The sequence below is a fragment of the Erythrolamprus reginae genome, chromosome 3 (genome assembly GCF_031021105.1).
Source record: "Erythrolamprus reginae isolate rEryReg1 chromosome 3, rEryReg1.hap1, whole genome shotgun sequence".
Taxonomy (NCBI): Eukaryota; Metazoa; Chordata; class Lepidosauria; order Squamata; family Dipsadidae; genus Erythrolamprus; species Erythrolamprus reginae.
In genome coordinates this window covers 248,978,050-249,266,407 of record NC_091952.1, presented here as the reverse complement: position 1 = coordinate 249,266,407, position 288,358 = coordinate 248,978,050, and the positions used below count along the sequence as shown (strand labels likewise).

Sequence of the window (288,358 nt, the reverse complement as noted above, 5' to 3'; positions counted from 1 at the left end):
TTCCCTCCCTTCCTCCTTCCCTTCCCTCCCTCCCTCCCTCTCTTCTATTTCCCTGCCTGCCTGTCCTTCAGATTATACTTCATTCCAGAAAAGTCCAATGTTCTTTCTTCCCTAACTTTGTAAAATCTTAAACTTTTGTAACATGGTATTTTAGAGATGCGAAAGGTAGCTACTTTCAGGAACCATTCATATTCAGGTGGGCATTTTAATCCACTACTTGGTGATCATGTGATGCCTATTTCAGGTTATATGAAAGGTTATGCATCTATTACTGTTAAAATCTCATTTTACAGAATCTTGTCATATACCAACTCAGACGTCTTGGATATAAATATTAAGATAGATAATTAATAATCATAACCAGCAGATTGGACAAACCACCTGCCAAGTACTCTTGAGTTCAGCCATGTCTTTCATGAGAAATCAGGATCACCTGTTGGGAAAGGAGAGAATCCTTGAGTGACATTTGAAATATTCTTATACAGAAGGAACTAACATGCTAACATCACCTAACATCAAAAACATCATCAAAAAAGCACAACAAAGAATGTTCTTTCTGCACCAGCTCAGGAAGCTCAAACTGCCCAAGGAGCTGCTGATACAGTTCTACAGAGGAATCATTGAGTCTGTCATCTGCACCTCCATCACTGTCTGGTTTGGTGCTGCAACCCAACAGGACCGACACAGACTTCAGAGGACAATCATAACTGCAGAAAAAACAATTGCTGCCAACCTGCCTTCCATTGAGGACCTGTATACTGCACCAGTCAAAAAGAGGGCGGGGAAAATATTGACTGACCCCTCACATCCTGGACACAAATTGTTTCAACTCCAAAACGTCGCTACAGAGCACTGCACACCAAGACAACTAGACACAAGAACAGTTTTTTTCCGAACGCCATCACTCTACTAAACAAATAATTCCCTCAACACTGTCAGACTTTCTACTAAATCTGCACTTCTATTCTACTAGTTTTTCTCATCATTCCTTTCACCGATTTCCTCCCATGTTGACTGTATGACTGTAACTTGTTGCTTATATCCTAAGATTTTTATTAATATTGCTTCTTCGTTGCTTATTTGACCCCTATGACAATCATAAAGTGTTGTACCACATGATTCTTGACAAAAGTATATTTTATTTTATGTACGCTGAGAGCATATGCACCAAGACAAATTCCTTGTGTGTTCAATCACACTTGGCCAATAAAAATTCTATTCTATTCTATTCTATTCTATTCTATCCTATCCTATTCTATTCTTTGCTCTGTGGATTACTGACCTGCAAATTCTCCAATCTGGGTGGCCTCATCAATTGCATTTATTGCACATACATCTTATCTTTATTTAGGATGTTTTTCAGTCACTTTTTAATTCCTTACTAAGGGGTTGTAGTCCTCTATGAATGCCAGCTAGGTAACTCTGGGCCAGTCATTCTCTCTCAGCTCAACTCACCTCACAAATGGTGGTGGTTGTGGGGAAAAATATGAGTATTATACAGTATATGTTCACTACCTTGAGTTACTTATAAAGTATGTGTGTGTGTTTGTTTGTTTATTTATTTATTTATTTATTTAATATTTATTTATTCGTTCATTCATTCGACTTCTTGCAGTCAGGCAGTAGGGAAAGCAAGTAGGATGCTTGGCTGCATAGCTAGAGTTATAACAAGCAAGAAGAGGGAGATTATGATCCTGCTATATAGAGCGCTGGTGAGACCACATTTGGAATACAGTACTGTGTTCAGTCCTGGAGACCTCACCTACAAAAAGATATTGACAAAATTGGACGGGTCCAAAGACGGGCTACAAGAATGGTGGAAGGTCTTAAGCATAAAACGTATCAGGAAAGACTCATATCTACATGAAACTGCAAAATCTGAGAGCAAGGGGTGATTACCATTAGTGTTCTGATGACACTCAGCTATACATTTCCACCCTGTGTCCACTCAGCACAGTGGGAGTAATGTGCCAGTGTCTGGAGGCTGTTAGGGTTCAGACTCAACATTGACAAGATGGAGTGGCTGTGGGTTTTGCCTCCCATGGACAATTCCATCTGTCCATCCATCACTCGGGGGAGTGCTTTTGCCCCCCTCAGAGATGGTCCACAGCTTGGACATCCTTCTCGATCCACAGTTGACCTTAGACCATCATCCTTCAGCTGTGGCAAGATGGACGTTCATTCAGGTTCGTCTGGTGCACCAGTTGCGGCCTATCTGGACAGGGAGTGTCTACTCACAGTCACTCATGCCCTTATCACCTCGAGGTTTGACTACTGCAATGTTCTCTACATGGAGCCACCTTTGAAGAGCATTCTGAAGTAATTTGTCCCCAAATTACTAGATTTGTATTGCTAACATGTTGTAAGCCACCCTGAGTCTAAGGAGAAGGGCGGCATAAAAATTAAATAAACAAACAAACAAACAAACAAATTGTAAGGATATAAGCAACAAAGTTACAGTCATACAGTCAGTTGTGGGAGGAGATTGGTGATGGACACAATGAAAAGATCAATAGTAGTGCAATCTTAGTAAATAGTTTGACATTGTTGAGGTATTGATGGTGTTCGGGGAAAAACTGTTCTTGTGTCTAGTTACTCTGGTTTGCAGTGCTCTATAACATCATTTTGAGGGTAGGAGTTGAAGCAGTCTGTGTCCAGGATGTGAGGTGTCTGTAAATACTTTCACAGTCTCTTTTTGACTCGTGCAGTATATAGGTTCTTAATGGAAAGCAAGTTGGTAGCAATCGTTTTTTCTGCAGTTCTAATTATTCTCTGAAGTCTGTGTCTGTCTTGTTGGGTTGCAGAACCAAATCAGGCAGTTATAGAGATGCAGACATCAGACTCAATAATTCCTCTGTAGAACTTATCAGCAGATCCTTGGGCAGTTTTGAGCTTCCTGGTTTTGTTTCTTCAGTTCCATTAAGTCTTTAAAAAAATTATTTTAAAGAATATTCTTTGTTGTGCTTTTTTTAATGACATATTTGATGTTAGGTATCAATTTAGATTTTGCAATATAGTGGAACATAGAAACTTGAAGGTCTCTACTGTTGGTACTGCGTTGTCTAGTATTGTAAGAAGTGGAAATATGGATGGATTTTGCCTAAACATTTCTACGGTTTTGAGTGTATTCAATCATCCTGGCGATGTGAACTGGGTGAGATCATGTAGGTATGTGGGGCCTGCTTGAGGCAAGCAGTTTGCTGCACACAACCTGTTGTGGTTAGCTCTGGCCGTGCTCCTGCCCCAAGGACTGTGGATGTGGGGGAGACATCCACATGCTGCAGGCCTGTTTTGCCCCCGGTGGAATCTGATGATGACGGCTACTCTGACCAAGATGACATGAGTGACAGGGAGGAGGAGAGTGTGGCAGACAGCACAGAAGGAGATCAATTATCTACCTCCTCCTTGGATTCGGAACAAGAGTTAATGATACAGCCACGCATGTGGAGAGCGATGCATAAGCAGCAACAACTGAGAGATTATTATCAAAGAAAATGAGGCCACCTGTGGTTGGGTGGGGCTGTGGTAATTAGTGAGGCTGCTATAAATAGCAGCCTGTGGGTTTGGCCATTGTGGAGGATTATCTGATCGTTGTGTTTCGTGACTGCTTTACTGACTTTGACCTTTTGTGTGCTGATTTTTCCCTGCTTTGAAACTAAACCAGAGCAAAGTGTGTTTCGCTTTGTGAAAGAAGGACTGTGAATTGCCTCACAGCTGCAAGCTAAGTATCACAGAACTGATAAGGGACTTGTACAAATTACCAGTTTGTTTGGAGACGAGTGCTCTTTGCTATACCAAAAGAGGGCTTGGTTTAAGTGAATTTTCATTATAAAGAACATTGTTTTGAATTTTCAAACGTGTGTGTGTGTGTGTCTGAAATTTGTACCTGTGAATTTTTGGGAGGATTCTACCAGAGAGCCCGACAGAACACAACCTCTACATGACCTCTATCTCTACTATTATTTGTTTATTTGTTTATTCCAAAGCAGAAACTTGTTCTTTGAAGACATTTTGCTTTTCATCCGAGAAGAATCTTCAAAGAAAACCAGAAAATCCAGTTTCCTCTTGACAAAAAACGCACCTTTGGGACAACCACGACCTGGATGATCGAAGAACTCCATATACATGTAAATAAATAACACATATAATGATCTAAAGCCATGGAATTAATCTTAAGACAACCCGCTAAATTGCTTTTAGCTTCCAGAGAAGCACACTGAAGTGAACAGGTCAAATACCTAGACTTACCATCCGTTCCTTGTGTCATTGACTGGGAGACAAGATAAAGATAAGCCCCATAGATTGTCTTTGAAACAAAAGGCATTCTAACATTTGCTCAGGAATTCTAACATTTGCTCAGGAGCCAATCAGATAAGAGCAGTCACAAAATTCCGGAAAGACTTGTGGACAGTTGGGAGTAGAAAACAGCCTTAAATGGCTGCATACAAGGGCAGCATACAAATCTAATAAATAATAATAATAATAATAATAATAATAATAATAATAATAATAATGAGGAGGAGAAGGAGGAGGAGGATGGTGATGGTGATGGTGATGATAATGATAATGATAACAATAATAGTAATAATAATAATAATAATAATAATAATAATAATAATAATAATAATAATATACACCAGACATTGTGATCGTGGAGAAAAAGAAAGTATGGATCATCGACATTGCAATCCAAGGAGACAGCAGAATTGAGGAGAAGCAGCTAGAGAAATTAGTGAAATACGAAGATCTAAAAATCGAGCTGCAACAACTCTGGCATAAGCCAGTGAAAGTGGTCCCAGTCGTACTTGGCACGCTGGGCCCAGTGCCAAAGGATCTCAGCGGACATTTGAAAACCATCGGAATTGACAAAATCTCCATCTGTCAATTGCAAAAGGCCACTTTACTGGGATTGGTAAACATAATTCGACGCTACATCACGCAGTCCTAGGTGCTTGGGAAGCGCCCGACTGGTGATGAAATACGAAATCCAGCATAGTGATCTCGTTTGCTGTGTTGTACTGACATATTGTTGTTATTATTATTATTATTATTATTATTATTATTATTATTATTATTATTATTATTGCCCAGGAAAAAGATTACTCCACTAAGATCTCCTTGGAATAATTTAGATGAGTTGCCAGAAATAATTGATCACCAATAGGGGAATTCAGAATAAAATCCAACTGTTGTAACGGAACAGAGTCTGACTTTAGCTGTGTATTATTATTATTATTTTATCAAGCCTTAAGACCACCAATTGCAATAGAATTTGTAAGTCACCCAAAGTTACCTTGGCAAAAAATATGATTGAACTGGAAGTCAGATAAGATGCGTGTCTCACTTATCCCACTCCCCACCTGTCATCCCCCTCGATTAAGAGTCGCAAGGCCATCGGTATGGACAGGGAGAGTTGGTGGGAGTTCAGCAGGTAACAAGGGGAACACTGTGGAAAAGGGAACAGGATGGGTGCAGGCTTTGGGCACACGCCAAAGCTATGGCTAGAAGGAAAAAGGGTGGTGGTGGGGTTAAAAATCCATGGAAGAAAGTAGGCAGTGGGATACCACAGGGGTCTGTCCTGGGCCCTGTGCTCTTCAACATTTTCATCAATGACTTGGACGAGGGAATAGAAGGGCAACTAATCAAATTCGCAGACAACACCAAGCTGGCGGGGGTAGCCAACACCCTTGAAGACAGGCTCAAATTACAGAAAGACCTAGACAGACTAACACAGTGGGCCCACACCAAAAAAATGATGTTTAACATCGACAAGAGCAAAGTCCTTCATCTAGGTAACAAAAACCCTGGACACACATACAACCTGGGAGAAACCCCTCTTAGCAGTAATGACTTCAAAAGAGACCTCGGAGTCTTGGTGGACAATCAACTAAACATGAGCCAACAATGTGCAGCAGCAACCAAAAAAGCCAATACAATCCTGAGCTGCATCAACAGGGGAATACACTCCAAGACCAGGGAAGTCTTAATACCACTCTACTACGCCCTGGTCTGACCACACCTGGAGTACTGTATTCATTTCTGGTCACCACACTTCAAAAGAGACATTGAAACTCTGGAGAAGGTACAAAAAAGAGCAACCAAGATGATTAAGGGATTGGAAACCAAGACTTATGAAGACAGACTGCGGGAACTGGGCATGGATAGCCTAGAGAAAAGGAGGGCCAGAGCGGACATGATAGCAGTCTACAGGTATACGAGGGGTTGCCACAGAGAGGAGGGGATCACTTTATTCTCCAGGGCACCGGAGGGCCAGATGAGGAACAACGGCTGGAAGCTGACCAAGGAGAGATTCAACCTGGAAATAAGGAAGAACTTCCTGATGGTCAGAACGATCAACCAGTGGAACAACCTACCAGCGGACATTGTGAACTCCAATACTCTGGACATTTTTTAAAGATAAAATTGAACTGCCATTTGGCTGGGATGCTATAGGGTTCCTGCTTAGGCAGGGGGTTGGACCTGATGGCCCGCATGGTCCCTTCCAACTCTAACAATAGATAGATAGATAGATAGATAGATAGATAGATAGATAGATAGATAGATAGATAGATAGATAGATAGATCAAGAAAGAAAGAAAGAAAGAAAGAAAGAAAGAAAGAAAGAAAGAAAGAAAGAAAGAAAGAAAGAAAGAAAGAAAGAAATAGAGTTTGCAGATGAAGGGAAATGGATGGGTGGGTAGGTGGCAGGTAGGCAAGTGCCAAGAACACCAGGGAGATTCCCACGTTTGGTTACTGTGCAGTGTGAAGAGCAATGGGTTGTGCACAGTAATGGGCAGCCAAACCTTTTACTGCCACATTGTGTGTGTGCCTTAATGGTCATGTGACTGGGTAGGAGTGAGAGTGGCTTGAACAATCATCATAGTTCAATTCTGCTCCACGAATCCCAGCGACCAGTTAGGTCCCACAGAATGGGCCTTCTTCGGGTCCCGTCAACTAAACAATGTCGTTTGGCGGGACCCAGGGGGAGAGCCTTCTCTGTGGTGGCCCCGGCTCTCTGGAACCAACTCCCCCCAGAGATTAGAATTGCCCCCGCCCTCCTTGCCTTTTGTAAACTACTCAAGACTCACTTATACCAACGAACGAACAAACAAACAAACAAACAAACAAATAAATAAATAAAATAATATTGAACTGTTAAATCCTCGACGGCAGAAAAAGCCACCTGGTCCATCTAGTCTGCCCTTATACTATTTCCTGTATTTTATCTTAGGATGGATATATGTTTATCCCAGGCATGTTTAAATTCTGTTCCTGTGGATTTAGCAACCACATCTGCTGGAGGTTTGTTCCAAGCATCTACTACTTTTCCAGTAAAATAATATTATCTTTTTTTCTATCCTTTCCTTGATATATATTACTACATATTTATTCTCTTCACTCATAAGTTTCTCTTCAATGTTTATTGTTTATTGGACTAAATGAATGAATGAATGAATGAATGAATGAATGAATGAAACCTATTAGAATAGGTCAACGATCATGAAGGCAATCTCTGCAAGCAATGTAGTACACTGAGAGCATGGCAAGACACGAAAGAGGCCCTGGTCAACAAGTAGGAGAAGAGAAAGTCTGACTGCAAACCTCCACTGCCTTGTGGCTAAATCCATCATTGGAAAAGGCTTCAGGAATAAACCTTAAGGGAAAATCCAGAGCCAAAGTCCCAGAAGCAGTTTGTGACTGTGTACAGCCACGTTCTGACAATTCCTGTGACGTAGCTGGAACCAATCGTATTGGCCTTTGCCATTTCACTGGATTATTTCAGAGGTGTGGAGAGTGGGGGAAATCTGCTGCTTGGGTAACAGTTTACCCTCCATACTAACCTACCCAGGCTTCGTGCACTGGAAAATCCAGAGCATGATACCATGGTCTTTTGAGACTGAAGGATGCCAATGCCATATGTGTAGAATATTTAAAAAATTAAAAGAAAAATCTCAGCCAAAAAAAAAAGTATCTATGTAATTTATCTTCATTAACCATAAATACTTGTGCCACCCATATTGTAGGTCATGTCCTTCAATAATTAAAAGTCTCTTGTTTGCCAAGAGTAGGAAGGAAGGGAGGAAGGTGTTGTATATACTCCTGGTCAGTTTGAAGATTTTGAAGATTTTGCAGATTCTGATTCAGATAGTGTTAGTGGTAGGTCCTGGTTTATAGGCAGCACAGCAAGGGGGAGGCCAGTCACAGGACATTTCTATGAGCCCAGACTCCAGTGAAGAAGAGACAGATAATAGATGGTTAAATCCGCATTTCAGACGTTTACAAAGAGGAAGAGAACAAGTGTCAGGGAAGAAATGTTAAGGTGAGGAACGGGTTAATTACTTAAGTGATTAATTAGTCATGTCCGGATACCAGCAGAGAAGAAGGGCAGACCTACAATGCGGCTGTGAAGTAAGCTACAATTTTTGTGTCTTTTAACAGGTGCTTTTATGACTCTGGACTAATGCTGCCTAGCCATAAATCTTAAGATAAGGGAGGAGTGTTTGGAGAATGTTTTATGCTTCTTATCACTAAAGAATGAGAGGAAAGTGTTTGCCTGCATATGACCCAGTTTGATAACAGAGGAGAGAAGAAATAAAGATGGTGTTTTTGCTTTATAAATCTCTGCATTCAGTAAGCCTTATTTCCAATTAACCAAGGTTCTAGCCAGAAACCAGAACAGGAGGGAGGGAGGAGGGAGGGAGGGAGGAAGGAAGGAAGGAGAACAGTGAAGGAAAGGAAAGGAAAGGAAAAAGGAAAGGAAAAGAAACAGGAAATAGGAGAAAGAAGGAAAAGGGAAGGGAAAACGGGAAAAGGAAAGGGGAATAGAAAAAAGAAAGGAAAGAGGAAAAAGGGAAAAGGAAAAAATGGGAAAGGGAAAAGGGAAGGGACAAAGGAAAAGAAAGGGTATTTTATTTAATTATTTAACTATTTAACTATTTAACTATTTAACTATTTAACTATTTAACTATTTAACTATTTAACTATTTAACTATTTAACTATTTAACTATTTAACTATTTAACTATTTAACTATTTAACTATTTAACTATTTAACTATTTAACTATTTAACTTAACTATTTAACTATTTAACTAAACTATTTAACTATTTAACTATTTAACTATTTAACTATTTAACTATTTAACTATTTAACTAAACTATTTAACTATTTAACTATTTAACTATTTAGCTATTTAGCTATTTAGCTATTTAGCTATTTAGCTATTTAGCTATTTAGCTATTTAACTATTTAACTATTTAACTATTTAACTATTTAACTATTTAACTATTTAACTATTTAACTATTTAACTATTTAACTATTTAACTATTTAACTATTTAACTATTTAACTAAACTATTTAATGATTTAATTATTGGATTTATATGCCGCCCTTCTCCGAAGACTCGGGGCGGCTAACAGCAATCATAAAATAGCGTACAATAATAATCCAATACTAAAAATGATTAAAAACCCATTAATATAAAAAACCAAACACACATACAGACATACCATGCATAAAATTGTAAAGGCCTAGGGGAAAAGGGAATCTCAATTCCCCCAAACCTAGCGGCAGAGGTGGGTTTTAAGTAGCTTACGAAAGGCAAGGAGAGTGGGGGCAATTCTAATCTCTGGTGGGAGTTGGTTCCAGAGGGCTGGGGCCGCCACAGAGAAGGCTCTTCCCCTGGGTCCCACCAAGCGGCATTGTTTAGTTGACGGGACCCGGAGAAGACCCACTCTGTGGGACCTAACTGGTCGCTGGGATTCATGCAGCAGAAGGCGGTCCCTGAGATAATCTGGTCCGATGCCATGAAGGGCTTTATAGGTCATAACCAACACTTTGAATTGTGACCGGAAACTGACCGGCAACCAATGCAGACTGGGGAGTGTTGGTGTAACATGGGCATATTTGGGAAAGCACATGATTTATTTATTTGTTTGTTTGTTTGTTTGTTTGTTTGTTTGTTTGGATTTGTATGCCGCCCCTCTCCGAAAACTCTCGCAGCTGCATTCTGCATGATCTGAAGTTTCGGAACACTTTTCAAAAGTAGCCCCATGTAGAGAGCGTTACAGTAGTCGAGCCTCGAGGTGATGAGGGCATGAGTGACATGGAGAAATTAGAATAAATTATTAACTCCCTTCCTTAGCTCACAAATTAGGTGAAACATTTTTAAAAATACATTCATGGCCAGGTCTTTTCTTCAAGAATTGAATTGGACACAGCTGAGAAATGGCTTCAACCTTTCATCCATGTACCAAATTGACCAAGCCTGAATACTTTAATGATTTCTTCATGTCTCTTTTCATCCTTCCATTTTTATCATCCTGCCCCCCCCCCCCACTTTGACACTTGTTATTAGAATATCATTCGAGAAACATGTCTAACCTTTACAGAAGCTTAACCAGCTTTACAGAGAAGATACCAACAGGAATTCATTTCTATTTGTCAGACAGATGTCAGTTTTATTCCAACTCAGATATATTTTCCTTAACTCCTACATAGGTTCTTTTAAAAAAGTATGGGATAAATATCATAGCTTTATACAATTGTTTTCCAAACTGGGGTCCCCCCCCACACAAAGTGAAAACAATAGCATTTCTTTAAAAAGAGTGATTTCTTTCTTTTGTTTTCATTTCATCTCAGTAATAAAAAAAAGTTCAAGGTGTTATCAACCCAACATCCAACTTTGTAATGTAGTTTGGACTGACGCAGCTGGAATCACCCAATGCAATCCATGATCATGAAAGGAACAGGCAAAGATTTATGAAGAACTACAGAATCCTCAAAAACAAAGTTTATTTATCTTACTTTTAACTTAAACCCTGCTTTTATTATTTTTACAAATAACTGGCAGATCTATCCAACACTACTACTACTACTACTACTACTACTACTACTACTACTACTACTTATTGTTGTTGTTGTTGTTGTTGTTATTATTATTATTATTATTATTATTATTATTATTATTATTATTATTATATTGTCAATATCATTATCATTATTTATTCGATTTGTATTCCGTCCTTCTCCAAAGACTCGGGGTGGCTCACAAGATACAATACAAAATAATGTGTACAAAGCAAATATAATTAATTAAAAACTACAAACTAAAAACCGAACTGCAAAACTGCCAACCTTTCCAACTGATAAGCTCAGCGTCATAACCACTGAGCCATCCCTCTACATTCATATGCATCATACCATTCACACGGTAGTAAACATGCCAGCAGATCCCAAAAACAAGGAAAACATTTTTAAAAAGCATGTGCTAACTAAAAAAGCAATTGAAGTTTACATAAATACCATTATTTACATGGGTGCTATCTACATGTTGTGTGGGTTTAAAAAGGTGTCTGTGCCATTGCAGTCTAATCCTCCATTCTGCCCCTCCTTCCTCCTCCTCAAGCCAAATGTTTTACTGCTACACTGTGGGTGTGGCTTATTTTGTGGGTGTGGCTTGATGGTCATGTGACTGGGTAGGAGTGGCTTGCCAGCCAGGTGACCAGGTGGGAGTGGCTTGAACGATCATCATTGTTCAAGTGAACTGTTATTGCTGCACGATGCCTTTTCATCTCAGCCGTGGGCAGAGTGAGGGCTTCGCGAAGGGAAAAAGACCGCAGCCCAGACTGCTTCGGCATGGCGCAGCTCTCCTGGCGTTGGGAGGTGGCCGCATGAGGCTGGAGGGGATCCAGGCAGGAGAGAGGGAAGCTCGTCTGAAGCCAGGAAGGAGGAAAGAGGAAAAAAGCGAGGAGCGCGCAGCGAGAAAAAGGAGAGAGGAAAAGGAGAGCCGAGCTGAGACCGGTAATCCAGAAATTTATTGCCGCTGGTCAGCTTCATTTCTGCCAGTGGAACTGTGTTCCACCCCGTCCTGCCTGCTGCCCACCCTTGCTTTCCTCCTTTTTCTCCTCTTCCCCACTTCCCCTCCTTTCCTCCTTCTCCTCCATTGAGTTAAATACTAGGAGTAAACTAATCAAAAGTTAACAGCAAATCTCTCTTCAGTATGACAGTAAGCTGATGAACACAGCTGAAGAAGCTTATTGGATAAGAAGTGAAACATCTTCCAAGAGAAAAAGAAAGCAGAAAATCCAGTTCCCTCTTGAAAAAGCAGCTTTGGGGAGCTGCTGCACTGGCTTCTATCTTTGATAGTCCTCAACTTACAACTCTAATTGCCAGTCATCGTAAACCTCTCACCTTTTACATGGTAGATATAGAATGGTAAATATACGATGGATAATTACTAAGGGAATGGCAGTATTAGTTAAAAAACTAATGTGATGGGAGAATTTAGAGAAATAAAACAAGTAGCGTAAGAAAGCGCTTAGGTGGTAATAATCTTAGGTTGGAAGTATGCGACAAAATGGACAATGCACAATTGGTACTGGTACATGTTAGATCATGTATCAATATGTATTGTGTGTTGGACTAACTAACTAACTAACTAAATAAATAAACAAACAAACAAACAAACAAACAAACATTCAATTTGAGATTATGGATAAAAGGATGAATTTGGTTAATGAAACTAATTTGCGACAACTGATGGGACGATGGGACAAGGTAAGGTGATATATGATGAGTAGAATCCAAGACCAAGCTACAAGAAACAAATTAGAATCACTTTATAGATAGATAAATAGATATTTTGCTCTTGGGTTAAAATGGTTTATACAAGAAACACCCCAGATTTGGTGGTGAGGTATGAATGTTTATTTGGTGGTGGGCACAATTCACAAAGCACTTGTTTTATGTTGTGTGTTTAGTTTATACAAATCTAATAAATAAATAAATATTGTAAAAAACCAATAAAATATGTTTGAAAAAAACCCCTTTTATATGGTAGTTGTTAAGTAAATCCATTGCCTACAATGGGCATTTATTTTGCTGAAAACTGGAAGTAAACACTAGTTTCTAGGTTTTTTTAAAAACGTTGTAAATTGTGTCATGTGACTGCAGAATGCTGCAAAAACCTGTAAATGCTGATGAGTTGCTGAACATACAAAATAAAATCATGTGTATGTGTGGCCATTGAACACTCAAATCCACATCCTAGAGGAGATTCATTGTAATTTCAATCGCTAATTGATGCATTGTTAGTTGAGGGCTAATCACATTCTAACCTTTCTTTGGATCTAGTTATTAATAGAATAACGGTGTTGGAAGGGGCCTCGGAGGTCTTCTAGTCCAACCCCCTCTTACGGAGGGAACCCTACATCACAGATAAATGATTATTTTATTTTATTTATTTGTTTGCTTTGTCAAGTATGTATTGGTGGTATACAAAGATATAATAATATTTATATACACGATAGTAGTAAAAAAGAAACATTAGGACAGGGGACGGAAGGCACTCTGGTGCACTTAGGCATGCCCCTTTTTGACCTCTTAGGAATCGGGAGAGGTCAACAGCGGATAGTATAAGGGTAAAGTTTTGGGGGTTAGGTGATGATACTACAGAGTCTGATAGTGAGTTCCATGCATCAACTACTCGGTTACTAAAGTCATATTTCCTGCAGTTGAGTTTAGAGCGGTTTACTTTAAGTTTGTATCTGTTGTGTGCTCGTGTGTTGTTGTGGTTGAAGCTGAAGTAGTTGTTGACAGGAAGGACGTTGTAGCAGATGATTTTATGGGCTATGCTTTGGTTGTGTTTAAGGCAACAAAGTTCTAAGCTTTCTAAACCTAGGTTTGTAAATCTAGTTGCGTAGGGTATTCCGTTGTGAGTGGAGGAGTGGAGGGCTCTTCTGGTAAAGTATCTCTGGATATTTTCTAGAGTGTTTATGTCCAAAATGCAGTGTGGGTTCCAGATAGATGAGCTGTATTCAAGGATTGGTCTGGCAAAAGTTTTGTATGCTTTGGTTAATAGTGTGAGATTACCGGAGCAGAAGCTACGTAGGATTAAGTTAACAACTCTTGAAGCCATTTTGGTGGTGGTGTTGCAGTGGATTTTGACACTTAGGTCATTTGATATGAGTATTCCAAGGGCTTTTACAGAGTAAGAGTTGTCTGTAAGGTCTTGTTTATTCAGCTTGTATTTGGTGTTCTGATTCTTTTTGCCAATGTGTAGGACAGAGCATTTTTTGGTTCAGATTTGGAGTTGCCAGATGTTTGACCATTCAGACACAAAGTCAAGGTCTTTCTGGAGAGTAGCTGTGTTATCGGTGGTGTTGAAAAGTTTGATATCATTGGCAAAAAGAATGCAATTGCTTGTAATGTGATTGCAAAGGTCATTTATATGGAGCATTAAGAATGTTGGTCTAAGTTGGCCTTGGGTTACGCCACTATTAACCGGAACAGGTGCATTTTCCTATTCTAGCTTGTTGGTACTTGGGATGTTGATTTGTTGTTGAGGAATGATAGTTTGAAAGATGTAGGATGGATTGTGAGTCTTGAGTTGGATGCAGTCAGCACGGCAAACTGTGTAAAAGTTTGTTTCCATTTATCCAACAGCTTCTAAAAAACTTCCAGTTTTGGAGCATTCACAACTTCCGGAGGCAAGCTGTTCTACTGATTAATTGTTCCTACCATCAGGAAATGTCTCCTCATTTCTAAGTTGCTTCTCTCCTTGATTAGTTTCCATCTGTTGCTTCTTATCTTGCCTTCAGGTGCTTTGGAGAATAGGTTGATCCCTTCTTTGTGGCAGCTTGTTGATGGTTTATTGAACCTTATTGAAGGTGTCTTAAGGATTTTTTTCTTGGCAAAGATTACTCTCCCTTGCTGAGATCAGTACTTCTAATTGCTGGGATGAAGCATCTGTCTGATGCCTTCTTTCCCCCCTCCCCATTTTTTTTGCACATCTTTTCAAAGGCAATTAAGTTGGCAAACCTCTTTCCTAAGCCGATGGTGTCGAACGCCTGAGCGTTTTGTTTGGAGCTTTTGAGGAAACAGCTGGCTGGCTGAGTCTTTCCTTTAGGAGTGCCAAAATTCTTTTTTCTTTTGTCTTTTTCCTTCCCCTTCAATTGCCAACATTCCTTCTTCCTTCCCATTTGGCATGCCAAGACCTTCTGAATGGGGATTTAGGATAAGCAGAAGATCATAAAAGTCTACAGTCTCATTTGGAGAGCTACATCGTTTAAAGAACTTCCGGTAATAATAAAGCAACATGAGTTGAATTTGGCAGGAAGATTGCCCGCCACGTTTAGCCAAGAGGAAGAGAATAATGGCCGCATAATCTAATTGGCTACATGCGATTCACCAATATAAAGAATGGGAAAATATAAGAACAATAAAATAAGGTCCCAAAATTACTTTGAAAGAGAAATAACCACGCCAAGGTGTTTTAAAAAGGGGACTGATAGGAAACTTGCGAGAACAATACTTGAGGAATAAAATAACAGCAGATCCTTTCTCTCTTATTCCTTTCCTCTATTGTTGAAGTTTTAAGCCCATCAATTAAGCCCATCAATGAATATTATCAGGTGAAGAAAGGAGAAAAAAGAGGCTTTTATGAGATTAGCAACTTTTTAATTAACAAGAAACTTACTTTTACTTAATGTATTTAGCCAAGCACTGGGTCTCAACTGGTTTAAATCAATTATGTCTCCTTTCACAAGAGACTACCAAAGAAGATCATTAATGCTATTCAAATAATTAAAAATAGCTAAATAAAAGGGATTTATTTCTCTATCATATGTCTGCCAGTCTGTTATCTATCTTATTGGAATTTACCTTTTTAAATATTGGATATGGTATCAGATGTAATGATGTAATTTAGTAGATTCTTCTATTAATGTTATTCTTAACTATCTACAGGTAGCTCTCAACTTACAACAGTTTGTTTAGTGACCATTCAAAGCAGTAACGGGCTGGTGTCCCCATGGGGGGATGCTGTGGGGGTAGTGGGTTTATTTATTGAATACTTATTAGGTTTTTTTTTAATTGTCCTTCCGTCTCTAGTATCTTAGTATAATCCTTAATTACTTTTAAAATAGGAAATAATTAAATAGTATGTTTTCACCCATAAACACTTTGATCATTTTAATCATTATCTAGGACTGAACTTTTATAGCAATTGAAGAAAATTGAGCTACTTGCCTAATCTATTATCATAATGAACCTTGTGGGTTCAGTACAAAACCTTAAAAAGCTACTGTGCTCCTCAACAAATAATGCTGCCTATCATTTGTCCCTTTTGTGGCTATTCAAATAATGTGACTTAATCAACTGAAATAGCCCAAGCACCTACTTGAAAACTTATCTTGGCTGTATGCCACTCCCACCCAGTCACATGACCTTTAAGCCACCCCCGTCATGATTGTCAAGCCACTCCCACCTGGTCACATGGCTGGCAAGCCACTCCTACCCAGTCACATGAATATCAAGCCACACCCACAAAATAAACCACGTCCACGGTGTGGCAGTAAAAATATTGGCAGGCCGTCACTGATTCAAAGGTACAACAACATTGAAAAAAGTGAAACTTTTCACACTTACAATTTCTGTAGCATCCTCATGGTCAAACGATCAAAATTCAAAAATCAAAACCAGGTCATCATGATGTAAAAAGGATGTCGAGACTCTAGAAAGAGTGTGGGGAAGAGCAACAAAGCTGATTAGGGGTTTGGGGACTAAAACATATGAAGAACGGTTGCAGGAACTGGGTATGTCTAATTTCATGAAAAGAAGGACTAGGGGTGACATGATAATAGTCTTCCAATGTTTGAGGGGCTGCCACAAAGAAGAGGGAGTCAACTATTTTCCAAAGCACCTAAGGGTAGAACAAGAAGCAATGGGTGAAAACTGTTTGTTTGTTTGTTTGTTTGTTTGTTTGTTTGTTTGTTTGTTCGTTTGGTGGGGCCCAGGGGAAGAGCCTTCTCTATGGCGGCCCCGGCCCTCTGGAACCAACTCCCCCTGGAGATTAGAATTGCCCCTACCCTCCTCGCCTTTCGTAAGCTTCTTAAAACCCACCTCTGCCGTCAGGCATGGGGGAACTGAGATATTCTTTCCCACTAGGCCTTTACAATTTATGCATGGTATGTTTGTTTGTATGTATGTTTAGTTTTACAATAAGGGTTTTTTACTTGTTTTAGTATTGGATTTACATGCTGTTTTTTATTACTGTTATTAGCCGCTCTGAGTCTACGGAGAGGAGCGGCATACAAATCAAATAAATAAATAATAAAATAAATTTGTTTATTCATTCATTCATTCATTCATTCATTCATTATTAGAGTTGAAAGGGACCTTAGAAGTAATCTAGTCCCAACCCCTGCTCAAGCAGGAATCCTACACCACCTCAGTCAGATGGCAGTCAAATCTCCTCTTGAATATGTCGGTTGTTGAGGTGTTCACAACCTCCACTGGCAGGCCGTTCCATTGGTTGATCACCCTCATCGTCAGAATGTTCTTCCTTGTTTCCAGGTTGAATCTCTCCTTGGTCAGTTTCCATCCATTCAATTCAATTCAATTTATTAGATTTGTATGCCGCCCCTCTCCGAAGACTCTGCTGCTGGTCTGGCCCATTGTTGCTCTGAAAAATAGTGAGACTCCCTCCTCTCTAATCAAGGAGAGAACAGTTTAGAACTGAGAAGAAATTTCCCGACAGTTAGAACAATTAATCAGTGGAACAGCTTGCCTCCAGAAGCTGTGAATACTCCAACACTGGAAGATTTTAAGATGTTGGATGACCATTTGTCTGAAGTGGTGTAGGGCTTCCTGCCTAAGCAGGGATTTGGACTAGAAGACCTCCAAGGTTCTTTCCAACTCTGCTGTTGTTGTTGTTGTTGTTGTTGTTGTTGTTGTTGTTGTTAATTATTATTATGGTTGCAGTGTCCCAAAATCATGTGATCACCTTTTGTGACCTTCTGAAAAGCAAGAGCAACAGAGAAGTCAGATTCATTCAATAAACATGTTCTTAACTTAACACCCTGGGGGGAGAATCATTGACCCCCTCAGAGAGGGTCTGCAACTTGGGCATCCTCCTCGATGCACAGCTCTCATTAGAGAAACATCTTTCAGCTGTGGCGAGAGGGGCGTTCACCCAGGTTCGCCTGGTGTACCAGTTGTGGCCCTATTTGGACCGGGAGTCACTGCTCACAGTCACTCATGCCCTCATCACCTCGAGGTTCGACTACTGTAATGCTCTCTACATGGGGCTACCTTTGAAAAGTGTTCGGAAACTTCAGATCGTGCAGAATGCAGCTGCAAGAGCAATCATGGGCTTTCCCAAATATGGCCATGTTACACCAACACTCCGCAGTCTACATTGGTTGCTGATCAGTTTCCGGTCACAATTCAAAGTGTTGGTTATGACCTATAAAGCCCTTCATGGCATCGGACCAGATTATCTCAGGGACTGCCTTCTGCTGCACGAATCCCAGCAACCAGTTAGGTCCCACAGAGTGGGGCTTCTCCAGGTCCCGTCAACTAAACAATGTCTCTTGGCGGGACCCAGGGGAAGAGCCTTCTCTGTGGCGGCCCCGGCCCTCTGGAACCAACTCCCCCCAGAGATTAGAATTGCCCCCACCCTCCTTGCCTTTCGTAAGCTACTTAAAACCCACCTCTGCCGTCAGGCATGGGGGAATTGAGATACTCTTTCCCCCTAGGCCTTTACAATTTTATGCATGGTATGTCTGTATGTATGTTTGGTTTTTATATTAATGGGTTTTTAATCGTTTTTAGTATTGGATTACTATTGTACAATGTCTTACTGTTGCTGTTAGCCGCCCCAAGTCTCCGGAGAGGAGCGGCATACAAATCCAATAAATAAATAAATAAATAAATAAATGAATGAATGAATGAATGAATGGATGGATGAATCAATCAATCAATAAATCAATCAGTGGAACAGCTTGCCTCCAGAAGCTGTGAATACTCCAACACTGGAAGATTTTAAGATGTTGTATAACCATTTGTCTGAAGTGGTGTAGGGTTTCTTGCCTAAGCAGGGATTTGGACTAGAAGACCTCCAAGGTTCTTTCCAACTCTGCTGCTGTTGTTGTTGTTAATTATTATTATGGTTGCAGTGTCCCAAAAATCACGTGATCACCTTTTGTGACCTTCTGACAAGCAAGAGCAACAGAGAAGTCAGATTCATTCAATAAACATGTTCTTAACTTAACACCCTGGGGGGAGAATCATTGACCCCCTCAGAGAGGGTCCACAACTTGGGCGTCCTCCTCGATTCACAGCTCTCATTAGAGAAACATCTTTCAGCTGTGGTGAGGGGGGCGTTCGCCCAGGTTCGCCTGGTGCACCAGTTGCGGCCCTATCTGGACCGGGAGTCACTGCTCACAGTCACTCATGCCCTCATCACCTCAAGGCTCGACTACTGTAACGCTCTCTACATGGGGCTACCTTTGAAGAGTGTCCGGAAACTTCAGATCGTGCAGAATGCAGCTGCGAGAGCAATCATGGGCTTTCCCAAATATGCCCATGTTATACCAACACTCTGCAGTCTGCATTGGTTGCCAATCAGCTTCCGGTCACAATTCAAAGTGTTGGTTATGACCTATAAAGCCCTTCATGGCACCGGACCAGATTATCTCCGGGACCGCCTTCTGCCGCACGAATCCCAGCAACCAGTTAGGTCCCACAGAGTGGGCCTTCTCCAGGTCCTGTCAACTAAACAATGTCGCTTGGCGGGACCCAGGGGAAGAGCCTTCTCTGTAGCGGCTCCAGCCCTTTGGAACCAACTCCCCCTAGAGATTAGAATTGCCCTCACCCTCCTTGCCTTTTGTAAGCTGCTTAAAACCCACCTCTGCCGCCAGGCATGGGGGAATTGAGATATTATTCCCCCCTAGGTCTCTACAATTTTATGCATGGTATATCTGTATGTATGTTTGGTTTTTATAATAATGGGGTTTTAACTGTTTTTAGTATTGGATTATTATTATATTCTGTTTTATTACTGTTGTTAGCCACCCCGAGTCTGCGGAGAGGGGTGGCATATAAATCCAATAAATAAAATAAACAAATAAAACTGCAGTGATTCAATTAACAACTGTGACAAGAAAGGTCATGAAATGGGCCAAAACTCTCTTCACAAATATCTCACTTCTTCTTCTCTTTTTAATACTACCTGTATAAAAATACATTAAACCTATGGTGCTAGTTTGAAACTCTTTGTTATAAAACACCCTTTAAATCTCTTTTTATGACAAGTATGGCATTCATTGCAACATTCTACAGAAAGAAAAAATATACAGTGAAGAAGTAGAATAGGAACAGTATTGATAATTTTGAACTTTTGTTTTGGAGAAGACTTCTGGGACAAATTATGGACAAACCATCTTGGAGGGAAAACTATCTATAAATGACGATTGGCTTTGCGTTTCCCACGCTCTCCTTCCTGGGTCGCCCTCTGCCTCAGGCTGGGTAGCTAGGCGGACGGGTGCCGATCAGCTGTTGAGAAAAGAGGGGGGAGGAAATGGGCCCCCTGCAACTCCTCCTGGTGCTGGTCTCCCTGCTGCTTTCTGAGGAGCAGGAAGAGGATGGGAGGGGGGGATAGTCAGCTGGAGCTGGGCACACAACTCATTTCCACCGGTGGAACTGTGTTCCACCCCATCCTGCCTGTTATCCACCACTGCCTATGGTCCCTGTCCTAAAGTCTCCATATATTTCTTAAAATATCATATACTCAAAACCAGCTTGTACTTTTATATATATATATGCTCATTAATATTTATACTTTGTAATCATATACATGTTTGACAATAGATAGATAGATAGATAGATAGATAGATAGATAGATAGATAGATAGATAGATAATAGGTAGGTAGGTAGATTATAGATAGATAGATAGATAGATAGATAGATAGATAGATAGATAGATAGATAATAGGTAGGTAGGTAGATTATAGATAGATAGATAGATAGATAGATAGATAGATAGATAGATAGATAGATAGATAGATAGATGGGTGGGTGGGTGGGTGGGTGGGTGGGTAGGTAGATAGATGATAGACAGATGATGGATAGATAGATAGATAGATAGATAGATAGATAGATAGATAGATAGATAGATAGATAGATAGATAGTAAATTTATTTTTATTTATTAATAGAGTTGAAAGGGACCGTTAAGTCATCAAGTCCAACCCCCTGCCTGAGCAGGAAACCCTACAGCACCCAAGCCAAATGGAAGTCCAATCTCCTCTTGAAGGTGTCCAGAGTTGGGGAGTTCACCACCTCCCCTGGCAGGCAGTTCCATTGGTTGATCGCTCTGACCGTCAGGAAGTTCTTCCTTATTTCCAGGTTGAATCTCTCTTTGGTCAGCTTCCAACCGTTGTTCCTCGTCCGGCCCTCTGGTGCCCTGGGGAATAAAGAGACCCCCTCCTCATCGTGGCAACCCCTCAAGTATCTGTAAACTGCTATCATGTCCCCTCTAGACCTTCTTTTTTCTAGGCTGTCCATGCCCAGTTCTCTCAATCTCTCTTCGTAAGTCTTGGTTTCGAGTCCCCTAATCATTTTGGTTGCTCTTTTTTGCACCTTCTCCAGAGTTTCGATGTCTTTTTTGTAGTGAGGTGACCAAAATTGGATGCAGTACTCCAGGTGGGGTCTGACCAGGCATAGTAGAGTGGTATTAGTACTTCCCTGGTCTTGGAGCGTATTCCTCTGTTGATGCAGCTTAGGATTGAGTTGGCTTTTTTGGCTGCTGCTGCACATTGCTGGCTCATGTTTAGTTGATTGTCCACCAAGACTCCAAGATCTTTTTCGCAGTCACTACTGCTGAGTGGGGTATCTCCCAGGCTGTATGTATGTCTAGGGTTCTTTTTGCCGAGGTGGAGGACTCTGCATTTGTCAGTGTTGAAACTCATTTTGTTGGTATGGGCCCACTGTGATAGTCTGTCTAGGTCTTCTTGTACTCTGAGCCTGTCCTCAAGGGTGTTGGCTACCCCCGCCATCTTGGTGTCATCTGCAAATTTTATTAGTTCCCCTTTTATTCCCTCGTCCAGGTCATTGATGAAGATGTTAAAGAGTACAGGACCCAGGACAGAGCCCTGTGGTACTCCACTGTCTACTTTTTTCCATGTGGATTTGGTGCCGTTGAGGACAACTCGTTGGGTGCAGTTGGTCAGCCAACTGTTTATCCATCTACGTGTGTAGTAATCTACTCCATTTTTTTCTAGTTTGTGGATTAGGAGGTTGTGGTCGACTTTATCGAAAGCCTTACTGAAGTCCAAGTATATGAGGTCCACTGAGTTGCGTTGGTCAACTGACTTGGTTATGGTGTTCAAAAATGATATGAGATTGGTTTGGCATGATTTGTTTCTGATGAATCCGTGCTGGCTATTGGATATGATCTTGTTTGTTTCTAGGAAGTCGGTAAGTTGTTTATTGATTATTTTCTCCAGTATTTTTCCAGGTATAGAGGTCAGACTGATTGGTCTGTAGTTGCCTGGGTCGGTCTTTTTGCCTTTTTTGTGGATGGGGACTACGTCAGCTCGCTTCCAGTCTTCCGGGAGGTCTCCAGTGATCCAGGATATTTGGTAGATGAGGAGGAGTGGTTCCACTATGGTGTCTGCCAATTCTTTTAGGACTTTGGGGTGAAGTCCGTCTGGCCCTGGTGATTTGTATTCGTTGAGTTCCCTCAGGTAGTCCCTCACTGTGCTTTTGTCTATGTTGAGTTCGGTTCTGGGGCAGTTTGTTGCAGTTAAATTGCAGATTGGTTGGAGGGAGGTTCCCTTTTGTGTGAAGACTGATGCAAAGTAGGCGTTGAGTAGCTGTGCTTGGTCATTGCTGTCTGTGATTTCTCTACCCTCTTTGTTTTTTAGTGTGACGATTGTTTCTTTGATTTTCTTCTTATTGCTGACGTGTTGGAAGAATCTTTTTTTGTTGTCTTTGACTTCCGCTGCAAGGTGTTGTTCATATTGTGCCTTTGCTGTTTTTATTTTTTGTTTGCAGGAACTGGCTGTTTGCTGATATTCCGCTTTGGTTATGAGTCCTTCTTTCCTTTGTTTGTACTTAGCTTTTTTTCCTTTTATGTCATCTGCGAGGGCTTTGGTTAGCCATGCAGGTTTAGTTTTGGTTTTCCTGTTTTAAATAGAAGATAGATAGATGGTAGATAGATAGGTAGGTGGCAGGTAGGTAGGTAGGTAGGTAGATAGATGATAGATAGATAGATAGATAGATAGATAGATAGATAGATAGATAGATAGATAGATAGATAGATAGATAGATATTCTTCCTACGCGACTCTCTCTATACCAATGTTACTTTGTTGTCCCTCATTTGAAAGTTGCCAATATGCATTTAGGGTTATGTAGAGATTTCAAGAGTCAAAGCGTTCAACATGTGGTCAATTGAAGTGCCCACAAAATGTCTCAGCAAAAGAATGCTCTGCTTGCTTCTAAATGAAAAGCTTCAACATGTGCCAATGACGGTGTGAAGCACATAAAAAAAGAAGTAGTTGTGCATGTCACAAGTCACTGTCCTCAAAGTCCAGAAGCTGATCAAAACAGACCAGTCCTTCCTCAAAGTTTTTAATTAAACTGCCACTTCCATGATGTGACTTGTGAAGCGGAGAACAAAACCTCTGTGGTGCACAGCATTGCATCCAGCCAAATGTCCCTGTTTTACACCTTTAAGCAGCTTTCATTAAATCTCAGAGTTGGAAGGGATCTTAGAATACAGGATTCAGAATAACAGAGTTGGAAGGGACTTTGGAGGTCTGTTGGTTCAACTCCTTGCTTTCTAAAGGCAAGTGTTTCGCTGGTGTATTATTCTCACTGCCAGGAAATTTGTCTCTAGTTCTAGGTTGTAGTTATGCTTCCATTATTTATTTATTGTCTTGCTCTTGGATACTTTGGAGAATAGGCTGTCTCCATGTTCTTTTTTTTTTTAATGCAATTTTTATTAATTTGTTTTAAAAAAACATAATCAAGAAAATATATACATTGACATATTTGCAATATTCGCAATACACAAAAAAGAAAATAGAAAAACATACATACACTTCTAAACCAACAAAAAACACCTGGACAATTACAAAATTACAAATAACATAGAAATATCATCAATTTCCTCTTGAGAGAAGGAGAGTTACAGTCTTGTTGCATATCAAATTATTTTCTGGTGAATAGAAATCATCGACATTCACTGTTGTTCTTTTTGGTTATCAATGTCTTCTCTATTATTATTATTATTTTTAAACCGCCTTCCATACCCTTTTTTATTAATTAATTTAGTTACATAAATATTTGTTTTCACAAAAAAAACATTGTAATTGCAACATATTTCATATTTCTGTCAATAAATACATATCTTAAAGCATCGTTATTATCGTAATTCAATTTGAACTTCTATTTCTCCTCTTAAACCAATGATAAAATATGTTCCATGTTTTATAATAATCGGAGTCTTCTTTGTTTTTTAATTTTAATGTTAAGGCATCTAGTTCTGCACAGTCAAGAATTTTCTTTAGTATTAATGAGTCTTCCGGAGGGTTAGGTTATTTCCAGCATTGGGCTATTGCCATTCTAGTTGCAGTCAGTATGTGTATCAGCAGATAATATTTATTTTTGTCTAATTTTTGATTTATTATTCCTAGCAGGAACGCTTCCGGTCTTCTGTTTATTTTGATTTGGAGTATATCTGTTAGCCAATCTTGTATTTTAATCCAAAATTTCTTTATTTTTGGGCAGGTCCACCAGATGTGGTAATAGGTCCCCATATGTTCTATGTAATGGCAGTCAAATATCGGAAGACTGCTATCATGTCATCCCAAGTCCTTCTCTTCCTTAGACTGCACATACTGAGTTACTGAAACCATTCTTCACATACTTTAGTCTCTAGACCCTTAATCATCTTTGTTTCTCTTTGTTTCATTATCTAACACTCCTTCCTTCTAGAGGTATAACAAGCAGGAAGAGGGAGACAGTGATCCCGCTGTATAGAGCGCTGGTGGTGAGACCACATTTGGAATACTGTGTTCAGTTCTGGAGACCTCACCTACAAAAAGATATTGACAAAATTGAACGGGTCCAAAGACGGGCTACAAGAATGGTGGAAGGTCTTAAGCATAAAACGTATCAGGAAAGACTTAATGAACTCAATCTGTATAGTCTGGAGGACAGAAGGAAATGGGGAGACATGATCAAAACATTTAAATATGTTAAAGGGTTAAATAAGGTTCAGGAGGGAAGTGTTTTTAAAAGGAAAGTGAACACAAGAACAAGGGGGCACAATCTGAGGTTAGTTGGGGGGAAAATTAGAAGTAATGTGAGAAAATATTATTTTACTGAAAGAGTAGTAGATGCTTGGAACAAACTTCCAGCAGACGTGGTTGGTAAATCCACAGTAACTGAATGTAAAAATGCCTGGGATAAATATATATCCATCCTAAGATAAACTACAAGAAATAGTATAAGGGCAGACTAGATGGACCGTGAGGTCTTTTTCTGCTGTCAATCTTCTCTGTTTCTATGTTTCTCCTACTGTACGCAAAACAATAAGGTGGGTAGGGTTGGGTTGAGAGAAAGTGGGTTGAGCTCAAAGTCACCCAGCTGGGTTTCATACCTAAGGCAGGACTAGAACTCTCAGTCTCCTTATGATGGGGTAAGGTCGCCCATTTGACTTTCATGACTAAGGTGGGTTCAACCGCAACAACACAAGAGCACGCAACAGATTCAAACTTAATATGAACCGCTCCAAACTTGACTGTAAAAAATATGATTTCAACAATCAAGTTATCAAAGCATGGAACTCATTACTGGACTCAATTGTGTCAACCCCTAACCCCCAACATTTCTCCCTTACACTCTCCACGATTGACCTCTCCAGATTCCTAAGAGGCCAGTAAGGGGCGTACATAAGTGCACTGGTGTGCCTTTCATCCCCTGTCCAATTGTCTTTCCTTTCTCTCACTTATCAAATATATTTTCTTTCTTTCATGTATCCTCTCCTCTAAGTTCACTTTACTCTTATATATATTACTACATGTCTATTTTTCTTCCTATGTATTTGTGTATTGGACAAATGAAGAAATAAATAAAAATAAAACTCACCATCTCCTGATGATTGGCCCAAAAATATCCAACTGACCTTCGTACCGAAGGCAGGTTTTGAATGTGCAGTCTTCTGGTTTGTAGCCTTGTGTCTTAACCACTAGACCAAACTGGTTTTTAAATCTCAGTAATTATTTTCCATATTTGTTTTAATATTTCGTCAATTTCCCTTGGTTTCAGCAAAAGCCCCTCCGTGCCTCTTTCCCATGAATTAAATCTGTAACTCGACCATTGAATTTACCCCAGGATCTTGACCCCAACATTACTGAGGCAGCAAAAGGCACCCTAGTTGCATGGCTCAACTATTTACTTTAGAGCATAAATTGCATTTGAGTTTCTAATCTGGATTCAACCTGCATATCATTCAACATGGAGTGATGTTCTCTCCCAACAATTAAATTTAATCCGAAGACTTAAATAGCAAAGGAGCCTCTGGTTCTGTTGCCAAGGTTGCACGGGGGACCGTCTACCTCGCAAAATGCTTAAGATCATTAGTGTTTCAATTAAATGGCCTATTGTTGCTCTCAAACACTCCAGCGAAAAATTATTGTTCTCTTTTCTTCTTTATATTTCTTTGTTACACATCTTTGGGAGCCCTAGTCATTGGAAGTGAAGTGGAAATATATGTAAAATATGTTGAAGAGGCTTCTCTTCATCTCCTAATTTTAATTACTGCTTTGGGACTTGCTAATCCTTTTTTTAAAAAAAGTCCATGAAGGTTTGTAACTGCTCTGCTTTTGTGAAACTGTCTTCAGTAGTTGAACATTGTTATGAATAATTCAGTTCTAGCTTGCAGGAGCATTGGCCATTGGAGACGGAATTCTTTTTGGAGAGACACTAGAAATTGCCAAAAGGAATATCCCTGGGATAGGCATGATATTTTTTTTTTCAAAAGTCTCCTTAAGTAACATTTCTGGGAAACTCAACCCTGATAAGACGGAGTGGTTGTGGGTTTTGCCTCCCAAGGACAACCCCATATGTCCGTCCATTACCCTGGGGGGTGGGAATCACTAACCCCCTCAGAGAGGGTGCACAACTTGGGCGTCCTCCTCGATCCACAGCTCATATTAGAGAAACATCTTTCAGCTGTGGCGAGGGGGGCGTTTGCCCAGGTTCGCCTGGTGCACCAGTTGCGGCCCTATTTGGACCGGGAGTCACTGCTCACAGTCACTCATGCTCTCATCACCTCGAGATTCTACTACTGCAATGCTCTCTACATGGGGCTACCTTTGAAAAGTGTTCGGAAACTTCAGATCGTGCAGAATGCAGCTGCAAGAGCTATCATGGGCTTTCCTAAATATGCCCATGACACACCAACACTCCACAGTCTGCATTGGTTGCCGATCAGTTTCCGGTCACAATTCAAAGTGTTGGTTATGACCTATGGCATCGGACCAGAATATCTCCGGGACCGCCTTCTGCTGCACAAATCCCAGTGACCGGTTAGGTCCCACAGAGTTGGCCTTTTCCGGGTCCCGTCGACTAAGCAATGTTGTCTGGCAGGACCCAGGAGAAGAGCCTTCTCTGTGATGGCCCCGACCCTCTGGAACCAGCTCCCCCCGTTTATCAGAGTTGCCCCCACCCTCCTTGCCTTTCCAAGCTCCTTAAAACCCACCTCTGTTGTCAGGCATGGGGGAATTGAAATTTCCCTTCCCCCTAGGCTTATAGAATTTATACATGGTATGCTTGTATGTATGAGTGGTTCTTTAAATTGGGGTTTTTAAGATTGTTTTAATATTATATTTGTTTACATTGTCTTTTTATATTGTTGTTAGTCGCCCCGAGTCTTTGGAGAGGGGCCGCATACAAATCTAATAAATACAATAATATACAATGCAATCTGATTTTACAATTTCAACAACCAAAAAATTTCCTATGGACTGTTTTTCCCAAAAAGTAAATTCCAGTTTTCAGTAAACCATCACATGGTCATGTGACTATGGGTCATAAATGAGGGCAGGCGGCCGAGCATATGATGTGAGGTCACATGACTGTAAAGGAGGATTTGGAATTTTAGACCTGGGTCCTAAATAATAGTAGATCCACTAAATTCAGTTGATCGCTAAGCAACCAGTCATAACTCAAGGACTGTGTAGCTGTGAATGTATCAAAGGAAAACATAATGAACACCCGGTGGCTGGTGAAATTCTCCATAGGAAATACTGAATAAATTGTCAACTTCTGATTTCTTCTAATTGTTATCTTTTCATGTCATGAAATCCTACATTTTATTATTATATCATGTAAGACATGATTAAATGTTTTGTAATAATGGGCAGCCAAAAATTTTACTGCCACACTGTGGGTGTGGCTTATTTTGTGGGTGTGGCTTAATGGCCATGTGACCAGGTGGGAGTGGCTTGAACGATCCTCATTGTTCAAGTGAACTGTTAAGTCCTCGACTTGCAACCTTACGAGTGTCTGGATTGCCCCCCCTCCCCGCTTCAGGCTGGGTAGCTAGGCAAACGGGTGCTGCCAGCGCCGCTTCCATCTCTTTATTCCATAAATGCCACCAGGAGAGCCGAGCCGAGCCCAGTAATCCATGAAGTGACAGCTGCCGATCAGCTGGAGCTGTGCACACATCTTCATTTCTGCCAATGGAACTGCGTTCTACCCCGTCCTGCCTGCTGCCCACCCCTGGTTCTATTGATTTCCTAGCCTTTCTTATGTCAAACATCCCCCTCCCAAATAAAATAATAGTGTGGTTAAAGAATTGTAATAAGTTATATCTGGAATATATGTCTAAGATAGGGGAAGGAATGGGTTTCATAGTACTGCAACAGATCTCCGAGGTCTTCTAGTCCAATGCCCTTGCTCAAGGCAGGAGACTTATATCATCTTAGTTAAATGTTTGTCCAGTCTATTTTTGAAAATCTGCAGTGATGTGGGACTGACAACATCAGGAGGCAAACTTTTCTAATGCATTAATTGTTCTCACTGTCATAAAATTATTTCTTACTTCTAGGTTGGATCTCTCTTTAACAAACTTCCATTCATTATTTCTTGTCCAGATGCTCAGACATCCTTCTTCCCTTTAAAGATTTTGCATATTTGTATTTCTGTATTCATCAATCTTTCTCCAAAACTGTTCCTGTGGGTGTTTGGTGAAGGAATGATGCCGTTTCAGACGTATTCAGAAAATGAAATTAGCTTTGTTATATAGCCCTGTCGGAGTCTGACTCTGCGGTGGAAAATGAGCTGGAAGAAGAACGGAAAGCGAGCGAAAGGGCAGCTCCATTGGTCTTTGAGGAAACTGGGGAAGGGCTAGGGTTAGGGCTGTTTGGAATTAGCAAGCCCTGCTGGCAGGGAAGAACAGAGCAAGGGCATGAATCACCCCCTTCTGATGCAAAATCGGGCAGAATGTGGCCACAAGATCTATCATGGGGCTTCCCAGATTCGCCCACATTTCTTCAACACTCCGTGGCCTGCACTGGCTGCCTATCATTTTCCGGTCACAATCAAAGTGTTGGTAATGACCTTTAAAGCCCTACATGGCATTGGACCAGAATACCTCCAGAACCGCCTTCTATCGCACGAATCCCAGCGACTGATAAGGTCCCACAGAGTTGGCCTTCTCTGGGTCCTGTCAACCAAACAATGTTGTTTGGCGGGCCCCGGGGAAGAGCCTTCTCTGTGGCGGCCCCGGCCCTCTGGAATCAACTCCCCCCGGAGATTAGAACGGCCCCCATCCTCCTTGCCTTTCATAAGCTCCTTAAAACCCACCTCTGCCTTCAGGCATGGGGGAATTGAGACATTTCCCCCTTGCTTCAGGCTGGGTAGCTAGGCAAATGGGTGCCGATCAGCTGTTGAGAAAAGAGGGGGGAGGAAATGGCCCCCCTGCAACTCCTGCCAGTTCTGGTCTCCCTGCTGCTTTCCGAGGAAGAGGAGGAGGATGGGAAGGGGGATAGTCAGCTGGAGCTGGGCACACAGCTTCATTTCCACCGGTGGAACTGTGTTTCACCCAATCCTGCCTGCTGCCCACCCCTGGGTAGGCTGGATCAGTTATAAACATATCAAATAACTGTCAACCCTGAAGCAAAGCTGGCTGAGACCATCTTCCTGGCTTCATGGTTGTCACAAGGCAGAAGAGGGGGCAAAGATAAGAGCCAGGGTAGTGCAGCAGGTAGAGTGCTGTACTGCAGGCCACTGAAGCTGACTGTAGATCTGAAGGTCAGCGGTTCAAATCTCATCACCGGCTCAAGGTTGACTCAGCCTTCCATCCTTCCGAGGTGGGAAAAATGAGGACCCGGATTGTGGGGGCAATAGGCTGGCTCTGTTCAAAAGTGCTATTGCTAACATGTTGTAAGCTGCCCTGAGTCTAAGTGGAAGGGAGGCATAAAAATTGAATAAATAAAATAAAATAAATAAAGGAGGGGAGGAAATAGCTGGGTTTTGTTCTCAAAACAAAACGTTTTCCTGTGGGAACCAAGGTCATTCCAACAGGTGGCTGGGAAAGGAGGAGTAGAGTAACCAAGCAACCGACCACCACCTCTATTGGACAGTGTGACTGATGACTTGGGGGAAAGGGAAAATTTTCATTTTTAAAAAATTAAGTGAAAACCGCAGTAACCGCATTAAGAGTCGGTTTTCACCAGTTGTGCTAATATGAGGTATCCAATAAATTGTTCTTTGAATAATCTACCTGCCTGTTGGGTACATTACGTGGAACACTGACATTAACTCTATAGTTATAGGGGAAGAATGGGGGGTGAGGTCAAACATATCATTTGTTGTGGTTAGCTCTGGCCCAGCTCCTGCCCCAAGGACTGTGGATGTGGGGGAGACATCCACATGCTGCAGGCCTGTTTTGCCCCCGGTGGAATCTGCTGATGAAGGCTCCTCTGACCAAGAAGACATGAGTGACAGGGAGGAGGAGAGTGTGGCAGACAGCTCAGAAGGAGATCAATTATCTCTCTCCTCCTTGGATTCGGAACAAGAGTTAATGATACAGCCACGCATGCGGAGAGTGATGCATAGGCAACAACAACTGAGAGATTATTATCAAAGAAAATGAGGCCACCTGTGGTTGGGTGGGGCTGTGGTAATTAGTGAGGCTGCTATAAATAGCAGCCTGTGGGTTTGGCCATTGTGGAGGATTATCTGATCGTTGTGTTTCGTGACTGCTTTACTGACTTTGACCTTTTGTGTGCTGATTTTTCCCCGCTTTGAAACTAAACCAGAGCAAAGTGTGTTTCACTTTGTGAAAGAAGAAGGACTGTGAATTGCCTCACAGCTGCGAGATAAGTATCACAGAACTGATAAGGGACTTGTACAAATTACCAGTTTGTTTGGAGACGTGTGCTCTTTGCTATACCAAAAGAGGGCTTGGTTTAAGTGAATTTTATTTATTTATTTTATTTATTTATTTATTTATTTATTTTGTCCAATACACAATGAGGGTTTTAGCGGGTATATATCAATATACACATAGTAATATACATGATGAAGGTTATAGAGGAGATACTCATAGTAAAATATATCTAAGAAATAATAGAAAAGAAGATATAGGAATAGAATATATCAATGAAAGAATAGAAGTATATAGGAATAGAGGAAAGGTATAGGAGATATAGGAGAGCAATAGGACAGGGGACGGAAGGCACTCTAGTGCACTTGTACTCGCCCCTTATTTTTATAAGGCGCCCCTTTATAATTTTCATTATAAAGAACATTGTTTTGAATTTTCAAACGTGTGTGTGTCTGAAATTTGTACCTGTGAATTTTTGGGAGGAGTCTACCAGAGAGCCCAACAGAACATCATTAAAGTTATGTTGCCAAAAACAATCCGTGTCCAGCCCCCCTTGAATTCTATTGACTCTTAGCTAGTGCCAATGACGTTCACCATTAGCTGACTATATTCTTGTGTATAGGCCTGAATAAATCTCCTAGATCGTAATTTAACACATAATCCAGATGTGTTTATGCCCGACAATGGCATAGTTTTGATATGTGCAACTAAATCAGCCAATGTATCAATCAATTAATCTCTTACTCAGTCATTCCATCAATCCTATACAAGATAGATTTGGAAATAGTCAAACACATTCCTGTATTTGGGAACTGCATTTCCAAAATATTTTAGCAAATTGCTAACATTGTAGAATAACGTACTGCTTTCATATGCATATACAGCAGGTGGTATGATGTGATTATATTTTTTTTCTTGCTGCAATAGTTGCTACCAGCAGGAAACCCCATTTGGGAAGTAAGACAAAATATGTGTACACAGAGAGAGAGCAAATGGATTAAATTTATCTGAATAGAAGGAAATTGCAAGATTTGGCCATTTTGTCAGACTAAAACAACATTTGAAATGTTTTGAGCCTTCACTGTATAAGAAACCAACGTGAGTAACAGATCTACTAAATCATTTAAATATATTTAAATAAACAACAAATAAAATCCGGAATTTAATTTGATCAAGAACTAAATAGCAACTGCAATTGGCATAAATTCCTTGGTGTTCTCTGAGTGTGGTTGCTTGCTTGTAGATGCACATGTTTCATTAAATAATATCATCAGTATGAGTGAATGTGGGGTTTGCGCTCTATTTATTAGATATCTCAGAAACAGCCAACAGAATCTTACAGCTACACATCACTGTAGCATTCAAAACAACTACACCCAAACATCTTTTTTTATAATACTGTACATTTTTATGTAAGAGAAAATAAAAAAGAAAAGAGACATTTTAGAGAAGAACCTGAAAGAGAATAGAGAAAAAGTAGGATGCTTGGCTGCATAGCTAGAGGTATAACAAGCAGGAAGAGGGAGATTGTGATCCCCTTATATAGAGCGCTGGTGAGACCACATTTGGAGTACTGTGTTCAGTTCTGGAGACCTCACCTACAAAAAGATATTGACAAAATTGAACGGGTCCAAAGACGGGCTACAAGAATGGTGGAAGGTCTTAAGCATAAAACGTATCAGGAAAGACTTCATGAACTCAATCTGTATAGTCTGGAGGACAGAAGGAAAAGGGGGGGACATGATCGAAACATTTAAATATGTTAAAGGGTTAAATAAGGTTCAGGAGGGAAGTGTTTTTAATAGGAAAGTGAACACAAGAACAAGGGGACACAATCTGAAGTTAGTTGGGGGAAAGATCAAAAGCAAATGAGAAAGTATTATTTTACTGAAAGAGTAGTAGATCCTTGGAACAAACTTCCAGCAGACGTGGTTGGTAAATCCACAGTAACTGAATTTAAACATGCCTGGGATAAACATATATCCATTGTAAGATAAAATACAGGAAATAATATAAGGGCAGACTAGATGGACCATGAGGTCTTTTTCTGCCGTCAGTCTTCTATGTTTCTATGTTTCTAAAGACTTCAAAAAAGCAAGAAAATCTAGTTTCCAATTTTGAAAAAAGAGCTGAACATATTAATTATTAATCTTTTAAACCTTGCGTTCTATTTCACTTATTTGATTGTTTCTTTGTTTCAACTAATTGTAAAATTTATTCCAAATTCTATAATAATCCGTTTCTTCCTTCCACCCATCTAGCCAAAGTATCTTAACCCTGCTGTTCTGTTCGGGTCGTATGTGACCCGAAGCCAAGTTTGAGTCCCTGTAAAAAATTTTCCCTGCATATCTGAAACTTGAAATTTCATGTAGGTTCATCATTTCAGGGGTTCTCTCTATGAGAATTTTTTTGGGGGGGTGGGGGGCTTAGTTTTTGCTGGGCAAAAAAAGTTACAAATCTTATGTTCCCGGGTCACCCTGACCCGGACCGAAAACTCTTCATTTGCAGTGCTTATGTTTGGTCTTTTTGAAAGCTTTTTTCACTTGGAAAGTAGTCTGAACATTTCTGCACACAATGATATGAAAATTGAAATGAAAAAAGTAATTCTTATTGGTTTATTTTGCGGATATAATGCACGCCCCCCCCCCCGTTTTTGTGAAAAAAATTTCAATTTATGGATAGTTTTGCTTGCAAAGTGCATTCTATTTTACTAAAGTTGGTGTGGGATTGGTAGCTTGAACATTTCTGAATATAAGAAAAATATAAAGGAACTGAAAAAAATGATTCTTATTGGTTTTTTAACATCAGAAATAAGGCCTCCCCCCCCCTTGGCTGCTTGCAACCATTTTCACTTTTTATTTTTTTATGCTCCAAATCCGAAATATTCTTTAAAATCTTAGGCATTCATTTACTCAATTTAACAATGCTGATCATCAAAAAATATTTTTGGGGTGGTGGCTAATTGTTTTCTGGGCAAAAAAAAATCATAACTTTGAATCTGTTTCTGTTCGTATGTGACCGGACCAAAAATATTTTTTTTAGGTACTTGAATTTGATCTTTTTGAAAACTTTTTCAACTGGAAAACTAGTTTGAACATTTATGAACATAATGATATGAAAATTGAACTGGAAAAATTGAGACTTATATTTTTATTTTGATCAAAAAGCCCCTCCCCCCATCCTTTTTTAATTTCGTGTCAATTTCTATTTTTTAAGGCTACAAATCCCTAAGGAATTTCCCCCCAAAAGGTTTGATATACTAAATTGAACATTTCTGAATATAAGAAAAATATAAATGAACTGAAAAAAATGGTTCTTATTGGTTTATTTTTGCCACAAAAGGGCCACCCCCCCTCGGCCTTGCTGTGTGCCATTATTGTCACTGTTTATACATATTTGTCTAGAAATATTTGGAATATCCTTTTGAAAATCAACCACATTGTAGCCAGAGAACTAATTTTATGAAACAAATCCATTTTACTAAAAAAAAGTATGTAAGTTTGAAATTAACAGCATAATTTTTATATAAATTGAAATAATTGAGGCATACTTTATGTGCAAAATAAACCAATATGCATCAATTTTTCCAGTTCAATTTTCATATCATTATGTTCAGAAATGTTCAAGCTACCAATCCCACACCAACTTTAGTAAAATAGAATGTATTTTGCTAGCAAAACTATCCATAAAGTGAAGACTATTTAAAAAAAACGGGGGGGCGTGCATTTCATCAACAAAATAAACCAATATGCATCAATTTTTCCAGTTCAATTTTCATATCATTATGTTCAGAAATGTTCAAGCTACCAATCCCATACCAACTTTAGTAAAATAGAATGCATTTTGCAAGCAAAACTATCCATAAATTGAAAAAAAATTCACAAAAACAGGGGGGGCGTGCATTATATCCGCAAAATAAACCAATAAGATTTACTTTTTTCATTTCAATTTTCATATCATTGTGTGCAGAAATGTTCAGACTACTTTCCAAGTGAAAAAAGCTTTCAAAAAGACCAAACATCAGCACTGCAAATGAAGAGTTTTCGGTCCGGGTCAGGGTGACCCGGGAACATAAGATTTGTTACTTTTCTTAAACAGAACAGCAGGTAAACCAAAAAACACTGTAACCCAACAAAACAAGATGTCATCTATAGCATAAGGAGTGTAACAAACACTGGGTAGGACAAGCAGACAGAAAACTAGCAGAACCCATTCATAAATCCATCCATACCAACCAGAAATTAGAAGACCGATGAAAATTTGTTAATCCCAGTATCCATGGACAGATTCAGCATAATTTCAAGCAAGCAACCTAGAATTCTTGGAGAAACCAAAGCTAGAAAGAAATGTTAGGGAATTCCTAGAAGCTTGGCATTCAAGCAAATCAGTAGATCCATAGAGATAAATCACATTTAATTTAATAATAATAATAATAATAATAATAATAATAATAATAATAATAATTTATTGGATTTGTATGCCGCCCCTCTCCGCAGACTCGGGGCGGCTAACAACAATAATAAACACAACATGTACAATCCAATAATAAAAAACAACTAAAAGTCCCTATTATAAAACCAAACATACACACAAACATACCATGCATAACTTGTAATGGCCTAGGGGGAAGAGCTATCTCAACTCCCCCTTGCCTGGTGGTATAAATGAGTCTTGAGTAGTTTAAGAAAGACAGGGAGGGTGGGGGCAGTTCTAATCTCCAGGGGGAGTTGGTTCCAGAGGGCCGGGGCCGCCACAGAGAAGGCTCTTCCCCTGGTGCCCGCCAAACGACATTGTTTAGTTGACGGGACCCGGAGAAGGCCAACTCTGTGGGACCTTATCGGTCGCTGGGAATCGTGCGGTAGCAGGCGGTTCCGGAGGTAATTACACAGCATTCAAAGCAGATGATTTAAAGCTAAAAAGTAGCAACAATGACAACAACAGCAACAACAACAGAACACATGCTATTCAGGGGTCAAAACCCAGCTAAACAGAATAGCACCAGACAAACGATCAAGCAAGCAATAATAGTCCAGTCAAGGAACTACCAAAAAAAAAAAGAACCCCGATAAACACTGGCAAGCATGCTACTGTATATAAACAGGGAACAAAACTTAACATTCACTCACACTGATAATATTACCTATCTGCATATTGAAATGTCTGCAAGAAACCAAGTTCAAGTTCACCTGCTTGAGCAGGAGGGTGGACTGGATTAGAAGACTTCCAAAGTCTCTTCTACATCATTCTTTTCCAGTTATTTATTTTATTTATTTATTTTGTCAAGTACATATTTGTAATGTACATAGATATAATTGTTTATATACATAAGATGGGTTCTGATAAGAGGGAGCAACTGTACAGGGATGGTAGGCACACTGATGCATTTATGCATGCCCCTTACTGACCACTTAGGAATTGGGTGATGTTAACAGTGGACAGTCTAAGCGTAAGGTTTTGGGGGTCTGGAGACAAAACCATAGTCTCCTGGTCTGTAATCTGGTGCTTTATCCACTAGTCAAGTGATGGCGAACCTATGGCACGGGTGCCACAGGTGGCACGCGGAGCCATATCTGCTGGCATGTGAGCCGTTGCCCTAGCTCAGCTCCAACGTGCATGTGTGTGCCAGCCATCTAATTTATGGGTCACACAGGGGCTCTGGGAGGACATTTTTTGCTTCCAGAAAGCTTCCGGAGGGGTTGGGGAGGGTGAAACAGAGCCTACTGGGCCCACCAGATGTGGGGAAACAATCAATTTCCAGCCTCCAGAGGGCCTCCAGGGGTGGTGGTGGTGTAGAAAACTGTTTTCACCCTCCCCAGGTATTGAATTATGGGTGTGGACACTCATGTATCCGCGATAGCATGCGCACAAGCTCTTTTAGCACCCAAGGAAAAAAAGGTTTGCCATCACTGCACTAGACCAAACCGGCCCTCTATATTAGTGCTGCTATGAACAAATATAGCTTTTCCAGAAAAATTAAAACTCTAGGAGGAATGTGTCAATCTCAGAGTGAGTAGAAACATCCAAGATAACACAGAATAGCTGATAACATGCAGCACTTCACCATAGGGCTTTCTATTGACCAAAAATTCAGTATGTGCTCCAGCCCTGGCTAAGCGCATGATGTCAGCAGAGTCTGGAAAGCTGACTCAGTTTCTCACTGGTGCAGCTATTACACACACTTAACAGTTGCTTCCAGCACTGTGCAAAGTTGCAATCGGTGTGTTCTTTCATTGATGTAAATTTTTACTCTATTTCCACTCCAGATTCTGTTCTTCATTTGTGTTACAGTTCAGCCACTACAGGGTTTGAGGGATCCTTAGTGCTCTCCGAGCTCAGTGATTCTGTAGCATTGATGATGTGACCTAGTTGGGCAATGAAACATTTGCAAATAATAATAATAATAATAATAATAATAATAATAATAATAATAATAATAATAAATAATAATAAAATAATAAAATAATAAAATAATAAAAATAATAAAAATAATAAAAATAATAAAAATAATAAAAATAATAAAAATAATAAAAATAATAAAAATAATAAAAATAATAAAAATAATAAAAATAATAAAAATAATAAAAATAATAAAAATAACAGTCCTAGATGCTTGGGAAGTGCCAGACTGGTGATGAAATACGAAATCCAGCATAATGATCTCATTTGGTGTGTTGTATTGACATAATAATAATAATAATAATAATAATAATAATAATAATAATAATAACAATAACAATAACAACACAACAATAACAATAATAACAATAACAATAACGATCATCATCATCATCAGGCTTACAAAGCACCAAAGATTCCACAGTTCAATCAAAGGCTGAGTCAACCTTGAGCCGATGATGAGATTTGAACTGCTGACCTACAGATCTACAGTCAGCTTGAATGGCCTGCAGTACAGCACTCTACCTGCTGCGCCACCCCGGCTCAGTGAAAGTGAAGACAATTGCAGAACGGTTTTGGTCTATTTTAAAAATTTGAGAAATGAACAATGGGGATCAAGTAAGACTGAGAAGTAATAAAGCAAGACTATTGGATGTAACTAATAACTGATGCTTTCACAGTTGCTGGAATCATGCTGGTTGGACACACAAATTGTAATTTCAGCACAGCTGGAAAAAAATCAGGAAAATGAAGGCTGCCTTAAGTAACAACTGATCTGTGGTTGTGAGTAGGAGTTAGTTTGACAATCAGACAGAATAACAGAACAACAGAGTGGGAAGGGACCCTATACCAGGGGTGTCAAACTTGCATTGCCACAGCATCGTTATGTGAATTGTCAGGACTTTTCCCCATTCACTAAACTAGGCAGGGCCAGCCCGTGATGTATTTGGCAGGGCCCAGGGGAAGAGCCTTCTCTGTGGTGGCCCCGGCCCTCTGGAACCAACTCCCCCCAGAGATCAGAACTGCCCCCCCTCCTCGCCTTTCGTAAGCTCCTTAAAACCCACCTCTGTCGTCAGGCATGGGGGAATTGAGATATACCTTCCCCCTAGGCCTATACAATTTATGCATGGTATGTTTGTGTGTATGCTTGGTTTTTAATAAGGGCTTTTAGTAATTTAAATATTAGATTTGTTTTATGCTGTTTCTTATTATTGTTGTTAGCCGCCCGAGTCTATGGAGAGGGGCAGTGTACAAATCAATCAATCAATCAATCAATCAATCAATCAATCAATTTGGACTGTGGGTCATGAGTTTGATCCCCCCTGCCCTATATCATTCTAGACAAATGGCCATCCAATCTCTTCTTAAAAAGCTGCAATAATGGAGCACCCACAACTTCTGAAAACAAGCCGTTCCACTGATTGACTGATTAATTATTGATTGATTGTTAATTGTCCAATTAATTAATTGACAGACAGTCCAATTTCATTTGTTATCACTTTAACATTCTTTTTCTGAATCCTGGGGAGACAAGTAAAGTTCTATGGCTGATTTTTTAAAAACTTAAAAAAAAAAGGTTGTAGGTAATCACTGAAAAAGTAAACGTGAATTGAGAAAAATTACCATTTTTTTACCCCTAATTTCTGATGATTCTTCTGTTTTCAATTTTCCACTTTCACAGTTTGCCTTTATGCTAAAAATAGGTGTTATAACTGTGAATATAATTGCATCTCTTCCACAACACACCTCTTCAAAACATGTTTTTTCCCCCTCCCAATTGCTTATGTTCTTAATTGATTGTCTAGGATGGCAGGTCATTGCAATAAATGAGACTGAGAATTGCCAAAGAATCGAGGCCTTTTTTTAATGGTGCTGGACAAGACTCCTATGAATCTCTTGGACTGCAAGGCAATCAAACCGGTCAGTCCTAGAGGAGATCGACCCTGGCTGCTCTTTAAACAGTAGGTATGAGCTTAAATGGACTCTGGGAGATGGTAGAAAGCCCTGAAGGAATATTGTCCTTGGGTCATGATGGGTTGGACACGACTTTGCAACTAACAACAATGTCTTCAATCAACCGATCACATTGAGTGGGGTGGTTGTTTGTTAACATTGGTAATAGGCTGTATGTTCAACAAAATGAGGAGAAATGTGGGCTTTTCCTCTAAAAGGAGATCTTCTGAGGCAAGGCTTCCTCCAATTTCTGATTCAGAAAAGTCTATTATCTTAATCTTAGGGCTTTGGGGGAACGTCAAGGGATGCAGAAGTTTGAAGAATGTAACAAAAAAAGCCTGGAGAGTTATCTAAGAATAGGAGAAAGAAATGAAGAGAGAGAATGCAAGGAAAGGAAAACAAATATATTTCTATACTAATGAAGGCAGATTTCAATGAAATGTAGCTTTATTTCAATCAGTCAGTCATTTATTCAACTTCTATTTATTTAATATCTATCTATCTATCTATCTATCTATCTATCTATCTATCTATCTATCTATCCATCCATCCAACCATCCATCCATCCACCCACCCCCACACCCACCCAATATCTATCTATCTATCTATCTATCTATCTATCTATCTATCTATCTATCTATCTATCTATCTATCTATCTATCTGCATGCATGCAATCAGTAAAGATAGCAAACATACCTAATGCTCCTTCCTCTTCCTATTTTCCTTGCAACAACAGCCAGCTCTCATCCCTAATGCAGGACTATAATTCACAATCTCCTGGTGATTGACCCTAAGTCACCCAGGCAGCTTTCAAGCCTGAGGTAGGACTAGAACTCTTAGTGTCCTGGTGACTGGACAGAGTCACCAAATCACTTTTCATGCCTAAGGCATGACTAGAACTCACAGTCTCCTGGTGATTGGCCCAAAGTCACCCAGGCAGCTCTCAAGCCTGGTGTGTGACTAAAACACACAATGTCCTGGTAATTGATTCAAAGTCACCCAAGCAGCTTTCATCCCTAAGGTGGGACTAGAACTCACAGTGTCCTGGTGATTGTCCCAAAATCACATAGCTGACTTTTATGGCTAAAGCAGGACTAGAACTCACAGTCTTCTGGTTTCAAATTTGGTGCTTTATCACTAGACCAGACTGGCTCTCCCAGGTGGCTAATAAGTCATACTCACCTGGCAAATTAAAAAGCTGCCCTGAGCTTCAGAGAAGGGTGGTCTTGAAGTCCAAGTCATAAATAAATAATAAAATAAATAAAAAACAACTAAAAACCATATCAAAATAATATCATATTATGGCAGCTAAAGATCCTAAACTTTCTCCATGTTTCTGAGTCTTGTCTGAGATCCTAAGTCCATTGACTCACAAAGTCTTTCAAGCCGATTGAAATTCTTCATAAATAGCCTGTGGGGGAAAATTATGAGATGTGGGGAAAGGCCTATACCCTGGTACCTCTATTTAAGAACTTAATTCATTCCATGACCAGGTTCTTAAGTAGAAAAGTTTGTAGGTAGAAGCAATTGTTCCCATAGGAATCAATATAAAAGCAAATAATGTGTGCAAACCCGGAAAGAAATAAAAGCTTGGAATTTGGGTGGGAGGAGGAGGAAGAAGAAGAGGACAGTCACTGTGCAGAGCGAAGGGAGCGTTTTTTTTCTCTGGGTGCTCCAAGCTCCAAGCGCCCAGAGAAAGGAAAATGCTTCACTTGTTCTGGGCTGCCAAAGCCTCCTGAAGCATCACCAAAAGGCTCCTCTGGCAACCCAGAAAAGCCCTAGATGGCCGGGATTAAAGAGAGAATGGCAGGAAACTGGCTGGGCCTTCGTGCCACTCTCAAATTTCCTGGTAAATTTTTCCGTGCTCGGGTTCCTAAGTAGAAAATGGTTCTTAAGAAGATGCAAAAAAATTTTGAACATCCGGTTCTTATCTAGAAAAGTAGAGGCGATCTTAAGTAGAGGTACCACTATATTTGGAATCAGTGTGCAGAGGCACACAAGACTGTGGAAAGAGAAAATTCTCTTGTTTGTTTTTTTCTGTGTGTATCTCGTGACCAGGATGATTGCCTCTTTTGTGGGAAGCTGGCTTTTAAAAGACTCCAACGTTCACTTCTAAACCTGGCTCTGAAATATGTTGCAGTCGAGTTGATAATCATGTGCCTCGGAGGGCTATTATAAATATTTAAGTGGGCTTATGTATTAGGTAGTTCTGCCAAAGGGTACACTTCCATCTGCTGTATCCTTTCCCATCCAAGAAAGCCGAGAAGAAGTGAACAACACCATATTATTTGCACCTGCTTTTTATCAGGAGGCAACAAAAATAAAAATAATATTTACTTAAGATCCCAGGAATTTCATTAGACTGTGCATCCGCTGACTGAATTTGGCACCCCGAATCCACCCAATTATCTCCCAACGTTTTTATTAACAAGATATTTTATTTTACCGAATTTAAATAAACACGCAACTGGTTGGTGAGTACATTATAATTAGAGATTACAGACTAATTGGGGTGTTCTTTATGCTTGAAGATTATGTAGTAATTATACAGGAGGCTATTATGGAAAACAGGATGGGGGAGCCTGGCAAGGGCTATAAAAGTGCATTTACTCTCGAAATTAGAAGTAGATGCCATTTGCTTCTCTGATTATGTTAACCACGTGAAATAAGGTTACCTACTAAATAGAGAATAAATAAGTCTGGGTTTGTTTGCTGCACAGACTGCTTAATAAAATGAAAGGAATGCTGACATGGGTTGCATTGTTGGAGTTGAAAGCTCTCTGCTAATACTGTGAGTATGTGCATAGGAAATAATTAATCTGAAACACTCTCCCCCAATTTATTTATTTATTTATTTATTTATTTTATTTTATTCTTTGTCCAATATACAATACATATGGAAGAGAATAGACATTAAGTAATATATATAACGATAGAAAGTAAAAAGAAGAGAAGTAGATGGGAGGGAGAGAATATATATGATGTAAGAGATAAGGAGAGAATATACCGTATATACTCGAGTATAAGCCGACCCGAGTATAAGCCGAGGCACCAATTTTTGCCACAAAAACTGGGAAAACGTATTGACCCGAGTATAAGCCGAGGTTAGAAAATGCAGTGGCTACTGGTAACTTATAAAAATGGAAAACAATAAAATTACATTAATTGAGACATGTTTTAGAATATTTATTTTAAAGAAAACCAGTAAACTAGCTCTGTAAATTTAAAAGAGGGTAAACAAATTAACAATATTAACAATAAATTAAAAAGTAAAAAAAGTAGCTCGATCAGGAACAAAGCTAAAACCTAAGAGTTAAAATCCTTCAAAACTGGATTCCTTCTCATCATTAATTGGATTTACATTATTGTTCTGTTTTTATATATGCTGTGAGCCACCCTGAGTCCTTGGAGAGGGATTGCATACAAATCCAATTAAATAAATAAACAAACAAACAAACAAATAAGTGTATCCAAAGAAGAGCTTCAGCATTAGCTGCTGTGAGGTTATCAGCATAGAAAACCAAATAGATAGATAGATAGATAGATAGATAGATAGATAGATAGATAGATAGATAGATAGATAGATAGATAGATATAGATAGAAAGATAGATAGACAGACAGACAGACAGACAGAAAAATAGATAGATAGATAGATAGATAGATAGATAGATAGATAGATAGAAAGAAATAGATAGATAGATAGATAGATAGATAGATAGATAGATAGATAGATAGATAGATAGATAGATAGATAGATAGATATAGAAAGATAGATAGACGGACAGACAGATAGAAAAATAGATAGATAGATAGATAGATAGATAGATAGATAGAAATAGATACAGATAGATAGATAGATAGATAGATAGATAGATAGATAGATAGATAGATAGATAGAAAAATAGATAGATAGAAAAATAGATAGATAGAAAGATAGACAGATAGAAAAAGAATTCCTGTCTAGCTCTGCCTCATAACACATTATTAGATCCTATCCAAGCAAGGACAGCAACTACCACAAAATACCATTTTTTAAACAGTTTAAATCCTTTCAAAGGAGGGGGAGGAGAATCTGACAGCAGGGGGCCTTTTTAATCCGACTCACCATTGCAAATGGCTGCCTTCTTTGCTTGAGCTAGGGAGAGGAACTACGGCGTGCGACAGGGGACAAAAGCTGGTGCCTCCTCGCTCTGGCTCAAGCAATGTCGCCCTCGTGTGGTGACTTTGTCAATGACCCGAGTATAAGCCAAGGCTGTGTTTTTCAGCCCATTTTTGGGGCTAAAAAACTCGGCTTATACTCGAGTATATACGGTATATTATATATATATATATAATATATATATAGATATAGATAAGGAGAGAATATATATGATATATGACATAAGGAAAGACAATTGGACAGGGGACGATAGGCACATCAGTGCACTTATATACGCCCCTTACTGGCCTCTTAGGAATCTGGAGAGGTCAATCGTGGAGAGTCTAAGGGAGAAGAGTTGTGGGTTGGGAGTTGACACTATTGAGTCCGGTAATGAGTTCCATGCTTCGACAACTCGATTGTTAAAGTCATATTTTTTACAGTCAAGTTTGGAGCAGTTAATATTAAGTTTGAATCTGTTGTGTGCTCTTGTGTTGTTGCGGTTGAAGCTGAAGTAGTGGTTGAAGTAGTAGTAGTCGTTGAAGCTGAAGTAGTAGTAGTCATTTATAGTATACAATATTAGAGTAAAATTATTAGTTATTAGGTTTTCATCCTGCCTTTATATCTTTATAGGTAATTCAAGGTAGTCAACATTGTTAATATTTAAAGAGCTAGCCCTTAAAGGCCCATTGCATGGGGGAGAGATAATCCTTAAAGGCCCACTGTGTGAGGGAGAGCTAACCCTTAAAGGCCCACTGCGTGGGGGAGAGCTAGGTCTTAAAGGCCCACTGCATGGGGGAGAGCTAGCCCTTAAAGGCCCACTACATGAGGGAGAGCTAGCCCTTAAAGGCCCACTGTGTGAGGGAGAGCTAGTACTTAAAGGCCCACTGCATGGGGGAGAGCTAGCCCTTAAAGGCCTACTACATGAGGGAGAGCTAGCCCTTAAAGGCCCACTGTGTGAGGGAGAGCTAGTACTTAAAGGCCCACTGCACGAGGGAGAGCTAGCCCTTAAAGGCCCACTGTGCGAGGGAGAGCTAGCCCTTAAAGGCCCACTGCATGGGGGAGAGCTAGCCCTTAAAGGCCTACTACATGAGGGAGAGCTAGCCTTAAAGGCCCACTGTGTGAGGGAGAGCTAGTACTTAAAGGCCCACTGCGCGAGGGAGAGCTAGCCCTTAAAGGCCCACTGTGCGAGGGAGAGCTAGCCCTTAAAGGCCCACTGCATGGGGGAGAGCTAGCCCTTAAAGGCCTACTACATGAGGGAGAGCTAGCCCTTAAAGGCCCACTGTGTGAGGGAGAGCTAGTACTTAAAGGCCCACTGCGCGAGGGAGAGATAGCCCTTAAAGGCCCACTGTGCGAGGGAGAGATAGCCCTTAAAGGCCCACTGCATGGGGGAGAGCTAGCCCTTAAAGGCCTACTACATGAGGGAGAGCTAGCCCTTAAAGGCCCACTGTGTGAGGGAGAGCTAGTACTTAAAGGCCCACTGCGTGAGGGAGAGCTACCCCTTAAAGGCCCACTGCATGAGGGAGAGCTAGCCCTTAAAGGCCCATTGCGTGAGGGAGAGCTAGCCCTTAAAGGCCCACTGCGCGAGGGAGAGCTAGCCCTTAAAGGCCCACTGTGCGAGGGAGAGCTAGCCCTTAAAGGCCCACTGCGTGAGGGAGAGATACCCCTTAAAGGCCCACTGCGCGAGGGAGAGCTAGCCCTTAAAGGCCCACTATGCGAGGGAGAGCTAGCCCTTAAATGTCCACTGCGCGAGGGAGAGCTACCCCTTAAAGGCCCACTGCGCGAGGGAGAGCTACCCCTTAAAGGCCCACTGCGCGAGGGAGAGCTACCCCTTAAAGGCCCACTGCGCGAGGGAGAGCTACCCCTTAAAGGCCCACTGTGTGAGGAAGAGCTAGCCCTTAAAGGCCCACTGTGTGAGGGAGCATGATCAATCAAAATCCCCTGCACCGGCCTAATCAGGCTCCCTTCATTTCCTTTTTTAAAATGTTATTAATTTTCTATTTATTACATTTCTTAGTGCTTAATAAACATCGTGTTGTCTGGGTATTAAAATTGTGTAACAATACAAAATCCTTTCTTACTCGCCACCTCTTTTTATCAACCACTGGTAAAATAAGTTCCATATTTGTGAAAATATTCCGAGTCTTCTTTCTGTTTGATTTTCAATGTAGGTCTATATATTTCTGCACAGTCTCTTCATTTTGTGATTTTTCTTAGAATAGAATAGAAAAACAGAGTTGAAAAGGACCTTCGAGGTCTTCTAGTCCAACCACCTGCTTAGGCAGGTAAACCCACACCAGTTCAGACAAATGGTTATCCAACATCTTGTTAAAAACTTCCAGTGTTGAAACATTTACAACTTCTGGAGGCAAGCTGTTCCACTGATTAATTGTTCTATCAGGAAATTTCTCCTTACTTCTAAGTTACTTCTCTCCTTGATTAATTTCCACCCATTGCTTCTTGTCCTTCCCTCAGGTGCTTTGGAAAATAGCTTCACTCCCTCTCCTTTGGGGCAACCCCTGAGATATTGGAACACTGCTATCATATCTCCCCTAGTCCTCCTTTCAATTAAACTTGACATACCCAGTTCCTGTAACAGTTCTTCATTTTTTCCAATATTGCATAAATATAATCCTTGCTACTGTTAAGACATGTAAAATACTTTTCTTCTCAAATTTTTCTGATATCATCCCTAGTAAAAACAATTCAAGTTTAAAATCTATGTGTTTTCCTATAATTTTTTTCTATCCATTTATGTATTTTTGACCAATTTTTTTTTTAGCTTTAACACAAGTCCACCACATATGAAGAAATTCAGATTTCCAATTGCGGCTGTAAGTCAAGGACTAACTTTGAGTCTCTTACTTATTTACGCACATACGTACTTACAAACTCTGGAGAAGGTGCAGAAAAGAGCAACCAAAATGATCAGGGGACTAGAAACCAAGACTTATGAAGAGAGATTGCAGGAAGTGGGCATGGATAGCCTAGAGAAAAGGAGGGCTAGAGCGGACATGATAGCAGTCTACAGGTATACGAGGGGTTGCCACAGAGAGGAGGGGATCACTTTATTCTCCAAGGCACTGGAGGGCCGGATGAGGAACAACAGCTGGAAGCTGACCAAGGAGAGATTCAACCTGGAAATAAGGAAGAACTTCCTGACGGTCAGAACGATCAACCAGTGGAACAACCTACCAGCGGACGTTGTGAACTCCAATACTCTGGACATTTTAAAGAGGAAATTGGACTGCCATTTGGCTGGGATGCTATAGGGTTCCTGCTTAGGCAGGGGGTTGGACTTGATGACCCGCATGGTCCCTTCCAACTCTAACAATCAATCAATCAATCAATAAACAAACAAATAAAAAATCAAACAAACAAATGTCTGTATGTATGAGAAAACAATTCTAAGTATGAACATATAACTATAAACAGGTAAAGTACATGTATAAAAAATAAGTAAGAATAATGGGAACAATAGGACTGGGATGGTAGGCATGCTTATGCACGCCCCCTTACAGACCTCTTACGAATGGGGGGGCGAGATCCACGGTAGATAGTTTTAAGTTAAAGTTTTGGGGATTTGAGGATGTAACAACAGAGTCAGGTCGTGTATTCCAGGCATTGACCACTCTGTTGCTGAAGTCGTATTTTCTGCAATTGAGTTTGGAACGTTTTACTTTGAATTTGTACCTATTGTTTGCCCATGTATTATTGTGAAGTACTCATTAACAGGTAGGATGTTGTAGCAGACAATTTTGTGTACTAAGCTTAGGTCAGACCGTAAGTGTTGTAGTTCTAGGTTGTCCAGATCCAAAGTTTCAAGCCTGGTGGCATTAGCTATTCTATTGCAAGTAGAAGAGTGGAGCAATCTTCTCTTTCTTAACCTACTTCCGCTAGCTCTATTCCTTTTGCATTTCTTTTGCCTTTCAAAGTTAATATCAATTCAATCAAGTAGAAACTGTAGTGTGCAGGATACATTAAGGCTGAGGCTTAGCCTTTTTACTCATAGATTTACATATAATTTATTCACAGTTGTTACCCTGGGACACAGGAATTGCCTTTCTTTGGAGGAGTTCAAACAGAGGCTACACCACCACTTGGGAGGCAGTTACTCATTTGAACTCCTGCACTGAGCAGGAATTGGGGAGTAGCTTCACTCCCTCTCCTTTGGGGATGTAATTTGAGGACTATCCCTACAACATTTGGACAATAAGTCAGGAAAATAAAAAACTACCATATTTTTCAGAGTATAAGACACAACGGAATATAAGACACACCTTAGTTTTTGGGGAGGAAAATAGGGAAAAGAATCTGCTTACCAGGTATTCATCTAACTAGTGTCCTTAGTCTGGTCAGCTTCAGCCACCCCCGGTCACATGATAGTCAAGCCACTCCCACCTGGTCACATGGCCAGCAGGCCACACCCACAAAATAAGCCACACTCACAGTGTGGCAGTAAAATTTTTGGTAGCCCATCATTGTTTTATTTTTATTTATTTATTCATTTTGTCCAATACACAAATACATAGGAAGAAAAATAAACATATATAAGGGTAAAAGTGAACTTAGAGGAGAGGACATCTGAAAGGAAGAGAATATATATGATAAGTGAGAGAAAGGAAAGACAATTGGACAGGGGACGAAAGGCACACCAGTGCACTTATGTACGCCCCTTACTGGCCTCTTAGGAACTTGGAGAGGTCAATCGTGGAGAGTCTAAGGGAGAAATGTTGGGGGTTAGGGGTTGACACTATTGAGTCCAGCAATCCACAGTCATTGTGTGACTGTGGATGGCTGCCTTCAGGAATATTTGGGGTGGAGCTTTATCAACTATTTTAAGGCTATTTGTGGTGGAATAGCAGAACAATAAAGGGCTTTATTAAAGCCTGCATCTGCATAGGAGACCTGGATCATCACAATCTCTGATAAATAACAGATGTTTATTGTGCATCCTTAAGTAATCCGAAGTTTTGATAGAACAATGGGGAAAGCTTAGGGAAGCAAAGCCATTTGCGTGCACAAATAAATTCATCAGGTTAGATGTAGCTCACTGCAATTGACGTATCTGAACAACTCCATATATATAGACCCTGGCTGAACAGAGAAATTAGGAAACTGGTATCCTTTTGTGCTGAATCTCTGCTGAATAAATGCTACAAATGCAGTTTTGATTGTGCCTCACTGGAGCCAGACAAAAGTAACAAATGTACAAAGGGCAACTTCCATCCTGGCTTGGTCCAATTTTGTACTCAGTAGGAAGAGCTACAGAAAATGTCTCTTGTGCTTGTTTTCACCATCAAAACCGCTTTTATTATTAGGCTGTTTTTCTTGATATTCAACCAGGCCACGCTGCCAAAACGTCAGCAGGAAACTGCTGGAAAGAGCTCGCTTTCTGCAGGAGGGCAAATAAAATAGGTTTATTAAATCTCCTGTTGAATATAGAGAAATAGCCAGCTTTTGGAGGAAACAAAGGCCACTGGTATGTGTGTTGTTTTGGGGATTTTTTAGCAAACAAATGGACTTTGATTTGGATGTGGGGTCCTTGGTCTTTTGATCTGGATTTCTGATTCTAGGGATACATGATTAGTAGGAAAATGATTGCAATGTGTGTCACTTTACTGTTAATCATGCTGCAACAGATTGTCCATGGCTGCTCCTCCACCAAAAATGAATGACACTATCTTCAAGATGAAAAGTACAAACCCAACAGTACAGGTAGTCCTCAACTTACAACAGTTTGTTTAATGAAACCGCTGGGTGAGATCATCCAAGGGCATGGGGTGAGTTGTCATCAGTATGCTGATGATACTCAGCTATACATCTCTACCCCGTCTCCACTCAGAGAAGCAGTGGAAGTGATGTGTCGGTATCTGGAGGCAGTTAGGGTCTGGATGGGTGCTAACAGGCTCAAACTCAATCCTGACAAGATGGAGAGTCTGTGGGTACTGCCTCCCAAGGACACTTCCTTCTGTTCATCCATTACCCTGGGGGACTTTTGACCCCCTCAGAAAGGGTGCGCAACTTGGGCGTCCTTCTCGATCCACAGCTGACTTTAGAACATCATCTCTCAGCTGTGGCGAGGGGGACGTTTGCCTAGGTTCACCTGGTGCACCATTTGTAGCTCTATTTGAACAGGGAGTCTCTACTCACAGTCACTCATGCCCTTATCACCTCAAGGTTCGACTACTGCAATCCTCTTTACCTGGGGCTACCTTTGAAGAGCGTTCAGAAACTGCAAATTGTGCAGAACGCAAGGTGCGTGAGCAGTTATGGGCTTGCCCAGACATGCACATAACTCTTCATCCCTCCACAGACTGCATTGGCTGCCAATTGGTTTCCAGACACAGTTCAAAATGTTGGTTATGACCTATAAAGCTCTACTTGGCATCGGGCCAGAATACCTCCGAGACCACCTTCTGCCGCATGAATCCCAGAGACTGGTTAGGTCCCACAGAATCAGCCTTCTCCAGGTCCCATCAACTAGACAATGCTGTTTGGTGGGGCCTGGGGAGAGCCTTCTCTCTGGGGCCCCCGGCCCTCTGGAATCAGCTCCCCCTGGAGATTCATACTGCCCCCACCCCCCTCGCCTTCCACAAGAGTCTTAAGACTCATTTATGCTGCCAGGCTTGGGACCACTAAACTCTTTCCCCCTAGCCGCTAAATGTGTTGAGAGAAATTTGATCGAATGAGAATGATTGTTTTTTATGGTTCTTGGATTTTTTAGATTTTAAATTTAATTAATTGGATTTAATATGTTATATATTGTTTTATTATATGTTGTAAGTCGCCCCGAGTCCTCGGAGAGGGGTGGCATAAAAGTTGAATGAATGAATGAATGAATGAATTAATTAATAAATAAATAAATACCATTGAAAGTTACAATAGCACAGAAAAAAGTGGTTTATGACCATTGAAGTTGGTAAAATGAGAACCCAAATTGTTGGGGGCAATATGTTTTTTTTAAAAATTGTTTTGTCAAGTACGTATTGGTGATATACAAAGATATAAATATTATATAAATGACACTAGTAAAAGAGAAACTTTAGGACAGGGGACAGAAGGCACTCTGATGCAATTATGCACCACATGTACTTTAAAATGTCAATATCATACATATTTATACATTTTTATTAAAGCAATCAAAAATCAATACCCTGTTTCGCACCTATTTTTATCCTGTTCATCAGTCTGTTTTCCTTCATTCTGTAAATGTAAATGTAAAGTGACTCTGTAAACCAATTATAGATGGCTCTAAAGCAGTGATGGCGAACCTATGGCATGGGGGCCACAGATGGCATGCAGAGCCATATCTGCTAGCACATGAGCCATTGCACTAGCTCAGCTCCAACATGCATATGTGTGCCAGCCAGCTGATGTTTGGCTCACACAGAGACTCTGGGAGGACGTTTTTGTCTTCCAGAGAGCCTCCAGGGGGATGGGGGAGGGCATTTTTATATAAACGGGAGGGGAAAATACGAGCCCATTGGGACCACCAGAAGTTGGGAAACAGGCTGTTTTTGGCCTCCAGAAGGCCTCTGGGAGGTGGGAGAAGCTGTTTTCACCATCCTCAAGCATTGAATTATGGGTATGGGCACTCGTGCATGTGTGATAGCGTGCACGCATGCTCTTTCAGCACCCGAGGAAAAAAAGGTTCGCCATTAGTGATGGGTGAACTGAACCCGCACAATTTGGGTCCGTACCGAATTTTGCGGTGTTCGGTATGCCAAACACGAACCCAAAATTTTTCCAAATTTCGGGCAAAGTTCGGGGTCGTGTTTGGCGTTCGGAGCTTTGATGTCACCAGCAGGTTGCTAAGGACGCCAAGGTGATCACTTCCTGGATTCCATGGAATCCAGGAAGTGATCACCTTGGTGTCCTTAGCAACCTGCCGGTGACGTCAAAGCTCCGCTCCTGGAATCTCTTCATGGGAGGGATTCCCCGTTCGGGTTCGAGTTCGGGTCTGGTTCAGTTTTGGCCAAATTTTGCGTAAAATTCGGCCGAACTTGCCGAACCCGAACACCGTTGGGTTCGCCCATCACTATTCACCATCACTGCTCTAAAGCATTGTGAAGCGGTATATAAGTTTAAGTGCTATTGCTATGCTATGCTTCACATTTTAAAACAGTTGTCACTTTCCCATGGTCATGTGAACAAAATTCAGATTCTTGACAAGTGACACATACTTATGACGGTTGCGGTGTCCCAGGGCCATATGATTCCATTTTAACAAGCAAAATCAATGGGTAATCCTGATTCCCTTAGTAGCCATCTTAGTAACCAACTAACTTTAGAACTGCAATGATTTAATAATTAATAATAATAATAATAATAATTTATTAGATTTGTATGCCGCCCCTCTCCGAAGACTCGGGGCAGCTCACAACAATGATAAAAACAATATTATAATGGCACAAATCTAATATTAAAAAACTAAAAACCCTATCATAATTAAAAACCAAACAGCACATACATACCAAACATAAATTATTATAAGCCTGGGGGAAAGATGTCTCAAATCCCCCATGCCTGGCAGTATGGGTGGGTCTTAAGTAGTTTACAGAAGACAAGGAGGGTGGGAGCAGTTCTAATCTCTGGGGGGAGTTGATTCCAGAGGGCCGGGGCCCCCACAGAGAAGGCTCTTCCCCTGGGGCCCGCCAGACAACATTGTTTAGTCGACGGGACCCGGAGAAGGCCAACTCTGTGGGACCTTATTGGCCGCTGAGATTCGTGCGGTAGCAGGTGGTTCTGGAGGTACTCTGGTCCAATGCCAAACAACTGTGACAAGAAAGGTATAATTGGACAAAACTCACTTAACAACTGTCTCACTTAACAACAAAGATTTTGGGCTCGATTTTGTTTGTCAGTCAAGGACTACTTGTACTGTGGACGGAAACATGATTTTAATACACAACCTTCTTTTAACCATCATGCATTCATTGCATTATCTATAGAAAGTCTCTCCCATGCATCCAATTGCTGCATTAGATGATGGTTTGTTGATATGCCGGCTTGCTGTAGTGTGAATAGGATATGAATATCTAATATTGTTTCCAACCTGCTTGCCCAGGGTCCAATGTGTGGGCAGCTTCTATTTGTGTAAAAGAAGTGAAAATGACATAGAAACATAAGAAGACTGATGGCAGAAAAAGACCTCATGGTCCATCTAGTCTGCCCTTATACTATTTCCTGTATTTTTATCTTAGGATGGATATATGTTTATCCCAGGCATGTTTAAATTCAGTTACCGTGGATTTACCAACCACGTCTGCTGGAAGTTTGTTCCAAGGATCTACTACTCTTTCAGTGAAATAATATTTTCTCACGTTGCTTTTGATCTTTCCCCCAACTAACTTCAGATTGTGTCCCCTTGTTCTTGTGTTCACTTTCCTATTAAAAACACTTCCCTCCTGAACCTTATTTAACCCTTTAACATATTTAAATGTTTCGATCATGTCCCCCCTTTTCCTTCTGTCCTCCAGACTATACAGATTGAGTTCATTAAGTCTTTCCTGATACGTTTTATGCTTAAGACCTTCCACCATTCTTGTAGCCCGTCTTTGGACCCTTTCAATTTTGTCAATATCTTTTTGTAGGTGAGGTCTCCAGAACTGAACACAGTATTCCAAATGTGGTCTCACCAGCGCTCTATATAAGGGGATCACAATCTCCCTCTTCCTGCTTGTTATACCTCTAGATATGCAGCCAAGCATCCTACTTGCTTTTCCTACTGCCCGACCACACTGCTCACCCATTTTGAGACTGTCAGAAATCACTACCCCTAAATCCTTCTCTTCTGAAGTTTTTGCTAACACAGAACTGCCAATGCAATTCTCAGATTGAGGATTCCTTTTCCCCAAGTGCATTATTTTACATTTGGAAACATTACTGTGGATTTGTTTAAATTCAGATACTGTGGATGACCTTAGGAAATGAGTGGGTGGAGATGAGAAGAGATATTGCCTAGGAGACAAGGACCAAGGAGAGAAGCAACTTAGAACTAAGGATAAATTTCCTAACAGGGAGAGCAATCAACCAATGGAACAGCTTGCCTTCAGAAGTTGTGAGTGATCCATCACTGGAGGCTTTCAAGAGGAGAATGGACAACCATTTATCTAAAATGCTCAAGCAAGGAGGTTGAACTAGGTTTCCAAGGTCCCTTCCAAATCTATTATTCTACGTTCTAGAGCAGGAGTGTCAAACTCAATTTCATTGAGGGCCACATCAGGGTTATGTTTGACCTTGGTGGGGTAAGGGAGGCAGGGCCAGGTTGACATCACTCATGTCAGGGATGTACGTCGTGGCCCAAGCACTCTGCCAGCAAAAAACAAGCTAATGAGCTGCATTTTTCACCACAACTGCCTCCTACTCCCCTCTGCCAGTGAAAATACAACTCAGTAGGGCACATGTGTTTTTACGGTCAAAGGCACTGATCTCCATTTCTGCTGGCACAGTATTTGATAAAGATATTAATAAAGATATTAAGTGAGGAGAGGGAACAATACGGTTTAAAATTAAGAGGCATAAGAGATAATAAAGATCCTCGGTGGTGCAGTGGTTAGAGTGCAGTACTGCAAGCTACTTCTGCTGCTCACCGGCTGCCAGCAGTTTGGCAGATCGAATCTCAGTAGGCTCAAAGTTGACTCGGCCTTCCATTCTTCTGAGGTCAGTAAAATGAGGACCCAGATTGTTGGGGGCCATATGCTTACTCTCTGTAAACCACTTAGAGAGGGCTGTAAAGCACTGTGTAGCAGTATATACAGTAGTCCCTCACTATACCGCGCTTCACCTACTGCGGCTTCACTTCATCACATTTTCAAGAAATATTAATGAGAAAAATCATTCACGGATCTTCGCTGGTTCGCGGGTTTCTGAGGAAGTCGATCGGCAGATTTAAACAGCCCACGGAACTCGATCGGCAGGTTTTTCAAAAAATATATATCTAAAATTGTAAATACTGTATTTAAATACTGTATCTAAAATAAATACTGTGTGGGAAGGGTTTATAAACACTTAAAACAATGAAAACTTACCAAACAATTACAACATAAATACTTAAATAAGTACTATCAGTCGATAAATTCCCCCATCGCGGATTTCACCTATCGCGGCCGGGTCTGGAACGTAACACCAGCGATAGGTGAGGTCTTACTGTAAGTCTAAATGCTATTGCTAATAAATAATTTTGAAGGTAAGATACAGAAGTTAATTTGGGAATAAAATTAAAATTAATTGGCGGTTGACTCAAGAGACAAAACGAGGTTTGGAATAGGCAACATTAGATGAGTAAAATATACCTAGAGTAAAGAGTCATACATACAGAAAAGATATAATGTATGTGATCCGCCCCAAGGGCGGCATGCAATTATTGTTATTGTTGTTGTTGTTGTTGTTGCTGTTGTTGTTATCAATGATGATGATGATGATGATGGCACCTTTAGTCTAAAACTGTATGGCATATGTCACCAGTCTGTTAACTATGAGATGAACTGAGATAAGAAGCATTCAGGGAGAGGTAAAGAGGGAGAAAGAGGAAGTAGAAAGGCGAAGAGATGGAAAAAGGAGTGGAGAAAAGGAGCAAGGAGGTAGAAGGAGGAGATAGAGAGAGAATGAGGGGAGTGTAACGGAATGAAGGAAAACCAACTGATGAACAGGATAAAAATAGGTGCGAAACAGGATATTGATTTTTGATTGAATAAAAATGTATAAATATGTATGTTATTGACATTTTAATGTATATGTGTTGACATAAAAATGGAAATAGTGGAGAGACAAAAAAACAAAAAACAAACCACCACCACCCAGTATTTGAAAAGTTCTCCATCAATGCACTTCTGCATCAACTCTTGTTCAAACCACAAGAGCAGAGTTCTGTTAAGTTCTGCACAAAGAAGACAGACGTCAGAGGGAGGGAAAGGGTAAAATCAACTCGCCTTCCCCCTTCTCCAAATTTGAGCGTTTCCTAATGTGAACTCAGGCTTTAAAGAAAAAAAGAATGACACAACAGTTGGTCACTGTCTCACTTCTGGGATTCAGTGGTCAATGTTCACAGTCAATGCCATCTTGATGGCTGACTATCTGGTTTGACATCCCAAGGGTCAAGACAGAGGTGAGATCTTGTGGCTCATTGTCAAATCTGTCAGCTCAAGGCTTCGAATCATGACACCCGTTGTTCCTACTCTTTGTCATCACATTTATGAAGAGCTGTGGGGTGGGGAGAGAGAACTGCCTTTTTGCAAAGGAAATGCTGGCTCATGGAAATACCCGGACAACGGTTTTAACTGTCGGCCGGAATTGCCTCAGGGGTGGGGGCGACGGTGAATCAGCTCTTTCGAGCTGCGAACTTCCGGGTTCTTGGAAACCGGAAGTACGGCTTCTGGCAGTGCGCCAATGAGAGCGCGCTGCCGGCTTGCTGAGGCGGGTCCACAGATCGCCCTATTTAAGGGCGATCTGCATTGGAACCTCATCGTTGGATTTAAAGTGAACAGCCTGCTTTTGGTACAGGCTGTTCCAGGACGGCGACAGGCAGCTTTTCCAGAGGCAGCGGATCGCTTCTTCTCGGAGGAACGGGGCCTATCGAGGCCTCGTCAGGCTTGCTGGGTCAGGGGCTTGCGGGCCTCTGACTCGTTTCTTTCTTTTACTTGCTTTTCCAGCGGAGAGTAGGGCAGCCTACTCTCCAGGGGGGTGGGGGTAGATCACGGCGGGGCCCGGAGGCCTCGCCCGGTAGGCAGTTTTGCTGACTCAGAGGCTTTTGCCTCTGAGTCTTAGCTAGCAATTTTGGTTTTTATTAAGTTAATTTTGGGTTTAATTTGTTGCAAAAGGTTGGTGCCCGGGGTACAGGGGGTTTTAGGTAGGCCCCTTCCCCCTGGGGGGGAAGCTAACCCACCCACCCAGCCTCGAACCCTCCCCCTGATATCCCCCCTTCCCCCCCATTGGGGCTTTTTGGCAAAGGAAGGGTAGGGTGTTAAGGGGTAGACAACCCCCCCTTTTTAATTAAGGGCATAGGGGTTTTGGGTACTGTGAGGCTGGTGGGCCTTGGTCGGGGGTAGGGGATTAGGTAGTGTGACCTAGTGGTTCCCTACGGTCCCAAGGGCCCCCATTAAGAGGCCACACCTAGGTAGGCTTTGGGGCTTCCCTTTGGTGGGTTTGACCAAGGTTTTTAGGACCTCAGGACCTCCCATCCGGGTGGCTGAGGGGGAGTAGGCCCAATTTTGGGCTTATTATTATTTGTATTTGGCTGGTGTTGGGTGGCCTGTTTGGTATGGGCCCCAGGAAGCGCGTAGCTACTCAGGCTCCGCAGGGCCCTCGCCCTCGGAGGGCCAGGGTCCCATCTTTATGGGCTAGGGAGGTGGGGGTTATAGTTCCCACCCCCCAGGTGCAACCCCCTCCTGCCGCCCAGGCCCCTCGGGCCCCGGAACCTGTTGTCTCGGCTCAATCGTTTTCTGCTCTATTAGATCGCCTGGACTGCATGGACGCCCGCTGGGAAGCCGCTTCGGGGCACGCAGTGGATCCAGGCCCTCAGCGGCATTAGGAGCCCCTCCTGTCGCCGGGCATGCGCAAGAAGCTCCGGACCAGAGCGACCCTGTGGTACGGGATGCCAGTTCTGCGGCCGGGGCCCTTGGGGCCCCATTGGATGCCAGGGGTGAGTCTCTTTCCATCGCACCCACACCGGTTGTTCAGGGGTTACCCACCTTAACCCCCCCCCGGCAGGGCCGGCCGGCTTGGGCCCTCCTTTGGGGTCCAGCATGCCCATGGTATGCTCCCAGGTTTGGGGTGCGACCGCACAGCCGGCTTCGGTTCCAGATGTGGCACCAGTGGTGAACACAGGGTCTTTGCTTGGCACGACTGGGGTAGCAGGGATCCAGGTAGCCCCCCCGGGGGTGGGTGGATCTGTGGTTTTGCCGGGATTGGCCAGCCTTACGGCGGCCGTGTCTTCTACGGGGTTGGACAATAACAGCGTGGCTACCTCGACCGACCCCATGGCAGCCGCCATGGGGGCGGTGCCTGTGGGCCTTCCCTCAACTCCTTTAGGGTACCATTTGCACCCCTCAATTAGAGATAAGATTTGGAGGGGAGAATATATTGACCTCTATACCCTATTGAATAGGGAAGTTCCCAAAAAGGAGAGGGACGAGGAGGCCCGTACCGATCGGGCCAAAAAGGTCAAGGTACCTAGATCTTTCAGGTCTTGGCTTTACGCCTTCCTGACCTATGCCACCGTTATTATACAGAAGGAGCCAGGTAGGGCCACGGCGCTCCTTAAGTACATTGACCTCATTGCCATGGCGCACTTTGAGGTCAAAGGGGATGCCTGGCAGAACTATGACGAGGCTTTCCGGATGAGGGTGGCGTACGAACCTTCTCTGCCCTGGGATCGGGAGGTGCCCGATCTATGGTTTCAGGTGACCCGCAAGAGAGGGTCGGGTCAAAGGACCGATAGTGGTCATTTAATGGAGGAGGAGCCGGCTGTGCCCCGCACGGTTGCGGGGCAGGGTGTTCGAACCACCCAGCTTTGTTTTGAGTACAGCGCCAAGGGCTCTTGCGCTCGCTCCTCCTGTAAGTTCCGACATGCCTGCGGGAAGTGCGGGGGTTCCCACGCCACGCACATGTGCCCACGTCCCGGAAAAAACAGGAACAACAGGGACAAGAACAGGCCCGCCGTTCCTGCGACTCAAGGGCCCCAGTCCGGTCAGGCTTGAGCCTTTGACTGAACTCTTGCGAGGATATCGCCCTCCCAAGAGGGCGGCTGCTATCCTGCAAGGCTTTAGTGAAGGCTTTAGAATTCCGTATGAGTGTCCCCGTAGGGCCTTTATGTCAAAGAATTTGAGGTCACTTCAAGGTAATGAGGATTTGGTTAGGATCAAGATTAAGAAAGAGGTAGACGAAGGGAGGGTCCTGGGCCCCTTTCCCTCCCCTCCCATCCCAAATTTGAGGGTATCCCCCCTTGGGGTGGTACCCAAGAAAGCCCAAGGTGAATACTGGTTGATTCACCATCTTTCTTTCCCCCGGGGGGAGTCGGTGAACAACTTCATACCGGAAGACCTGTGTTCAGTCCGCTATGCCTCATTCGACGCGGCAGTAGCTATGGTCCGGGCTTGCGGGGTCGGGGCGCTAATGGGCAAGAGCGACATTAAGTCTGCTTTTAGGCTCCTGCCCATACACCCCGACGATTTTGATCTCCTGGGTTTCTGCTTTGAGGGAAGGTTTTACCTGGATCGAACTCTCCCCATGGGGTGTTCGATTTCATGTGCTCTCTTTGAGAGCTTTAGCACTTTCCTCGAGTGGGCACTCAGGAGTCGAACTGGATCCAGGTCGGTCATCCACTATTTGGATGACTTCCTCGTGGCAGGCCCGGCGGGCACGCCTCAATGCCAAGCCCTAATGGTGGCATTTGAGGGGCTATGTGCTTATTTAGGGGTGCCCCTAGCGCCAGAGAAAATGGAAGGGCCGTCCTCTAGGATGTCCTTCTTGGGTATAGAGCTAGACTCCTCCACGCAGTCTTGCAGACTGCCGGAGGACAAGCTGTTGAAGATAAGGCTCAAACTGGAGGAGGTAGCCAGCCTTAAGAAGGTGACCCTCAAGCAACTCCAGGAGCTTACAGGGCTGCTTAACTTCGCTTGCCGGGTAATTGCTCCCGGTAGGGTGTTTTTACGCAGACTGTATTCCGCCATGCAGGGTTTGAGCTCGCCCCATCACCATGTGCGGCTCAATGTTGGGGCCAGAGAAGACTTGCGGGTATGGCAGACTTTCCTGGCCCACTTTAATGGGATTTCCTTTTGGCGGCAAGATTTGCTTCTCCAAGCAGACTTGCAATTGCACTCTGACGCCTCGGGTTCCCTTGGCTTCGGGGTGATGCTAGGAGGGAAGTGGTGCCGCTCAACTTGGCCGGCCGAGTGGGCGGTGGCCGGTATGGGTAGGGATCTCACATTCTTAGAATTTTTTCCCTTAGTGGTGGTGGTTGAGCTGTGGGGCAGTCAGCTCGGCAATCGGGTGGTTCATTTCTGGTGTGACAACTTGGCGGTTGTCCACGTGGTAAATTCTTTGTCTTCAAAGAATGAGAGGTTAATGCACCTGGTCCGTTTTTTCATCAGTAAAGCCTTGGCTCTGAACGCACTGTTCTTGGCACGCCATGTGCCGGGGTTAGAGAACGGTGCGGCTGACGCTTTATCCCGTGGACAGCTTGACAGGTTCCGGGCATTGGCGCCCTGGGCGCAGCGCACACCAGAACAGATGCCAGGACACTTATGGAGCCTGGTGGGGCTGCAGAACCATGGAGGCAAGAGGCAAATCGGGCCATTGGGCTGTCGATAGCCCCAAGCACCCGGGCTGCGTACCTCCGGTCAGGTAAGGAGTTTATGGAGTTCAGGGTTAGTAAGGGCTATAGGCAGATGTGGCCCGTACCAGTCGACCAGTTGTTGGAGCACTGCGTGCTGTTACACCAACGTGGTCTGAACGTGAAAACCATTAGGGGCAAGTTGGCAGGCCTGGCGTTCATCACCAAGGCTCAAGGGTTCCCTGACACATGTAGTGACTTTCGGGTTAGGAGAATGTTAGAAGGGTGGTCCCGGGAACGGCCGCCACCAGCGGCTGATACCCGGCAGCCCTTATCCATATTGCAGCTGTCGGCCTTAAGCCATACGTGGATCAGGTTGTGCACTTCACACTATGAGGCCTGCATTTTCCACGCGGCAGTGACTACGCTCTTTTTCGGGGCTTTTCGGGTGAGCGAAGTCTTAGCCAGTTCTGTTCGGGACAATAGCATGCGCGCGCTCCAGCGGAGCGACGGGCAGCTACGACCTAGTGGGGTCTCCATACGCCTGCGACAGTCCAAGACGGACCAACATGGTCACGGTGTGGAGATTGCTTTAGCACCAACGACTGATGGTGCCGTTTGCCCGGTGGCGGCTTTAACCGCTTTTTGCGCTAGTCGTGGGGAAACCCCAGGATTTTTATTTTGTCACTGTAATGGGGCCCCCTTGACTAAGTACCAATTCTGGGCCGTTACTAGGTGGGCCCTTGAACAAGTGGGCGCTGACCCCTCCAGGTTCGGCACACATTCGTTTCGTATAGGTGCGGCTACCGCAGCCGCCACGACTGGTTTTGCGGATCGCCACATTATGGCCATTGGCCGTTGGAGGTCTGCAGCCTTTCGTTCATACGTCAGCCCCCCACGATAGGGACCCGGTTTTGGCCGTATTAATTTTCTGTTTGTTGTTTCAGCTGTTGCTGGTTCCCGGCCCGCAGTTTGGCTTATGGGCCACAGTTTCGTGTTTTGGGCCGGCTGTTTTGCTTCAAGGTCTCCTGTCGGATCGCAGCTTTCCCTGGGCTCGAAGACGGATGTTGTATGGATGGGCCGCAGGGGAATGCGCTGGGAGGGGCTTCGCCCCCTGTTTTTTGAACGGTGTCGATCCGAGGGAGCCCCCGAGTTGTTGGTGCTACACCTCGGGGGCAACGATCTCTGTGTTTTGAGCGGCTTGTCGGTGAGCATCCAGGCTAGCGAAGACCTTCGGGCCATCGCAGCCGCCTATCCAGGCACATGTATTGTGTGGTCTGAGATCCTTCCCAGACTTGTCTTGCGGGATGCTGTTTCACCCAAAGCTGTTAACAAGGCCAGGTTGAGGGTCAACCAGGCCATTTGGAAGGTGGTTAGGGAGTTAGGTGGGTGTGTACTGAAGCATCCCCTTATAAAATTTGGAACCCCCTGGCTCTACCGAGCCGACGGCGTTCACCTCTCAGAGGAGGGGAACGCCATTTTCCTGTCGGACCTGCAGAGGTGCCTCCAGGAATTGGTTTAGGAGGCTGGGTGAGGGTCGGGGGGGCCAAGATTGAGATCTGACCCCCCCCTCCGTGGCAGGTTTGGGGCAGAAATGGGCAATTAGAAGCAACTGCGCATGCTCCTGTCGGGCATCATTAAAGGGTGATGGACCGCCTCTCTCCAGGAACTAGAGGTTCAAGCAACGTCGGGGATTGGAGAGAGGATGTCCATGGGAATCACCGGATCCAATGTCCCACGGGGATTGGAGGGTGATCTCCTCCCACACGCAGGGGCATGGCTAGGATCCAGGTGAAGGTGGTACCTTCACCTGGTTCAGCAAGGAGTTATTGCCCTATGTTGTCAAAGAATGTTATGGCAGGAATTTCCGCCCCGTTAGTTTTGGCTCTGCAGGTCCTTAGTGTTTTGAATTAAATATTCAAATTTATTTATTCAAATTTATTTAAAGTTATTTAAAGTTATTTAAATATGTTAATTAATAAATGACTCTTAATTAATCCACAATCCATGTCTCAGCGTCTTTACTCCGCCTCCGGGGGCAATAGCTTTTCCTAAAGTTTACCATGTGCTACTAACTACATATTTTGCCACTGTGCTGTGGTCACATTATTTTATTTATTTATTTATTTATTATTTAGATTTGTATGCCGCCCCTCTCCGCAGACTTGGGGCGGCTCACAACAAAGTGAAACAATTTACAACAAATATAAATTACAGTTTAAAAATATTTTTAAAAACCCCATTTTCTAAACAAACATACATACAGACATACCATTCATAAATTGTATATGCCCGGGGGAGATGTCTCAGTTCCCCCATGCCTGACGACAAAGGTGGGTCTTATGGAGCTTACGGAAGGCAAGGAGAGTAGGAGCAGTTCTAATCTCCGGGGGGAGTTGGTTCCAGAGGGTCGGGGCCGCCACAGAGAAGGCTCTTCCACTGGGGCCCGCCAACTGACATTGTTTAGTTGACGGGACCCGGAGAAGGCCCACTGTGTGGGACCTAATCGGTCGCTGGGATTCGTGCGGCAGCAGATGGTCTTGGAGATTATGGCAGAAGGAAGAAAACTCTGCTAAAGAATAAACTGTAAAACTTCAGGAGAAAAGTTCCCAAAATAAATCACAGTCCTTCCTTCCTTCCTTCCTTCCTTCCTTCCTTCCTTCCTTCCTTTCTTTCTTTCTTTCTTTCTTCTTTCTTAATTTCGTTCTCTTTCTCACCCTCTCTATTTTCTCTCTTTCTCCCTCCCTCCCTCTCTATTTCTCTTTCTTTTTCTCTCTCCCCCCCTTCCCTCTCACTTTATCTCCCTTCCTTCCTCTCCTTTTTAATCTCTTTCTTTCTCTCGCTCTTCCTTCCTCCCCTTCTCTTTCTTTCTCTCTCTCCCCTCCTTCCCTCCCTCTCTCTCTCTTTCTCTCTCTCTCCCTCTCTCTCTTCCTCCCTTTCTATTTCTCTGTCTTTCTGCACACTTTAGAGTCATTGGCAAATAGGCAAACCTTCCCTACCAAGCCTTCCCCTATGTCACTCACAAACATATTAAAAAGAATAGGACCCAGAACAGACCCTTGTGGCACACCGATTGTAACCTGCCTCTGCTCAGAATACTCGCCATTAACAACAACCCTCTAATGTCTATGCTTCAGCCAGCTGCAAATCCACTGAACTATCCAGGGATTAAGTTCAATCTTCACTAACTTGTCTATCAGCTCTTTATGTGGAACCGTATCAAAGGCTTTGATGAAATCCAGATAGGCAATATGACATTAAACCATAGCTCAGAAATATCCAAAAAAGCCCAACACTAATTAGCATATCATAAAGAGGTATTTTAGCCCCTGTGTTCTGACAGATGAGCACAACTCAAAACGCACTGATGATGACTCATCAATTGGTGACAATATGTTTGCAACCAAATTGCCAAGCTCGGAACTCAACCCAGCAGCTTAACTACTGACCCAAGCTACTGATATTCAAATGCATTTCAAATAGTCCTGAATTAATGGTGTGTGTGTGCATGTTCTGTCCTTTCAAATACTGTACTGTATTTGAGGAAGGAAGGAAGAGTACTGTATTCAGTTCTGGTCACCACACTTCAAAAGAGACATTGAAACTCTGGAGAAGGTGCAAAAAAGAGCAACCAAGATGATTAAGGGATTGGAAACCAAGACTTACAAAGAGAGACGGAGGGAACTGGGCATGGATAGCCTAGAGAAAAGGAGGGCCAGAGCGGACATGATAGCAGTCTACAAGTATATGAGGGGATGTCACAGAGAGGAGGGATCACTTTATTCTTCAGAACACCAGAGGGCCGGACGAGGAACAATGGCTAGAAGCTGACCAAGGAGAGATTCAACATGGAGATAAGGAGGAACTTACTGACGGTCAGAGTGATCAACCAATGAAACAATCTACCATCGGACATTGTGAACTCCAACACTCTGGACATTTTTAAGAGAAGATTGAACTGCCACTTGACTGGTGTACAATAGGGTTCCTGCTTGGGCAGGGGGTTGAACTCAATGCCCTTTCAACTCTAACAATAAATAAATAAATAAATGTTCTCCCAAAGAGGATTATATAGTAATATAGTCTGCCAAAGGATCTATGTTTAATTAATGTTGGGCACAAGTACTCCTGAAATGTTCATAAGTGATGGGCAGTTGGATGATGACTATAATTTCTGTAAGGAGAAGAGAAATTTATAACTTCTCAAAGATAGACCTTACCCTTAGTTGAGGCAAGGACTCTGCTACTAAACATCTGGAAGAGAGTGTTCCCCTTAGAACTTTTTGGAAGTTCCACCATGAAAAACCAAGAATCCATGGAGGAATTCACAGATCACTGGAAAGATGACAGAACAAACAGATAAAAGCTCTCAACTTTGGTGACCTCATTAATAAATAAGGGAAGAAAAGAACTATAGGAATGTCATTGATATTCTTTTCTTCTTTGGAAGATAGTTCAAAAAGTAATTCTCTTTCATCAAATTGAGTGAGAACTTTGAATTTTTTTTAAAAAGCGGGATAATTTTTTTCTCCCGCATTTTTTACATTTACTTTTTATTCTTCGGCATGATCTAAGTGTAGTTCATGAAATTATTTGCTACAATGTCCTACCTGTCAATGTCTACTTCAGCTTCAACCACCACAAGACATGAGCACACAACAGATACAAACTCAAAGTGAACCGCTCCAAACTCGAGTGCAGAAAATACGACTTCAGCAACAGAGTGATCAATGCCTGGGATGCACTACACAACTATGGTTTCTTCTGCAAACCCCCAAAACTTTAACCTTAGACTCTACTGTTGACCTCACCCCATTCCTAAGAGGTCTGTAATGGGCATGCATAAGTGCACCAGTGTCCCTACCATCCCTGTCCAAATGTCCCCTTTTATTTGCACCTATTTTATGTATTCAAATAATGTTATGCTTATGTATATTATCAAATACGTACCTGAATAAACAAACAAACAAAATATGTTGTATATTGTTCAGTTCTTGCCATATCTACCTAGATCAATCAATCAATATCAGCTTTATTTGATTAGTCAATCGACCATATCAAAGCAAGGAAAAGGACCACATCAGTTGTCATAAAACTGTGACTGGTTAAAATACAATAAAATTGGCTAAAATAGAGGGGATTTGAATAAATAATAAGTTAAAATGCAGTATAATATGCTAAAATTGAGTAGTAAAACATGAGAATATAACTCGTGCAAAGGATTATATTAAACAAATCTAAGATACTGATATAAAATATTCTTAAGTGAGTTCATCTCCTTTGCATGCCACCCCAATATGTTCTATAAAACGTATTCTCATCTGAACAGCCCTTCTCTCAATATATGGTACTTGGTGGAATCGTCCATATTTGACCATAGAATCTAACTGCTCAAATCTTGCTCTAGTGAGTGCCGTTCTATGGTATTGGGTCAGACCCATTGTCAGGTATTTTTCTAGTTGAAAGGCTGTTTTGTTCTTGGCTAACCATTTCAGTGACCTGCACTTAGAAAGTGCCTCAATATCAGTTTGTACATTAACATCTACCTAGAATACAATTGCCAGACTTCTTTTACGCTGAGAAATATACCTCATTTTGGAATGACATTCTGACTGACTACACCTTTCAAAAGTAGGGTGGGGGGCTCCCAACATGCACTTGAAATAAAATTTAATTTCATAAGTATATTGTTAATTTCCATTAATGCAACATATGCAAATATTCAAAAGATAATGCTTCTTTTGAATCCAATTCAATTTGAGAAGCTGGCATGGACACATCCATAGTCCTCTGGGAGGTGGGCGGCATAATAATAAATACAAATTAAAAAATCTAGATTTCTTTGAATATTAACAGGAGGGGATTATATTGTCTTATTCTTAAATGTTTATTCCAATTTCACTGTCTAGCCTGCAGTTCCAAAAGCAGAGAAGGCATGTAGTTCGGAATTGCACTTTTGGATTCTTGTGTTATCTGAGATTCATTGTTTTCTCGTAGTAACATCAAGTAGCATCATCAGAAATTATGGAGATGTTACCAAGTCTGGTAATGAAATGTCTCCAAGAAAATGTCTCCAAGAAGACCTAGACAGACTATCACAGTGGGCCCATACCAACAAAATGAGGTTCAACACCGACAAATGCAGAGTCCTCCACCTCAGCAAAAAGAACCCTAGACATACATACAGCCTGGGAGATACCCCACTCAGCAGTAGTGACTGCGAAAAAGATCTTGGAGTCTTGATGGACAATCAACTAAACATGAGTCAGCAATGTGCAGCAGTAGCCAAAAAAGCCAACTCAATCCTAAGCTGCATCAACAGAGGAATACGCTCCAAGACCAGGGAAGTACTAATACCACTCTACTATGCCCTGGTCAGACCCCACCTGGAGTACTGCATCCAATTTTGGTCACCTCACTACAAAAAAGACATCGAAACTCTGGAGAAGGTGCAAAAAAGAGCAACGAAAATGATTAGGGGACTCGAAACCAAGACTTATGAAGAGAGATTGAGAGAACTGGGCATGGACAGCCTAGAAAAAAGAAGGTCTAGAGGGGACATGATAGCAGTTTACAGATACTTGAGGGGTTGCCACGGTGAGGAGGGGGTCTCTTTATTCCCCAGGGCACCAGAGGGCCGGACGAGGAACAACGGTTGGAAGCTGACCAAAGAGAGATTCAACCTAGAAATAAGGAAGAACTTCCTGACGGTCAGAGCGATCAACCAATGGAACTGGCTGCCAGGGGAGGTGGTGAACTCCCCAACTCTGGACACCTTCAAGAGGAGATTGGACTTCCATCTGGCTGGGGTGCTGTAGGGTTTCCTGCTCAGGCAGGGGGTTGGACTCGATGACCTAACGGTCCCTTTCAATAAATAAATAAATGAATGAATGAATGAATGAATGAATGAATGAATGAATAAATAAATAAATAAATAACCAAGCTTATAGTTCACAAAGAACCCAACTAGCTTCATTTTTTTAGGTGGTTTCTCATCTGAAGTACAAACCAGAAGCAACTTTTCGAATTCAGTCAACGTTGGCTAGGCATTACCACTCCCAACAATATTCCTTCTCTTCCACCTTAATAATCACAATCCAGTTTGAACTTTTATAGGGGTGTCCAAGGCTCTTAGGGGGGGAAAAAGCAAAAAGCTGTAAAAAAAAAGAAAATTCCATGCTTGGCATGATTAGGAAGGGAATCGAAAATAAGTTGGTAAGTGTTGTATTGCCTCTGAACAAATCGATGGTGAGACCACACTTGGAGTACTGTGTGCAGTTCTGGTCACCTCATCTCAAGAAGGATATAATGGAACTAGAAAAGGTGCAAAAAAGGGCCACTAGAATGATCAAGGGAATGGAGCCCCTCCCTTATGATACCAGGTTGCAACGCCTTGGTTTCTTCAGCCTTGAAAGACGGCATTTAAGCGGTGACTTGATCGAAGTGTATAAAATCATGCATGGGATAGAAAAGGTGGATAGAGGAAAATTATTTTCTCTATCACACAATACTAGGACAAGGGGGCACTCCCTAAAGCTCATAGGTAAGAAAGTGAGGACAAATCAAGGGAAATATTTCTTCACCCAGAGGGTCATTGGTTTATGGAAATCACTTCCAGGTGAGGTCATGACAGCTGTCAACCTGGATAGCTTCAAGGCAGGATTAGACAGATTCATGGATGCCAAGTGTATCAGTGGTTATTGAAATGGATGTCCATGTGTCGCCTCTGTGTTGGTTGAGGCAGGCAGGATTCCCTTGAGTACCATTTATTGGGGGTCAAGGGAAAGGGAGGGTCTTGCCTTCTCTTTCTGCTCAAGATCCCCATGGACCACTGTGGGCCACTGTGGGACACAGAATGCTGGACTCGATGGGCTTTTGCCTGATTCAGCATAGCTCTTCTTATGTTCTTATGGAACACAAGTAAACCTGGGTCTTCAGGTAGAAGGTTAAAAGGTTATCATGAAATCAGAGTAAATAATGATGAGCTAATCATATCAATAATCTGACCTGATGAAAAGCAATTTTCCATGATTTTGTCTTAGGATCCTTTCTTTTCAGACATTAGAGACTAAATATGTGATTTTTGCCAGCCAAACACATGTCCTAATGTTTAATAATCCAGAATTTTCCGTAATGTCCAAGATACATTCAGGAATTCAAAAATCTGTTTCCAAGATCTGGTTCTGCCAAATCAGATTTAGTGGGAACCAACCACGGACTAAGTGAGAAAGCTATAAATCAATTTAAGCCATAACATTTCAGCTCCTAGGATGGTGGATCTGGTCTCATCAAAATGTTTGGAGGGATTTGTTGTAATAACATTGGGTCGTTTAGGGTTCCATATTCTCATACTTCGGCACACCCCTCTCTGTCCCATTTTTGAAAGCAGCCATTAAAAGAAACCTTGATTTATCCCTTCGAAAATCTTACAAATTTTAATAAAATGCCTGTCTCCTACTCATCTGGCTAATTTGTGGAGGACAAATGAGGTTTCAAATTGTATAACACAAGCCTATAAAATTGCTGTCTAAGAGCTGTAAACTTTTGATTTGTATTTGCCACCTGGCTGGGAGGAGGGAGGTAATTATGCATTTTTCAGAGCATTAAGATAACCTGCCATGAATCTCTCATCAGGTTACATAAACGGCAAGAATGATTTGCAATGCCCCTTTCTGTTACATTTTAGAATAAATAAGGGGAATTGGTCGGGAATTGAGAACACACTGTCACCTTCTTTCCTGAGATGAGTTTTTAGGATTCAGTTATGTTCTGTCTGGGTCCCTCCAGAAGCAAACACCAACCCAAAAAGAGAAGCCAGACACACTGGTAAAAATCAAAGGCAGTTTATAGAATTCAAAGCAAACACAGGTAAAAGAAAATGTCCTTACACACAGGAACACGCTGAAACTTCAAAGATGTTTCACGAAGGCCATGAAGTAAAACAGGATTCTTGCTGTCAAAAACAACGCTGGAGATAACAAACATATGCCTCCCCCAAGTCTTCCAGTCTTCTAGGCCACAAGCCAAGATCAGAGACGCCGAGAAGCAAAGCAGGGTCACAGGACTTTCAAGTTGATAACGCTCCACATGGCTAATAGGGCTTGCCTGCCTTTTAAACCCTGCTGAGGAGAACCACACCCAAACCCAGCTGTTGCCAATTTAGTGCTGCCAATACCTTTCTAATTGGTCCCCTCTCTGAGCTGCACGTCTCTGTCTCATGTCAATTATAGCCTGTGCTTCCTCATCCAATGAAGACAGGCTACTGGCTGGGGAGAGGGCCTCCCCGGGGCTCTCAGGCTGCTCCCCCTCATCCTCTTCCTGACATTCCTCTCCCCCGTCTGCCTGGTCCTCCCCCTCCTGTTCACTGTCCTCCTCCTCCGGGCCTGGATCTAGCAGAGACGCAGCCAGCCCCTGAGGAGCCTCAGGCTGAATCACAACAAGTTATAGGTATTTATTTTATTTTTATTTATTTATTTATTTTGTCCAATACACAATGAGGGTTTTGTGGGTATATATCTATATACACATAGTAAAATACATGATGAAGGTTATAGAGGAGATACTCATAGTAAAATATATCTAAGGAATAATAGAAAAGAAGATAAAGTAATAGAACATATCAATGAAAGAATAGAAGAAGAGATATAGGAATAGAAGAAAGGTATAGGAGATATAGGGGAGCAATAGGACAGGGGACGGAAGGCACTCTAGTGCACTTGTACTCGCCCTTTACTGACCTCTTAGGAATCTGGATAGGTCAACCGTAGATAATCTATGGGTAAAGTGTTGGGGGTTTGGGGATGACACTATGGAGTCCGGTAATGAGTTCCACGCTTTGACAACTCGGTTACTGAAGTCATATTTTTTACAGTCAGGTTTGGAGCGGTTAATATTAAGTTTAAATCTGTTGTGTGCTCTTGTGTTGTTGTGGTTGAAGCTGAAGCTGAAGTAGTCGCCGACAGGCAGGACGATGCAGCATATGATCTTGTGAGCAATACTTAGATCTTGTTTAAGGTGTCTTGGTTCTAAACTTTCTAGGCCCAGGATTGAAAGTCTAGTCTCATAGGGTATTCTGTTTCGAGTGGAGGAGTGAAGGGCTCTTCTGGTGAAGTATCTTTGGACATTTTCAAGGATGTTAATGTCTGAGATGCGATATGGGTTCCAAACAGATGAGCTGTATTTGAGGATGGGTCTGGCAAAAGTTTTGTAAGCTCTGGTAAGTAGTGTGAGATTGCCAGAGCAGAAGCTACCTAGGATTAGGTTTGCAACTCTTGAAGCCTTCTTGGCTATATTGTTGCAGTGGGCTTTGGCACTTAAATCTTTTGTTATTAGTATACCAAGGTCTTTAACTGAGTGGGGATTATCTGTGATAATTTGATTATTCAGTTCATATTTGGAGTTCAGATTCTTCTTCCCAATGTGTAGGACAGAGCATTTGCTAATTGAGATTTGGAGTTGCCATGTGTTAGACCACTCAGAAACAGCGTTAAGGTCTTTTTGGAGAGTAGTTGTGTTATCGGTGGTGTTGAAGAGTTTTACATCGTCGGCGAAGAGGACACAGTTGCTTGTGATGTAATCGTAAAGGTCATTGATGTAGAGAATTAAGAGTGTTGGTCCCAGTACACTACCTTGGGGAACACCACTTTTAACTGGGACGGGGGTGGATATGGTGCTTCCTATTTTGACCACTTGTCTGTTTTACAGGAATGCTGTAATCCAGCTATGGAGGGATCCTGAGATGCCATAGGATTTGAGTTTTAGGAGTAGTTTGTCGTGGACCACTGAATCAAAGATAGTCTTCGACTTCAGACCACAAGGGACCCCAAGCTTTCTGTTACTGAGCGAGACATTTCTTAAGTGAGTTTTGCCCCTTTTTTACAACCTTTCCCACCAACGTTGTTTTAAGTGAATCACTGCAGTGGTTAAGAATGCAGTTGTGAAGTGTATCCAGTTTCTCCCTTGACTTTACTTGTCGGAAGGTCAGAATAACTGGAAGGGACCTTGGAGGTCTTCTAGTCCAACCCCCTGCTTAAGCAGGAAACCCTATATCATTTCAGATAAATGGTTTTCCAACATCTTAAAAACTTCCAGTGTAGGAGCATTCACAATTTCTGGAGGCAAGCTGTTCCACTGATTCTAATCTTCAGGAAATTTCTCCTTAGTTCTAAATTGCTTCTCTCTTTGATTAGTTTCCACCCATTGCCTCTTGTTCTATCCTCAGGTGCTTTGGGGAATAGCTTGACTCCCTCTTCTTTGTGGCAGCCCTTGACATATTGGAACACTGCTATCATGTCTCCCCTAGTCCTTCTTTTCATCAAACTAGCCATGCCCAATTCCTGCAACTGTTCTTCATATGTTTTAGCCTCCAGTCCCCTAATCATCTTTGTTGCTCTTTTCTGCACCCTTTGTAGAGTCTCAACATACAGCCTGGGAGAAACCCCTCTCAGCAGTAGTGATGGCGAAAGAGATCTCGGAGTCTTGGTGGATAATCAACTAAACATGAGCCAACAATGTGCAGCAGCAGCCAAAAAAGCCAATACAATCCTAAGCTGCATCAACAGGGGAATACACTCCAAGACCAGGGAAGTCTTAATACCACTCTACTACGCCCTGGTCAGACCACACCTGGAGTACTGTGTTCAGTTCTGGTCACCACACTTCAAAAAAGACATTGAAACTCTGGAGAAGGTGCAGAAAAGAGCAAGCAAAATGATCAGGGGTCTAGAAACCAAGACTTACGAAGAGAGACTGCGGGAACTGGGCATGGATAGCCTAGAGAAAAGGAGGGCCAGAGCGGACATGATAGCAGTCTACAGGTATACGAGGGGTTGCCACAGAGAGGAGGGGATCACTTTATTCTCCAGGGCACCGGAGGGCCGGACGAGGAACAATGACTGGAAGATGACCAAGGAGAGATTCAACCTGGAAATAAGGAAGAACTTCCTGACGGTCAGAACGATCAACCAGTGGAACAACCTACCAGCGGGCATTGTGAACTCCAATACTCTGGACATTTTTAAGAGGAAATTGGACTGCCATTTGGCTGGGATGCTATAGGGTTCCTGCTTAGGCAGGGGGTTGGATTTGATGACCCGCACGGTCCCTTACAACTCTTACAATAAATAAATAAAAATCCTTTTTACATTGTGGTGACCAAAACTGAATGCCGTATCCCAAGCGTGGCCTTACCAAAGCATTATAAAATGGCATTAACATTTCATGTGATCTTGACTTGATGGCCACATGTGTGAGTTGTCTTGAGTTGACTGTCTGTGCTTTCTTCCACAGTCCCATTGGGTTATTGAGGAAAGTCCTTAACATCCTGTTGAATTTGTATAGCCCCAGGCATTTACAGATCCATGAGTCTGGCACTGATCTATATATCTTCCCCCCAGCTGCATCTGATTTTATTAGCTGGTTGGTTCATATACCGATAAAATTGAATGCATATTTAATTATTCATTGATATACCGTTAAGGGAACGTATTGCATTAACACCAAATATTGCTGAGCTCATTTAAATCACGCTGCTCAGTCTTTTGTCTACTGAACCTTTAGAAGATGAAAGGTATCGTTTAACACGATGAAACACAACACTAGCAAACAGAGCCAGCAGAGTTAAAGGGCTCTTGTGAGGGTATTAAAGCTGTGCATGATACAAAAATAATTCAAATCTGGAGTTTGTGCAAATACGGCGTCTCTTTGCAGTTTTACTGAAGGAGACCATCCTTGCCATTTTTTTCCCAGCTTAGCATCTAAGAAGGTGAACTTGCGTGAAGAGAGATATTGATTTTGGAAAAGAGCTGCCCATTTTCTTTTTTCTTTTTAAAATTATATTTTACAAGATATTTACATTTCAATGCTTACAAGTGAGTCAACAGCCATACATTTACATTCATCTCAACGCATTCTACAGTTATACATTTGTGCATATGATTCTTTATACAGCCAAACGGGCAAACTGGAAGTTCAGAAATGTCTTACCAGTCAATGACTACTTTAGCTTCAACTCCAACAACACAAGAGCACGCAACAGATTCAAACTTAATACGAACCGTGCCAAACTTGACTGTAAAAAGTATGATTTCAACAATCGAGTTATCGAAGCTTGGAACTCACTACCGGACTCAATTGTGTCAACCCCTAACCCCCAACATTTCTCCCTTAAACTCTCCACGATTGACCTCTCCAGGTTCCTAAGAGGCCAGTAAGGGGCGTACATAAGTGCACTGGTGTGCCTTTCGTGCCCTGTCCAATTGTCTTTCCTTTTTTTTCACCTATCTTATATATTCTCTTTCTTTCATATATCCTCTCGTCTAAATTCACCTTCACCTTCTTTTTATATTATCACATGTCTATTTTCTTCCTATGTATTTATGTATTGGACAAATGAATGAACGAATGAACGAACAAACAAACAAACAAACAAACAAACAAACAAACAAACAGATCTTGTGCTGTTTTTTGGACTCCAGAGGCTTTAGGGAAGCTTCCTGAAGCCCCGAAGTAGGAAATACAGCCCAATGGGCAAACCAGAACTCTGCTTTTTCTGAACTTCCGGTTTGCCCATTGAGCGGTTTTTTGCACTCTGGGGCTTCAGGGAAGCTTCCCTGAAGCCTCCAGAAGGCGGAATGGCCTTCCCCAAGACCGAAAATCAGCTGGCTAGCACGTGCATGCACGTTGGAGCTGACATAGGGCAGCATCTTGCATGTCCTCCAATATGGCTCCACGTGCCATCCCTAGCATGCATGTCACAGGTTCGCCATCACTGGTATATATCATCTATAGTGTTTGCTCTTTGGCAAATTGCTGGGAGGCAGAGACAGATTTTTCCCCCGTTTCCCTCCCCCAAAACTAAGGTGTCTCTTATACTCTGGTGCATCCTATACAGTGGTGCCTCTACCTACGAATGCCTCTACTTACGAACTTTTCTAGATAAGAACCAGGTGTTGCAAGACTTTTTTGCCTCTTCTCAAGAACCATTTTCCACTTACAAACCCGAGCCTCTGAAAGTGTAATTGGAAAAGGCAGGGAGAAGCCTCCGTGGGGCCTCTCTAGGAATCTCCTGGAAGGAAACAGGGATGGAAAAGGTGGTGACAAGCCTCCGTGAGGCCTCTCTAGGAATCTACTGGGAGGAAACAGGGCCAGAAAAGGCAGGGAGAAGCCTTTGTTGGGCCTCTCTAGGAATCTCCTGGGAGGAAACAGGGCCAGAAAAGGCAGGGAGAAGCCTCCGTGGGGCCTCTCTAGGAATCTCCTGGAAGGAAAAAGGGCTGGAAAAGGCGGTGAGAAGTCTCCGTGGGGCCTCTCTAGGAATCTCCTGGGAGGAAACAGGGCTGAAAAAGGTGGTGAGACGTCTCCGTGGGGCCTCTCTAGGAATCTCCTTGGAGGAAACAGGGCCAGAAAAGGTGGGGAGAAGCTTCTGTGGGGCCTCTCTAGGAATCTCCTGGGAGGAAACAGGGCCTCCACCCTCCCTGTGGTTTCCCCAACCGCACGCATTATTTGCTTTTACATTGATTCCTTTTTTGTTTTGTATGAACTTTATTAATTTTCATAAAAATTGACATACATACAAACACACATTTAACATAAAGTTGGGGTTGCAATTCCCCCTCTTGTCATAGAAGTCAAATTTCCGTACAGAAAAAAAGAATACACTTATTAATACCTTAAATCGTTATATTTTTTTAAATGAAAAGAAGAAATTTTGTTTAACCTTATATTAAAAAAATGCTTTTACATTGATTCCTATGGGGAAAATTGCTTCTTGTTACAAACTTTTCTACTTAAGAACCTGGTCACGGAACGAATTCAGTTCATAAGTAGAGGTACCACTGTACTGTGAAAAATACAGTACTTCACACCAGCAAGAAAGCTAGACTCTCTCTCTATGCTCATAGTCAAGGCTTCTTTGCTTCATTGATCCTGAATGGAGTAGCCTTTAGCTACGGTATTTCAGACGAAGTAAAGCACATTGTTGTCGTGTCTCTCTGACAAAAAGATGGGAATTGATTCAATGTAAGAGAGTTCCAGTTGCCATTAAGCAACTGGGGCCTGGACATCTCTGCTGCATTCAAAATGATGGCTGGAGAGGAGAAAAAGACAGATTCTAATTTATCACTGGCTCCCAGATCTGTGGCGAAAGGGACAGGTTTTAACTATTCTTGTCCATTTCCACAATACCCAGAGGAGTATATAAATTATCCAATCATCTAAGTGAATGATTTATGGCTCCCTTTTGGCTCCGATAGAGGATTTTCGGGTTTCATTCATCTTCTTGGCTATAATTGGAAGTAAAATTAAAAAAAATTCTTTGCTTTTTTCTTTCTTTCTTCAGTTCACTGGGATGAAGCTAGCCAGAGATTTAGCGAGAGCTGCAAGTGTGACATTCATTAAGGCTGCGATGGGATCTTTCTTTTTCTCACTCTTTCCTTCGAAGAAAAAAAGAGGGGACATTAACACAGATTCTCACCTATTCCTCTCCCACTCCCCCAAAGTCACCAGATTTTCACTTCTGCAGGAAGGAAATGTCATTTCTAGATGCCGTGCTTGATAAACAGAGGACCAGAGGACCAGAGGACCTTCGGAACCGCCTGCTACCGCACGAATCCCAGCGACCGATAAGGTCCCACAGAGTTGGCCTTCTCCGGGTCCCATCGACTAAATAAGAGCCTTCTCTGTGGCGGCCCCAGCCCTCTGGAACCAACTCCCCCCAGAGATTAGAACTGCCACCACCCTCCTTGTCTTTTGTTAACTACTCAAGACTCACTTATACCGCCAGGCATGGGGGAGTTGAGACACCTTTCCCCCAGGCTTCTTTATACTTTGTTTTATGTTTGGTATGAATGTGCTGTTTGGTTTTTTAAATAATGATAGGGTTTTATATGTTTTTTAATATTAGATTTGTTTCATTACTATTTTGTTTTTTATTACTGTTGTGAGACGCCCCGAGTCTTCGGAGAGGGGCGGCATACAAATCTAATAAATCGTAATCGTAATCGTAATCGTAATCATAATCATAATCATAATCAATCATAATCATAATCATAATCATAATCATAATCATAATCATAATCATAATCATAATCATAATCATAATCATAATCATAATCATAATCATAATCATAATCATAATCATAATCATAATCATAATCATAATCATAATCATAATCATAATCATAATCATAATCATAATCATAATCATAATCATAATCATAATCATAATCATAATCATAATCATAATCATAGTGTGTGATTCTTCGCCTTCGCGGCCAGGATGCTGCATGAAGAAATGATATGGAAGGATGAGGCTTAAAAGGAAAGCCGACCCACATAATTTATTTCTGCAAAAACTGGGGAATGAATCGCTTGTTTGATTCTGCCCACAGTCTGGAGTTTGATCCTGATGGGCTCAAGGTTGACTCAGCCTTCCGGCCTTCTGAGGTTGGTAGAATGAGGAGCCAGATTCCTGAGGGAAATAGGCTGAATATGTAAACTTCCTAGAGCAGTGATGCGGGACTGTTTCTTCCCTTTCCCAAACAATCAGTCAATGGACCAATCAAGGTCCCATCCAGTTATCTGGTGACATTGGTCTCTCAAGCTACCTGTGGGAATGACCTTGGTTTTCAGGAGAAAGTATTTTGTTTTGGCTACAAACCCCAGATATCTATATTCCCCCCTCCCTATCCCTCAGCTCCGGTGTGGCAACGCTGAAGCCTCAAAAAGGCCTCGGTCCGTTTAGCTTCAGGGTTGACTCATTATCTTCTCCAGAGGTGACCTTCTTTCCTTCTTCTTCCATGATTACGATCCTGTTACAAATTCTCTGTAAATAATAAGTCGCAGACTAGTTCAATTTGTAAATTGCACAGTTGACCCACAACAGGGAATGCTTACCCGTTAACTTGTCTGCATGGTTTTCCCCTCATAATATCCAAACATATTATTATTATTATTATTATTATTATTATTATTATTATTATTATCATCATCATCATCATCATTATTATTATTATTATTATTATTATTATTATTTATTAGATTTGTATGCCGCCCCTCTCCGTAGACTCGGGGCGGCTCACAACAATAACAAAGACAATGTAAGAACAAATCTAATAATTTAAAAAACACTAAAAAACCCATTATTAAAAGCAAGCATTAAGCACCTGGATGGGTGTCAACAGACTCAAACTCAACCCGGATAAGACGGAGTGGCTGTGGGTTTTGCCTCCCAAGGACAATTCCATCTGTCCGTCCATCACCCTGGAGGGGGGAATTATTGAGCCCCTTGGAGAGGGTCCGCAACTTGGGCGTCCTCCTTGATCCACAGCTCACATTAGAGAACCATCTTTCAGCTGTGGCAAGGGGGACGTTTGCCCAGATTCGCGTGGTGTACCAGTTGCGGCCCTATCTGGACCGGGACTCACTGCTCACAGTCACTCATGCCCTCATCACCTCGAGGTTCGACTACTGTAATGCTCTCTACATGGGGCTACCTTTGAAAAGTGTCCGGAAACTTCAGATCGTGCAGAATGCAGCTGCGAGAGCAGTCATGGGCTTACCTAGGTATGCCCATGTTTCACCAACACTCTGCAGTCTGCATTGGTTGCCGATCAGTTTCCGGTCACAATTCAAAGTGTTGGTTATGACCTTAAAAGCCCTTCATGGCACTGGACCGGAATATCTCCGAGACCGCCTTCTGCCGCACGAATCCCAGCGACCGATTAGGTCCCACAGAGTGGGCCTTCTCCGGGTCCCGTCAACCAAACAATGTCGGTTGGCGGGCCCCAGGGGAAGAGCCTTCTCTGTGGCGGCCCCGACTCTCTGGAACCAGCTCCCCCCAGAGATTAGAACTGCCCCTAGCCTCCTTGCCTTTCGTAAGCTCCTTAAAACCCACCTTTGTCGTCAGGCATGGGGGAACTGAGACATCTCCCCCGGGCATATACAATTTATGCATGGTATGTTTATATATATGTTTGCTTAGTAAATGGGTTTTTTTAAATATTTTAAATTACAATTTAGAATTGTCATGAATTGTTGTATTCTGTTGTGAGCCGCCCCGAGTCTGCGGAGAGGGGCGGCATACTAAATAAATAAATAAATAAATAAATGAATGAATGAATGAATGAATGAATGAATAAATAAATAAATAAATAAATAAACAAAGAAAGAAAGAAAGAAAGAAAGAAACAAAGAAAGAAACAAAGAAAGAAAGAAAGAAAGAAATAAAGAAAGAAAGAAAGAAAGAAAGAAAGAAAGAAAGAAAGAAAGAAAGAAAGAAAGAAAGAAAGAAAGCATACACACAAACATACCATGTATAAACTGTATAGGCCCGGGGGAGATGTCTCAGTTCCCCCATGCCTGACGGCAGAGATGGGTCTTAAGAACTTTACGAAAGGCAAGGAGGGTGGGGGCAGTTCTTATCTCCGGGGGGGGGAGCTGGTTCTAGAGGGTCGGGGCTGCCACAGAGAAGGCTCTTCTCCTGACATTGTTTAGCCGACGGGACCCGGAGGAGGCCAAATCTGTGGGACCTAACTGGTCGCTGGGATTCGTGCGTATGAAGTTCTTTACTTCCTGTATGCCTATCTTCCCCTTTCATTGACATCTGATATACATTTTCCAGGCCAGGCTGCTGTAGAACGATAACCTTTCCCCTCCCTTTCCTTTGTCAGGCATGATGGAAAACCAGAGTAATATCTTCATATTGTTGAGAACATACCATCATGAGCGTGGCTGCAGGGGAAGTTCTGAGTGTGCGAAGGGAGCACAGCTGTAATACTTTGATAGATTTCTTGGCGTCTTGTAAAGCTGAACTGTCACATCAAATCATGGCTTTTAGCAGTCTGAAACACAGCCAGCTTTATGAGGAGAGCCCTGTGCCATCACCTCTGTTCGTTTCTTTACAGCAGCAAATAGAAACAAGGATGAGCCACAGCGGGCATTGCAGAACAAAAATGCAAGTCCCTGTGTGCAATCTGCTCTGTGTGTGTGTGTGTTTGTGTGTGTAAATTATTCCTTCGGGACATCCTTTTGCAATTTTGTAAGAAGCAATGAAATATTTCACCCCTTCGGAAACCACATCCTCCTTTCAAAGGAGCGTGGTTTGCCATCCCCGGCCATTATCTCCAAAGCCAAATCTCATTTACCATATCAAATTGCAAAGTAATTGTTTTATTTGCATATTCTGGGCAGGGAGCCTTGTGTGTCTGCAATAAGCTTAGTTTCCTCCTGGGCTGATGAGTCTTTGGGTAAAAAAAACCCAAAATGTAAATAAGTCTGATGCATTTCTGGATGTTTTCCATCTTCTCTATTTTCTCCAATGGTTGTGACGCGATGTTTGCTTCTAGGGTCGTGCAACGTTTCAAAAGGATGCTCCGTTTTGAAGATGCTTCAGGCAAAGCCTCCTTTATGAATTGCCTCCGTTCTTGATGTTGCAGTGCTCTACACATGCAGGCAAAACACGCCCAGGAACAATTCCAGACTTTTCATTGCTGTGACTGCTTTTATGATGCAGGAAGGAATTGCTTTCAGTGCTTCCCTGTCCAATGCATAAACCTCTTTTAAACTGAGCCAGGGTGGTGCAGTGGGTAGAGTGCTGTACTTCAGGCCACTGAAGCTGACTGTAGATCTATAGATCAGCGGTTCAAATCTCATCACCGGCTCAAGCTTGACTCATCCTTCCATCCTTCCATCCCTCCATCCCTCCTTCCATCCTTCCATCCTTCCCTCCTTCCATCCCTCCATCCCTCCATCCCTCCTTCCCTCCTTCCATCCCTCCATCCCTCCTTCCATCCTTCCATCCTTCCATCCTTCCATCCTTCCATCCTTCCATCCTTCCATCCTTCCATCCTTCCATCCTTCCATCCTTCCATCCTTCCATCCTTCCATCCTTCCATCCTTCCATCCTTCCATCCTCCCATCCTCCCATCCTCCCATCCTTCCATCCTTCCAAGGTGGGTAAAATGAGGACCCGGATTGTGGGGGCAATAGGCTGGCTCTGTTAAAAAGTGCTATTGCTAACATGTTGTGAGCTGCCCTGAGTCTAAGGAGAAGGGCGGCATAACAATTTAATAAATAAATAAATAAAACTTTTGTTACTGTAAACAGCATTGTTATAGTGCGGGGCAGGGGCGGGTTCCTCTTACCTTTTCCTACTGGTGCGCTGTGTGTGCATTGCAACATTTTGCACGTGCACATCTAGTGCAATTTTGATTCCGCGCATGTGCAGAAGGACGATTTTACTTGTGCGCATGCTCAGAGAGCAAAGAAAAATTGCCGAAAATTAGGGGGGGGGGAAAGATGTCGGCGTGCACAAACGATCAAAGACATCACCGGAGATATCATGCCAAAATTAAGTTAGTTAGCGCTCATCAGCTAGCCATACTCTTCTAGGATTTGAACATGGGCTGCTTGCCTTTTTTGGCAGTGCTTTTAACCTCTAAGCCACAAGTTCTCCTCCCTTAGCAGCTGAGCTAGGAGAGGGATTAAATCAGTGATGGGCTCCTACGGGAATGGTCAGGAATGCAGTTCCAGTAGCAAAACTTGGAGCTCCACCCCAGAGCACCCAATTTGACTGAAAGATGTTGAAACAAAATGCATAAGCCATGCCCACAGTGTGGTAGTAAAAATTTTGATAGCCCATCACTGGATTAAAAGTTTTTCTGTTGATTCACCTGATATAATCAAATATGGGAGGGATCAGTATGCTCCTTTGACTTAACAGAAAGAGAGAGAGAGAGAAATTGACACAGTGGGGGAGACACAGTGTGGGTAGTAAGTTTATGCACTATTTATTGAATACATAATAGGATTTTTTTTAATTTTCCTTCCTTCTCTAGTACCTTAGTATGATCCTTAATTATTTTTAAAATAGGAAATAATTAAATACTATGTTTTTACCCATAAATGCTATAATCATTTTAATCATTATCTAGAACTGAACATTTATAGCAATTTAAAAAATTGAGCAACTTGCTAATCTGTTATCATACTGAACCTTGTGGGTTCAGTACATAACCTTAAAATGTTACTGTGTTCTTCAACAAATAATGCTGTCTATCACTTGTCCTTTTTGTGGCTATTCAAATAATGTGACTTAATCAACTGAAAAAGACTCCAAGCACCTATTTGAAAAATTATCTTGGTGGATAAGCCACTCCCATCCAATCACATGACCTTTAAGCCACCCCATCACATGATTGTCAAGCCACTCCCACCTAGTCACATGGCCAGTAAGCCATTTTACCCAGTCACATGACTACTAAGCCACACCCACAAAATAAGCCACACCCACAGTGTGGCAGGAAAACTTTGGGCAGCCCATCACTGGATATAGATACAGAGACAGACAGGCAGACAGACAGAAAGCACATTTGTTTTCTTTGAAATGTACTTTGTCTTCTGTTTGGAAAAACACAAAATGTTAAGTGCTTCACCAATATAATTGTTCTGCTGGGCTCTCTGATAGGAGTCTCCCGAAAATTCAAGGATACAAATTTCAGACACACACACGTTTGAAAATTCAAAACAATGTTCTTTATCACAAAAGTCAAAATAAACTAAGCACTCTTGTTGTATTGCAAAGAGCACTCTTCCCAAAACAACCGGGTATTCTGTACAATGTCCCTTAAGCAGTCATTAAGTACTTAGCCAGCAGCTGTGGAGAAACTTCACACCCCTTCTTCTTCCAACAAAGTGAGACACACACACATACGTTGCTCTGCTTTGGTTTCAAAGGCGTGAAAAAGCAACAAAGTCCAGCAACACAAGATTCCTTACAAAACTGCAACAGATATTCTTCCACAATGGCCAAACCCACATGCTGCTATTTATAGCAGCAGCCCTAATTACTGGAGCCCCACCCAAACATAGGTGGCCTCCCTTATTTCCTGTAATATGTTCTTACTTGGTCTCTTCTATGCATAATTCTGCGCTTGCGTGGGTCCAAAATGTCATCATCTGAAGCTATAGAGGATAAGGAAGATTGACTGCCTTGGCTCTGTGCCAAGCCCTCCTCTGCCGAGTCACTCCCACCTTCTTCTTCATCCAAGGAAACTAAACTCTGAACTGATTCTGTCAGCAATAACACAGGCCTGTGACATGTTGAAGTTTCCCCTGCATCTACCTCCCCATTCCCTGGGGAAGGAGCTGGGCCAGAGCCAACCACAACAATAAATATTAGCCAATTCAGAAAGAGGAAAAGATAATGGCTTGTGCTTTGCTTTGTAAAATTTAGACCCACTCATTCAGTATCAGAATTCACAAGACGTTCATAATACTTTCCTGCAACTTAGAAGGAAAAATCCTGTGACCAGGTGTTCCAGTCCCATATCTATTTCTGGAATGAATTCATGACATCTTTAGAATGTCACTAGAATTCACTGAGCTGGAGAAAGGTGGCTTGATTGATGGGCAATAAATAATCCTTCCACTCCTTAACCTTGATTGCTTAGAGGAAAGATAGGTGAATCTGATCACAGAGTCAAAGCAAGCAATGAATGGAGGGGGGCTAGGTGATTGCCTAATCATATGCAGCTTGTCCTGGATAGTCAGCCCAAGAATTACACAGTGATAAAATGTAAGAAACTATGCTAAAAAGACGGGGAGAAATCAGTGCACAGATGTTCTTTTTACTACTAAAATATCTTCATTTTGACAGGTTGGCAGTTCATGAAGAATCTTTGCACCTTATCTATCGGCAGGTTGCAGAGCAGCCATCCCAGTTGGGAGGAAGGATCAAGGAGGGAATTAGCCTAGACTTACTATGTGAACACAAGAAAGCAAGGTCTGACCACTCTGAATGCCATTGAACTTTCTCTGATCTTGTTAAGGAGTTTGCAGAACCCTTGAGTTATCACAGAGGAAAACGTGGGATTCCAGCAAATACGCCCAGAAAGTAATGCACCACATTTTTTTTCTTCAACAATTATTTATTGAACGCAATGAAACTTACACACAAGAAAGAATGATGTTTCTTCTACACTCCCTATTTTTTGCTCATAATCTTCGTCCTGTTCTACAGCCTTCCTCGAGTGAGAGACAAGGGCATGCATGCCCTGTCAGTACCACTCCTTGTTCTGGTCACAAAGACACTATCTGTCTGAAGAATCACAAAATGTACACATGCACTCCAGACAATTCAAATAATGTATATCTAAAGTTTCACATTCGTATTACTGTAAAAAAAAAAGTGATGCATTACTTTCTGGGCAACCCTCGTATCCAGGAGATAATTATTCATTAATTATTCAGTCATACAAGACAGATATGTACATTAAAGTGTATAAAATAGTGTTTACTTTAGAAATAGCACAGTGAAGTTAAACAGTCCAGTCATACACATTCAAATCATTCAATATCTCTACAATAATGAGCCGGGGTGGCACAACAGGTAGAGTGCTGTACTGCAGGCCACTGAAGCTGACTGTAGATCTGAAGGTCAGTGGTTCAGATCTCATCACCGGCTCAAGGTTGACTCAGTCTTCCATCCCCCAAGGTGGGTAAAACGAGGACCCGGATTGTGGGGGCAATATGCTGGCTCTCTTAAAAAGAGCTATTGCTAACATGTTGTAAGCCATAAAAATTAAATAAGTGAATGAATGAATGAATGAATGAATGAATGAATGAATGAATGAATGAATGAATGAATGAATAAATAAATAAATAAATAAATAATATTACAAGCTTGTCTTTGTCTTACGTATCAGACATATATTACAGCTTACAAATACATCAAACTACCATTGGACGCATATCAGTCTTACTACAGAGTTTACTACATCAGTCACAGTGAATCAGCAGAGAGAGCAGAGAGAGAAAAATCATGCTTCTGACTCCCTCTTATGGCAACTTGCAACATTACCTCTTAAAGCTATAGTATTTCAATACATACAAGCATCCATTGTTAGCTTATTTATATATTGCAAACCCAACTGTTTTGTACATAGTACTAACAGATCTTTCTCAGGTGAAAACTACCAATCTGGGAAGATTCCTGTATTATGGGCAGAGAACAATAAAGTAACTTATTTTTCAGAGTATAAGAAACACCTCCCCTCCCCCAAAAGAGGCTGAAAATTTGGGTGTGTCTTTTACTCCAAATATAGCTTTTTCAAGCTTTCTTTCCAGCCATAATCAGGTGCGAACAAACTTCCAGCAGACGTGGTAGATAAATCCACTGTAACTGAATTTAAACATGCCTGGGATAAACATGTATCCATCCTAAGATAAAATACAGAAAATAGTATAAGGGCAGACTAGATGGACCATGAGGTCTTTTTCTGCCGTCAGTCTTCTATGTTTCTATGTTTCCTGGCTCTTCCAGGCTTGCAGGGTTGTTTTCATTATTACCCCCTCCCAAAAAGTTTTTTTCAGCCCTAATGAGGTGCTAACGAGATTCCCAGCTTGCAGGCTTTTTTCATTGCTATTCCAAAGTTTCTTTTCTAGTCCCAAGTCTTTGCAGGCTTGTTGTCATTGCTATTCCCTCCGAAAAAGGTTTTTTCAGCTCTAACCAGGGCATAAAATGATGTCCTGAACCTGACCAGACTAAGGATGCTAGCCAGATGAATACCTGGTAGGTAGATCCCCCCCCCTATTTTTCTCCCACAAAACTATGGTGCATCTTATACTCCAGTGCATCTTAGATCCTGAAAAATATGATAACTAGTTTGAACCTTACACATGTGAATCGGGTTGTTCAGGCTTGAAAGAACACATTAGACCTTGAGTTCATACCTCTCCAACACTTGCTGTTTCCTTGTAGAAGCAAGGAGATCTTCAATAAAGTTGTGTCTGTAAAGGAGTATGCAGAGTTATCACTGAATGGTCAAAGATACACATACACAGAGGAAAACATGGAGGTCTTGCAGATATCCAGCTGATAGACCAGAGATACAAGTAATAAGTCAGTAATGAACTCAATCTGTATAGTCTGGAGGACAGAAGGAAAAGGGGGGACATGATCGAAACATTTAAATATGTTAAAGGGTTAAATAAGGTTCAGGAGGGAAGTGTTTTTAATAGGAAAGTGAACACAAGAACAAGGGGACACAATCTGAAGTTAGTTGGGGGAAAGATCAAAAGCAACGTGAGAAAATATTATTTCACTGAAAGAGTAGTAGATCTTTGGAACAAACTTCCAGCAGACGAGGTTGGTAAATCCACAGTAACTGAGTTCAAACATGCCTGGGATAAACATATATCCATTGTAAGATAAAATACAGGAAATAGTACAAGGGCAGACTAGATGGACCATGAGGTCTTTTTCTGCCGTCAGTCTTCTATGTTTCTATGTAATACAAGCCAGATACATAATTGTATAAAATATTATTTACTTTGGCAAATATCTTAGTCAAAAATGGTCCTAGTCATTCACAGTTAAATCAGTCAATACATGTCAATAAATATACAATATTATTAGCTTACTTTTCCAGCTTACAAATACATAAACCATCATTTGAACACACAGTTCTGACTACAGCATAGTCACAAAGACATAACAGAAATAGCAGAGAGTAGCTGAGACAGTGAGTCACGCTTCTGGCTCCCTCTAATGGCAATCTGTAATACTAGCTCTTAAAGCAATAGTGTTCCAATACATGTAAGCATAGATTGTTGGTTTATTCTATATATTGCCAAACCCAACTAGTTATGTGCTAGTTGGAGAGGGACGGCATACAAATCTAATAGATAGATAGATAGATAGATAGATAGATAGATAGATAGATAGATAGATAGATAGATAGATAGATAAATGTACATAGTGCTAACAGTGTTATATGTCATGATGCTAGTGTTGTGGCTTACCTTGAGCATGATAAGAACTGTGCTACTTTGATGATACCACCACATCATTGTTTTGGTTTACTGTATGGATAATAATTTATAGATGAGAACAAAGAAGAAGCATGAAGGTTGCTTGAACAAGAACACTTGTTTCAAATTATTCGAAGCCTGTAAACATTGTTACTTGTCAGTATCTTCTCATCCAAATCCTCAACCTGCTTGAATAATTAACAGGTACACAAGAATCCAGGAAGCTTCTATCAGAGTTGCTGTTAAACAGCTAAAACACAAACACACTCTCTCTCTCTTTCTCCAGTACGTGTGTTTATGTGTGCACGCATACATGGGTGCAGAAGAATTAAGCAATGCTGTATTTGACCCACATGCATCCTCTATAAATTAACACTATTGCAGGAAATAATGGCACTAAGCAGAATTTAAGTTCTCTTCCACCAGACATTAATCTGTTGGAGATGCACTAATTTAGACTTCTACACTAAGCAGTGGCTTAAATTCGATTAAACTCGGAGGATACTTCCAACTTAATGCTTTTGCAATAATTACCAATTTGCATCCTTTCTTTCAAGGCAATTCATGAAATGGACTAGCTCTTTGGAAGTGTTAGATTCCAGCTCTCATTTGTCCCAATAATCAAGGCCAATAGGCTGAAAGATGCAAACCAAGATATGGAGGGCATCTGGTAAGCCAACTTCTGCATCAAGGTTGAATAACAGAGTAACAAGTTGGAAGGGACCTTGCTGGTTTTCTAGTCCAAACCCCTGCTCAAACAGGAGGCCCTATACCAGCAGGGGTGGACAGCAGGCAGGATGGGGTGGAACACAGTTCCACCAGCAGAAATGAAGATGTGTGCACAGTTCCAGCTGATTGGCAGCTGTCACTTCCTGGATTACTGATCTCAGCTCAGCTCTCCTTTTTTCCCCTGCTGCTGCTGCTTGCTTTTTCCCTCTTTCCTCCTTCCTGGCCTCGGATGAGTTTACCTCTCTCCTGCCTGGCTCCCCTCCAGCCTCATGCAGCCACCTCCCTCCTGAGGTGCAAGCAGAAGGCATGGGTGGAAGCGGGCTGGCAGCATTTATGCTTCTGGCAGCACCCGTTCGCCTAGCTACCCAGCCAAAGGTGTGGGGGGCAACCCAGGAAGGAGAGCACGGGAAACGCAAAGCAAATTGTCCCTCCAGTGAGCGACACTGGTAATGTGTAAGTCGAGGACTTAACAGTTCACTTCAACGATGATGATCGTTCACTTGATCGTTCAAGCCACTCCCACCTGGTCACATGCCCAGCAAGCCATTCCTACCCAGTCACATGACCATTAAGCCACAGCCTCAAAATAAACCACACCTATAGTGTGGCAGTAAACATTTTCGCTGCCCATTAGTGTATACTAGTGATGGTATAGGTGCCAAAAGCACATATGTACATAAGAAATATGTTAGAAATTGATATATATTATGTCAGATCACCCTGGTATATTAAAGGAACGTCACACACACAAAAAGCAAAAAAACGTGATATATACATCGATTTCTAACATATTTCTTATGTAGTATTTATGTTGTAATCCATCCTGAGTCCTAGGAGAAGGACAGCCTATAAATAAATAAATAAATGAATGAATGAATGAATGAATGAATGAATAAACAAACAAACAAACAAACAAACAAACAAACAAACAAACAAAGTGCGTAAGCGCAAGTGCAGGCACGCCCATGAACCGGGGGCAAAATATTTTAAACCCACTGCGGATCTACATATACAGCAAAGATAGTTAGGCAAAACAGGAGCATCATGAGGTAAATCACTGAACACATGGAGGAAACCAAAGAAAAAGGTGGGGGGAGGGAACTCCCTCTCCACATGCACAGCGACCAATCACAGCGCAGATTGCCTCATGCAGAGAACAGCATTCTCCAACTGATCAACCACAACTGTGTGTTCTGGCTCACTAGCTCTACTCCTCTAGCTACCAAATTTAAATATCTTAACACAGAGTCCAACTTTATTTTTATTTTTTTTTAAAAAAAAGAGAATGTGGTCTGATATTTAAAAAAATATGAAATAGGTTTTGGTAGGTTTCATGTTAAATTCCGATGAAGTCTGAAGGCTACCGTGATATTATGCCTTGGAATCGAAGGAGTGATAGGAAGGCTGACACGGGGCCTTTTACAACCCTTTGAGTGATGTGGCTGCAATAAAGGCAGGATTCGCTGCCATTCAAGATGAGTCCAAGTAGCTCAGCAAATCTTTTATCCTGCCAGGCAATTAGAGAAGCTTTCGGGAAAGGATGCATTCTTGGCCAGTCACCAGCAAAATGCTACTGTGAAGTATCTGTTTCATTTCTATCCCAAATCGCTAGGCGGTTAGTACAACCGCTTGTGTATTTTTTTCCCCCCAAACTGCCACAGAAAAATTGCAACAATCAATCCATGTTTTTCCGGAAGCACAGATTGGGTTTTCTGCTCAGGTTTATCTAACACATGCCACAAGGTCTTTCAGAGAATTAAATGGAAAGTGTCTTTGAGATGACCTCAAGCTCAGATGGTTACATCTAGCAGGCTTTCTTGACAGCAGCATGGACCAGAATATCTCCAAGACCGCCTTCTGCTGCACGAATCCCAGCAACCGATTAGGTCCCACAGAGTGGGCCTTTTCTGGGTCCCGTCAACTAAACAATGTCGGTTGGCGGGCCCCAGGGGAAGAGCCTTCTCTGTGGCGGCCCCGACTCTCTGGAACTAGCTCCCCCCAGAGATTAGAACTGCCCCTACCCTCCTTACCTTTCGTAAACTTCTCAAAACCCACCTTTGTTGTCAGGGATGGGGGAATTGAAACATCTCCCCCGGGCCTATATAATTTATGTATGGTATGTTTGTGGGTATGTCTGCTTAAAAATGTCTGTTTGTGGGTATGTCTGCTTAAAAATGGGTTTTTTAACTATTTTAAATTTTAAATTGTATATTATTAGATTTGTTATTAATTGTTTTATTGTGTTGTGAGCCGCCCCGAGTCCACGGAAAGGGGCGGCATACAAATCTAATAAATAAATAAATAAATAAATAAATAAATAAATAAATAAATAAATAAATAAATAAATAAATAAATAAATAAGTGCTCACCTCTGTTTCTCTTTGAGATGATTTTCAAGTCCCTACCTGTGCTTACAGTATAATTCATTCATTCATTAATCCATCCATCCATCCATCCATTCGAGTTGGAAGGGACCTTGTAGATCATCTAGTCCAGACCTGGGCAAGGGGCAGCCCGTGGGCCGCATCTGTCCCACCCGCTGTCTGTGACCAGCCCGCCTGCTATCGGTGACCAGTCCGCAGAGGTCAGGATCTGCTCCAGTGCGAGGATGAAAGAGCTCACTGTGTCTGCCGGGACTCCTCCGGTTCCTGCTTTCCTGGTGAATCATGAGGAAAGCAGGAACTGGAGGAGTCCCGGCAAATGCGGTGAGCTCTTTCATCCTCGCACTGGAGCAGACCCCGACCACCTACTGAGAGCGGCCGAGCACAGAAACCACGCAAACACTCCAGCGCAGTGACTGTGGTGCACTGTGTTGCTGTAAAGCAAACAATTAGGGGTCTGTAGAGTGGGTCTGGGTGTTTAGGTCTGGGTCTTTACAGTATTGGGTAGAACTGAGTGTATTATATTAGTCTAGCCCTCTAAAACCATCCCAATTTCTCATGCAGCCCATGGCAAAATTAATTGCCCACCCTTGATCTAGTCCAACCCCCTGCTTGAGCAGGTGACCCTATACAACCCCAGACAAATGGCAGTCCAATCTCCTCTTGAAAGTCTCAAGTGTTGAGGCATTCACAACCTCAACAGGCAAGCTGTTGCACTGGTTGATCGCTCCAATCCACCTTCAACCAAAACCAACTCTCATTAAACCAAGACTAGGTATGCACTCCCCTTACTTCCTCTATAACAACTACTGATAGACTGACCCCTCGCATTCTGGACATAAACTGTTTCAACTCCTACGGTCAAAACATCGCTACAGAGCACAGCACACTAAGATGAGACACAAAACAGTTTTTTCCTGAATGCCATCATTCTACTAAACAAATAGCAGGACCCAGGAGAAGAGCCTTCTCTGTGGTGGCCCCGACCCTCTGGAACCAGCTCCCCCCAGATATCAGAGTTGCCCCCACCCTCCTTGCCTTTTGCAAGCTCCTTAAAACCCACCTCTGTCATCAGGCATGGGGGAATTGAAATGTTTTTTCCCTTCCCCCTAGGCTTATAGAATTTATACATGGTATGCTTGTTTGTATGATTGGTCTCTTAAATTGGGGTTTTTTAGATTACTTCGGAGAGGGGCGGCATACAAATCTAAGTAATAAATAAATAATAAATAATATTAGATTTGTTACATTGTTTTCTTTTCTTGTTGTTAGCCGCCCCGAGTCTTCGGAGAGGGGCGGCATACAAATCTAATAAATAAATAAAATAAAATAATTCCCTCAACAATGTCAAACTTTTAACTAAGTCTGCACTTCTATTTCTACTAGTTTTTTTCTCATCATTCCTATACAGTCATTCAGTCCCTTAGGACTCTGTTAACTTGTTACTTGTATCCTAAGATTTTTTTTTTAATATTGATTGTTTCTTCATTGCTTATTTGACCCCTATGACAATCATTGAGTGTTGTACCTCATGATTCTTGACAAATCTATATTTTCTTTTATGTACACTGAGAGCATATGCACCAAGACAAATTCCTTGTGTGTCCAATCACACTTGGCCAATGAAGAAATCTATCTTCTATCTTCTTCTACTGATAATCTTAAATGCAAACTAATGAATTCAAGAAGCATCGTTAACAAAATACCTGAACTCCTTCTCTTACTAAAAACTGCCAAATTTGACATCATACTTATCTGCGAAACATGGTTAAATGCATCCCTCCCAGATGCCATTATCACAGTAAGAGACTATCACATTTACAGGTCGGATCACATCACCCATAGAGGAGGTGGAGTGGCAATCTTCTATAAGAAATCACTCAACCTAAAAAAGTGCAAGTTAAACAAGAACTTTATCTTCCAGAAACTATCATCTGTAAACTGACCCTAGATATCACAATTTGCTTCCTTCTATGGTATAGAGCCCCTGATTATGACATCTCACATGCAAACAAGCTAACCTCATTACTAAAGTGGGCAGCCTCCTACCTACATCCTCTTATATTTCTTGGCAACTTATACCTACCATGTATAAACTGGACCCTAAACGAATGTACAACTGAGCCCATCCGCTCCATCCTTTACAATGCTATTACTAGTCTAGGACTGGATGAACTGGTTACAGACAATACTAGACTCAACAATTGTCTTGATCTCATTTTCTGTAACAGTTTACTCTCAATATATGGACTACAAACAAAAGAACTCTTTTCTAACAGTGACCATAGCGCAAATGAATTTTATCCCAACATATGTCCTTACAGAATCCACCATAATGATGGGACAACCAAGTACAACTTTAAAAGGGCCAACTATGACATTATTGAAGCCGGCCTCTCATCTCTTGATTGGCACACATTATTCTCCAGCTGTACCATTATTGAAGACTACTACAATGTATTTTTACTTGAAATCCAAAGAATCGTTGAATTATATCTACCACTAATATTCACCAAAACCAAGAAAAATAAATTACCCATAAAAATAAGGAAACTTCAATTAAAAAAAAAGATTTCTTTGGCGCAAAAATAAAATAGGCTATGTTGCAAACTTTAAAAGCCACTACAAAAACTTATCTCACCAAATAAATATTGAATGCACCAATTATCACATCTATCAAGAAGAAAACCTTTTAGGAACGAAGTCCACATGCACCTTCTATAATTTTGTAAACAACAAACTCAAAGACACTAGACCCATCCCTACCCTTGAATGACCAAATGATAAAGATTATAACGATGAAAAGGTTAAAGCTAACCTCTTTAATAAGTTCTTCAGCTCAGTCTTTGTTAACAGCAATAGCTTATCCCCAACCTTCCCCTGTCGTATCACAACCAACTTCAGTGATCTAACACAAATCGATTTTACAGAAGAGAACATTAGAAAGACATTACACAACTTAAAACCATCTCTTTCTATTGGACCTGATGGACTATGTGCTTACTTCCTTAAAAAGCTCTCCTCAGCTCTGGCTGAACCTCTAAACATATTTTTTAATGAATCTTTCAGAAATAATTCCTTGCCTAAACTATGGTCACCAGCAACTGTCATCCCCATCTTCCAAAAAGGAGATCCAAGCAACATCGAAAAGTATAGGCTAATTTCTCTGGGTTGTGTCACTTGCAAAGTTATGGAATCAATCATAAACCAATCCATCACATTCCACCTTGAAACCAATAGCCTACTTTCCAACAAACAATTTGGCTTCAGAATTTTTTTTTCCTGTAATCTGCAACTCCTACACTGCAAAAACATATGGACCACCCAACTTGATCAGGGTAAAACAATAGATGCAATTACATAGACATTTGTAATTGATGATAAACCTCTTCTGAAACTTAAATCCTATGGCATCTCTGGAACATTACATGATTGGATAATAGCATTCCTGTAGTTAAAATAGGAAGTGCCATATCTAATCTTGCTCCTGTCATCAGTGGTGTCCCTAGAGACAGTGTCTTAGGGCCCACACTCTACATACTCTACATAAATGACCTTTGTGACCATTTAATGAGCAACTCTGTTCTCTTTGCCAATGATGTTATTAATACCACCGATAATGCTGCTACCTTTCAAAAGGACCTTGACCATGTAGCAGAATGGTCTAACAACTGGCAGCATCAAATCTCAACCAGTAAATGCTCTGTCCTACACATTGGTAAAGAAAATCAGAATGCCAAATATATACTTGGAGATAATGAACTTGGAGATGACCCTCACTCTGTCGAAGACCTTGGAGTACTCATATCCAATGACCCACTGTAACAACATTGCCAAAAAAGCATTAATTAAGACTTGTCAATCTAATCTTATGCAGCTTCTTCTATGGTAACATTGATCTGCGAACCAGAGTTTACAAAACATGTCAGACCAATTGGAAGTATCCTCTGAGTTTAATCAAATTTGATTGAATTTAAGCCACTGCTTAGTGTAGAAGTCTAAATTAGTGCATCTCCAACAGATTAATGTCGGGAGAAAGAGAACTTAAATTCTGCTTAGTGCCATTATTTCCTGCAATAGTGTTAATTCACGGAAAGTTCATGGAGAGGGGCGGCATATAAATGAATAAGTAAGTAAGTAAGTAATTAAGTAAGTAAGTAAGTAAGTAAGTAAGTAAGTAAGTAAGTAAACAAACAAACAAACAAACAAACAAATACTTTATAATTGTTGTGGTTCAGCCTGAGCCAGATCAAAGACCAGCTGCATCTCTGCTGGCTCCATGCCTGGGGGAGTCTGAGAGCGGAGGGGAGAGTTCTTGGCAGCAGGGCAGTGGAGACAGCAGTCAAGAAAGTGAAGACGAAGAAAGGCCTGGGAACCCTGGGGAAGGGCTACCTCAAGCCAGTAGCTTGGATTCCCTGGAGTCCCTGGATGACGAAGCACAAGCTATCATCAGTATGCAGCAGAGATGCATAGCTCAAAGGAGAACTCAACTGTGTAGATATTATCAGCGTTGAAGGGGGAGCACCTGTGGGTTGGGTGTGGTCCTCATTAGCGGGGAAGGGTTTATAAGGCATGAGAACCAGTTCGGCAGCGTGGAGTGTTATCAAAGAGGAGTTAGTGTTATCTGCATGTTCTCTCAGTGTTTTTGTTCCTGGCTCATGGCCCAGCAGTCTGGAAGACCGGTGGGAGGTTTGGGTCTGTTAGCTCAACAGCCTCGTTTGGCATTAAGGATCCTGTTTTTCTGTATGAACAATTGCTTTCATGTTTCTTTTGGAGTTCCAGTGAGTTCCTGACCTGTAAGGACATTTCCTGTTGGCTTCTTTTCTCTTTATCATTATAAAACTGTGTTTGGATTAAACCGGTGTGTCCGGAGTGACCCAGAGAAGAACAATAATAATCTATTCTATGTTCCTTAAAAATCAGAGATGCTACGTATGACATTAGGCTTATCATTGTTGAATGGGTAAAAAATAGAATTCTCTTTACTTTGTGTCATTTCCAGCTTGGTCAGGCAGTATAAAGCCAACGTATAAAGGTTTTCTTGGAGTCCTCGGAGATGGGCGGCATACAAATATAATAAATGAATGAATGAATGAATGAATTAATTAATTAATTAATTAATTAATTAATTAATTAATGAATAAATAAAGGCAAAGAGAGAATGTGCCCAATTAGATATGACACAATTTATTTACATTTATTATATTTACACACGTTATTCCTAAAGTGGGTTTGAAAAAACAGTGGGACATCAAATCCTGATTCTATTTTAAAAGTACATTGAAAACATGGGGGGAAAATAGAACTAGCTATTTAACCACCTTGATGAAACTTCACTCAACACCGCCAGCTGATATGGGGATCAATAGATCCATCTCCTATTCAATTATCTGAAAAAAGAAGTTGATTATAAAAGTAGATAACCATAAGGGCTTTGTAAGATGTTATCCACCTGTTAATTCATCCCAAGATTATATGTAGATCTATATCTAATACACACACACACATACACATGTATATATTTATTAGATTTTACTCAACGTACTCTCAGCAGCTTTCAAATACCATAAAGCAAAAATATGCAAACAAACAAAATATTTTTTAAAAATCATTTAAAAATTTAATATACAACATCAAACAAAGAGATGTTGTGATCCAAATGTCCTCCAAAATACTCTACATTTTTTTAAAAATTATATATTAAGAACATTTGTATGGCCACTCCAAAACACAATCATGGTGACTCTGGGAAGCTTATAGAAGTAAAAACCCCATAGAAACTCTAATGAACCCGTCCCTCTACTGCTGGTAACAAAAAACCAAACAAACCATTTGATCAGAATGGTCCAGGCTATTAACAAAGGTGGCAGGGATGAGTAAGCTGCGCCATTCCTTGATGGCACATTCACAAAGGTGGGGGCTACTAAGATTAGGTGACCAGATGTCCTGCTTTTGGTGGGGCAGTCCCGATTTCTAACAATTTCTCCTGCGTCCCACGGCGTTTTTAAAAAGTCCAGACCGATGATTAATGGCAAAGAAAAGGTAGTGGATGAAGAGAAGGGGAGGGAAGGAGAGAGGGGGCGAGATGTGTTCAGCAATTTAAAAAGGACATTGATAAACTAGAGCAAGTGAAAGATGGTGAGTGATCTGGAAATCATGTCCTATGAGGAACGGTTAAAGGATCTAGGGATGTTTAGTCTGCAAAGGAGAAAACTGAGAGAAGACTTGAAAACTGAGAGAAGACCAGAATATCTACGGGACCGCCTTCTGCCGCACAAATCCCAGCAACCGGTTAGGTCCCACAGAGTTGGCCTTCTCTGGGTCCCGTCGATGAAACAATGTCATCTGGCGGGACCCAGGGGCATAGCCTTCTCTGTGGCGGCCCCTACCCTCTGGAATCAGCTCCCCCCAGAGATCAGAATTGCCCCCACCCTCCTTGCTTTTCGTAAGCCCCTCAAAACCCACCTCTGTCGTCAGGCATGAGGGAATTGAGATACAAGGATTTACCCATCTAGCATCTGCTTCTCCTTCACTTGAATCTGAATCCATAGAAATGTCCTGTGGGTGTTTTCCTACTTCTTCTGCCTCTAAATCAGGCCCTACCACTAAGTCATAACCACTTTTTGAATCAGAATCTGAAAAATCCCCAAAGTGAACAGAAGCATACACAACATCACTGGTGTGAGGTCTCCTGCCTGGACTGATTGTTGGACTAGATAAGGGGTAGGCAAAGTTGGCTCTTCTATAACATGTGGCTTTCAACTCCCAGAATTCCTGAACTTGCATGATTGGCTCAGGAATTCTGGGAGTTGAAGTCCCCAAGTCTGAGAAGAGCCAACTTGGCCTACTCCTGGACTAGATTATCTACAAGGTGCCTTCCAACTCTGTTAATCTGTAATCTGTAAAATTTAATGTTTCTTTTACTGCAATGCTGATCATGTGTAGGCTTTAATAGAAAGTGTTGTGGTTAGCTCTGGCCCAGCTCCTGCCCCAAGGACTGTGGATGTGGGGGAGACATCCACATGCTACAGGCCTGTTTTGCTCCTGGTGGAATCTGCTGATGAAGGCTCCTCTGACCAAGAAGACATGAGTGACAGGGAGGAGGAGAGTGTGGCAGACAGCTCAGAAGGAGATCAATTATCTAGCTCCTCCTTGGATTCGGAACAAGAGTTAATGATGCAGCCATGCATGCGGAGAGTGATGCATAGGCAGCAACAACTGAGAGATTATTATCAAAGAAAATGAGGCCACATCTGGTTGGGTGGGGCTGTGGTAATTAGTGAGGCTGTTATAAATAGCAGCCCGTGGGTTTGGCCATTGTGGAGGATTATCTGATCATTGTGTTTCGTGCCTGCCTTGCTGACTTCGACCTTGGTGTGTTGATTTTCCCCCACTTTGAAACTAAACCAGAGCAAAGTGTGTTTCACTTTGTGAAAGAAGAAGGACTGTGAATTGCCTCACAGCTGCAAGCTAAGTATCACAGAACTGATAAGGGACTTGTACAAATTACCAGTTTGTTTGGAGACGAGGGCTCTTTGCTATACAAAAAGAGGGCTTAGTTTATTTGAATTTTCGGTATAAAGAACATTGTTTTGAATTTTCAAACGTGTGTGTGTCTGAAATTTGTACCTGTGAATTTTCGGGAGGAGTCTACCAGAGAGCCCGACAGAACAGAAAGTGAGTTCTATTTTATTTGGTTTCTAGAAAAGTTAAGTACCCATACAAACAAAACCCTGAGCAAACAGTAAGCAATTTTGTAATTCCTTGGATGCCTCACTCACCTTCATTTTAGATTTTTTTTAATCAAATAAAAATATAAATGTCTGTGGTGATGCTAGGGAAGTTGTCTGCTTGAATTCCACTTTATTTTTTTGGAAGAAATGAATCTGAGAATGAAGAGAAGAGAGAATGCGGAAGCTTGGTTTGAAAGAGATACCCAAACCAGCCTAAAAATACAGCACTATCAATTATTTACTCAAGACTACAGAGCATGAATATTTCAGCCCATGTCAACAACAGAAATGAAGAAGAGAAAACGATAAAGGTTTACATTTCCAGTTTACTGAATTAAACGTGACAAGTTAGATACTAAAAACAAATCATGTTCTGGATATCCATTAGCACGGTGGAAAAACAACATGAAAAGCCTTTGAAGCGTTAGGATTTCAAATTATTCATTCTCATAACATTTGCTAGCATTGCTTCTTCTTTTTTTTTCCCCCACGGTGGGAAAATGCCCTCATGAATTATGTAGGATTAGTTCTCCTTTAATGCACAATACCTGGCTGAAGTTGTCTGGATTTGGAAAATAAACATGATCAGACCTGACGCGTACTTGAATGAGAAACTATCTGGACATCCTAGACTGTAAGCTAGAATGGGAAATAATATTTTTTTTAGATCTGTATGGGTTAGAAGATAGAATAGAATAGAATGGAATGGAATGGAATAGAATAGAATAGAATAGAATGGAATGGAGTGGAGTGGAGTGGAGTGGAGTGGAGTGGCATAGTGTGGCATGGAGTGGGGTGGAATGGAATGGAGTGGCGTGGCGTGGTGTGGCATGGCGTGGCGTGGAGTGGAGTGGAGTGGCGTGGAGTGGAGTGGAATGGAATGGAATGGAACAGAATGGAATGGAACAGAATGGAACAGAACGGAATAGAACAGAACATAATAGAACAGAACAGAACAGAATTCTTTATTGGCCAAGTGTGATTGGACACACAAGGAATTTGTCTTGGTGCATATGCTCTCAGTGTACATAAAAAAAATACAGATTTGTCAAGAATCATGTGGTATAACACTTATTGATTGTCATATGGGTCAAATAAGCAATGAAGAAACAAAATTAATAAAAAAATCTTAGGATACAAGCAACAAGTTACAGTCATACAGTCCTAAGTGGGAGGAAATGGGTGATAGGAATGGTGAGAAAAAACTAGTAGAAATAGACTTAGTAAATAGTTTCACAGTGTTGAGGGAATTATTTGTTTACTAGAGTGATGGTGTTCAGGAAAAAAAAAACTGTTCTTGTGTCTAGTTGTCTTGGTGTGCAGTGCTCTGTAGCGACGTTTTGAGGGTAGGAGTTGAAACAATATGTGTCCAGGATGTGAGAGGTCAGTAAATATTCCCCCGCCCTCTTTCTGACTTGTGCAGTATACAGTATGGAAGGCAGATTGGCAGCAATTTTTTTTTTCTGTAGTTCTGATTATCCTCTGAAGTCTGTTTTGGTCTTGTTACATAATACAGAATAACGGAACTGGAAATAACCTTGAAGGTCTTCTAGTCCAAACCCGTATTCGAGCAGCCAACCCCCTTGCTTCTCATCCTAGAAGCTTCTTTAGAAGCTTGATTTAGAAGCGGAAGAACTTCAACTCCAGTTGCCTTTTGAAAAACTTGGAAAAGATATTCAAATACTACAATGATCACTACTATGGAAACTGTAGTCACTTTATGGAAGCGAACATTGGACCTTAAAGAAGCAAGATAGAAATAGTATTGATGCCTTTTCAGCAGTCAAGTGGATGGATTCAGTTATGGTTCAAAATGAGGGCATCAGTGAGACACTTAAGAAAATACGTTGGGATAGAGGGTCCTGGAGAAAATCTATAGGGTCTCTAGGAGTGCAAATGACTTGATGGCATACCATCAATCAATACTCCAGCAGAAATACCGTACTCCAATTTGACACCTCGTTTTCCTATAAAGAAACTGAAAAAGACACTGTGCTGAAAAGTAAACAAAATGGATTTCTGCCGAATTGTAGGATCACTGTTATGATTGCAAAACAGGACTTGGAAGTGTTGCATGGGTCTCATGCATTTGGTCAAATCTCTCTCTTGCCACCCTTGTCTAATCCCAGGGTATTATTCAGGTTTAGCTCTTGCATGAGAGTTAACACACCATGGACATTCTTCTTGCATTTATGAAGGCTCAAAGGATGGAGATCTGGAACAAAATATCTTGTTCTGGCCACTGTGCAGATTTTAGACTATTGGATGCATGGGACTTATGAACTCATCAAGTGGAGCATCCCTGTCCTGGGAGTTCAGATTTTTAATAGTTTCTGTTTTTAGGAATATGTCTCTTCATATGAATGCAGAATCTCTTTTTACACAGTGCATGAGAAGGAAGCCTTCACTCCGTGTCACTGAGAAGCCTTGTGTCAATAGTCAACAAAGCAGTGGAAGTGATGTGCCGGTGTCTGTAGGCTGTTAGGGCCTGGATGGGTGTCAACAGACTCAAACTCAACCCGGATAAGATGGAGTGGCTGTGGGTTTTGCCTCCCAAGGACAATTCCATCTGTCCGTCCATCACACTGGGGGGGATTATTGACCCCCTCAGAGAGGGTCCGCAACTTGGGCGTCCTCCTCGATCCACAGCTCACATTCAAGAAACATCTTTCAGCTGTGGCGAGGGGGGCGTTTGCCCAGGTTCGCCTGGTGCACCAGTTGCGGCCCTATTTGGACTGGGAGTCACTGCTCACAGTCACTCATGCTCTCATCACCTCGAGGCTCGACTACTGTAACACTCTCTACATGGGGCTACCTTTAAAGAGTGTTCGGAAACTTCAGATCGTGCAGAATGCAGCTGCAAGAGCAATCATGGGCTTCCCCAAATATGCCCATGTTACTCCAACACTCCGCAGTCTTCATTGATTGCCGATCAGTTTCCGGTCACAATTCAAAGTGTTGGTCATTACCTATAAAGCCATTTATGGCACCGGACCAGGATATCTGCGAGACCACCTTCTGCCGCATGAATCCCAGCAGCCGGTTAGGTCCCACAGAGTTGGTTTTCTCCGGATCCTGTCGACTAAACAATGTCGTCTGGCGGGACCCAGGGGAAGAGCCTTCTCTGTGGCGGCTCCAACCCTCTGGAATCAGCTCCCTCCACAGATTAGAACTGCCCCCACCCTCGTTGCCTTTCATAAACTCCTTAAAACCAACCTCTGTCATCAAGCATGGGGGAACTGAGACATCTCCCCCTGCCTATGTAGTTTTTGTGCATGATATGACTGTATGTATGTTTTTTATACTGGGGTTCCTTGCTTTTTAGACTTTTTAAGTGTACTATTGTTATTTTAGATTCTAATTATTAGATTTGTCATTATGTATTGTTTTTATCACTGTTGTGAGCTGCCCCGAGTCTACGGAGAGGGGCGGCATACAAATATAATAAATAATAATAATAATAATAATAATAATAATAATAATAATAATAATAATAATAATAATAATAATACGAAGATCTAAAATACAAAGATCTGAAATACAAAGATCTAAAAATCGAGCTGCAACGACTCTGGCATAAGCCAGTGAAAGTGGTCCCAGTGGTACTTGGCACGTTGGGCGCAGTGCCAAAGGATCTCAGCGGACATTTGAAAACCATCGGAATTGACAAAATCTCCATCTGTCAATTGCAAAAGGCTGCTTTACTGGGATCGGCAAACATAATTTGCCACTACATCACGTAGTCCTAGGTGCTTGAGAAGCGCCTGATTGGTGATGAAATACGAAATCCAGCATAGTGATCTCATTTGCTGTGTTGTATTGACATAATAATAATAATAATAATAATAATAATAATAATAAATACACATAGTAGACTATCTAGAGGGCTCCTCAAACTATGGTCTGCAGGCCAAATGTAGCCCACTGAAGCCATTAATCTAGCCCACATGGGACCACGAGGCTGTTCCACCCACATCGCCCTGCCTGCCCTTCAGCCCTCACCCTTTGGCTGAGTGCAGACCTTACTTTTGCGAGCCCTGTTGGCTGGAACTACAAGGTAAAGCCAACGTTTTCGGCTGGTAGAATGTTTCTGGGGGCTAGGGACGCCAAAAATGAGATGTACAGAGGCCCCAGGGCACCTCTGTGCATCCTGCTTTTGACCAACAGAACTCTTCTGAAAACCAGGGAGGCCAAAAAAATGGGTCATATGGAGGCCTCAGTGTGCCTTCATGTGTCCTGTTTTTGACCAGCAGGGTGCTTCCGATGCCCAGGGAGGCCAGAAACAGGATGCACTGAGGCCCCAGGAGGGTAAAAAGGCATCCTCTGCCCCACTTCTTAACTCAGACTTCCTCCATCCATCTGTCCCCGGACTCTGGGCAGGGATCAACCAGAGCGCTCCAACCTACGACTCTGGAACCACATGTGGCTCTTTGGGCCCTCTACTGTGGCTCCCTGTGGGGTGATCCCACCACTGGTTGGCCCTGCCCCTCACCCTCCTTGCCTGGCCTGAGTAGGTAGGGCTGAGGGCGGGAATAGAGAAGCAGCTAGAGTAGAGGTAGAGAGAGAGATATGTCAAAAGGTTTTTGTGGCTCCCGGTGTTTTTTTAATAACAGATTCTCTGTCCTAGTAACCAGCTAGGTAGGTGTGGCTGGGGGGTTATGTGACTGGTGGAAGTGAGTGACATAGAGTTGGTCACATCCACTGAGGTTTTGTGGCTCCTGTTTTCTTATATGTGGCAAATGGGTTCAATTGGCTCCTTGAATGTTTAAGGTTGCAGACTCCTGTACTACATTGTACGTGGAAAATCTAAATCTTTCAGTAAAGCTTTGCATGTTTGAAAGCATTAAGAGAATGGACATCAGATGTTTTTTTTCCCCTTTTGTTTCTTTAAACCTGTAATTTAGTAGATAAGTCTCTCCTATATAGGGTCATCTATCTTTCATTCATGTCAACACAAATGACTTTTTTACACAAGGTCTGCAATTCTTCTCCTTCTCCTTCTCCTTCTCCTTCTCCTTCTCCTTCTCCTTCTCCTTCTCCTTCTCCTTCTCCTTCTCCTTCTCCTTCTCCTTCCCTCCTCCTCCTCATTATTATTATTATTATTATTATTATTATTATTATTATTAATTAGATTTGTATGCCGCCCCTCTCTGGAGACTCGGGGTGGCTCACAACAATAGTTTTAAAAAGAACAGTAGTGAATATTTAAAGATTTCACTCTTAAGGTAGAAACGGGAATCTGCTGGAGGCCAGAAGAAATCAGTGATGGTGAACCTATGGCATGTGTGCCACAGGTGGCACTCGGAGCCATGTCTGCCAGCACATGAGATGTTGCTGTAGCTCTGCTCCAACACATGTGTATACTGGCCAGCTGACTTTCATCTCATGCTGAAAGGACATTTTGGCCTCTGGAGGGCCTCTAGAGGGGCAGGGGATAACATTTTTGCCCTCCCCATGCTACAAGAAAGCCTCTGGAACCTCGGGAGGGGGATAAACAGGCCTACCAGGCCCACCAGAAGTCAGGAAATGGCCCATTTCTGGCCTCCAGAGAGCCTCCCCAGGGGCCAGGATATTTTTGCTCTCTGCAAGCCAAAGGGAAGCCTCTGGAGCTTGTGTAGGACGAAATGGAGGTTTAAAGGGCCCACCAGAAGTCAGGAAATAGGGGAGCGGAGAGTTCACACACACATGTACAGGGGGTATGGGGCATTGAATTATGGGTGTGGACACATACTTTCAGCACCCGAGAAACAAAAAGGTTTGCCTTCTCTGCTCTAGATCAGTGTTTCCCAACCTTGGCAACTTGAAGATATTTGGACTTCAACTCCCAGAATTCCCTAACCAGCAAATGCTGGCTGGGGAATTCTGAGAGTTGAAGTCCAAATATCTTCAAGTTGCCAAGGTTGGGAAACACTGCTCTAGACCATATGCCACTTCTTTGGTGTACCAAATAATACAGGCCGATTGTAACTTGTCTTCCACTCCAAATTCATTTGGTGTACCAAATACTACAGGGTGATTGTAGAAAAAGGTACCAAATAATACAGGCTGATTGTAACTTCTCTTCCAGTCCAAATTCATAAAAGATGTATTTTATTCCTGGCAAATGTAGCAGAACAAAACCCTTCCTTTTTCACTGAGAGTAAATGCATGTAAATACTTGGAGCCAATTCAATCAGGTGTTAGCACTAGAATCATTAAAAGCCTCCATGCTTGGGCTGTTTTCTACAGTAGCTTTGCCCTGATAGAGTACAAGTTTCAACATCTGGTACACATGCATTCAATATTTAAATTGAGGCTATAACTCCATTAAAGGCCTTTAATCAATGAATTCTATGCGTCTTGGTTGATTGCCTCGTCTATCCATTAAATTTGCATCTAGCTAAATCAACATTTCCACAGTGAGAGGCCTGCATATTTTATTTTTAGTTGGTTTCATCCGTAGACAAGCCTGTGTCCGGGATGCATAGGGCAAGACTCCAGAGTAAATAAATAAAATATTCTGAATTCAATGAATTGTGCCTGCTTTTCAGTCAGCTGAAACTTGCATTGAGTCTTCCAGTCCACCAATCCATCAATTAGAAAGTGTGGGTCTAATTTAATGGTTCACTTGTAAACAATACAAGCTTTGCAAAGGGGAGAAAAAAGGGGTGCTTTGTTATAAATTCTACATGCAAATTAAACACCAGCGCAATAGCTATCCCTTTCAAACCCAGAAGACCAACTGCAATAGCTCAGCAAAGAAGCATGAAGCCCATTGCCATTATTTATTAGAAAACAAACACAGTTTATAATACTTTTTTTCTTATAGCTAATCCATTAAAAAAAAAAAGAAATGAAAGTTTCATTTTAATTCAGTGATCCTGAAACATTTTAGATAGGGTATCCTTTGAGAACAACTTGTCTTCTGGACCAAACATAAATATAAAGTTAAATATTTCTTCTTCTTCTTCTTCTTCTTCTTCTTCTTCTTCTTCTTCTTCTTCTTCTTCTTCTTCTTCTTCTTCTTCTTCTTCTTTCTTTCCCCAGTATTGGAAAACTGCAAACTTACAAATTACGCCTTTCCGATGCTGTATCATTATCTGCAACAGCTCCCTAATTCAGTTCAAAGAGGGGAAATAATTGGCCCACACCTGCATAACATATTATTAATGAAAGCATCAACGTTCGGCACAAACACTCCAACAGGAGCGATTTTCATTTCCCTGTCACAGTTCTTAGTTCAGATCCAATGTTAGAATAAGTGGCAACGTGGGAGGTCATTTCCTCTTAAATGAATGCAAGCATGGTAGCTCAAACACAAAAGGCTGGTAACAAACGAGAAGGAATCAAGGAAATTGGTGCATAAATCTGAGCCACAAGTGGCTCTGGTGGCTCATGAATTGGGATCTTAATAAGACCCGTTCTGAACCACCAGGAAATAGCAATACAATGCAACTCCTTTTAGAACCTCCAAGGGAGCTGCACGCAATCATATAAAAGATGCAGTGAACAAGGACGTACATTCAGTTTTGCAGCTACGAAGATTGTTGGATGAGTAGGGACAAAAACAGGCAGGGAGGTGATCGAAACCTGGGAAATGGGCCCCTCATCAGTTGACAGGAGTGCTAATTTACCACCAGTTTATCAGGTACTTAGGAGACGAGGGCTTGGCAGCACAAGAAAATAATAGAATACAATTGTATTTTTTATTTATTTATTAATAGAGTTGAAAGGGACCGTTAGGTCATCGAGTCCAACCCCCTGCCTGAGCAGGAAACCCTACAGCACCCCAGCCAAATGGAAGTCCAATCTCCTCTTGAAGGTGTCCAGAGTTGGGGAGTTCACCACCTCCCCTGGCAGGCAGTTCCATTGGTTGATCGCTCTGACCGTCAAGAAGTTCTTCCTTATTTCCAGGTTGAATCTCTCCTTGGTCAGCTTCCAACCATTGTTCCTTGTCCGGCCCTCTGGTGCCATGGGGAATAAAGAGACCCCCCTCCTCACCATGGCAACCCCTCAAGTATCTGTAAACTGATATCATGTCCCCTCTAGACCTTCTTTTTTCTAGGCTGTCCATGCCCAGTTCTCTCAATCTCTCTTCGTAAGTCTTGGTTTCGAGTCCCCTAATCATTTTGGTTGCTCTTTTTTGCACCTTCTCCAGAGTTTCGATGTCTTTTTTGTAGTGAGGTGACCAGAATTGGATGCAGTACTCCAGGTGGGGTCTGACCAGGGCATAGTAGAGTGGTATTAGTACTTCCCTGGTCTTGGAGCGTATTCCTCTGTTGATGCAGCTTAGGATTGAGTTGGCTTTTTTGGCTGCTGCTGCACGTTGCTGACTCATGTTTAGTTGATTGTCCACCAAGACTCCAAGATCTCTTTCGCAGTCACTACTGCTGAGTGGGGTATCTCCCAGGCTGTATGTATGTCTAGGGTTCCTTTTGCCGAGGTGGAGGACTCTGCATTTGTCGGTGTTGAACCTCATTTTGTTGGTATGGGCCCACTGTGATAGTCTGTCTAGGGCTTCTTGTACTCTGAGCCTGTATTGTATTGGCAGTTCTCTGTTAGCAAAAACTTCAGAAGAGAAGGATTTAGGAGTAGTGATTTCTGGCAGTCTCAAAATGGGTGAACAGTGTGGTCAGGCGGTAGGGAAAGCAAGTAGAATGCTTGGCTACATAGCTAGAGGTATTGTTGTATCCTGAAATGGCTACCTTGTATCTCCTGTAAATAGTTTGTTCCTCTTTCCAGCGCTGTCTGAGCCGAAGCAGGAAGTCGCTCCTGATTGGCTCAGACGCGGCTGGCTCTAGCTTTGGCGGGAACCGCAAATGTATAAAAGGAGCGGTTTCTCCAAGCAGAGTCAGTCGGTACTCGCTGAATTGTCACTTTGCCTTGCTGAGCTGTCACTTGTTCTCTGAGCTGAATAAAGTACCGATTGTTTGAACCCCGCGTCTGGGTCTACTTCACTGGCGACGAACGGACGGAAGAAACATCGCGTGCAACATGAACAAAGTCCATATCGGCCAGGCTCCGGAGCTCTTCGATCCCGAAAAAACGTCCTGGGACGAATACATGGCCACCTTCGAGATCTTCCTCGAGGCGGCGGGAATACAGGACGCCGAAGCCGATCGCAGACGGGCTATTTTTCTTAATTACTGCGGCCCAGAAATCCGTGGCCTTGCCCAGACTCTCACCGACCCGCAGCCAGCAAGAACCGTAGCTTGGGACGTCCTACAGGAGAAGCTAGCGAGCCATTTCAAACCGACCAAACCAGCCATGGTTTTCGGCATCAGTTTTCCATGATGGCTCAGAAGGAAACTGAATCAATCAACCAGTTTACAACGCGACTTCGGACGGTACTTGCTCAATGCAAGTTTAAAGACCCGGAAGCTCGCCTCACCGACGCCCTGGTTTTCGGCATGAAAAGCGCCACAGTGAGAAATAAACTCCTCACCGAAGAAGAGCCGACCCTACAAACCGTGATTAAACTAGCACAAACCGCAGAAGCCGCCGACGCAGCAGCGAGAGAATTGAAAGAACACGGAAGGCGAGAACTCATTGCCAAGATTGACTCCGCGTCTCCCCGCGCCGTAGAATCAGACGACCCCAGCCAACCAGCCCACAACGGGGACAACTGCTTCCTGGTACAAGACCAGCCAAGACACCACAGAGCTACTCACCCAGCCCCCTGCGCGGGCTGCCGGGGAAACCACCAGCGCCATCGATGTCCTTTCCGAGACGCTACATGCCACCGCTGCAACCGTCGAGGCCACATCGCCATCGCATGCAGAGCAACGGCACCAGAAGAGACATTCGCCACACCGCAATACCAACGACCACAAAACCAGATCCCCCAATCGCGAGAAAAGAGACCGTTCCGCAATTCGGGTCAAAGAAACTACTCAACCGCTAACCGCGACTACTATAGAGGTAACACTCAATTTTCCGTGAATAACACGGCAACAAAAAAGGGGGCTAAAATTGTTATCTCACTGTTACTAAATAACCAACCTTGCTCAATGGAGCTTGATACGGGATCTAGATATACCATCATGCCTTGGGAGAAGTTTAAACTGTATATGCCTAATATGTCTAAAGCTGATCTAATTCAAACCTCTTTAGTGATCAGAGATTTTCAAGGGGGGGTAATCTCGGTCCTGGGAACAGCAAATGTACCTATTGCATTCAAGAATGTTAAATGTACCCTACCCATGCTTATTGTAACGGGGGCTAAGCACTCTCTTTTGGGTTTAGCTTGGATGGAACCGTTGGGGATCGAAATTTCGGGTGTGTGTAATGTAAACTGTGATAATATGCCTAACTTTGTGCAAGAGTTCCCTGAAGTGTTCAGCCCCACCTTAGGGTCGTATAAGGGGCCCCCTATATCATTTTCTATTGACCCCAAGGTCCCACCAGTCAGACTAAAACCTCGCAGGGTCCCCCTTCCGCTTCTCCCCAAACTAGACCTGCAGCTTGATAAACTTATAAGCCAAGGTATTTTGGTCCCTGTGGAACAAGGGCCATGGGAAACTCCCATAGTTACGCCCCTGAAGCCAGATGGTTCTCTAAGAGTCTGCGCTGACTATAAATCTACCCTTAATAAGGCCCTCCAACACCACCCCTACCCCATCCCGGTGGTACAACAACTCCTTCACTCCCTGGGGGAAGGGAAAAGGTTTGCAAAAATCGACCTCGCGCAAGCTTACCAGCAACTTCCAGTCGATGAACAAACAGCAAACGCACAAACAATTGTAACGCACAGGGGGGCTTTCAAATGCACGAGGTTACAGTTTGGGGTAAGCATAGCCCCAGGAATATTCCAGAGCATTATGGAACGCCTATTGTCAGGGGTAAATGGGGCCATTCCATATTTTGATGACATCTTAATTGCAGGGGAAAACCAGGAACAAGTAAACAAAAGAATAAGGGAAGTACTTAAGAGGTTACAGGACAAAGGCTTAAGAATCAAGCCTGACAAATGTGTCTGGGGAACCAACAGTATAGAATTCCTAGGATATAAAGTTGACAAAGAAGGTATCCACCCCACAACAGAGAAGCTGAGAGCCATTAGGGAAGCTCCAGAGCCACGAGATAAGAATGAGCTGCAGGCATTTTTAGGCCTCCTTAATTTTTACTCCGTTTTTTTAAAGCAGAAGGCAACAGTAGCAGAGCCTCTACATCGTTTACTCCAGAAGGAAGCCCGCTGGACCTGGGGGGAAACTGAACGTGAAGCTTTTTTCCAAGTAAAGCAATTATTAACTTCTAAAAGTGTGGTAGTCCAGTATAGTGCTTCACTACCCATTAGGCTCACGTGCGACGCTTCACCGTACGGCATAGGAGGAGTCCTAGCTCACGTTTTGCCTAATAAGACAGAGGCCCCAATAGCATTTTTCTCAAGGACCATGACCAGCACAGAGAGGAATTATAGCCAGTTAGACAAGGAGGCTCTAGCTTTAGTGGCAGGGGTAAAGAAATTTCACAATTACATTTTTGGAAGAAGTTTTGAATTAGTCACTGACCACAAGCCTTTACTAGGTCTGCTAGCCCCCAACAAGCCCACTCCGCCTTTTATGTCTCCAAGACTGATCAGATGGGCTCTTTTCCTCTCAGGGTACCAGTATGATCTCACCCACAAGGGGGGGAAGGAAATCAATCACGCAGATGGCCTCAGCAGGTGCCCCATAACAGACTTAGTGGAGGACCCTGTTCCTTCCACAGATGTACTAATGATAGAACTCGAGGATAACCCACTAACCACGGCCAAAGAGGTAGCTGCACACACGCAGCAAGATCAAATCCTTAAACAAGTGGTAAACTGTGTACTTAAGGGATGGCAAAATGATGCTGTGAAACCTGAATTGTGTGACTTTAAAAACAAAAGACTTGAGTTATCTTATGTAAAGGGTTGTCTGCTGTGGGGAGATAGAGTGATCATCCCCAAAAGCCTAAGGGAAAAGGTACTCAAAATGTTACATGTGGGTCATCCTGGGATTGTCAGGATGAAGAGCCTAGCAAGGGGGCATTTATGGTGGCCAGGTCTGGATGCTGACATTGAGAGTTGGGTTTCGAAGTGTGACCCATGCCAAGAGTCACGGCCTAGTCCCCCCAAAACAACTCCGTCTGAGTGGGAGCAGCCTGCGGGTCCTTGGTCAAGAATCCACATTGACTTTGCTGGTCCAGTGGGGTCCCAGTATTTCTTAATAGTGGTTGATGCTTTCTCCAAATGGGTGGAAATAATAGCAATGAACAACATAACCACAAGTTCCACCATCAAGGTATTGAGTAGACTGTTTGCATCCCATGGTTGCCCAGATATCTTAGTGTCTGACAATGGGCCACAGCTAACAGCCAGGCAATTCGAATTGTTCCTAGATGGCCTAGGGGTCAGGCATGCCCTCATCTTGCCTTATTCGCCCTGGGCTAATGGATTGGCAGAACGTTACGTTCGTGTGGCAAAGGAGGCATTGCGCAGGTCAGGCCCTGGGGATGTACAACAAAACTTGGACCAATTCTTACTCACCCAACACATTACCCCTAACTCGCACACACATGTAAGCCCTGCAGAGTTATTGATGGGAAGGAAATTAAGGTCACCACTAGATAGGTTGAACCCAAGGTTCTGTGTTAATAATAAACAAATGTGTGTAAAACCTGAAAGAGAAATGTATTTGGGACAAAATGTATATGTAAAAAGTTTTGATGGAAATGTAAACTGGATGAAAGGAATTGTTGTTAAGCAAAATGCACCAAAGACTTATATTGTAAAACTAGAGGATGGTCGTTTGTGGAAACGACACATAGACCACATTCGGAAGCGAACAGAAAATCAATTGCCACAAACCGCTGACATGGACTCTCCCCCTTCAACAGACTTTAACACATTGCCCGAGTTAAGAAACACGCAAAGAGACTTATCGGGCCAGGGGGAACCATCCAGCGACGCCGAGCCATCCTCATCCTCCGAAGCCTTCGTTGGGCCCGCTAGGCCAAGTCCGCCGCGCCGGGAGAACAGCGGCGAGCCATCCTCCACAGTCGGTGTCGAAGGAGAAATTGAACTGCGCAGGTCAGCGCGAGCTCCACGGAGGCCCCACCGATTGGACGACTTTGTCACATGGCTTTCGTGATGGATGTGTCCAACTATGAGGGGAGGGGTGTTGTATCCTGAAATGGCTACCTTGTATCTCCTGTAAATAGTTTGTTCCTCTTTCCAGCGCTGTCTGAGCCGAAGCAGGAAGTCGCTCCTGATTGGCTCAGACGCGGCTGGCTCTAGCTTTGGCGGGAACCGCAAATGTATAAAAGGAGCGGTTTCTCCAAGCAGAGTCAGTCGGTACTCGCTGAATTGTCACTTTGCCTTGCTGAGCTGTCACTTGTTCTCTGAGCTGAATAAAGTACCGATTGTTTGAACCCCGCGTCTGGGTCTACTTCAGGTATAACAAGCAGGAAGAGGGAGATTGTGATCATGCTGTATAGAGTGCCTGGGATAAACATATATCCATCCTAATATAAAATACAGGAAATAATATAAAGGCAGACTAGATGGACCATGAGGTCATTTTCTGCTGTCAATCTTCTATGTTTCTATGTTTCTATAGCCAACAACTTAATAGTAGCCCTCAACAACCAATCAAAAACTAGAAAGCCACACACAACAGGCATCATATAAATACCACACAAAGAATAGTAGTATAATAATAGCCCTGCTAGACAAAAGTTCTTTGAGGATGGCCACCAACATGAGCCTGAAAGCTTGGAAGACTAACCCAGATTGACAACAGAGGTGTCAATCTAGGTTTCATTGAGAGACGCATCAGAAAGATGCATGCACGGGGAGAGGGGGGATTGTACACATGCGCAGAGGCAGTGGGGGTGCACATTTCGTGTGAGAGAATGTACGTGTTAGCACATGCGCACTGATACAAGGTATAATATCAGACCAGTGAAGGGCTACAAATTTTTTACTACCGCCCTGTGGGCATGTCTTATTTTGTGGGTGTGGCTTGTCAACCATGTGATCAGGTGGGAGTGGCTTGATGATCATGTGACTGGGGGTGGCTTAAAGGTCATGTGACAGGCTTAAAGGTGGCCAATGTGACGTCACTCACGACAAGGGCTTGGGTGAGGGTGCCTGGCCATTCCTTGCCTCAAAGAGATTTAATTTCCCTATTTACTATTACTGAACGTCCAAAATATACTATTTAATTCTATGTATATATCCTATAGGTGTACATACATATTACACACAGACACACAAAAATATACATTATCTACTATACAAATTGTATGTGTATGTTGTACACACACACACACACACATGCACACAAAGCTGTCGTCAGGCATGGGGGAATTGAAACTTTCCCTTCCCCCTTGACTTATAAAATTTATGCATGGTATGTCTGTGTGTATGATTGGTTTCTTAAATTAGGGTTTTTAAATTAACTTAAATATTAGATTGGTTTATATTGTCTTGTTATTGTTGTTAGCCGCCCCGAGTCTACGGAGAGGGGTGGCATACAAATCTGATAGATAGATAGATAGATAGATAGATAGATAGATAGATAGATAGATAGATAGATAGATAGGGAAGGAAGGAAGGAAGGAAGGAAGGAAGGAAGGAAGGAAGGAAGGAAGAAAGAAAGAAAGCTCTTCTAAAATTATACCCATTTAACCTCATTTTCTGCGATAGGAAAAACATGCCCAGAAGGGAAAAAAAGAAAAAAAATCATTTTTTTTTCCTACCAGTTCTGTGTACCTGATGGAAATTTTTCTACCATTTCTGCGTACCTGACCATATCCATAGGAGCCCATCACTCTTGTGTGGGCATGTGCCTGCGTGCTACTACACCCTTTTGATACATGAACCGAAAAGGGTTCACAATCAGTGATATAGGGTATAATAACAGACTCTTAAAAGCCTGCCTGAGAATATCCACTTGCCCATCTACAGAGCAGAATCCAAAGAGAATCACCTTAAAGCTTTCTCAAGTGCCCTCCATTCCTAGGCTGAGCGGTTGTTTAAGATCTCTTTTATCCACTAACAGTTCTTACACACTCTTTTGCCAGCTTTAGCTGTTTTTTTTCCTCTCTGTGGTAGTGCACAGATGACCTCCTTTCTCTATCCCCCCAAATCCCCCTCCTCAGATGTGTGATTTCATAATTGTGTCTTCGGTAGAACATTTGTTCTGGGAGCATCTTCTGTTGGGGCTTATCGCTCACCTCATCCATCAGAAGGATTTAGTTCCTTTAACTGCGGGCAGCTTTTCCTCCGCTGCCCATGAGGCTTTTTAAACACAATTTGCTTTATTGAAATAGTATAACAGGCTCGATATATTGAATTTGTGGCCTAAAACTAGGCAAGGAAATCAACAATAGTGGGGGTAAAATGCAAGTATTCAAAAAAGATGCAAACTGAAACAAGGTGAGGCCAAAATGTTTTCTCTAGTGAGATTGGTTCAGTGTAACTATGCTACAAAAAAGATATTGAAATGCTAGAGAAAGTTCAGAAGAGAGTAAACAGGATGATTAGGCGATTGGAAAGTATAACATACGAAGAACGGTTGCAAGAACTGGGCATAGCTCCCTTGTAGGGTGCCTCAGGGGTCGGTCCTCTCCCCCCTGCTATTTAATATCTACATGAAACCGCTGGGTGAGATCATCCAGGGGCATGGGGTGAGGTATCATCAGTATGCGGATGATACCCAGTTATACATATCCACCCCATGTCCAGTCAACGAAGCAGTGGAAGTGATGTGCCGGTGCCTGGAGGCTGTTGGGGTCTGGATGGGTGTCAACAGACTCAAACTCAACCCGGATAAGACGGAGTGGCTGTGGCTTCTGCCTCCCAAGGACAATTCCATCTGTCCGTCCATAACCCTGGGGGGGAATTACTGACCCCCTCGGAGAGGGTTCGCAACTTGGGCATCCTCCTCGACCCACAGCTTACATTAGAGAAACATCTTTCAGCTGTGGCGAGGGGGACGTTTGCCCAGGTTCGCCTGGTGCACCAGTTGTGGCCCTATCTGGACCGGGACTCACTGCTCACAGTCACTCATGCCCTCATCACCTCGAGGTTCGACTACTGTAATGCTCTCTACTTCAGATCGTGCAGAATGCAGCTGCGAGAGCAATAATGGGCTTCCCAAGGCATGCCCATGAGTCTTCAGAGAGGGGCGGCATACAAATCCAAATAATAAATAAATAATAAATAAATAAATAAACCAACACTCCGCAGTCTGCATTGGTTGCCGATCAATTTCCGGTCACAATTCAAAGTGTTGGTTATGACCTATAAAGCCCTTCATGACATCGGACCAGAATATCTGCGGGATCGCCTTCTGCCGCACGAATCCCAGCGACCGGTTAGGTCCCACAGAGTTGGCCTTGTCCGGGTCCCGTCGACTAAACAATGTCATTTGGTGGGATCCAGGAGAAGAGCCTTCTCTGTGGTGGCCCCGACCCTCTGGAACCAGCTCCCCCCAGATATCAGAGTTGCCCCCACCCTCCTTGCCTTTCGCAAGCTCCTTAAAACCCACCTCTGTCGTCAGGCATGGGGGAATTGAAATTTTTCCCTTCCCCCTAGGCTTATAGAATTTATACATGGTATGCTTGTTTGTATGATTGGTCTCTTAAATTGGGGTTTTTTAGATGGTTTTTTAATATTGGATTTGTTACATTGTTTTCTTTATTGTTGTTAGCCGCCCCGAGTCTTCGGAGAGGGGTGGCATACAAATCTAATAAATAATAATAATAGCTAGTCTAGTGAAGAGAAGGACCAGGGGAGACAAGATAGCAGTATTCCAATAGTTGAGGGGTACAACAGAGAGGAAGAGGTCATGTGGTTTTCCAAGGCACCCAAAGGCCAGACAAAGAATAATGGATGGAAACTGACCAAGGAGAGATACAACTTCTGTGTGATTTATTTGGGATCCATCTGCATGCTGAGTGATTGCAATATCAATAGCATTTACACTTATATACTGTTTCACAGTGCTTTACAGCCCTCTCTAAGCAGTTTACAGAGTCAGCATATCGCCCCCCCCCCCCCCAACAATTTTACCCACCTTGGAAGGATGGAAGGCTGAGTCGACCTTGACCCTGGTGAGATTTGAACTGGTGAATTACATCCAGCAGTCATCAGAAGCAGCTTGCAGTACTGCACACTAATCACTGCACCACCATGGCTCATGGGTTACAGATGGATGAACCTCATTTTTGTCTCTCAATCTTAGCAGTAGTGACTGCGAAAGAGATCTTGGAGTCTTGGTGGATAATCAACTAAACATGAGCCAGCAATGTGCAGCATCACACTATCCTAAGCTGCATCAATAGGGGGATACACTCCAAGACCAGGGAAGTATGAATACCACTCTACTACGCCCTGGTCAGACCACATCTGGAGTACTGCATCCAGTTTTGGTCACCACACTTCAAAAGAGACACTGAAACTCTGGAGAAGGTGCAGAAAAGAGCAACCAAAATGATTAGGGGACTTGAAACCAAGACTTAGGAAGAGAGATTGCGGGAACTGGGCATGAGTAGCCTAGAGAAAAGGAGGGGCAGAGGGGACATGATAGCTGTATACAGGTATATGAGGGGTTGCCACAGAGAGGAGGGAGCCACTCTATTCTCCAGAGCACAGGAGGGCCGGACGAGGAACAATGGCTGGAAGCTGACCAAGGAGAGATTCAACCTAGAAGTAAGGAGGTTGTGAACTCCCCAACTCTGGACACTTTCAAGAGGAGATTGGACTGCCATTTGGCTGGGGTGCTTTAGGATTCCTGCTCAGGCAGGGGGTTGGACTTGATGACCTGCATGGTCCCTTTCAACTCTAACAATAAATAAATGAATGAATGAATGAATGAATGAATGAATGAGTGAGTGAGTGAGTGAGTGAGTGAGTGAGTGAATAAATGAATGAATAAATAAACAAACAAACAAACAAACAAACAAACAAACAAATAAATAAATAAATAAATAAATATTGGATGAAGTATTTTCCTCTGTGTGTGTGGGAAATATTCCACCCACAAATTTTTCTCAAATCCCTGTCAAATGAAGAAAACTTTCATCATCTGTATTCGTCAAATAACATGGAAACGACCCATCTCCCCTTCATTATACTTCTGCTCCAAAAATGAAAGAGAAAAAGAAATGTTTCATGTTTCTCAGATGCAAAACACAGAGACTTAAAATTAAGAAATAAGATTTACTCAGATCAATCTTCATTTGCTTTCTACCATCCCCCTTTGATCTTGTACTTAAAGGAATTGATGGAGTTTATCTTTAAAAAAGAACCATGAAGTGGCACTGAAAAGTATCTCTTCCATGAATCTCCTTCAACCTTACTCTTAGATTTAATCCTCCTGACTTCTGGTGAATTTTGCTTCGGGCAAAATTCCATGCTCTCAATAGAACATTCTCCTGTCGAGAAATCTAAACCAGACCTGCAAGGTTTCTTCTTCTCTTCTCATCTGAGTTGAGATGTTTCAGACTTGGAGTAAGTCAGCAATACTCATTAACTAGCTGAACTCAGGGAAACAGCTGGTTGAAAACCTTCTTAAGTGTCCTGCTGCTGATGCCTCATTTCCATGACAAAGAGATTAACGAGATAAGCAACTGAAATTGGCAAGCCATGGCAGAGGCAGGCTGATGACGGGTGGGATGGGGTGGGGTGGGAGAGAAGGAAAAGCATCGCTAAGACAGAATTAAATCAGCCACCCAACAATTTTTCTATCCTGTATTTTTGTGTGTGTGTCTCTACTCGTCTTTTGACGATTCACATCAGAAAACAGATGAAGCTCATTTTGGGCAAGATCTAACTGTCCCATCTGTTAGGCCACCAGGTCCCAAGGCATTTCAAAAAGTGTTACCCAGAATACATTCAGGGAACAGATGATGCCTTATACTCTGGAATAAGAGAATCACAGAGTTGGAAGAATGGAATAGAATGGAATGGAATGGAATGAAATAGAATAGAGTAGAGTAGAGTAGAGTAGAATAAAATAGAATAGAATAGAAGAATAGAATAGAATACAGTGTTCCCTCGCTTTTTGCGGGGGATGCATTCCGAGACTGCCCGCGAAAGTAGAATTTCCGCGAAGTAGAGATGCGGAAGTAAATACACTATTTTTGGCTATGAACAGTATCACAAGCCTTCCCTTAACACTTTAAACCCCTAAAGTGCAATTTTCCATTCCCTTAGCAACCATTCAGATTATTACTCACCATATATATTTATTAAAGTTTATTTTAAAAAAAATTTATTAGAGACAGATGAAAGTTTGGTGATGACATATGACATCATCGGGTGGGAAAAACCGTGGTATAGGGGAAAAACCCACGAAGTATTTTTTAATTAATATTTTTGAAAAACCGTGGCATAGACTTTTCGCGAAGTTCGAACCCGCGAAAATCGAGGGAACACTGTAGAATAGAATAGAATAGAATAGAATAGGATAGAATAGGATGGAAGGGACCTTGGAGGCCTTCTAGAACAACCCCCTTATTAGACAGGAAACCCTATACTAGACAAATGCTTATCCAACATCTTCTTTAAAACTTCCAGTATTGGAGCATTCACAACTTCTGGAGGCAAGCTGTTCCACTGATTAATTGTTCTAACTGTCAGGAAATTTCTCCTTGGTTCAGAGTTACTTCTCACCTTTGTTAGTTTCTACCCTTGCTTCCTGTTCTACCTTCAGGTGCTTTGGAGAACAGGTTGACTCCCTCTTCTTTGTGGCAAACCCTGCGAGAGCAGTCATGGGCCTACCTAGGTATGCCCATGTTTCACCATCACTCCGCAGTCTGCATTGGCTGCCGATCAATTTCCGGTCACAATTCAAAGTGTTGGTTATGACCTTTAAAGCCCTTCATGGCATCGGACCAGAATATCTCCGAGACCGCCTCCTGCCGCACGAATCCCAGCGACCGATTAGGTCCCACAGAGTTGGCCTTCTCCGGGTCCCGTCAACTAAACAATGTCGGTTGGCGGGCCCCAGGGGAAGAGCCTTCTCTGTGGCGGCACCGGCCCTCTGGAACCAACTCCCCCCGGAGATTAGGACTGCCCCTACTCTTCCTGCCTTCCGTAAACTCCTTAAAACCCACCTTTGCCGTCAGGCATGGGGGAACTGAAACATCTCCCCCTGGGCACGTTTAATTTATGCATGGAATGTCTGTGTGTGTGTCTGTTAGCATATGGGGGTTTTTAAATATTTAAATATTTTAAATTGTCTGATTGCTTATGATTTGTTACTACATGTTGTGAGCCGCCCCGAGTCTTCGGAGAGGGGCGGCATACAAATCTAAGTAATAAATAAAATAAGTAATAATAAACACTGCTTTCATGTCTCCCTTAGTCCTTCTTTTCAAACTAGACATATCCAGTTCCTGCAACTGTTCTTCATATGTTTTAACCTCCAGTCCCCTGATCATCTTTGTTGCTCTTCTCTGTATTCTTTCTAATCCAGTTAGTTTCTCCAACTCTGCCATTTCAAATAAATTGGTTGCCTAATCTCTTCTTTAAAATTTCCAGTGATGGAGAACCCACAACCTCTGATGGCAAGCCATTCCATTATTAATTGTTCTATCAGGAATTTTCTCCTAATTTCTAGGTTGGTTCTTTCCTTAATCAGTTGCAGGAATTGAGCATGGCCAATCTGGCAAAGATAAGAACCAGGGGTGACATGATAGCAGTAGTCCAATACTTGGGTCAGGCTGTTTTCCAAAGCACCAGAGGGCCAGACAAGGAATAAGGAACAGAAGCTGATCAAGGAGAAATTCAACTTGGAAATAAGGAAGAACTTTCTGACAGTGAGAGCGATCAACCAGTGGAATAGCTTGCCTGTAGAGGTTGTGAGAGGTCCAACACTTGAGACTTTCATGGGTGCCACAGGTGGCACACGGAGCCATATCTGCTAGCAAGCGAGCCGCTGCCCAAGCACGTGTGTGCCAGCCAGCTGATTTTTGGCTGGGAGGGTGTTTTTGGCTTCCAGATAGCCTCCAGGGGGATGGGGGGGATGTTTCTACCCTCCACTGGCTCCAGGGAAGCCTTTGGAGCCTGGGGAGGGTGAAACACGAATCTACTGGGCCCACCAGAAGTTGGGAAACAGGCTGCTTCCAGCCTCCAGAGTGCCTCTGGGGGGCTGTTTTTGCTGTTACCAAGCATGGTTTTGGGTAATAGCACATGTGCACACTCTTTCAGCACCCAAGGGAAAAAATGTTCACCATCACTGGTGTAGACACTCCTGCTTGAGCAGTGGTTTGGACTAGATGACCTACAAGGTCTAATCTAATCCAATCCAATCCAATCCAACCCAACCCAACCCAACCCAGTCCAGTCCAGTCCAGTCCAGTCCAGTCTAGTCTAGTCTAATCTAATCTAATCCCAGAATCATGAAACTGCCGTTTGTGATCTACCCAACTGGCTTCTGACAAGCAAAGACAATGGAGGAAATGTGATTTGCTTAATGACTGTGTGACTCATTGTGATTCATTAACAACTGTTGCGCACACACAAAAACAAATACACTTAACAGCTGGCTTGCTTAGCCACAGAAAGTCTGACCCCAAATGTCGTTGTAAGTTGCGAACTTCCTGCATTTCACATTGAGTAATTTTTGTAAAAATAAAAATGAAACTGGACAGGCTCAGCATCTGCAAGGATTAACTCAACTAATTTCCATTAAAACACACAAAAGGAGGCTGGAAATCTCACTCTTATTCCATCTGGCGATGCCATTGCACAAAGCTAGTATTTCCTATGGTCCTTGGAGGTTTTTAAATAAGTAATTTAATTTTCAGTTACAGCCACGAAACTTTGAGCTGCCCTACAGTAAATCTCTGTTAAGTTAAATATGGCTTGACGTGATGTCTGAATCTAGTCATTAGGACAGACATTATTTAGGCAAAAGTACTGTTTCTTCATGTTTAGTGATTGATTTAAGCCATGTCTGCCTTTCTTCACAGTATATAAATTTAAGAGAGGCTTACCACATTAATAACAAGTGCAATCACTATAAAACAGAAACAAGAACCAACAGCAAAAGGAAAAACAGTAATAAAAGCAACAGCCAACCTAGCATTACATCCATTAAAATAAATAAAACAATTCTGCAGTTTTTAGTCTGTGTATATATGTTAAAATAAAAAGTAACTGAAGCTCAACATATTATTAAAGCCCTACTTGGGAAGAAAATTGCAGATTTTCATCATAAAAAATAACAAAGCAAATACCACTATACCACAGAATTTAAGAAAATAACAATTGGGAGGGACTTTAGAGGTTTTCTGATCCAACCCCAATCTGCTCAGGCAGGAAATCCTATATCAGTGATGGCGAACCTATGGCACGGGTGCCACAGGTGGCACACGGAGCCATATCAGCTGGCACACAAGCCGTTGCCCTAGCTCAGCTCCAACGTGCATGTGTGTGCCGACCAGCTGCTTTTTGGCTCACACAGAGGCTCTGGAAGGGTGTTTTTGGCTTCCAGAGAGCCTCTGGGGGGATGATGGAGGGTGTGTTTGTTTGTTTGTTTGTTTGTTTGTTTGTTTGTTTCTTTCTTTCTTTCTTTCTTTCTTTCTTTCTTTCTTTCATTCATTCATTCATTCATTCATTCATTTATTTATTTATTTATTTATTTATTGGATTTGTATGCCGCCCCTCTCCGTGGACTCGGGGCGGCTAACAACAGTGATAAAAACAGCATGTAACAATCCAATACTAAAACAACTAAAAAACCCTTATTTATAAAACCAAACATACATACAAACATACCATACATAAATTGTAGAGGCCTAGGGGGAAAGAATATCTCAGTTCCCCCGTGCCTGGCGGTAGAGGTGGGTTTTAAGGAGCTTACAAAAGGCGAGGTGGGTGGGGGCAATTCTAATCTCTGGGGAGAGTTGGTTCCAGAGGGCCGGGGCCGCCACAGAGAAGGCTCTTTCCCTGGGTCCCACCAACTGACATTGTTTAGTCTATGGGACCCGGAGAAGGCCAACTCTGTGGGACCTAACTGGTCGCTGGTATTCGTGCAGCAGTTTTTACCCTTCCCTGGCTACAACAGGCTCTTTCTGGCCTCCAGAGGGCCTCCAGGGGGCGGGGAAGCTGTTTTCGCCCATCCAAGGCATTAAATTATGGATGTGGGCACTCACACATGTCGATAGCACACACCCACACTTTTTTGGCACCCAAGGAAAAAAAGGCTCACCATCATTGCCCTATATCATTTCCAGTGAAGGGCTGCAAAAAGTTCTACTACTACACTGTGGGCGTGGTTTATTTTGTGGGTGTGGCTTGCCAGCCATGTTACCAGATGGGCGTGGCTTGATGATCATGTGACTGGGGGTGGTCTAAAGGCCATGTGACTGGCTTAAAGGTGGCCAACTTGACGTCACTCCTGTCAAGGGTTTGGGTTATAGTTAGGGTGCCCGGCCTCTCCTTGCCTCAAAGAGATACAATTTCCCTATCTATTTACTAAGACACATCTTAGTTTTGGGGGAAGAAACATAGAAACATAGAAGACTGACGGCAGAAAAAGACCTCATGATCCATCTAGTCTGCCCTTATATTATTTTTTGTATTTTATATTAGGATGTGTTCTGTCGGGCTCTCTGGTAGAATCCTCCCAAAAATTCACAGGTACAAATTTCAGACACACACACATTTGAAAATTCAAAACAATGTTCTTTATAATGAAAATTCACTTAAGCTAAGCCCTCTTTTGGTATAGCAAAGAGCACTCATCTCCAAACGAACTGGTAATTTGTACAAGTCCCTTATCAGTTCTGTGATACTTAGCTTGCAGTTGTGAGGCAATTCACAGTCCTTCTTTCACAAAGTGAAACACACTTTGCTCTGGTTTAGTTTCAAAGCGGGGAAAAATCAGCACACAAAAAGTCAAAGTCAGTAAAGCAGTCACGAAACACAACGATCAGATAATCCTCCACAATGGCCAAGCCCACAGGCTGCTATTTATAGCAGCCTCACTAATTACCACAGCCCCACCCAACCACAGGTGGCCTCATTTTCTTTGATAATAATCTCTCAGTTGTTGTTGCCTATGCATCGCTCTCTGCATGCGTGGCTGTATCATTAACTCTTGTTCGGAATCCAAGGAGGAGCTAGATAATTGATCTCCTTCTGAGCTGTCTGCTACACTCTCCTCCTCCCTGTCACTCATGTCTTCTTGGTCAGAGGAGCCTTCATCAGCAGATTCCACCAGGGGCAAAACAGGCCTGCAGCATGTGGGTGTCTCCCCCACATCCACAGTCCTTGGGGCAGGAGGTGGGCCAGAGCTAACCACAACATTTTAAAAGTGAAATGTCTAAGATTTCATTCAAAATCAAAGTGTGGCTGCTACCAATAAGACCTGTCTGTTTCTAAATTAGGGGCCCTGGTTAAAGTATTTACTTTTTAATTGTGCGGTCATTTTTTGAATCATTCATTCATTTAAAAAACCAAAGAAAATTCACATTTTATTTCCTTCCGTAACATTTATATGTTTGTATTATCTTTTGAAATGAGAAATATATGATAGGATATAAAAATATAGACTTGACTTTAAAGGATAATATGATAAGCTGGTGTAAAAATATAGGTAGAGAGATTGATATAGATACATGGGAAAAAGTTTGAATCTCAACTTGGAAAATGACAAAGTCGGTTTCGTTAAAAGAAAACCAAATCAAAATGTTTTATAGGTGGCATCTCCCACTGAGTAGAATAGCAAAAATGTTCCCCAATGTGTCCCCATTATGTTGGAAATGTAAGAAAGAAATAGGTACCTATTATCATCAATGGTGGATGTGTAGTAAAGTTAAGCTTTATTGGAAAATGATAGAAAGAATTTTAAAAGAAATAGTAATGCTGGAGTTAGAAAAAACCCCGGAATTTTATTTATTGGGTGTCACTAACCAGAAATATAAGAAATAAATTTTATATTTAGTTATACATATTTTGACGGCTGCCAGGATTGTATATGCGCAAAATTGGAAAGGGGAAAATATCCCCAAAGAAGAAGAGGTTATTAAGAAAATACTATACTGCGCTGAAATGGATATGATGACAAGACGGTTAAAAGACCAAGAAGAATCAGAATTTTATATAGTATGGAATAAAGTGTATATATGGTTCAATAAGAAAAATAAGAATGTATGGATTATATTCTGTGTTTTATATAGGTTATAAATGAAAGTTTTCTTATATAAGATCAAATAGAATTTCTTATTTTCATTTAAGGTTTTAAGTTGATTTAAAATATTAATAAGGTATTCTTTTCTGTACGGAAATTTAACTTCTAGAATAAGCAGGGGTATTGCAACCCCAAATTTGTGTTAAATGTATGTTTGTTGGTTTTGTCTTTTACGAAAAATTTAATAAAGTTTATCATTAAAAAAAATGAAATGAGAAATATTTTGAGATAGATGCCAGTATAAAATGCAGAATTAATTATAGAATGAAGAATTGAATTCTCCAGTATAGAATGGAGGTAGACTCCGGTATGGAATTGAGAATTAATTATAAAATTCAGAATTCAATTTTCTACTATTGCTGGACTTCAGTACAGAATTATACAATTAATTCATGTCATCACTGGGAACGTTCTTTAATCAACCCAAAGGAAGAGATAAAAAAGGTCCTCTGATCCTTGTAACAGCTTTCAAATCCAACTCATTTGTTCCTCTGAATGGCGATGAAAGCCGCGTTTCTGAGAAACTGAGCTGTTTCTGCTATGACAAAGGATGCAAGGTCACTTCTGAGATGAATCCAAGGAACAATTTGAAATCTCATTAAGCCTGGACAAGCTGCAGCAAGACCGCTTTGTGATCAGCTGGGATGAATTGGAAGCAGGCTATAGTTCATTAAAAGCCAGCGCTGTATGCAAAGTGAGCAAAATAATAAGGCTGACCCACAGAAATATGATCTTCCCCATGGGTTGACCAATGCAGCATGAGCTGCTGTCCAAGGAGGAAAAATAAATGACAGTACAGTAGTTGCATTGTGAGATATGTCAGTTTATAAGCTTTATTAACTTGAACTTTTCTTAAACTCCTTGTTATGTCATGTAGAGCAATGCAAAATTGCACGATATTTAATAGACTAACTGTCAGCGTTCCAAGTAGTGCATCCATTAAAAGCAGAATTCCAAGGCAGGTAGATTCCTCAATGAACAATTTATTGGATGCATCATGTTGGCACAACTGGCGAAAAACAACTATGAAAGCTTACACAGTTTTTTTTTTAAAAAAATCTACCATATTTTTGGGAGTATAAGATGCACCGGAATATAGTTTTTGGGGAGGAAACTAGGGAAAAGAATCTGCTTACCAGGTATTTATCTGGCTAGCGTCCTTAGCCAGCACATTATTTTATCCCCTGGTTAGGGCTCTAAAAAAACTTTATTCAGAGAGAGTAACAATGAAAGAGCTTGCAAGCCAGTAAGAGCTGGGGACACCATTAGCACCTGGAAAGAAACATTCGGTGCAAGATAAGAGCTGGGAAAATCTTGAGCAGCTAGTTAAGGCTTTAAAAAAAGTTACATTCAGAGTATAAGACCCACCCAAATTATCAGCCTCTTTTAGGGAAGAAAAAGGTGGGTCTTATACTCTGAAAAATACGATAATTAATGCATTAATTAATTAATGCACAGGCCACTACCTTTCTCCTGGTTCTCCCAATCAGACTTCCAACTTTCAGCCAGTAATTCTACCCCCTGCTTCTATGAGTTTAAACATAGGTGAATTTACCTTCCCTACCGGTTTGCAAATGTGAGCGTGCATGTACATGCGCGTGGCGCTTTAATCTCAAGCAGGTTTTCCACATGAGCCTTCTGTGCATGCACCCAGCCTCAAAAACATGCACAAATAGGATAGAATGGAGCCGTTATTAGGTGGGCCTACTCTACTCATGATTTCCGCTACAGGTTTGGGTGAACCGGACCGAACCAGCTGAATAACAACCCATTTGCACACAATACTACTCTAGGGAAAAACAGAAACTACTGGAAATGCAACTTTTGCTGCAAACACCACTGGTTTCAGAATGTAGAAATGGATTCTTGGGGAGATCCATAGAAATTATTGCTTTGTAAAGAGCTTCCCAGCCTTTGTTCCATGTAGTATTTGCTTTTTAGGCATTTTAGAACTTCGTAAACAAATCCTCTGGCCAGAAATAATTTATCCTATTTCCTCCTCCCACTCCTAATTTTGCTGAAAATAGAGACTCATTATTCTCTTCATGGTGCATGAGCTGACTTGCCCGTTTTCCGCCTGTTATTTGGGTAATGCCTTCCTAACATTATTACAAATGTCATATTCTAATTGGGGCCAGTAACTCCCAGCTGTAGTATGTGATTAACCCTGACATTTCGTGGTGGAAATGTTTTAAGAACATGATTTTTGTGCAGTTGTATATTTTAAGGCCATCATTTCCATGGTCTAACCTGGCAGAGATAAAAGAGGTCCCTTCCATACAAAAGCAGCTGATATAACCACAAACATGTTTATGCCCCGGGAATGCAGGTCTACCGTAGAGTTTCTCATTCTTAAGCAACCTATTGCCACTGGGATTTTTTTTCAACGTGAATTTATTTGCTAAGGGCTAGCAGCTGCAGAGTTCAAGATATCCTCTTACTTGTTTTCCATCTCTGCTTTACTGTTTATTACTATCGTTTGAGAAATGCTCTTTTACATAGAAACATAGAAACATAGAAGACTGACGGCAGAAAAAGACCTCATGGTCCATCTAGTCTGCCCTTATACTATTTCCTGTATTTTATCTTAGGATGGATATATGTTTATCCCAGGTTTGTTTAAATTCAGTTACTGTGGATTTATCAACCACGTCTGCTGGAAGTTTGTTCCAAGGATCTACTACTCTTTCAGTAAAATAATATTTTCTCACGTTGCTTTTGATCTTTCCCCCAACTAACTTCAACCAACTTCAGTTAACTTTACCACCTTGTTGCATGTCTTGTTTGAGTGATAGGCAGGCTGGGTTCCTCTTCGCCGGCGCTAGTGGAACTTTCCCAGGGACCGGATTGGACGCGGGCATATCTGGTGGGTGGCTGTGCACACATTGGCACAAAATTTGGCTTCTGCACATGCTCCAGAAGCCAAATGGCATGTGAGGACATGCACACAAATGGAATTTTGGTGACTTTTAATTTTGGCTTAGAATGGTAGAGGTTTAGACTGGAACGATTCTATAGCAGTGATGGTGAACCTATGGCACGAGTTCCACAAGTGACAGGTGACACTGCCGGCACGCGAGCTGTTGCCCTAGCTCAAATCCAGCACACATGTGCACACCGGCCAGCTGATTTTCGGCTTGCACAGAGACTCTGGGAGGGCATTTTTGGCTTGGGTGAGCCATTTTTGGCTGCTCCGAGTCCTCGGAGAGGGTCGGCATACAAATATAATAAATTCTTCTTCTTCTTCTTCTTCTTCTTATTATTATTATTATTATTATTATTATTATTATTATTATTATTTGTATTATTATTATTATTATTATTATTATTATTTGTATTATTATTATTATTATTATTATTATTTGTATTATTATTATTATTTGTATTATTATTATTATTATTATTATTATTATTATTATTATTATTATTATTATTATTATTATTTGTATTATTTGTATTATTATTATTATTATTATTTGTATTATTATTATTATTATTATTATTATTATTATTATTATTATTATTATTATTATTATTATTACTATTACTGAGGGCTTCCAGGGGGATGGGAAAGGGTGTTTGTGCCCTCCCCAGGCTCCAGGGAAACCTCTGGAGCTCGGGAAGGGTGAATAATGGCCCTACCGGGCAGTGTTCCCTCTAATTTTTTTTTTTGGGGGGGGGCGGAAAAGTATAGTGTCTGAGCGGCAGTCCCTTCGGGACTGGGCGGCACAGAAATAATAAATAAATAAACAAACAAACAAACAAACAAACAAATAAAAAACCCACCCTGTTTTGCCTCAGAGAATTTCAAAATAAAATACTGTACTGTGTGTCTATAACAGTGAGCTCATAATAGGGCAACTCTATCAATATCAAAATGCCACTTAAATAGTTGAGCTAGTTTCAAACTAGATTTTGATTTTCTTTCTCTCTTCCTTACTCCCATTCTTTTTCTTTCTCTTTTCCTTCCTCTCTTTTTTCTATCTGTTTCTCTCTCTTCCTCTCTCTCTCCTTCCCTCTCACTCTTTCCCTCTCGGCTTCTGGGCAGGTTTGGAAAACTCTGAGTTGATGATGATTTTTAAGTGAGCGATTGCTCACTGCTCAGCTTAGAGGGAACTATGCTACCGGGCCCACCAGAAGTTGGGAAACAGGCTGTTTCCATCTCTACTTTACTGTTTGTTATTATTGTTTGAGAAATGCTTTTTACCATCGTGTTGCATGTCTTGTTCGAGTGATAAGCAGGCGGGGGTTCCTCTTCACCAGCACTACTGGAACGCTCCCGGTGACCAGTGTGGACATAGGCGTGTCTGGTGGGTATGTGCGCACACATTGGCATGAAATTTGGCTTCTGCACATGCTCCAGAAGCCAAATTGCATGTGAGGACATGCACATGAATGAGATTTTGGCGACTTTTGCCAATATTTTTGCTTCTGCACATGCGCGGAAGCAAAAAACTTGGTGCAAATTGCCAGAATCTCGCTCTCATGTGCATCTTCACGCAAGGCGCATGCCAGAAGCCAAATCTCATGCTGATGCTCCCGTCTGCCTGCCAGTCAGCTGGAGTTGTATGCGCAGCTCCGTTTTCATTACCAGGACACCATATTGGACTGTACCGGCTGCAACCCAATACTGGTGATTGGGATGGGTGGTGGGTTGCTCCTGGTTCAGACCAGCAGCGATGGCCAGCTGGCCAGGTCTCTGAACCGGTCCTCTGGTCATCGCTCCTTGAAAGCGGCTGGCCAAGAACCCTCTGTGCATGCACAAAGGCTTCTGCACATGCGCAGAGGGTCATTTCCTTGATGTGATGTAAGTGCACCCACTTCCGACATGATGTGAACTAGCAGGGAAGGTAAGTGGAACCCACCAATGGATAGAGGTGTAATATGTAGCGCTTCCATGTATTCAGAGCCAATGAATGTTTGCAGGTCGAAAGGTTATAGCAGTGTTTCTCAACCTGGATTTCCGGACCCCTTTGAGGGGGTCGAATGACTGTTTCACTGGGGTTGCCTAACACCATGGGAAAAGACAAATTTCCCAAAAACACAAGAGCACACAACAGATTTAAACTTAATATTAACCGCTCCAAACTTGACTGTAAAAAATATGACTCCAGTAACCGAGTTGTCAAAGCATGGAACTCATTACCGGACTCCATAGTGTCATCCCCAAACCCCCAACACTTTACCCTTAGATTATCTACGGTTCACCTATCCAGATTCCTAAGAGGTCAGTAAGGGGCGAGTACAAGTGCACTAGAGTGCCTTCCGTCCCCTGTCCTATTGCTCTCCTATATCTCCTATACCTTTCTTCTATTCCTATATCTCTTCTTCTATTCTTTCATTGATATGTTCTATTCCTATACCTTCTTTTCTATTATTTCTTAGATATATTTTACTATGAGTATCTCCTCTATAACCTTCATCATGTATTTTACTATGTGTATATAGATATATACCCACTAAAACCCTCGTTGTGTATTGGACAAAATAAATAAATAATAATAAATAATAAATAATAAATAATAATAATGGTGTTAGGATTTAAAGCTTCTATTCCGGAGCCTTGGAACGTATTTTTACAATCCGACCAATCAGGTGTTTACAGTGGGGGCGTCCCTCTGACCTTTCTGCCAATCAGCTTAAAGCTCTCTTGGGAGAATTGGTGCTAGACCTATGGTTGGGGGTGACCACAACATGAGAAACTGCATTAAAGTGTCGCAGCATTAGAAAGGTTAAGAACCACTGGGTTAGAAAAACAGAAACACGGTCCTCCAAACATCTCCATGAATATGTTTGTGCCTTCAAATCTGTCTTGACATCTAGTCACTAAGGTTTCTTGGCAGCACTTTTTTCAAATAGATCTTCATTGCCTGCTTGAGACACAGTGACTGGCTCAAAGTCACTCAGCCAACTTTCACGCCTAAGGCAAGACTAGAACATATAGTCTCCTGATAATTGGCCCAAGGCCACGCAACTGGCTTTGTGCCTACAGCAGGACTAGAGATCGCAGTATCCTGATTACTAGTCTTAACTACTATGTCAGAATGGCTCTCTACAATATTTATTTTATTTTATTTATTTATTCATTTGTCCAATACACAAATACATAGGAAGAAAAATAGACATGTAGTAATATACAGTGGTACCTCATTTTACGAACGCCTCTTCTAACGAACTTTTCAAGATACGAACCCGGTGTTTAAGATTTTTTGCCTCTTCTTCCGAACTATTTTCACCTTACGAACCCAAGCAGCTGCTGCTGGGATGAAGGGGTTTCTTTCCCCCCCTTTTTTTAATAAAGAAAAGGGAGGGGCAGCTTGGAGGAGTAAAGATTTTGCATGCTTGCAAAACCACTGAAGCGGTGTCTTTTTAAGAAAGAAAAGGGAGGGGCAGCTTGGAGGAGTAAAGATTTTGCATGCTTGCAAAGGCACTGAAACTGTGTCTTTTGGGGGGGGGAAAGGGAGGGGCTCCCCCCTTGCCTTTCTTCCTTCCCACTCACCCTTTAGCCTAGCCTTGCTTCTTCCACCCACACCCTTTAGCTGCTCCTCCCTGCCCTCTGTTCGCCTCCCTTCTAAAGTTTGGGATTTTCCTGAAGGATTTGCACGCATTATTTGCTTTTACATTGATTCCTATGGGAAACATTGTTTCATCTTACGAACTTTTCACCTTACGAACCTTGTCCTGGAACCAATTAAGTTCGTATGATGAGGTACCACTGTATATAAGGGTAAAAGTGAACTTAGAGGAGAGGATATATGAAAGAAAGAATATATATATAAGTGAGAGAAAGGAAAGACAATTGGACAGGGGACGAAAGGCACACTAGTGCACTTATGTACGCCCCCTACTGGCCTCTTAGGAACCTGGAGAGTTCAATCGTGGAGAGTCCTTGACTTATAATCCTTTGTTTAGCCACAGAGTTGACAGTAGCGCTGTGATGAAAGCAACACAGCCAGAGACAGTGTAATTCCCCTTTATTGCACCAACTTTGCCCCCAAACGTCCCCATTACTGCAAGTCTGGGAACAAAGCTGTCATACACACTTTCAGCAGCCTCTGGCTGCAAGTAGTCCAGTAAACTAAGTTAGCCAAACAGCAACCAGAGGAAGAATAGGAATAGCAATACCATTTAGAGCATACAAGCCTAATTATTATTTGTTTATTTGTTTATTTGTTTATTTGTTTATTTGTTTATTTGTTTATTTGTTTATTTGTTTATTTGTTTATTTGTTTATTTGTTTATTTGTTTATTTGTTTATTTGTTTATCTGTTTATCTGTTTATCTGTTTATCTGTTTATCTGTTTATCTGTTTATCTGTTTATCTGTTTATCTGTTTATCTGTTTATCTGTTTATCTGTTTATCTGTTTATTTCTTTATTTCTTTGTTTCTTTGTTTGTTTCTTTGTTTGTTTCTTTGTTTGTTTCTTTGTTTGTTTCTTTGTTTGTTTGTTTGTTTGTTTGTTCGTTCGTTCGTTCATTCATTCATTCATTCATTCATTTATTTATTTATATTTGAATGCCGCCCCTTTCCATAGACTCGGGGCGGCTCACAGCAGTGATAGAGACAATGTATAATACAACTCTAATAATACAAAGTTAAAAACCCATAATTTAAAAAACATGCACACAACACACCATACATAAATTATATAGGCCTGGGGAAGATATTTCAATTCCCCCATGCCTTACGGCAGAGATGGGTTTTGAGAAGTTTACGAAAGGCAAGGAGGGTGGGGGCAATTCTGATCTCTGGGGGGAGTTGGTTCCAGAGGACCGGGGTCGCCACAGAGAAGGCTGGGTCACACCAAACGACATTGTTTAGTCGACAGGACCCGGAGGAGGCCAACTCTGTGGGACCTAACTGGTCGCTGGGATTCATGCGGCAGAAGGCGGTCCCAGAGATATTCTGGTCCGATGCCATGAAGGGCTTTATAGGTCATAACCAACACTTTGAATTGTGACTGGAAACTGATCGGCAACCAATGCAGACTGCGGAGCGTTGGTGAAACATGGGCATACTTGGGAAAGCCCATGATTGCTCTCGCAGATGCATTCTGCACGATCGGAAGTTTCCGAACACTTTTCAAAGGTAGCCCCATGTAGAGAGTGTTACAGTAGTCGAACCTCGAGGTGCTGAGGGCATGAGTGACTGTGAGCAGTGAGTCCCGGTCCAGATAGGGCCCAACTGGTGCACCAGGTGAACCTGGTGTTATTGTTGTTATTGTTATTGTTACTGTTATTGTTATTATCAATAATAATAATAATAATAATAATAATAATAATAATAATAATAATAATAATAATAATTTAGACATATATTGCTCCATAGTGCTTTTACAGCCCTCTCTATGTGGTTTATAGAGTCAGCATATCACCCCCAACAATCTGAGTCCTCATTTTACCCACCATGGATGGAAGGCTGAGTCAACCTTGAGCCAGTGGTGAGATTTGAACTGCTGAACTACACCTAGCAGTTAGCTGAAGTAGTCTGCAGTGCTGCACTTTAACCACAGCGCCACCCCAGCTTGCCCAGTTTGCCAGCATAGCAGGCAACCTGTTCCATTAGTTGATCGCTCTCACCATCAGAAAGTTCCTCCTTATTTCCAGCTTGAATCTCTCCTTGGTCAGCTTCCATCCATTATTCCTTGTCCGGCCTTCTGGTGCCTTGGACAAATAAATAAAGCAAGCATCAGAAAAATGCTATTCTTGATCAAATGTCTTACTTGGGGTTAGTAGGAAAGGAAGAAACATTGGTGAATGTAGATTGCAAAGCCTGTCATGTAGGTGTCTTAGGTCAAACTCTACCTTGAGAAATTTGCCCAAGCCTCAGGTCCATTACTGTTTAGGAAATAATTTCCTCAAGCTAAAAGTCAAACACACTTGCAACTCTCTATAACCTCAAGCCACATTTCTCAGAGTAAATGAAGTTTGATAATAATTGGACGCCTAGCTTGACTCTGCCTACCCTCTCTGTGTTAATGAATCCATGTGCAAAGTAGGAGAATAAATGGCAGCAGGGATGAACAGCAACTGAGCTCCGATTAACAAATAAATAGACTTTCTGTCTGAAAGGAAACTAGAGGGCATCATACTTAAACCTTGGAAATGTTTCCTTTGAAGCTGCATCCATCTAAATATATTGAGGAGACTTCTAGATTTCTATCTTCTGGGTTCCTATCAAACATTCTCTTTTACATTTGATGACAAATGTACAGTATTTCTACAGGGGAATAGTGTAGGACCATGATAGACGTTATATATACATGATAGCAGTCTACAAGTATATGAGGGGATGTCTCAGAGAGGAGGGGATCACTTTATTCTTCAGGGCACCAGAGGGCCGGACGAGGAACAACGTCTGGAAGCTGACCAAGGAGAGATTCAACATGGAGATAAGGAGGAACTTCCAGACTGTCAGAGCGATCAACCAATGGAACAACCTACCAGCGGACGTTGTGAACTCCAACACTCTGGACATTTTTAAGAGAAGATTGAACTGCCACTTGACTGGTGTACTATAGGGTTCCTGCTTGGGTAGGGGGTTGAATTCGATGGTCTTCATGGTCCCTTTCAACTCTAACAATAAATAAATAAATAAATAAATGAATGAATGAATGAATGAATGAATGAACGAACGAACGAACAAACGAATGAAGAAACAAACAAACAAACAAACAAACAAACAAACAAACAAACAAACAAACAAACAAACAAACAATAGTTCCAAGCAGGGAGAAAGATGCTGGAGACATACAGGCTGATTGGAAAGGTGGTTTATTGATGAACAGGATCACATGGGTTTGAAGTCCTGGGCAGCTGAACACATGAGGGTTATTTATACCTTCTCTTGGGCCTTTCCCTTGAGCTTCCTGTTCCTTTGCATGAAATGTATTCTATTGGTTGTAGTCAGACTCCCATTTGTGGTCATGCTTACAGATTACTAGAAGGGATCTTGTAGGTTATCTAGTCCAACCCCCTGCTCAAACAGACAGATGGTAGTCCAATTTCAGACAGATGGCAGTCCAATTTCCTCTTGAAAGTCTCAAGTGTTGGAGCTCTCACGCCCTTGTAGGCGAGCTGTTCCACTGGTTGATTGCTCTCACTGTCAGAAAGGTTCTCCTTATTTCCAGGTTGAATCTCTCTTTGGTCGGTTTCCATCCATTATTCCTTGTCTGGCCTTCTGGTGCCTTGGAAAACAGCCTGGCCCCTTCCTCTCTGTGGTAGCCCTTCAAGTATTAGAACACTGCTGTCATGTTCTACCTGTCAATGACTATTTCAGCTTCAATCGTAACAACACAAGAGCACGCAACAGATTCAAACTTAATATTAACCACTCCAAACTTGACTGTAAAAAACATGACTTCAGCAACTGAGTTGTCGAAGCGTGGAACTCATTACCTGACTCAGTAGTGTCAACCCCTAACCCCCAACATTTTTCCCTTAGACTATCCACGATTGACCTCTCCAGGTTCCTTAGAGGTCAGTTAGGGGCGTGCATAAGTGCACCAATGTGCCTTCCATCCCCTGTCCAATTGTCTCTCCTTATCTCATTTATCTTTTCTTCCTTTCAAATATGTTCACCGATACTTTTATATTTATTTATTTATTATTTATTATTTATTTATTTATTATTTGGATTTGTATGCCGCCCCTCTCCGAAGACTCGGGGCGGCTCACAACAAGTGAAAAAACAATCCAATACATAATCCAATTAATTAAAATATTAAAAGTTTTTTAAAAACCCTATACTAACATACACACATACAAGCATACCATGCATACCATGCATAAATTCAGCGGGCCCAGGGGGAGATGTTTATAGATATCTTTTCTTCTATTCTTTTCTTTACTTATATTATTACATATCTTTCTCTTCGATGTGTATTATGTATTGGATAAAATAAAATAAAATAAAATAAAATAAAATAAAATAAAATAAAATAAAATAAAATAAAATAAAATAAAATAAAATAAAATAAAATAAAATAAAATAAAATAAAATAAAATAAAATAAAATAAAATAAAATAAAATAAAATAAAATAAAATAAAATAAAATAAAATAAAATAAAATAAAATAAAATAAAATAAAATAAAATAAAATAAAATAAAATAAAATAAAATAAAATAAAATAAAATAAAATAAAATAAAATAAAATAAAATAAAATAAAATAAAATAAAATAAAATAAAATAAAATAAAATAAAATAAAATAAAATAAAATAAAATAAAATAAAATAAAATAAAATAAAATAAAATAAAATAAAATAAAATAAAATAAAATAAAATAAAATAAAATAAAATAAAATAAAATAAAATAAAATAAAATAAAATAAAATAAAATAAAATAAAATAAAATAAAATAAAATAAAATAAAATAAAATAAAATAAAATAAAATAAAATAAAATAAAATAAAATAAAATAAAATAAAATAAAATAAAATAAAATAAAATAAAATAAAATAAAATAAAATAAAATAAAATAAAATAAAATAAAATAAAATAAAATAAAATAAAATAAAATAAAATAAAATAAAATAAAATAAAATAAAATAAAATAAAATAAAATAAAATAAAATAAAATAAAATAAAATAAAATAAAATAAAATAAAATAAAATAAAATAAAATAAAATAAAATAAAATAAAATAAAATAAAATAAAATAAAATAAAATAAAATAAAATAAAATAAAATAAAATAAAATAAAATAAAATAAAATAAAATAAAATAAAATAAAATAAAATAAAATAAAATAAAATAAAATAAAATAAAATAAAATAAAATAAAATAAAATAAAATAAAATAAAATAAAATAAAATAAAATAAAATAAAATAAAATAAAATAAAATAAAATAAAATAAAATAAAATAAAATAAAATAAAATATAAAATAAAATAAAATAAACAAACAAATGTTTCCTGTTTCCCCTGGTCCTTCTCTTCGCTAGATTGTCCATGCCCAGTTCTTGCAACCGCTCTTTGTATGTTAAGGTTTCCAGTCCCCTAATCCAGTGTTTCACAACCTTGGCAACTTGAAGATATCTGGACTTCAATTCCCAGAATTCCCCAGCCAGCAAATGCTGGCTGGTGGATTCTGGAAGTTGAAGTCCAAATAGCTTCAAGTTGCCAAGGTTGGGAGAGACTGCCCTAATCATCCTGGTTGCTCTTCTCTGTACTTTCTCTAGTGTTTCAATTTTGTTTGTTTGTTTCAATATCTTTTTTGTAGTGTGGGGCTTGTCTGAATCAAGTTTGGTTGAAGCCTGGAGGGTGATGCAATGTCCCCACGTGATTGTTTAATGCAGTGAGTTCTGCCACTAGATTATCCTATGATGTCCTGAAGGGTCATGTCTTAATCCCATCTCCCTGGAGCTGAAGGTCTTTTGTCTTGTTAGATAGCCTCCAGACCAGTCCTTCTCAATCTGGTATCTGCTAGGGGCAGGGAGTTGGGCTGAGTTTCTGTATCTCTTAAGATTTCCATTTCTCTTTAAGGGGAAATATTAATATCCTGCCTTTTTAGATATTTCTCAAAATACTTCATTCTTCAAGGTGGAGTGACTTTATTTATTTATTCATTCATTCATTCATTCATTCATTCATTCATTCATTCATTCATTCATTCATTTGTCCAATACACAAATACTTAGGAAGAAAGATAGACATGTAGTAATACATATAAGGGTAAAGTGAACTTAGAGGAGAGGATATATGAAAGAAAGAAAATATATATGATAAGTGAGAGAAAGGAAAGACAATTGGACAGGGGACGAAAGGCACACCAGTGCACTTATGTACGCCCCTTACTGGCCTCTTAGGAACCTGGAGAGGTCAATCGTGGAGAGTCTAAGGGAGAAATGTTGGGGGTTAGGGGTTGACACAATTGAGTCCGGCAATGAGTTGCATGCTTCGATAACTCGATTGTTGAAATCATATTTTTTTACAGTCAAGTTTGGAGCGGTTCGTATTAAGTTTGAATCTGTTGCGTTCTCTTGTGTTGTTGCGGTTGAAGCTGAAGTAGTCATTGACCAGTAGGACGTTGCAGCATATCCCTCAATAGATTGCCCTTTTTCATAGTGTCTCTTCATATCAAAATTCCCTTTCCTTTCTCTTTGTCTTCACTTCTTTTCCCTTCTCTTCTCTTCCCTTTCTTTTCTCCTTCCCTTTCTGTTTCCTTACCCTTTCCTTCTCTATTCCCTTCCCTTCTCTCCCCTCCCCTCCTTTTCTCCTTGTCAGAATAGCAAAGAGCACCTGAGTCTTTAGATGTTTCAGAGATTAGATTTTACAAAAAAAAAAAGTATTCAGCAACCTTAGCTTTCTTTTGTGACTTTGGGGGCATAAACTCTTTCTTTTTGAATTATACTGTAAATGAAAAACCTGTGTCCTTGGGCTTTTTTTGGTAAGGGGCAATGATAAAGGTAGGAGGGGAGATTTTTGTCTGAAACTGGATGTTATAACATTAGCTAGTCTTGCTCTGGCAGCTGCTCCAAAGTCTGATTGAGCTCACAGATGGGGTCTGCTCCATTGACGGTGGCAAAAGCAAATTTTCTTTTGCAGTACAACCCACCCCCCAAAAGCTCTTTCTTTGTTTTTCCCCTAATGAATCATGTGGATTGTAACTCTAGAAATGGTCTTGCACAACTAAAATTAATTTAAAGAGAAAGAAACATGGCATATGAATAGTACAATTTTTTATACAAAAAGGATATTTGAAAGTCAGTTTGATAAAGAAAGAGCTGAGACTCACTGGACCCTGATTATTGTAATATAGCCAAGAAGGCTTCAAGAGTTGTAAACCTAATCCTATGTAGCTTCTGCTCTGGCAATCTCACACTACTTACCAGAGCTTACAAAACAAAGCCAGACCCATCCTCGAATACAGCTCATCTGTTTGGAACCCATATCGCATCTCGGACATTAACACCCTTGAAAATGTCCAAAGATACTTCACCAGAAGAGCCCTTCACTCCTCCACTCGAAATAGAATACCCTACGAGACTAGACTTTCAATCCTGGGCCTAGAAAGTTTAGAACTAAGACGCCTTAGTTCTTGCCCACAAGATCATATGCTGCAACGTCCTGCCTGTCGGTGACTACTTCAGCTTCAACCACAACAACACAAGAGCACACAACAGATTTAAACTTAATATTAACCGCTCCAAACTTGACTGTAAAAAATATGACTTCAGTAACCGAGTTGTCGAAGCGTGGAACTCATTACCGGACTCCATAGTGTCATCCCCAAACCCCCAACACTTTACTCTTAGATTATCTACGGTTGACCTATCCAAATTCCTAAGAGGTCAGTAAGGGGCGAGTACAAGTGTATTAGAGTGCCTTCCGTCCCCTGTCCTATTGCTCTCCTATATCTCCTATACCTTTCCTCTATTCCTATATCTCTTCTTCTATTCTTTCATTGATATATTCTATTCCTATATCTTCTTTTCTATTATTTCTTAGATATATTTTACTATGTGTATCTCCCCTATAACCTTCATCATGTATTTTACTATGTGTATATTGATATATACCCACTAAAACCCTCATTGTGTATTGGACAAAATAAATAAATTAAATAAATAAAAGAATGTGCAGCATCTGTGTGACAAACTATAGAGTCATTAAATTTGGTTGTGAGCAATCGTCAACAAGGCTATTCTATAGGGATTAAGAAGATCTTTGTGTCAGAAAAAAATGATTGCTCTGTGTCCTTTTTTCCCCCAGGGAATCAGATTCATCCCATTGGTGTGATAGATGCTATTTACAAAGGAGGAAGTCATGCTGCAGTGGGCTATGAGCCGGAACGCTAAATTGCGCTCGCCGCCACGGCTCGTAAGTTCTTGCAGGGCCACCACGATTTTGCTGCTGCACCTGTAGAGGTAGCAAAATTTTGTATGAGAAGAGGCTACACAATTGAACTAGAAAAATGGGAAAAATTATGGACTAATAATTGGCAGATGACAAAATCGAGCCGGGGTGGCGCAGCAGGTAGAGTGCTGTACTGCAGGCCACTGAAGCTGACTTGTAGATCTGAAGGTCAGCGGCTCAAATCTTATCACCGGCTCAAGGTTGACTCAGCCTTTCCATCCTTCCGAGGTGGGTAAAATGAGGACCCGGATTGTGGGGGCAATAGCCTAGCTCTGTTAAAAAAGTGCTATTGCTAACATGTTGTAAGCCGCCCTGAGTCTAAGGAGAAGGGCGGCATAAAAACCGAATAAATAAATAAATAAATAAATAAATAAATAAATAAATAAATAAATAAATAAATGAATGAATGAATGAATGAATGAATGAATGAATGAATGAATGAATGAATAAATAAATACATACATACATACATAAATAAACCAATTAAAAATGTTTTACAGGTGGCATCTCAAAAAAAAGACTCTGAAAAATGTTCCCAAAAACCTCCTCATTATGCTGGAAGTGCAAAAAAGAAAGAGGCACGTTCTATCATCAATGGTGGACATGTATACAAGCAAAAAAATTCTGGAATAAAATAACAGACTGGCTAAAAGAGATAATAAAAGAAGAATTCGAAAAAAAACCAGAATTATATTTATTGGGTATTTTTAATTTAAAAAATGGAAAAAGAGGTAAGATACTTAGTTATACAACTATTAACAGCTGCCAGGATAGCATATGCCCAACAATGGAAAATAGATAAAGCACCGGAAGAAAATAGAGTAATTAATAAAATATTGGACTGTGCGGAGATGGACAGGAAAGGAAGATTCAGATTATTATAAAATATGGACAAAATTTTACGACTGGTTAAAGGAAAGAACAGCGAAGAAATAAATAAAAATTCAAGCAAAGCAACACGTTAAATAAAAGAATTAAAGAACTAATATTATGTGAAAGAAGCAAAATTCTCTGATCGAACACTCCCAAAAAAAGTGGGGAAACTTTCATTTCCCAAATGTTGTATGTATATGTTTTGTGTATGGTGGTTTTTTTTGTTATATTTGAAAAAAAATAAACAAATTTTACAAAAAAAAAGAGGTAGCAAAATTTCGCACGGAGCTGCTGGTGCACCCATGTTTTGGTGAAGTTATACCTGCGGCTCCATTCGCGATTTTGCTACCTCCACTGGTGCAGCAGCAAAATCGAACTGGCCTCGCAAGAACTTACGAGCCGCGGTGCCTAGCACAATTTAGCATTCCGGCTCGTAGCTCACCACTGAAGTCATGTGATGGACTACAGTGAAGCCACAGGAAGGAGAGAGCATATTTCAAGGGGGAGACAAAAGACAGCCCAGCCCAGAACTGGAGTCAGAGGGTTAAGATAGTTATTCCGGTCACAATTCAAAGTGTTGGTTATGACCTTTAAAGCCCTTCATGGCACCGGACCAGATTATCTCAGGGACCGCCTTCTGCTGCACGAATCCCAGCGACCAGTTAGGTCCCACAGAATGGATCTTCTCCGGGTCCCGTCAACTAAACAATGTCGCTTGGCGGGACCCAGGGGAAGAGCCTTCTCTGTGGCGGCCCCGGCCCTCTGGAACCAACTCCCCCCAGAGATCAGAATTGCCCCCACCCTCCTTGCCTTTCATAAGCTGCTTAAAACCCACCTCTGCCACCAGGCATGGGGGAATTGAGATACTTTTCCCCCTAGGCCTTTACAATTTTATGCATGGTATGTCTGTATGTATGTTTGGTTTTTATAATAATGGGTTTTTAACTGTTTTTAGTATTGGGTTATTATTATATGCTGTTTTATTACTGTTGTTAGCCACCCCGAGTCTGCGGCATACAAATCCAATAAATGAAAATGAAAATGAAATGAAATTAAATATTGCCTTGAATACAGTGATCCCTCGGTTAGCGCGGGGGTTACGTTCCAAGACCTCCCGCGCTAACCGATTTCCGTGTTATACTGGATGCGGAAGTAAAAACACCTTCTGCGCATGCGCGCCCTGGCCGCACATGCGCAGAAGGTGGAGCGACGCAAATTCGGAGGCTGGCAATGCAATGGTGATTTTTCTGGGCTCCTTGCCGCTACCCCCCGCCCGCCCGATTCGCCCCGCTCACCGGCTTTCTTGGGGCAGCGCTGGCGGCAATGGCAACCCTCCCTCCTTCCCTCCTCTCCTTCCTCTCACCGGCTTTCTTGGGGCAGCGCTGGCGGCAATGGCAACCCTCCCTCCTCTCCTTCCTCTCACCGGCTTTCTTGGGGCAGCGCTGGCGGCAATGGCAACCCTCCCTCCTCTCCTTCCTCTCACCGGCTTTCTTGGGGCAGCGCTGGCGGCAATGGCAACCCTCCCTCCTTCCCTCCTTCTCTTCTCTCCCTCCCTCCCTCCTTCTCTCCCTCCCTCCTTCTCTTCTCTCCCTCCCTCCTTCCTTCCCTCCTTCTCTTCTCTCCCTCCCTCCCTCCTTCCCTTCTCTCCCTCCCTCCTTCCCTCCTTCTCTTCTCTCCCTCCCTCCTTCCCTCCTTCTCTCCCTCCCTCCTTCCTTCCCTCCTTCTCTTCTCTCCCTCCCTCCCTTCTCTCCCTCCCTCCTTCCTTCCCTCCTTCTCTTCTCTCCTTCCCTCCTTCCCTTCTCTCCCTCCCTCCTTCCCTCCTTCTCTCCCTCCCTCCTTCCTTCCCTCCTTCTCTTCTCTCCCTCCCTCCCTCCTTCCCTTCTCTCCCTTCTCTCCCTCCCTTCTCTCCCTCCCTCCTTCCTTCCCTCCTTCTCTTCTCTCCCTCCCTCCTTCCCTCCCTTCTCTCCCTCCTTTCTCAAAAAGCACTTAAACTGTAACTGTACTGTACTGTACTGTGTAATGACAGAATAAAACCCCCCAGCCCTCACCTGTGTTTGAATTTCATTCATTCACTCAGTCATTCATTCATTCATTCTTCTGTACAGACTGTGTGCCACTCAGTCCCAACACTTTTAACCCATAAATTACTATTTCCCATCCCCTTAATTACCATTACTGTACACATTGAATAAGACTCTTAAGTTATGAACAATAACATATTTATTTACATTTTTTGGGGTGGGGTGGGGGTTAGCATAACTGGGATACAGTAACTAGGGATCTTCTTCTATCACCATTTCTACAATGGACGCTGCAGGTGATGGTGTGACAGACCTCTTGGTTTTTGTGACAAACATGGTCATGGGCAGTTGTTGGCGCCATTTCTTTTTCTGGGCTAACATGGATCTGTATGGTGCAAAGATGTTGTCAAGGGAGGCGTTAAACTGTATAGAGCGAGTCATGTTGGGATCCCAAAGTTCCACCATGCGTTGTACATTTGAAGTAGCTCTGTTCAGTTCTGCAAGCCGCTCAAGCGTTAGGCCAACATCTTCTTCTTCCTCAGCTTGTTCAGCTTCCGCTTCCTCCTCTTCTTCACTCGCTGACCTGGTCAGCTCCTCCAGATCTTTGTCTGTCAGCGGTAGGCCATGCTCATCAAGCAAACCATTGACTTCCTCTGGTGTCATGTCAACGAAGCCTTCTCCACCCAGTGCCTGTGCCAGCTTCACAGAGGTCTGGACTGCAGCATCTTGGATTTCTTCGGGAGCAAATCCCTTGTAATCATGCACCACTTCTGGCCACAATTTCCTCCAGCAGGCATTCATTGTCTGTGTCTTCATATCCGTCAAGGCATTCTGAATGTTCTTCAGACAAGATGCAATTGTGTACTGACGCCAGTAGGCCTTCAATGTGAAGTTGTCATCAGCATCCATTGCTTCCACGATGCTTCCAAGAGAATTGCGCGTGTACAGTGCCTTAAATGCACGGATAATACCTTGATCCATCGGCTGGATAAGCGATGTGGTGTTTGGTGGCAAGAATTCAACTTGCACCCCATCATGTTCATGGTCCAGGTGATCATGGCCGCCAGCATTGTCCATTAGGAGAAGCACTTTGAAATCAAGTCCTTTGCGAGCCAAATACACCTCCACCTGTGGGATGAAGCAGTGGTGAAACCAGTCCCGCGTGAGGGGTTTTGTAATCCATGCTTTAGCATTATGCATCCAGTACACTGGCAATGCATTTTTATTTCTGTTCTTGAGGGCTCTTGGATTTTGTGACTTATAAATTAGCCCTGGCTTCAGCAAAAAGCCTGCTGCATTCCCACACATGATCAAAGTCACTCGATCTTTCATGGCCTTAAAGCCAGGGGCTTTGGCTTCATCTTGCATCAAGAAAGTCCTTGAAGGCATCCTCTTCCAGAACAGGCCTGTTTCGTCCATGTTGAACACCTGTTCTGGAAGGTAGCCCCCTTCTGCAATTAGGTCTTTAAACGTGCGCTGGACAAAGTTTTCTGCTGCACCTGTATCTGCTGAGGCAGCTTCTCCGTGCAATGACACACTCTTCAGGCCATAGCACCGTTGAAATTTCTCAAACCACCCTTTGCTTGCTGTGAATGTGGCTGGGGCTGAGGCTGAGGCTGAGGCTGCAGAATGACAGGAAAGGGAGAGAGAAGTGACTTGAATGAAAGCATAAAGAGTAAATGCCCACCTCCTTCCCTCCTTCCTTCCTTCCCTCCCTCCTTCCCTCCCTCCCTCTCTTCTCTCCCTCCCTCCCTCCTTCCCTCCCTCTCTTCTCTCCCTCCCTCCTTCCCTCCCTCTCTTCTCTCCCTCCCTCCTTCCCTCCCTCTCTTCTCTCCCTCCCTCCCTCCTTCCCTCCTTCCTTCTCTTCTCTCCCTCCCTCCTTCTCTTCTCTCCCTCCCTCCCTCCTTCCCTCCTTCCCTCCCTCCCTCCTTCCCTCCTTCCCTTCTCTCCCTCCCTCCTTCCCTCCCTCCCTCCCTCCCTCCTCTCCCTCCCTCCTTCCCTCCTTCCCTGCTCCTTCCTTAAAAAACACTTAAATACAGTATCTAATGACAGAATAAAAAACCCCAGCCCTTACCTGCGTTTCCCTCATCTGCATCACCTTCTTCTGTGTCTTCAAGACGGTTGTACAATTGTTGTGCCTTGGTTCTTATAGTGTTGGTATCCAAAGCAATGCTCTTTTTGCGGCAGTCTTGTACCCACAGGGACAAAGCAGCTTCCATCTTCATAAGCCGTTTGTTTCTAGGCGTCACCATTCTTTTTGCAGCCTTGTTGAATGCCATCAGAGAACTTTGCCTTATCTTTTTCTCGTCGTCACGAATGGTTCGCACACTTGATTCGTTGATCCCATACTGCCGACCAACATCTGCATAAGAGCGTCCCTCTTTCAGCATGTCCAGAATGTCAATTTTCTCTTTAATTGTGAGTATCCTCCTGGTCTTTTTAGCGTCGCCGCCAGCACTCCGTGCACAACGTTTAGGAGGCATCTTCCAACAAGTCTGAACAAGTTCCAAAAGTTCAGTTGCAAAGCTTTTTTTTGCGTTTGCAACGATTGGTCGAGATTTTGGCCAATCAGCAATCAGTATGACATCATCGGGCGGGAAAAACCACGGTGTAGGGAAAAAAACGCGGACTTATTTTTTAATTAATATTTTTTGAAAAACCGCGTTGCAGCGTTTCGCGCTAATCGAGAACGCGTAAATCGAGGGACCACTGTATTCCAGGATAAATCTCTTAGGGCTACAATGGTAGAGGTTCAGTCTGGCAAAATTCTGTCTATAGGGTATGAGCAAATAGAGAACTGAACTTTGGCCTTTTGAACTACATCACTTAAAAGTTTGTCACATATTTCTTTGGAAAAGCATCCAATGTTCATCCCATGACAGCTGTCTAGATGCGCTCTGATCCAGTTGGAATCATCTGTTCAATTGGAAACAGAAATTGGACTTTATTAAGAAAATCCAGTTGATGTGATTACCCCAATCCTTTTCTGAATTGTCAGATGGATTTGTTGGCAACTGATTCAAAACTGATTTTTCAGTCCAACATTCTCCTTCTTTTTTTGGAAAGGTAATTCGGTTTGGAGATTGGGTCAAATGCTTTCAAATGGAATCACTTAAGTAACAATTTTGCACAGCCCTTCTTTTCTTCCAGAATAGAACAGAACAGAATAGAATAGAAGTGTGATTGGACAGACAAGGAATTTGTCTTTGGTGCATATCTGTCTGTCTGTCTGTCTGTCTGTCTGTCTGTCTGTCTGTCTGTCTGTCTGTCTCTCTCTCTCTCTCTCTCTCTCTCTCTCTCTCTCTCTCTCTCTCTCTCTATCTATCTATCTATCTATCTATCTATCTATCTATCTATCTATCTATCTATCTATCTATCTATTGGATTTGTATGCCACCCCTCTCCGAGGACTCGGGGCAGTTCACAACACATCAAAACAATATACAATATACATTTCTAAAAAATCTAATTAATATAGCTGAAAAACTTTAAAAACTCTAATAACATTTAAAATCATTCATTCCCATTCACACAGCAAAACATACTACACTCATCAGCCAGGGGGCTAGGGTCTAATGGCCCCAAGCCTGGCGGCACAGATAGGTCTTTAAGCTTTTACGGAAGGCTCTCAGTGTATATAAAAGAAAAGATAAGTTTGACAATAGAATAGAATAGAATAGAATAGAATAGAATAGAATAGAAATTTTTATTGGCCAAGTGTGATTGGACACACAAGGAATTTGTCTTGGTGCATATGCTCTCAGCGTACATAAAAGAAAAAGATACATTTGTCAAGAATCATGTGGTACAACACTTAATGATTGTCATAGGGGTCAAATAAGCAATGAAGAAACAATCAATATTAATAAAAATCGTAGGATAAAAGCAACAAGTTACAGTCATACAGTCCTAAGTGGGAGGAAAAGGATGATAGGAATGATGAGAAAAACTAGTAGAATAGAAGTGCAGATTTAGTAAAACGTCTGACAGTGTAGAGGGAATTATTTGTTTAGTAGAGTGATGGCGTTCGGGGAAAAACTGTCCTTGTGTCTAGTTGTCTTGGTGTGCAATGCTCTGTAGCGACATTTTGAGAGTAGGAGTTGAAACAGTTTATGTCCAGGATGCGAGGGGTCAGTCAATATTTTCCCCGCCCTCTTTTTGACTCATGCAGAATACAGATCTTCAATGGAAGGCAGGTTGGCAGCAATTGTTTTTTCTGCAGTTCTGATTATCCTCTGAATTTGTGTCGGTCCTGTTGAGTTGCAGCACCAAACCAGACAGTTATAGAGGTGCAGATGACAGACTCAATGATTCCTCTGTAGACGAATCATAAAGTACACTACTGATAGATGTTTTCAAAATCATCCAAGATTTATGGATCTGCTGGCTGGTAGGGATTTTTGCCTGTTTCTTTTCTATGCCTTCTTCTGCTGTGCTTTTGGTTGTGATTTAATTCTTGCTTAATGTTATCGCTAGCGTGAATAGTGATTACATTCTCCTATTTATTTTTTTATGATTTGATTCTTTCTTGGCATGTTGTTGTGTCTTCCTTAAGGCCTTTTCTCTGGGTGAGAGAGCCATAAGAATATTAATAAAGAATGAATATGTAGCCAAATCACTGTTACAAATTGAAATTGCAGGCACATTTGATCTAATGGGCAATAGCTTGCACAGTTAAGTGACTGCAGTATATATGGGTCTCCAATTCTTGCCTACCCCCATGAAGTTTCATACCACAAGTCTATCACACGTGTTTACAACATCCATTAACACATTATTGTAAACTCTTAATGGAATAATTTTGCTCTTTGCTATTAGATTCTGATAAGGCAGAGCTTTCTACAGCAGCGTTGGCCACCATCCTAATAATTTTTCATTCCGTGTTATGCCACTTTTACCTGCTTCAGTTCATTTATACAACTAATTCAGATAAACAGTAAACCATGAATTATTATATTTAACCGAAGGATGGCATTCCCGGTCTCCTGGTACACATCTTTTTTTCTGAATAAATAACTCTAGAACTGTCACAGCTGTTTCAGAGTTCATTTCATTAATACATTTATATAGTGCTTCATGTGCCAAAGCATCGCAGGGCAGTTTGCAATAAAAACAGCAATAAGATACGCCATGAAACAATATAAGCAATATAAAACACTACAGTTTAATAAAACATATTGATGAAAAGGGCAGAGAGAGAAAGGCAAATCCATCAGTCTTCAGATTAGGAATGCTTGGGTCAGAATAGCAATAGGAATAGCACTTATGTACCACTTCACAGTGAATTACAGCCTCCTCTAAGTGGTTTACAGAGTCAACATATTGTCCACCCAACAATCTGGGTCCTCATTGTACTGACTTCCAAAGGATGGAAGGCTGAGTCAACCTTGAACTAGTGAGACTCGAACTGCCAAGCCAACGCTGTTTTTTCTGATATTGTTGATATTAATATGAACATTGCAGGACCTGGAGACAGTAGAAGAGAAAATTACAAAATAAAAAGACCTGCAAACAGAAGTAGAACCATGGTGGTAAAAGAAAGCAAAGATAGTACCAATAATGAAAGTTGCTTGTCTGCAATCATCTATGGAGATTCTCAGGCATCTGGATCATGGTTGTGCCCAAGGTGCTTTTCCAAAAGGCAACTGGGCTTTGTTTTTTGTTTGAAAACATTTCATTTGTCATCCAAGAAGCTTCTTAAGTAGATGTTTGCAATGAATACAAATTCTTCCAATATAATATAATATAATATAATATAATATAATATAATATAATATAATATAATATAATATAATATAATATAATATAATATAATATAATATAATATAATATAATATAATATAATATAATATAATATAATATAATATAATATAATATAATATAATATAATATAATATAATATAATATAATATAATATAATATAATATAATATAATATAATATAATATAATATAATATAATATAATATAATATAATATAATATAATATAATATAATATAATATAATATAATATAATATAATATAATATAATATAATATAATATAATATAATATAATATAATATAATATAATATAATATAATATAATATAATATAATATAATATAATATACCGCTCTGGGTCCTCGGAGAGGGGTGGCATGCCAGTCTAATTAATAATAATAATAATAATAATAATAATAACAATAATAATAATAATAATAATAATAATAATAATAATAATAATGTCATGGCTTACAAGTGGAACACTCAAAAAGGAGACAGAAGGACTAATACTGGCGGCACAAGAACATGACATTAGAACAAATGCTGTCAAAGCCAGAATTGAAAAATCAACAGACGATCCAAAGTGCAGACTCTGTAAAGAAACAGATGAAACAATCGATCACATACTCAGCTGCTGCAAAAAGATTGCACAGACTGACTACAAGCATAGACCTGATGCTGTGGCACAGATGATCCACTGGAACTTGTGCTGGAACTACCATTTACCAGTGGCAAAGAACTGGTGGGATCATAAGCCAGAAAAAGTGGCCGAAAATGAGCAAGCAAAACTACTGTGGAACTTCCGACTGACCGAATTCTGAAGCATAACACACCAGACATTGTGATTGTGGAGAAAAAGAAAGTATGGATCATCGACATCGCAATCCTAGGGGACAGCATAATTGAAGAGAAGCAGCTAGAGAAATTAGTGAAATACAAAGATCTAAAAATCGAGCTGCAACGACTCTGGCATAAGCCCATGAAAGTGGTCCCAGTGGTACTTGGCACACTGGGCGCAGTGCCAAAGGATCTCAGCGGACATTCTATGTATATATGCCATATGTGTACATACATATTACACACAGGCACACAAAAATGTACAGTGTCTACTATATGTTGTGGTTCAGCCTGAGTCAGATGAAAGACCAGCTGCGTCTCTGCTGGCTCCATGCCCGGGGGAGGAGGAGAGCGGAGAGGAAAGTGACGAGGAAGAAAGGCCTGGGAGCCCTGGGGAGGGGCTCTCTCAAGCCAGTAGTTTGGATTCTCTGGAGTCATTGGATGACGAAGCACAAGCTATCATTAGTATGCGACAGAGACGCATAGATCAAAGGAGGAATCAATTGAAGAAATATTATCAGCATTGAATGACGAACACCAGGGGGTTGGGTGTGATCCTCATTAGCAGGGAAGGGTTTATAAGGCAGGCAAACTCTTTCGGCAGTGTGGAGTGTTATCAGAGTGGAGTTGCTGTAATCTGCATTGTCTCTCAGCGTTTCTGTTCCTGGCTCGTGGCCCAGCAGTCTTGAAGACCCATGGGAGGTGTATGTCTGTTATCTCAACAGCCTCGTCTTGGCATCAAGAATCCTGTGTTTCTGTATGAACAATTGCCTTCATGTATCTATTTGGAGTTCCAGTGTTTTCCTGATTTGTAAGGACATTTTCTGTTGGCTTCTTTTCTCTTTACCATTATAAAACTGTGTTTGGATTCTACCGGTGTGTCTGGCTTATCTTTTTGGGTTGGTCATAGCCTCCGGAGTGACCCAGACAGAACACTATATATACTGTATGTGTATGTACTCACACACATGCACGCACAGCTCTTCTAAAATTATACACATTCAACCTCATTTATTGCAATAGGAAAAACATACCCAGAGCCCAGAAGGGAAAAAAAGAAAAAAAAATCAATTTTTTTCTACCAGGTCTGCGCACCTGACCATACCCATAGGAGCCACCACTACTGGTACACCTGAACTGGGTCAAATTGGAAGCATTTCACCCCTGCAATGCCAAGAGTCCCCAAAGATGATGGAGTTAATAAAAGGAACTATAAATAAATATGCCTCCCTTTCGCTCTCCTATTTTTTTCCCCTATTTTCTTCCCTCCCGGTCTCAGACAGAGCCTGTTCGGGTTGAAGCCATCATTTCTGCTTTGCATAATTGACATCATTATCTGTCAGGCTCCTTGACTTAGGCTTCCAGTCATTATCAGATCATTAGAAAAAGGCCTGTAATAAGTTCAGAAGGCCAATTGCCTGTCTCCTAATCACTGGCGAAAAGAGTGGTGATAGGGGCCTGAGGGAGGAAGTATTGAAGCAGATAGAGGATTTTTAATGACCAAATCAAGGGAGGAAGAAGTCCACCTGTGCCTCCGCGCGCATGCTAATCCCAGCTTGGAGTTCAGGCACAAATGCAAAATGTTCTTGTCGCCAAACCTTCAGACCGAAAAAGCAAGCAGGAGTACATTGAAGTTATAATACAGTGGTACCTTTACTTACAAACTTGATTCGTTCCGTGACCAGGTTCTTAAGTAGAAAAGTTTGTAACAAGAAGCAATGTTTCCCAAAGAAATCAATGTAAAAGCAAATAATGTGTGCGATTGGGGAAACCACAGGGAGGGTGGAAGCCCTGTTTTCTCCCAGGAGATTCCTAGAGAGGCCCCACGGAGGCGTTTCCCTGCCTTTTCTGGCCCCGTTTCCTCCCAGGAGATTCCTAGAGAGGCCCCTCAGAGGCTTCTCCCCGCCTTTTCTGGCCCTATTTCCTCCCAGGAGATTCATAGAGAGGCCCCATGGAGGCTTCTCCCCGCCTTTTCCGGCCCTGTTTCCTCCCAGGAGATTCATAGAGGGGCCTCATGGAGGCTTCTCCCTGCCTTTTCCGGCCCTGTTTCCTCCCAGGAGATTCATAGAGGGGCCCCACGGAGGCTTCTCCCTGCCTTTTCTGGCCCTGTTTCCTCCCAGGAGATTCATAGAGAGGCCCCACGGAGGCTTCTTCCTGCCTTTTCTGGCCCTGTTTCCTCCCAGGAGATTCCTAGAGAGGCCCCACAGAGGCTTCTCCCTGCCTTTTTCCATTTACAGTTTCAGAGGCTCGGGTTTGTAAGTGGAAAATGGTTCTTGAGAAGAGGCAAAACAATCTTGAACACCTGGTTCTTATCTAGAAAAGTTCTTAAGTAGAGGCGTTTGTAGGTAGAGATACCATTGGAGCCTTATACAATAGTTTGTTTAGTGACCATTCAAAGTTACAACAGCAACGAGGGAAAAAAAGCAACTTATCACCATTTTCACACCGCTGCAGCATCCTCATGGTCACATGATCAAACTTCAGATGCTTGACAGTTGACTCATAGTTAGGCCAGATGCAATGTCTCAAAGTCACATGATTGCCTTTAGCCACCGTCTGTCAATCAAAGACAGTGGTGATGCCAGATTCGCTAAACGGCCATGTTACTGACTTAAAACCGGCAGGAATTCGCTTAACAAATGTGGCAAGAATGGCCACGGGGCAAAACTGGGGCCTAAAATGGGGCAAAAAAAAAATCTTTAACAAATGTCTTGCGTAGCAACTGATATTTCAGGCTCAGTTACGGCCGTAAGTCGAGGACTATCTATTCTCACCTATAAAGATATGCTTCCAGAGTACCCCAGTTCCTACTGGGCAAAAGCTGGACAAAAGTCTGATCCCATTTTGCATGTGTGAAAGAAAGAAAGAAAGAAAGAAGGAAGGAAGGAAGAAAGGAAGGAAGGAAAGAAGGAAAAAAAGAAAGAAAGAAGGAAAGGAAGAAAGAAAGAAAGAAAAAAAGAAAGAAAGAGAAAGAAAGAAAGAGAAAGAAAGAAAGAAGAAATAAGGAAGGAAGGGAGGAAGGAAAGAAAGAAAGAAAGAAAGAGAAAGAAAGAAAGAAAGAAAGAAAGAAGAAGGAAGGAAGGAAGGAAGAAAGAAAGAAAGAAAGAAAGAAAGAAAGAAAGAAAGAAAGAAAGAAAGAAAGAAAGAAAGAAAGAAAGAAAGAAAGAAAGAAAGAAAGAAAGAAAGTATTCTCAGTATTCTTTCACACATGCAAAATGGGACCAGTATTGGGTTTCCTATTTGGAAGTGTGTGTGTTGGAGGGACGGCATTCCGGTAGTGAAAATGGAGCTGTGCGCAGAGCTCTGGGTGACTGGTGGGCAGGCGCATGCAACTGAATGAGAGTTTGCTTCTGCGCATGCACAGGAAGCAAAACCTTGCTGAGGAAGCGCGGGCGTGGGAGATTTTAGTGATTTTCGTCAATTTTTTTGCTTCTGCGCATGCACAGAAGCAAAAAAAAGCCAAAATCTCATGAGTGCGCACGTCCCCTCGTGAGATTTTGCTTCCTGCACATGCGCAGAAGCAAAATCTCGTTCAGGTGTGCGCATGTGCCCGCTGGAGACACGGAGAGGCGCACGGAACAGACCAGTAGTGTCGGGAGCCAGCAATTCTTCACTCAATGAAAGATAAAAATTAGGACTTAGAAAGGTGATGGGAAAAGGGTTACATGGTTATATTGAGGGCTTAGTATTGAAATTAATTCCCGTTAATAAATAATCAAACCTGTTATAACTGTCTAAATATTTATATAAACTGCAGCTCCATCAAGGCTCATTTCTTTCCTTCTTAATGACACGGATATTTGAGTTTGAGTCATTTGACATTGTTTGAGTTCAGAATGTAAACGTATTAAAATTCACTCATCAACATGTTTCAAGAGTTAATCAATTACGAAGTAATTTTTTTTTAGTTAAAGGCAAATGCTAATATAGCCTTCCACCTTCACCCAGCTGTTCTTTTTTGCAAACATAGGGGAAGTCTCCTCCACACCAATCAACTATAGGACCCATTTTCATGAGTACCATCACCTTATGAAAGGACCATAAGATGCGTAAAGATTTATGCTGAGGTCTACATGGCAATGAATGTCAGCAGCTCCAGCATCTGGATTTTAAATATTGGACACATCTGGTTGGAATGTATAACCAGAAAGTGAGCAATCAGTTGTGTTTAGGAGACAGTGAATAACTTCAAAGAAGTGGTGGTACCTTCTTTAACCAAGACACCTTCACTTAATTTGACCATTTCTTTCTTTCTTTCTTACTTTCTTTCTTTCTTTCTTTCTTTCTTTCTCTCTGTCTCTCTCTCTCTCTTTCTTTCTTTAATTTATTGCTGCCTATTTGCTCATGGCGGCTTACAGAATATAAGGCCACACTTAAAACAATAAAAACTAGCAAAAAGAATCAAATAAATTAATATAGTACAATATAACAAAATCATCCCCTACCTCTCACCCCCCTGCCTCAGCAACAGCAGATCACATGACCCATTTAAAGGGCTCCATCCCTCTCTGTGTTCCCCTGGCCCACTGGCAGAACCAGGTCTTCAGCACCTCGCGGAAGAGTATTAGAGTGGCGGCCATTCTAATCTCTGGGAGAATGATGTTCCAGAGAGAGGGAGCTACCGTGGAGAATGCCCTTCTTCTGGGTCCCACCAGGTATATCTCCATCAGGGATGGGACCTGCAACATTCCTTGCCTCCCCACTTTGATGGGTCGGGTAGATGTGACCGGCAAGAGACAGTCCTTCAGGACCAGAATCAAGAAGATTGAACAGGAGGAAAAGTGAGTGATTTGTGATCTGGGACCAAAAAAAGACAGTTTTTGAAAATAATCCCCAAGAGGAAGAAACGAGGGGGATAAATAAGGTAGCTTAAGGATTAGTGGTGGGTGAAACTTGTTAAAACTGTGAGATGATTACAAATAAGATACTGGAAGTGGTAGAAACATAGAAACATAGAAGTCTGACGGCAGAAAAAGACCTCATGGTCCATCTAGTCTGCCCTTATACTATTTTCTACATTTTATCTTAGGATGGATATATGTTTATGCCAGGCATGTTTAAATTCAGTTACTGTAGATTTATCTACCACGTCTGCTGGAAGTTTGTTCCAAGGATCTACTACTCTTTCAGTAAAATAATATTTTCTCATGTTGCTTTTGATCTTTCCTCCAACTAACTTCAGATTGTGTCCCCTTGTTCTTGTGTTCACTTTCCTATTAAAAAGAGATGAATAGGTTAACTATGTGAATGAAGGAAAAGGAAGAAACAAGTTTCTATAAAATCTGAGAAAAATGGTACGATTACTTGGACAAGAAAAATAAAATAAATTAAGATAAGTAGTATAGAGATAATACAAATGAGAATTTATAGAGAATTGGCAACATTTTGGAGAAAATAGTGAGCAATAAGAAGTGAAGGGAGGATTAGAATTGATAACTGACATTGTTTTTTGGATAAAACCACTGTCATGACTAGCATCACTATGAGAAATGAGATTTGTTAAATTTTTGATGTACAAAAGAAACCGATACGTATGACTGCATAGGTTGGACAATGGTACTGACCTTTAAAGCCCTACATGGCATTGGGCCAGAATACATCCGGAACCGCCTTCTACTGCACGAATCCCAGCGGCCGATAAGGTCCCACAGAGTGGGCCTTCTCCGGGTCCCGTCGACCAAACAATGTCGTTTGGCGGGCCCCAGGGGAAGAGCCTTCTCTGTGGCGGCCCCAGCCCTCTGGAATCAACTCCCCCCAGAGATTAGAACAGCCCCCACCCTCCTTGTGTTTCACAAATTACTCAAGACTCACCTTTGTTGCCAGGCATGGGGGAGTTAGGATATTCCTTCCCCTAGGCCATTACAAGTTATGTATGGTATGTTTGTGTGTATGTTTGGTTTTTATAATAAGGGTTTTTAGTTGTTTTCTTAAATTGGATTGTTACATGTTGTTTTTTATCATTGTTGTTAGCCGCCCCGAGTCTGCGGAGAGGGGCGGCATACAAATCCAATAAATAAATAGATAGATAGATAGATAGATAGATAGATGGATGGATGGATGGATGGATGGATGGATGGATGGATAGATAGATAGATAGATAGATAGATAGATAGATAGATAGATAGATAGATAGATAGATACATAAATACATAAATACATAAATAGAATGAATGAATGAATGAATGAATGAATGAATGAATGAATGAATGAATGAATGAATAAATGGATGAGTATTAATGTATGAACCGAAGTTACGATAGCAATGTGATGACTGTCTTGTAATAAAAATAAAAATAGTCACACAGTTCACCCAAATCCATAAAGCCAAAGTAACGAGATGGCCAGAAAGCAGCCAACACTATTTGCATGGAAAACAAAGAAAAACACGCCACCGAGGCTGTGCTTCTTTCCAGCAATCACGAGCCAAGGAGAAAGCAATTACAAAATCGACTCTCTCTCTATGTTCTGCGCCACTCGCCTCGTTGCAAAGCAAAATGGGCTGCATCCAGACCACCAAGTGTGCAGCGCATACATCAAACAGCACCACCTGTCATACGGTGCTGCCCTGGCTGATGGAAGCCAGTGCTGGAAAGTATAGATTGGACTCAGGTGCATGTCAGGTAAAGCTGAGCTGACGTTTTTTATGCTGCTGATTTCCTCTCCTGTATGAAAACTTTCTACCAACTGAGAGACACTCCGGGCAAGTGTTATTTCTATCTTTTGGGGAAAGTATAAAGGTGATATTTGGGGATCGGTGCAAAGCCACTAAACATTTTAATGTTTAAAAGGAAGTGGATTAGTTCACTTCGCGTTGAAATTTCTGATGGTCTTCAACAGGATCTATTAGATCGGGTACACCAGGCTGGGACACGTTCAATTCAATTCAATTTATTAGATTTGTATGTCGCCCCTCTCCGAAGACTCGGGTCGGCTCACAACAACAATAAAAACAATATTATAATGGCACAAATCTAATATTAAAAATAACTAAAAAACCTATCATAATTAAAAACCAAACAGCACATACATACCATACATAAATTATAATGAGCCTGGGGGAAAGATGTCTCAAATCCCCCATGCCTGGCGGTATAGGTGGGTCTTAAGTAGTTTACGGAACACAAGGAGGGTGGGAGCAATTCTAATCTCCGGGGGGAGTTGATTCCAGAGGGCCGGGGCCACCACAGAGAAGGCTCTTCCCCTGGGGCCCGCCAGACGACATTGTTTAGTTGACGGGACCCGGAGAAGGCCAACTCTGTGACATGTGGACTTCAATTCCCAGAATTCCTGAGCTAGCAAGATTGGCTCAGGAATTCTGGGAACTGAAGTCCACAAGTCATAGGAGAGCCAACTTTGCCTACCCCTGATCTAGACCAAGCCACTTTATGTATACAGTTCAACAGGGTAGGTGTGGCTTTGACAGCCATTTAAAACTGGCAGCAGCCACTGTTATCCAATCCTCGGCTGATATTCAAATGGCTGCTATTGTCCAATCAGCAGCCAGTATGCAAATTTCCTCAGGCAGAACAGGATCCCTCTTGTGAAAAAAATTAAAGTAGATTAGTTGAGAGGGACAAGGCCACAAATGACCATATACAACTGTGATGGCAAACCGATGGCACGCATGCCACCTGTGGCCAGTAAATGGGCTGCTCGTCTTATCTTCTACCGCAGCATCCTCCGAGGCCGTCGTTGCAAGATTTGGCTATTGCGCATGTGTATCAAGCAAAATCTCATGCACAGATTTATTTATTTATACAATTGGATCCTATTAATATAAATATCTAGTCTAAAACATTATAAAAGTTAAATATCAAAAATCATTCACTCAAATACAAACCAAGCATACTAAGCATTGAGTGGCCAGAGGCTGGGATCTAATGACCCCAAGCCTGGCGGCATAAATAAGTTTTCAAGTTCTTACAAAAGGCAAGGAGGGTGGGGGCAGTACGAATCTCCGGGGGGGGGGGTGATTCCAGAGGGCCAGGGCCCCCACAGAGAAGGCTCTTCCCCTAGGCCCCGCCAAGCGACATTGTCTAGTTGACAGGATCTGGAAAAGACCCATTCTGTGGGACCTAACTGGACACTGGGATTCATGCGGCAGAAAACAAGATCTAAGTATTGCCCACAAGATCATATGCTGCAACGTCCTGCCTCTGGACGACTACTTCAGCTTCAACCACAACAACACAAGAGCACACAACAGATTTAAACTTAATATTAACCGCTCCAAACTTGACTGTAAAAAATATGACTTCAGTAACCGAGTTGTCGAAGCGTGGAACTCATTACGGGACTCCATGGTGTCATCCCCAAACCCCCAACACTTTACCCTTAGATTATCTACGGTTGACCTATCCAGATTCCTAAGAGGTCAGTAAGGGGCAAGTACAAGTGCACTAGAGTGCCTTCCATCCCCTGTCCTATTGCTCTCTTATATCTCCTACACCTTTCTTCTATTCCTATATCTCTTCTTCTGTTCTTTCATTGATATGTTCTATTCCTATATCTTCTTTTCTATTATTTCTTAAATATATTTTACTATGAGCATCTCCTCTATAACCTTCATCATGTATTTTACTATGTGTATATACATATATACCCACTAAAACCCTCATTGTGCATTGTAATAATAAATAAATAAATAAAATAAAATAAAATAAAATAAAATAAAATAAAATAAAATAAAATAAAATAAAATAAAATAAAATAAAATAAAATAAAATAAAATAAAATAAAATAAAATAAAATAAAATAAAATAAAATAAAATAAAATAAAATAAAATAAAATAAAATAAAATAAAATAAAATAAAATAAAATAAAATAAAATAAAATAAAATAAAATAAAATAAAATAAAATAAAATAAAATAAAATAAAATAAAATAAAATAAAATAAAATAAAATAAAATAAAATAAAATAAAATAAAATAAAATAAAATAAAATAAAATAAAATAAAATAAAATAAAATAAAATAAAATAAAATAAAATAAAATAAAATAAAATAAAATAAAATAAAATAAAATAAAATAAAATAAAATAAAATAAAATAAAATAAAATAAAATAAAATAAAATAAAATAAAATAAAATAAAATAAAATAAAATAAAATAAAATAAAATAAAATAAAATAAAATAAAATAAAATAAAATAAAATAAAATAAAATAAAATAAAATAAAATAAAATAAAATAAAATAAAATAAAATAAAATAAAATAAAATAAAATAAAATAAAATAAAATAAAATAAAATAAAATAAAATAAAATAAAATAAAATAAAATAAAATAAAATAAAATAAAATAAAATAAAATAAAATAAAATATAAAATAAAATATAAAATAAAATAAAATAAAATAAAATAAAATAAAATAAAATAAAATAAAATAAAATAAAATAAAATAAAATAAAATAAAATAAAATAAAATATAAAATAAAAAATAAAATAAAATAAAATAAAATAAAATAAAATAAAATAAAATAAAATAAAATAAAATAAAATAAAATAAAATAAAATAAAATAAAATAAAATAAAATAAAATAAAATAAAATAAAATAAAATAAAATAAAATAAAATAAAATAAAATAAAATAAAATAAAATAAAATAAAATAAAATAAAATAAAATAAAATAAAATAAAATAAAATAAAATAAAATAAAATAAAATAAAATAAAATAAAATAAAATAAAATAAAATAAAATAAAATAAAATAAAATAAAATAAAATAAAATAAAATAAAATAAAATAAAATAAAATAAAATAAAATAAAATAAAATAAAATAAAATAAAATAAAATAAAATAAAATAAAATAAAATAAAATAAAATAAAATAAAATAAAATAAAATAAAATAAAATAAAATAAAATAAAATAAAATAAAATAAAATAAAATAAAATAAAATAAAATAAAATAAAATAAAATAAAATAAAATAAAATAAAATAAAATAAAATAAAATAAAATAAAATAAAATAAAATAAAATAAAATAAAATAAAATAAAATAAAATAAAATAAAATAAAATAAAATAAAATAAAATAAAATAAAATAAAATAAAATAAAATAAAATAAAATAAAATAAAATAAAATAAAATAAAATAAAATAAAATAAAATAAAATAAAATAAAATAAAATAAAATAAAATAAAATAAAATAAAATAAAATAAAATAAAATAAAATAAAATAAAATAAAATAAAATAAAATAAAATAAAATAAAATAAAATAAAATAAAATAAAATAAAATAAAATAAAATAAAATAAAATAAAATAAAATAAAATAAAATAAAATAAAATAAAATAAAATAAAATAAAATAAAATAAAATAAAATAAAATAAAATAAAATATAAAATAAAATATAAAATAAAATAAAATAAAATAAAATAAAATAAAATAAAATAAAATAAAATAAAATAAAATAAAATAAAATAAAATAAAATAAAATAAAATAAAATAAAATAAAATAAAATAAAATAAAATAAAATAAAATAAAATAAAATAAAATAAAATAAAATAAAATAAAATAAAATAAAATAAAATAAAATAAAATAAAATAAAATAAAATAAAATAAAATAAAATAAAATAAAATAAAATAAAATAAAATAAAATAAAATAAAATAAAATAAAATAAAATAAAATAAAATAAAATAAAATAATAAAATAAAATAAAATAAAATAAAATAAAATAAAATAAAATAAAATAAAATAAAATAAAATAAAATAAAATAAAATAAAATAAAATAAAATAAAATAAAATAAAATAAAATAAAATAAAATAAAAGCAGTCCCGTAATGTTCCAACACTGGAAGTTTTTAAGAAAAAATTGGACAACCATTTGTCTGAAATTTATTTATTTATTTATTTATTTATTGGATTTGTATGCCGCCCCTCTCCAGAGACTCGGGGCGGCTAACAGCGACAATAAAACAGTGTACAATAGTAATTTGGTATTGATGATTAAAAATCAATTAATATAAAAACCAAACATACATACATACATACCATGCATAGAATTGTAAAGGCCTAGGGGGAAAGAGGATCTCAATTCCCCCATGCCTGGCGGCAGAGGTGGGTTTTAAGTTGTTTACGAAAGGCAAGGAGGGTGGGGGCAGTTCTAATCTCTGGGGGGAGTTGGTTCCAGAGGGCTGGGGCCGCCACAGAGAAAGCTCTTCCCCTGGGTCCCGCCAGGCGACATTGCTTAGTTGACGGGACCCGGAGAAGATCCACTCTGTGGGACCTAACTGGTCGCTGGGATTCATGCAGCAGAAGGCGGTCCCTGAGGTAATCTGGTCCGGTGCCATGAAGGGCTCTATAGGTCATAACCAACACTTTGAATTGTGACCGGAAACTGATCGGCAACCAATGCAGACTGCGGAGTGTTGGTGTAACATGGGCATATTTGGGAAAGCCCATGATTGCTCTTGCAGTAGTAATGGTAGTAAGGTTTCCTGACCGAGTAGGGGATTGGAGTAGAAGACCTCCAAGGTACCTTCCAATTCTGTATACAGTGGTACCTCGAGATACGAGTTTAATTCGTTCCGGACCTGGGCTCTTAAGTCGAGCAGCTCTTATCTCGAATGACTTTTCCCCATAGGAATTAATGTAAATAATTTTAATTGGTTCCAGCCCTCAAAAAACTCACAAAGTTAGTCTAAATTATGCAGAAAGACATGTTTTTAATGAAGAAATGTACATGTACATATAAATGAATAATGAAGTTTCTTTCACTTAACTTGTAAACTTTCTTAAACTTTTAAATTTACATATGTTCAACTTCTCTGCCACCCAATCCTGTAGGACAGAGGTCCCCAACCCTTTTTGCACCAGGGACCGGCTTTAAGCGATCAAGAGAGGAATGGGTGAATGAATGGACGGAGGGTGGGAAGGAAGGAAGGAAAGAGGGAAGGGACAGAAACAGAGGAAGGAAGCAAGGAAACTTATGAAAGGGGAGAGTAAGAGAGGAATGAGTGAAGGGAGGGAGGGAGGGAAGAAGGTGGGAAGGAGAAAGAAAAGAAGAAATAGAGGAAGGGAAGGTAAAAGAGAGAAAGAAAAAGAGCAAGAAAGAAAGCAAGAAAGCAAGAAAGAAAGAAAGAAAGGGGGAAGGGACAGGAACAGAGGAAGGAAGCAAGGAAACTTATGAAAGGGGAGAGTAAGAGAGGAATGAGTGAAGGGAGGGAGGGAAGAAGGTGGGAAGGAGAAAGAAAAGAAGAAATAGAGGAAGGGAAGGTAAAAGAGAGAAAGAAAAAGAGCAAGAAAGAAAGCTGCAAGCACCCCCCCCCGAGCCCCCCAGGCCGGCTGCAACCTTTTAAAACACGCGCGCCGCTTCGCAGCTGTCTCCTGAAGCCGAACGCGGAAGTTAGCGTTTGGCTTCAGGAGACAGCTCCTTGGCGCTTGTATCTCGAATTTGGGCTTGTAAGTAGAACAAAAATATCTCTCCCCTCCCAGCTCTTATCTCGAGTTGCTGTTAAGTAGAGCAGCTCTTATGTCGGGGTTCCACTGTATATAAAAAATCAATGAATTCTTATAGAAGGTACAATATAACAGAGATAAGAGCCAGAGTAACTCCAGGAGCTGCCTTATCTGAGTTTAACTATCAAATCCCTAACCAAGTTTTCAAAATATTTTTGGCTTGTGGGCAAGTCAGCAGGGACATGAGGAAGATATAGATAAAGAAATTACAGTTCCTGCTCTGATTTCTACTCACAAAAAAGACAGTGCTTTTATAACTGTGATGACTTCCATAGAATCTCTAACATTGTTCTGTCAGAGAGAGCTAAAAATAAAATTATATCACTGTATCTTAGACTCTTTTTAAAAATAATGTTCTTATCCTAGCTACAGCGTGGCCTTTAGCTTTCTTTCTTCTTCTTTTAATCTCTAAGCAAAATGTAATCTTTGTCACTCAACTACTCCGACTTCTGTTTGGAAATCAGAAAGGCCATTGCTCCAAAGAAAATCGATACAAGAATGGGTTTAGATGACATAAAGAGATCCATCATGTCAAAAATGGAGCCCTTTCTATACAAAAATGTTATATACTAGAAATGCCACCAGGTCTTTATACATTTTCATGTCTCCAAATTTGTGAAATTACTAATGAATAATATGTTCTGATATAATATTTCTTTGGCAAAAATATCCAAAGGAATACATTTTTTTCCCTGGCCACACCATTATTATAGAAGAGCAACAAAGATGATTAGGCTACTGGAGCCTAAAACATATAAAGAAACGTTTCAAGAACTGGGTATGTTTAGTTTGATAAAAAGAAGGAGTAGTGGAGACATGATAGCAGTGTTCCAATATCTCAGGGGTCAAGAACAAGGAGTCAAGCTGTTCTCCAAAGCACCTGAGGGCAGGACAAGAAGCAATGGGCGGAAACTAACCAAGGGTCGGGTGGTAGGAAAAGCAAGTAGGAAGCTTGACTGCATAACAAGCAGGAAGAGGGAGATTGTGATTCCGCTGTATAGAGCACTGGTGAGACCACGTTTGGAATACTGTGTTCAGTTCTGGAGACCTCACCTACAAAAAGATATTGACAAAATTGAACGGGTCCAAAGATGGGCTACAAGAATGGTGGAAGGTCTTAAGCATAAAACGCATCAGGAAAGACTTCATGAACTCAATCTGTATATTCTGAAGGACAGAAGGAAAAGGGGGGACATGATCGAAACATTTAAAAATGTTGAAGGGTTAAATAAGGTTCAGGAGGGAAGTGTTTTCAATAGGAAAGTGAACACAAGAAAAAGGGGGCACAATCTGAGGTTAGTTGGGGGAAAGATTAGAAGTAAGGTGAGAAAATATTATTTTACTGAAAGAGTAGTAGATGCTTGGAACAAACTTCCAGCAGACGTGGTTGGTAAATCCACAGTAACTGAATTTAAACATGCCTGGGATAAACATGTATCCATCCTAAGATAAAATACAGAAAATTGTATAAGGGCAGATTAAATGGACCATGAGGTCTTTTTCTGCCGTCAATCTTCTATGTTTCTAAGGAGAGAAGCAACCTAGAACTAAGGAGAAATTCCCTGGTAGTTAGAACAATTTGCCTCCAGTAGTTGTGGGTGCTTCAACAATGGAAGTTTTTAAGAACAGATTGGACAGCTGTTTGTCTGAAATAGTCAGCAAGTGGTTGAACTAGAAGACCTCCAAAGTCCTTTCCATCTCTGTTATTCTATTATTCTCTCTTTTCCATCAAAGAGCACAAAGGCAAACAGATAGATATTTCACCAGAAGAGCCCTTCAGTCCTCCCCTCGAAACAGAATATCCTACGAAAATAGACTAACAATCCTGGGCCTAGAAAGCCTAGAACTACGGCGCCTAAAACACGATTTGAGTATTGCCCACAAGATCATATGCTGCAATGTCCTACCAGTCAATGACTACTTCAGCTTCAACCGCAATAACACAAGAGCACGCAACAGATTCAAACTTAATACGAACCACTCCAAACTTGACTGCAAAAAGTATGATTTCAACAATCGAGTTATCGAAGCGTGGAACTCATTACCAGATTCAATTGTGTCAACCCCTAACCCCCAACACTTCTCCCTTAGACTATTCACGATTGACCTCTCCAGGTTCCTAAGAGGCCAGTAAGGGGCGTACATAAGTGCACTGGTGTGCCTTTCGTCCCCTGTCCAATTGTCTTTCCTTTCTTTCACCTATCATATATATTCTCTTCCTTTCATCCATCCTCTCCTCTAAGTTCACTTTCACCCTCTTTTATATTATCACATGTCTATTTTTCTTCCTATGTATTTGTGTATTGGACAAATGAATAAATAAAATAAATAAAATAAAAGATGTCCTAGGAATATTTATCAACTGTTTGTGTAGTAATGACAATATTCCAGACTGGAGTGGATTCAAAAGATGGATTCTTGCAAATTTTGTTAAATTTTTGCACTGTGAAAATAAGAAGACATGGGAGTATTTTTCTAGGTGGGTTGCATTTATAATTCCCACAACCCTTCTGTCTTCCCCTCTCTTACCATATGTATCAGCCAAGAAGAAAACTTAATTACTTTGGGGGGCTACATGCCTACTACAGAAGATTCTGTGTATTTCCTCTATAGTCTGTAGTTGAGATGGGTAAGACATAAATTGGATGCGTGGATAGATAGATATATAATAGACAGACAGACAGACAGATTAGATAGATGATAGATAGATAGATAGATAGATAGATAGATAGATAGATAGATAGATAGATAGATAGATAGATAGGTAGGTAGGTAGGTAGGTAGGTAGGTAGGTAGATGATAGATAGATGATAGATAGAACAGATAAAATAGATAGATAGATAGATAGATAGATAGATAGATAGATAGATAGATAGATAGATAGACAGACAGACAGACAGACCGACAGACAGACAGACAGACAGACAGACAGACAGACAGACAGACAGACAGACAGATAGATAGATGATAGATAGACAGACAGACATATAGATGATAGAACAGATAAAATAGGTAGGTAGGTAGGTAGGTAGCTTCTTCTCTACTGCCCTTCTTGTGAATAGGCACAACACTGGCCATTCTCCAATCCTCAGGGACTTCTCCTGTTAACAAGAACGGGTCCAAAGACAGGCTACAAGAATGGTGGAAGGTCTTAAGCATAAAACGTATCAGGAAAGACTTAATGAACTCAATCTGTATAGTCTGGAGGACAGAAGGAAAAGGGGGGACAGAAAATAGTATAAGGGCAGACTAGATGGACCATGAGGTCTTTTTCTGCCGTCAGACTTCTATGTTTCTATGTTTCTATGATAGATAGATAGATAGATAGATAGATAGATAGATAGATAGATAGATAGATAGATAGATAGATAGAGAGGCTCAAAAGAATTTTCTCAGATGCTTCACCTTCAGATTTCATAAATCGTAATTCTGTATTGGTACTTTTCACTATTGTATTTGTAATTAGTATCACAGTAAGTATAAAAAGCTGCACTCATTTTTTTTTCCATTTAGGAGAGCCATGCTTAGAAAATTAAATGGAATACACAGTGACTGATATGTGTACTACAAATAAAGAGAGAGGGATCAAGATATAATATGAAGAGATAGCTGGGGAATGCTAATTTGCTTTTACTCAGGCAAAATCCAATTCGAAATGTTACTTCAATGCAAAATTATTGATTCCATTTGATACAATTCCACTGAAACTACTGATCCAAATCATCAAATCAAATCAATTCAATTTGAAGAATGTGTTTGGTTAAACACGAATATCTCCCATCACAATGGTTATTTAGGGGTCTTTTTTAGTGAGTCAATAGTTCAGGAGAACACATAAAGCTACTCAAAACCTATGCACAGAAATCTCAACTCAGTTAGCACCTAACAGAATTAAGTAAGAATTCAAGGGAGGTTGGACTTAGTTCTCTTATGACTACAATGGGATTCCAGGCTGATTGCTCTTTTAACTCCATCCTCAGGTTCTGCCTTTCCTTCTCATAGAGTGGTCTATCCTCTAGTACACTGATGGCAAACCATTCTTGGGTGTGCACGCGTGCACAAAAGCGTGCACAGGGGTGCCAATACCTATAATGCAATGCCCTCGGGGCGGCTAACAACAGCAGTAAAACAGTACAACAAAATCCAATACTAAAAAAACATTTAAAAACCCATTATATAAAAACCAATCATACATACAAACATACCATACATAAAATTGTGAAGGCCTAGGGGGAAAGTGTATCTTAGTTCCCCCATGCCTGGCGGCAGAGGTGGGTTTTAAGCAGCTTACGAAAGGCAAGGAGGGTGGGGGCAATTCTAATCTCTGGGGGGAGTTGGTTCCAGAGGGTCGGGGCCGCCACAGAGAAGGCTCTTCCTCTGGGTCCCGCCAAGCGACATTGTTTGGTTGATGGGACCCGGAGAAGACCCACTCTGTGGGACCTAACTGGTCGCTGGGATTCGTGCAGCAGAAGGCGGTCCCTGAGATATTCTGGCCCGGTGCCATGAAGGGCTTTATATGTCATAACCAACACTTTGAATTGTGACCAGAAACTGATTGGCAACCAATGCAAACTGCGGACTGTTGGAGTAACATGGGCATATTTGGGAAAACCCATGATTGCTCTCGCAGCTGCATTCTGCACGATCTGAAGTTTCCGAACATAACATAAGTAGAATGTAGTAATAGAAAGGATAACAAGGCAGTAGGACAGGCACATTAGGCACAAAAGTGCACTTATGCACACCCCTTACATACCTCTTAGAAAAGGGGAGAGGTCATTGGTAGATAATGTAAGGTGGAAGATTTTGGGGTTGGGGGAAGCAACAACAGAGTCAGGTAATGAGTTCCAGGCGGTGACCACTCTATTGCTAAAATCGTATTTTCTGCAGTCATGTTTGGAGCGATTTACATTCAGTTTATATTTATTATGTGCTCTTGTGTTGTTGTTAAAGGTGAAGTAGTCACTGACAGGGAGTACAATGTGATGTATGATTTTATGAACAACAGTTAAATCAGTTCGGAGACGACATAGTTGTAAATTTTCTAGATGTAGTATTTGAAGTCTGGAGGAGTAGGATAATTTTTTACGTGAGGAGGAGTGAAGGACTCTTCTTGTTAAGTATTTCTGGACTCCTTCAATTGTATTAATGTCTGTTATGCAATGTGGATTCCATACAGGTGAGCTGTATTCTAGAATAGGTCTGATTAATGTTTTGTATGCTCTGGTTAATAAATCAATGTTTCTAGAGAAGAAGCTACGTAAGATTAGGTTTACAATTTCCTGAAGCCTGGGGAGAGCAAAAATGGCTCAAATTAATCCCACATAATAGGATTAAGACCTACCCCTGTCATCTCGGTCAGAATTACCCAACCAGAGTCCAGGTCCATCCGAATCTGGGTGACTTTATCCGACAGAAACTGAACAAATTCCTCAGTTCTACCCTGCAAGGGCTCCTCCATTCCCTCTACATTGAGAAGGGAACTGCTCACCCTAAAGAGGGTGGCTGGGCGCGAATCCACAGTTGTAATAAGTGCGGAAAAATACAGATGCAATTGTTTGTTTGTTTGTTTGTTTGTTTGTTTGTTCGTTCGTTCGTTCATTTATTTATTGTATTTGTATGTCACCCCTATCCATGGACTCGGGGCAGCTAACAACAGTGATAAAATCAGCATGTAACAATCCAATACTAAAACAACTAAAAAACCCTTATTTATAAAACCAAACATACATACAAACATACCATGCATAAATTGTAGAGGCCTAGGGGGAAAGAATATCTCAGTTCCCCCATGCCTGACGGCAGAGGTGGGTTTTAAGGAGCTTACGAAAGGCGAGGAGGGTGGGGGCAATTCTAATCTCTGGGGGGGAGTTGGTTCCAGAGGGCCGGGGCCACCACAGAGAACGCTATTCCCCTGGGTCCCGCCAAACAACATTGTTTAGTCGACGGGACCCAGAGAAGGCCAACTCTGTGGGACCTAACTGGTTGCTGGGATTCGTGCGGCAGAAGACAGTCCCGGAGATAATCTGGTCCGGTATCTTTATTAGGACTTACTTAGTGGCAAACATTTTGCCGCCCATATCGCCACTAAGTCAATTGTAATAAAGGCATACAAAAATAGACAAATATATATAATGTAACGAACAATTTGCAAAGGTAATTACAAACTGACTGATATAGAAATGTAAATATATAAAGTGTAAAAATGCAAAAATGGAAATATAAAGAAAAGATAAAATGGGTAAGACCTGCAAAGAAAAAAAAAGATATTGTGGTGTATACACCTTCTTTTATTTAATTTTTGTAAAACTCAATAAAGAAAACTTTTTTTTAAAAAAAAAGGCTTGGTCAGATTCGGAGTTACTCCAGCGTCACTCTTTAAAAGGATGGGGAAGAGATGAAGATGTCTTCGGATTCTTTGTTTAAATGATTTTTCTTTCTCGCAACTTGGGCGTCCTCCTCGATTCACAGCTCACATTAGAGAAACATCTTTCAGCTGTGGCGAGGGGGGCGTTTGCCCAGGTTTGCCTGGTGCACCAGTTGCGACCCTATTTGGACCGGGAGTCACTGCTCACAGTCACTCATACCCTCATCACCTCAAGGCTCGACTACTGCAATGCTCTCTACATGGGGCTACCTTTGAAAAGTGTTCGGAAACTTCAGATCGTGCAGAATGCAGCTGCAAGGGCAATCATGGGCTTTCCCAAATATGCCCATATTACACCAACACTCCGCAGTCTGCATTGGTTGCCGATCAGTTTCCGGTCACAATTCAAAGTGTTGGTTATGACCTATAAAGCCCTTCATGGCACCAGACCAGATTATCTCAGGCTGACTTCTGCTGCACGAATCCCAGCGACCAGTTAGGTCCCACAGAGTGGGCTTTCTCCGGGTCCTGTCAACTAAACAATGTCGTTTGGCTGGACCCAGGGGAAGAGCCTTCTCTGTGGCGGCCCTGGCCCTCTGGAACCAACTCCCCCCAGAGATTAGAATTGCCCCCACCCTCCTTGCCTTTTGTAAGCTTCTTAAAACCCACCTCTGTCGCCAGGCATGGGGGAACTGAGATATTCTTTCCCCCTAGGCCTTTACAATTTTACGCATGGTATGTTTGTATTTATGTTTGGTTTTATAATAAGGGGGGGGGGGTATTTTTTGTTTTAGTTGTTTTAGTACTGGATTGTTACATGCTGTTTTTATTACTGTTGTTAGCCGCCCCAAGTCTACGGAGAGGGGCGGCATACAAATCCAATAAATGAATGAATGAATGAATGAATGAATGAAAAAGAAAGAAAGAAAGAAATAAGGGAAAAAAAAGAAGGAAGGAAGGAAAGAAAGAAAGAAAAAGAAAGAAGGAAGGAAAGAAGGAAGGAAGGAAAGAAAAAAGAAAGAAGGAAAGAAAGAAAGAAGGAAAGAAAGAAAGAAAGAAAGAAAGAAAGAAAGAAAGAAAGAAAGAAAGAAAGAAAGAAAGAAAGAAAGAAAGCCAAATTCTTGGGACCAAAATGTCAGCATCTGAGCAATGTTTCCTTTAAGCACGGAAACACCCGCTGCAGTAGGGGATTAAAAACAACCAAATATCTTCTTCAACTATGCTGTCAGGAACAATTTCCATAATAATCATATTTTAGCTTATCTCCAATATCTAACAGTGCACCACAGAGACCGCTAATTTGAAAACATTGTATGACCACTTTGCCATGTGCTTGTCTTCCTTCCATCCATAATAAATAAATGGACTCTAGGTAATATTGAAATGTAGAGCAGGAAGGCTTTTCAGACTGATTTTATCACTTTAATTCAGTATTCCCTTCCTTCCAAATGGCTGTTTTTATGTTCCTCTCCTTTTCAGGGCCTTAGATCTCCATTTTTTGCTAGGCACAGTGTGTGGATGCTTATGTGAGTGTGCATATGTTGAACATTCATGATTTTTATTGCAAGTCCCTGTTCACTTGTTACAGGGGCTGGATTGCATTGTCAATACCAGCTGCAATTCTTCATTTTAGTAGCTTCTTGTAAGAAAAAATATTTAATTGGTTGACTGAAAATGTCATAGATGAGTAGACCGGTGTTTCTTAACCTTATCGACGTTTAAAAGGTGTGACCCAAAGGTCCTTTTTTTTCAAAAGGTAGTTGGACTTTGTTTTTCCTTGAAAATGTTTCACTTCTCACCCAAGAAGCTTCTTCAGTTCAGAGTGAATGGTGGACGATGGAAGGGTTTGTATTCCTTGTAGTCATCTTCTTTTTAGTACAGTAGTACCTCTAGATACGAGTTTAATTCATTCCAGAAGGGAGCTTGTATGTCGAACAACTCGTATCTGGAATAAATGGCTTTAGACTTTGTTTTTCCCCTCCGAGATAACCAGAAGCAAGGATTCTTGCGCCACCTAGTGGATGCTCGGCTCGTATCCCAAATTTGAGCTCGGGTCTGGAACAGAAATTTCTCTCCCCTCGTGGCTCGTAACTTGGAATACTCACATGTGGAGCAGCTCGTATCTAGAGGTACTACTGTACTGTCTCTGAGAGTTCCTGTGTCCCATTGGAGGTTAATCTGTACCCTGAATCGGGAGGTTCAATTTTTTTACTACCAGTTCTGAGCGCATGGCTTGGTGGCATGGCTTGGTGAGCATGGCAGGGGAAGGATTTAGTAAAATCTCCATTTCCTACCCACTCCAGGGGAAGGTTAGTGCAAAATGAAGCCGGGGTGGCGCAGCAGGTAGAGTGCTGTACTGCAGGCCGTTGAAGCTGACTGTAGATCTGTAGCTCAGCGGTTCAAACCTCATCACCGGCTCAAGGTTGAGTCAGCCTTCCATCCTTTCCAGGTGGGTAAAATGAGGACCCGGATTGTTGGGGGCAATATGCTGGCTCTGTTAAAAAGTGCTACTGCTAACATGTTGTAAGCCGTCCTGAGTCTAAGGAGAAGGGCGGCATAAAAATTGAATGAATGAATGAATGAATGAATGAATGAATGAATGAATGAATGAATGAATGAAATCCCCACGAATCCCAGCGGCCGATAAGGTCCCACAGAGTTGGCCTTCTCCGGGTCCCGTTGACTAAACAATGTCGTCTGGCGTGCCCCAGGGGAAGAGCCTTCTCTGTGGTGGCCCCGGCCCTCTGGAATCAACTCCCCCCAGAGATTAGAACTGCTCCCACCCTCCTTGTCTTCTGTAAACTACTTAAGACCCACCTATACCGCCAGGCATGGGCGATTTGAGACATCTTTCCCCCAGGCTTATTATAATCTATGTTTGGTGTGCATGTGCTGCTTGGTTTTTAATTATGATAGGGTTTTTAGTTTTTTAATATTAGATTTGTGCCATTATAATATTGTTTTTATCGTTGTTGTGAGCCCCCCCGAGTCTTCGGAGAGGGGCGGCATACAAATCTAATAAATTATTATTATTATTATTATTATTATTATTATTATTATTATTCCCAATCAGCTGGGAATCAGGAGCCAGATAATAGATGGGGGTGGGGCCAATCAGAGGTGTTATGTATGTATGTGTGTGTGTGTATGTATGTATGTATGTATGTATGTATGTATGTATGTATGTATGTATGTATGTATTCAATTTTTTTTTAATGCCACCCTTCTTCTTAAACTCAGGGCGGCTTACAACATGTTAGCAATAGCACTTTTTTAAAAACAGAGCCAGCATATTGCCCCCACAATCCAGGTCCCCACCGGTTCTCCAGACTATTCAAAATTTCTGCTACCAGTTCTCTGAACTACGCAAAACCTCTGCTACCAATTTTCTGGAGCTGAACCTGCAGAAACCCATCTCTGGTTTGTTCGTTCATTCGTTCATTCATCCTTTTAGAAAATTTATATTGCCACCTATTCACACATGGCAACTTAAGGCAGCCTATATGAATATAAAAAATATCATATATAAAACATAAAACTTATTGAATTCAATTCAATTCAATTTATTAGATTTGTATGCCACCCCTCTCCGAAGACTCGGGGTGGCTCACAACAATAATAAAAACAATATTCCAGCGAAAACAAATCTAATATTAAAAAGCACATAAAACCCTATCATATTTAAAAAAGCAAACAACATATACATACCCAAACATAAATATAAAAAAGCCTGGCAGAAAGGTATCTCAACTCCCCCATGCCTGGCGGTATAGATGGCTCTTGAGTAATTTACAAAAGACAGGGATGGTGGGGGCAATTCTAATCTCCTGGGGGAGTTGATTCCAGAGGGCCGGGGCTGCCACAGAGAAGGCTCTTCCCCTGGGGCCCGCCAAATGACATTGTTTGGTCGACGGGACCCGGAGAAGGCCAACTCTGTGGGACCTTATCGGTCGCTTGGATTCATGCGGTAGCAGGTGGTTCCGGAGGTACTCTGGTCCAATGCCATGCAGATAATAGAATAGAATAGAATAGAATAGAATAGAATAGAATAGAATAGAATAGAATTTTTATTGGCCAAGTGTGATTGGACACACAAGGAATTTGTCTTGGTGCATATGCTCTCAACGTACATAAAATAAAATATACATTTGTCAAGAATCATGTGGTACAACACTTAATGATTGTCATAGGGGTCAAATAAGCAATGAAGAAGCAATATTAATAAAAATCTTAGGATATACGCAACAAGTTACAGTTATACAGTCAACATGGGATGAAATGGGTGAAAGGAATGATGAGAAAAACTAGTAGAATAGAAGTGCAGATTTAGTAGAAAGTCTGACAGTGTTGAGGGAATTATTTGTTTAGTAGAGTGATGGCGTTCGGGAAAAAACTGTTCTTGTGTCTAGTTGTCTTGGTGTGCAGTGCTCTGTAGCGACGTTTTGAGGGTAGGAGTTGAAACAATTTGTGTCCAGGATGTGAGGGGTCAGTAAATATTTTACCCGCCCTCTTTTTGACTCGTGCAGTATACAGGTCCTCAATGGAAGGCAGATTGGCAGCAATTGTTTTTTCTGCAATTCTGATTATCCTCTATGTCTATGTCGGTCCTGTTGGGTTGCAGCACCAAACCAGACAGTTATAGAGGTGCAGATGACAGACTCAATGATTCCTCTGTAGAACTGAATCAGCAGCTCCTTGGGCAGTTTGAGCTTCCTGAGCTGGCGCAGAAAGAACATTCTTTGTTGTGCTTTTTTGATGATGTTTTTGATGTTAGGTGACCATTTTAGGTCTTGAGATATGATAGAACCTAGAAATTTGAAGGTCTCTACTGTTGATACTGTGTTGTCTAGTATTGTGAGAGGTGGAAGGGTGAAAGGGTTTCTCTTAAAGTCTACCACCATTTCTACGGTTTTGAGTGTGTTCAGTTCTAGATTGTTCTGGTCACACCACAAGGATAGTTGTTCAACTTCCCGTCTGTATGCGGATTCATCATTGTCTCGAATGAGTCCGATCACGGTTGTATCATCTGCAAACTTCAGTAGTTTAACATAATTATAATTATATTATAAGATAATAATAAAATAATATCATAGCCCCCTTCCCACCCTGGCGACAACACATCACACAATCCATTTAATTGTGCTCCATTCTGTTCTGGGCTCCCCAGAAGCAGGTGTTCAGTGCAGTGGTGGGTTCTAAATTAGTTTGCCACTGGTTCACACAGATGCGTTCCAGGAGAGTAAACAGCCTTCCATGTATGATGCCTCTTATTATTATTTTTTATTACTTATTAAATATAGCCCTCTGATTTTTCTCATTAAAGAAAACTCCCAAGGTGTTTTACCAAGTCTGGGAAACTATGCTATAGTAAAATTCTAAAATGTTACAATAAAAAAAATTACTCTGAAAATAAAAAATGTAAGTAACCATACAAGCGTCCTTTTATGGTCCTACCCAGTAGCAATTCTGAGGTCATTTCATAGTTCCAAACTCTCCCAAGGATTAGGAGGCATTGCATATTGGAGCCTTATCTCATGTAAATATCTATTGTCTCCCACAGAGAGAGAAATAATTAGTTCTATAATGCATAAAATGTCGTGCAATGGGAGACCTAATATGATGCTAGATATCACATTCCCAAGCTCAACGTTGTCCTGTCTGCCCAAGAAGATTGGATTCACATAATTTTAGACCATCAGTCATGGAACTGACCTAATCTGGTCATCTTGGATTTGGACTACTACAATGCTCTCTACATATGTGATTACCCTTGAAGAATATTCAGAAATTACAGTAGTAAAGAATGCCAGCTGCATGAGCAATTCTGGGTGTTCAATATAACAACTTTGTTGTACAAGCTGCACTGGTTATTGGTTTGCTTCTGGGTCCAATTCAAGGTGTTGGTTATGCCCTTTAAATCCGTGATGGAATGGTCCAGGTTACCTAAAGCAGTGTTTCCCAACCTTGGCAACTTGAAGATATCTGGACTTCAACTGCCAGAATTCTGGAAGTTGAAGTCCAGATATCTTCAAGTTGCCAAGGTTGGGAAACACTGACCTAAAGAATAGACCCACTCCGATGGGATTGGCTTGCTCCACTGGCATATGCTATAGACCCCAACAGCCAAAGAATTCAAGCTGATAGAGTCTTTTCTGCTCTGGCTCCCATCCTCTGGAACATTGTACACACACACACACACACACACACACACACACACACACACACACACACTGAGGTCTACTCCCATCCTTTTGGCCTTCAGGAAGAGCCTTACTATCTGGCTCTTCAGGTTGGCCTGAGGTCCTGATGGGTGTATGTCATTCTGGACATGAATAGTGGATTAATACAGAAAAGACCAACTCTACCCTGTTGTGTACTGGCACCTTTTTCTTAGCTACTTTTTTTACTATTTATATAATGTTTTATTTATTGTTTTAATGTTTTACATTATTGTTATTATCATGTTGCAAATCATCCAGAAAAACATGATAGTGAGATAATATCTTGCTACTGGTTCAAATTTAGTAACATAGATAGACCAACAGATATGTTAGATGATGGATAGATTATAGATGATACATGATACATGATAGCCCATAGCCAGATAGATAGATAGATAGATAGATAGATAGATAGATAGATAGATAGATGGATGGATGGATGGATGGATGGATGGATGGATGGATGGATGGATGGATGGATGGATGGAAGGATGGATGGATGGACGGATGGACGGATGGACGGATGGACGGATGGACGGATGGACAGAAGGACAGATGGACAGATGGACAGATGGACAGACGGACAGACAGATAGACAGACAGACAGACAGATAAGAGAAAGAGAGAGGGAGGAACAGAGAAAGAGAAGATTCACATTCACATTAGTCTGAATCAATGCACTGCAGAATGGAGATCTATTCACTGAAGTGAGTGATGGACTCAAAGTCATCCATGACATTTATTTATTTTATTCACTTATTAAATTTGTGTGCTGCCCATCCCATCAAGAGGTGACTGTAGGTGGCTCATAACTAAATAAATATAATGACTGGTATGGCTAGAATCCGGGTTCTCTGACCCCTAATCCAGCTACACTATGTTGTTATTTGCATACATGTGTATGCGTATGTGTACATACATATTGTGGAGGTACAGAATCCACACTTTCCATTTGAACGGGGTGCCAAGGGTCACATTCCCTAAAAAAAGCACAACTAAGCAAGCCAAGACAAAATTAATCAAAATCTGACTTAATAAAATTTCAATTGTTTTTGTTTTAAGCGCAGATAATAATTATGTTCCACACAGTTTTCTCCCTTTTCCTAAGAATGCTCATTCTTCCTCAAGTGTTTGGGGACCTATGTGCAATTCTGGTCTTCAACAGGAATATTAAAAATAATCTAAATACAGTTGTTCACTTTGGCTACATTTTTCCCCTAAAGATTGAGTGAAAAACTTTAAGCAAACCTGTGTAGAAGGAAGTTAATTGCCCCAGATATCAGAGATGCCCCCACCCTCCTTGCCTTTCGCAAGCTCCTTAAAACCCACCTCTGTCATCAGGCATGGGGGAATTGAAATTTCCCTTCCCCCTAGGCGTATAGAATTTATACATGGTATGCTTGTATGTATGAGTGGTTCTTTAAATTGGGTTTTTTTAGATTGTTTTAATATTAGATTTGTTTACATGGTCTTTTTATATTGTTGTTAGCCGCCCCGAGTCTTCGGAGAGGGACGGCATACAAATCTAATAAATACAAATACAAATACAAGCCAGCCATGGCAAAATTAACCCAAATGCAAGATAAGAAAAAATAGAGAGAAAGAGAAAGAGTGTGAGAGAGAGACAGACACAGAGACAGAAAATAGGGGACAGAGAGATAGAGAAAGAGAGAAAGAGAGATAGTCAGAGAGAGACAAAGAGAAAATGAGTGACATAGAAACAGAAAGACAGACAGAGAGAGAGACAGATAGACACACAGAAAGAGAGACCAAGACACAGAGAGAGACAAAGAGAGAGGGAGAGAGAGAGGGAGAGGGAGAGATGGAGAGGGAGAGGGAGCGATGGAGAGGGAGCGATGGAAAGGGAGAGATGGAGAGGGAGAGGAGAGAGAGAGAGAGACAAAGACACACACAGAGAGAGAGGGAGAGAGAGAGGGAGAGGGAGAGAGGGAGAGGAAGAGAAAGAGAGAGGGAGAAAGAGAGACAAAGAGACAGAGAGAGAGATGGAAAGGGAGAGATGGAGAGGGAGGGGAGAGGGGGAAAGAGAGAGAGAGAAAGAGAGACAAAGACACACAGAGAGAGACAAAGAGATGGAGAGAGAGGTGGAGAGGGAGAGATGGAGAGGAAGAGAAAAAGACAGAGAGAGAGGGAGAAAGAGAAAGAAAGAGAGACAAAGACACACAGAGAGAGACAAAGAGAAAGAGAGATAGATGGAAAGGGAGAGATGGAGAGGGAGGGGAGAGGGGGAAAGAGAGAGAGAGAAAGAAAGACAAAGACACAGAGAGAGAGACAAAGAGAGGGGGAGAGAGATGGAGAGGGAGGGGGAGAGAGAGAAAGAAAGAGATTGAGAAAGAGAGAGAAATACACAGAGAGAGAGAAAGAGAGAGAGGGGAGAGATGGAAAGGGACAGGGGGGAGAGAGAGAAAGAGAGAGAGACAGAGAGATGGAAAGGGAGAGGGGGAGAGAGACAAAGAGAGAGGGGGAGGAGGAGAGGGAGAGATGGAGAGGGAGAGAAAGAGACAGAGAGAGAGGGAGAAAGAGAGAGAAGCTGGAATTATGAGCAGCGAAGATCGCCTTTCCTGGATCCCCAGATACATTTTTAGACGAAATATTGTATCTTTCTGATGGATTGTAATTGCTGCAACCCACTTTGGGACCAACCTTGGCTGAAAAATGAAGTTGAGATGTAATTAATTAAGCCATGAAACAACACTGTTTTGTCCCAGGGTGGTGTGTTTATTTGTAACTGCGTAATTCATTCAGTGAGAATGCCGGCATCCTGGCAAAAACCCTGCATCTGAAGCAACTAAGCTGCGGATGGGTGGATCTAGCCAAGAAGAGAAAGGGAGGGAGGGCCTTCAGGGTTCATGTTTTATTTTTCCAACGAGAGTCCTCCAAGCAAGCTGAGATGACAGCACACCTCAAGCCAAATTGATTGAGATTTATGGGAGCCATTTCTGATCTGGCTCTGAAGTAGGGAGGAGATTTCCAGGAAATTCCACCAGGAATAAAGTAGAAACCACTTCCAAATATTTTGTGTGTATGTGCGTTTGTGTGCACGTGGGTGTGATATACGTACACTGCTAAAAAAAATAATAAAGGGAACACTTAAACAACACAATATAACTCCAAGTAAATCAAATATCTGTGAAATCAAACTGTCCACTTAGGAAGCAACACTTATTGACAATCCATTTCACATGCTGTTGTGCACATTCAACTTTGTACAGAACACATAAGAAATACAGTATATTATACAAATAATAAATATTCAATGAGAACATTTCATTCATTCAGATCTAGGATGTGTTATTTGAGTGTTCCCTTTATTTTTTTTGAGCAATATATTTGTCAATACAAGGTATGTAGATGCTTTGGGTAATATAATTTATTACCCAATATAATATGTATAAGCCAACTATGTATGTTTGAGACATGTTCCCTAAGGATAATGAGGCAATTGGCTATAAGAGGGAGCCAGTATTATTGCTTAGATACTGTGTGTATAGGAATTGTATGCTGATATCTGGTTTGTATATGATAGTTTTATTTATATGTGTATGATTTGGACTGTATAACGACTACCGTACTGCTGCAAATAATAATATACATATTCTACTTGTATTAGTCTGGTTTATTCGCTAAATATTCCATTGCTGCCACATTTACTCTGCCTTAAAATATATTTAAGGATATTATATTTTCCTAAGCATTCTAACAATATTTTTGCTGATAATGAAAAGGAAGGGAGAATAGTATAGATCTATTTCAAGATTATTATGCACTCATCAGTTAGCCATACCCTTACTGGGATTTGAACCTGCAGTGTCTGTTTATCTATTTGTCTATTTGTCTATTTGTCTATTTGTCTATTTATCTATCTATCTATCTATCTATCTATCTATCTATCTATCTATCTATCTATCTATCTATCTATCCATTTACCTATTTACCTATTTATCTATTTATCTTGTCAAATACGTATTGGTAGTATACAAAGATATAACAATGTTTATATACATACTACTAGCAAGAGAGAAACATTAGGACAGGGGGCGGAAGGTACTCTGGTGCACTTATGCACGCCCCTTACTGACGTCTTAGGAATAGTGGATAGTCTAAGGGAGTGCGCGAGTGCCCACACCCATAATTCAATGCCTGGGGAGGGCGAAAACGGCTTCCCCTGCCACCTCGACGTCCTCTGGAGGCCGGAAATGGCCTGTTTCCTAACTTCTGGTAGGCCCAGTAGGCTTGTGTTTCACCCTCCCCAGGCTCCAAGGCTTTCCTTGAGCTGGGGTAGGGCAAAAATGACCTCCCCCATCCCCCTGGAGGCTCCTTGGAAGCTAAAAAACACCCTCCCAGAGTCTCTGTGCAAGCTAAAAATCAGTTGGCTGGAACACACCTATACGTTAGAGCTGATCTAGGCCAACAGCTTGCATGCCAGCAGATATGGCTCTTCGTGCCACCTTCTAGAGTGTTTATGTCCGAAATGTGGTGTGGGTTCCAGATAGATGATATGTTGGTTGGGTTACTACCAGTATGGTAGGTGGCTGCGCACTGGAAGATTGCACAATTTGCATGTGACCACACCGCTGCCAGTCCTTAGGGTGGCACCATCATTTTGCTTTCATTTTTGGTTATTTTTTGCTTCCTGCACATACACAGAAGCAAAATCTCATGAGGGTGTAGGAACACGAGAGAGAGCTTTTGGCCATTGTAGGACTTATCATTACGAGCCCTGGTGGCTGGATTTGAAAGGTAAGGCCAACAATTTTGGCCTGCAGAGATGTTCTGGAGGCAGGGGAGGAGAAAAATGGGGCACACAACAATCTGGTTTTGGCCAAGAAATTGATAGTTTTTGCCTGTTTTTGGCCTGCAGAATGGTGCTGAAGGTAGGGGAGGTGAAAAATGAGATGAACAGAGGTCCCAGGAGGCAAAAAAGAAACCCTGCCAAAACCAGCCTGTTTTTCACCTCCCCTGTCTCCAGAAGATAGATAGAGAAAGAGACAGAGAGAGAGACAGACAGACAGACAGACAGACAGACAGACAGACAGACAGACAGACAGAAAGAGACAGAGAGAGAGAGAGAGACAGACAGACAGACAGACAGAGACACAGAGAGAGAGACAGACAGACAGACAGACAGAAAGAGACAGAGAGAGAGGGAGGCAGAAAAAGAGAGAGAAGGAGGGAGAGAAAGAAAGAAAGAAAGAAAGAGAAGAAGGGAGAGTGGGAGGAAGAGAGAAAGAGACTAAGAGAAAGAGAGAGAGAGAGATTTCTGAAGTTCCTTGGGATTGAGAAGAATTGTGCAAAACTGAGTTTTCTGAACTGGACCATTAGATTAATAAACAACTTAAAATGATCTAGTAAAAAGAAAAGTCAACCAAAAGAGCAACATGCAAAACAAAAGCAAATAAAACACTCCCAGGAGCAAAACAAATTAAAGTTTAATTTGTGTGCATTGTTTAATGAGCTGTTAAATTGGCCACATCTACCAAGTCACATGACCTAGCCACGCCCACCCAGCCAGTCCAGCCCCCCAACAGTCAGAGGGACCCTGATTTGGCCCCCTGTTTAAAAAGTTTGAGGACCCCTGCTACAGACCGACGAGTTAGCATAAAAGCAAAACATGACATGGGGATATAACCGAACACCCATCTGCACTAATAATGGTAATGACTTCTCAAGTCCATGAATTGCCTCCCCCAAAACGAAACAGGGCTTAAAGGAAATAGTTGTCCAGGCACAATTTTGAAATCACAGCATCTTCTCTTGCTCTGCAGCAGCACACCTGGGTGCCAGACTTTAAAGAAGGAATCACACAAAGTGGGACAAGTTTCAAGACAGGAAACAAGGAGAATCTGGAGGCGAGAGGAGAGATTGAAGGTACCAGCGTGTTTAATCTTTGAGAGGAGAAGCCTGGTGGGCATATCTCAACAGCTTCAGATACCTGAAAGGATCTCAGACAGATGAAAGCAAGATCGAGTTCTTTTATTACACACGGACCCACAAAACCAATTTTAATTGCAGCCACACCAGTTCCATTGGAATGTTAAGAAGCAGGGTGGGTGGAAAGACTGGGGAACCAATTATTTGGAAAGATAGATTCTCCTTCAAGGGTTTTTTTTGAGATGGAAGCAGACATCTATTTGCTAGGAAAGCTGTCATAAATCCTCAATGACCTTAATAGCCCTGATCAAGGGTAGAGCATGACTGCAGAATAGGGTTGCCCCCGGAGGCGGAGTAAAGACGCTGAGACATGGATTGTGGATTAATTAAGAGTCATTTATTAATTAACATATTTAAATAACTTTAAATAACTTTAAATAAATTTGAATAAATAAATTTGAATATCTAATTCAAAACAAACTAAGGACCTGCAGAGCCAAAACTAAGGGGGCGGAAATTCCTGCCATAACATTCTTTGGCAACATTGGGCAATAACTCCTTGCTGAACCAGGTGAAGGTACCACCTTCACCTGGATCCTAGCCACGCCTCTGCGTGTGGGAGGAGATCACCCTCCAATCCCCGTGGGACATTGGATCCGGTGATTCCCATGGACATCCTCTCTCCAATCCCCGAGGTTGCACGAACCTCTAGTTCCTGGAGAGAGGCGGTCCATCACCCTTTAATGATGCCCTGAAAGGAGCATGCGCAGTTGCATCTAATTGCCCATTTCCGCCCCAAACCTGCCACGGAGGGGGGGGTCAGATCTCAATCTTGCCCCCCCCGACCCCCACCCAGCCTCCTACACCAATTCCTGGAGGCACCTCTGCAGGTCTGACAGGAAGATGGTGTTCCCCTCCTCTGAGAGGTGAACGCCGTCGGCTCGGTAGAGCCAGGGGGTTCCAAATTTTATAAGGGGATGCTTCACTACACACACACCCAACTCCTTAACCACCTTCCCAATGGCCTGGTTGACCCTCAACCTGGCCTTGTTAACGGCTTTGGGTGAAACAGCATCCTGCCAGACAAGTCTGGGAAGGATCTCAGACCACACAAGACGTGTGCCTGGATACGCGGCTGCGATGGCCCGAAGGTCTTCGCGAGCCTGGATGCTCACCGACAAGCCGCTCAAAACACTGAGATCGTTGCCCCCGAGGTGGATCACCAACAACTCGGGGGCTCCCTCGGATCGACACCATCCAAAAAACAGGGGCCGAAGCCCCTCCCAGCGCATTCCCCTGCGGCCCATCCATACAACGTCCATCCTCGAGCCCAGGGAAAGCTGCGATCCGACAGGAGACCTTGAAGCAAAACGGCCGGCCCAAAACACGAAACTGTGGCCCATGAGCCAAACTGCGGGCCGGGAACCAGCAACAGCTGAAACAACAAACAGAAAATTAAAATGGCCAAAACGGGTCCCTATCGGGGGGGACTGACGTATGAACGAAAGGCTGCAGACCTCCAACGGCCTATGGCCATAATGTGGCGATCCGCAAAACCAGCAGTGGCGGCTGCGGTAGCCGCGCCTATACGAAACGAATGTGTGCCGAACCTGGAGGGGTCCGCGCCCACTTGTTCAAGGGCCCGCTTAGTAACAGCCCAGAATTGGTACTTAGTCAAGGGGGCCCCATTACAGTGACAAAATAAAAATCCCGGGGTTTCCCCACGACTAGCGCAAAAGGCGGTTAAAGCCGCCACCGGGCAAATGGCACCATCAGTCGTTGGTGCTAAAGCAATCTCCACACCGCGACCATGCTGGTCCGTCTTGGACTGTCGCAGGCGTATGGAGACCCCACCAGTTCGTAGCTGCACGTCGCTCCGCTGGAGCGCGCGCATGCTATTGTCCCGAACGGAGCTGGCTAAAACTTCGCTCACCCGAAAAGCCCCGAAAAAGAGCGTAGTCGCTGCCGCGTGGAAAAAGCAGGCTTCATAGTGTGAAGTGCATAACCTGATCCATGTGTGGCTTAAGGCCGACAGCTGTACTATGGATAAGGGTTGCTGGGCATCAGCCGCTGGTGGTGGCCGTTCCCGGGACCACCCTTCTAACGTTCTCCTAACCCGAAAGTCACTACACGTGTCAGGGAACCCTTGAGCTTTGGCGATGAACGCCAGGCCTGCCAACTTGCCCCTAATGGTTTTCACGTTCAGACCACGTTGGTGTAACAGCACGCAGTGCTCTAACAACTGGTCGACCGGTATGGGCCACATCTGCCTATAGCCCTTACTAACCCTGAACTCCATAAACTCCTTACCTGACCGGAGGTACGCAGCCCGGGTGCTTGGGGCTATCGACAGCCCAATGGCCCAATTTGCCTCTTGCCTCCATGGTTCTGCAGCCCCGCCAGGCTCCATAAGTGTCCTGGCATCTGTTCTGCTGTGCGTTGCGCCCAGGGCGCCAATGCCCGAAACCTGACAAGCTGTCCACGGGATAAAGCGTCAGCCGCACCGTTCTCTAACCCCGGCACATGGCGTGCCAAGAACAGTGCGTTCAGAGCCAAGGCTTTACTGACGAAAAATCGGACCAGGTGCATTACCCTCTCATTCTTTGAAGACAAAGAATTTACCACGTGGACAGCCGCCAAGTTGTCACACCAGAAATGAACCACCCGATTGGCGAGCTGACTGCCCCACAGTTCAACCGCCACCACTAAGGGAAAAAATTCTAGGAATGTGAGATCCCTACCTATACCGGCCGCAGCACATTCAGCCGGCCATGTTGAGTGGCACCACTTACCTCCTAGCATCACCCCGAAGCCAAGGGCACCCGAGGCGTCAGAGTGCAATTGCAAGTCTGCTTGGAGAAGCAAATCTTGCCGCCAGAAGGAAATCCCATTAAAGTGGGCCAGGAAAGTCTGCCATACCCGCAAGTCTTCTCTGGCCCCAACACTGAGCTGCACATGGTGATGGGGTGAGCTCAAACCCTGCATGGCGGAATACAGTCTGCGTAAAAACGCCCTACCAGGAGCAATTACCCGGCAAGCGAAGTTAAGCAGCCCTGTAAGCTCCTGGAGTTGCTTGAGGGTCACCTTCTTCAGGCTGGCTACCTCCTCCAGTTTGAACCTTATCTTCAACAGCTTGTCCTCCGGCAGTCTGCAAGACTGCGTGGAGGAGTCTAGCTCTATACCCAAGAAGGACATCCTAGAGGACGGCCCTTCCGTTTTCTCTGGTGCTAGGGGCACCCCTAAATAAGCACATAGCCCCTCAAATGCCCTCATTAGGGCTTGGCATTGAGGTGTGCCCGCCGGGCCTGCCACCAAGAAGTCATCCAAATAGTGGATGACCGACCTGGACCCAGTTCGACTCCTGAGTGCCCACTCGAGGAAAGTGCTAAAGCTCTCAAAGAGAGCACATGAAATCGAACACCCCATGGGGAGAGCTCGATCCAGGTAAAAACTTCCCTCAAAGCAGAAACCCAGGAGATCGAAATCGTCGGGGTGTATGGGCAGGAGCCTAAAAGCAGACTTAATGTCGCTCTTGCCCATTAGCGCCCTGACCCCGCAAGCCCGGACCATAGCTACTGCCGCGTCGAACGAGGCGTAGCGGACTGAACACAGGTCTTCCGGTATGAAGTCGTTCACCGACTCCCCCCGGGGGAAAGAAAGATGGTGAATCAACCGGTACTCACCTTGGGCTTTCTTGGGTACCACCCCAAGGGGGGATACCCTTAAATTCGGGATGGGAGGGGAGGGAAAGGGGCCCAAGACCCTCCCTTCATCTACTTCTTTTTTAATCTTGATCCTAACTAAATCCTCATTACCTTGAAGTGACCTCAAATTCTTTGACATAAAGGCCCTACGGGGACCCTGATACGGAATTCTGAAGCCTTCACTAAAGCCCTGCAGGATAGCGGCCGCCCTCTCGGGCGGGCGATATCCCTGCAAGAGTTCAGTCAAGTGCTCAAGCCTGACCGGACTGGGGCCCTTGAGTTGCAGGAACGGCGGGCCTGTTCTTGTCCCTGCCGTTCCTGTTTTTCCCGGGACGCGGGCACATGTGCGTGGCGTGGGAACCCCCGCACTTCCCGCAGGCATGTCGGAACTTACAGGAGGAGCGAGCGCAAGAGCCTTTGGCGCTGTATTCAAAACAAAGCGGGGTGGTTCGAACACCCTGCCCCGCAACCGTGCGGGGCGCAGCCGGCTCCTCCTCCATTAAATGACCACTATCGGTCCTTTGACCCGACCCGCTCTTGCGGGTCGCCTGAAACCATAGATCGGGCACCTCCCGATCCCAGGGCAGAGAAGGGTCAAACGCCACCCTCATCCGGAACGCCTCGTCGTAGTTCTGCCAGGCATCCCCTTTGACCTCGAAGTGCGCCATGGCAATGAGGTCAATGTACTTAAGGAGCGCCGTGGCCCTGCCCGGCTCCTTCTGTATGATAACGGTGGCATAGGTCAGGAAGGCGTAAAGCCAAGACCTGAAAGACCTAGGTACCTTGACCTTTTTGGCCCGATCGGTACGGGCCTCCTCGTCCCTCTCCTTTTTGGGAACTTCCCTATTTAATAGGGTATAGAGGTCAATATATTCCCCCCTCCAAATCTTATCTCTAATTGAGGGGTGCAAATGGTACCCTAAAGGAGTCGAGGGAAGGCCCACAGGTACCGTCCCCATGGCAGCCGCCATGGGGTCGGTCGAGGTGGCCACGCTGTTATTGGCCAACCCCGCAGAAGACACGGCCGCCATAAGGCTGGCCAATCCCGGCAAAACCACAGATCCACCCACCCCCGGGGGGGCTACCTGGATCCCTGCCACCCCAGTCGCGCCAAGCAAAGACCCCGTGTTCACCACTGGCGCCCCGGCAGGAACCAAAGCCGGCGGTGCGGTCGCCCCCCAAACCTGGGAGCAGACCATGGGCGTGCTGGACCCCAAAGGAGGGCCCAAGCCGGCCGGTCCTGCCGGGGGGGGGTAAGGTGGGTACCCCCTGAACAACCGGTGTGGGTGTGATGGAAAGAGACTCACCCCTGCCATCCAATGGGGCCCCGAGGGCCCCGGCCGCAGAACTGGCATCCCGTGCCACAGGGTCGCTCTGGTCCAGAGCTTCTTGCACATGCCCAGCGACAGGAGGGGCTCCCAACGCCGCTGAGGGCCCGGATCCACTGCGCGCCCCGAAGGCGGCTTCCCAGCGGGTGTCCATGCGGTCCAGGCGATCTAAGAGAGCAGAAAACGATTGAGCCGATACAAAAGGTTCCTGGCCTCGAGGGGCCCAGGCGGTAGGAGGGGGTGGCATCTGGGGGGTGGGAACTATAACCCCCGCCTCCCTAGCCCGTAAAGATGGGACCCTGGCCCTCCGAGGGCGAGGGCCCTGCGGAGCCTGAGTAGCTACGCGCTTCCTGGGGCCCATACCCAACAGGCCACCTAAACACCAGCCAAATCCAATAACAAGCCCCCAAAATTGGTCTTATTCCCCCTCAGCCACCCGGATGGGAGGTCCTGAGGTCCTAAAAACCCTGGGCAAACCCACCAAAGGGAAGCCCCAAAGCCTACCTAGGTGTGGCCTCTTAATGGGGGCCCTTGGGACCGAAGGGAACCACTAGGTCACCCTACCTAATCCCACCACCCACGAACAATGCCCACTGGCCTCACAGAAACCAAACCCCTAAGCCCCCTAACTAAAAAAGGGGAGGGGGTTGTCCACCCCTTAACACCCGACCCTTCCTTTGCCAACAAACCCCCGATGGGGGGGAGGGGGGTATCGGGGGGAGGGTTTGAGGCTGAGGTGGGTGGGTTAGCTTCCCCCCCGGGGGAAGGGGCCTACCCTACAACCCCCTGTACCCCGGGCACCAACCTTTCCCAACAACGAAACCAAATTAACCTAAAGAAAAGAGCTTAGCCAAGACTCAGAGGTAAAAGCCCCTGAATTAGTAAAAAACAGCCTACCGGGCGAGGCCTCCGCGACCTGCCCCCACCCCCTGGAGAGTAGGCTGCCCTACTCTCCGCTGTAAAAGCAATAAAGAAATAAATGAGTCAGAGGCCCGCAAGCCCCTGACCCAGGAAGCCTGACGAGGCCTCGATAGGCCCTGTTCTCCACCGTAGAAGCGATCCGCTGCCTCCCCGCTGCCGATCGCCGTCCAGCCACAGCCTGCTGAAAAGCAGGCAGTTTTGCTCAGAAGAAAAATCTGTTTCTGTTTACAAAAAAGAAACAGTGCGGGTCCCATGCAGATCGCCCTTTAAATAGGGCGATCTGTGGGCCCGCCTCAGCCAGCCGGCAGCGCGCTCTCATTGGCGCGCTGCCAGAAGCCGAACTTCCGGTTTCTGAAGACCCGGAAGTTCGCAGCTCAAAAGAGCTGCATCACCGTCGCCCCCCGCCCCTGAGGCAACTCCGGCCGACGGTTAAAACCGTTGGCCGGGTATTTGTGTTAAGATATTCATGAACTTACGAAACCAAGACTTATGAAGAGAGACTGCGGGAACTGGGCATGGATAGCCTAGAGAAAAGGAGGGCCAGAGCGGACATGATAGCAGTCTACAGGTATATGAGGAGTTGCCACAGAGAGGAGGGGATCACTTTATTCTCCAGGACACCGGAGGGCCGGACGAGGAACAACGGCTGGAAGCTGACCAAGGAGAGATTCAACCTGGAAATAAGGAAGAACTTCCTGACAGTCAGAACGATCAACCAGTGGAACAACCTACCAGTGGACGTTGTGAACTCCAAGACTCTGGACATTTTAAAGAGGAGATTGGACTGCCATTTGGCTGGGATGCTACAGGGTTCCTGCTTAGGCAGGGGGTTGGACTTGATGACCCGCATGGTCCCTTCCAACTCTAACAATAAATAAATAAAATAAATAAATAAACCTGGGGGAGCCACTCTGTGGGCGTGGCTTATGCAATTTGTTTCAACATCTTTCAGTGCAAATTGAGTGCTCTGGGGTGAAGCTCCAAATTTTGCTACCGGTACTGCATTCCTGACCATTCCCATAGGAGCCCATCACTGGGTACAACACTTAACGTTTGTCATAGGGGTCAAATAAGCAATGAGGAAACAATCTTAAGGATACAAACAACAAGTTACAGTCATAAGTGGGAGGAAATGGGTGATAGGAATGATGAGGAAAAACTGGTAGAAATAGTAGTGCAGACTTAATAAATAGTTTCACAGTGTTGAGGGAATTATTTGTTTAGCAGAGTGATTGCATTTGGGAAAAAACTGTTCTTGTGTCTGGTTGTCTTGGTGTGTAGTGCTCTGTAGCGACGTTTTGAGGGTAGGAGTTAAAACAGTTTATGTCCAGGATGCGAGGGGTTAGTAAACATTTTCACAGCCCTCTTTTTGACTCGTGCAGTATACAGGTCCTCAATACAAGGTTCTATAAGGTTCTATAAAGTGTTATTAATACATCATATAGAAATATAGAAACATAGAAGACTGACGGCAGAAAAAGACCTCATGATCCATCTAGTCTGCCCTTATACTATTTTCTGTATTTTATCTTATAATGGATATATGTTTATCCCAGGCATGTTTAAATTCAGTTACTGTGGATTTACCAACCACGTCTGCTGGAAGTTTGTTCCAAGGATCTACCACTCTTTCAGTAAAATAATATTGTCTCATGTTGCTTTTGATCTTTCCCCCAACTAACTTCAGATTGTGTCCCCTTGTACTTGTGTTCACTTTCCTATTAAAAACACTTCCCTCCTGGACCTTATTTAACCCTTTAACATATTTAAATGTTTCGATCATGTCCCCCCTTTTCCTTCTGTCCTCCAGACTATACAGATTGAGTTCATTAAGTCTTTCCTGATACATTTTATGCTTAAGACCTTCCACCATTCTTGTAGCCCATCTTTGGACCCGTTCAGTTTTGTCAATATCTTTTTGTAGGTGAGGTCTCCAGAACTGAACACAGTATTCCAAATGTGGTCTCACCAGCACTCTATACAGCGGGATCATAATCTCCCTCTTCCTGCTTGTTATACCTTTAGCTATGCAGCCAAGCATCCTACTTGCTTTCCCTACCGCCTGACTGCACTGTTCACCCATTTTGAGACTGTCAGAAATCACTACCCTAAATCCTTCTCTTCTGAAGTTTTTGCTAACACAGAACTGCCAATAATTTTGATTTTGATCATACTAGCATTTTTGGCTGCCGCCACAAACTACTGACTCACATTTAAGTGATCTTCCACTAGGACTCCAAGGTGCCACTCACTATTTTTGAGCCATTTTTGAGCCTTTCCTTCTGTTCTGTTTTTCTACCAATGCATGGCAACCTTGGTGTTCCCCTTGTTCTTGATCTGGTTTCTATCGAAGCAGCAGCATCAAGAGGAAGGGTGTTCAAACCTGCACAAAGGAGGCCAAACCATCTCTGTTTTGTATGTGCATCAGTGACACACACAGGGGTGGGCAGCAGGCAGGATGGGGTGGAACGCAGTTCCACCGGCGGTAATGAAGCTGCGTGCACAGTAATCCACTTCCTGGATTACTGGTCATGGCTCGGCTCTCCTTGTTTCCCCTGGTGCTGCTGCTGCATCTGCGCTCCTCGCTTTTTTCCTCTTTCCTCCTTCCTGGGCTTGGATGAGCTTCCCTCTCTCCTGCCTGGCTCCCCTCCAGCTTCAAGCGGCCACCTCCTGAGGCCGGAAAGGAGGAAATGGCATTGGACCAGAATATCTCCGGAACCGTCTGCTACCGCACGAAACCCAGTGACCAATAAGGTCCCATAGAATTGGCCTTCTCCGGGTCCCGTCGACTAAACAATGTTGTTTGGTGGGCTCCAGGGGAAGAACCTTCTCTGTGGCTGCCCCAGCCCTCTGGAATGAACTCCCCCCAGAGATTAGAACTGTCCCACCCTCCTTGTCTTTTGTAAACTACTGAAGACCTATACCGCCAGGCATGGGGGAATTGAGACACCTTTCCCCCAGGCTCTTTATATTTTATGTTTGGTATGTATGTGTTGTTCGGTTTTTAAATATGATAGGGTTTTATATGCTTCTTTTTTAATATTAGATTTGTTTTGCTATAATATTGATTTTTATTATTGTTGTAAGCTGGCCCGAGTCTTCGGAGAGGGGCGGCATACAAATCTAATAATTATTATTATTATTATTATTATTATTATTATTATTATTATTATTATTATTATTATTTAATTCCAAAGGCCCTTTGTCAGGTTACATGTTCTCCCCCGCGGATGGATCATCAGAAACCTAGGTGGTATTTCTCTTAAACAACGGTAGAGTATTTGCAAAAGGGATTGGGAATGATAAATATTTTATTAGACCATAAAGAGTGTATGGCAACAACTCTATTTCGTTTATTCATTTATTTGTTTTACTAGCCTTATATCCCATACCAATACTAAACACATTCTGAGTAGTTTGCAAGCATACCATGTAGAGGAAGGATTAAAAGACCAAAGAAATAATCAGATAAATAAACAAGACTGCATAGTAAAATATTCTCGTGCAAAGGAACCCTAAAAACTCATAAAATCATATAGATCCACAACATGCTTACTGTCCCTCTCCTACTGCCCCCATTTATTTGTGTTCATTTCCTTCATTCATGTCCTTGTTCGTATTTATACCTGCTATCTTGAACACGGTTTGACAAGCTAATTACATAAAATAAAATTTAAAAATAAACAGTGGAGAAATCTCTCTCAATTCACTTCCCTCTTAAAAATCTTCTGAAACAATCAGATTCCCTCTCGCTTCTGAAATCCCAAATATGGTGAGACCACATTTGGAATACTGTGTTCAGTTCTGGAGACCTCACCTACAAAAATATATTATTTATTTATTTTTATTTATTTATTCTTTGTCCAATATACAATACATATGGAAGAGAATAGACATTAAGTAATATATATAAAGATAGAAAGTAAAAAAGAAGAGAATATATATGATATAAGAGATACGGAGAGAATATATATTATATATATATATATATATATATATATATATATATATATATATATATATATATATATTTCCATTTCCATTCATTTCCATTCATTCCATTTACAACAACACAAAGATTGGAACTTCAGCCTGAAGATGGTGAATGTGATTTATATATTAGATAGATAGATAGATAGATAGATAGATAGATAGATAGATAGATAGATAAGGAGAGAATATATATGATATATGAGATAAGGAAAGACAATTGGACAGGGGACGATAGGCACATCAGTGCATTTATATACGCCCCTTACTGGCCTCTTAGGAACCTGGAGAGGTCAATTGAATGGGTCAATTGATAAAATTGAATGGGTCCAAAGATGGGCTACAAAAATGGTGGAAGGTCTTAAGCATGAAACTTATCAGGAAAGACTTCATGAACTCAATCTGTATAATCTGGAGGACAGAAGGGAAAAGGGGGACATGATCAAAACATTTAAATATGTTAAAGGATTAAATAAGGTTCAGGAGGGAAGTGTTTTTAATAGGAAAGTGAACACAAGAACAAGGGGCCACAGTCTGAGATTAGTTGGGGGAAAGATCAGAAGCAACGTGAGAAAATATTATTTTACTGAAAGAGTAGTAGATGCTTGGAACAAACTTCAATTAGATGTGCTTGGTAAATCCACAGTGACTGAATTTAAACATGCCTGGGATAAACATATATCCATCCTAAGATAAAATACAGGAAATAATATAAGGGCAGACTAGATGGACCATGAGGTCTTTTTCTGCTGTCAATCTTCTATGTTTTCTATGTTTCTAAGCTCATTTTTGGCATATGTCTCTTTGACCTCGGTGACTGAGATTGATCGCTGCTCTTGTTGGGAATATATGAATGTAGAACAGGACTCTGTGCTGGCAGAGTCCTTTCACATTGCGATGATGTCACCTGATTAATGTGTCAGGGACACAGACGTAGGGGTCCCTCTCCAAGGTCAAAATGTGGTAAGAGAATTTGGAGCATTTTCCCTTTGGCAATTCCATCTTTTGAAAAGCAACCTTCCTCTAAACGAGACCCATCCATCAATTCTGAGACATGCTCTGGTGCTGTTTTGGCTTTTGGCCTCTGAAATTAAGTTTATCTTTTGCTAGGAAGTCTGAAGAAGCCACTTAAGTGTTGAGGACAGATTTGACCAATGGAGAAGTTTCAACTCTTAGACTATCCACGGTTGACCTCACCAAGTTCCTAAGAGGTCAGTAAGGGACGTACATAAGTGCACCAGAGTGCCTACCATCCCCTGTCCTATTGTCTCTCCTATATCTCACATATCGTCTCTTCTATACCTATATCTTTTTCTGCTATTCTCTCATAGTTATATTTCACTCCTTTATTTTCTCCTCTATTCCCCCTTTAATACATTCTACCTCATTATATCCTCTATAACAGACAGACAGACAGGCAGACAGGCAGACAGACAGACAGACAGACAAATAGATAGATCAGAGCTTGACTTGAACATAAGGGATGGGAAAGGGACCAGCGATAGGCTCCTACGGTTACGGTCAAGTATGCACAACCAATAGCAAAATTTTGAATTTTTTTTCTTTTTTCCCTTTCTGGGTAGTGATGGGCGAACTGAACCCGCACAATTCGGGTCCGTATCAAATTTTGTGGTGTTCGGTATGCCGAACACGAACCAGAATTTTTTTCAAACTTCGGGCAAAGTTCGGGTCGTGTTTGGCATTCAGAGCTTTGACATAACCGGCAGGTTGCTAAAGACGCCAAGGTGATCACTTCCTGGATTCCATGGAATCCAGGAAGTGATCACCTTGGCATCCTTAGCAACCTGCTGATGACATCAAAGCTCCGCTCCCGGAATCTCTTTGTGGGAGGGATTCCCCGTTCGGGTTCGAGTTCGGGTTTGGTTCGGGTTCGGACGAATTTTGCGTAAAGTTCATCCGAACTTGCCGAACCCGAACACTGTTGGGTTTGCCCATCACTACTTCTTTTCTATTATTTCTTAGATATATTTTACTATGAGTATCTCCTCTATAACCTTCATCATTTATTTTATTTTATTTTTATTTATTTATTTATTTTGTCCAATACAAATTGAAAGTTAAGGAGAATAAAAACATTTAGTAGTAAATATCAGGGAAGGGTATATAGATGTGCATATAGATATATACCCACTAAAACCCTCATTGTGTATTGGACAAAATAAATAAATAAAATAAAAATAAAAATAAATGCTTCTGGCTCTGGATATGTTTTTCCCATTGCAGTAAATGACGTTGAATGTGCATAATTTTAGAAGAGTTGTGCCTGTGTGTGTGTGTGTGTGTGTACATACACATACAGTTTTTGCAGTAGATAATGTATATTTGTGTGCCTGTGTGTAATATGTATCTACACATATGGCATACATACAGGGAATTGAATAGTATACTTTGGATGTTCAGTAATACTAAATAGATAGGGAAATTGCATGTCTTTGAGGCCAGGAGAGGCCAGGCACCCTAACCCTAACCCAGACCCTGGAAGTGAGTGACGTCAAGTTGGCCATCTTTAAGCCAGTCACATGATCTTTAAGCCACCCCCAGCTACATGATCTTCAAGCCACTCCCACCTGGTCACATGGCTGACAAGCCACACCCACAAAATACTCCATGCCCACAGTGTGGTAGTAAATTTTTTTGCAGCCCTTCACGAAAAGGGACCAATCTTACAACTTCCTGCATGTTTCCTCCTTCCTAAGCAGTGGTTCTCAACCTGGGGGTCAGGACCCCTTTGGTGGTCTAATGACCGTTTAATAGGGGTCGCCTAAGACCATGGTGTTAGGAACTAAAGCTTCTATTCTGGCACCTTGGAACATAGTTTTACAATTCGACCAATCAGGTGTTTACAATGGGGGTGTCCCTCTGCTCTTCCTGCCAATAAGCTTAAAGCTGGGAGAATTGGCACTAGACTTATGGTTGGGGGTCACCACAACATGAGCAACTGTATTAAGGGGCTGCGGCATTAGAAAGGTTGAGAACCACTGTTCTAAAGTATACAGTATATTATGCCACTATATTTATTTTCATTCAAAGTGGTTACTTTCTCTACTCTAGAAGAATGGATTCTCTGTATTTCCTAGCTTTTCTGTCAAAATTACCCAGTGGGGAATTGTGTTGCCTCAGGATTGTTTCAGACAAATGGCAGCCCAATCTCTTCTTGAAAGCCTCCACTTCTAAAGGCAAGCTGTTCTCCCATTCAACTCCTAGCCATATCTGTCTTAGTGTTCCAGATAAGAAAATGTTATTAATCTCTTCTCCTTCTTCTCCTTCTTCTCCTTCTTCTCCTTCTTCTCCTTCTTCTCCTTCTTCTTCTTCTTCTTCTTCTTCTTCTTCTTCTCCTTCTCCTCCTCCTCCTCCGTCTTCTTTTTTTTCTTCTTCTTCTTCTCCTTCTTCTCCTTCTTCTCCTTCTCCTTCTTCTCCTTCTTCTCCTTCTTCTTCTTCTCCTCCTCCTCCTCCTTCTTCTTCTCCTCCTCCTCCTTCTCTTTTCTTCTTCTTCTTCTTCTTCTTCTTCTTCTTCCTCCTCCTCCTCCTCCTCTTCTTCTTCTTCTCCTTCTCCTTCTCCTCCTCTTTTCTTCTTCTTCTTCTTCTTCTTCCTCTTCCTCCTCCTCCTCCTCTTCTTCTTCCTCCTCCTCCTCTTCTTCCTCCTCTTCCTCCTCTTCCTCCTCCTCCTCCTCCTCCTCCTCTTCTTCTTATCCTCCTCCTCCTCCTTCTCCCTCTCCCTCTCCTCCTCCTCCTTCTCCTCCTCCTCCTCCTCCTTTTTTATAGATTAATATCTGACTCCCTTCATTTATGAATCAGTTAAAGAACTGACTCACCTATCAAATCAGCCTTACACTAAGGCTAAATACTCTGAATATATTTTTGCAGAGTCTACTACACAGTGGTATGCTGGATCAGAATCAATTTTCCCTTATGAAGTTTGGGAAATAAAATAACTGCACATTAACTGCTGTTCTGTTTTTTTTTAATGTCTTGCCAAGGTCACCTTTTAATACCCCTCTGGACCAAAGGCAATGATGAAAGTGAAGATAATGATCTAATCCATCTACTATTAAATCAATCCTCAATGATTACAATGAAGATTGCGAGGCTTCATTCCGTGTCTGCCTCTATGCACAGTCACACATTAAATGGAAGAAAAATTTGAGTGTTGAAATGTTGATTCCCTGTCAGTACTGGAGTGCCAATGAGTTTTAATATCATCGTCCTTGCGTTAATACTATGCTACCTTGAATTTTCATTTGATATAAAATGGTTAGGACCACATTTGAGGATAAGCTGTCTTACCATTTTAAAGGATCAGCTGCCAACCAACTACTCCTCAGTGACGGAGAAATGGAAGTCCCTCAGAAATATCATCATTATCAGCAATGTTGGCTGTTGTGTCCAGAGAACAGTTAAGCCTTGTACCCGCCCCATATTCCTTGGGTGGGAGAATACTGCAAGGTGATTGGTTGGCTCAGCCTGGCAGCGCGGTATATATATAGCTGCCAGGCACGGCCATGTTTTGTCTTGTCTAGTTCTGTAAACCGTTACTTCCTGTTAATAAAAGAACCGTTACTCACTACAAGATTGCAGTCCTTCATTCCGCCAAGGATCTAACATTGGCCTTCAGGGTTTAGTGACCACTGTCTAGGGAACAGATTTTCTCACATTTTTTAAAAATAGTTTATTTATTGAATTAATAAAAAAAGGGAGGGAAGTATAAACAGGAAGAGAAAAAAGGTAAGGGGAAAGGATAAAAAATCAAGGGGTTTAGGAAAATGATAGTATTATACATGGTAATACATTAAAAAATTTGTATTGATAATATATTCCACAAACTATGTAAGTAAAAGATATCCTTATTATTACCATTTATATCTTATGTTATATTTGCAATTCATACATTTAATTTCCAATTTCTCATTGGTTAGTAAAAGGTGATTTCATTTTGGTTAGTAAAAGGTGATTTCATTTATTTCATTTATTGTTAGAGTTGAAAGGGACCATGAAGGCCATTGAGTTCAATCCCCTGCCCAAGCAGGAATCCTATAGGACACCAGTCAAGTGGCAGTTCAATCTTCTCTTAAAAATGTCCAGAGTGTTGGAGTTCACAACGTCCGCTGGTAGGTTGTTCCATTGGTTGATCGCTCTGACCGTCAGGAAGTTCCTCCTTATCTCCATGTTGAATCTCTCCCTGGTCAGCTTCCAGACGTTGTTCCCCGTCCGGCCCTCTGGTGCCCTGAAGAATAAAGTGATCCCCTCCTCTCTGTGACATCGCCTCGTATACTTGTAGACTGCTATCATGTCCGCTCTGGCCCTCCTTTTCTCTAGGCTATCCATGCCCAGTTCCCTCAGTCTCTCTTCGTAAGTCTTGGTTTCCAATCCCTTAATCATCTTAGTTGCTCTTTTTTGCACCTTCTCCAGAGTTTCAATGTCTCTTCATGAAAGGGGAAAATGAGAGAAGAATAGTTAAGAAGATTTGAAGTTTATTTAAATAGATGGTATAGTTAAGGAAGTTTGGAGTTTAGAAAATATTGAGGAGGGTAAATCTGCGTGTGACGCAGATGTTTTTAGGTGGTACGACATGGTGTAGAAGGATAATAAGGGGTGTATAATATAATAAATGTATTCTTGTGTTTAAAAAGAAAGAGTGTGAGGATTGATATAGAAATTAGTAAGTATTTGTATTGATATGGTGCATAAGAGCTTCTGTTTGGTTTAAAGACGAATAAAGAGAGATATGATATAAAATCTTTTTCAAATTGAATTTCAATTTAGTTGGTTTTGGAATTATTTTGTAGATTAGTTTTATTTCAGTTTAGAACGTTCAAAGATGAGATATGCTTATTACTTTCATGATATAAAAAATTGATATTTTTTTTGCTGTGACCCATTTGTACCAATTATCCCATATTTTATAGTATTCTGAGTCTTTTTTGTTTTGGATTTCCATTGCTATTTTGGACATCTACGTGCACTCCATAATTTTAGTAATGACTACCAGTACTGATAGGGGTTTTGTCACATTTTATCAACCATTGTAGCTGGCATGTTCAGAGGCAAATTAGTCTTCCACAAGCAACTGAGCAGGAAGTGATTGGGTCTTTATACCCAAATACAGTGGTACCTCTACGTATGAACTTAATTCGTTCTGTGACCAGGTTCTTAAGTAGAAAGGTTTGTAAGAAGAAGCAATTTTCCCCATAGGAATCAATGTAAAAGCAAATAATGTGTGTGATTGGGGAAACCACAGGGAGGGTGGCAGCCCTGTTTCCTCCCAGGAGATTCCTAGAGAGGCTTTTTTTCATTTTCTTAAAAAATTGACACTAGGCATGCATGCACACTCAAAGTATCCCTGCACATGCGAGGCACAGCCAGGCAGCGCAAAAGGAAGCTAACCAGCAATTAGGTAAGTTAGAACCCACCCTGAAATTCCTAATAATTTTATTATTTTATGGTTGGGGGCAGTGAGGGGCTACCAAAATTTTTACTACCAAACTGTGGGGGTGGCTTATGCAGGACACCCTGCATTTTCTTTCAACATCTTTCAACTCACATTAGAGAACCATCTTTCAGCTATGGCGAGGGGGACGTTTGCCCAGATTCGCCTAGTGCACCAGTTGCGGCCCTATTTGGACCGGGAGTCACTGCTCACAGTCACTCATGCCCTCATCACCTCGAGGCTTGACTACTGTAACGCTCTCTACATGGGTCTACCTTTGAAAAGTGTTCGGAAACTTCAGATCGTGCAGAATGCAGCTGCGAGAGCAATCATGGGCTTTCCCAAATATGCTCATGTTACTCCAACACTCCACAGTCTGCATTGGTTGCCGATCAGTTTCTGGTCACAATTCAAAGTGTTGGTCATCACCTATAAAGCCCTTCATGGCACCGGACCAGGTTATCTATGAGACCGCTTTCTGCCGCACGAATCCCAGCGACCGGTTAGGTCCCACAGAGTTGGTCTCCTCTGGGTCCTGTCAACTAAACAATGTTGTTTGGCGGCACCCAGAGGAAGAGTCTTCTCTGTAGCGGCTCCGACCCTCTGGAGTCAGCTCCCTCCAGAGATTAGAACTGCCCCCACCCTCCTTGCCTTTCGTAAACTCCTTAAAACCCACCTCTGTCGTCAAGCGTGGGGGATATGACTGTATGTATGTTTTTTATATATTGGGGTTTCTTGTTTTTAGACTTTTTAGATTCTAACTATTAGATTTGTCATTGTATATTGTTTTTATCATTGCTGTGAGCCGCCCTGAGCCTATGGAGAGGGGCGGCATACAAATCTAATAAATAATAATAATAATAATAATAATAATAATAATAATAATAATAATAATCTTTCAGTGCAAATTGGGTGCTCTGGGGTGGAGCTCCATTTTCACTACCCCACTGCGTTCCACCCTATCCGGGCAGTAGCCCATCCCTGGCTGGGGGTCACCACAAGTGGAATTGTATTACAAATGTCGTGGCATTAGGAAGCTGGAGAACCACTGCTTAACACAGACTTCTATTAAAGTAATTGGGATGTGCCAAACCATTAGCCATGAACGATTCTATCTGACGCTGCACCAGGTAAATGTAATTTTGTCATTTAATCCCCCTTCAGAGATGATGGCTGACTGCCAGATTGGGTACAAGCATGTCTGCCCAGGCATTAAAAAGTTATGACAAGGAGAACTCTGTTAAATTCCAAAAGGAATTCTTTCAGACAAGCTGTCAAAGCTGTTAACACTAACATGGCCTACATTTAAAACAAGGATTTTTTTTTAAAAGGAAGTCATCTATTCTACGTCTGAAATTTACAGATAATTGTGCCAAACATACAGTGAAGTTTCACCCCCTTCTTCTCCTTTTCAACCATGTCAGGAAACAGGTAATTGTTACCTCTAATGATAGCCTGTAAAGGTTACCTATAACCAGTAAAGTAGATCTGCAAAGATGACGTCCATCAGATAAGAATTGCCTAGCCCATTATAAGTGAACACGTTTGTTTTCAACATGTAACAATTGGGGATGTTGGAAGAAATACTCATCTTGTTCAGTTCCAACCTGGGAGAAAGGCACTGGAGACAGAATGGAGGCTGATTGGAAAGAAGGTCCATGTATTGACGGAACAGAAGCACATGGGTGGTTTTGGTGTAGATGACCACATGGAGTTGAGAGTGATGGTTAGTTAGTTAGTTACTTGATTTTTTTAATGCCGCCCTTCTCCTTAGACTCATTTGGACCCATTGCCTTATTTATCTTTAATCGTTCAAGTTCTTCTAAGACATCGGCTTCTAAGATCACTGGAGCTGAATCCGTACAGCTGGAAACAATGCTATATCCCTCTATAGTATTATATTGTAAGGTGTCTTTTGAGAAAACTGAACAGAAGTAGCTATTGAAATGGTCAGCGATCTCCTTATCCCCATCAATACATGTATTATTCCTGGTACTAAGCTTCGTGATGCTGCAATTTTTCTTCTTCCTATCACTAATATATCTGAAGAAGGTTTTATCCCCCTTCTTTACAGATTTGGCAATTTCTTCCTCTTTTGAGGCTTTAGCAGCATTTATTATCTGTTTCGCCTCCTTCTGTCTCATTTCATACGCCTCCCTATCAGCTATACTTCCAGACACTTTATACCTCCTATAGGCAGTCTTTTTTTCATTGACTATAGCCCTTACATCATTGCTAAACCATAGCGGTTTCTTCTTCCTTTTACCTTTAGTTATTTGCCTTACATACAGACCAGTGGCTTTTAAGATGGCTTTTTTAATACAGTCCACTGGGTGCTCGCTCCTGCCATTTTATCCCTCCCCTTTAATTCTTTATTCTTTATTTATTTTATTTTTATGCCGCCCTTCTCCTTAGACTCAGGGCAGCTTACAACGTTAGCAGTAGCACTTTTTAACAGAGCCAGCATATTGCCCCCACAATCCGGGTCCTCCTTTTACCCACCTCGGAAGGATGGAAGGCTGAGTCAACCTTGAGCCAGTAATGAGATTTGAACTTCTGACCTGCAGATCTAGCAATCAGCTTTAGTGACCTGCAGTACAGCACTCTACCTGCTGCGCCACCTCGGCTCATCGTATTTATACATTTCTCTTGGGCTTTGCACTGGAGATTCCTGTTCCTGTGTAAGAACATGTATTCTATTGGCGGTTATAGGGGTCATAGTTTGTCTGAGCTAAGCTTGGTTGAAGCTTGGTCTCTTGATGCAATGAAGGGGCTTGTTGGACAATTTGTATTGTGGTTGAGGGCTAATCCTACCTTTGTTTAGACCTTCCTGCAGGGAATTTGCTTAGGAATAGAGCTACCTAGATCTCAATAAGCTACCAAATTTAAATGTAACAAACTTAACTACAATTTATACACATTAGGATAAAATAGCACCATTATACCATTGAAGGATATATATATGAATGATAAAATGTTATGAAGAATGGCAAATGTATATATGCAATTGATGTATAATAAAGCAATAAAAGGACTAGACTTAAGCTGCACATTAAATGTACTACTCCTAGAGTAGGTTGAATGTAAATAACGATATCAAATGCAATTGATAAAGCAGAGTGCTTTATTTTTCCTTTTTTTCTTTGACTTCACACTTTTTTCTTTTCTCTTACTCTTTTTCTTTCTTCTAATCTGTGTGTAGTTGTGTTGTACTATATGTGCTATATTTGTGTGATTTTATTGTAAATATTTAATAAACTTTATATTAATAAAAAAAAAAGATCTCAATAAGCTCTTTATCTCTTGAATGCTGACATCTGCTCAGGTCCATCAAGAAAGATGGGTGCTGCTTTATTTAATTTATTTATTTTGTCAAGTACATATTGGTAGTATACAAAGATATAACAATGTTTATATACATGATAGAGAGAAACAGGCCAGGGGATGGTAGGCACGCTGGTGTACTTATGCACACCCCTTACTGACCTCTTAGGAATCGGGTGAGGTCAACAGTGGATAGTGTAAGGTAAAGTTTTGGGGTTTAGGTGATGATACTGCAGAGTCTGGTACTGAGTTCCATGCATCTACTACTCAGTTACTAAAGTTGTATTTCCTGCAGTCGAGTTTAGAGTGGTGTACTTTAAGTTTGTATCTGTTATGTGCTCGTGTGTTGTTGTGGTTGAAGCTGAAGTAGTCATTGACAGGAAGGACGTTGTAGTAGATTATTTTATTTTATGGGCTATGCTTAGGTCGCGCTTAAGGCGACGTAGTTCTAAGCTTTCTAAACCTAGGATTATAAGTCTAGTTGCGTAGGGTATTCTGTTGCAAGGGGAGGAGTGGAGAGGAGTGGGGGGCTTTTCTAGTAAAGTATCTCTGGACATTTTCTAATGTTTTTATGTCTGAAATGTGGTCTGGGTTCCAGACAGATGAACTGTATTCAAGCTGTATTCTGTCTCCAAGAGCATGTTTCTCAATTTCTCATCCAGGGAAAGATAATATTCTGTCTTTTTAATAGTTCTCAAAATATTTCATCCTTTAGGAGAGAGGTGAGTGCTAACTCACCTCTAAAGCCAGCTTTAACCTTAGAATACATGGCACCTGTTTGATATAAATAGAGGGTAGGGAGATAAGAAGGACAGAGAGAGAAATATCCACATTAATATTGTTGTGGTTAGCTCTGGCCCAGCTCCTGCCCCAAAGAATGTGCAGGTGGATATGGGGGAGACATCCACATGCCGCAGGCCTGTTTTGCTCCCGATGGAATCTGCCAATGAAGCCTCCTCTGACCAAGGCAGCATGAGTGACAGGGAAGAGGGGAGTTTGGCAGGCAGCCCAGGAGGAGATCAATCATCTGTATCATCTTTGGATTCTGAACAAGGAGAGATTCAATCTGAAAATAAGGAGAAATGTTCTGACAGTGAGAGCAATCAACCAATGGAACAGAAGTATTTATTATTGATTGATTGATTGATTGATTGATTTTGTCCATTACACAATGAGGGTTATAGTGGGTATACATATAGTAAATATATAATGAAAGTTATAGAGGATATACTCATAGAAAGATATATCTAAGAAAGAATAGAAGAGAAGATATAGGAATAAAATATATCAGTGAAAGAATAGAAGAAATATAGGAAAAGAAGAATGGTATAGGAGATATAGGAGAGCAATAGGACAGGGGACGGAAGGCACTCTAGTACACTTGTACTCACCCCTTACTGACCTCTTAGGAATCTGGAAAGGTCAACCGTGGATAATCTAAGGGTAAAGTGTTGGGGGTTTGGGGATGACACTATGGAGTCCGGTAATGAGTTCCACGCTTCGACAACTCAGTTACTGAAATCATATTTTTTTACAGTCAAGTTTGGAGCGGTTAATATTAAGTTTAAATCTGTTGTGTGTTCTTGTGTTGTTGTGGTTGAAGCTGAAGTAGTCGCCGATAGGCAGAAGTCAAGGTAGCTGCATCACTGGAAGCTTTCCAAAAGAGACTGGATTGCCATGTGTCAGAAATGGTGTACAGTCTCCTGCTTGGTCATGGGGTTGAACTAGTTGACCTACAACTTCCCTTACAACTCTCTTAATCTGCATCTGTTTAGCTCAAAGAAAATCTTTGCACAAAACATGGTCCCACAGGAACAACTGTGTTGAAATCTGTGTGTTCCACTTCTTTTTCACAGAGGTCCTTCAGATCTGCACCCAAGACCTTCTCTGAAGAAGAGATGAAGGACTCCGCTGGTTGTCCCTCACCTTCTGCCTGAGTGGTACAATAACCTACGATTTCATTACATTAGCAGTCTACCTCTCATTCGCCTAGGAAAATTATCGCTAGCCTATTTCTATTTCCATCACTTGACAAGAATAGAAAATGCAAATATCACGCTCTTAGTTGCTGAGGTTAGTAGTGTTAACATCCTTCCATCTTCTGAAGACACAGTTCTGAATCTTCCATATCGTACCTGTCACTCATCACTCAATTCCACAGTATTAGATACGAAAACCTACTGTTTCAGAGGAAGACATGTGGCAAACCTTCTGGTAAAATGATGGGTTTAAAAATACCTCCTTTTGCCCATCTTTCCATTTAACTTTACTAACTTCAGATTTGATTATCTACCTTCCCCACGCGCAAACTGTTGACAGTAAACAACAAAACAAGACAATCTTCAACTACAAAACTACTTTAAAGGGCTACCTTTAAAGAACGTTTGGAGACTGCAGCTAATGCAAAACGCAGCCGTGCGAGCCGTAATAGGCCTTTCAAGGTATTCACGTATCTCACCATCACTCCGCGAGCTGCATTGGCTACTGATTGGTCTCCAAACACAATTTAAAGTTATGACCAGTAATGAGCAGCCAAAACTTTTACTGCTACACTGTGGGTGTGGCTTATTTTGTGGATGTGGCTTAATGGTCATGTGACTGGGTAGGAGTGGCTTGCCAGCCATGTGACCAGGTGGGAGTGACTTAAACGATCATCATCGTTCAAGTGAACTGTTAATTCCTTGACTTACAACCTTACCAGTGTCACTCGCTGGGGTGACAATTTGCTTCGCGTTTCCCACGCACTCCTTCCTGGGTCACCCCGCCACCTCAGGCTGGGTAACTAGGTGATCAGGTGCTGCCAGAAGGTTTAGGTTTAGGTTAGGTTTATTGGATTTATATGCCGCCCCTCTCCGCAAACTCGGGGCGGCTCACAACAATAATAAAAAACAGTACAGTATACAATACCAAATCCAATGCCCACCCATCTAGTTACAATTTAAAATTAATAATCTCATAAAAACAGTATATATAAAAAAACAGGCACACAGTCAATCAATCAACAAAACAACATGGGCAAGGGGGAGGTGTTTTAGTTCCCCCATGCCTGACGGCAAAGGTGGGTCTTAAGGAGTTTACGAAAGGCAGGGAGGGTGGGGGCAATCCTAATCTCAGGGGGGAGCTGGTTCCAGAGGGTCGGGGCCCCCACAGAGAAGGCTCTTCCCCTGGGTCCCGCCAGACGACATTGTTTAGTCGACGGGACCCGGAGAAGGCCAACTCTGTGGGACTTAACCGGTCGCTGGGATTCGTGCGGCAGGAGGCGGTCCCGAAGATATTCTGGTATAAATGCTTCCAGAACCACTTCCACCCACGCCTTCTGCTTGCACCTCAGGTGGGAGGTGGCCACGTGAGCCTGGAGGGGAGCCGGGCAGGAGAGAGGGAAGCTCGTCTGAGGCCAGGAAGGAGGAAAGAGGAAAAAAGCAAGGAGCACAGATGCAGCAGTAGGGAAAAAAAGGAGAGCTGAGCCGAGACCAGTAATCCAGGAAGTGGCAGCTACTGATCAGCTGGAGCTGTGCACGCATCTTCATTTCCGCCAGTGGAACTGCATTCCATCCTATCCTGCCTGCTGCCCACCCCTGGTTATGACCTATAAAGCCCTACATGGCTTAGGACAAGATTACTTATGGGACCATCTCCTGCCACATGTATCCTAGTGTCCGGTCAGGTTCCACAGAATTGGCCTTCCCCAGGTCCACTTCCAGAAGAGGTTGTGACAGCTCTCAGCCTGGATAGCTTCGAGGCAGGATTAGACAGATTCATGGATGCCAAGTGTATCGGTGGTTATTGAAACGGATGTCCAAGTGCCGCTTCTATGTTGGTTGAGGCAGGCAGGATTCCCTTGAGTAACATTTGTTGGGGGTCAAGGGAAAGGGAGATTTTTGCTTTCTCTTTCTGCTCAAGATCCCCAAGGACAATTGGTGGGCCACTGTGTGACACAGAATGCTGGACTCGATGGGCTTTGGCCTGATTCAGCATGGCTCTTTTTAGGTTCTTATGTTCTAATGTTCATAGGGCAATGCCTTGCCATAGGTTCACCATCACTGGCACAGAGCAGTGTTCTCCAACTTGAAGAGGAGTGGACTTCAATTCCTAGAATTCCCTAGCCAATATGCTGGCTGGGGAATTCTGGGAGTTGAAGTCCATGACTTTCCAAGTTGTTGAGATTGAGAAACATTGATATGGAGGATGAAAGATGTTTCTTCTTCTCTGGATTACTGCTTGGCTTCTTTGGAAGGAGAAGGAAATAACAAAAGCCAAAGGAGAATCGATCATAAAGTTTATTTCAGCATCCTAACTATTTTGAAAAAAAAAAAATCATTGAAGCAGTGGTTGCAAAATCCCGAGAAGGCAGTTGAGGGAGGTTGAAAGGGTTATTCGGCCCTGAGAAAGTAGAAAGCATGAGAAAGAGACTTAAAACAGATCTGCCTTGATTTTGTTGTCCTTGAAAAATAGCTGTTTTGGATGCGCTGTCAGGCTTTTGTCAATATACCCTATAGCAGGGGTCCCTAAACTTGGCAACTTTAAGACCTGTGGACTTCAACTCCCAGAATTCTCCGGCCAGCTTTCTCAGTTAAAACAATATTTTAAAAATAAAATAAAATCTAGAAAGGAGACACACCATTACAGGCAAGAAGGAAGAAATCGAAATTTAGAAAGAGGTATGTTTTTCCTTTCCTTTCTTATTCAGAACTACAGGAAGAAACATGGAATGGAATTAACTTTATTTAATTTCTATTTTTAAAAAATAGTTTTCATTAAATATAAACATTAAAAAAGATGATAAAAACTAGAAACAAACATCAAAAAAACCAAACAGTACATTTACAAATATATATATAAAAAAACCTCCTGGGTACTTCTATGGTAAATTGTCTTGATATTAAATTTTCATTTATATATAAATCTTATAAACTGTATTTCCTTTACAGTTTTTCCTCCATAAGTCTATTAGAAAGAATATCTATCTATTATGTCCAAAAATATAGAGTCCTATAGTCATTTTTAAACTTAATATCAATATATACATTTGGATAATTTTATCACATATGGTGGACTTGCCCAATAATTTAAAAAAATTGGTGGCTCGAAGGAATAACGGAACAAAAACTTGATATGAAACCTGAAATGTTCTTAATAGGGATATTGGATCAAAAAAAGGAAAAGAAATATTGGTATAGAATAGAATAGAATAGAATAGAATAGAATAGAATAGAATAGAATTTTATTGGCCAAGTGTGATTGGATAGACAAGGAATTGGTCTCGGGTACATAAAAGAAAAAGATACATTTGTCAACAATCATGTGGTACAACACTTAATGATTGTCATAGGGGTCAAATGAGCAATGAAGAAACAATCAATACTAATAAAAAATTTAGGATACAAGCAACAAGTTACAGTCATACAGTCCTAAGTGGGAGGAAAAGGATGATAGGAATGATGAGAAAAACTAGTAGAAATAGATGTGCAGATTTAGTAAAAAGTCTGACAGTGTTGAGGGAATTATTTGTTTAGTAGAGTGATGGCATTCGGGAAAAACTGTTCTTGTGCCTAGTTGTCTTGGTGTACAGTGCTCTGTAGCGATATTTTGAGGGTAGGAGTTGAAACAGTTTATGTCCAGGATGCGAGGACATCAGTAAATATTTTCCCCACCCTCTTTTTGATTCGTGCAGTATACAAGTCCTCAATGGAAGGCAGGTTGATGGCAATTGGTCATCCCCCCCCCAGTTCTGATTGTCCTCTGAAGTCTGTGTCGGTCCTGTTGGGTTGCAGCACCAAACCAGACTGTTATAGAGGTGCAGATGACAGACTGTATATTATATTACATATATTGACAGCCATGAGAATATGCCTGGCACAAAATTGGAAACATGGTGATGTACCATCTGACAGTATAATTATTTTGTTAAAAAAATGAAATGTTTCTTGCAGCCATAGAAAAAGAAGAAGGAAAAACCCTTACCTGCAGAACATTCCTGTGTAAAAGAAGATTCAAGTTAATCTTCTAATTGTGGAATTTTTTACCTCAGTGCCAAGATGTTCCTGAAGTCCTTTAATTCCCACCTCGATTGTCTGGAGAAAAAAAAAATCTTCAATCTGTAGTCTGAAAACACAACCAGCGTGACTGACTAATGTCTGCAAGTGATTTAATATATATGTTCCTTCCCTCTCGCAAAAGTTTAAGTTTTGCTGTCTGCCCTCCGAATTGCCCTGTCACTCAACCTGTGAATCATTTTAAACTGAGGAAACACTGTAATAAAAAATGAAGTGCATCAGGCTCCATTTGGATAGAGATGTTTATTGCGTTGCATTCCCCAGTCAAAGCTAAAATGAATTGTGCGGTAAGGCCAGGCAAGAGGTAAAGAAAAAATATATATATATGGAGAAGACTCAGTCCTCTGCAGAGTGACCCAGGAAATAAATATTCCCCCTACTGCCAGCTGTTTCATTTATATAATAGATCAAGTTGCACCATGATTTCAATTTTTCTTTGTTTGATTCTGAAAACTGTTCTTCTGAAACAACGGATATTAGAGATTCCCGTGTTTTTCCCTTTTAAACCAGAACTACTTTGAAAGAATACGTAGCTTCTGCTCTGGCAATCTCACACTACTTACCAGAGCTTACAAAACTTTTGCCAGACTCATCCTCAAATACAGCTCATCTGTTTGGAACCCATATCGCATCTCAGACATTAACACCCTTGAAAATGTCCAAAGATACTTCACCAGAAGAGCCCTTCACTCCTCCACTCAAAACAGAATACCCTACGTATTCTGGGCCTAGAAAGTTTAGAACTAAGACGCCTTAAACAAGATCTAAGTATTGCCCACAAGATCATATGTTGCAACCTCCTGCCTGTCGGTGACTACTTCAGCTTCAACCACAACAACACAAGAGCACACAACAGATTCAAGCTTAATATTAATTGCTCCAAACTTGACTGTAAAAAATATGACTTCAGTAACCGAGTTGTCGAAGCGTAGAACTCATTACCGGACTCCATAGTGTCATCCCCAAACCCGCAACACTTTTCCCTTAGATTATCTACGGTTGACCTATCCAGATTCCTAAGAGGTCAGTAAGTGCACTAGAGCGCCTTCCATCCCCTGTCCTATTGCTCTCCTATATCTCCTATACCTTTCTTCTATTCCTATATCTCTTCTTCTATTCTTTCATTGATATGTTCTATTACTATACCTTCTTTTCTATTATTTCTTAGATATATTTTCCTATGAGTATCTCCTCTATAACCTTCATCATGTATTTTACTATGTGTATATAGATATATACCCACTAAAACCCTCATTGTGTATTGGACAAAATAAATAAATGAAGGAAGGAAGAAAGAAAGAAAGAAAGAAAGAAAGAAAGAAAGAAAGAAAGAAAGAAAATATTTCACACCGGGAAAGTCAGGAACAGAAATCATGTGAGCTGGGATATTGCAATCGTTATAAATACAAGCATCCGAATTTTGATCATTTGGGGATCTTAAGTGGACGTCTGGCTGAAAATCACTTTTTTTCAGTGTCAATTTAATTTTGAAGTGTCCCTAAACAAATGCCAATAAATCAAGAACTACAGTGGTACCTCGATTAAGAACGCCTCTACTTAAGAACTTTTCTAGAAAAGAACCGGGTGGTTAAGATTTTTTTGCCTCTACTTAAGAACCATTTTCTACTTAAGAACCCAAGCTCGGAAAAATTTTCCAGGAAATTTGAGAGCGGCACAAAGGCCCGGCCAGTTTCCTGTCATTCCCCCTTTAATCCCGGCCATCTCGGGCTTTTCTGGGCTGCCAGAGGAGCCTTTCAGTGGCGCTCAAGGGGGCTTTGGCAGTCCAGAGCGAACAAAGCATTTTCCTTTCTCTGGGTGCTTGGAGAGGGAATAAACCTCTGCCAGCGCTCAGAGAAAAGAAACACTCCCTTCGCTCTGGGTAGCCCGGAGTGAATGGAGCTTTTTCCTTTCTCTGGGTGCAGCCTCAGAGTCTCTCTTTAAAAAAAAAAACCTTAAAGTTTTGGATTTTTTAAATTCCCTTCCCCTCCCCTTCTTCATTCAGCAGCGACTCTCCTCCTCCTCTTCTTCCTCCCCTTACTCCCACTCAAATTCCGACCTTTTATTTCTTTCCTAATGGGTTTGCACGCATTATTTGTTTTTACATTGTTTCTACTTAAGAACGTTTCTACTTAAGAACCTGATGACGGAACGAATTAAGTTCTTAAGTAGAGGTACCACTGTACTTGTCTTTCCTTTAGGCATCACTGAAAGCTTTCAAAAAGAGACTGGACAACCACATGTCTGGAATGGTATAGGGACTGGTTGGCAAACCTGTTAAATCGTCGCCACTGTTAAATCAGAGGCTGGAGGCTGAGGAAGAGGGTAACAGCTCTTTATTCAATAATCAGGAACATTAAAAGTGACCAGCTTTCAGGCAGGTAGTGACTTAAAGACAAGCGGCCGAAACCGCACCTTATATACTTTGTTACCAGCGCTGGGGATTGGTGACAATGTTTCAAGGCTTCGCGCCGGGGCTTCCTATTGGTTGCGCCCGGAGGTTCCTTATTGGTCGCACCTCGGCTTCTCATTGGTTGCCGATCAGTTTCCGGTCACAATTCAAAGTGTTGATTATGACCTATAAAGCCCTTCATGGCACCGGACCAGACTATCCCAGGGACTGCCTTCTGCTGCCTGAATCCCAGCGACCAGTTAGGTCCCACAGATTTGGTCTTCTCCGGGTCCCGTCAACTAAACAATGTCGCTTGGTGGGACCCAGGGGAAGAGCCTTCTCTGTGGTGGCCCCCACCCTCTGGAACCAACTCCCCCCAGAGATTAGATTGCTCCCACCCTCCTTGTCTTTTGTAAGCTGCTTAAAACCCACCTCTGCCGCCAGGCATGGGGGAACTGAGATACTCTTTCCCCCTAGGCCTCTACAATTTTATGCATGGTATGTTTGTATGTATGTTTGGTTTTACAATAAGGGTTTTTAGCCGTTTTAATATTGGATTGTCATATGCTGTTTACTATTGTTGTTAGCCGTCCCGAGTCTACAGAGAGGGGCGGCATACAAATCCAATCCAATCCAATCCAATCCAATCCAATCCAATCAAATCAAATCAAATCAAATCAAATCAAATCAAATCCAATCAAATGGTTGCCCTTTACTGGCCACATGGCATTGCTTTAGAGGTACGAGCATGCATGCTTTGGGCACTCGGTCTGGAAAAGAATAGCCATTGCCAGTATAGAGTCTCCTGCTCGAGCAGGGGTTGGACTAGAAGACCTCCGAGATCCCTTCCAACTCTATTATTCTAAGTTCCATGACAGATGGGTGAGTGACTTTGGGCCAGTGACTTTCTCTCTGATCCAACCCACATCGCAAAATGGTTCCTGCTGTGGAGAAAATGGGAGCATTCTATACGCAGCCTTTGATTTGTACCAAATAAAGTTGGGAGATAATTATAGTCTTGACAGTGGTTGGTTATTTACTCCAAGTGTTCTTCGGAGACGTGCGGTCTTGAAAGGGGGTTAACAAAACACATTCTTGAAGGAAATAAACAAGATAGGACCCAGGGCAGGTTTAGGTGTTGGGAAAGGCCTGAGTTTTATTTCAGCTGCTAATCTATTTTTATAGACCTCAACTTTTTATAGATCTCATCGGCTAGCAGCCTGCCTTCCATTGAGGACCTGTATAATGCAGAAGTCAGAAAGAGGGCTGTGAAAATATTTACAGACCTCTCACATCCTGGACATAAACTGTTTCAATTTCTATCCTCAAGACAATGCTGTAGGGTTGGTAATGACCTTTAAAGCCCTACATGGCATTGGGCCAGAATACATCCAGAACCACCTTCTACCGCACGAATCCCAGCGGCCGATAAGGTCCCACAGAGTTGGCCTTCTCCGGGTCCCGTCGACCAAACAATGTTGTTTGGCGGGCCCCAGGGGAAGAGCCTTCTCTGTGGCGGCCCTGGCCCTCTGGAACCAACTCCCCCCAGAGATTAGAACGGCCCCCACCCTCCTTGTCTTTCGCAAATTACTTAAGACCCACCTTTGTCGCCAGGCATGGGGGAGTTAAGTTATGCTTTCCCCCTAGGCTATTACAAGTTATGCATGGTATGTTTGTGTGTATGTTTGGTTTTTTTATAATAAGGGTTTTTTAGTTTAGCGAAGCAGTGGAAGTGATGTGCCGGTGCCTGGAGGCTGTTGGGGCCTGGATGGGTGTCAACAAACTCAAACTCAATCCAGACAAGACGGAGTGGCTGTGGGTCTTGCCTCCCAAGGACAATTCCATCTGTCCGTCCATTACCCTGGGGGGAGAAACATTGACCCCCTCAGAGAGGGTTCGCAACTTGGGCGTCCTCCTCGATCCACAGCTCACATTAGAGAAACATCTTTCAGCTGTGGCGAGGGGGGCGTTTGCCCAGGTTCGCCTGGTGCATCAGTTGCGACCCTATTTGGACCGGGAGTCACTGCTCACAGTCACTCATGCCCTCATCACCTCGAGGTTCGACTACTGTAACGCTCTCTACATGGGGCTACCTTTGAAAAGTGTTCGGAAACTTCAGATCGTGCAGAATGCAGCTGCGAGAGCAATCATGGGCTTTCCTAAATATGCCCATGTCACACCAACACTCCGCAGTCTGCATTGGTTGCCGATCAGTTTCCGGTCACAATTCAAAGTGTTGGTTATGACCTTTAAAGCCCTTCATGGCATCGGACTAGAATATCTCCGAGACCGCCTTCTGCCGCACGAATCCCAGCGGCCAGTTAGGTCCCACAGAGTGGGTCTTCTCCGGGTCCCGTCAACGAAACAATGCCACTTGGCGGGACCCAGGAGAAGAGCCTTCTCTGTGGCGGCCCCGGCCCTCTGGAACCAACTCCCCCCAGAGATTAGAACTGCCCCTACCCTCCTTGCCTTTCGTAAGCTACTCAAAACCCACCTCTGCCGCCAGGCATGGGGGAATTAAGACTTCTTCTCCCCCTAGGCTGATACAACTGTATGTATGGTATGTTTGTACGTATGCTGGTTTTATACATTAAGGGGTTTTAAGTTAGTTTTTAGTATTGGATTTTTACTATATATTGTTCATGTATATTGTTCATGACTGTTGTTAGCTGCCCCGAGTTTCCGCAGAGGGGCGGCATATAAATCCAATAAATTGAATTGAATTGAATTGAATTTTATTAATTGGATTGTTCATGTTGTTTTACCACTGTTGTTAGCCGCCCCTAGTCTGCAGAGAGGGGCAGCATACAAATCCAATAAATAATAATAATAATAATAATAATAATAATAATAATAATAATAATAATAATAATAATAATAATAATAATAATAATTGCATGACAAAACAATTAGACCCAAGGACAGTTTGCCCACCCTGTTCCATCGCTCTGCTACAGAACTAATTCCCACAACACTGTCAAACAACCTAGTAGGGCTGTTTTCCTCTTATCCTTCTCATGCTTCCTATTACCTATTTCCTTATCTTCTCACGACTGTAACTTTGTTGCTTGTATTTTACTATTTGTATGAATTGTTTTGATTAGTATCCTAGAATGATTTATTTTGGCTGCTTATTTTGCATCTGATGACTATCGCTAAGTTTTGTATCTTATGATTTATGATGAATAGAAACATAGAAACATAAACATAGAAAATTGACGGCAGAAAAAGACCTCACGGTCCATCTAGTCTGCCCTTATACTATTTCTTGTATTTATCTTAGGATGGATCTATGTTTATCCCAGGCATGTTTAAATTCAGTTACTGTGGATTTACCAACCACGTCTGCTGGAAGTTTGTTCCAAGCATCTACTACTCTTTCAGTCAAATAATATTTTATCTCGCTGCTTCTGATCTTTCCCCCAACTAACCTCAGATTGTGTCCCCTTGTTCTTGTGTTCACTTTCCTATTGAAAACACTTCCCTCCTGAACCTTATTTAACCCTTTAACATATTTAAATGTTTCGATCATGTCCCCCCTTTTCCTTCTGTCCTCCAGACTATACAGATTGAGTTCATGAAGTCTTTCCTGAACTCAGTCTGTATAGTCTGGAGGACAGAAGGGAATGTATTTTATGATTTATCACTTGTTGCTCATAGACACACTGGGAGATTATGCACCAGTGACAAATACCTTTTGTCCAATCACACTTGGCCAATAAATTATTATGTTCCCTCCCCTCCCCTTCCTGTCCCCTCTTCTCCCCTCCCTTCCCCACCCCAACCTACCCATCACAACACTTAACTCCACTCCACTCCACTCCTTTCCTTTCCTTTCTTTTCCATTCCATTCCACTCCACTCCACTCCTTTCCTTTCCTTTCCACTCCACTCCACTCCTTTCCTTTCCTTTCCTTTCCACTCCACTCCACTCCTTTTCTTTCCTTTCCTTTCCTTTCCACTCCACTCCTTTCCTTTCCTTTCCATTCCACTCCACTCCACTCCTTTCCTTTCCACTCCACTCCACTCCACTCCTTTCCTTTCCTTTCCTTTCCACTCCACTCCACTCCACTCCACTCCTTTCCTTTCCTTTCCACTCCACTCCTTTCCTTTCCTTTCCTTTCCATTCCACTCCACTCCACTCCTTTCCTTTCCACTCCACTCCACTCCACTCCACTCCTTTCCTTTCCTTTCCACTCCACTCCACTCCTTTTCTTTCCTTTCCACTCCCCTCCCCTCCACTCCACTCCACTCCTTTCCTTTCCATTATGAATGCTGGATAACCATTTGCCTGAAATAGTATAGGGTTTCCTGCACCAAGCAAGGGGATGGACTAGAAGATCTCCAAGGTCCCTTCCAACTCTGTTGTTGTTGTTGTTGTCGTCATTATTCTATTCTATTCTATTCTTTGGCACTGTAAAAGCATCCATCAATAATTCCCTCTTGAGTTCCTTAAGATGGAGCCCCATTTAGAAGGAAATCAGATCCTAGTGTTGACTCTTTTTTTTTCATTGCTACATGCGCCCTAGTATCAAAGCATTTTCTTTAATTAAATAATCAATGTTATCCTTGCAGAAGGAAAGACTCTTCTTTTCCTTTTTTTAAAAAAATCCCTAGAGCTTCTCTTTGCGTTTAATTAACTCACTCTTATTTTCCCGATTTTTTTCCTAATAAACTTTTCAAAAGAGAGACCTCCCAATTGTCCAAGAGCCTTCCTTTCATCTCGTCAAATAAAAATTCATGCATGTTTGTGTGTGTGTGTGCCTGAGGGAACTAGCATAGCCCTGGGAGGGGAGGGTCTGGAAAGGAAATGGGGATTTCTGATACATACATCTCAGATTTACAGATGAGTGCAGCCTTTGCAAGCAACAGGAGCAGTCAAAACCAATTGTGAGCATGGTATGCATTTATTAGCAGATATGATTCAGTTCAGTTCCAGGGGAGACGGGTGGATACAGCCTATGTCTGGAGTTCAGATTGCATCCACCCACCTTCTGTAGATCTGCTGGGTCGTGAAAGAGTATTGTATTGCCAGTTCTCTGTTAGCAAAAACTTCAGAAGAGGAGGATTTAGGGGTAGTGATTTCTGGCAGTCTCAGTGAACAGTGCGGTCAGGCGGTAGGGAAAAGTAAGTAGAATGCTTGGCTGCATAGCTAGAGGTATAACAAGCAGGAAGAGGGAGATTGTGATCCTGCTGTGTGAACCACTTTGGAATACTGTGTTCAGTTCTGGAGACCTTTCCTACCAAAAGATATGGATAAAATTGAAGGGTCCAAAGCTAACTGGCCTGTAGTTACCAGCTTCTTCTCTACTGCCCTTCTTGTGGATAGGCACAACACTGGCCATTCTCCAATCCTCAGGAACATCTCCTGTTAACAAGGATTGGTTAAACAAATCAGTCAGGGGGTAGCAATGACAAATCTGAGTTCTTTAAGAACTCTGGGGTGGATGCCATCTGGACCCATTGCCTTATTTGTATGCCGCCCCGAGTCTGCGGAGAGGGGCGGCATACAAATCTGATTAAACTTAAACTTAAACTTTAATCGTTCAAGTTCTTCTAAGACATCGGCTTCTAAGATCACTGGAGATGAGTCCGTACAGTTGGAGGCAATGCTATATCCCTCTATAGTATTATTTTGTAAGGTGTCTTTTGAGAAAACTGAACAGAAGTAGCTATTGAAATGGTCAGCGATCTCCTTATTCTCATCAATGTATGTATTATTCCTTGGAAGGTTGGAAGGCTGAGTCAACCTTGAGCCGGTGATTAGATTTTAACCGCTGACCTACAGATCTACAGTCAGCTTCAGTGGCCTGCAGTACAGCACTCTACCTGCTGCACCACCCCGACACTTGGGGCCGCTCACAGCATATAAAAGAGACAGTAATAAACAATCCAATTAATATAGATAAAAAACAATCCTTAAAATTCTAATTTTTTTAAAAAAAACTTCCATTAACAATTCATTCAACAATCATACTAAGAAACATTCATTGGTCGACAGAAGATCTAATAACCCCAGGCCTGGTGGCAAAGATGAGTTTTTAAACTCGTTCAGAAGGCAAGGAGGGTGGGGGCAGTGCGAACCTCCAGGGGGAGCTGATTCTCCAGGTAGAGCGCTGGTGAGACCACATTTGGAATACTGTGTTCAGTTCTGGAGACCTCACCTACAAAAAGATATTGACAAAAGAAGGGCTACAAAAATGGTGGAAGGTCTTAAGCATAAAATGTATCAGGAAAGACTTCATGAACTCAATCTGTATAGTCTGGAGGACAGAAGGAAAAGGGGGGACATGATCGAAACATTTAAATATGTCAAAGGGTTAAATAAGGTCCAGGAGGGAAGTGTTTTTAATAGGAAAGTGAACACAAGAACAAGGGGACACAATCTGAAGTTAGTTGGGGGAAAGATCAAAAGCAATGTGAGAAAATATTATTTCACTGAAAGAGTAGTAGATCCTTGGAACAAACTTCCAGCAGACGTGGTTGGTAAATCCACAGTAACTGAATTTAAACATGCCTGGGATAAACATATATCCATCCTAAGATAAAATACAGGAAATAGTATAAGGGCAGACTAGATGGACCATGAGGTCTTTTTCTGCCGTCAGTCTTCTATGTTTCTATGTTTCTATTCCAGAGGGTCGGGCCCCCCACAAAGAAGGCTCTTCCCCTAGGTCCCACCAGCCAACATGGTTTGGTCGACGGGACCCTAAGCAGACCAACTCTGTGGGACCTCACTGGACGCTGAGATTAGTGCGGCAGAAGTTGGTCTTGGAGGTAATCTGGTCCTATGTAGGGCTTTATAGGTCATAGCCAACACTTTGAATTGTGTCCGGAAACAGATTGGCAGCCAATGAAGTCCACAATGCTGCACTCTAACCACTGTGCCACGCCAGCATTATCCCATTTAAGATATTGCATTTTAGGCATTCTTCTTTGTGTGGTGATTACAATTTCTGTGCTCCACCTTGGGGCATCTTTCTACTGTTTGGCACAGAAGGCTTACATTAGGTTGAAAAACCTCTAGTTTTCTCTGTCTGGCAAGGGCCGTGGGGTGCACCCACCCTTAGAAAGTAGCTATATTTCTGCCTTTGTCTATCAAAAGGCACTTTTGATCTTTGAGAAGGAAGGAAAGGGGATCAGAAGTCTGGAATAAGCTGCAAGGCAAAGAGATTTAGCACCCCATGCTTAGCTCTCAATCACCAATAGAACAATTTTCACGCCGTGTTATTTTTCCCTTGTATTTTTTTTCCCCATTAGCATAGTGGGACAATTATATCCGTGCCCCAGAAAAGCATCTGTTCATGGATAGTTTCATGGTCAAAAGCTCCTTAAAGCACCTAAATCTCTCTGTAAGTTTTTCTTTGGAGTATGTGTGCATAAACATACTGTATGTTTGTAAATCCTTTTAGAAATACAGTGATACCTCTACTTATGAACTTAATTCGTTCCATGACCAGATTCTTAAGTAGAAACATTTGTAAGAAGAAGCAACTTTTCCCGTAGGAATCAATGTAAAAGCAAGTAGTGCGTGCGATTGGGGAAACCACAGGGAGGGTGGAGGCCCTGTTTCCTCCGAGGAGACTCCTACAGAGGCCCATGGAGGCTTCTCCCTACTTTTTCCAGCCCTGTTTCCTCCCAGGAGATTCCTAGAGAGGCCCCATAGAGGCTTCTCCCCACCTTTTCCCGTTACAGTTTTGGAGAGTCGGGTTTGTATAAGTGGAAAATGGTTCTTGAGAAGAGGCAAATCTTGAACACCCGGTTCTTATCTAGAAAAGTTCGTAAGTAGAGGTGTTCTTAGGAAGAGGTACCACTGAATGTATGTGTGTATACGTGTGTATGTGTGTATGTGTGCAGGATGTTGGGGGTTAGGGGTCGACACTACTGAGTCTGGTAATGAGTTCCAAAATATTCTAACTTTTTGCTTTTTTAAAAAAAATGGTTTTGGTCTTGGCTTTCCCAGGTGGCTTATCAATTGAGCTGGGGTGGCGCAGCAGGTAGAGTGCTGTACTGCAGGCCACTGAAACTGATTTGTAGATCTGAAGGTCAGCGGTTCAAATCTCATCACCGGCTCAAGGTTGACTCAGCCTTCCATCCTTCCGAGGTGGGTAAAATGAGGACCCGGATTGTGGGGGCAATAGCTTAGCTCTGTTAAAAAAGTGCTATTGCTAATATGTTGTAAGCCGCCCTGAGTCTAAGGAGAAGGGCGGCATAAAAATCGAATAAATAAAATAAATAAATAAAATAAACTCCACGTTTCTGATTTTGCCAACCCAGCTTATAAGCAACAGCTGCCTGTAAATCCATATTGCAAATGCTTCTAGTTTCTTCAAGTGGCTTTCTCTCAGAGACCAACTCTCTAGTCAGTAGAGTAGGATATAAAAGAAAAGATGTAACTGTTAAGCCTGAATTTGATTTGGGTGTGGGATGGTTTGCATCTTTGGGTATTGTAATGTGAATTCATTTTGACACAGGTTGGGGCTGAAGGAGGCTAGAGCCTTCAGTCTTATTCAACATAACATTTTAGCTGTTGTTCATAAATCATACATCACAATGTACTCCCTGTTAGCGACTACTTCACCATTAACAGCAACAATACAAGAGCATGCAATAGATACAAACTAAATGTAAATCGCTCCAAACTAGACTGCAGAAAATACGATTTCAGCAAGAGTTGTCAATGCCTGGAATTCACTACCGGACCCCCAGTCCCAAAATCTTCAACCTTACATTATCTACAATAGACCTCTCCCCTTTTCTAAGAGGTCTGTAAGGGGTGTGTATAAGTGCACCTTTGTGCCTACCGTTCCTGTCCAAATGTCTTTTTTTAAATGCAGCTTCTGCTCAGGCAACCTCACACTACTCACTAGTGCCTACAAAACTTTTGCCAGACCCATCCTAGACTATTGCTCATCTGTCTGGAACCTATACCACATCTCAGACATCAACATCCTTGAAAATGTCCAAAGATACTTCACCAGAAGAGCCCTTCACTCCTCCACTCGAAACAGAATATCCTACGAAAATAGACTAACAATCCTGGGCCTAGAAAGCCTAGAACTACGGCGCCTAAAACACAATTTGAGTATTGCCCACAAGATCATATGCTGCAACGTCCTACTGGTCAATGACTACTTCAGCTTCAACCGTAATAACACAAGAGCACGCAACAGATTCAAACTTAATATGAACCGCTCCAAACTTGACTGTAAAAAATATGATTTCAACAATCGAGTTATCGAAGCGTGGAACTCATTGCCGGACTCAATTGTGTCAACCCCTAACCCCCAACATTTCTCCCTTAGACTCTAAACGATTGACCTCTCCAGGTTCCTAAGAGGCCAGTAAGGGGCGTATATAAGTGCACTGATGTGCCTTTCGTCCCCTGTCCAATTGTCTTTCCTTTCTCTCACTTATCATATATATTTTCTTTCTTTCATATATCCCCTCCTCTAAGTTCACTTTACCCTTATATATATTACTACATGTCTATTTTTCTTCCTATGTATTTGTGTATTGGACAAATGAATAAATAAATAAAATAAAATCTTTACTATCTCTACTTTATACTTATATTTTGTTAAACATACTACAATACAATACTATATTTGTATGACAAATAAAATAAAATAAATAAAATAAATAAATTCAACAAAAGTCAACACAAGCAAAAATACAGTAAGAGACCACTGGTCTGAACTTAATGAATACAAATCAACAGCACCAGATGGACTACACCCCAGAGTCCTAAAGGAACCACCAGACGCCATTTCAGAACCATTGCACCACATCTTCCAAAAATCCTGAAACACAGGAGAACTACGTGAAGACTGGAAATGAACTGATGTGCTCCCCATGTTCAAAAAAGGCAAAAAATAGACCCAGGTAATTACAGACCAATCAGTTTATTATCAATACCTGGGAAAATACTGGAAAAAATAATTAAGAAAAGGATCTGTCACCACTTAGAAACAAACAATTGAGCATTACAGGGTCCTTTTGTAATGGACATCCTATTCACACTTGAATTGCTCCCTCTTAAGTTTGTTTTCTCTTCTTAATTTGGTGTCTCTTTCCACTCATTCAGGTGGGTTGGACATCTGCTGTTGGAAGTCCTAACTTGGTGACCGTAGGGTGTATTTCTTTTTATTTATTTATTTATTTATTTATTTTTAAATTACATCGATAATAAACCAAACAACAAATAAACAGAAAAGAAAAAACACAATACAATAAGTATGACATAACAGTAAATAATAAACAAAACATATAAATACAACATTTAGAAAACAAAAGTTTCCCCACTTCTTTTTTGAATGTTTGATCAGAGAAACATAGAAACATAGAAGTCTGACGGCAGAAAAAGACCTCATGGCCCATCGAGTCTGCCCTTATACTATTTTCTGTATTTTATCTTAGGATGGATATATGTTTATCCCAGGCATGTTTAAATTCAGTTACTGTGGATTTATCTACCACGTCTGCTGGAAGTTTGTTCCAAGGATCTACTACTCTTTCAGTAAAATAATATTTTCTCATGTTGCTCTTGATCTTTCCCCCAACTAACTTCAGATTGTGTCCCCTTGTTCTTGTGTATACTTTCCTATTAAAAACACTTCCCTCCTGGACCTTATTTAACCCTTTAATATATTTAAATGTTTCGATCATGTCCCCACTTTTCCTTCTGTCCTCCAGACTATACAGATTGAGTTCATTAAGTCTTTCCTGATACGTTTTATGCTTAAGGCCTTCCACCATTCTTGTAGCCTGTCTTTGGACCCGTTCAATTTTGTCAATATCATTTTGTAGGTGAGGTCTCCAGAACTGAACACAGTATTCCAAATGTGGTCTCACCAGCATTCTATATAGCGGGATCATAATCTCCCTCTTCCTGCTTGTTATACCTCTAGCTATGCAGCCAAGCATCCTACTTGCTTTCCCTACCACCTGACTGCACTGTTCACCCATTTTGAGACTGTCAGAAATCACTACCCCTAAATCCTTTTCTTTTGAAGTATTTGCTAACACAGAACTGCCAATACAATACTCAGATTGAGGATTCCTTTTCCCCAAGTGCATTATTTTACATTTGGAAACATTAAACTGCAGTTTCCATTGCTTTGACCATTTATCTAGTAAAGCTAAATCATTTACCATATTACAGACGCCTCCAGGAATATCAACCCTATTGCACACTTTAGAGTCATCGGCAAATAGGCAAACCTTCCCTACCAAACCTTCCCCTATGTCACTCACAAACATATTAAAAAGAATAGGACCCAGAACAGACCCTTGTGGCACACCGCTTGTAACCTGACTCTGCTCAGAATACTCGCCATTAACAATAACTCTTTGATGTCTACGCTTCAGCCAGCTGCAAATCCATTGAACTATCCAGGGATTAAGTCCAATCTTCACTAATTTATCTATCAGCTCTTTATGTGGAACCGTATCAAAGACTTTGCTGAAGTCCAGGTAGGCAATATCCACGGCACCGCCTTCATCCAACACCTTTGTGACATAGTCAAAGAAATCAATAAGATTAGTCTGACATGATTTGCCTTCAGTAAAGCCATGCTGATTTGGGTCCAATAAGTTATTGTTTTTTAGGTGCTGATTTATCCTCTTTTTGAGTAGAGTCTCCCTCATTTTAACTACAACTGATGTCAAGCTAACTGGCCTGTAGTTACCAGAGAATTTTCCTTTGTCACTTAATATTTATTCTTTTATTTGACGTGTTGCTTTGCTTGAATTTTAATTATTTCTCCATTGTTCTTTCCTTTAGCCAATCGTGAAACTTTCCCTATATCTTATAATAATCTGAGTCTTCTTTTCCCTCTAATTTTTTGGACATCCTATCCATCTCTGCACAGTCTAATATTTTTTTAATTATTGTATTTTCTTCTGGTGTTTTGTCTGTTTTCCATTGCTGGGCACATGCTATCCTAGCAGCTGTTAGAATGTGTATAGCTAAGTATCTTACCTCTTTTTTCATTTTTTTGTTGAAAATGCCCAATAGATATAATTCTGGGTTTTTTTCAAATTCTTCCTTTGTTATTTCTTTTAGCCAATCTGTTATCTTATTCCAATATTTTTTTGCCCATTGATGATAGAATGTGCCTTTTTCTTTTTTACACTTCCAACATAATGGCGAGACTTTTGGAAACACTTTCAAAAGTCTTTCTGGTGATAAATGCCACCAGTAAAACATTGTTAGTTGGTTCTCCTTAAATGCAGTTGATTTTGTCATCTGCCAATTATTAATCCATAATTTTTCCCATTTTTCTAGTTCAATTGTATAACCGAAATTTATTCCCCAACTTATCATGTTTTCTTTTATGATTTCCACTTCTGTTTCATAACGAATCAAATATTTATATATTTTGCCAATTAATTTTTCGTCTTTTAGGAGTGTCCTGTCCTGTCCTGTCGGGTGTATTTCATAGGGATGTCGAGAAGGCCAGTTCGTCTTTTAGGAGTGTCCTGTCCTGTCCTGTCGGGTGTATTTCATAGGGATGTCGAGAAGGCCAGTTCGTCTTTTAGGAGTGTCCTGCCCTGTCCTGTAGGGTGTATTTCATAGGGATGTCGAGAAGGCCAGTTCATCTTTTAGGAGTGTCCTGTCCTGTAGGGTGTATTTCATAGGGATGTCAAGAAGGCCAGTTCGTCTTTTAGGAGTGTGCTGTCCTGTCCTGTAGGGTGTATTTCATAGGGATGTCGAGAAGGCCAGTTCGTCTTTTAGGAGTGTCCTGTCCTGTCCTGTAGGGTGTATTTCATAGGGATGTCGAGAAGGCCAGTTCGTCTTTTAGGAGTGTCCTGTCCTGTCCTGTCCTGTAGGGTGTATTTCATAGGGATGTCGAGAAGGCCAGTTCGTCTTTTAGGAGTGTCCTGCCCTGTCCTGTAGGGTGTATTTCATAGGGATGTCGAGAAGGCCAGTTCATCTTTTAGGAGTGTCCTGTCCTGTAGGGTGTATTTCATAGGGATGTCGAGAAGGCCAGTTCGTCTTTTAGGAGTGTGCTGTCCTGTCCTGTAGGGTGTATTTCATAGGGATGTCGAGAAGGCCAGTTCGTCTTTTAGGAGTGTCCTGTCCTGTCCTGTAGGGTGTATTTCATAGGGATGTCGAGAAGGCCAGTTCGTCTTTTAGGAGTGTCCTGTCCTGTCCTGTCCTGTAGGGTGTATTTCATAGGGATGTCGAGAAGGCCAGTTCGTCTTTTAGGAGTGTCCTGTCCTGTCCTGTAGGGTGTATTTCATAGGGATGTCGAGAAGGCCAGTTCGTCTTTTAGGAGTGTCCTGTCCTGTCCTGTCCTGTAGGGTGTATTTCATAGGGATGTCGAGAAGGCCAGTTCGTCTTTTAGGAGTGTCCTGTCCTGCCCTGTAGGGTGTATTTCATAGGGATGTCGAGAAGGCCAGTTCGTCTTTTAGGAGTGTCCTGTCCTGTCCTGTAGGGTGTATTTCATAGGGATGTCGAGAAGGCCAGTTCGTCTTTTAGGAGTGTCCTGTCCTGTCCTGTAGGGTGTATTTCATAGGGATGTCAAGAAGGCCAGTTCGTCTTTTAGGAGTGTCCTGTCCTGTCCTGTAGGGTGTATTTCATAGGGATGTCGAGAAGGCCAGTTCGTCTTTTAGGAGTGTCCTGTCCTGTCCTGTAGGGTGTATTTCATAGGGATGTCGAGAAGGCCATCATCTTAAAAAATGCATTGCACTCTCTCACTCCCTTCTGGCAAGTCCCCAGTAAAATGAGGGCCAGGAATGTAGCAGTCAAATTATAAACAGCTAAGGTCAAAGTAACATCTGCTTTAGACATCCTTCTTATTACTGGCGTGCTCATTCTTAGCTTTCTGTTGTTCCTGAAATCTCTCAAGCATTTAATAGGTAAAGTTGCAGTGCGTCAGACCCTCAAGCTTTAGCTGACATCTTCGTAATTTGTTTCCCATGGCAACTCATTCAGTATGCTTGACCTTGATAGAGTTTTTAATGTGGCCACTCCTAACACATTTTCTACTCAGCAGTTAGATTGCAGCAAGACAATGACAAGCACAATTTACTCACCAGATCCATTATGTTCATTGTTTTTCCTCGTTTGGTTCCCGGATCCTAGCCTGTCAAATTATCCCAGTATTTCTCCACACTGTTTAGTTGGAGAAAAGATTTCAGTCCAGAGATATTGTTCTGTCGGGCTCTCTGGTAGACTCCTCCCAAAAATTCACAGGTACAAATTTCAGACACACCCACGTTTGAAAATTCAAAACAATGTTCTTTATAATGAAAATTCACTTAACCTAAGCCCTCTTTTGGTATAGCAAAGAGCACTCGTCTCCAAACAAACTGGTAATTGGTACAAGTCCCTTGTCAGTTTTGTGATACTTAGCTTGCAGCTGTGAGGCAATTCACAGTCCTTCTTCTTTCACAAAGTGAAACACACTTTGCTCTGGTTTAGTTTCAAAGTGGGGAAAAATCAGCACACAAAAGGTCTAAGTCAGTAAAGCAGTCACGAAACACAACGATCAGATAATCCTCCAGAATGGCCAAACCCACAGGCTGCTCTTTATAGCAGCCTCACTAATTACCACAGCCTCACCCAACCACAGGTGGCCTCATTTTCTTTGATAATAATCTCTCAGTTGTTGTTGCCTATGCATCGCTCTCTGCATGCATGGCTGTATCATTAACTCTTGTTCTGAATCCAAGGAGGAGCTAGATAATTGATCTCCTTCTGAGCTGTCTGCCCCACTCTCCTCCTCCCTGTCACTCATGTCTTCTTGGTCAGAGGAGCCTTCATCATCAGATTCCACCGGGGGCAAAACAGGCCTGCAGCATATGGATGTCTCCCCCACATCCACAGTCCTTGGGGCAGGAGCTGGGCCAGAGCTAACCACAACAGATATAAGGAAGCATCAGGATAGGATGGAGTGGAGTGGAATGAGATGGAAAAGAACCAGTGAAGGGCTGCAAAAAATTTTACTACCACACTGTGGGCATGATTTATTTCATGGGTGTGGCTTGCCGGCCACGTGACCAGGTGGGAGTGGCTTGATGATCATGTGACCGAGGGTGGCTTAAAGGTCATGTGACTGGCTTAAAGGTGGCCAACTTGATATCACTCATGTCAAGGGTTTGGGTTAGGGTGCCTGGCCTCTCCTCGCCTGAAAGGGATACAATTTCCCTATCTATTTACTATTACTGAACATCCAAAATATACTATTTAATTCTATGTATATATGCCATATTTGTATGTATGTACATATTACACATAGTCACACAAAAATATATATTTTCTACTACATAAACTGTATGTGTATGTACACACACACACACCCTCTCTTCTAAAATAATGCACATTCAACCTCATTTACTGCAATAGCAAAAACCTACCCAGAGCCTGTTGTGGTTGGCTCTGGCCCAGCTCCTGCCCCAAGGAATGAGCAGGTGGATGTGGGAGAAACATCCACATGCCGCAGGCCTGTTTTGATCCCAGTAGAATTTGCTGACGAAGCCTCCTCTGACCAAGGAAGCATGAGTGACAGGGAAGATGGGAATTTGGCAGACAGCCCAGAAAATGAGGCCAGCTGTGGTTGGGTGGGGCTGCTGTAATTAGTGCTACAGATAAAAGGGCAACCTGGTGTTTTAGCCTCATGGCAGTTTATCTGATTCATTGTTTCATCAAGATCATGGTTTTTGTGCTGTTCAAGATTGTGTGTGGACTCTCTAGACTTTAGAATTGGACTCAATTTCCCAGTTATTGGGTGAGCAATTGGATTGCATTTAACCTGGGCCTTGTGTGTACCAGAAAATCCCTTTGACATTTAAAAAGGGAGCTGTTTCTGTTTTTCTGTTTACAAAAACTTTTGGGTTTTCCTTTTATCGTGTGGTGTGTGTCTTCCTGGACTAATTACCCTGTAATTACTGGCGGTTGAGACACGCCGGCAGAACAGAGCCCAAAAGGGGAAAAAAGAAAAAAAAATCATTTTTTTTGTTGGGTTGCAGAACCAAACCAGACGGTTATAGAGGTGCAGATGACAGACTCAATGATTCCTCTGTAGAACTGTATCTCCTTGGACAGTTTGAGCTTCCTGAGTTGACGCAGAAAGAACATTCTTCATTGTGCTTTTTGGATGATGTTATTGATGTTAGGTGACCATTTTAGGTCTTGAGATAAATAATTAGAATTGAGATAATTAATTAGAATTTAGGTCTTGAGATAAATTGTATAATTGTTAAATTGTCCTGCAGCATGGTGAGATGACCACGATGACTTAACCAGTGGCAAGTTGGCTATAGTGAGTTGTCCGTGGCGAGTTGTGAGTTGGCCACAGAAAGTTGGCTGTGGCAAGTTGTCCCATTCCCTCTCCCACCTTCCCATACATCTTTCCTTCGCAACACACAGCATTTTTGAGCCGGGGTGGCGCAGCAGGTAGAGTGCTGTACTGCAGGCCACTGAAGCTGACTTGTAGATCTGAAGGTCAGCGGTTCAAATCTCATCACCGGCTCAAGGTTTGACTCAGCCTTCCATCCTTTCGAGGTGGGTAAAATGAGGACCCGGATTGTGGGGGCAATAGGCTGGCTCTGTTAAAAAAAGTACATGTTGTAAGCCGCCCTGAGTCTAAGGAGAAGGGCGGCATAAAAATTGAATAAATAACTGTTAAATTAGCTTGAAAATGGAGCAACAACAGCTCTAAAGAGAAGCAGCTTATAGAGAGGCCTGTCTACCAGCCAGGAACTGCTTCTTTCTGGGATAAGCAATTTATGTCTTATCAGTGCAAGAAGAGAAAACAGCAGCTCCCATTGGTGCGAGATTATCAAAATGAAAAAAAGAAAACTGTAAATCAGAGACCTACCCGCTAATAATATGGAAAGCCGGAGAGAGCGACTTAGTTCTCTTAAGTCATCTAAGACTCACCTGGAGGGACTTGAGTTCTTCACATTTTAAAAGGATCTTCTTCGCGACGGAGGTGCCTTTGGTGGAAGGTGACTTTGTGGTTTCTGTTCTGTTTTGTTTCATCCTCAACAAAGCTGACACAAGGCTAGCCCTCAATGTTCAAAGAGGAATGGCCCAATGGAGAAGGCGGGAGAGGAACCACCCCAATGTTTACCAGTCTTGTGTTTAACAAGATGACACTTGTCACATTTTAAAGATAGTAATTGTAAATTTTGTCCTCTGGACATTTCAGATGACCGCGCTCAATCAGAGTGCTAAGAAGAACAAATCTGACATGTTTAAAACATCAGGGCATTGTTTTGTGAGCACATAAAAAATGCTTTTCAAAATACCAGACAGAAATTCCCCTTTTAAATAAAATTGAGCCAAAATAAATGAGATTACATCCCAGTGGCTGGTCAGGTCCCAGTGGCTGGTCAGGCCTTCTTCATGTCCTATCGTCCGGTGGGGCCTAGGGGAAGAGCCTTCTCTGTGGCAGCCCCGGCCCTATGGAATGAGCTCCCCTCGGAGATCCATACTACCCCACTCTCCCTTCTTTCCATAAACATTTAAAGACCCACCTCTACCGGCAGGCTTGGGGCTATTGAAATTTTAACTTGCCCCACTTAATGAATGAATGTGTGATGGATGATATGATACAGTACTGTCTGTCAGATGGTAAAAGTTTTTTTTTAAGTAGGTAGGTAGGTAGGTAGGTAGGTAGATAGATAGATAGATAGATAGATAGATAGATAGATAGATAGATAGATAGATAGATAGATAGATGCGAGAGCACTCATGGACTTTCCCAAAAATGCCCATGTTACACCAACACTCCGCAGTCTGCATTGGTTGCCGATCAATTTCCGGTCACAATTCAAAGTGTTGGTTATGACCTATAAAGCCCTTCATGGCATCGGACCAGAATATCTCCGAGACGGCCTTCTGCTGCACGAATCCCAGAGACCGATTAGGTCCCACAGAGTGGGCCTTCTCCGGGTCCCATCAACTAAACAATGTCGGTTGGCAGGCCCCAGGGAAGAGCCTTCTCTGTGGCGGCCCCGACTCTCTGGAACCAGCTTAGATTTGTTATGAATTGTTTTATTATGCTGTGAGCTGCCCCGAGTCTACGGAAAGGGGCAGCATACAAATCTAATAAATAAATAGACTGATAGATAGATAGATAGATAGATAGATAGATAGATAGATAGATAGATAGATAGACAGACAGACAGACAGACAGACAGACAGACAGACAGACAGACAAACAAACTCCATTCTCTTCTAGCACTGATGATATTACCTAGTAGGGTGATTAATTGTCTCCAAGAAAAACACCAAGCCCAGACAGGATCTCGGACCCCACGTTTCAACCCTGAGCTACGAACATTCTCTTCTATTCATTTAAAACAATGACTTGCACCTCTACTGCCAGGTTGTACACAGATACAAAAATATCTTTGCCCAATGATTATTTTTCTCTTATCTCTTGCTCACAAGTAATCTTCCTGTCATTCTTCTCCCCCACAAGAAGGCTCTATCTGTTATCTTCCTCTTGTCTTATTAAGCTGCTTCACTCCTGAACAGCCCCTCCATCCCTTTCAAGCTTCAACTCCTTTTCCATGTACTATTAAATAATTTTTCTGTCAAAATCTTGGGTTTCTTTTTATTTCCTCAGATTATTTTACTGAGCTAATTGCCTCTTTTTCTTTTTTCCCTAGCCATTTCTTCAAAGTACCTCTGGGCAGACCCTGTCTACATCACAAAGCATTTTGTGATCCTCCTGGCTCTTGAGTCTGTGTGCGTCTATTTCTTTTTGCGTCGACACGAAAAGAATGGCAACCCTTTTGATACTTTTTCCAAATGTTTTCTGGTCCTCTTCTTCCATCCCTTGGAAGGGACCTTTTCTGGCGCTCTTTTAAACAGATCCGTAACACCAAAATGGCAAGGGTGATCCAGCGATCAAAGCCCAACTTCGCCCTTGAAGGATCACTCATGCCATCAGTCATTCATGCCCTCATCACCTCGAGGTTTGACTACTTAATTCCCCCAAGCCTGACAACACAGGTGGGTTTTAAGAAGCTTGCGAAAGGCAAGAAGGGTGGGAGCTATTCTAATCTCTGGGGGAGTTGGTTCCAGAGGGCCGGGGCAGCCACAGAGAAGGCTCTTCCCCAGGTCCCGCCAAGTGACATTGTTTAGTTGACGGGACCCGGAGAAGACCCACTCTGTGGGACCAAACTGGTCACTGGGATTCGTGCAGCAGAATGCAGTCCCTGAGATAGTCTGGTCCGGTGCCATTAAGGGCTTTATAGGTCATAACCAGCACTTTGAATTGTGACCGGAAACTGATCGGCAACCAATGCACACTGCAGAGTGTTGGTGTAACATGGGTGGATGAATCTGAGCATCAGTTTTTTATTTTTTATTTATTTATGTATTTATTTTCCCAAATTTTGTCCTTCTCAGAGGACGAATAATTGGTGTGCAAAGAATGTGCAAAGAATGTAGCCTCTTACTATAATATCTATCACACAAAAATTACAAGGGCAGGAACTGAGAAAAAGAAGAAGAATTTTGCATTTCAGGCAAGGAGACAACATGCATAAACAGCAATGGGCTTCTACCCAGAACGCTAAATTGGGCTCGCCCACGATTCAGGTGAACTGGTAGTAGTGACCTGCAGTCCCACTTAAACACGTTTTCCAGATGTGCACTTGCGCATGCACCAGGGGTGGGTTGCTCTCGGTTTGGCTCAGTTCTTTGAACCAATTGCAGTGGCAGCAGGAGGCTCCGACCACCCACCCAGGATGCTTCTATGAATGTGTAGAAGCATTGCACACACACAAACTGGTAGCAACGGGTTTTAGAAACCACTGCTTGCATGCGCAGAAGGCACACATTTAGTCGAAGCATGGTGTGCATGCTGGATGAATTGTTGGGGGAAATTATGATAATCCCACCTCTGATTTTAAGGCTATAATGCTGGTGGCCATAACATGGCTGGGAGCAGACCTCTTCAAAACTGAGCGCATTCTTCATTCTAGGGAAAAACAGATTACTCTTAATACATCTGTAGTAACAGTAGATTCTGGAAGTACATTCTTTAGTTCAACTCTTTTGTTCCATTCTTCTATTCTATGGAACAATGAATGACAGGCAGCATGGTGCCTTTAAAGAGCTGGATAGGGGGTCTTCAGAACCAATTAAGAAAAAGAGAGTCAACCTATTTTCCAGGAAGGAAGGAAGGAAGGAAGGAAGGAAGGAAGGAAGGAAGGAAGGAAGGAAGGATTGTTTATTCATTTGGATTTATTTGTCGCCCAAGTCCAATAGAACTCTGGGCAGCTTACAGTCATAAAAATAAATACCAACAGTATAAAAACAAATGGAGGGAGGGAGGGAGAGAGAGAAAGAAAGAAAGAAAGAAAGAGGGAGGGAAGGAAGGAAGGAAAGAAAGAAAGAGAAAGAAAGAGAGAGAGAGAGAGAAAGAAAGAAAGAAAGAAAGAAAGAAAGAAAGCAAGCAAGCAAGCAAGCAAGCAAGCAAGCAAGCAAGCAAGCATAGATGGAAACTAATTAAGGAGAAGAACAACCTAGAACTAAGGAGAAATTTCCTAAGACTGAAAATAATTAACCAGTTGCAATAGTTTGCCTTCTGAAGTTGTGGATTCTCCATCATTGGAGGCTTTAAAGAAGAAAAGATCTGTAAAGGAAAGGAAAATTGAAGTCAGATGGTAAACAAGTCAAGGATTTATTTAGGGACTACTTTAACTAAGTTGCTCCAATTGTAGCCACTAAACAAGGAAAACCTGGCTTGATAACTGAGGTTCTATAAGACTAACAGACTGAATTATGCAGCTTTGGGTCTTTTCAGATTATGAACAATTATTTTATCATTATTTTTTCTGGAACAATAGCATTCCCTCTGCTCAGCAAGAAACCCTTAACTTTGCTATGGTATTTTTAAAGAGTGTTTTCTATGAACTCCTAGGAGCTCTCTTCATGATTTCTTGAAGGCTTTGTCTGATCCTTCAGTTCCAGACGCAGGCAGACACAATATAATTTTAAGAGTATTTATTGATTTGTCTGAATGTGTAGGTACATGTGGGTATGTGAAAGCAGAGAGAAAGAAACTGGTGAACCAAGATTACAAGTAGTTCCTGCTTAGTTTTCCCTGGGCAACCATTTCCAAGAAGAATGATGAGAAGAGAAAAGAAAGGAAGAAAAATAGCTACTTTATTTATCTCAGGGACTTATTGTGGGTGGCTTATTCCAAGCCATAAAAGCTGGAAAGTCAGATCAGTTTATGAGCAGTAAAATGTATTTTTTTTCCCACATTGTAATTAAGGTTATGACAGAGGCTGAACAAGATGATCCATTGTTACATGGATTCAAAACAGGAAAGAAACTGCTGAATATAAAATGATTGGAGCAGTCACTGCGCAAATAGTTCCTAATATTTTAGGAACGTTCCTATCCCTATATAGAATGCTGGTGAGACCACATTTGGAATACTGTGTTCAGTTCTGGAGACCTCGCCTACAAAAAGATATTGACAAAATTGAACGGGTCCAAAGACGGGCTACAAGAATGGTGGAAGGTCTTAAGCATAAAACGTATCAGGAAAGACTTCATTAACTCAATCTGTATAGTCTGGAGGACAGAAGGAAAAGGGGGGACATGATCAAAACATTTAAATATGTTAAAGGGTTGAATAAGGTTCAGGAGGGAAGTGTTTTTAATAGGAAAGTGAACACAAGAACAAGGGGACACAATCTGAAGTTAGTCGGGGGAAAGATCAAAAGCAACTTGAGAAAATATTATTTTACTGAAAGAGTAGTAGATCCTTGGAACAAACTTCCAGCAGACATGGTTGGTAAATCCATAGTAACTGAATTTAAACATGCCTGGGATAAACATATATCCACCCTAAGATAAAATACAGGAAATAGTAGAAGGGCAGACTAGATGGACCATGAGGTCTTTTTCTGCCGTCAGTCTTCTATGTTTCTATGTTTCCCCTTCCCACAATTTTCTCTACCCCTCTGGAATGGCATTTTATTTCCTAGACGATGAAATAATTTATTTGTGGAAGTTGTAATACAATAGTGTACAGCAGGGGTAGGCAGAGTTGGCTCTTCTATGACATGTGGACTTCAACTCCCAGAATTCCTGAGCCAACGATGCTAGCTCGGGAATTCTGGGAGTTGAAGTCCACATGTCATAGAAGAGCCAACTTTGCCTACCCCTGGTGCAGAGTAATGGGCTGCTGGTTACGCGGACAGCTGGAAAAATGAGAGCTGCGTGCGCAGCTGCGTGTCCCCAATGCACCAACGCATGCCTCCATGCGAGATTTGACTTCTGCTCATGCGCAGCAGGTGAAAACATGTATGAGGATACTCATGCAAGCAGGATTTCAGTGATTCTCATTTATTTTTTTGCTTCCGTGCACCAAAGTCTTGCTTGCACATGTGTCCACATATTTTGCTTGCTGCACATATTCAGAAGCCAAATATTGCACCAATGGGTGCGCATTGCCTGCTGGACATTTGTGCATGCATGCTACGGCCTTAGAGGGCGCACAGCGACATTTCAGCGATTTTCACAGAAAACTACGCAGAAGCAAAATAAATGTGAAAATTGCTGAAATCATGCCCGTGCGAGGTTTTGCTTTAGGCGCTTGCGCAAAAGTGAAATCTCACATGGGGGCTCTCACACACATGTTAGGCCTTTGTGCGTTTGCGCCCGCCTTGGAATCCCAGTACCGCTAGGAAAAGGTAAATGGAGCCCTTCACTGGAACAAATGTGCCTTCATTCTGTTTCTTCAGTTCTCCTGACAACTCCTTCAATAGGAAAGAGCACCCTGATTTCACAGGAAAGACATTACCTCAGAAAAGTACCATTACATGTCGTTACAGAGCACTGTAAAAACGTCATTACAGAGCACTGCACACCAAGACAACTAGACACAGGAACAGTTTTTCCCGAACGCCATCACTCTACTAAACAAATAATTCCCTCAACACTCCACCACTCGAAACAGAATACCCTACGAAACTAGACTTACAATCCTGGGTCTAGAAAGCTTAGAACTACGAAGCCTTAAACATGATCTAAGTATTGCCCACCAGATCATATGCTGCAACGTCCTGCCTGTCAAAGACTACTTCAGCTTCAACCACAACAACACAAGAGCCCACAACAGATACACGCTTAATATTAACCTCTCCAAACTTGACCATAAAAAATGCCACTTTAGTAATCAAGTTGTCGAAGCACGGAATTCACTACCAGACTCTGTAGTATCATCTCCTAATCCCCAATACTTTACCCTTAGACTATCCACGGTTGACCTCACCAAGTTCCTAAGAGGTCAGTAAGGGGTGTACATAAGTGCACCAGAGTGCCTACCATCCCCTTTCCTATTGTCTCTCCTATATCTCCTATATCGTCTCTTCTATACCTATATCTTTTCCTGATATTCTCTCATAGTTATATTTCACTCCTTTATTTTCTCCTCTATTCCCCCTTTAATACATTCTACCTGATTATATCCTCTATAACCCTCATCGTGTATTATTGTGTATTGGACAAAACAAATAAATTAATAAACAGTGTCAGACTTTTTACTAAATCTGCACTTCTATTTCTATTAGTTTTTTTCATCATTCCTATCGTCCTTTTATTTATTTATTATTTTTATTATTTATTACTTAGATTTGTATGCCGCCCCTCTCCGAAGACTCGGGGCGGCTCACAACACGTGGAAACAAATCATAAATAATCTAAGCAGATTTAAAATATTTAACGATTTAAAAAAGACCCCATATACTAACAGACATACACTCAGGCATACCATATATAAATTAAACATGCCCAGGGGAAGATGTTTCAGTTCCCCCATGCCTGACGGCAAAGGTGGGTTTTAAGGAGTTTTCGGAAGGCAGGAAGAGTAGGGGCAGTCCTAATCTCCGGGGGGAGTTGGTTCCAGAGGGCCGGTGCCGCCACAGAGAAGGCTCTTCCCCTGGGGCCCGCCAACCGACATTGTTTAGTTGACGGGACCCGGAGAAGGCCCACTCTGTGGGACCTAATCGGTCGCTGGGATTCGTGCGGCAGCAGGCGGTCTCGGAGATATTCTGGTCCAGTGCCATGAAGGGCTTTAAAGGTCATAACCAACACTTTGAATTGTGACCGGAAACTGATCGGCAGCCAATGCAGACTGCGGAGTGATGGTGAAACATGGGCATACCTAGGTAAGCCCATGACTGCTATCGCAGCTGCATTCTGCACGATCTGAAGTTTCCGAACACTTTTCAAAGGTAGCCCCATGTAGAGAGCATTACAGTAGTCGAACCTCGAGGTGATGAGGGCATGAGTGACTGTGAGTAATGAGTCCCGGTCCAGGTAGGGCCACAACTGGTGCACCAGGCGAACCTGGGCAAACGCCCCCCTCGCCACAGCTGAGTGATGTTTTTCTAATGTGAGCTGTGGATCGAGGAGGACGCCCAAGTTGCGGACCCTCTCTGAGGGGGTCAATAATTCCCCCCCCAGGGTGATGGACGGACAGATGGGATTGTCCTTGGGAGGCAAAACCCACAGCCACTCCGTCTTATCCAGATTGAGCTTGAGTCTGTTGACACCCATCCAGGCCCCAACAGCCTCCAGGCACCGGCACATCACTTCCGCCGCTTCGTTGACTGGGCATGGGGTGGAGATGTAAAGCTGGGTATCATCCGCATATTGATGATACGTCACCCCATGTCCTTGGATGATCTCGCCCAGCGGTTTCATGTAGATGTTAAATAGCAGGGGGGAGAGGACCGACCCCTGAGGCACCCCACAAGGGAGAAACCTAGGAGTCGACCTCTGACCCCCCCACTAACACCGACTGCGACCGGCCAGAGAGGTAGGAGGAGAACCACTGAAGAACAGTGCCTCCCACCCCCAACCCCTCCAGCCGGCGCAGAAGGATACCATGGTCGATGGTATCGAAAGCCGCTGAGAGGTCAAGGAGCACCAGGACAGAGGATAAACCCCTGTCCCGGGCCCGCCAGAGATCATCCATCAACGCGACCAAAGCGGTTTCCGTGCTGTAACCGGGCCTGAAACCCGACTGCTGGGGACCTAGATAATCGGCTTCTTCCAAGGACCGCTGGAGCTGGAGCGCCACCACCTTCTCGACAACCTTCCCCATAAAGGGAAGGTTGGAGACTGGACGGTAGTTGTTAAGCACAGCTGGGTCCAGGGAGGGCTTCTTGAGGAGGGGGCGCACAAGCGCTTCTTTATAGAGTGATGGAAAAACTCCCCTCTCCAAGGAAGCGTTGGTAATCTCCTGGGCCCAGCTCCGCGTCACCTCCCTGCTGGCTGAAACCAACCAGGAGGGACACAGATCCAGTAAGCAGGTGGCGGAACTCACAGCTCCAATGGCCTTGTCCACTTCATCAGGTGTCACCAGATCAAACTCTTCCCAGACAGGTGGACAAGTACATGCCCCAGTCACCTCGACTGACTCGTTGTCAGTCGACTCTGTTTTACAATTGGAGTCGAGGTCGGCCCGGATCCGAGCGACTTTATCTACGAAAAACATGTTAAAATCCTCGGCACTACTCTGCAAGGGCTCCCCAACTCCCCCCTGGTTAAGAAGGGAGCGGGTCACCCTAAACAGAGCAGCCGGGCGGGATTCCGCTGATGCAATCAAGGCGGCATGGTACGCGCATCTTGCCGCCTTGAGCGCCACTTTGTAAGTCTTAATAAAAGCTCTTACAAGTGTTCGGTCTGATTCAGACCTACTCTTCCTCCATCGCTTCTCTAGACGTCTCTTTTGCCGTTTCAACTCCCGGAGCTCCTCGTTGAACCATGGGGCTCTACGGGGTCTAACGCCACGGAGAGGTCGCAAAGGCGCAATCCGGTCAAGAGCCCCCGCCGCAGCCCTGTTCCAGGCCTCCGCGAGAGACTCCGCCGAACTGTGGACAAGTGCCTCTGGAATAACCCCAAGCGCCGTTTGAAAGCCCTGTGGGTCCATCAGGCGTCTGGGGCGGAACATCTTCATTGGTTCCGCCTCCCTGCGGGGGAGGATTGGAGCCAGGAAGTCAAGCCGTAGTAGAAAATGGTCTCACCATGACAAAGGCAATACTTCTAAGCCCCTTAGTCTCAGACCATTACTCAATTGCTCGGAGAGGAATACCATGTCAGGTGCGTGCCCTCCCTCGTGAGTCGGACCCTGTATTACTTGAGTCAGGTCCACGGCTGTCATGGTGGCCATGAACTCCTGTGCCAACCCAGAGGTTTCGCCGAGTGACGGCAGGTTGAAGTCCCCCAGGACGATGAGTCTGGGGAACTCCACCGCCAACCCGGCTACCTCCTCGAGTAGCACAGGCAGGGCTTTTGACACGCAGCTGGGAGGCAGGTACGTGAGAAATAAGCCCACCTGAACCCCTAAGTCCAACTTCATCAAGAGAGACTCGCAACCCGCAATTTCCGGAGCAATGAGCCTACGCAGGCAAAGGCTCTCCCTGGCTACAATAGCCACTCCTCCCCCCCTTCCCTGGGGTCGAGGTTGATGCCATATCTGAAACCCGGCTGGGCAAATTTCAGAGAGAGGAACACCTCCCTCCGGGCCCAGCCAGGTTTCAGTAATACATGCCAGGTCGGCCTCCTCATCCAGGATCAAATCCCGGGTGAGGAGAGCTTTATTTACTACCGACCTGGCATTCAGCAGCAGCAACCTGAGCCCAGGGCCAGAGTTACACTCACCACCAGTACCCAAGATTGGGCTCACAGAGCCAGAACAAGGGACCGTTATTAGGCAACGATCCCTCGTTCCCCTGGAACGGCTAACTCTGTGGCCCCCGCCATATCTGCCTCTCCCCAGCAACACAGGGATATTCCGACCCTCTGGCCCCCCAGAGATCGGCGACCCCCCCTCTCCTGCCTCCCGAGCATCAGGTGGGCCAGACCTATCATTCACACTCCTATCAATAAATTCATCCATACCGCAAACACACCCACCCCCACCCACCCAATCATACCGGTCATTCCATTCATAACCACAAGCATAACCTTCCACTTAGGACTGTATGACCGTAACTTGTTGCTTGTATCCTAAGATTTTTATTAATATTGATTGTTTCTTCATTGCTTAATTAACGCCTATAACAATCATTAATTAATTAATTAATTTATTTATTTATTTATTTATTTATTTATTCATTTTTCCTATACACAAATACATAGGAAGAAGAAAAGACATGTAGTAATATATATAAGGGTACAGTGAACTTAGAGGAGAGGATATATGAAAGAAAGAAAATATATATGATAAGTGAGAGAAAGGAAAGACAATTGGACAGGGGACGAAAGGCACACCAGTGCACTTATGTACGCCCCTTACTGGCCTCTTAGGAACCTGGAGAGGTCAATCGTGGAGAGTCTAAGGGAGAAATGTTGGGGGTTAGGGGTTCACACAATTGAGTCCGGTAATGAGTTCCACGCTTCGATAACTCGATTGTTGAAATCATATTTTTTACAGTCAAGTTTGGAGAGGTTCGTATTAAGTTTGAATCTGTTGTGTGCTCTTGTGTTGTTGCGGTTGAAACTGAAGTAGTCATTGACCGGTAGGACGTTGCAGCATATGATCTTGTGGGCAATACTCAAATCGTGTTTTAGGTGCCATAGTTCTAGGCTTTCTAGGCCCAGGATTGTTAGTCTATTTTCGTAGGATATTCTGTTTCGAGTAGAGGAGTGAAGGGCTCTTCTGGTGAAATATCTTGGACATTTTCAAGGGTGTTGATGTCTGAGATGTGGTATGGGTTCCAGACAGATGAGCAGTAGTGCCACGTGATTCTTGACAAATGTAACTCTTTTTTTACATACACTGAGAGTATATGCACCAAGACAAATTCCTTGGGTGTCCAATCACACTTGGCCAATAAAATTCTATTCTATTCTATTCTACAGGAGGGAAAAAATCTCAGTCTTTCATCCTGGGCATAGTCAGAATTTTTTTTTTTCAAAAAAATATATTGAACAACCCCAATCATCTACTGAACTTGCCTGTAGTGTTTTAGTGAATTTCCCCCTTTGCAGGAGGAACTCAAGGAAAAATCTCTGTCAGCTCTTTTGTTTCCAGCTCCTTATTAAAGACAACAAGACAAGAAGGAGATGTTAGGCCTTGTTTCTACTGAAATAACATTTTTATAGGCATTTCTCATGAGATCAGCTATTCTCAAGAACGCAGGCTTTACGGAAACGCTACTAGACCTTTAGCCAAAGTGCCACTAATGAGCGTTGCTAAAATATTAAAGAACCAGAGAGTATTTTTCTCTTTTTATACCCCTCCCATTTTTCCCTGCTCCCCCCTCTTTTTTTTTTGTTCATCAAAATGAGTACAGATCTCTTTTGGGATGAGATGAAGAATATTATTAAAGGGGAAAGTTTAGGCCTCTCTGCTTGTCAGATTTGGGAGAATAAGAGGGAAACAGACGAGCTGGGTTGTATCTAAAAAAAAGGAGGCTAAAATAGTTGGAAATATAAAATATAAAAGTCTTAAACTATAAAACCCCAATAACTATAAAACATGCCTGGGATAAACATATAAACATAGATCCATCCTAAGATAAAATACAGGAAATAGTATAAGGGCAGACTAGATGGACCATGAGGTCTTTTTCTGCCATCAGTCTTCTATGTTTCTATGTTTCTAAAATTAAAGTTCAACTATCCAATCAATATGTAACAGAGGCCCCGCCAACCTCATCACCTCGAGGCTTGACTACTGTAACGCTCTCTACATGGGGCTAGCTTTGAAGAGTGTTCGGAAACTTCAGATCGTGCAAAATGCAGCTGCGAGAGCTATCATGGGCTTTCCTAGGTATGCCCGTGTTACACCAACACTCCGCAGTCTGCATTGGTTGCCGATCTCGTTTCCGATCACAATTCACAATTCCGGTCACCGGACCAGAATATCTGTGAGACCGCCTTCTGCCGCACGAATCCCAGTGGCCGGTTAGGTCCCACAGAGTTGGCCTTCTCTGGGTCCCATCATTAAGTGTTGTACCACATGATTCTTGACAAATGTATATTTTATTTTATGTACGCTGAGAGCATATGCACCAAGACAAATTCCTTGTGTGTCCAATCACACTTGGCCAATAAAATTCTATTCTATTCTAAACAATGTTGGCTGGCGGGAGCTAGGGGAACAGCCTTTCTGTGGCGGCCCCAACCCTCTGGAACCAGCTCCCCCCGGAGGTCAGGACTGCCCCCACCAGTGTTCCCTCTAATTTTTTTTGGGGGGGGGCGCGGAAAAGTATAGTGTCTGAGCGGCAGTCCCTTTGGGACTGGGCGGCACAGAATAAATAAATAAATAAATAAATAAATAAATAAATAAATAAATAAATAAATAAATAAATAAATAAATAAATAAATAAATAAATAAATAAATAAACAAATAAATAAACAAACAAACAAACAAACAAACAAACAAACAAACAAACAAACAAAAAAACCACCCTGTTTTGCCTCAGAGAATTTCAAAATAAAATACTGTAGTGTGTGTCTATAACAGTGAGCTCATAATAGGGCAACTCTATCAATATCAAAATGCCAGTTGAGCTAGTTTCAAACTAGATTTTGATTTTCTTTCTCTCTTCCTTACTCCCATTCTTTTTCTTTTTCTTTTCCTTCCTCTCTTTTTTCTATCTGTTTCTCTCTCTTCCTCTCTCTCTCCTTCCCTCTCACTCTTTCCCTCTCGGCTTCTGGGCAGGTTTGGAAAACTCTGAGTTGATGATGATTTTTAAGTGAGCGATTGCTCACTGCTCAGCTTAGAGGGAACTATGGCCCCCCACCCTCCTTGCCTTTTGTAAACCTCTTAAAACCCACCTCTGCCATCAGGCATGGGGGAACTGAGACATCCCCCCTTGCCTAAGTAGTTTTATGTATGGAATATTTGTGTGTATGTCTTTATATAAAGGTTTTTTTTAGGTTTTTAATGTAAAATTGTTATTTTAGACTTAATATGTTTTATCACTGCTGTAAGCCGCCCCGAGTCTGCGGAGAGGGGAGGCATACAAATCGAATGAATGAATGAATGAATGAATGAATGAATGAATGAATGAATGAATGAATGAACAAACAAACAAGCAAAAAAATAAATCTGCATTGCTTCATCGACGGGACCTGGAGGAGGCCAATTCTGTGTGTTCTTATTGGTCTCTAGGAGGTGTGTGGCAGCAGACAGTCCCGTAAATAGTCTGGCCCTGAACCATTATAGGGCTTTAAAGGTAATAACTAACACCTTTGCAGTATCCTTCCCCTAGAGTGGTGAGGGAATGGATATTTTGCACATATCTTTCACCAGCCACACCCACCAAGGTATGCCCAGAGAACCCATGGGGGGGGGGGAATTGAATGTCACCCCTGGAAGGGTTTCATTCCTGCCAAATATGAGGGAACAAGAGAATGTTCCAACTTCTCACAGAAGGAAGAAAATATTCACAATCCTAGAAAATAATAACCCTGCTCAGTGACTGCGAAATAAATCGTGCTGTGACTTCCTACTGGTGGGTTTTAGAATCAGAGCCTGAAGGAACAGAACAGGAAATAACAGCCAAGTGTGCTGTTAACTTCAATGTTTATTTATTATATTTTTAAACCTTCCAGTATCTGTGGCATTCCCTGGCTGTCATATTGGGAGTTGAATTCACAAAGCAGATGATCAATTAAACCACAAATCATCACACATGAAACCCAGAGCATAAAATGGCAAAAATCTAAAGAATAGTACCATAAAATGGGGTTGGTTAAAATGCCAAGGAAACAAAAAAAAAAATAGCCTTGATTCTAAATGGCCATAACATGAAGGGAAGAAACATCTGGCAGGGAATCTCCAATGAAGAGAGCATCCAGATGTTTGGGAATTGAATTAATTCCACCTCGGAGTATGATCTCTATTGAGTAGCTTAATTGGAAGCCAGGAGAGAGGGAGAGGGTTATTTGGCTCCACAGGTTGAAATATGAATGAGTATCTTGTTGAATGTATTTGAGACCTTGTGACAATTTGACAGCGTTTGGGGAAATGTGGAAAGATTAAAACCAAAAACATTAAGACGTGTCTGAGCAACTTGAGATTGCATTGTATCTGCCAAAAAGAGTGCGTGGAATCCCATGGTACGAACTCAGCAGTTGTATTGACATCCATAGGAGGTGCCAAGACACAAGTCATGGCACTTCAACTGAGAAACCAGTCTTTTCCTGCAACCCAAATCATTTAGTTATTTATTTATTTGTCAAATACCTATTATTTTATTTATTTATTTATTCATTTGTCCAATACACAAATACATAGGAAGAAAAATAGACATGTAGTAATATATATAAGGGTAAAGTGAACTTAGAAGAGAGGATATATGAAAGAAAGAGAATATATATGATAGGTGAGATAAAGGAAAGACAATTGGACAGGGGGCGAAAGGCACACCAGTGCACTTATGTACGCCCCTTACTGGCCTCTTAGGGAGAAATGCTGGGGGTTAGGGGTTGACACAATTGAGTCTGGCAATGAGTTCCATGCTTCAATAACTCAATTGTTGAAATCATATTTTTTTACAGTCAAGTTTGGAGCGATTCGTATTAAGTTTGAATCTGTTGCGTGCTCTTGTGTTGTTGCGGTTGAAGCTGAAGTAGTCTTTGACCGGTAGGATGTTGCAGCATATGATCTTGTGGGCAATACTCAAATCGTGTTTTAGGCACTGTAGTTCTAGGCTTTCTAGGCCCAGGATTGTTAGTCTATTTTCGTAGGATATTCTGTTTCGAGTGGAGGAGTGAAGGGCTCTTCTGGATATAATGCTGTTTATATACATGAGATGGGTACTAATAAAATCATCAAAAAAGCACAACAAAGAATGTTCTTTCTGCGCCAACTCAGGAAGCTTCAACTGCCCAAGGAGCAGCTGATCCAGTTCTACAGAGGAATCATTGAGTCTGTCATCGCCACCTCTATAACAGTCTGGTTGGGTTCTGTAACCCAACAGGATCGACACAGACTTCAGAGGAGAATCAGAACTGCAGAAAAAACAATTGCTGCCAACCTGCCTTCCATTGAGGACCTGTATACTGCATGAGTCAAAAAGAGGGCTGTGAAAATATTTACTGACCCCTCACATCCTGGACACAAATTGTTTCAACTCCTACCCTCAAAACGTCGCTACAGAGCACTGCACATCAAAACAACTAGACACAAGAACAGTTTTTCCCCAAACACCATCACTCTGCTAAATAAATAATTCCTTCAAGACTGTCAAACTATTTACTAAGTCTGCACTGCTATTACTACTACTTTTTTTCTTATTTCTATCACCCATTTCTTCCCACTTATGACTGTATGACTGTAACCTGTTGCTTGTATCCTTATGATTTTTATTAATATTGATTGTTTCTTCATTGCTTATTTGATCCCTATGACAATCATTAAGTGCTATACCTCATAATTCTTGACAAATGTATATTTTCTTTTATGTATACTGAGAGCATATGCACCAAAGACAAATTCCTTGGGTGTCCAATCACACTTGGCCAATATTCTATTTTAAAAACTTTCTTTCTTTCTTTCTTTCTTTCTTTCTTTCTTTCTTTCTTTCTTATATAGATTTGTTACACATTTGTCTAATTTTCTTTTTAAATGTTTTTGTTTGTTTTGTGTATTGTGTGTGTGTCTGTGTGTATGTATACATGTTTTTTTGCTGAATTTGAACATTAAGGGAGACTAAGATAGATCTATTTCAGCCTTATTTTGGCCTCATCAGCTAGCCATACCCACTGGGACTTGAGCCTGCAACCTTTGCCTTGTAAGGCAGAGAATTATCTCTAGGCTACAGTATCCAAACCCTTCAGCTCTGCACCAGGGAAAGGTTACATATTTTTGTGCCAAATCATACATATATGATTAAATTAAATTAATTTTTAATAAAAATAAATAAATAAAGACAAATTCCTTGTGTGTCCAACCGCACTTGGCCAATAAAGAATTCTATCTATCTTCTATTCTAAGAGGGAAACATTAGGACAGGCACGGTAGGCACATTGGTGCAACCCACAAGTTGAGTTATTCTCAGTTCCATTTGGGAGTTCACGAGCTTGTGATCCAAGCACTGGGGACAAGAGAAACACACACACACACACACACAAACAAGCAAGTTAATTACTTCGGCCAGCAGGCTTCCTTGTATCTGGATGTTAAAGCCAGCTCCCAAAGGTGGGATGAATATTTTGAGGCTTGTTTTTTTGCTTGCTGATGACTTCACTGATCTCTCCAGAGGACAAATTTGGCTCTCTTGCAGATGTGAATCTCATTAGAAAGCTATTCAGAGCTTCTTCTCCATGTCACCTGAAGACATTAAAAAAAAAATAATTCTAAAACAAAATGGACCGGACAGGTGACGTCTTCTCTAACACAAATCTCTCTGGTACCATCTTTCTTTAGTTTAATTAGCAGGTACAAGCACCAAGTAAGCATGAAAAGTACAATCCATGTTATCTTGATTTTAATTGATGCGTACAATAAATTATAAGTTTGTCTAATTGCAGCTGCTTTCTGCCAAGGTTGGGAGGTGGGAAATGACAACATGGTTCAAAAATAAACCTCCTTGAAAGGATTAAGTGGGTTTTTAAAATATATATTTATATTGTGTCTTGTCAATACCTTGAAATGGAGTTGAGGAGTTGAGATGATCTCATTAACAAGCAAGCTTCCTGGTAGAAGAATTGGGAGACAGTTTAGTCACAAAGAACAAGAGATAAGATGGTCAAATCCGGCCCCCAAACCAACTGATAAACAAGAGCTGCTGTGTAGACTCTTGGATTTCTTCAGAGCTTGGTTAGGTTCCTAGGTTTCCCCTGTCAGCAACTTCATCAACCAAACATAGTTTTTCCAGGACTCTCCCTGAAGCTGCATAGACAAAAAATTGTAAGATCTCTGTTTCTGTGTCTCCTCCTCCTCCTCCTCCTCCTCTTCTTCTTCTTCTTCTTCTTCTCCTCCTTCTCCTTCTCCTTCTTGTTGTGGTTCTTTTTCTTTTTCTTCTTCTTCTTCTTCTTCTTCTTCTTCTTCTTCTTCTTCTTCTCTTTCTCCTTCTCCTTCTCTTTCTCCTTCTCCTCCTTCTCCTCTTCTTCTTCCTCCTCCTCCTTCTTGTTGTTGTTCTTCTTTTTCTTCTTCTTCTTCTACTTCTCTTTCCTTCTTCTTCTCTTCCTCCTCCTCCTCCTCTTCCTCCTCCTTTTCAGAGATGTAGAGGGGAATAAAATGTTCTGGCTCTTCTGGTGACCTCAACAATTGTTCTCCAATACCGTTGCAGTGTGCCTTTGATATTGTCTTTCCATTTTTTTTCTTGGTCTTCCTTGTGTTATGGAATCCCAAGACATTCTATCCAGGTGACCACTTTAATTGTAAGATCTCAGTAAAGAATATAAATGGGTAGGAAAGGTAAAAGCACCATATTTGGAAGATATCAGGATGAATAAGAAAATCTAGGTTCTCTCTGAGGCAAGAATGACCTTGGTGTGGCCCGAGTCTGCATTTTGACATTGGTTTTGTTACGGCCAGCTGTACATAGCATGGATTTGGTTAGTCTAGCAGTGAGAGAAATAAACTACTCCCAGTGGCCGGCTGGCTTAAGGGAAGCTCTTAAAAGCAGCTTCCCTGCAGCTTGCCAGCATTCTGTATTATTTTTTTTATTTATTTTTTATTAGATTTGTATGCCGCCCCTCTCCGCAGACTCGGGGCGGCTAACAACAGTAATAAAACAGTATATAACAATAATCCAATAATAAAAACAGTTAAAAACCCATTATATAAAAACCAAACATACATACAGACATACCATGCATAAAATTGTAAAGGCCTAGGGGGAAAGTGTATCTCAGTTCCCCCATGCCTGACAGCAGAGGTGGGTTTTAAGAAGCTTACGAAAAGTATGGAGGGTGGGGGCAATTCTAATTTCTGGGGGGAGTTGGTTCCAGAGGGCCGGGGCCACCACAGAGAAGGCTCTTCCCCTGGGTTCAGCCAAATGACATTGTTTAGTTGACGGGACCCGGAGAAGACCCACTCTGTGGGACCTAACTGGTCGCTGGGATTCATGCAGCAGAAGGCGGTCCCTGAGATAATCTGGTCTGGTGCCATGAAGGGCTTTATAAGTCATAACCAACACTTTGAATTGTGACCGGAAACTGATCGGCAACCAATGCAGACTGCGGAGTGTTGGTGTGACAGGGGCATATTTGGGAAAGCCCATGATTGCTCTCGCAGCTGCATTCTGCATGATCTGAAGTTTCCGAACACTCTTCAAAGGTAGCCCCATGTAGAGAGCATTACTTTCAGCTATGAAGAAATAAAGGTGCTGAACTGCTCTTACGTCTTGTTTCTTCATTCCCGCACTATCAAACAGGTTTTCTGGCCAAAGTGTGTACTCTAGAAGGCAGTGATAAAAGGAGGGAAATCTAAGTCACATGGTGAAGAGAAGGCAGGATAATCAGTTGAATAATGGAATAACAGAGCTGGGAGGGACACTGGAGGTCTTCTACTCCAACTCCCTGCTCAAGCAGGAGACCCTACACAATTTGAGACAAGTGGCTGCCCAAGCTCTTCTTAAAAGCCTCCAGCGATAGAGCATCCACAACCTCTGGAGGGAAACTGTTTCACTGGTTGTTCCCCTATTAGGAAATTTCTCCTTAATTCCAAGTTGTTTCTGTCCCTGATTAGTTTCCATCCATTTTACCTTCTGGTGCTTTGGAAAATAAGTTGACTTCCTCTTCTTTGTGGCAGCCCCTCGAATACTGGAATACTGCTATCATGTGACCCTTAGTCCTTCTTTTCTCTAGCCAAACCCAGTTCCTTGAACTGTTCTTCATATGTTTTAGTAAAACAACCCCTAGACACACATACAGCCTGGGAAAAACCCCACTTAGCAGTAGTGACTGCGAAAGAGATCTTGGAGTCTTGGTGGATAATCAACTAAACATGAGCCAGCAATGTGCAGCAGCGGCCAAAAAAGCCAACACCATCCTAAGCTGCATCAACAGAGGGATACACTCCAAGACCAGGGAAATATTAATACCACTCTACTACACCCTGGTCAGACCACATCTGGAGTACTGCATCCAGTTCTGGTCACCACACTTCAAAAGAGACATTGAAACTCTGGAGAAGGAGCAGAAAAGAGCAACCAAAATGGTTAGGGGACTTGAAAACAAAACTTACGAAGAGAGATTGCGGGAACTGGGCATGGATAGCCTAGAGAAAAGGAGGGCCAGAGGGGACATGATAGCTGTATACAGGTATATGAGGGGTTGCCACAGAGAGGAGGGGGCCACTCTATTCTCCAGAGCACCAGAGGGCCGAACGAGGAACAACGGCTGGAAGCTGACCAAGGAGAGATTCAACCTAGTAGTAAGGAAGAACTTCCTGACGGTCAGAGCGATCAACCATTGGAACAACCTGCCTGCGGAGGTTGTGAACTCCCCAACTCTGGACACTTTCAAGAGGAGATTGGACTGCCACTTGGCTGGGGTGCTTTAAGATTCCAGCTCAGGCAGGGGGTTGAACTTGATGACCTGCATGGTCCCTTTCAACTCTAACAATAAATAAGTAAGTAAGTAAGTAAGTAAGTAAGTAAGTAAGTAAGTAAGTAAGTAAGTAAGTAAGTAAGTAAATAAAGTTAGTCTCCAGACCTTTAATCATCTTAGTTGCTCCCCTCTGCACTTTTTCCAAAGTCTCAGCATCTTTTAAAGTCATTTATCTAACTTCTTCCTTATTTCTTCCTGACACCCAGGATCAAAACTGATGTTCTATTATTTCAGCTTCTGATTGGTTCAGGTTTTTTCCACTATCATTTTCTATATTTCATTGGTTTTGCCTTCTTTCCAAGCTCTGATGGGAGCGTGCTCTATGACAAGTGAAGACTTGTCCAAATCATGTTGGGGTTTGTACTTCTGCACTTGGTAGAGTGTTTGAAATAACATGGATAACTATGGGGCAGCAATACAAATGGATATCAAATCAGATTGAACAGATCCAAAGATGGGCTACAAGAATGGTGGAAGGTCTTAAGCATGAAGTCAGGAAAGACTTCATGAACTCAATCTGTATAGTCTGGAGGACAGAAGGGAAAGGGGGGACATGATCAAAACATTTAAATATGTTATAGGTTAAATAAGGTTCAGGAGGGAAGTGCTTTCAATAGGAAAGTGAACACAAGAACAAGGGGGCACAATCTGAGGTTAGTTGGGGGCGATGGTTATGTCCAGGATGCGATGGGTCACCAAATATTTCCCCACCCTCCTTTTGACTGTTGCAGTGTACAGGTTCTCAATGGAAGGCAGGTTGGCAGCAATTGCTTTTTCTGCAGTTCTGATTCTCCTCTGAAATCTGTGTCGGTCCTGTTGGGTTGCAGCACCAAGCCAGACAGTTATAGAGATGCAGATGACAGACTATATGATTCCCCTGTAGAACTGTATCAGTAGCTCCTTGGGCAGTTTGAGTATCCTTAGCTGGCGCAGAAAAAAACATTCTTTGTTGTGCTTTTTTGATGATGTTTTTGATGTTAGGTGACCATTTTAGGTCTTGAGATATGATAGAACCTAGAAATTTGAAGGTCTCTACTGTTGATACTGTGTTGTTTAGTATTGTGCGAGGTGGAATGGTGGAAGGGTTTCTCCTAAAGTCTACCATCATTTCTACGGTTTTGAGGGTGTTCAGTTCTAGATTGTTCTGGTCACACCACAAGGATAGTTGTTCAACTTCCCATCTGTATGTGGATTCATCATTATCTCGAATGAGTCCGATCACTGTTGTATCATCTTGCAAACTTCAGTAGTTTAACAGATGGATCTAAAACATGAACCAAATAAAAATCTCACTGTGTGTTAGCTCGTGAGCATCTGAGCAATTCTGATGATTCTGCAGTAGCCTGTTGGCTAGAAAGTCCCAAAATCTCTGCTACTTAATGCCTTTGGCGCTTCTCAATTTACCCCCAATTTATCAGAAGAAATCAGCTTTGACATTGCTAATATAACATGGACAGTCAGTTGAACAGATCGGTAAGGAATTCCACTGCCGTGAAAGTTAAATCATTCTCTTTCAGCACGAATCCTCGAAGACTCATAATTTACTTAATCCAAGGTTGTAAATACTTCATGTGCTTGGATCTGGTTCTTAGTTACTTAATGGAAATGTCCATGTAGTTTTCTTGGCTGTAATATAAAAGTGAATTGATATTTCTTCCTTATGCAGGTTTTTTAAATTATGGGTTTTTAGTTTTAATTATTAGATTTGTATTGTACATTGTTTTTCTATTACTGCTGTGAGCCGCCCCGAGTCTACGGAGAGGGGCGGCATACAAATTTAATAAATAAATAAATAAATATAAATAAATAAATTATAGAAGACACTTTTTTCTGAGCATAGAACATAGAAAAACAGAGTTAGAAGGGACCTTGGAGGTCATCTAGTCCAAGCTGGAGACCCTGTATCATTGGCTGTCCTTTCTCTTCTTGAAAGTCTGCAGTGATGGGGCAGCCACAACATCTGAATGCAAGTCATTCCACTTGATCACCCTTAGGAAATTTCTCCTTAGTTCTAAGTTGCTTCTCTCCTTGATTAGTTTCCACCCATTGCTTCTTGTTCTACTCTCAGGTGCTTTGGAGAATAGGTTGACTCCTTCTTCTTTCTGGCAGCCCATGAGATACTGGAACACTGCTATCATGTCTCGCCTAGTCAGTGGAGGGCTACCAAAATTGTTACTACCACACTGTGGGCATGGCTTATGCAGGATGCCCTGCATTTTCTTTCAACATCTTTCTGTGCAAATTGGGTACTCTGGGGTGGAGCTCCATTTTCGCTACCCCACTACATCCCTCCCCGTCCAGGCAGCAGCCCACCCCTGCCCCTAGTCCTCCTTTTCATCAAACTAGACATACCCAGTTCCTGCAACCGTTCTTCATATGTTTTAGCCTCCAGCTCCCTAATCAAGTTTGTTGCTCTTCTCTGCACACTTTCCAGAATCTCAACATGTTTTTTAAACCTATTCTCCAAAGCACCTGAGGGTAGAACAAGAAGCAATGGATGGAAGCTGAACAAGGAGAGAAGCAACTTAGAACTAAGGAGAAATTTCCTGACAGTTAGAACAATTAATCAGTGGAACAGCTTGCCTCCAAAAGTTGTGAATTCTCCAATACTGGAAGTTTTTAAGAAGATGTTGGATAACCAACATCTGCTTCTGCTCCGGCAATCACACACTACTCACCAGAGCTTACAAAACTTTCACCAGACCCATCCTCGAATACAGCTCACCTGTCTGGAACCCACACCGAATTTCGGACATCAACACCCTAGAAAATGTCTAACGATACTTCACTAGAAGAGCCCTTCACTCCACCACTCGAAACAGAATACCCTACAAAACTAGACTTACAATCCTGGGTCTAGAAAGCTTAGAACTACGACGCCTTAAACATGATCTAAGTATTGCCCACAAGATCATATGCTGCAATATCCTGCCTGTCAACGACTACTTCAGCTTCAACCGCAATAACACAAGAGCACGCAGCAGGTTCAAACTTAATATCAACCGCTCCAAACTTGACTGTAAAAAATATGACTTTAGCAATCGAGTTGTTGAAGCGTGGAACTCATTACCAGACTCCGTGGTGTGAACCCCCAACCCCCAACATTTTTCCCTTAGACTTTCCACGGTTGACCTCTCCAGATTCCTTAGAGGTCAGTAAGGGGCGAGCATAAGTGCACTAGTGTGCCTTCCATCCCTGTCCAATTGTCTCTCCTATATTTTATATATCTTTTCTCCCATTCATATATCCTTTCCTCTACTCTTCATTGATGTATTCTATTCTCATATCTCTTCTTCTATCCCTTCCCTGATATTTACTACTACATGTTTTTATTCTCTTTAACTTTCAATTTGTATTGGACAAAATAAATGAATGAATGAATGAATGAATGAACGAACGAACGAATGAACAAACAAACAAACAAACAAACAAACAAACAAACCATCTGTCTGAAGTAAGGTATGGTTTCCTGCCTAATCAGGGGGTTGGACTAGAAGATCTCCAAGATCCCTTCCAACTCTGTTGTTGTTGTTGTTGTTATATATACTGTATATTGTGATCAGAACTGGATGCCATATTCCAAGTGCGATCTTATTAAGGTATTAATATTTCATGTGATCTCGATTCTATTAATGTCTAATCTTAGTTTCCCCTAGGATTTGCCTCCTTTACTTCTGTAAATAAGCCAAGACTGGCTTGATGCTGCCAATTGATGACCTATTTTAAATACAGTGGTCCCTCGACTTGCGCGTTCTCGATTAGCGCGAAACGCTGCAACGCGGTTTTTCAAAAAATATTATTTAAAAAAATAAAATATTAAAAAATAATTTTTTTTTTATTCTGTTCCCTGAATGGAGACCGCCGGCCGCTCAATCGGGCCGGCAGGGAACAGAATGGAGCCTTCCGCGGCGGGGCTGGTAAGGGGGGGAGCCGAGGGGGGAGCCGAGCCCAGCCCCGTGGCATTCGCTTTCCTCCCGCCGGCAGCCGACTGATCGTGGGCTCCTTCGCAACCTCGGAGAGCTTCCTGGTTTTCGTGAGCTTTCATGCCCCGGAAGCTCTCCGAGGTTGCGAAGGAGCCCACAATCAGTCTCGGCTGTGGGTGGGAGGAAGGCGAATCCCCCGTGGGCTCCGTTACATCTTCCGCTGCCAGCCAGGCCATGCTGGCGGCAGCGGAACAATCGCTGGCTGTCAACTTTTCTTTTTAAAACTGGGCAGGAGCTGACTTGCCTCCCCAGTGCTAAAAAGAAAAGTTGACAGCCAGCGCTATGACTGACTGAATGCCGAGCACGCCTTCCGCCCGGGAAGTCCTGCCCCTTCATCCCCACCCCTCGCCCCTGTGGTCGGCGGGGATGAAAGGGCAGGACTCCCTGGGTGGAAGGCGTGCTCGGCTCTGCCGCTCCAGCCCCTTTCGGCCGAGCCTCCCCGGCCAAGCAGCCAGGGAAGTCGAGCCAGGCGTGGCGGCGGCAGCGCTGCTTCTCCGGTCGCCCGGTCCTCTCCTGCCTCCTGCGCCGATGTTCCCCGCTGCGACGGAAGGCAGTCGCTTGGCTAGGGAGGCTCGGCCGAAAGCGGCTGGAGCGGCAGAGCCGAGCACGCCTTCCACCCAGGGAGTCCTGCCCTTTCATCCCCGCCGACCACAGGGGCGAGGGGTGGGGATGAAGGGGCAGGACTTCCCGGGCGGAAGGCGTGCTCGGCTCTGCCGCTCCAGCCCCTTTCGGCCGAGCCTCCCTAGCCAAGCGACTGCCTTCCGTCGCAGCGGGGAACATCAGCGCAGGAGGCAGGAGAGGACCGGGCGACCGGAGAAGCAGCGCTGCCGCCGCCACGCCTGGCTCGACTTCCCTGGCTGCTTGGCCGGGGAGGCTCGGCCGAAAGGGGCTGGAGCGGCAGAGCCGAGCATGCCTTCCGCCCGGGAAGTCCTGCCCCTTCATCCCCACCCCTCGCCCCTGTGGCCGACTCATCCAGGGGGGCGTGTGTGGACTGGCAAGCGGCAAGCGGGAAGACCAAGGGAAGGTTCCTTCAGCTGCCCAACACCTGATCCGCTCCGCAGCGCGGCAGCAGCGAGGAGCCGAAGATGGGGTTTCCCCTTTGCCTTTACCCCATCTTCGGCTCCTTGCTGCTTCCGCGCTGCGGAGCAGATCAGCTGTTGGGCGGCTGAAGGAATCTTCCCTTGGTCTTCCCCACCGCCCACACGCAAACTCCACCATCTGCGCATGTGCGGCCATGAAAAAAATGGCGCACATGCGCAGATGGTGGTTTTACTTCCGCATCCAATATAACGCGGAAATCGGTTAGCGCGGGAGGTCTTGGAACGTAACCCCCGCGCTAACCGAGGGATCACTGTACTAGGTTATTATATTTTTTAAAAGTTCCACCACCATCAACAACAAAAGTGTACATTTCTTGTTGAGAGCATTAGGCAAAAAAAAAAACACAACCCCAAAATAAAACTGGTTGTTCTAGATACAGAAACTAGAATCCAACAAACATATTTACAAATTAATGACCAGTCTCCAAGAAAGCAACATGGCACCAACATCTATCAGACATACATTAATAAAACAGTATTTGGGATATGGGTGATTTGGAGCTTATTAATTGTTATGAATGTGTTTTTCAAAAGGTTTAATTAGCTTCCAAAGTTTACTTATTCACACCATAAAAAGAAAACAACATAAATTAAAGTGCATATACCAGTTAATTTATAAAGGGAAATACACCAGAAAATTATAAATATAGATGAGGTCAATTAATTGCATCATTTGTGTTAAAAAATGATGTGTTTTATTTCTTTCCTAAGGGATGTATTTATGTATTATTTCATGCCTCCTCTGTCCCAAATACCCCTTTGATATAATTCTGTCAGTCATGCAATGGATTAATTTTCCTGAAGTTTGTAGTATACCCTGTTAGGAAATAGCAAAGATATTTCTGTGTGACAGAGTACAAGAAATCTTTTTTCCCCTTCCAGCTAGATTAGATTTCCATTATCACCAGATGCTTTGAAGGAGAAGTTGACAGCCTTCCTATTTTCAGAGGCCAGATGGAATAAAGCACCTCAATTCTAAGCCCAACGCATCTCCTAACAAAGAGAAACAGTGAGCAAAGTTTTCAAATATCAGACACAGATTAAGTGTCAGAGTTCCAAATAGCATTGAAAATGAAATCAGAGTCCGAGGCAAAGTATTCCTCAAAGTTCCAATTTATTAGCAGAGCCATGTTGGCACATCTGAGAGAAACCCGAATCCAAATCCTTGGGGTTTCTCCACCCAGTTGAAAGTTCCAAATGTAAAATAATGCACTTGGGGAAAAGGAATCCTCAATCTGAGTATTGCATTGGCAGTTCTGTGTTAGCAAAAACTTCAGAAGAGAAGGATTTAGGGGTAGTGATTTCTGACAGTCTCAAAATTGGTGAGCAGTGTGGTCGGGCAGTAGGAAAAGCAAGTAGGATGCTTGGCTGCATAGCTAGAGGTATAACAAGCAGGAAGAGGGAGATTGTGATCCCCTTATTTAGAGCACTGGTGAGACCACATTTGGAATACTTATTATTATTATTATTATTATTATTATTATTATTATTTATTTATTTATTTAGATTTGTATGCCGCCCCTCTCCGCAGACTCGGGGCGGCTCACAACAAAGTGAAAAACAATTTATAACAAATCTAAATTTCTACTAAAAACATTTTAAAAACCCCATTTTCTAAACACACATACATACACACATACCATTCATAAATTGTATATGCCCGGGGGAGATGTCTCAGTTCCCCCCTGCCTGACGACACAGGTGGGTCTTAAGGAGCTTACGAAAGGCAAGGAGAGTAGGGGCAGTTCTAATCTCCGGGGGGAGTTGGTTCCAGAGGGTCGGGGCCGCCACAGAGAAGGCTCTTCCCCTGGGGCCTGCCAACCGACATTGTTTAGTTGACGGAACCTGGAGAAGGCCCACTCTGTGGGACCTAATCGGTCGCTGGGATTCGTGCGGCAGCAGGCGGTCTCGGAGATATTCTGGTCCAGTGCCATGAAGGGCTTTAAAGGTCATAACCAACACTTTGAATTGTGACCGGAAGTTGATCGGCAACCAATGCAGACTGCGGAGTGTTGGTGAAACATGGGCATACCTAGGTAGGCCCATGACTGCTCTCGCAGCTGCATTCTGCACGATCTGAAGTTTCCGAACACTTTTCAAAGGTAGCCCCATGCAGAGAGCATTACAGTAGTCGAACCTCGAGGTGATGAGGGCATGAGTGACTGTGAGCAGTGAGTCCCGGTCCAGATAGGGTCGAAACTGGTGCACCAGGCGAACCTGGGCAAACGCCCCCCTCGCCACAGCTGAAAGATGGTTCTCTAATGTGAGCTGTGGATCGAGGAGGACGCCCAAGTTGCGGACCCTCTCCGAGGGGGGTCAATAATTCCCCCCCCAGGGTAATGGAAGGACAGATGGAATTGTCCTTGGGAGGCAAAACCCACAGCCACTCCATCTTATCCGGGTTGAGTTTGAGTCTGTTGACACCCATCCAGGCCCCAACAGCCTCCAGACACCGGCACATCACTTCCACTGCTTCGTTGACTGGACATGTGTTCAGTTCTGGAGACTTCACCTACAAAAAGATATTGACAAAATTGAACGGGTCCAAAGACGGGCTACAAGAATGGTGGAAGGTCTTAAGCATAAAACGTATCAGGAAAGACTTAATGAACTCAATCTGTATAGTCTGGAGGACAGAAGGAAAAGGGGGGACATGATCGAAACATTTAAATATGTTAAAGGGTTAAATAAGGTTCAGGAGGGAAGTGTTTTTAATAGGAAAGTGAACACAAGAATAAGGGGACACAATCTGAAGTTAGTTGGGGGAAAGATCAAAAGCAACTTGAGAAAATATTATTTCACTGAAAGAGTAGTAGATCCTTGGAACAAACTTCCAGCAGACGTGGTTGGTAAATGCACAGTAACTGAATTTAAACATGCCTGGGATAAACATATATCCATTGTAAAGTAAAATACAGGAAATAGTATAAGGGCAGACTAGATGGACCATGAGGTCTTTTTCTGTGGTCAGTCTTCTTCTATGTTTCAAGCTCTTGTCCCCAGACCCCCCAAGTCCATCACACTGACCAATCTTCAACTGCCACCCTGGCAATAATCCATCCATCTCCTTCCGTGCAGGTGCAGGAGTGTAAAGACAAAGGATGACCTTTGCTGTCTAGAAAGACTTATAGCTACATACAGGCAGTCCTCATACGATTCCCACTCCCAAAATCCCAGAGTAAAGAATGCACATTAAAATACAATAAAGGGTGGCAAGTCAAAGACTCCAACTAATATGTCTTTGGCCTGACATTAAGCTACAGAATAACAGAGTTGGAAGGGATGTTGTAGGTCATCTAGTCCAACCCCACCCACCCCAAAAGCAGGAGACTATACACCATTTCGGGCAGATGGCTGTCCAGTCTCTTCTTGAAAGACTCAAGCGATGAAGTTCCCACAATTTCTGTGAGGCAACGTCTGTTCCATTGGTTGATTGCTCTCATTGTCAGAAAGTTTCTCCTTATTTCTGTTGTGGTTGGCTCGGGGCCAGGTTCTGCAACAGGGAATTTGGACATTGGTTTAGGTGACTCCTCAGGGTCACAGAGACTGGTATTATTGCAAGAAGCTTCTGATAGTGAAGATTCATTGCCAAGGTCAGACTGTGGAGAAGCAGAATCAGACAGAGAGATGAGTACAGCCAGCCCATTAGTTAATGACCCTGTTAGTGAGTCATCAAACTCGGAGGAGGATCGGTGGATAGATGTGTGAACGTGCAGGCTCATGGCTAGAAGGGACCAACTGCACAGATATCGTCGGAGATAAGGGAGAACACCTCTTGCTGAGGCAATTAGGTTAATGGGGTTGATGATAAATTACGGGTATTGGAGAGTACGCATGTGGGCGTTTATGCGTTTGGAGAAGGATCATTGCCAAGTTTTGGACTATTCCAGGATTTCTGTTGACTCTTTGGAGAATTCACAGTGGACTCAAAGAAGGGGGAGTTGTGAGGAATCATAGCTGCCTTAATTAATTAATTAGATTTGTATGCCGCCCCTCTCATAGATTCAGGGCGGCTCACAGAGACCAAATTGCTCTCTTTTGTTCCTGTTTTTGACTGCATTCCAGGACTGTTATCTGGGTGAGAGAAATTTGACTCTGTTTAAACGTGTGTGCTGTTAACACTGTTTCAGATAAACTACTTTTATTTCTTCTGGCCAGCGTGTGTGTGTGTTTGACTTTGTATTCCTCTCTCACTGGGGGCTATTAATGAGAAGCCTGGCATAACAATTTCCAGGTTGAATCTCTCCTCGGTCAGTTTCCATCCATTATTCTTTCCCCTTTGCTAAACCACGGGTAGGCATGGCCAGGGTGTTCATAATGCATCTGTCCCAAGTTTGACACTGTCCGATATATATGCAGAGTAATGCAGGAAGACTAGATAAGATGCCAGAATATAATGTGGCAATTAATGAACTGGATAAATGATGAAGACGTGTTTGTAGAAAGCAATAGTTTACTCTTCAGTGCAAAATATCTTTTGCTTCAGTCTTCTATATACAGGAACTTTACATTAGCTATATTCAGCTTACTTACAAATAGATATTCAACCAATCCAGGTTACAAGTAGATACTAAACCAATCCAGGTTTCTAGTAAATACTAAACTAATCCAGGTTTCTTCGTATCACTATCACTACTCTACTCAATATTTAATTCATGCTCAAACTGCTCCAGCCAGCCAACTAACAACCACCATCAACAGCAAACAACAGCAGACAAAAGAAATCATGGTGAAGTTGATTTGCATCTTGTTGGTATGTCTCGGTATAGCTAGGCTATGAGACTTTTGACATACACTGAGCAGAGAATTTTAACAGAGTGTGAATGTGTGGTAAAGCCAAAGAAAAAGACAGACTTAGTTATGCTTAATAAGTACTATTTACATATACAGTATACAAAATAGAAATAATCCATAACATCCAATATAATAAGCACTAAGTAAATACACTCCCCCCTCAAGGCAAAGCAAAAACGAATGAGCGTTAAAGCATCATTGAGGGAAGGAGTACTGGCGCCCTCTTATGGCGAACCAGCCCAAAATATTTAAAGTGATAGTACAAGAGACTACAATAGGTAGTTTACAAAGGCAAACCCTAACAACCATGTACCTTGTACTAACACATCTTATAATGCTTTGGCCCAATCAAATTGCAATTCTCACCCTATGACTCAGCATTAACATGCTTACATTCTACTTTTCACCTTATATAGTAATGCAATAAAATATCATGCAGGATTGATAATCCTGGCAGACACCCCTGTTCTAAAGAAAGTTTTGCCTCCAGAGCCAACTAGGCTAACATTTTTGCAAAGAGTGAAACAATTCAGCAAGCAGTTACTGTATGTTTTGGACTATAAAATGCATCAGTGTATAAGACACACCAAGATTTTGAAGAGGTAAGTAAGGAACAAGTTTTTTGCCCTTCCCAGCCTCCAGGAGCACTCTGCAGGCCTCCAAAACCCTTGGTGCACCCTGTGTTTTGCAAAAATGGGCCCATTTTTCATCCCTTTTTTCAAAAAACAAGGCATGGAGAGGATTTGTGAGGCCTGCTTCTGGGGGCTGGAGGAAGGCAAAAATATCCCAGGTGGCTTTTTAAAAAAAAATAAGGGTGTTTTTGCCTTCCCCTAGCTTCCAGGAGCATTCTGCAGGCCCCCAAATCCTCTGCACACTCTGTTCTCTGGATCCCGTCGACCAAACAATGTCGTTTGCGGGCCCCATGGGAAGAGCCTTCTCTGTGGTGGCCCCGGCCCTGTAGAATCAACTCCCCCCCAGAGATTAGAACGGCCCCCACCCTCCTTGTCTTTCGCAAATTACTTAAGACCCACCTATATCGCCAGGCATGGGGGAACTAAGACATCCTCCCCCAGGCTTTTATATTTTATGTTTGGTATGTATGTGCTGTATGGTTTTAATTGCTGGGGTTTTATATATATTTTTTTAATATTGGATTTGTTTTACTGCTATATTGTTTTATTATTGTTGTGAGCCGCCCCGAGTCTTCGGAGAGGGGCGGCATCATACAAGTCCAATAAATTATTATTATTATTATTATTATTATTATTATTATTATTATTATTATTCACAAAAACAGGACATGGGACCAGGGCTTCAGGAAGCCAAAAATGGCTGTATTCAGTGTATAAGACGCACCAATTCAGTTCAATTCAATTCAAATTATTAGATTTGTATGCCGCCCTTTTCTGAAAACTCGGGGCAGCTGACAGACCCCCCTGATATTTGCAGCTGACATTTCCACCCTCTTTTAGGGAGGGAAAGGGTGCATCTTTGAAAAATAAGCTGAGAGATGCATAGAGCCTTCTCCCTCTGGAAAAGAGTATGGGGTGATAAGCCATAATAGATCTCACACTCTGGTCTTTTTAAATTAAATATTGTGTTTTTGGCTGGTGATCACAATGACAGGAGATGAAGTCATAACTTGATGAAGGCAAGATATCATTCTGCACCGCAGAGCAAGAAAGTGGTTCTATTCTTCTTTCTTTGCTACTGCAAAACTCTTGATCGCAATTTTAACAAAGTAAGGATCTTTGAGCCAGGTTCCAGCTGGTGGGTGATAAATTACTAGGACGCCGTGACTTCGCGCCGCAGCTAAGCACCTTAATATCTGTGGAAGGATAATTAGCAGTTCTTTTTCTTGCAGATATATTATCCCATTCACTGAAAGATATAAGTGGGGGAAGCTATTCCCAGAGTAGTTGCATACCGTAGCCTTCCCTAGAGAAGATTGTTCTGTCAACACCAATGTTCCCTTCTGTTTAAGGTGCCGTGGTGAAACCAATAGGGCAGAAGCTCTTGTTGAGAGACTATAACACAAAGAAGATTTTGTCTATGCATACTCAGTGAGTTTAGAATAGAATGGAATAGGTAAAGAGTATAAAACAATGCTTAGGTATAAAACAATAGCCATAACTAGGAAAATATAGAATTGGGAAGGAGAATTCCAATAACATAAAGCTATATAGTTCTATCATATCTCAAGACCTAAAATGGTCACCTAACATCAAAAACATCATCAAAAAAGCACAACAAAGACTGTTCTTTCTGCGCCAGCCCAGGAAGCTCAAACTGCCCAAGGAGCTGCTGATACAGTTCTACAGAGGAATCATGGAGTCTGTCATCTTCACCTCTATAACTGTCTGGTTTGGTGCTGCAACCCAACAGGACCGACACAGACTTCAGAGGACAATCAGAACTGCAGAAAAAACAATTGCTGCCAACCTGCCTTCCATTGAGGACCTGTATACTGCACGAGTCAAAAAGAGGGCGGGGAAAATATTTACTGACCCCTCACATCCTGGACACAAACTGTTTCAACTCCTACTCTCAAAATGTTGCTACAGAGCACTGCACAGCAAGAACAGTTTTTTTCCGAACGCCATCACTCTACTAAACAAATAATTCCCTCAACACTGTCAGACTTTCTACTAAATCTGCACTTCTATTCTACTAGTTTTTCTCAACATTCCTATCACCCATTTCCTCCCATGTTGACTGTATGACTGTAACTTGTTGCTTATATCCTAAGATTTTTATTAATATTGCTTCTTCATTGCTTATTTGACCCCTATGACAAGCATTGAGTGTCATACCACATGATTCTTGACAAATGTATATTTTATTTTATGTACGCTGAGAGCATATGCACCAAGACAAATTCCTTGTGTGTCCAATAACACTTGGCCAATAAACAATTCTATTCTATTCTATATGTGTGATGTATATGTTTCTCTTGTATGTTGTTTTGTTTTTAACTTGGAAAATTGCAATAAAATATCATGGAATGGAATGGAGTAGAGTAGAGTAGCATAAAATAAAGTACAGTAGAGTAGAGTGGAATAGAATAGAATAGAATAGAATAGAATATTTTATTGGCCAAGTGTGATTGGACACACAAGGAATTTGTCTTTGGTGCATATACACTCAGGTTACATACAAGAAGAATCATGAGGTACAACAGTCAACATAAATCATAAGGATAGAAACAACAAAGTATAAAAGCCACCCACCCTAAACTCCATTTCGTCAGCTGTCCCAGAACTTCTGTTTGTTTATTACTTCACCTCCCAATGACCTTCACTTGATGTAACCTCTCCATCACAAGAGTCATCACAAGACTCCCATTGATAGCTCACACTTGACTCATCAGAAGATCCTCATTTGACACATCTATACCTGACCCATCACAAGACTTAATGACCACACAAAGACAGAAGAACACTGACATTCCCTAAATTCCACTGCAGATGTTACCTAGCCTGGTCATGAAACTTTTGGAAACCAATTCACATGAACCTTCACCCTCTAATCTCAGCATTTCCATCAATTATGCCAGCATTGATTGTTCTAATTGTTCTACAGTGAGACAAAAGCCAGTTACATCCTTGCAATTCTTCTTCTGGGAGAATATGGAGTTCTAATTTTAAATTCTTATTATTTTAAGGATCCAGTGAGAACCAAATATTTGTGTGTGATTCTTTTCTTCTACTTGCTGCAACTCCTTTCTCGTGATGTCTGACACAGATTGGTGAGATGTCTACGTGGTCTCTCAGCACTTGGCAAAAAGCTAGGAAGTGCAAGACTTGATTTTGACTGAAATGTGGTGGATGCTATGATTTAGCTTCTACATGTATCTCACTTTTGAAACTTTCATTCAAGCTTTGTCAACAGGAACTCCGCTGCTGAGTTACTTGATGGGCTTTATTTGCAACAGCGTGTTTTCTAGAACAGATTCTTGAATTTGATGCCCTCCACTGGAACTATAGCTGTCCTAGAACAGTCTTCTCCAATGTGATGTCTTCCACAGATGTCCTGTTCATGGTTGAAAGCAACATAGAAACATAGAAGACTGATGGCAGAAAAAGACCTCATGGTCCATCTAGTCTGCCCTTTTACTATTTTTTGTATTTTATCTTAGGATGGATCTATGTTTATCCCAGGCATGTTTAAATTCAGTTACTGTGGATTTACCAACCACGTCTGCTGGAAGTTTGTTCCAAGGATCTACTACTCTTTCAGTAAAATAATATTTTCTCATGTTGCTTCTGATCTTTCCCCCAACTAACTTCAGATTGTGCCCCCTTGTTCTTATGTTCACTTTCCTATTAAAAACACTTCCCCCCTGAACCTTATTTAACCCTTTAACATATTTCAATGTTTCGATCATGTCCCCCCGTATCCTTCTGTCCTCCAGACTATACAGATTGAGTTCATGAAGTCTTTCCTGATACGTTTTATGCTTAGGACCTTCCACCATTCTTGTAGCCCGTCTATGGACCTGTTCAATTTTGTCAATATCTTTTTGTAGGTGAGGTCTCCAGAACTGAACACAGTATTCCAAATGTGGTCTCACCAGCACTCTATATAGGGATAGGAACGTTCCTAAAATATTAGGAACTGTTTGCACAGTGACTGCTCCAATCATTTTATATTCAGCAGTTTCTTTCCTGTTTTGAATCCATGTAACAATGGATCATCTTGTTCAGCCTCTGTCATAACCTATAACCTCTGTCAATATCTTTTTGTAGGCGAGGTCTCCAGAACTGAACACAGTATTCCAAATGTGGTCTCACCAGCGCTCTATATAGCGGGATCACAATCTCCCTCTTCCTGCTTGTTATACCTCTAGCTATGCAGCCAAGCATCCTACTTGCTTTTCCTACTGCCCGACCACACTGCCAACGCACATGAACCAAAGTAAGTTCCAGTCAAATCAAAGTAGGTCAAAATTAGGGAAGCAGAAAAAATCAGCCATCAGTCCAAAAGAATGTACACCAAAATTCAAAATGAACTAAGATTGCAGGGTTCAAGAATAGTTGCATACGGGCAGCCTTGGAAGAGTATTTTGTATTGTTGGTGTCAGTCAGAATTGGGAAGGACATACTTAATAGCAATGAGAATGTTTCCCAAGTATTTGTTGTGGTTGGATCGCAGCCAGGTCCTTTGAACTTCGTTGGGTTTGCCCAACACTATTAATAAGACCACACCTGGAATACTGATTCCAGTTTTGGTCCCCACATTACAAAATATAAGTTCAGATTTTGGGAAAAGTGCAGAAAAGAGCAACCAAAATGATTAAAGGCCTGGAGATTAAAACATGAAGAATAGTTGCAGGATTTGGGTTTGGTTAGTCTAGAGAAAAGAAGGAACTAGGGGTGACATGATAGCAGTGCTCCAATATTTGAAGGGCTTCCACAAAGAAGAAGGAGTCAACTTATTTTCCAAAGCACCAGAAGGAAAGACAAAAAGCAGTGAATGGAAACTAATCAAGCAAGATTAAATGATGGAGAAATTCAATAAAAAATTTAACAGTGAGAACAGTTGACCAGTGAAATACTGTAGCTTGCCTTTTGAAGTTGTGTGTTTATCACTGGAGGTTTTTAAGAAGAGACAAGACAGCTACTTGACTTATGAACACAATTGAGTCCAAAATGTATGTTGCCAAATGAGACATTTGTTGCATGAATATTGCCTCATTTTACAACTTTTCTTGCCACAGCTGTTAAATGAAGCACTGTAGTTGTGCAGTTAGTGATCCAGTTGTTAAGTGAATCTGGTTTCCCTGTTGAGTTTGCTTGTCAAATGGTCTCAAAAGGTGATGACGTGACTTTTTGACACAGCAACGGTCATAAATATGAACCAGTTGCCAAGTATCTGAATTTTGATCATGTGTCCATGGAGATGTTGCAGTAGCAATAGCAATTTAAAGTGTTGGTTATGACCTATAAAGCCCTTCATGGCACCGGGCCAGATTATCTCTGGGACTGCCTTCTGCTGCACGAATCCCAGCGACCAGTTAGGTCCCACAGAGTGGGCCTTCTCCGGGTCCCGTCAACTAAACAATGTCGTTTGGCGGGACCCAGAGGAAGAGCCTTCTCTGTGGTGGCCCCGACCCTCTGGAACCAACTTCCCCCAAAGATTAGAATAGCCCCCACCCTCCTTGCCTTTCGTAAGCTCCTTAAAACCCACCTCTGCTGTCAGGCATGGGGGGACTGAGATATTCTTTCCCCCTAGGCTTCTACAATTTATGCATGGTATGTCTGTATGTATGATTGGTTTTATAACAAGGGTTTTTAGCTGTTTTAATATTGGATTGTCACATGCTGTTTTTATTTAAATAAACAAACAAACAAAAAGCAGCATTTATTATTATTTATTATTTCAATTTCTAGACCGCCCTTCTCTGAAAACTCAGTCCAATTTAGATTTATATACTGTTTCATGGTACTTTACAGCCCTCTTAAGCGGTTTACAGAGAGTAAGCCTATTGCCCCCAACAATCTGGGTCCTCATTTTACCGACCTTGGAAGGATGGAAGGCTGAGTCAACCTTGAGCCTACTGAGATTCGATCTGCCAAACTGCTGGCAGACGGTGATCAGCAGAAGTAGTTTGCAGTAATGCACTCTAGCCCTGTGCCACCAAAGTGCCAACAGTCATAAGGGTGAAAAATGGAGAAGTCACATTTTTCAGTGCCGTTGTAACTTTGAGAATAATACTACTACTAATAATAATAATAATTTATTAGATTTGTATGCCGCCCCTCTCCAAAGACTTGGGGAAGCTCACAACAATAATAAACAGTATACAATAAACAAATATAATATTTAAAAGAAGAAGAAATATCTAAAAGCCCATTATATACACAAGCATACCATACATAAAACTATATAAGCCTGGGGGAAATGTTTCAATTCCCCCATGCCTGGTGGTATAGGTGGGTCTTAAGTGTTCTGCCAGCGTGTGCTAACCACCCTTAATTATAGGTTAATTAGACCAAGCAAACACACACACGATAGAAGGCAAATAAATATTCTTTATCAACAGAAGAGAAGAAAAAACTCCCTTTTAAACTTCACAGGGATTTCTTGTAGCAGCAAGGCACAGTTGAAATACAATACAAGAACGAAGTCTAATTGTTAACTCAGTAACTGTGAAATTGGGTCACAGATACTGTTGTCCAAATAGTGATAAACACTCACAATGAAGTATAATCCAAAGTCCAGGAATCCAAACACAGTCTTGAATACAATCAGGAAACAACAATTCACCTTGACGAACTACGATCAGATAATCTTCCACAACGGCCAAGCCAGCACTTTGCTATTTTATCAGCAGCTCTAATTACTGGAACCCCACCCAAACACAGGTGGCCTCTCTTATCTCCTGTAATATGCCTTAAGTTGTTCTCTCCTATGCATAGCTCTGCGCATGTGTGGGTCTGTCATACGTTCCTCCTCTGAATCCAAAGAAGATAAGGAAGATTGATCTCCTCCTGGGCTGTCTGCCAAGCCCCCCTCTTCCATGTCACCCACACTTCCTTCGGCAGACTCTGTTGGGAGCAAAACAGGCCTGTGGCATATGGATGTTTCCCCCACATCCACCTCCACGTTCCTTGGGGCAAGAGCTGGGCCAGAGCTAACCACAACATTAAGCAATTTACGAAAGACAAGGAGGGTGTGGGCAGTTCTAATCTCTGGAGGGAGTTGATTCCAGAGGGCTGGGGCCACCACAGAGAAGGCTCTTCCCCTGGGGCTTACCAGACAACATTGTTTAGTCGACGGGACCCAGAGAAGGCCAACTCTGTGGGACCTTATCGGCCACTGGGATTCATGCGGCAGAAGACTGTCTTGGAGGTATTCTGGTCCGATGCCATGTAGGGCTTTATAGGTCATTACCAACACTTTGAATTGTGCCTGGAAACTGATTGGCAGCCAGTGCAAGCCACGGAGTGTTGGAGAAATGTGGGTGAACCTAGGTAAGCCCACAATAGCTCTCGCGGCCACATTCTACACGATCTGAAGTTTCCGAACACTTTTCAGAGGTAGCCCCATGTAGAGAGCGTTGAGAAGTCACTAAATGAACTCTTTTAAGTCAAGGACTTGCTTTACCTAATTTTCTTCATAAATGCAAAGCAAACAAGTTTGACAGTATTAAATATATATCAGGGCCTTCATTGTTGGTTGTTTCTTTGAGAATTGGTGGCCTGGTGCTTTCTAAATTAGCTTCTACTAATGTTGCAGAGATTGGCCGTATCATAATTGAAACTGTGGAGGCAGCTGGTGCTTTGTGTTAAACGATAGGAATGATTGACAACTGTGGGTAAAGTGTGCCATTCATTAGTCTAGAAATGTTGATAATTTTTGTGAGGGAAATGGAAGCACAAAACACTCAGTATTGTGGTAGTATCTATTGTTCCTTGACATAAAACAACAATATTTGGAAAGTTTGACTTGGTATAATAGGTTCCTAAGCAATAATTTAATGCACTGCATTTTTCAACACTGTGTCAAATTCTAAAAGATATTTCATGGTTTCTCTTAAGAATTTAAAATTAGATTGGATTACTAAAGTTGGAAGGGTCCTTATGGGTCATCTACTCCAACCCCTGCTCAAGCTGGAGTCCCTGCATCATCTCAGACAAATGACAGTCCAATTTCCTCTTGAAAGTCTCAATTGTTGGCGCTCTCACAACCTTCCCAGGCAAGCTGTTCCACTGGTTGATCATTCTCACAGTCAGATAATTTCTACATATTGTATTTCCAGGTTGAATCTCTCATAGAAACATAGAAGACTGACGGCAGAAAAAGACCTCATGGTCCATCTAGTCTGCCCTTATACTATTTCCTGTGTTTTATCTTAGGATGGATATATGTTTATCCCAGGCATGTTTAAATTCAGTTACCGTGGATTTACTAACCACGTCTGCTGGAAGTTTGTTCCAAGGATCTACTACTCTTTCAGTGAAATAATATTTCCTCACGTTGCTTTTGATCTTTCCTCCAACTAACTTCAGATTGTGTCCCCTTGTTCTTGTGTTCACTTTCCTATTAAAAACACTTCCCTCCTGAACCTTATTTAACCCTTTAACATATTTAAATGTTTCGATCATGTCCCCCCTTTTCCTTCTGTCCTCCAGACTATACAGATTGAGTTCATTAAGTCTTTCCTGATACGTTTTATGCTTAAGACCTTCCACCATTCTTGTAGCCTGTCTTTGGACCCGTTCAATTTTGTCAATATCTTTTTGTAGGTGAGGTCTCCAGAACTGAACACAGTACATTCCAAATGTGGTCTCACCAGCGCTCTATATAAGGGGATCACAATCTCCCTCTTCCTGCTTGTTATACTTCTAGCTATGCAGCCAAGGATCCTACTTGCTTTTCCTACTGCCCGACCACACTGCTCACCCATTTTGAGACTCTCCTTGGGCAGTTCCCATTTATTTATTTGTTTGTTTGTTTATTTGTTTATTTATTCATTCATTCATTCATTCATTCATTCATTCATTCATTCATTCATTCATTCATTGGATTTGTATGCCACCCCTCTCTGGAGACTCGGGGCGGCTAACAGCAATAATAAGACAGCGTAAAATAATAATCCAATAATAAAAATGATTAAAAACCCATTAATGTAAAAACCAAACATACACACAGACATACCATGCATAAAATTGTAAAGGCCTAGGGGAAAGAGTATCTCAATTCCCCCATGCCTGGCGGCAGAGGGTTTTTTTAAGAAGCTTACGAAAGGCAAGGGGGGTGGGGGCAATTCTAATCTCTGGGGGGAGTTGGTTCCAGAGGGCCGGGGCCGCCACAGAGAAGGCTCTTCCCATGGGTCCCACCAAGCGGCATTGTTTAGTTGACGGGACCCAGAGAAGACCCACTCTGTGGGATCTAACTGGTCGCTGGGATTCGTGCAGGAGAAGGCGGTCCCTGAGATAATCTGGTCTGGTGCCATGAAGGGCTTTATAGGTCATAAGCAACACTTTGAATTGTGACCGGAAACTGATCGACAACCAGTGCAGACTGCGGAGTGTTGGTGTAACATGGGCATATTTGGGAAAGCACATGATTGCTCTCGCAGCTGCATTCTGCACGATCTGAAGTTTCCGAACACTTTTCAAAATTCTGGCTTTGTGGTGCCATGGAAAATAGTCTGACCCCATCCTCTGTGTGGCAGCCCCTCAAGTATGGGAACACTGCTGTCATGTCTCCCCTGGTCCTTCTCTCCTCCAGACTATCCATGCTCAGTTCTTACAACTGCTCTTCATATGTTATAGTCTCCAGTCCCCTAATCATTCAGGTTGCTATCCTCTGCATTTCTCTAGAGTTTCGATGTCTTTTTTTGTAGTGTTGCGAACAAAACTGGATGCAGCAAAGAGTAGGGTTTAATTATTTCCACTTATCTGGTCTATTAGACCAGTGTTTCCCAACCTTGGCCACTTGAAGATATTTGGACTTCAATTCGCAGAATTCCCCAGCCAGAAAATGCTGGCTGGGGAATTCTGGGAGTTGAAGTCCAGATATCTTCAAGTGGCCAAGGTTGGGAAGCACTGTATTACACTGTTAGGAATATAAACTAGCAGCAGAAACTAACTGGCACATGTCATGATATCATTCTCAAGAACATTTATGGCTACACTTTTAAGACCCACTCAACTTTTTCAACCTATAAAATGCTTATTTCATGTAAAGGGATGGACATTCTAATTTCCAAAATATGGCATACCAAAAAGAGACTTAGCTCACCTTTGCCAAGTTCTGTAGATCATGGATGGATAATGTACCCTTAAATAAATAAACATGTTTATTTTTACATGAAAGGACTGCCCTTTGCTTGCAGCGCTGCTGCAGCGTCCTTTTTCGTAAAAATAACAAAGTTTATTTTTACGTGAAGGCCTCCCTTTGAAGGAGCTCGGGAATCCCTCCCATGAAGAGATTCCAGGGGCGGAGTCTTGATGTCACCGGCAGGTTGCTAAGGATGCCAAGGTGATCACTTCCTGGATTCCATGGAATCCAGGAAGTGATCACCTTGGTGTCCTTAGCAACCTGCCGGTGACGTCAAAGCTCCGAACGCCGAATACGACCCCGAACTTTTCCCGATGTTTCAAAAAATTTCAGGTTCGTGTTCGGCATACCGAACACCGCAAAATTCAGTACGGACCCAAATTGTGCGAATTCGGTTCGCCCATCACTAGTTGTGAGCTGTACATGATGTGTCCTCAGGTGGCTGGCAAGGCCTATACAGGCGCAAAATGTTCTGCCACATGTTGGGCAGATGTGTGTGGGCACCAATGTCACAACATTTGCATCTCTGGCTTTGCGCAGTGCTCGCTTCTCTTCTGCAATGAATGTTCTTCTGGCCTGGCAGCCTTGGTGGATCAGCATGTGCCATGTTGGTCGATCTTGTGTCAGGGTTTCCCAGGAGGTGATGTCGATATCGAAGGACTTGAAGGAGGCTTTCAATGCGTCTTTGTATTGCTTTCTTTGTGCCCCCCCCTGCAATTGTTTTCCTTTAGGCAGCTCACTATAGAGGAGCTGTTTAAGGATGTGATGGTCTGGCATACAAATTTAATGAATGAATGAATGAATGAATGAATGAATGAATGAATGAATGAATGATCGAATGAATGAATGAATGAATGAATGAATGAATGAATGAATGAATGAATGATCGAATGAACAAACAAACAAACAAACAAACAAATCCTAGCAACATGGCCTGCCCAGCGTGTCTGGGCTTTCAGCAGAAGGGTGGGAATTGATGGCAGGCCTGCTCTGGAGAGCACCTCAGTGTCCGACACCTTATCCTGCCATTGGATCCTCAGGATTCTACAGAGGCAGATCGTGTGGAAGTGGTTCAATTGCCTAGCATTTCTCCTGTATATAGTCCAAGTCTCACTGGCATACAACAGGGTAGTTAGCACTATTGCTCAATAGACTTTGAACTTTGCAGCAAGGCTTATTCCAAGTTGGTTCCACATATTGGTCATTAGTGTGCCAAATGCAGAGCTTGTCTTGTCAATTGTGCAGTTGACCTCAATGTCAATTGTCACTGGGTGGGAGAGAGAGTGCTGTCAAGGTATGTAAATTGATCCACTGCTTGTAGCTTTTATCCCTTTACTGTGATGGTGGGCTCTTGGCATTTGGCTTTCAGAGCTGACTGATGCATCACTTTGTTCTTCTTTATGTTATGTTATGTTATGTTACGTTACGTTACGTTATGTTTTTTTTTTATTCATTCATTCATTCATTTGTTCAATACACAAATACATAGGAAGAAAAATAGACATCTAGTAATATATATAAGGGTAAAAGTGAACTTAGAGGACAGGATATATGAAAGAAAGAGAATATATATGATAAGTGAGAGAAAGAAAAGACAATTGCAGGGGACGAAAGGCACACCAGTGCACTTATGTACGCCCCTTACTGGCCTCTTGGGAACCTGGAGAGGTCAATCGTGGAGAGTCTAAGGGAGAAATGTTGGGGGTTAGGAGTTGACCCTATTGAGTCCGGTAATGAGTTCCACGCTTCAACAACTCGATTGTTAAAGTCATATTTTTTGCAGTCAAGTTTGGAGCGGTTCATATTAAGTTTGAATCTGTTGCGTGCTCTTGTGTTGTTGCGGTTGAAGCTGAAGTAGTCATTGACCGGTAGGACATTGCAGCATATGATCTTGTGGGCAATACTCAAATCGTGTTTTAGGTGCCGTAGTTCTAGGCTTTCTAGGCCCAGGATTGTTAGTCTATTTTCGTAGGATATTCTGTTTCGAGTGGAGTGAAGGGCTCTTCTGGTGAAATATCTTTGGACAGTTGATAAGGAAACCCAAGTTGTTGCATGCTGCTGCAAAATTATCCACACTGGTTTGCATTTCCTGATCTGATCCAGCATTCAGGGCAGAGTCGTCAGCAAAGTCACATAGCACAGTCTCCTTTATCTTGGTTGCAGCCTGGAGTCTTCACAGGTTGAACAATTTCCCATCGGTCTTGTATCTCAGGCTAACTCCCAAGGAACTATTCTGGAAGGCATCTGACAGCATGGCTGAAAACATTATGCTGAACATGTTCGATGCCAATATGCACCCTTGCTTGATGCCGTTTGTGACGGAAAAGGCCTCTGAAGCTTCTCTATTATCCAGCACACAGGCCATTATACTGTCATGAAATTGATGTACCATTAGGATAAATTTATCATGGCACCCAAATTTTGGCATGAAGCACCACAGGCCTTCAGAACTGACAGTGTTGAAAGCTTTAGCCCACGAAGGTGGTGTACAATTCATGATTCTTCTCTTAGAGCTGTTGGGCTGCGAAGAATACGTCTACAATGCTTTTTGTGGAAACCACACTGTGTTTCAGGTAATAGATTCTGTTCCAGGTGGTCAGTCAGGTGGTTCGGCAACATTCATGCAAGGATCTTGCCTGCAATGGAAAACAGTGATATTCCTCTATGATTATCACAGACTTATCGATTCCCTTTATTTATTTGTTTATCTATTTATTTATCTATTTATTTATTTATCTATCTATTTATTTATTTATTTCTTATTAATTAATTAATTATTTGTTTATTTGTTTAGTTGTTTAGTTGTTTAGTTGTTTAGTTGTTTAGTTGTTTAGTTGTTTAGTTGTTTAGTTGTTTAGTTGTTTAGTTGTTTAGTTGTTTAGTTGTTTATTTATTAGATTTGTATGCTGCCCCTTTCCGTGCACTCGGGGCGGCTCACAACAAAATAAAACAATTCATAACAAATCTAATAATTTACAATTTAAAATTTAAAATAGTTAAAAAAAACCATTTTTAAGCAGACATATCTACAAACATACCATGCATAGATTATATAGGCCCGGGGGAGATATCTCAGTTCCCCCATGCCTGACGACAAAGGTGGGAGTTGAGGAGTTTACGAAAGGCAAGGAGGGTAGGGGCAGTTCTAATCTCTGGGGGGAGCTGGTTCCAGAGAGTCGGGGCCGCTACAGAGAAGGCTCTTCCCCTGGGGCCTGCCAACCAACATTGTTTAGTTGACGAGACCCGGAGAAGGCCAACTCTGTGGGACCTAATCGGTCGCTAGGATTCGTGCAGCAGAAGGCAGTCTCGGAGATATTCTGGTCCAATGCCATGAAGGGCTTTATAGGTCATAACCAACACTTTGAATTGTGACCGGAAATTGATCGGCAACCAATGCAGACTGCGGAGTGTTGGTGTGACATGGGCATATTTGGAAAAGCCCATGATTGCTCTGGCAGCTGCATTCTGCACGATCTGAAGTTTCCAAACACTTTTCAAAGGTAGCCCCATGTTCCTCTTATTGGAACGATATCCTAGGGAGGATTACCATATAAGATTCATAGATTACAAAAAAATAGCAAATGGGAATGAAATGTAAATGCTTTAGATGAAATGAAAGCAGTGGTATCCCTCTATGATTATCACAGACTTGTCGAATCCTTTTCCTCTTGTCAGGAGGATTACAGTATTCCCCTTATTGAGAGGATATCCTAGGGAGAATTGCCAAATAAGATTCAGAGATTAAAGAAACTAGCAAATGAGAGGGAAATGAAAATGATTTAGAGGTGTAAAAAATATCTTTATTAGTTATTTACATTAATAAAAACAAAAACGACATAGGAAAAAAGCATAATACTTTATACAAGTGTTTCCCAACCTTGGCAACTTGAAGATATCTGGACTTCAACTCCCAGAATTCCCCAGCCAGCATTTTCTGGCTGGGGAATTCTGGGAGTTGAAGTCCAGATATCTTCAAGTTTCCAAGGTTGGGAAACACTGCTTTATACATTAGATAACTTTGGTATCAGAACTGAAAGTAGATCCCTGCTATATAGCAGGATATTTTTTGTTTGCAGCTTATTCATTTGCAACCATTTCAATTCCTACTTTCTAATATACGTAAATCTCATTAAATTATCAATATCTATTTCTCTATATTTCATTTCATTTCAACTATATTTATTCTGTGGTATAATGGTTCATTAAGGCAACTAAATTTACATTTGTTTTTTTTCTCTCTCCATTTTTCTCCATTTTCATTTGAGTGTGTATTCACAATCAGGATTTCAAATTATTTATATAATACACCTTTTTCTGGTTATCCAGACATACCACCTGTCCCAAGTGTTCTGGAATTCTTTATTATCTTTATCCTGTAGTTCTTTAAAAGAAAAAGAAAAAAATGATTTAGAGGTATATGTGTGTTTGTGTATGTGTGTGTGTCTGGATAGCAATATTGATCAAGCACAATATCTGTGTGTGTACATCTCAATATTTATAAAGCGTAATAAAACCCAGCAAGGATTATATTCATACACATCTATGTTTCTCCAACCCAGAGGCATCGCTCCTGCCTTCCCAAGCAGTCAAAAAAGTCAAAATGTCCACCTTGACATTGGAGTTGGGGTGAGAGCTCATATTCCTGTTACTAATACTTACTAATAACGATCTCAAATATTACACCTTTTCTTTTTATACACAAATATATACTTACTATACTATACATATATACCTACTACTACCCTCTCGCACAATGTCGTGATACCTAAAAGCGTCTGCGCTATTCGCAGATTTTCTTTTTTCCTTCACATTATTTTTTTTTTCATATTTTTATTTCCCTCCCCTTACCAATCCTTCTTCTTAGCAATCTGCTACCCTTTTGCCTCTACTTTTTATATTCATAAAATATTCTCATTCATTTCCTATTACCTAATATATATAGATACACATGAATATTAGAAATTGATAGATTATTGAAACAAGACGTAAGATTCATTATTAAAATTTAAGATAATTTTGATAATAATTAAGATAATAAATAATTAACCTCAGGGACCGCCTTTTGCCGCACGAATTCCAGCGGCCAGTTAGGTCCCACAGAGTGGGTCTTCTCCGGGTCCCGTCAACTAAACAATGCCACTTGGCGGGACCCAGGAGAAGAGCCTTCTCTGTGGCGGCCCCGGCCCTCTGGAACCAACTCCCCCCGGAGATTAGAATTGCCCCCACCCTCCTTGCCTTTCGTAAGCTACTTAAAACCCACCTCTGCCGCCACGCATGGGGGAATTAAGACTTTCTTCTCCCCCTAGGCCGTTACAACTGTATACATGGTATGTTTGTATGTATGTTTGGTTTTTATATATTAAGGGGTTTTAATTTGCTTTTAGTATTGGATTTTATTGTATATTGTTCATGATTGTTGTTAGCCGCCCCGAGTTTTCGGAGAGGGGCGGCATATAAATCCAATAAAACTTGAAACTTGAATAATTAAGATACCGTTTATTTATTCTTTATTTACATGGTTTAAGAAATACAATAATGATATTAAGAAATATATGTATTATGATTCACAATTTACAATGTATAATGTTACTACTTACCCAAACCTCTTGATTGTGTGTTTCTCTTCCCCATCTTCCCTCTTACTTTTCCCTTTTTTTTCTGTTCATCCTTCCCTACTCCCCTATATCCCCTTTTCTTTTTCTTTATATTTATAAATAAAGTATATATATATATATATATATATATATATATATGTGTGTGTGTGTGTGTGTGTGTGTGTGTGTGTGTGTGTGTGTATATATATATATATATATATATATATATATATATATATATATATATATATGTCACATGTTTAAGCTGAATTTGAAAATTAAGGGATATATATATATATATATATATATATATATATATATATATATATATATATATATATATATTAAAAGAACTCAGCTCAAAGTTTGGAATGTCTCCTAATCACCCAATCCATAACGCTGATAATTAAAAGCACACAGGTGTGTGGATATGGACATGGTTTTCTTCCTTCTGTTTTTAGAGATCTCAAAAACCTTCAGAGACTTGTCAGAGATGCTTTGGGCTGACCATAAATAATTCAGCTACCCAGAAAATCTCAGCATCTGCTTTCTCGGTGAAGACTACACGCATCGCTATTAGCTCCACATCCATTGGCTGGAGGTGATTTTCTAACTGACATTTGCTGTGGAAAAATCGGGAGGAGATCTTTAACCAGGCGTGGATATGCTATTCCGGATGACTCCAAGCCGAGCAGAGGAATTATTTCACAGCTGTGAGTTGACGTTCTTCAAGCTGAAATCAAAACCATTCAATACCTGTTGCCTTTCCTCAATAATAGCTCACTTCAACTTTTTGTTTAGAAATTTCTAAAGTTTAGAATGAGATTAGATTATTGTTAGAGTTGGAAGGGACCTTGTAGGTCATCTAGTCCAACCCTCTTTCTTTCTTTCTTTCTTTCTTTCTTTCTTTCTTTCTTTCTTTCTTTCTTTCTTTCTTTCTTTATTATTTGTTTGTTTGTTTGTTTGTTTGTTTGTTTGTTTGTTTGTTTGTTTGTTTGTTTGTTTGTTTATTTATTTATTTATTTATTTATTTATTTATTTATTTATTTATTTATTTATCAAGTTTAATATACACACAACATAAAACAGTGCATAGTGAAAGGTGCCCACCACCCTGACCCACACACCCCACCACCAATCAGGGGTGTTTCTTATATAATCCACTTTGACCCAAGAGCAATATATCTATTTACATATTATAGAGTGATTCCAATTTATTTCTTGTAGCTTGGTCTCGGATTTTACTCATCATGTATCGTCTTACCTTGTCCCACCGTCCCATCAGTTGTCTCAATTCAGTTTCATTATCCAAATTTATCCCTTTATCCATAATTTCAAATTGAATATGGTCCACCATGTACCTGTACCAATTTTGCATTGTCCATTTTGTCGCATCCTTCCAACCCAAAACTATTACCGCCTGAGCGCTTTCTATTGCTGCTTGTTTTATTTCTCTAAATTCTCCCATCGCATTGCTTTTAACTAATACGGCCATTTCCTTAGTGATTGTCCATTTTATATTTAGCATTCTATTAACATCCTCTTGCACTTTTTGCCAAAATTCCTGCACTATCGGGCATTCCCAAAACATATGCATAAACACTCCTTTATCTTGACACCCTTGCCAACAAATACCCCTGACATTCTGCTGAAAGTGTGCGAGTTGAAAGGGAGTATAATACCACTTATGTAATATTTTATCTAGTCCAACCCTCCACTCAAGCAGGACAATTTAGGACAGTCCAGTCTTCCTTTGAAAATCTCAAGTGTTGGAGCATTCACAACCTCTGCAGGCAAGCTGTTTCACTGGTGGATCACTCTCACTGTCAGAAAGTTCCTCCTTATTTCCAGGCTGAATCTCTCCTTGGTCAGCTTCCATCCGTTTTTCCTTGTCTGGCCTTCTGGTGCTTTGGAAAACAGCTTGACCGCCTCCTCTCTGTGGCAGCTCCTCAAGCATTGGAACACTGCTATCATGTCTCCCCTGGTCCTTCTCTTCACCGAAGTGACTATGTCCAGTTCCTGCAACTGCTTTCATATGTTATATTTTTCAGTCCCCTTATCATCCTGGTTGCTCTCCTCTGCACTTTTTCTAGAGTTTCAATGTCTTTTTTGTAGTGTGATGACCAAAAATGGATGCAGTACTCATATCTAGTGATGGGCAAACCGAACCTGCACAATTTGGGTCTGTACCAAATTTTGCGGTGTTCGGTATGCCGAGCACGAACCCAAACGTTTTTCAAACTTCGGGAAAAGTTCAGGGTCATGTTCGGCGTTTGGAGCGTTGACATCACAGGCAGGTTGCTAAGGACGCCAAGGAGATCACTTCCTGGATTCCATGGAATCCAGGAAGTGATCATCTTGGTGTCTTTAGCAACCTGCCGATGACGTCAAAGCTCCGCCCCTGGAATCTCTTTGTGGGAGGGATCGAGTTCGGGTTCGGCCGAATTTTGCGTAAAGTTCGGCCGAACTTGCCGAACCCGAACACCGTTGGGTTCGCCCATCACTACTGATATCATCATCATCATCATCAACAACAACAGCAGCAACATCCAGAAGACTAATTGTTTTGAATAGCACTTGGTTCTTATTGTTCAGTCTCGGCTTTCCCTTTCTCCTTTTTCCTTCCATTCTTCCAACATCAGTGTCTTTTCTAATGAGTCCTTTCTTCTCCCTTGGTGGCCAAAGTATTTGAGCTTCAGCTCCAGTTTCTGTTCTTCCCAAGGGTTGATTTCTTTTAGGATTGACTAGTTGGACCTCATTGCAGTCCTCAAGAATCTTCTACATGACATCTACCTGCATCCTTATTGCAACAGTGAAATCTACTTACCTTCCCTAATGGTTCAGAAATGCTCCATTCCCGCACATGTGCTTTTTCACCAACTCACCACTGGTAGAGGTTAAGAGACAAAGTTGGACTAGAAGAACTCCGATGTCTTCTAGTCTTCTAGTCCAACTCCCTGCTCAAGGAGAAGATCCTCTATCCCAGTGTTTCTCAACCTTGGCAACTTGAAGATATTTGGACTTCAACTCCCAGAATTCCCCAGCCAGAAATTGCTGGCTGGGGAATTCTGGGAGTTGAAGTCCAGATATCTTCAAGATGCCAAGGTTGGGAAACACTGCTCTATCCAATGAAGGGCTGCAAAAATGTTTACTACCACACTGGGTGTGGCTTATTTTGTGAGTGCGGCTTGCTGGCCATGTGACCAGGTGGGCGTGGCTTGATGATCATGTGACTGAGGGGTGGCTTAAAGATCATGTGATTGGCTTAAGGGTGGACAACTTGATGTCACTCACTTCAAGGGTTTAGGGTACAGTTAGGGTGCCTGGCCTTGCCTTGCCTGAAAGAGACATAATTTCTCTATCTATTTACTATTAGTGACCGTCCAAAATATATTATTTAATTCTATGTATATATGCCTTATGTGTACATACATATTACACACAGGCAAACAAAAATATGCATTATCTACTATATAAACTGTTGTGGTTCAGCCTGAGGCGGCTCAGGGACCAGCTGTGTCTCTGCTGGCTCCATGCCCGGAGGAGGATGACAGCGAAGAGGAGGGGGCTGAGCAGTCGGACGGGGGAGGGGACAGCCAGGAATGGGATGAGGAGGAACAGCATGAGAGCCCCGGGGGGAGGGGGGCTCTCCCCAGCCAGTAGCTTGGAATCATTAGGGGATGACGCACAAGCTGTCATTGACATGTGACAGAGACGTTCAGAGCAAAGAAAGGAGCAGTTAAAGAAATATTATCACCATTGAATTAGAAACAGCTGGGTTTGGGTGTGGTCCTCATCAGCAGGGTTTAAAAGGCAGGCAAGCCCTTGAAGCCATGTGGAGTGTTATCAGTTTGGAGTTACGGTGTCCTGCTTTGTTCTCGGCGTCTCTGTTCCTGGCTTGTGGCCCAGCAGTTTGGAAGACCCATGGGAGGTGTAGGTCTGCTATCTACAGCCTCGGCTTGGCAGCAAGAATCCTGTATTGCTGCATGGACTTTTGCTTTCGTGGATACATTTGAAGATACAGCATTTTCCTGTTTGTAAGGACATTTTCTGTTACCTGTGTTTTTCTTGAATTTTATAAACTGCCTTTGCCTTTTATCGGTGTTGGGTTGGTATTGGCTTCCGGAGTGACCCAGACAGAACAATAAACTGTATGTAGTATATAAACTATATAAACTGTATATACACATACACACAGCTCTTCTAAAATTATACACATTCAACCTCATTTACTGCAATAGGAAAAACAGAGCCCAAGAAGGGGGGGGGGGAATCAAAAATTTTCTCCCGGTTCTGCATACCTGACCATACCCATAGGAGCACAGAAATTACAAATAAGGAAATTAGGAAGACACCAGAATTCTTTTTATTAGGTACCAGGGATATTAAATATAAAAAAGAAATATATTATTTAATAATTCATATTTTAGTAGCAGTTAGAATTGCATTTGCACAAAAATGGAAAGAAAAGGAAATTCCAAAAGATGAAGAGATTTTTAGGAAAATTATGGAATGTGCAGAATTGGATATGATGACGAGAAGGTTAAATAATCAAGCGGAATCTGAATTTTGTAAAATTTGGGAAAAAGTGTATAAATGGTGGAGAAAAAAAGAGTATTGAAGATAATAAAATAAAGCATGTAACAATAAAATGTATATTTTTGAATACAACTTACAGTGAAACTCAATGAATAACACTATTTCTATTAACTGAGTTTAACTATTTAATCATAATCAATAGAAAATGTTTGAAATTTTAGGTTTATTTTTCTTTGTATATTAGTATTGTATACAAACAGATATTTCATTGATAAGTTTACTTTTCTGTATTGATCTAAAATAGAATTAGTTTTTTATTTTTGTATTAGGAAGACTTCTATAATGAGAGGAGCAATGGTAGCTCCTATATATGTTAAATGTTGTTAGTTCTGTCTGTCTTACATTACATACGTCACTGCTCACAGTCACTCATGCCCTCATCACCTCGAGGCTCGACTACTGCAACGCTCTCTACATGGGGCTACCTTTGAAAAGTGTTCGGAAACTTCAGATCGTGCAGAATGCAGCTGCGAGAGCAATCATGGGCTTTTCCAAATATGCCCATGTTACACCAACACTCCGCAGTCTGCATTGGTTGCCGATCAGTTTCCGGTCACAATTCAAAGTGTTGGTTATGACCTATAAAGCCCTTCATGGCACCGGACCAGATTATCTCAGGGACCGCCTTCTGCTGCACGAATCCCAGCAACTAATTAGGTCCCACATAGTGGGTCTTCTCCGGGTCCCGTCAACTAAACAATGTTGCTTGGCGGGACCCAGGGGAAGAGCCTTCTCTGTGGCAGCCCCGGCCCCCTGGAACCAACTCCCCCCAGAGATTAGAATTGCCCCCACCCTCCTTGCCTTTCGTAAGCTGCTTAAAACCCACCTCTGCCGCCAGGCATGGGGGAATTGAGATACTCTTTCCCCCTAGGCCTTTACAATTTTATGCATGGTATGTCTGTATGTATGTTAGCTGCCCAGAGTCTCCGGAGAGGGGTGGCATACAAACCCAATAAATGAATGAATGAATGAATGAATGAATGAATGAATGAATGAATGAGTGAGTGAGTGAGTGAGTGAGTGAGTGAGTGAGTGAGTGAGTGAGTGAGTAAGTAAGTAAGTAAGTAAATAAATAAATAAATAGCACATCTCTGCCTCTATTATTTTAGACAGTTGGTTATACAATCTGTTCATAAAACCCTTCAGCACCCAAAATGTCTGAAGGCAGGTTATTCCATTGGTCAGACACCAACACTTTCAAGATGGGCTTGGACATTTGTCTGAAATGGGGTAGGGACTCCTGATTTGGGGGGTGGGGGGTGGATTAAATGGCCTACAAGGTCGCTTCCAACTCTAGTCATCTAATCTAATATCTAATCTAATTGCTCTTACTGTTCTTATTGTTCTAAGTTGGAGAAAGTTAGAAACTGGGTCACCAAGAGTTTTAGCCCCACCTCAGGCACAAAGCCACTTGGGTGATTTTGAACCAGTCCTTTCTCGGTCAGCCTCGGAAAAAAGCCACTTCTAAAAATGAAGGAATCAAAAATGACTTGAAGGTACAAAATTATTATGATCATTCCACTCTGTTGAAGAGTGAGACTGAAATAAATGCCCTCAAGGCCGATGTCCAAGGGAAAATAAAAGATCAAACCAAAGTCATAAATGTTGAAAGAGGTAAGACTGCAGATACAGAAGGGAAAAATGCAAAAAAAAAGAGGAGAAGTTATAACTATGGATATTCTTTCTTTATGCAATAAACTGTGTTCCATGTATACCATATTTTTCAGATTATAACATGCACTCCCCTCCCCCAAAGAGGCTGAAAACTTGGATGTGTCCAAATTTAGCCCCATCCACCCACCAGCCCCCAACCCTTGACCTCTGTGCATTCTTTTCCCCGGCTGCAGAGATTGACATAGACAACGGCTTGCATTTTTGGACTCCATCTCTCATGTTTTCAGACACCAAATGCTCTGTTTGTGAGCTGTTCAAGGCTGCAGCGATCGCCAAAGCACATCACTGTAAATCGCAGCCTCCGCACATCATGTTTTTGGGCCTCTACACATCACATTTTGGGCCTCCGCATGCCCAGTTTTTGGCCTCTACTGCTTCGCGTTTTTGGGTGGTGATTGGCGATTCCCACAGCCATGAATGGCTCTCAACCAACAAATGTGTTGATGCTAACCAGGCTAAGGATACTGGGAGGCAGAGGGGGAATTTTTTTCCCCTTGTTTCTGTCCTCCAAAACTAAGGTGCATCTTACAGTCCAAAAAATATGGGTATATGAAACTGCACCAGTTATGAGTTATAGTTCTTCCTTACCAAGTGAACAATAGAAATGAATGCCGAATGATAAATGAGAGGAATCTGTTCAGTATAGCAATGATTATGGTTATGGTTATGGTTATGGTTATGGTTATGGTTGTTGTTGTGTTGTTGTTTTGTTGTTGTTATTGTTGTTGTTATTATTATTATTATTATTATTATTATTATTGTTATTATTAATTAGATTTGCATGCCGCCCTTCTCCGAAGACTCGAACTTAGACTTATATATCACATCGTGGTTTTTTACAGCCCTCTCTAAACAGTTTATAGAGTCAGCAGATAAACCCCAACAATCCAGGTCCTCATTTCACTGATCTGGGAAGGATGAGTCAACCTTGAGCCCATCAAAATCGAACTCCTGGCAGTGGGCAGAGTTTGCCTGCAATACTGCATTCCAACCACTGTGCCATCATGGCTCTTCAGCAGGTCTTTGGCAGAATCCTACTGGAACGGATGTGAAAGGTAACAATGAGGACATTTTCCAAAATGCAATACAAGTTTATCAAGGCTAAAGTAGGGTTGCAGCAGATATTAGCACCTGAGGAGCCATGGTAGCACAGTGGTTAGAATGCATTATTGCAGGTAAACCTGCCCCGTCAGGATCGAACTCCAGGCTACTGCAGAGTTTACCTGCAGTTAGCACACTGCTTACAAGAGCTTACAAAACTTTCGCCAGACCCATCCTCGAATACAGCTCATCTGTTTGGAACCCATATCACATCTCAGACATTAACACCCTTGAAAATGTCCAAATATACTTCACCAGAAAAGCCCTTCACTCCTTCACTCAAAACAGAATACCCTATGAGACTAGACTTTCAATCCTGGGCCTAGAAAGCCTAGAACTAAGACGCCTTAAACAAGATCTAAGTATTGCCCACAAGATCATATGCTGCAACGTTCTGCCTGTTGGCAAGTACGTCAGCTTCAGCCAAAACAACACAAGAGCAGACAACAGATTTAAACTTAATATTAACCACTCCAAACTTGACTGTAAAAAATATGACTTCAGTAACCGAGTTGTCAAAGTGTGGAACTCATTACCGGACTCCATAGTGTCATCCCCAAACCCCCAACACTTTACCCTTAGATTATCCACGGTTGACCTATCCAGATTCCTAAGAGGTCAGTAAGGGGTGAGTACAAGTGCACTAGAGTGCCTTCCGTCCCCTGTCCTATTGCTCTCCTATATCTCCTATACCTTTCTTCTATTCCTATATCTCTTCTTCTATTCTTTCATTGATATGCTCTATTACTATATCTTATTTTCTATTCTTTCATAGATATATTTCACTATGAGTATCTCCTCTATAACCTTCATCATGTATTTCAGTATGTGTGACTGATCCCCCGGGTATTGCGATCCCAATCATTGCGAAACGGCTTTATGGTGATTTTGCAACCCGGAAGTAAAAACACCATCTGCGCATGCGCGCCCTTTTTTCTATGGGCACGCATGCGTAGATGGCGCCGGGCAGATCAGCTGCTGGGCGGCTTCCCTAGGTCTTCCCCCTCTTGCTGGCGAGAGGGCGAGCGGCGGGCATCAGCGAGGAGTTTCCCCACCGCCCACGCAAACTCCTCGCTGCCGCCCGCCCGCCCTTCGCCCGCCCACGCCGTTCATTCTCGCCGCTTCCCAGCTGAGTCCTGAAGCGAATTGCCTTCAGGACTCAGCTGGGAAGTGGCGCGAGCAAGCGGCGTGAGCGAACGGCTTGTCCGCCGCCTGCCTGCCCGCCCTTCGCCCGCCCTTCACCCACCCACGCCGTTCATTCTTGCCGCTTCCCAGCTGAGTCCTGAAGCGAATTGCCTTCAGGACTCAGCTGGGAAGCGGCGCGAGCGAGTGGCGCGAGCGAACGGCTTGTCCGCTGCCTGCCTGCCCGCGCGCCCGCCCTTCGCCCGCCCACGCCGTTCATTCTCGCCGCTTCCCAGCTGAGTCCTGAAGCGAATTGCCTTCAGGACTCAGCTGGGAAGCGGCGCGAGCGAACGGCTTGTCCGCCAACTGCCTGCCCGCCCGCCCGCCCTTCGCCCGCCCATGCCGTTCATTCTCGCAGCTTCCCAGCTGAGTCCTGAAGCGAATTGCCTTCAGGACTCAGCTGGGAAGCGGCACGAGCGAGCGGCGTGAGCGAACGACTTGTCCGCCGCCTGCCTGCCCACGCGCCCACCCGCCCTTCACCCGCCCACGCCGTTCATTCTCACTGCTTCCCAGCTGAGTCCTGAAGCGAATTGCCTTCAGGACTCAGCTGGGAAGCAGCGCGAGCGAATGGCTTGTCCGCCGCCTGCCTGCCCTTCGCCCGCCCGCCCTTCTCCCGCTCACGCCGTTCATTCTCGCCGTTTCCCAGCTGAGTCCTGAAGCGAATTGCCTTCAGGACTCAGCTGGGAAGCGGCACGAGCGAACGGCGTGGGCGGGCGAAGGGCGAGCGAGCGGCAGCGAGGAGTTTGCGTGGGCGGTGGGGAAACCCCAATCTTCGGCTCCTCGCTGCTGCGGAAGTAAAAACACCATCTGCGCATGCGCAGATGGTGTTTTTACTTCCGCAGCGCTACTTTGCGAAAACCCGATCATTGATAGGGGTCCTGGAACGGAACCCTCGCAATGATCGGGGGATCACTGTATATATATATGTCACATGTTATTATTTTTTTTTTGCTGAATTTGCAAATTAAGGGAGACTAGGATAGATCTATTTCGGCCTTATTTTGGCCTCATCAGATATATATATATCTTTTGCCAAGAGGCAAAAAAGGAGCTGTGATGTTCCTTCAATATACCAGGGTGAATCGACACAAAATGTAACCCTTCCCTGGTACAGAGCTGAAGGGATTGGATACTGTAGCCTAGAGGATAATTCTCTGCCTTACAAGGCAAAGGTTGCAGGTTCAAGTCCCAGTGGGTATGGCTAGCTGATGAGGCCAAAATAAGGCCGAAATAGATCTATCCTAGTCTCCCTTAATTTTCAAATTCAGCTTAAACATGTGACATATATGTATGTATGTATGTATGTATGTATGTAGATTGTTCTGAGTTCGGGTTTTGCCCTGTGTAATATTTTGCATGTTTATGCGACGTTTCGGTGAAATCACATTCACCATCATCAGGCTGAAGTTTCCAAGCTTCGTGCTGTTGTAAAATGGAAATGTAAATGTAAAATTTAAAATGTAAAATTCCATTTTACAACAGCACGAAGCTTGGAAACTTCAGCCTGATGATGGTGAATGTGATTTCACCGAAACGTCGCATAAACATGCAAAATATTACACAGGGCAAAACCCGAACTCAGAACAATCTACATATATATATATATATATATATATATGTAGATTGTTCTGAAGATTTACGAAAACATATATATATATATATATATATATATATATATATATATATATATATATATATATATACATACATACATACACATACAGTTTATATATATATATCCACTAAAACTATCATTGGACAAAATAAATAAATAAATAAAAATCAAATAAATAAAGATGGGTATGTAAAAAACTGTCAGTGACTACTTCACCTTTAACAACAACAACACAAGAGCATGTAACAGATATAAACTGAATGTAAATCACTCCAAACTTGACTGCAGAAAATACAATTTCAGCAATAGAGTGGTCACCGCCTGGAACTCATTACATTGACTCTGTTATTGCTTCCCCCAACCCCAAAATCTTCAACCTTACATTATCTACAATCGACCTCTCCCCTTTTCTAAGTGGTCTGTAAGGGGTGTGCATAAGTGCACTTTTGTGCCTAATGTCCCTGTCCTACTGTCTTATTATCCTTTCTATTACTATGTTCTACTTATGTTATGTTAATATGTACTATAATACTATACTTGTTTGACAAATAAATAAATTAAAAAAACACACACAATTTGATGCACATGTTGCCTGATTAACTATATTATATATAAGATATAGAGAAAAAAAACTTGACATGGGAGAAGAAAAATAATTACAATTTTGACACCAGCATGCCTAATTAACTATAAAAAAACCTCAAAAATCAAACTCAACAGAAATTCTGTTACAAATTGTTCCCCAGTGTTATGGGGCAGAACATGAGTCTAAATGCTATTGCTATATTTTGTGGTTGCCTGAAAACTCAAATAACACCCTGTGATTGCATGGCCTAATGTGGAGTGCGGACATGAAAATTAACACCAAAGACCATGCATGTGTAGGTGTATTTCCATGGGAAAATGGAATGAACGATTGCGAATTTGACATTAATGGTGGAATAACTACAGTGAGCACAAATTGTGTAGTTTGCGAGGACATTTCTGAAAGATGAGGAAATATACAGGGAGAAAATTTGAGATACTTAAGGGCTGGCAGGAAGACAGATGGTAATATATGGTGTGCATCCAGGAATGAATGTTTGTCAAAAGAACTAAGATTGCTGTTTATAAGAGTGCTCCTTCTTGCTTTGTTATAGTCGGAAGAGAAAGGTTGTGTGAGAAGAAACATAAACAGGAGTGGAATGTGGGAGTGCAGGACACTTTAGAAGTATGAGTGCAAGAATATGTGAATAGTGAATGAATCTTCATTGAATACAAAAGGCAGAAAACCTTTATGAAATATTTACATTGAGCTGGTGCATTCCTAGTGAAAGAGAACAAAGGAGAACTGGGTGGGAAAACAAATATGTGGAGGAAAAGCAAATGTGAAACGCCTATGGAGATTCTCAGTTATCCAGGTCATGGTTGTCCCATAGGTACTTTCCTGCCCAGGAAAGAGTTGCAAGAAAGCAGCGTGTTTAAAAGGCGCGCTGCTTTCACGGAAAGCAAAGCCGGCTTTCCTGGCCTGCACAGGGCTTTCCTGCCGCTCTCCCCCGAAAACACAACAGTGGTCCAGGATGACAGGCGAAGCGGGGTGGAGCAACGCGAGGCTCAAGCTGGTGGCGGAAGACCTCCATTGTGTTTTCGCCTGGGGTGGCAGGAGGATCTTCCTGGGTTTCCCGGGCAGCTGGCTTGAGCCTTGTGCCGGTCAGCAAAGCCGGAGACATGGAGAGAAAGGAAAGAGAGGGAGGGAAAGAGGAGAGGAAAGAAGGAGGGAGGAAGGGAAGGGAGAGAAAAGTGAATGAGAGGGAGAGAGAAAGGGAGGAAGAGAGGAAGGAAGGAAGAGATAAATATAAAGGGAGAGAGGGAGAAAGAGAGGGAGGGGAAGGAAGGAAAAGAGAGAGAGAAAGAGAAAAAAGTGGAAGGAAGATGGAAGGAAAGAAAGGAAGGGAGAGAGAGAGAAAGAGAGAGAGAGAAGATAGGAAGGAAGAGAGAGTGAGAGAGAGCAAGAAAGAAAGAGTGAGAGAAGAGAGAGGAAGGAAGAGAGTGAGAGAGAGTGAGAGAGAGGAAGAAAGCAAGAGGGAGAGAGGAGTGGAAGGAAGAGAGAGAGAGAGAAATGATAGAAAAAAGGGGAGAAAAAAAGAGAAATGAGAAAATGATTGAGGCAGAGAATGACAGGAAAGAGAGAGAAACAGAGAGAGAAGTGACTCTTGATTTAAAGCATATGGTAAAAGCACTTAAATAATAACAGAGAAAGAAAAACCCAGCCCTCACCTGTTTTTATTAATAGTTGTTTTTGGATTTGCTGGTTGTTTTAGTTTTAATAGTAATAGAGTTTGGTTTTGTTTTATTATTAATTTCTTTTAATAAAAAAGTAGTGATTTATTTTATTTATTTATTTATTTATTCATGTTTGTTTGTTTGTTTGTTTGTTTGTTTGTTTGTTTGTTTGTACTTCTATGCTGCCCAGTCCCAAGGGGACTGCCACTCAGACACTATACTTTTCCGCCCACCCCGGAAAAAAAATAGAGGGAACATTGTTCTCATCTAAGAAATTTCTTCAGCTCTGACTGGATGGTGGGGAATGGAAGGATCTATACTACTTGCAGACAGCTGGACATTTGCGTTCTTTGACAGAGTCATTGAGGCTACCTGGAGGTTTATCTGAAGTCACCTGAGTGGTGCAAATGTGTGTGGATCCTTCTTGGAACTGTTGAAAGAACCGTTGTATCCTCTCTCCTGTGTTGAGAGAGGGCTGTTTAATTTTGAGAATCACTATAGATATAAAAGTATGAACAAAAGAAATAGAGTTTTGTTAGTACTATGTACAAGACAGTTGGGTTTGCAATATATATAAAAAATCTAACAATGAATGTTTGTTTGTATTGAAGTACAGTGTACTATAACTTTAAGTATATTGTACTATAACTTTAAGAGGTAGTGCTGCAAATTGCGGTAAGGGGGAGCCAGAAAGCATGATTCCCTCTCTTTCCTCTCTCTGTTCTTTCTGGTAATTCACTGAAAACTGATGTAGTAAAACTTTGATGTATTTGTAAGCTGTAATCAGTGAAGGGCTGCAAATTTTTTTACTACCACCCTGTAGGCGTTGCTTATTTCATGGATGTGGCTTGACGGCCATGTGACCAGGTGGGAGTGGTTTGAAGATCATATGACTGGGGTGGCTTAAAGGTCATGTGACTGGCTTAAAGGTGGCCAACTTGATGTCACTTATTATTATTATTATTATTATTATTACTATTATTATTATTATTATTATTATTATTATTATTATTATTATTATTATTTATTGGATTTGTATGCCGCCCCTCTCCATAGACGTGGGGCGGCTAACAACAGTAACAAAACAACAGCATGTAAATCCAATACTAGAACAACTAAAAAACCCTTATAGTAAAACCAAACATCCATACGTACAAACATAACATACATGAATTGTAAAGGCCTAGGGGGAAAGAATATCTCAGTTCCCCCATGCCTGACGGCAGAGGTGGGTTTTAAGGAGGGTTTGGGTTAGGGTTAGGGTGCCTGGCCTCTCCTCGCCTCAAAGAGATACAATTTTATTATTATTATTATTATTATTATTATTATTATTATTATTATTATTATTATTTAGATTTGTATGCCGCCCCTCTCCAAGGACTCGGAGCGGCTCACAACAAGAAAAAAACAATACAAATCCAATATTTAAAAAACAGTTTAAAACCCCCTTATCTATTTACTATCATCCAAAATATATTATTTAATTCTATGTATAGAATCATAGAATCATAGCGTTGGAAGGGATCTCTGGGGTATTCGGGTCCAGCCCCCTGCTCAATGCAGGATTCATTAAACCATCCCAGAAAGATGACTGTCCAGTCTCTGTTTGAAGACCTCCAGCGAAGGCGAGCCCACCACCTCTTGTGGCAAACTGTTCCACCGGTTTATCACCCTTACTGTTAGAAAGTTTTTTTCTGATTCCTAATCTATTTTTTTAAAAAATATAATTTATTAATTTAATGAAAGAGGAAGAGGAAGAGGGGAGTACAAAATCAAAAGGAGGGGAGAGGAGGGGAAAGGAAAATACATATATAATGGTTTGAGAATAAGAATTGCGAAAAATTACAAAGATCCGTTATATTCCTTAATATATATACATTATTATACAACGATTCACATTATTACATTAGTTCTATTCATGTTTTGGTCTTAGTTTTCATTGCAATTAGCATCTTTATTATCTATACCTTATGTTGCTTGATAAGTCTATTCGAAACATTTAAATATAATTAGTCCTATTGTAATTTTGTCGGGCATATAATATATTTAGGATAGTAAGAGGTTGTACTTTTTTCTAATCTAAATCTACTCCCTTGCAGTTTCATTCCATTGTCTCTAGTCCTTCCATGTGCTAATCAGAACAATGCTGAAGGGATTGGATACTGTAGCCTAGAGGATAATTCTCTGCCTTACAAGGCAAAGGTTGCAGGTTCAAGTCCCAGTGGGTATGGCTAGCTGATGAGGCCAAAATAAGGCCGAAATAGATCTATCCTAGTCTCCCTTAATTTTCAAATTCAGCTTAAACATGTGACACATACAGATAGAATTGTCGGCTATCAATAAAATTAACTGCCTTGGAAATGGCCCTGGGTTGGGCCGAGAGGCAAAAAAGGAGCTGTGATGTTCCTTCAATATACCAGGGTGATTCGACACAAAATGTAACCCTTCCCTGGTACAGAGCTGAAGGGATTGGATACTGTAGCCTAGAGGATAATTCTCTGCCTTACAAGGCAAAGGTTGCAGGTTCAAGTCCCAGTGGGTATGGCTAGCTGATGAGGCCAAAATAAGGCCGAAATAGATCTATCCTAGTCTCCCTTAATTTTCAAATTCAGCTTAAACATGTGACATATATATATATATATATATATATATATATATATATATATATATGTGTGTGTGTGTGTGTGTGTGTATGTATATATGTGTGTGTGTGTGTGTACATACATATTACACACAGGCACACAAAAATATACAATATCTACTATATAAACTGTATCTGTATGTATATACATACACAGAGAGAGAGAGAGAGAGAGAGAGAGAGAGAGAGAGAGAGAGAGCTCTTCTAAAATTATAGAAACATAGAAACATAGAAGACTGACGGCAGAAAAAGACCTCATGGTCCATCTAGTCTGCCCTTATACTATTTCCTGTATTTTATCTTAGGATGGATCTATGTTTATATGTTTATCCCAGGCATGTTTAAATTCAGTTACTGTGGATTTACCAACCACGTCTGCTGGAAGTTTGTTCCAAGGATCTACTACTCTTTCAGTAAAATAATATTTTCTCATGTTGCCTTTGATCTTTCCCCCAACTAACTTCAGATTGTGTCCCCTTGTTCTTGGGTTCACTTTCCTATTAAAAACACTTCCCTCCTGGACCTTATTTAGCCCTTTAACATATTTAAATGTTTCGATCATGTCCCCCCTTTTCCTTCTGTCCTCCAGACTATACAGATTGAGTTCATTAAGTCTTTCCTGATACGTTTTATGCTTAAGACCTTCTGCCATTCTTGTAGCCTGTCTTTGGACCCGTTCAATTTTGTCAATATCTTTTTGTAGGTGAGGTCTCCAGAACTGAACACAGTACTCCAAATACACATTCAACCACTTTTGCTGCAATAGGAAAAGCGTACCAGTTCTGCATACCTGACTGTATCTGTAGGAACCCATCACTGGCTGTAATGTATGTCTAATATGTAAGACAAAGACAGGTTTGTAATATTATTGTTGTATTGAGAGAGACTGACTGTTAAACTTTGTTATTCCTAAAGTAAACACTATTTTATACACTTTAAGTTATCTGTCTTGTATGACTAAATAATTACTCTTATCTCCTGGATATCTGCTGGAATCCCATGATTTCCCCTGTTCATATCTTTGATAATTCAAAGTGTCTGCAGACTCCTTAACAAATTTGGAATAACAGAAAGGAAGGGATAGACTTTATCAAAGTTTGTCGCATAAATCAAAACCAGAAGCACACACAGAAAATGGATTCAGCTGGATTCATTAACTCCTTCATAAACATAATAATATATATACAATACCACAAGTGGATTGTTTCTTCAATGTAGCAAGTTACAAGCAGTTTCATTTCCAGCAACAGTCAAGCTTTCAGTTCAGAGTGGACTGAGCCATGCCCAGCCTTCTAGTTTCAGTTTCGATTCTCTGCGCAGAGTCAGATGTGTTTAGCTCCCAATTTAGTTGCTATGCTTATTGATTGGTTTGTTACCATCAGCTTTCTCAGTCATTAATATTATAACAGATTTAATGAATGGTACAATGTAAACTAGAATTATGAGACCATCTCCTGCAACATACCTCCCAGGTCCCGTCGACTAAACAATGCAGGTTGGTGGGGCCTCAGGGAGAGGGCCTTCTCTGTTGCAGCCACGGGTCTATGGAATCAATTCCCTCCCCAATGTCCATACTGCTCCCACCCTACATGGCTCTCTACATGGGACTACCTCTGAAAAGTGTTCGGAAACTTCAGATCGTGCAGAACACGGCCACGAGAGCCATTGTGGGGCTTCCTAGATTCGCCCATGTTTCTGCAACACTCCGTGGCCTGCATTGGCTGCCGATCAGTTTCCGGTCACAATTCAAAGTGCTGGTTATGACCTTTAAAGCCATGCATGACATTGGACCAGAGTACCTCTGGAACCGCCTGTTCCGCACGAATCCCAGCGACCGATAAGGTCCCACAGAGTGGGCCTTCTCCGGGTCCGGTCGACCAAACAATGTCGTTTGGCGGGCCCCAAGGGAAGAGCCTTCTCTGTGGCGGCCCCAGCCCTCTGGAACCAACTCCCCCCGGAGATTAGAACTGCCCCCACACTCCTTGTCTTTCGTAAATTACTCAAGACCCATCTATGCCACCAGGCATGGGGGAGTTGAGACACCTTTCCCCCAGGCTTTTTTTATATATATCTTTGTTTGGGTATGTATATATTGTTTGCTTTTTTAAATATGATAGGGTTTTGTGTGCTTTTTAATATTAGATTTGTTTTCACTGGAATATTGTTTTTATTATTGTTGTGAGCCGCCCCAAGTTTTCAGAGAGGGGCGGCATACAAATCTAATAAATTGTATTGTATTAATTGTATTAAGGCCATGAAGACCTGGCTTTGCCGGCAGGCCTGGTGGCCATGAATTAGCAACTATCGTGGCCAAATCGTATGAATGTTTGCATATATGCTGTAGGTTTTTTTATTAAGGTTTTATAGTTTGGATTGTACATTTGACTTCTTTTTATTGTTTCTGTATTTTATATTGTTGTAAGCCACCCTGAGTCCTTCGAAATTGGGTGACATAGAAGTCGAATTAATAAATAAATAATAAATAATAAATTAGCTAAGAGGTGGGTTTTTTTTTTCTATTTTTGGTTTAATGACTTTAATTTCCTTATCTTGGTATTTCTTATTTGCTTTGTGCACTTTTCATGATGATGTTGTTTACTCAAAAAGGAATGTTGTGATGGGCATGAATGTGCCTGTAATGGTTGGGGGAATGGATTGTCGAAAAAAGTGGGTCTTGACAGTGATAGGTAGGTGCCTAAAGATGCTTATGTAATACAGTGTTTTGGAAGCCATTTTGATAAACGGTATTTCAACAACAGATCTCCCCAAACAGGCAGTGTCAGTTCTAAGTGCATCCAAATTGCTGAATGCTATTAGGAAGTCATTTAAGCTCCCTTGAACATTGTGTCGGATTTTAAAATTGAGCACTTAAAATATACGCCTTGTCCAAACACATAATGAAAACATTAATTTCCCCCCTTTTTTCCCCAGCTATAAATAAATAAACCTTCAAAACCTTTCACACTGAAGCAGAAAAACATGTGGCACTAGAATGTGTCGAGAAGGGATTGTATCTGAAGTTTGAGCAAAATTGAACCTGAACTGGCATCTTATCAATGGAAAGAAATTTTCTTTCCAGGATTGAAGCATCCAAGACAACGCAGAGATGAAAAAAATGGTGTTATCTATCTGAGATTTTGTTCCACTATTCTGTTGTCTTAAGGCAGTAAGTTTCAGTCATGGTTTGGGGCAAGACTGCTAGACGTTGTTCTGCCGGGCTCTCTGGTACAAGCCTCCCGAAAATTCACGGGTACAAATTTCAGACACACACACGTTTGAAAATTCAAAACAATGTCCTTTATCACAAAATTCAAAAGAAACAAAGCACCCTTTATGTATTGCAAAGAGCACTCTTCCCCAAAACAACCTTGTCGGCTGTACAAGTCCCTTAATCAGTCCTTAAGTACTTAGCTAGTAGCTGTGAAGAAACGTCACAGCCCTCCTTCTTCCCACGAAGTGAAACACACACACACACTTTACTCTGCTTTGGTATCAAAGGCGTGAAAAATCCACAAACAAAGTTCAGACACAGCGAGGCACGATCCTGAAGAACTACGATCAGATAATCTTCCACAACGGCCAAACTAGCATGCTGCTATTTATATCAGCAGCTTTAATTACTGGAGCCCCACCCAAACACAGGTGGCCTCTCTTATCTCCTGTAATATTTCCTCAATTGGTCTCTTGATGCATAAGTCTGCGCCTGCGTGGGTCTAACACTTCCTCATCTGAATCGACCGAAGATAATGGTGATTGGTTTCCTGGGCTGTGTGCCAAGCCCCCCTCTTCCAAGTCGCCCCCACCTTCTTCTTTGTCCGAGGAAACTGCACTCCCTGACTCTGCCGGCAACAAAACAGACCTAGGACATGTTGACGTTTCCCCTGCCTCCACCTCCACATTCCCTGGGGCAGGATCTGGGCCAGAGCCAACCACAACAGATGTACACCCTGCAAATGATTCCTTTTGCTGTCCATTTCACTTTTTCACAGCTTCACCTCTTAGTTCTCCCCATTTCCCCATTGTGAGCCGCCCCGAGTCTACGGAAAGGGGCAGCATACAAATCTAATAAATAAATAAAATAAAATAAATAAATTTCATACTGCAATCCATTCGTGCCTTCTTTGTTTAGGCATTTTAAAACCGGATTTGAATGATAATGAAAGGAACATTTAGAAAAGGGATGTGTGAATTTTTAAATCGGTTTTTTTATCTAGCTTTACTAGATTTAGCTTTACTAGATAAATGGTCAAAGCAATGGAAACTGCAGTTTAATGTTTCCAAATGTAAAATAATGCACTTGGGGAAAAGGAATCCTCAATCAGAGTATTGTATTGGCAGTTCTGTGTTAGCAAAAACTTCAGAAGAAAAGGATTTAGGGGTAGTGATTTCTGACAGTCTCAAAATGGGTGAGCAGTGTGGTCGGGTGGTAGGGAAAGCAAGTAGGATGCTTGGCTGCATAGCTAGAGGTAAAACAAGCAGGAAGAGGGAGATTGTTGGAACAGAGTTCATTTTAGTTGGGGAGTGGGAGTAGAATCTCTAAACTTCCAGCCCACAGGCCGGATGAGTCATGCACTAACCCCCCCAGTTTAGTGAAAGGGTAGCATCAGAGCATGTTAATATAAGACAACTGGCATTTGGAACAGAGTTCTTTTCAGGTGGGAAGGGTGAGTAGAATGTCTAACTCCTTAGCATCAGAGCAGTAATGGGCTGCTGCCCCCATGGGGGGGGGATGCAGTGGGGATAGTAAGTTTATGCACGATTTATTGAATATTTAATAGTTTTTTTATTGTCCTTCCTTCTCTAGTACCTTAGTATGATCTTTAATTATTTTTTAAATAGGAAATAATTAAATAGTATGTTTTCACCCATAAACACTTTCATCGTTATCTATAACTGAACTTTATAGCAATTAAAGAAAATTGAACTGCTTGCCGAACCTGTTATCATACTGAACCTTGTAGGTTCAGTACAAAACCTTAAAATGTTACTGTGCTCCTCAACAAATAATTCTGTCTATCATTGGTCCTTTTTGTGGCTATTCAAACAAATGTGACTTAATCAACTGAAAAAGAGTCCAAGCACCTATTTAAAAATGTATCTTGGTCGGTAAGTCACTCCCATCCAGTCACATGACCTTTAACCCACCCCCTGTCACATGATTGTCAAGCCACTCCCACCTGGTTACATGGCCAGCAAGCCACTCCTACCCGGTCACATGACCAGCAAGCCACACCCACACAATAAGCATGCCCACAGTGTGGTAGTAAAATATGTTGCAGCCCTTCACTGCATCAGAGTGTGTTAATATAATA

At 41.8% G+C, this 288,358-nt stretch overlaps 1 protein-coding gene across 1 annotated transcript in view; it reads right to left on the bottom strand.

Moving 5' to 3' along the window:
- Positions 1-408, bottom strand: part of LOC139165478 (solute carrier family 2, facilitated glucose transporter member 5-like) — a 21,695-nt gene extending 21,287 nt beyond the window's left edge. The window contains exon 1 of the mRNA XM_070748654.1: positions 382-408. Within this exon, the coding sequence (XP_070604755.1) occupies positions 382-408 (27 nt within the window). The remainder of the gene's footprint in view (positions 1-381) is intronic.
- Between the last annotated feature and the right edge of the window lie 287,950 nt (positions 409-288,358).